General features: G+C 52.6%; 2 protein-coding genes across 2 annotated transcripts; both read right to left on the bottom strand.

The window, feature by feature from the left end:
* Positions 1–32,343: 32,343 nt before the first annotated feature.
* Positions 32,344–33,030, bottom strand: LOC308221568 (noggin-2-like; the record flags this gene model as incomplete). The annotated part of the gene is made up of 1 exon (XM_080618696.1): positions 32,344–33,030. The coding sequence occupies one exon, from the start codon at positions 33,028–33,030 to the stop codon at positions 32,392–32,394; it is 639 nt and encodes a 212-aa protein (XP_080474822.1). The 3' UTR covers positions 32,344–32,391.
* Positions 33,031–76,990: 43,960 nt separating this feature from the next.
* LOC308221740 (ankyrin repeat and fibronectin type-III domain-containing protein 1-like) lies at positions 76,991–258,827 on the bottom strand (the record flags this gene model as incomplete). The annotated part of the gene is made up of 23 exons (XM_080618974.1): positions 76,991–77,955; positions 79,908–80,575; positions 80,839–81,049; positions 81,561–81,727; positions 81,997–82,165; positions 82,362–82,512; positions 83,501–83,667; positions 83,988–84,203; positions 84,676–84,795; positions 85,952–86,084; positions 86,632–86,731; positions 86,946–87,053; positions 88,973–89,063; positions 90,424–90,521; positions 91,254–91,367; positions 91,620–91,814; positions 92,124–92,331; positions 92,653–92,854; positions 117,237–117,365; positions 150,276–150,316; positions 237,685–237,902; positions 240,134–240,327; positions 258,709–258,827. 23 exons carry the CDS (start codon positions 258,825–258,827, stop codon positions 77,668–77,670), a joined length of 4,107 nt encoding a protein of 1,368 aa, XP_080475100.1. The 3' UTR covers positions 76,991–77,667.
* Positions 258,828–274,551: the final 15,724 nt, after the last annotated feature.

The following is a 274,551-nucleotide window of genomic DNA, read 5'->3' as shown; positions in this document are numbered from 1 at the left end:
AGGTGATTACTTATCCACACTTATTCCTTGCTGCTCATCAGTGGGAGTGAAATACCAAGGATGGGAGGTGGGTAAGAGCTGGGGAGACCTTTAGCTGTGACAGGAGCTGCAAACCCAGGTTACCCAACCACAGCCCGAAACAGCTCCTGCCAGGGCGGGAGAAACGAGCAGCAGTGAAAACACCTTGTGGGGCCATTTTACAACAGGCAGAAGCTCACCAGGATGAAGGCTTTGGGTCCAGCACCACTTTCCCTGCTGTGCCACAGCCCAAGCAACATCCCAGTGGCCTTGGGCATGGTAGCTTTCCTGAACCAGATGCCAGATCCCTTCCAAATCCCACCACTACACTGCCCGAGTATTCCCACTGGCAAAAGAAGGTTATTCTGGCCTCACCCCCAGAAACCCAGGTCTGGGGCTGGCTTGTCTGTTAATGGAGGGAAAGGTAAAGACCATCATTGTCTACGTTCAAGTGTATCAAAGTTTTGCAGTGACTGATAGAATTTAGAGAAAAGTCTTAAAGTAAATACTTGAATGTTCAGTTGGTCGTAGCTGATAAACTCGGACAATGCTCACCAGCAACATGTCATGTAATTTTGGATTAAAATCAGCTTGAAGGTGCTTGTGAACACCTGACAGAATATCTTGAGGTGCACTGGTGTAGCACACCTGTGACTGCTCCTCAGGTGAGATTTAGAGTCCTCTGCACTTTCACCATAACCTGTTGCAATCACTGGATTGCTGCTATGAAAATACATTTCAGACCCAAACAGCAGTACAGATCAGATGGGGATTTTTGATCAACAGAGAAATAGTGTAATAGGTTTTAAATAGTATAACCTACACTTGCTTCATTAGTTACTATTATCAAGGGCCTGTAGGGACAGGACAAGGGGGAATGGCTTTAACCTGCCAGAGGGGAGATTGAGATGAGCTCTTAGGCAGAAGTTCTTCCTGTGAGGGTGCTGAGGCGCTGGCACAGGGTGCCCAGAGAAGCTGTGGCTGCCCCATCCCTGGCAGTGTTCAAGGCCAGGTTGGATGAGGCTTGGAGCAACCTGGTCTAGTGGAAGGTGTCCCTGCTCATGGCAGGGGATTGGAACTGGATGAGCTTTAACGTTGCTCCCAACCCAAACCAGCCTGGGATTCTGAGTGTCTTGGATTTGTGCTTCACCCAAAGAATGAAGCCCTGCCCCAACAGCACGACCCAAGCACAGCAGATGTTCTGCTCCTCATCTACAGCCCCCAACACCACCCTGGCCTGTCCGGCTGCCCACTTGGCCTAAGAAGCCTGGCAGGGGATAGCCCATTCCAAATGATGCAGGGGTTTGGGGTTTTTTGCTTTATTCCCTTTTGCAAAAAACCACCAAGGAGCATGGCTTTGGAAGGAAGCTGCCTCTGTCCAGCTGCCAAACAACTAATGGGGGAAGCTCCTCCCTTCCCAGCCACGCTCAGGCAGGCAGCCAGTGCCACAGCCCATGCCAAGTGAGGAGGGAGCAGGGACAGGGGTCTCAGCCCATCCCTAGATATCTCCCCCAGGACAAATCCCAGCCCTGCCACCTCCATGCTGTTTCCTCACTGCTTAATCTGCTGATGGAAAAGGAGATGCTGCCTGCTGAAAAGCCAGCGGCTCCCTCAGTGGTCACTGCATCGCTCAGGCAGCATGTCCCTCACTGTGCGGCACTACAGAGCTCTTCGGGGACACAGCAGCCCAAGATGAGGGATGCTGCCTCTGGGGTGCCCAGAGCACTGAGAACCCCCTATTCCACAAGAGCAGAGGGGGGCATCAGGGATGTGGCTATCACCACAGCGGAGGAAGCACCGTGTCCCGAGCACAAGGCAGTGAACAGCATCCCCACTGCAGGAGCCTTCCTCTGGGGCAGGAGGTGAAGCCATGGTTGCTCCAAGCTCCCCAGCATCTGCCTGTCTGCGAACTGCTGAGTGAAGACAGCGTCTGGTTAACCCCTCAATACAATCCTGATGCAACCATCCCCAGCACCAGTCTAGTGCAGAGCAGCAGGCAGTGAAGCAGGGCCCCTGCCAGCCCACAGAGCTCCTGCACTCAACTCAGCACTGGACCCCCCCTGCAATGCCAGCACTACCTGACCATGCACATACCTGCAGAGGCCAGCACGGCCCCTTCAGTCTTGTGATGCTGCAGCTCACCCATCATGCCACCCAAGTGCACACCCCACGGAGGGGTCCCAGCTGGGTGCAGCCACCACCACCTCCCATCCCACCAGCGCCAGGGCAGCACACGGGACCAGCACAATCCCATCAGACGAGAGGAGAACCCCCCTGGGATGCCGCAGCACCTGCATCAATCCACTCCAGGGGCACTTGGGTGTATCAAACAAGGCACACACCATCTCTATGCTACATGGCAGCAAGATGACAGGAATAGGGCCATGCTCAGTGTGCCACCTGCAAAGGCTTTTTAATTCCTGGTAAGACACAAAGGTAGAAAGAAACCCTGAAACCCCTGCCCAGAGGAGAGAGATACCACCCGCACCCAGCGGTGGCAAGGGAAGAGCCCAGAGGCGAAGGTGTTACGAGCAGGGCTGGGGCAGCAGGTCTAGGGCTCAGACCAGGGTTACCACTGCTTTTAGGGCACTTAGGGGCACAAGCGTCTACCACCCATCCTCCCCATCCAATGGGAAGCTCAGTCTCTCCTGCCTGCTGTAGCATGGTGCAAGCCCCAGAGGTTCAGTGGGCAACCTTTGGGGGCTCTGCTCCTGTGGGGAGCCAGTGCTGGCTTCTTGGTGCTGTGGAGGCAGGGCAGGAATGGAAATCATTATCATCTGTGAGACCACACACAGGCACGCGCGCTCCGTGCCCGACTCACCCCATTATCCCGCTGAAAGATAGCCGGGGCCACTGGTCTCTGTGGGCCTCACCTTGTATCGGAGAGAAGCCGCAGCATGCTCCTCTTATGCATATTCAGCATGACCCTGCACTGCCGGCAAGCTGCTGGGGAGGCCTTGCAGTGGGGATTTCTCTCCCCGGCCCCTATCTTTCCCTGCTTTCCACTTCCCATCTTCACTGCCCCTGGGTTTAGTGCAAACAGAGATGGTGCTGACTGAGGAAGGAGAAATGTCCCATCCCTGGCAGTGTTCAAGGCCAGGTTGGATGGGCCTTGGAGCAACCTGGTCTAGTGGAAGGTGTCCCTGCCCATGGCAGGGGGTTGGAACTGGATGAGCTTTAAGGTCCTTTCCAACCCTAACAAGTCTGGGATTCTGGGATTCTATGAAACAGGATAAGCCTGTTGGCACAAATCCAGCACAAGGAGGGGGTGCAGCTCCCAGGGACAGCACCCCAAATGTGTCCCCGGCAAGGCTCTTGGGTGGCTGCCAACAGCACCACAGGGCTCACCCTTCCTGAGGAAGCAACCCCGCTTGCAACTCCTCCCCAGGAGCGTCTGCATTTCTGAGGTGGGCAATTTCGTCTCTCCTCCGACTGGTAATGCTAACAGCCATGCGGCTTGGAAGGAAGTCATGCTGTCGCAGTGCTTCACAAGTGCTTTAGAAAGGAAAGAATCAGCTACTGCATCCAGTGCCTCCACACTCCTGCTCCCTACAGCAACATGCTTCCCAAGCATTCTCAGCATTTCCCTGCCTTGTGGGAGGTTTGTCAGGGTGCTGCTCCAGCCTGCCTTGGGTTTCCCTTCCCATCATCTTCCCCGGAAGCAGTGCTGCCCAGAGCAATGCCAGGCTCCAGGGCTCTGGATGCCAACCCATCAAGTGGGAGCTTGGTCCCCAAAATGGAATGCATGAGGCAAATACAGGTGAGCCAGGGCAAAAAGAACAGAATTCCCCAAATACGGATGCTGGTGCCTACAGCAGGACCAGGGTTACCACCCAACAGACTAGGGGACGTGGCAGCTTTGCAGAGGTAATTACAGGATTAAGTGGAATGATGTGGGGTGAGGAGGGAAGGGGGTTATTAGCCAGATTTGATCTCAGGACCTCTGTGGCACGAGAGCAGCCTTCTCCAGTTAAAGCTGAGTGGGAAGGTGTGAGCAGCCGGAGCAGTGCTCTGCCATGTGCTGAGCCCTGCTGCCCAAAAGCCTGGGCTTATAGGGCAGGGATGGCTAAAGCTGAGCAACCAGCATGGATTGGGAAGGGGAAAGCCCTGAGAAAGGGCAGGAAATGGTGCTTCCTTCCTGACAGAGTCCTGCATGGTTCCCTCAGGTCCTTCCCAACACCACTGGCACGGTACAGTGAGCTGGGTTTCTCCTCTTGTGCATGGGGTGTTGGCAGCACCTGAGGAAAGCATGTGGTCTTACATGGTCAAGATAGGGGTGCCTGGAATCCACGAGGTGCCACATCACAGGGACAAGGTCCCTGGTGCTAGCACAGGGTAGGGACAGAGCCACCCACCCAGGGCACCAAAAAACTCCTCATGGCATGGCACAGTCAGGGAGCAGCAGGCAGAGGAACCCTCAGGCAAGGGGCAGAGCACTCAAGTACTTGAGGGGATCCAGCAACTAGATCCAAAGTACCCGAACAGGGCTGATGAGGACTGCTCATCCCTGCAGGGTGCCATCCCCAGTAAAGCCCACCAGCAGCTCTGAGCAGAAGGGCAATGAGGGCACAGGAGGGGACCCAAAGCAGAAGAAGAATGATGTGCTCAGAGAAACTGTAGCCAAGCCCAAACAACCAGAGCAGGTGTCTTAACCAGGATGTACCTGATACCAGACCTTGCACATTCCCACCTTGTCATGGGCCTTTTCTAATGAGGGCATCCCCACTACCTGTGCTGTTGGAGTGACCCACTGCAGATCTGCTCCAGCCCCATGAACAGGACCCATCTTGGGAAGCTGCCAGGATCCCCGGGTCCCCACCACTTCCATCCTATCCACAGGCACCAGTTCCCCACCCACCACACTGATGCTAGCTGGGGGATGCTCCATCCCCCCACCCAACCAGCAGAGCTCATCAGGACCAAGCTGTGCTCTGGCCATGGATAAATCATTCCATGTGTTGCTGGGACAAAAAACACAACTGAGAAGTATTTAAAATGAAAGGAAAAACCCCGCGCAGCCAAGATGCTGGGACTGGGCTTGGCTTTCCAGCAGGAGGGAGCACACGTGGTGGGGAGAGGCCTGAGGGAAGTGGCACGGAATGCTGATTGCCTTCCCAGCCGCTAATGGAGCAACCAGTGCCCACTTGGGACGCAGCTAATGGCACTGAGAAGATGCCTTGCTTTGCTCTACAGGCTCCTCCTCTCTTCTGATATTTAAACATCAGAAGCTTCCAGCAGCATATGAATCCGCATCCAGGGAGCAGATCACTCTGCACAGCCCCTCGGGCTTTCAGCCCCTCCTCCCCAGGGTCCGTGCATCTCACGTGGGCAATTACACAGCAGCGTCCTCCTGCAGCAGGCACCCCCGGCACTAGGTATCACGATGCTCTCTGGCAGGCTGGAGCCAGCATTACACAAGCCATATGATACCTCAGTGGTGCCAGGAGACACACACAAATTACATTGCACGCAGGAAAGGATGGGCCAGATTCTGACCTCAGCCCTTTGGCATCATCCAGCAGTAACTCCATTCACATCAAGCCAAACCAAGACGTAAGCGACTCCATTCAAATTTACACTGGCATACCTGTGGTCAGAATCTGGCCTGGCTTGAATTAGCTGCAGCCTGATGTTACAAAAGGCAGAAACGGAGCCCAGATTTCCTGGGTTATCGAAAACAACCAAAAAGAATAAAAAACCAAAAAGAAATCTACCATGAAGCAAACAGTCCCCAGGCTACTCCACCATGTGCACAGAGCTGTCAAAGTCTGGATGTTCACATCCCTCCCTGCTCACCCATTTTGGTAGCTCGTAAGTCACACTGGCCATAGGAAGGAGAGTCCCCCGTGGGTGCTCTGCTCCTGCTCTGCTCACCAGCAGCCCTGGGGACAGATGGTCCTGCTCCTGGGAGCAGAGATTTCAGCATGGAATCATTTACATGCTGTGGAGCTGAACCCCTTTTGCTGAAACACTCTTGCATCCTTCAGCCAGCACAGGCTGGGGATCTCCTCCTTGTGCTCCCAACACAACATTGGCTCAAGTAGGTATCTGGAGCCTTGCAGGAGCAGCAAACACAGCTGCCTTGTTGCTACCCTGTTAACCTCCATTATTGCTTGACTTGTAGCTTCACCCAACTCTAATCCCACCCCAGCTCTCTGAACCCATTGCACAATCCTGCCACGCCATGTGCTCCCCAGGAGCATCCCTGGAGGTGCAGAGGGTTTTCCTCCTGCTGCTCCCAGCAGATGCACGGGACTTGCATGGTCCCAGCCCAGAAGTCCTCATTGCTTCAACCCCTTTTGACTCCTTCATACGGGAATACAGTGATCTGGTTTCCATAACGTCCCTTGTTGCCTTTTCACAACATGCCGGGCACAGATGTTGAAAATAGTCTGGATGAATATTTAAAATGGCATTCAGAGATGACAGCATTTGGCTGGCTTTGAAAGATCTCTCACATCGGGTCGAATATGGCTCACGACAATGGGGCCGGAAACACGCTGCACTTTGACATCTCAGCTTTAGCTTTTTTGTTTTACCCCCTCTCTGGCTGTTGGTAGGATATTTCATGCCCCTGGTGTCCCACAGCCTGTTGTTGCTTGAGTGCCAGCCAAGTCTGCAGCCTTTGGAAGAGGCTGTCACGTATATTTTTCAACATCACAGGGCAAAGCGGAATATGGAAAATCTGTCGCATTTCCATACGGAGTGCAAGTGTCCTGCGCAGGCTCAGGGAGGGGCTCGTGGGGGCACAAAATAATTGCTTCCTTATGGAGCAGGGCCTGACTAACAGGGTGGGGTAACAGAAGGCAGAGGTGCAATGGACACCCTCAGCATGGCGGCCTCTTCTCTGCCGAAGGAAGTCAAAGCCATCTCAGTGTGTGCCCCAAGGTCTGTGCCGATGCTCACCTCCTTCCAGGCTGGGAAACCCTGCTCAGGTCCACACTACCAGCTGCCACCCAAGGTGGAGCCTCTGTTCCAGCCAGCTCAGGCTGAAGACACCATGTTCTGGCACCAAGGAGCAGCAAAAACGTTCCTCAGCCCAGACTCCTAGCAGCTTGCAGTTTTGGTGGGCTCCTCGCTTCAGGCCACAGCGTGCTCAGCTGCATCCCTGGGTTCAGCTTCTTTCTTCTCTAGGCTGCAGATTCACCTTGGCTCCTTCCCAGCCCAGCATTACACCTGCCCTCTGCTCTGCAGGGGCCAACTCGCCCTTGTTCCATGTACAGGCAGAGGACAAAGGGATGGTGGGACCCCCACAGCCCACCCTGTGCTTGGACAGCAGGACCTCTTGTCCCCTGACCAGCTTGCTCCAGCCAGGTGGTCAGAGCAGCACGCCAGCTCCCTCTGTTTTATAAATGGGATATTGCTAGGGGGAAAAAAACAAAAACAAAAACAAAAACAAAAAAAAAACACAAAAAAACAAAAACAAAAAAAAAAAAAAAAACCAACAAAAAGAGTTGCCATCCCTCCATCCAAATGCCTTGGAGGGTGGTTTTGGAGCACAGCTTAAGCCACATTCCTGCTGTAACAGGGGGTACAGAGTAGGTAACAGTGAACTCGGCCAGGGAAGAAGGATCTGTGTCATTTCCATGTCCAGGGTTGGCACATCCAGGTTTATGCTCCATATCACCTCAGGTCCGAAACAAATGGCATGGTCGGAGGTGGGAATGCTCAGCCCCTCATCAGGTAGAGAAGAGCCCATGCACAAACACTGCCTAGATGAGCATCCAACCAGCAGGACTCACAAGCTCTGGCTCCTCCCCACAGGGCCTTCCTCACCTACCTGCTCAGCAAGAGCCAAGCGAGGCAGCAGACTGCTAAGCACCACGTTCCCCATCACACCAGTTATTCCTTATCCCAGGAAAGGTATTTCCATCCACTCACTCCCCGGTGGGCCAGGAAGCTGTGGAAGGGACAGCACTTTGAAGGAACGAGCGTTCAGCAGCTCCAAGACAGAAAAGCAGAAACCTCCAGCTTCCCTTCTGCCTGTGCCAACACCCACTCCATGTGCCCTGGCTGGAGCTGTGTGACCTCATGTGGAGCAGGGTGCTGGGAGTGCCGAAGGGGTCTCAGCCTGGCCCCAGGACTGCAGCACAGCAGGAGCTGTTTCCACAGGGAAACTCAGCTCTGAGCTGCCCTGTAGAGGGGTCTCCCCAAGACAGCAGTGTTGGGAAGGGACCAGCGATAACCCCAAGCCTGGGTTGGTGGTAAGAGTGAGGACACACTACCAAGGTACTCAGTGGCTTTGTGCTGATGGGGACGTTTGGAGCGGGTGAAGGCCTCGCGCAGGCGCTGCGGGCAGCACGTGCGTGCCCCGTGCCCGCCCCGTGCCCGAGCACTGCAGGCAGCGCCTGGCAGCGTTCCCGCACCGGTTCCCCCCGGCAGCCTAGCGGCAGCGGGAAGGAGATCAGACACCGCTGGCCTCCGTGCAGCGCCGAGCGCTCCGCGTCCCCCGACCGGCGCGGTGGCTGCGAACCGAGCGGAGCCGGGTCAACGCGCAGAACGGCGGCGGCCGGAGATACCGGGGCCGTGTCCGGCTGCGGGCGGGCAGGCGGGCGGCAGCCCCAGCCCCACCGCGGGGAGGTCCCGTTAGCAGCGGTGAAAGGATGGAAAGGGAAATAAAGGGCGGGAGGGGGAGCGAGGGGGGAAAGAGGGAGGAATAAAAGGCAGCGAGGGAGGGAGCGGTGGGGAGCAGAGCAGGAGCCGCTCGGCCGGAAAGTTGGAAGAGCAGCTTACCGCGGGCGGGCAGGTAGCAGGGTCAGTCCGGGCAGCAGGTCCAGGAGCGAGAGGAGCCGGGGCCGCAGCAGCGGCGGGGCTGGCGGCGTGGGTCAGCTAGCCCTTCCCTTGACTGATCGCAGCACAGGAAAAGGGGGGGGGAACCAAAACCCACCCAAAAAACACCCCCCCCCCCCCCAAAGAAAAGAAAAAGGAAGGAACACCCCCCCACCCCCCCAAAAAAAAAACAACAACCAAACAAACAAAAAAAACCCAACCCAGCAATAATAACAAATTGCCAAGGAAGGTGGGGGAAAGAGAAAGCAAAATAAAGCGAAATAGTGCGAAGAGGGAGGGCTGCGCCCGGCAGGGCGGGCGGGTCCCCAGCGCCGTGCCCGCAGCCGGCCGCGCTCCTGCCCGCTCCACCGCACCGCCCGCGGCTGCTCCGGCTGCAAGAGAGAGGGAGAGAGAGGAAAGGGAAAAACACCCAATAAAATTAATATATATATATGTGAATATATCTATCTCTATAGAGAGAGAGATAGATAAAAAGAAAAGCAAGAAGTGGAGGAACTGAGCAGCGACCGCTGCCTGGAAGCGGAGTAAAAAGGCTCTAATAAATCCCGGGTTGAAAAGAAGGGAAAAGTCACCTCCCCGAGGAAATCAGAAGCAGATTTCGAGCCATTTAATCACATGCAGGGAGGTGTGTGTGTGTGCGCACCGCCCGCCGCCGCGCTGCCCGCCCTGCCTCCGCCCTCCGCCACCGCCCCGCCGGGACCGGAGCGGGAAGGGGCCGGCACCGAAGCTGGCCGGGCCGGGAGGAAGGGGCCGCCCCGCCGGCGGACAGCCCTCCCCGTCGGGGCACCGTGCGGGGTAGGCTCCCACCTGCCGCCCGCTCCAGCCCCGCCGCCACCCGGGATTTCTGCCTGGAGTGGGCCCATCGCCACTGCGGCCCCTGACGCCAAGGGCTCAGCCGGTGCCGCAGATAATCCTCCCCGTGCTTCGCAAAGCAGAAGAAATGAGGGATTTACCACGCCGGAGCAGCCTCCTCTTAGGAAGGAGTAGAAGAATGGAGCTTCTGCTCCAGTCCGCGGTGCAGGAGCTGCTACGCCAGCACCAATCTCAGCTTCTGGTTTTCGCTCGCAGGGGAGACAGAAATAGGGAACCCACTGCGAGAGGCTGCCTCCGGGCTTCCCCATAGGGGAGTCTGACCACCCCATTCATCCCCAGCCACCTTCTAGTGGGGCAGGAAAAAGGTGAAACTAATCTAATCAACGTTTGTGTGAGGCGGTGGAGGAGAGCAGAAAACCTGGACCTGGATCCCCTCATTCACTAGGGTGGTGTTCACAGCACTGCACCCCCCACATCTTCTAGCTTGGCCTGGAGAACATCCTTCCCATGGATGCCTTTGTGAGGACTGAGGAGGGTACCAGAGGTGGGGAGAAGGGCAAGGTGCCCATACAGTGCTCACCCATTATGTGCAAGGTATCATCAGTGTCACCCCAGACCCGAGGACCCCTAGTTATGGAGGAGACCCCTGGTCCCCACATCCTGTTGCTCCAGCACAGCAGGTTGCAGGAGAAGCCTCTCCCCATCCATCTGGCAGATGCTTGCTGAAGGAGGAGACCCCAGCTGGCCTTGAATCCCAGGGAAAATGCTGGTTGCTGCTGTCAGCCGTGTTGCATAAAACACATTTTCCCACTACTCCAGCAGCAAGGGTATGGATAAACAAGCGCAAAGCCACCAGGTGACAGGGCAGAAGAGACCCAGACTGTAGACAAGGGAACCTTAGGGGTCTGTAAGTCTGATGCCACAAGCATTCTTGTGCATTTGGAGAGTCAGAAGGCCGAGCCACAAGTCGCAAAGCCCCAGCAGCCCAGGTGCAGATCCCAGTGGAAAAGCAAGTGCCCTCAGTGTGTGTTTGTGAAGGGCCACAGTGAGGGCAGTGATTGTCAGGAGTGTGAGACTGTGCATGGGGCTGGGAACAGCTGGGATGACCAAGGCAATGGGGCAAAAGCCCCATTGTACTCAGCTCCAAGATCCTGAGGTGGCACAAAGAAGGAATTGTCCCACGGATGGTCCTGAAGGCATTTTCTTCACCAGAAAGCATAAGGGCTACCATGAGTATGAGCTGAGATGCTGAGTTGGCCTGGCCTGGCCGCTCCACAGTGGTGCTGTGTCACCAGAGCCCCATAGCTGCTCTTTTCACACTCATCTACCTCCATCCTGAGTCCCAAACATGATATTAGAGGTGCTGGCTACCACACAGGGAAGTCCTGGGACTGATGTCTACAGGCCTCACATCAGTTAAACCCCACCTGAGAAGGGCAGAAGCTGTTTCCTGGTTTCCCATTTCCACTGTTTGCTGCATATCCTCTTTGCAGGATGGAGAGCCCAAGAGAAGTGTGAATCTGGGTTTGGCAAACAGGGCGCTGCTGAGGACATCAGCAGGTATGGAACACTCACTATGTCAGGAATCAGACTGCTGAGACCCTGCTGGGTGTCCCTTGGTTTGCCAACACTACCCGGAACCATGTTCCCAATGCTCACTGCATTCCTGGACTGAATTGTCAGGACTGGGAGGAGGAGAGGGCAAAACGCACTGTGTGGTTTTTGTCATCCCGGTGTTTGCAGGCAGCTCTGCAAGCTCCCATTCTACATGTGCATCCGCTCCTGCTTCTCATGCCATGTGAAGGCCCAACATCTGGTGCCGGCCAGGATGCTCATTTAATGGAGGATTGCTGGAAGGACACAGAGATGCACAAGCTGTCAGAGCAAAAGCTATGTCTCTGGCACTGAGTCAGCAGAGGTAGATACAGAGACACAGACTGGTTTGGGTTGAAAAGGACCTTAAAGCTCATCCAGTTCCAACCCCCTGCCACAGGCAGGGACACCTTCCACTAGACCAAGTTGCTAAAAGCCCCGTCCAACCTGGCCTTGAACACTGCCAGGGATGGGGCAGCCACAGCTTCTCCGGGCAACCTGTGCCAGTGCCTCAGCACCCTCACAGGGAAGAACTTCTGCCTAAGATCTCATCTCAGTCTCCCCTCTGTCAGGTTAAAGCCATTCCCCCTTGTCCTGTCCCTACAGGCCCTTGTCAAAAGCCCCTCTCCAATCCTTCTTGCAACTCCTCTTTCCATACCGGGATGCCGTGGGCAGGTCTCCCCGGACTCCCTCTCCTCAAGGCCTCACAGCCCCAGCTCTCCCTCCCTCCTTCTTTGCCCCGGTCCGTGCCTCTCGCCCGTGCCCGCCACCGCACGGCCGAGCTCTCACAACCGGTTCCGGTGCCGGTGCTGGTCCCGGTGCTGCCGCTGCGCGGTGCACAGCCCTCGCTCGCCCCCTGCCGGGCTGCCCCGCCCATCGGAGGGAGGAGAAGGTCCCGTACCGGCAGCAGCAGCCCCTCGCATCCTCCGTGTTCCGGTACGAAAGTCTCCAAGAAGTAGAGGTTCGTGTTCCCAGGCTCCTTCCGCCTGGCTGGGCAGGCACGGAAGAGACCCCATGTGCTGCCTTTCTCGAGTCCTTCTTTAATCCTTCACTGGAGAAGGAGCCTGTAGCAGCTCTGCTCTGGAGCCAGGCTGAGAGAGCTGGGCTTGTTCAGCCTGGAGAAGGCTCCTTAAGGGGAGACCTCAGAGCAGCTCCAGTGCCTAAAGGGGCTACAAGAAACCTGGAGAGGGGCTTTGGGCAAGGGCCTGTAGGGACAGGACAAGGAGGAATGACTTTAACCTGACAGAGGGGAGATTGAGATGAGCTCTTAGGCAGAAGCTCTTCCCTGTGAGGGTGCTGAGGCGCTGGCACAGGTTGCCCAGAGAAGCTGTGGCTGCCCCATCCCTGGCAGTGTTCAAGGCCAGGTTGGATGGGGCTTGGAGCAACCTGGTCTAGTGGAAGGTGTCCCTGCCTGTGGCAGGGGGTTGGGACTGCATAATCTTTAAGGTCCCTTCCAACCCAAACCGATCTGATTCTATGACAAGGGAGGACTCTTTCCTTTGGCTGGTCCCACAGGCCCCTGCCCCACTGCAGGGGAAGAAGAGGAGCCAACTTTAGCCACTGGGTCATCTTCAGACTGATTCCATAATTCCCATGTTTCTCTTCTTTCTATGCCAATTACTCTCCAAAGGCACTTCACCTCCATCTCTACCTGTGCCGGGCTGGCAGCCTCTTGGCAGACACATCTCTCTTTCCACCCTGTGTTCAGAGTCTGTCCTCATAGCCTGTGTTTTTTGGAGTGCAGGTCCCCAGGAACTGAAACATGGACTTCTTAGGGCATGCAGAGAAGTACAAACACCCCATGCCATGGGGTGTGCTTTGCTGAAGGCAACCTGCCACTGCTGCATCACACCAGAGGCTCAGGACTCACCTGTGACTCACCAGCCTTTGGGGGTCTTGTCCTCTCCAGCCTCCTGCTCACCACTAGCCAACCCAACCCCATAGCACATTCAGGTCCATGTAATAAGTAATAGACTGAACCTTGCCATCAAATTCTGCTAGGTTGTACCTTTAAAAATCATAATAAAATCCCTCTTGCTTTGATGGTCATGCTTGGAGTGACCCCAAACCACTCGTTTAATGACAAATTGGTATAGTTGGCAGGATTCCTTCCTCTTTCTCTACATGGTCAGAGACCCTGGTGTCTAGGCACAGGCAGCACCCAGGGTTTGAGCACCATGGTGGTATGGAGGCAGCCCCAGTGGGCCTTCCCTGGGGAGCAGCAATGCTGCACTGTGCTTTAACCACACTTCTCTGCCACCCAGGAGGGGCATTAGGGCAGCTCACAGTGAGGTTCTCAGGTCTGGGTGCCCCTATGAGCCTGTGTAAAACCAGCACGACGTTGCCACGGGCAGAGACACAGACAGACACTGTTGCCTTCGGCTCCCAGAGGAAAGCTGAGCACCTTGGGCTCAGGAATCATTTATACATGAGCTATTTCCTCACCAACATAAATACCCATTTCCAAGCAGAAGCAGGAGAGGCAGACTCCAGTGGGGATAGAGGTTGCTGTGTGAAAGGTGTGCAATAAACATGCCTTGGGAAAACAAAGTGCAACATCCAGCACTTACCACCACCACAGACGGATGTTACATGTTTTTTTCCCACTCTGACCCTGCTCACCCCACTCGGAGGATGCTGTATGTGAACATTGCACAGGTCCGGCACAGAAAGGGAGCTTAAGCTCACCAGAGGTAAGCTGGAGGGATGTTGAGGAGCTGGTGTGATTCCCTCCCCAATCTTGGACCGGCAGGATGCTGTGGGAGGAGGGTGCAATGGACAGCAAAGATGTGCACCACTTCCCAAACGCCACGCTCTGTCCCCGCACCCAGCTGCAGCTCCGCAGGCATCTCATCCCGCTCTTCTCCGGCCCAGGAATCCCCGGCTCCGTGGGCGAGCGGTGGCAGGGTGAGAGGCCCGATGCGGCCGCGATGGGCGCACATCCCCGATAGAGCAGCCGCGAGGTGGTGCCGTTCCCCCGCCGCTGCGGTCCCAGCCCCGGCGCTCCGGCAGCTTGGGAGCGGGTGGGCCTGGGAAAAGCCAGTCCCCTGAGGCGCTTGCACCTACGTTTGTGTTGTCAGCAGTGGGAGGATGTTGTGTGGTGTCCGCGCTTGTGATCGTGGGGTCTCGGGCACGCTCCCTGTGTGGTGGGTCTCCTGGGAACAACAGCTGCCCAACAGCAGCTCTGCTGGAGCAGGGTTATGTGGATGCAGAGCAACAGTTTTTCCAGGAAAACATCCCATATGACCTTTGGGAGCTGCTTTGCAAACGCTGCCCACAAGCCTGAAGTCAGCAGCAAAACTTGGCCTTAGCACAAGCAGCTCTTATATTAAACCTCATGAGGTATCTCAGCATCTGCGGGGATCTTACTCCTCTTCTCACTTCCCAGCTCCATTCAGGTGCCACCACCCCTGTGCTTGCTGTAGGGATGTGGAGGAGCTGGGCAACATCTTGGTGCACTGGAGGAATCTGAGCTGTGCTGGCTGGTGGACAGCACCTCATCCACAGCGTTGAAGAAGCTGTTGTTCCCCACAGAAAGTGGCTGCTGATTGAGTGCGCCCTCAGCAAGTTTGCCGATGACACCAAGCTGTGTGGTTCGGTTGATACGGCGGAGGGAAGGGATGCCATCCAGAGGGACCTCGACACACTTGTGAGGTGGGCTGATGCCAACCTTATGAAGTTTAACCGTGCCAAGTGCAAGGTCCTACACTTGGGTCGGAGCAATCCCAGGCACAGATACAGGTTGGGCAGAGAAGAGATTCAGAGCAGCCCTGCAGAGAAGGACTTGGGGGTGTTGGTCGATGAAAAAATGAACATGAGCCGGCTTCAGTGTGCGCTCGCAGCCCAGAAAGCCAACCGTATCCTGGGCTGCATCAAAAGGAGCGTGACCAGCAGGTCGAAGGAAGTGATCCTGCCTCTCTGCTCTGCTCTCGTGAGACCTCACTTGGAGTATTGTGTACAGTTCTGGTGTCCTCAACATAAAAAGGACATGGAACTGTTGGAACAAGTCCAGAGGAGGCCACGAGGATGATCAGGGGGCTGGAGCACCTCCCGTATGGAGACAGGCTGAGAAAGTTGGGGCTGTTCAGCCTGGAGAAGAGAAGGCTGCGTGGAGACCTCGTAGCAGCCTTCCAGTATCTGAAGGGGGCCTACAAGGATGCTGGGGAAGGGCTATTCATCAGGGACTGTAGTGACAGGACAAGGGGTAACAGGTTAAAACTTAAACAGGGGAAGTTTAGATTGGATATAAGGAAGAAATTCTTTACTGTGAGGGTGGTGAGGCACTGGAATGGGTTGCCCCCAGAGGTTGTGAGTGCTCCATCCTTGGCGGTGTTCAAGGCCAGGTTGGACAGAGCCTTGGGTGGCACGGTTTAGTGTGGGGTGTCCCTGCCCATGGCAGGGGGGTTGGAACTAGATGATCTTAAGGTCCTTTCCAACCCTAACTATTTTTGATTCTATGATGCTGCAACGGAGCACAGCTCTGGGTGCAGCAGGGGTGTTCCCAGCTGGACACCAAGGCAAAGGCCTACAGACCTGCCTGGCAGATGAAGGCTGTCCTGTGTGAACCAGGAGCAGCTCACTAGGCTGGCTCTGGCATGGCTGGTTTGAGTTTGGCCTGTGTCTTGTTTGCTCCAAACCAATACAGACTTTAGTGTTTGGGTAGGTCTGGGCTGGGAGTCCAGAAAGCCTCAGCAGCGTGAGCCATGCTGCTGCTGCTCAATTGGACATGGCACAGGGGGTCCTTGGTTTGCTCCAAGCCTGCTGCTGGAACCATGAGTTGCAACACGGGGATGCCAGCACAAGCCCCCAAAGCAGCAGGGCCTGCTGTTGCCCAAGGTTGCCTTAGGCAGTGTCCCACTGTCTCTGCAAGCAGCCTGTGGCTCCAGAACCTGCTCAGTTGTCAGCACTAGCACCTTGTGTGATGTAATTAAATATGGCTTTTTGAAGTCATGGTGGGAATTAAGTGCCTGCTTCCTTGTCCTCTTTGGGAGTGCCAGAACATGGGCAGACCTGTAGGGATGGAGGCAATTTCTAGGAGGCAGTAGAAGGAACAGGACCACCTGGTGAAATCAATGTGCCATCAAGTCTGTGCTGCTGACAACACCATCACACCCAGCGGAAACCATGGAGCACACCCCTGCTCCCAGCAGCGGTGAAGTAGAGCACAGAGTGGGCAAATGAGGCGTGCAGGCATTTCCCAAGCATGGCTGCCGAAGCATCTCACTGTGGCCCCCAGCCTGGGCCAGCACGTCCTTGCCCTCAGCCCCAGCATGGCGCTTGCTGGGGCTACATGTGCCTGGAGTGCTTGTTGGGGGGTTGATGCTGGTCTTCTGTGGCTGCACTCCTCCAGCCCCAGGTACTAGTGGGGAAGGTCACTTTTCCACCCAGCCTCTGCTGATGGCCCTGGGGCTGAGATCCCACCAGGGGGATCCCATAGGGGGTCCATTGTCATGGCTGCATCCTTGAAGTTGTCCTGGAAATGAACCTGTTTGTGAATGGGGGGGGGTACCTGGCCGGCAGCCACAGGGATGGCTGGGGGAGCAGGGATCCGAGGGGAAGGGCTGGGGCAAAGGGTTGGGAAGGAGGGTCCAGGGCAAGCAGGGAGAGAATGAAGGCAGGAGACGGAGAGGAAAGGTGGGAGGGAAAGGAGGGGGAAGAATCTCATAGGAAAGCAGAGCATGAGACAGGAAGAGAAGAAAGATGGGTTGGAGGGTTGGGGGAAAGAGAGACACAGAGAGTTTTGTAACAACTTAAATTCATTCCAGACAATGTCCAAGGAGCCCTGGCAGCACGGGTTGAAACAAACCCTGCCTTTGATTTTATGAGTTCATTATATGTTGTTTGGGACAGTGATTCATGCGTCTTGGCTGCTTCACATTTTCCCTTGTGTCACAAATGAAGAGGGGACCATGCGATGGATTCTTTGGGTGGAAAATATTCCCTCAATTGTTAGGTATGATGTCTCTGTGCCATGCAGAGGTCCCAGGAGAGTAGTCTCCTGGGCTGCCGCAGCTCCCCGCACAGCACACACAACCTCTGTGCCTTGCATCTTGCTCTATATTAAAGGGACTGGCAGGGCAGAAGGAGGTGAGAAAATACCTGGTGGTGGCCATGCATGTTCTGCACCTGCTTTTCAGAGCAAAACACAGGATGGGCCAGAGGATGGCCACTGCGGACATCTTGGACTCATCTGGGGAGGAGATACAGCCACCAAGGATGGTCCTGGGGGAACAGTGTCTCAAAGCCCATTTCTCCTGAGCGTGAGGGAAGGTGATCACAGGGCTGCAACCCCGGGCTTGGGGACCACACCGTGGTCACACTGCAGCACTGCTGTGGGTGTTCCTCATCTCCATCCCTATCCCAAGAGCATCACTGAGCTTACTGGTTGTTGCTGCCTGAAGATGTGAAGCGCTGGGTGAACTCAAGGGAAAACCATTCAGGAATGGGTTGGTGGCTTTCCTAGACCATTTCAGTCAGATATATTCATGAATCTAATATAGGGCCTGGTCAGAAAAATAACAAATCCTGCCCCAACCAACACTGAAGTCTGCATTGAAGCTGACTGAAAAGCACCAATGACTTGGTGGGTACTGTTACTATTTTTAGCTTCCTGTGTCATTTCAGGTTTTCCAGTGAAAGGAAGAAAAAACACAATGATGTTTAAAACGTATTGTTAGTAGACAAAATACAGGTCTCAGGAACTGAACACCACAGCTTTTTGCCTGGCATTTCTTGGTTTTGATTTATAATTTCTTTTCCAAACCTAGGCAAAGTTCAATAAAATTTTTCATTTTGACCAGAAACCCATTTTTTTTGGTGTGGTCAGTTCTTAGCCCTGGGAAATGACTGTGCCTCTAACCTGAACAGCCATGACCCAACCAACGTGAACAGCCATCACCCAGCATGCAGAGCTTCCCATGCTGGTGTATCTTACACTGGCCAGCATGAAGGTGCCACGAAGAACTACACTCTCCTTTTTCTGCACATCAACCTGGTCTAGTGAAAGTCTCTGCCCGTGGCAGGGGGTTGGAACTGGTTGAGCTTTAAGGTCCAAAGCTTCCAACCCAAACTGTTGTGTGATTCTTTGGTTCTGTGATTAGCCTGTAAGTAGAGCTGAGACTCACAGGCTTGCACAAGCCAGATAAGCTTCATGTTGATTTCCAGGTAGAAATGCCATGAAGAAGCCTTCCTTGAGGCATCCATCAGGACAAGAAGGAATGGCTTTAACCTGACAGAAGGGAGACTGGGATGAGCTCTCAGGCAGAAGTTCTTCCCTGTGAGGGTGCTGAGGCGCTGGCACAGGTTGCCCAGAGAAGCTGTGGCTGCCCCATCCCTGGCAGTGTTCAAGGCCAGGTTGGATGGGGCTTGGAGCAACCTGGTCTAGTGGAAGGTGTTCCTGCCTGTGGCAAGGGGTTGGAACTGGATGAGCTTTAAGGTCCCTTCCAGCCCAAACCAGTCTGGGATTCTGTGAAGACGCACTTGAAGCGGGACTGCTGAAAGCTCATAAGCTGGCAGGGGAGGACTGATAGCCCAGCTCTGCAACCACAGAGATGCCCTGCTCCAAATGAGTCCCAGAGACCTGGTTACCTCACACTCCATTCTTCCTTCAGGCCTGGGCTAAGGCACTGACAGTCCTGCGGGGAGTCTCTTCTGAGGATAAAGTGCAGTCTTTATTCTGCTGGGATTGCAGGCCAGCATCTTTCCCCAGCACAAGCTTCACTTCAGGAAAATGAGGGGTTTTTTTTGGTCTGAATGTTGTTGTTTTTAAAGCAAATTCTTAGGGAAAACACTCACTGAGATGGATCAGCTCATTTTCAAAGTTATCCTGAGGCAAAAGACAGAGGGTGTGGGCTGTGATACACACCCACATCTGTACAATAAGGACGGCAACAGCGCAAAGCAAAAACAATTGCATGAAAAGCTTTCCAACAACAAAGTTTGCAAACCCGCAGAGCCCAGGCTATTTCTTGTGGTCCGTGGGTAAGAGTTCCCAGATAATGGGACCTGACAATGGAACAATGGGGGCCGAAAGACGCAGCTCATGATTAGGAGTTATATAACAGCAGCTGGCATTTATTAATAACACTCTTGTTGTGCTTTATTCTCTTGGTTAGCACTTTTCAGGTTCAGAGGACTTTACAACTCCTGCCTATCCCAGATTTGATGCTCAGCAAGAGGTGACTGGGAGGAAACACTGGCCTGTAGCTGCAGGATTGCCTTTCATGCCTGCTTCTGTTGTAGACCTTAAAGGGGAGAAGGGGAAACGGTAAGTGATGGGCTTGCACTGGCTATTTGGGACCTCTCCCCCACAGTCTTATGGACGGTATAAGACCACAAAGAAACCTCATTGGGGAACACAAGGTTTTCCTGGTACGAGTTATTATGGAACCTTAACATTTTCAAAGTGCTCCTTTTTCTGGAGAATGGGCAAAGCTCAAACTTTCACTGGACTGGAGAAGTATGGTTGGGTGCAATCCCAAATGGGAACCAGCCCTGGAGGAGAAGTCCGCAGCCAGCCTGCAGCAATGGCATCTGCCTCTTGGTGCATCTTTGGGAGCAGGAGTGAAACATTTCACTGGAACAAAGACAATCCTGATGGCTCCCTACCACATCCTTGGGACGTGCTGGTTGAAGCAGTAACCATGGCTGCTCTTGGAGAACCTGCTAGGTGCAGGCTGGGCCAGGCCAGAGGCTTTCTCTCTTCAGCATACGCGACTTTGACGCAGAACAATAGTTATTCTGCCCAGCACAGGGGATGAGTGGTCTAGTCTGAACAGGTTTTGTCCTTCTGGTCTGCGTAGGCTATTTATTGCTCCTCTGACTGTTGCTCATGGTATGTGCTGACCGCTCAGCCTGCTCATGAAAAATAAGAGAATTCCCATCCAAGCTCCGGTGCCAAGCAGGCAGCAGCAGTTTTCTTCTGGGCAGGCCTGGGAGCCTCTTCTCAGCCCTGGATGGCAGATGTCTCCAAAGCAGCTCAGACCTTGGACATTTGTAGCCCTGGACCAGGCTCTGGACTCAAACACCCAAACAGCTCATCAGACAGTCCCTTGCCCTATCCAAAAGCGGAACTAGCACAGATAGGAGCGAAACCTGCCCATGTGCATGCAGGTGAAAGCCAAGGGATCCTCACAGCCCCACAGATCTACTTCTAACCAGGAGGCATGGGAGAGCTGCAGATTCCCACAGTGAGACTCTCTGCAATGAGAATGAGGCAGGTTTTGCAGCTACAGCAAGGGATGGGACCTGGTGCTTTTCTTCACTGGTTCTTGGACTGCACATGCTCCAGTGAGCAGTCCTCAGGCATGGAAATTCATACTTCCAGCAGCTGCTGTTATAGTAAAGGCCTGGGGATGCCAAACAAAGCCAAGGGTAAAGAACCACTCTAGGGACAGCCCTAGGAAAAGCCCAGGGAGTCCTGGGCAGGTGCCTGCGCAGCCTTGGCTTGCAGTTCTTAGATTGCTGACTGAAGGCACAGAGCTATGATGCTGAAGTGTGATTGCCAGAACAAGTCAAGCAGTAGCCAAGCTGATATATTCTGTAAGGACAAAACCACACTTGTTAGTGTGACTTAAATCAATCACATCTCCCTAGACGTGCCCACCTGCAGAGGACAGATCTTGATATAACAGGTAGCAGGACCTTGCTTTTATTTCACCTGGAGTCTCAGAGGTGCTGGCAGCATCAGAAGCATCTCACATCCATTCCCCATATGAGAAAAAGCACCACACATCGCCAGCTGATGTTCTCTGGTGGAGAGCATATTGCCTTCTGTGCTCCAACTGCCAGAAGCACTGTGCAAGGCTCCACTCACTGGCAGCCACCTGCCAGCTGGTGGCTTATCGTCTCTTCTTAGTTAAAAGTGTTGAGAAAGGCAATGGCAAGGTTGACTAGTCATTGCACATCTCCTCAGCCCTTGGCTGTTTGTGTGCCAAACGGTGTGAGAGACAGTGACAGCAGGATGGCAGCGGCTCAGCATCCTCCATGATGCAGCCAAGGGGATGAGTACAGCAGAGCTAGTGGCAGGCATCAGTGGTGACACATGGGGACCACAGAGCAGGATGGGGCTGCTCTCAGTCTTTGGCTGCAGAACACATTGCTGGTAGGGGAAACAAGGGCACCTCCTGGGGTTCCTCTCTCATCTAGGGTCTGGCTCAGCCTCAGAAAAGAGTCAGTCCTGGGGCTTCTTCCCACCCCTGTGTGCCTTCTTGCCTTCTTGGCTGAGAAAGTCTGTGATGCTGCATAGCTGTGCTATGTGACAGGGGTACTAACAGGGGACAGTGCCCCTCGAGCCCCCACCTCAGGATATCTGGCCCCAGTGATCTCAGCTACAGGATAGCCGGGAGGGCAGCACGGATGGGATCCAGCTGCCTGTGCCTGTGGGATGAAGTGAGACTGTCTGGATGAGACAAGCAGCCAGAGGAGATGATGAGAGTCATTTCAGACCTTTTAAATCAAGACTTGCTTACACGTGCCCTTTGTTGCTGAAATTGAAATTGGGACCCTCCCAGCTTCAAAGATGGTGGGCATAAAAGGTCAGATTTCTGTTTGTACCTCCAGCCTGAGCTATGTCTAGAATGTCTATGATCACACTACTTCCAGGCAGGAAAATCCTTTTTGTTATGTGCCCTGACATATTGCAGAAAAAAAGGCTTAATTACAAAAGATTTTCTTAAGGCAAGAAGGACATCCTGATCCAGGCAAGTTGATGAGGAATAAAACATTCTCCTTGCACTTACTGGGAAAGGATCACACCTACTATCCTGAAAGGACCTTTTGTTTCCTTTTTGCCTTGTGTCGCTGCAACCGCACCAGCACTGCAGTCTGAATGTACGGAGTCTGGAGGCTCAAGCTGGATCAAAAGGCTTTCATGCTGTCTGAAGGAAACCTTCAGAATGCTTCTTTTCTTTTTTTTCCTACAACTTGATTTGATGGGTAATTGCACAGGTGGACAAATAATACAGTTTCAAGGTAAGTCTTATCTGAAAAAATTTCCTGCCAATAGCAAATCCAGTTTCTGGGGCTGTTCCTTTCTGGTGTGGGTTTCCACGTGCATTTGCCATGCCTCTCCACCTCCAGATGAGGTGCGTTTAACAGTATGGCTTAGTGTCATCTGGCTCCAAAGCTGGTCTCTCTAGATTCTAGTGACAGTTCTTCAATGACCCATCCCCCATCTTCTTGTATTTCTTGATCTGCTCTGCCTGGTTTGAGGTTTCACCCTGTTAGAGGTTGGGTGGGTTTTTTTTGACCTGTCATTGCCAGCACAGCCTGCACCTGAGAGATCCACTTGAAAAGCTTTTGAGAGGAGAAAGAACTTCATATTCTCTGAAGCTGCCCATGGCATTGGGATTTCCTGGCCTTGCTCCAATGGCTCTCAGGGCACAGCAGAGCCAGCCTTCCACCTTGGGAGCTCAGTGTTACAGCATGAATCTTAGAAACATAGAATGGTTTGGGTTGGAAGGGACCTTAAAGCTCATCCAGTTCCAACCCTCTGCCACGGGCAGGGACACCTTTCACTAGACCAGGTTGCTCCAAGCCCCGTCCAACCTGGCCTTGAACACTGCCAGGGATGGGGCAGCCACAGCTTCTCTGGGCAATCTGTGCCAGTGCCTCACCACCCTCATGGTAAAGAACTTCTTCCTTATATCTAACCTGAATTTCCTCTGTTTCAGTGTAAACCCATTACCCCTTGTCCTATCACTACAGTCCCTACTGAAGAGTCCCTCTCTAGCATCCTTATAGCCCCCCTTCAGATACTGGAAGGCTGCTATGAGGTCTCCATGCAGCTTCTCTTCTCCAGACTGAACAGCCCACATTTTCTCAGCCTGTCTTCATACAGGAGATGCTCCAGCCCCTGATCATCCTCGTGGCCTCCTCTGGACTTGCTCCAACAGCTCCATGTCCTCTTGAGGAAAAAGGAAGCAAGAAGAAAGGAAGAAGTCTGGTAGCGATGAGCGGAACCACAAGTCTGCAGGGTTTGTTAGTAGGAATTACTGCCATATATTACCAGTGCACTCCTCTGTGGCCAGGATTAAAGCCTCATGTCCCAGGCTTTAGCAAGCTTGCCCAGAGTGCACCAACACATGCTTCTATTCTCTTGTGTGTATGCACCAACAGAGACATCTCTCACCCGCGTTACAAAGGGGTGGAGGTTTGCAGATGGCCTTTAGCAGACAGATGTGCCATGCAGCGCTTGCCAGCATTTTTGGATGAAAAATGGCATAAAAATATTAAATTCTGATGAAGAACAGAGGAAAAAACCTGACTGAATTTTCACCATTCCTTTCCTGGCTCCTGCCTCGCTACTGAGCTGATCAAATGTTTCTAAATTCAGCCAACGCTTCAAAAATTTTGACCAAAAAACACAAGGATTGTTTTAGAAAAATGTTTCTCAGTTTTTCCCTTCTGGTTTGGCCATGTGTCCTGCTCACTGAGACAAGACTCCAGTTGGTTTTTCTGACTAGAACCACACTTTAAAGAGTGCAGCCATTCCTTTAATTGGGGCTGATAAATCTTGCAGGCATAGATGAAGATAAATCACATTTTGAGCCCAGAGTACAAATTCTCAGGGTTTAAACATTTGTGTGGTATTTGTTAAGCAATTTGAAGGCTTATTGAAGTAACTGAGCTGGACAACAGGGCTGGACCTGGGCCAGGACAACAACTGTGTACAGACACTCGGCGTGTAGGCAACAGAGATGGAGGGGTTGGATGAATCCCACTTCACTCAGAGCATTCACGGAGGATATCTTCTTTCTTCTATGCAGGGTATCTTTGGTGGTGCCTCTTTCACCACTCCCTTTGGGAGGATGGAGGGCTGCTTTGTCAGTCACCATGGGAAGCATTTATATGCAAGGCATGCTGAAGTTCCTCATGTAGAACATATTTACCTCAACTCAGACAAAAGCTGTGGAGGGTGTTGGACTTTTGGGATCTGTTTGCTGGCCAGTGGCTGCTACTGCTGCTGCAGAGGGAAAGGAAGCTCATGCAGCTCTGGGGTGGCTTCATGGGACATCCCATGGGAGGTCAGTGGTGGCTGGTAGGAAGCTGGAATTAGAATCATAGTATCACGGAATGGTTTGGGTTGGAAGGGACCTTAAAGCTCATCCAGTCCCAACCCCCTGCCATGGGCCGGGACACCTTTCACTAAACCAGGCTGCTCCAAGCCCTGTCCAACCTGGCCTTGAACACTGCCAGGGATGGGGCAGCCACAGCTTCTCTGGGCAACCTGTGCCAGTGCCTCAGCACCCTCACAGGGAAGAACTTCTGCCTAAATCTGCCCTGTTTATGTCTGAACCCATTACCCTTTGTCTTGTTCCTACACTCCCTGATGAAGTATCCCTCTCCAGCATCCTTATAGCCCCTTTAGGCACTGGAGCTGCTCTAAGGTCTCCCCTTAATGAGCCTTCTCCAGGCTGAACAAGCCCAGCTCTCTCAGCCTGGCTCCAGAGCAGAGCTGCTCCAGCCCTCGCAGCATCTCCATGGCCTCCTCTGGACTCACTCCAACAGCTCCATGTCCCTCTTGTGTTGGGCACACCAGAAGTGTACACAAACCGTGTGACAGAGCTGCTTGTCCAACAAGTGTCACCCAACACAGGCTGAGGGAGCCCCTACACCACCACGCTGTGCCTCAGCCCCACCTTGGCAAAGGCTCCGCTCCCTTCGGCACAGCGGGGCCCAGACCACTGCTCTCCGGGACCCTGAGCCCAGCGAAGGCTGCTGGAGCTCTGCCAGGCCCTCCCTCCGCGGGTTCCACACGGGTCCCTGTCCACGGTGACACGGGAGAGGCCAGGCACTGTAGTCCCTGTGGCAGAAGGGAGCGGCGGGGCGGGGGCCCCGGTGGGGTGTCTGAAGACCCGGTGGGGCGCGCGGGGAGGGAACAGCGGCGCTGCCAGGGCCCGGCGAGGTGAGGCCTTGCCGCCAGGAACGTGCGGCGGGTCCCGGCGGGTCCCGCCTGGCCCTGCGGGCCGCCAGGTGGCGCCCTCTTCCCGGCTGAACGGCGCCCGCGGCGGCGGTGGCGCCGGGTGGGGCCTGCGCGGCCTGATCTGCACCGGCGCCCAGGACACGGGAGGCTGCGGGGTCCGGGCATGCCCTGGAGCTGGAGCAGGCCGCGGACAGCAAGCCCCGGGCAGAGGCCGCCTTCTTCTCAGTGCCTGTGCCCGGAGCGCCCCTTGGCGGGGCTACCAGGCCCCACTGCCCGCACCCAACACCTCGCCCTGCTGGTCCCGGCCTCTCTGGAGCCCGGAGAGCCGAGTGTCAGCGCCTCTCCAGTGCTGCAGAGTAGCCCAGCAGCCCCCAGCGCCACCCCGGGCCTCTGCCCGCTGTGGGGGTGACCGGTGCCCTGCAGGGAGCACCTCCAGGGCAACGTCTGGCCGGAGGGGACAGAGCGCCGTGTGTCTGGTCCACAGAGCAGCACAGCAGCGCTGCCCGGATCTTGAAGGCACCTCCTTCAGCTGAGGGCTCCCTTGGGTACCACCACGCTACACACACCATCACCAACATCCTTCGTTATTAGTGGCAAAGTCCAGCTTCACTGCTACACATTGATCTGCACACTGCCTTCTCTTCCTCAAAGAGGTGTCCGAGAGGATTGTTGGCTGCAATCCTGGTGCGAAAGGAGGAGGCAAAAGTAGGCTCTTTCCTAAAATAGAGTGGAACACCAAGTCCAGTTCAGTGCTTAATCTCAGCTCCAGGATGAAATATGGTCCCTTTCCCAATAAAGTAGATAAACTGAGCCAAAGCTGGAGGCCCAGTCCTTTGTTAGTACCATCTCCTGGAGTGAAAGTGTCTTTTGGCAGTAAACGGGATGGAAGCAGACCAGACAATGCCTGAGGACACAGCCAGCCTCGGAGGAGATCTGATGGCTCTTGCACGACCTTCCAAGAAGCCTATGGACTTCGACATCTGTACGTGATCCCTCAGAATGAGCTAGCACCTGTGACATGGAGCTCTTTCTCCAGCACCGTTGCTCTCTTTTCCCACTCTAGACTCAGAGCCTGGTTTCCAAAGGCTGTCCTGCCCTGGCACCCAGAGGTGCAGCTTTTACTTCTGTCTGCAGCATTGCTGCTGCTCAGCTTTGGCCCCTGCTACCTCCCCAAAGCAGCCAACACTGGAACAGAGGAGTTGCGATGTGGCACGCCCTGGATATGCTGCTGCTCAGTGGGTGGGATCACCATTCTGGGAGCACCAGGGTCCTCACTGTGGACCTCCCACAGCTCTGGCAGCACTGGCTCCAAAGCCCTGGCTTTTTGTAGTGTCTTTAAAGACTTCTCTGGGGGAAAAAGTTCAGATCTGAACTAAGGGGGGTGGCCAGTGAGCTTGGCTGGTCACCTTGTTCTCTGCTCTCCAGCATGAGGAGATAACTGGTTTCTAAGGACCATGTTTGTGGTCCTTAGGCTACGTGGTAACAAGGCTCATAGAATCAGAATCATGGAATCAGCCAGGTTGGGAAAGACCTTTAAGATCACTAAGTCCAACTGTTCCCACATCACTGCCAAGGCCACCACTAAGCCATGTCACTAAGGGGCTCGTCTACATGACTTGTTACTTCCAGGGACAGTGACTCCACCTGGGCAGCCTGTTCCAATGCCTACCCACCCTTCCACTGAAAGGGTGGCTGATGTGGCTGACCTAGTCAGGCCCTCTGAGAGCAACCATGCCCCACATCTGGCATTACCCAGCGTTAACACCCTTCACTCCCAGCTTCCAGATCCAAGAAGCAGCTTTTCTTATTGTACGCTCCATCATATCTCTGGGACCATGGGCTTCTGTGAGGGCTTCTCACCCTTTCCAGGATATCTGTGTGATGCTGGAGATCAGGGTCTCTCTCCTAATATGCCCCAGTGGTGGTGCGTGGGCACTTGGTGGTCTCTGCCCCATGCCTGGGAGTCTGGCAGGAGGCTGAGATTCTTGGGGCAGGGCACTGAACCTCCTCGAGAGGAGCAGCGGGGCCTGAAAACTGGGAGAGGTGGAATCGGTCCTCCTGAATTCACTGCACCTTTGCTTGGGCTTGGATAGAGCTGCACTAGCCACATCCCACACATCTGCTGCAGGGCTTGGGTGTCTCCCTGGCAGACTCCTCCAGATTGTTTTGCTGTTTGCAAACTAGCCCTGTGTTTTTGTGAATGGATTCGTTCGCCAGCCCCTGAAAGGGCCACTCTAGCCAATGGTTGTCCTGCGAGCGCTGCCTCCCAGCTCGCTGGGATTCACTCTTCACGTCTCTGCCTCTCTGATTGGGCTCCTGGGCGCCACATGATGTGGTCCCTTCTCCTTGGCGGGGTGTCTGACATTTTTAAGCAGAATACCAGGAAGCTAACGCTGAAGAGCAGCCATGTCTCCTGGATGGTGCTGCTGTTAATGTTTGGGTTTCATCGCCGAGGGGGAAGGCAGTGACAGTGAGTAGAGCCCGAGGCACCCCTGCAGCCCCTCTTGCACATGCTGGAGAGGGGTCAGGGCACAGCTCTGCCAAGCAGCAGCTGGGCATGTGGTTGGGTTTACTGTGCATGGAGACACAGGCAGCTAAGGAGAACTGCAAAGGAGTGGGGATTAAGGCAGCCTAAGGTGGGTCTTGCACAGAGGAAGCAGAACCCCTGCCCTTGCACCCCACAGCCCTGGAGAGATGGCGAGACAAGAGTCCACCTCTGCCCATGCCATGAGGCACATCCGTGCTCAGCATGGTCAGCACTGGCTGATCCTGGTGCTGGTCACCCAAACACCAATGCATGTTTTTCATTATGGTTGTGAATGGGGAGCTGGGAGTGACCAGAGGAAGCAGGTCCAGCTTGGTTGGAGCTCTTGGCCAGAAGGAGTCGGCAGGTTGGGCTCGCCAGGGACCTGCTGGAACCAAGCAGGGAGACTGGCTTTCTCTGAGGGCTCCTGGTGGCCATGCTGGGCTCCAGAGGTGAGTGACAGCCAACACTCATGCTGAAGGAGGAATCGAGCACAACTTTGGACGTTGAGAGAAATCTCAGTTTACCCTGGTCTTGAAAGTTTGAGGAGGCAATTACTGCATCCAGACCGTTCATCTGCCTTTCTAGGAATGATGAGTGATGGGCTTAGATCATCATGTGAGCCTGAGTCAGATATCTCAAGAGCTGGCATCAGACACCTGTGAGCTCTGGACCTGTGAATCTGGGTCACTCTGCCAGAGCCGGCACGCCAACAGAAACCGCATTCCTGGAGACTGGCCTTAGCTGAGGGGACCTGAGCTAAACCAGGCAAGGTGGCATGAGAAACAGGATGAAATACTCTCTGCCAGCAGAGACAAAGAGTTAACCCGCTGCTGGTATCAAAGCCAAAGCGGGACGTGAAAGACAAATGAGAAAGTGCTCCATATCAGCGAGTCAAATGTCAGAAGCCATTCTGTGCTTGCATTCCTTCCCAAGACAAACAAGATCATCTAAATCTAGGGTTTCTGCATGGGAAAACAATTCAGGAGGTGAACGAAGGGCTTTGACATGCAGAAGAGATGAAGACCTCTGTGGACCCAAAAGAGGAGCTCTCTGCTCTGAGCCAGGCTTTGTAGGGACTACAAGGAAGAGATCATCCATGATCCAGCCAAGGGAGCTGCCCAAGCACAGCACGTGGTGTCAGAGCAGGCCAGCTGTGTGGAAAGATTTGCCAGTTGATTTGTGCCCTCAGAAGATGGGGCAGCCATCAGGTAGGTCCCATGGAGCCACCTCCACCACACGTGCTCTGCCCTGCCTGAATGAAGAAGGTGTTAAACTGTTGGTCCTCCCGCTAACCACATTCTGCTTAAGCCCTGAAACTCAGCACAGAGAAGGGAGACCGCAAAGCATGTGGCTCACCAGGGAGGCCGCACTCCCTCTGAAAATCCTGGGTGAACAGAGGAATGGCTGGGTGCCCAGAAGCAGGTGTGCACACTCCTGTCAGTGTGTGGCCACGGCCCGTCTCTTGCCGACATGATGACAAGAGGGACCCAACCTAGGGGACACCACCTGCCTTTGGTGCTCTGGGCCCATCTCCCAGGCCAGAGCAAGGGAAGGACCCATATCTTCAGAAGTCAGCACCCACCACATCTCGGGGTCCTGCCGGTTCTGCCCCCTTTCTCTCCCCCCCCAGCTTGTCCCTTAATCACAAGCAGCTTGGGGAGACAATGAAATAACCACACCAAAGAACCAGGCTGGTTCCCCTTTGTTTTTCTCTCCTTTGAGGCTCAGCAGCTGAGGCCAGCCATCACGCCCGTGGCCCGGCTGTCACACGGCCGACTCATCCCCTCCTGGGGCAGCCGAGCAGGAGGTTCCTCAGCACGAAGTGATCGCACACCAGAGCCTGGGGAGCTGGCACACACCCCATGGGGCTGCCCTCAGCTCCCCAGCCCCTGCCCACACCAAGCACCTCTGTTCCCGCATCTCATGCTTTCCCCTCCAAACAAGCTGCCATCTCAAGCGGGACCACTGAGTCCTCCCCAGAGACAGAGGCAGCCCCCCTCCTCCCTCCAGCACATGGCACAGAGGCTTTTAGGCTGGTTTTTGCTGGAGTTCACACAAATCTCGCCTTCCCCATTCCCACCCCCCCTTCCCCATGCAACTGAACTCAGCCATTGAGCCCAGCGAATGGTTTATTTCCCAGGTTAGCACAAAGCAGGGGTCTCTGTGTGCCCCTGGAACCAGCAGAACAAAACGCACAAAGACGTTAGAGGGCCATTTGTAACCAAATCCCAACACACCAGATACTGTTGGGATTATGTCAGAAATATTTTCCCAGAATGCCCTCCCCCCATGCTCCCTCCTACAGATGTTCAGCCCCCACACCACAGATGTTGTTCCTCTTGCAAAATGAGCTTTCCCCTTCCTCTCCCAAATGCTCCTGATGTTTTGCACATTGCCTTCATCGAGCTCTCCTTTCCACCCTGCCCTCCGCGTCTCCCCCTTCCCCGGTCCCTCGCTGATAAATGCATGGAAAGGCCAACCTGCTACTTGCATGGAGCTGAGCGGATGGCCACAGGGCTCTGCAGGGACATGGGCTGATGAATGTTACTGTCCCTCTGGCCTTGTCCCCACTGTGCCCACTAAAAAAGCTCTTTCCCAGTTTCGGCCTCAATCTGTGCATGACCTCCAGGCTCTGCAGGCCTGCTCCAGGGGGGCTCACTGGACAGTGATCCCCTCAGAGGATGATGGAAAGATGCGAGCCAGATCCCTCGGAGGGTCCCGGTGCCTTCCCATGGGATATGGGCTTGGTGTCACACTGCTCTCCTCTGCTGTGTGCCAGGCTGGAGGGGGACGGGATCTCCCTGCCGCTCTGCAGACAGCTTGGCGGAGCTTGGCTCCTTGCTGGCAATGGCCTTCAGCAGCAGTTTGTTCCTCAGAGATGCTGGGCACGTTTCAGACACTGGAGGGAACAGCCAGACCTTCCCCTCCAGCACCAGCAGCCCACGTGGAGCACACAGGGGGACAGCCTGGCAGCCCGTCAGGGCCCCACTCCAACCCCTGTGGCAGACAGACAGACAGACAGATAGATGTCCATTGGGAATGGGCTTGCACTGCCAATGTCCCTGGTCACCAGTGCTGAGCTCCTCCCCAGCGGCTCGGCTGCCTGCAGCCTGCCCGGCTGTCTGTTCCTGTCCCCGGCTCCATGAGCTCCAGCGGGAGAGCAGCGAGGGTCCCGGCTGCCCTGGCACACCAGGGTGGGAAGCTGAGGGCACGCAGAACCGTTGTGGAACCATCAGCAGTTCCTCCTCACCCTAGCTTACAATGGGCCCTGGACTCCGTGGCAGCAGCAGGGCTGGGCACAGGGCTCGTCAGTATCCTTCCCTCCTGTGCTAGCGGCAGCAGCCAAGGAAAAAACATTTGTTCTGACACACACGAGGCTGCCTAGCTGTGTCAGGCACTTTGATGGCCAGGGCAGTAACCTTGATCTCTTCCTCTGTCAGTGGGAGAAGAGCTGAATCCAAGAGCCACAGAGCATGGAATCTCCCAAAGACTTCAGATGACACCTCCTGGCCAGGACATCACACTCTTTTTGCATGTTATGAGCCATTTCTCTCCCCATTTTTTGTTTATCTCTCCCCATCAGGCTAAACACACAGAGCCCAGAGCGGGATCCCAGCCATAGAAGCCAGTGGAGCTCCATCAGCCTCAGGAGCGTGTCACGATTCACATGGCCAAAGCCCTTTACTCATCACCTGCTCCGAGCAAGACCTTGGGTCTTGGCAGTTCGTGTGGGGAAGTGGGAAGTGGGGTGCACCATGGGGGAGGGGGTTCCTTCAAAGATAGAGTTTATTGCTAAAAATGCCTTTTTTTTTCTGCTCAGTGATAGGTCATATTTACATTGATATGTTTTTAAAGGAATATTCAAGTAAACATTTCCAATAGTTTCTTGCATAATCTCTAGCTTGTTTGGTTTTTTTTTCCTATACACAAACGTTAAAAATAAATAAACTGTACACAGAAAATTTCCTTTAGCATCTCTACATGACTATATGTATTCCCACACAACAAAACGGTTCCACTCTTTCATAGATTTGTACTTTTCTTTAAAATTTCCTCCTGAATTAATTGTTATACACTTTAAAAACAACCCTAGAGAGTGTGGCAAATTAGTTCAAACATCAGTGACAAGGTCTGAAGAAGACAAAATACAGCACAGAGAAACAACCATCTTGGGGGCTGCTGCCGTTCCTGCTTTGCTTCCTTTTACCCCCCCTTCCCTCCCTTTCTCCTTTTGATAAAATCATCTTTATGGGAAATCTTTGCCCTTCCCTTCAGCAGGGAAGTGCTTAGGTTCTGTGGGGATGGGTTTAAAATGTGGTCCTATGTCTTTAAAATAATAACAATAATTATAATAATAATAAAAAAAACCCAACAACAGCGATTTCCCCCCTTTCCTTTAAAATCTCTCTATTTACACGGCTGGTAATTTTTTTTCCTTTTTTTTTTTTTTTTTTCTTTTCCTTTTGTTAGAAGGCTATATACGTATAAAAATAGACATCTGATTGTAGTGCTTTACTGTGCCTTTGGCCTGCCCTGCAGTTCCTGGGTTTGCTTTTCCCCTTTCAAATAAAATAACATTAAAATAAGTCCAGAAAAACAAAAGAAAGAAAACCAAACAACCTGGTTCCTCGCCCCAACACCCAGCGCTGGGCAGTGTGAAAACACTCACAGCCCCTTTCCCCAAATCATGCGGGCGATGCAGGGCGGTGGGGCGAGGCCGGGGGGGTTAGCAGGAGCACTTGCACTCGGAGATGAGCGGGTACTGCACCGGGATCCAAGTGCAGTACTTCTGGCTGGACCAGCCCTGGCAATGCCAGCGCAGGAAGGTCTTGGTGACCGACTTGACGGGCTTGCAAAACATGCCCTCTGGCAGCGAGCAGGACTTCTCGGCGAAGCAGTTGCCCTCCTTGATGTAGCGGGGCCAGAAGCGGACGCCCAGGTCCTTCCATGTGTAGAGGACGGGGCAGTAGGTGTACGCCCAGAGCCACTGCAGCACCTTCCGCCGCGCCTTCTTGCCCACCCTGAGCCGCGGTCCCTGGGGCGGGCCCAGCTCCAGCCGCCGCAGCTCCGCCGGCAGCGCCGCCCGCGCCCGCCCCGCCGCCGCCTCGGCGCCCGACGCGTTGGCCGGTCCCGGCACAGCCACGGCCATGAAGCCGGGGTCGAAATGGCTGCCCAGCTTCTTCCGCAGAGTCCTCTCGTCCAAGTCATGCTCCTTGGGGTCGTACTCGGGATCCGGGTGCTCCACGATGTCTTTGACGGGCAGGTTGTCGCTGGGCGAGGGTCGCAGCCGCAGGAAGGGCTGCCCGCCTCCCGGGCGCAGCAGCCCCAGGCAGGAGCAGAGCAGCAGCGCCCGGATCGCCGTCATGCTCCGGGCGGGCCCCCGCTGGCGTCCCCGCGGGCTCGGCTCCTAGCGCTGCCCGGCGGCGCCTGCCAGCTCCGGGGGACTCATAAATAGGCAGACAAAAGTCCGGCGAGGCCCGTTACTTTAAATAGCTCTGCCGGGGTTGTGTGACAGACGCATCTGAGGCTCGCTCCGCGGCCGCTGGCTCCCCGGGGCTCCCCGCCGGGCCGGCTCCAGCAGCGGCCGAGAGCGCCGGGGGGTCCGTGCCTCCCCCGGGGGACAGGGCAGGGCACGGCGGCGGCCGAGCCTTCCTCCTCCTCCGCCGCCGCTCTCGCTCGCTCCCCCCCAAAATTCACAGCGGACTCGTCTCCATCGCCATGGTGACAGCTGGGCCGAGCCCCACGACAGCTTGTCTAGACGGTGTGACAGGGTTTGGCGTGAGACCGGAGCCCGAGAATAAAACCCTCCTTTATAGCCGGGCGGGCAGGGCGAAGGGCGGGGGGAAGGGTCACAGCGGACCGCACGGGCGGCCCCCGCGCGGGCACCGTCAAGGCGCGGGGCTCAGGCGGCGGCGAGCGGCTGCGGCAGCGCCCGCGGCCCGGCCGGGCTCCTCCTCATGGCGAGCGGCGGGGTCGGCCTGCGGGCCGCCGGAGCATCCTCGGCACGAAGGGGTCTCTGTATGGGGCAGATGTCCCCGGCACCGGCTCCCGGTGCGGTCCTTGGCGGCGCCCGCCGCTCCACGCGGCTCCTCGGCGAGGGCGGGCAGGGGCGGGCTCGGCCGCTCAGCAGCCGCGGCGACCCATGCTGCTGCCGGTGCTTCGCGGTCCCGGCCGGCTCCGCCGCGCTCAACGAATCCAGCCGCGGCTCCGCGCTGCCGCCTGGGCTCACCGCCGCTCTGCGCGCTTCGGCTGGGCACAGCTCGGCTCCCCCCTCCCGCGCCCTCCGCCCGCCCGCCGCGCTCTGCCGCGCGCCGCCCGCTGCCCAAGTTAAATACGCGCCCGGCGCGCGCCCGCCCCGCCCCCGCTGTCACTTTCGCCGCGTGCTGAGTGACAGCCGCGCCCGCAGGGTCCAGCCGCCCTCCCCTCTCCCCCGGGGCCGGCACCAGCGGTGGGCAGGAGCTGCGCTGGTGGCGGTGGCCCCCGAGGCAGGAGGTGCCCCCTCCTCTTGCCTGCCCTCGACATCTTGCGTCTGCATCGGCCAGGAGGGCTGTGGGCACCAGCACGGACCTGCCGGGCAGCTCGTCCCTCACTCTGCCTCTGGTGTCCACCACTGCTGCTGCTCCACAGAAGCCACCTCCAAAGCCCTCTTCCAGCTTCACGCAGAACCAGAAGGAGAGCATGGCACCGCTTAGCACCAGCACATCCGGATGTCAGAGCCGAGTGCACTCCAGCGTCGAGGCATGCTCTGCATGGGAGGCTACAGCTTTCCAGCAGCACCCTTTTCACTCGAGGGAGTGTCCCTGCATCCCGCGGTGCACGTGGTGTGACATCACTGGATCTTTTGATCTTTTTTCACCCCCTTCTCAGTGGTGTGGGGCTAAAGCTCTTGGTGGCGAGCTGGACCCTGCACCTTTGAGGCGTAGAGGGTGCGAGCCTGGTGTGTGTCCACATGGCACAAACTACAACCCTTCTCACCTCCTTTACCTCCACATTGCTTTTTGCTGAGCTCACACTTGAACCATGTCCAGGAATTGGACACACTGCTGGTTCCTCCAGGCTGCCAGTGTGTAAGAACATTCCTGCCGATGCCAGTCACTCCCTCCCAGGGGCATGAGATAACCAGATACCCACTGGGGCTGAGGCAGGGTGTGGGGAGGGAGCAACACAGACCATGATCAAGTTCTCATCACAATGTGCTGGTGAGCCACCAGGCAAAGCAATGGGCTGCAGTGCCAGGCCAGCCAAGAGCACGCCACTGAGGCTTGCCAAGCACTTGCAGAGACAGCTTCATCCAGCAAACTAACAAATGGAGCACGTCCCCCAGCCTTCGACCTCTTCACCATCCCAGAAATTCCAAATGTTAGGAAAGAAAACAAACCCCTCCCAAAATGGCGAGGCCAACGATCCAGTCCTGAGTCTGCATGAAGCCAAAGCATTCCCTGGACTTCAGGGAGACAAAGCTGCTGCTCAGGGCCAGCCTTTCTTCCCTTGCTGTGTATTCCTGACATGATCCCAGCTTGGGATTTCTGCTGAACTTCTTCAGTCATTTGGATCATACTGTGCAACAGAGCCATGAAACAACCCTGTTCCCCAGCTCTCAAAGCAATTTGCAAAGGAGATGGGTATTATTATTCCTTGATACCGAGTATTATCAGGAAGACACATTCATGACCAACTTCCTGACCCCAACGTGATGCTTGAAGCAAAGCCAGAGAGATGGGCACTGCCTGCACTGGGGTGGGAGACACGGGTGTCTTGGCAGTGTTGAAATTCAAACAAACAAGCAGCTCAGGGCAGATACACCTGGGAGTCAGTAGTGGGCAGTCACATAGCGAGGTGTGCTGCTGCTGGCACTGCTGCCTTCCTAAACCCTGGCAAGCGGATTAACATCTCACTGTCGTTGGAATAACCTCCTGAAGTTCAACAATGCAAAGTGCAAGATCTTACAGCTGGGTCAGGGCAATCCCAGGCACAGCTACAGGTTGGGCAGAGAAGAGATTCAGAGCAGCCCTGTGGAGAAGGACTTGGGGGCACTGGTCAATGAGAAACTGAAGATGAGCCGGCTTCAGTGTGCACTCACAGCCCAGAACACCCCTGTGTGTTGAGCTGCATCCCCAGAGCATGAGCAGCAGGTTGAGGAAGGGGATTCTTCCCCTTTGCTCTCGTCAGACCCCACTTGGAGTGCTGTGTGCAGTTCTGATGTCCTCAGGATAAGGAGAACATGGAGCTGTTGAAGCAAGTCCAGAGGAGGCCATGAGGATGATCAGGGGCTGGAGCACCTCCCGAATGAAGACAGGCTGAGAAAGTTGGGGCTGTTGAGTCTGGAGAAGCTTCATGGAGACCTCATAGTGCCCTTCCAGTATCTGAAGGGGGCCTACAAGGATGCTGGAGAGGAGCTGTTCATCAGGGCCTGTAGTGATAGGACAATGGGTAATGGGTTTAAACCGAAATAGGGGAAATTCAGGTTAGATATAAGGAGGAAGTTCTCTACTGTGAGGGTGTTGAGGTGCTGGCACAGGTTGCCCAGAGAAGCTGTGGCTGCCCCATCCCTGGCAGTGTTCAAGGCCAGGCTGGATGGGGCTTGGAGCAACCTGGTCTAGTGGAAGGTGTCCCTGCCCATGGCAGGGGGTTAGAACTGGATAATCTTAAGGTCTTTTCCAATCCCAACTATTCTATGATTCTATGGTCCTATGAATAATAAAATCCAACATATATACGGCATTTTTCATCCTGGAGGATCCCAAAGCCCTGGAGTAACTCAACTCCTTCAGCTGTCTCTTGGACTTTCTAAACATGCTTCGGAATCATCCCATGCCAGTAAAAATGCCTTTGCTCCAGGCACCTCAAGTCACTTCAACAGGTCCCCATGATAGAGCAGAAGCTCTCAAGTGAAGGGTGGGGAGGTTTCCCCTTTCGGAGGCAAGGAAAATAGTGCTTGTTGCGCCCCAGAGCAGCAGGGGGAGGCACCAGGTCTGCAGCAGGCTTGGAAGACTCCCCAGGACTCCCTATCAGGCAGCCCGCAGTGGGCTAACCCCATGCTCCAGTGGTGGCCAGTGTGAAGCGCTTCTCTTGGTGGTGTTCTCAACTTCTCAAGGAGGGTAGGGAACAAAGACAAGCCCCCAGGAAGGAATTATAAGGCTTAATTGTGCCCGTGGGATCCACCATGGCAGCTGCTTCCTGTTCTCCTCAGGACCAGAAGCACTGGGGCAAAATCCTACCTATGGCTGTGAGCATGGACTGAGAGGCTGAGTGGTGTGTTCATCTACCTTCCCGCTCTGTGGGCCCATATCACAATCTAGCTCTTCATTAGAGGATTTTAAAGTTGGAAAGGTTACATATCACATATAGAAAAACCTTATCAAAATGATTCCATGTAAGAAGATAGGTGTGATGCTAAAGGCACCTTCTGAAGGCTAAAATTGTTGCAAACTGCTTAGTTTTGCTCCTTTCCCTAATCTGACATCCTTTTGCCATCTAAAGAAGACCCAAAAAGTGTTGTGACAAAAGAAAAAGGGCATTTCTACTTTACATTTGAAGCTTGGGCAGTGCCTACTCTGTTTTCACTGGAAGGCTCCACAAGCAAGGAAATTTGTAGCAGCCAAACATCAGAGAAGAGAAGAGAAGAGGAGAGGAGAGGAGAGGAGAGGAGAGGAGAGGAGAGGAGAGGAGAGGAGGGGAGGGGAGGGGAGGGGAGGGGAGGGGAGGGGAGGGGAGGGGAGGGGAGGGGAGAGGAGAGGAGGGGAGGGGAGAGGAGAGGAGAGGAGAGGAGAGGAGAGGAGAGGAGAGGAGAGGAGAGGAGAGGAGAGGAGAGGAGAGGAGAGGAGAGGAGAGGAGAGGAGAGGAGAGGAGAGGAGAGGAGAGGAGAGGAGAGGAGAGAAGGGAAGGGAAGGAAGAGGAGAGGAGAGGAGAGGGGAGGGGAGGGGAGGGGAGGGGAGGGGAGAAGGGAAGGGAAGGGAAGAGAAGAGAAGAGAAGAGAAGAGAAGAGAAGAGAAGAGAAGAGAAGAGAAGAGAAGAAGAGGAAAAGGAGCTCCCAGCCAAATATTTTTTGTCTCTTTTGGGTTTTTCTCTTGCTTTCTCTTTGCTTGTTTAAGTTTTCCAGGCTCTCTTTATGCTTGAGAAATAATGCTGATGGGTTGGCATGGCAAGTATGAGGAACAGCTTGGGTGCTTGGGTCTGACAAGACAGAATCCCTAATTTTCGCTTAAGGAACAAAAGCAAAAAAAAAAAAAAAAAGGAAAAAAGACTAAATGATGGTGCACCAGGTTTTCATTAGAGATATGTTTATTTTCCAGTAGAAATACATTACCCTGCTCTCGTCAGTATGTCTAAAGGAACGGTTCCCAAAGTATGCCATGGCAAGTGGTTGGCAGGGCTCCACGGAGCAGCCTCGCACTCCTGCAGCAGCTCAGGGCTTGCTGCTTCCCTGTGGTCTGCTGGGTGCAGAAATTGTTCTAAGCCTGCAGGTGGCTGGATGGCCCCAAAGCCTTGTGAAGCAGAGGGGATTTGACCCCACACGGGACACACAGTCACACGGTGTTCCTTGTTTTCATCACAGACCTACTTAAGTTTAATTTCTGTAAGTAGTTCAGTAGTCCCAGTGTTAATGCAGTTATTCATCAGCTCACAGGTTTCTATTCCCATCCCAACAGGACAGGCTCAGGAATGGGATGGGAGGAGAAAAAGAGATGGTAGGAAAGGAGGCCCCAGCCACCTTCTGCTTTAGGGACTTAAACTCTGCTTCCAGCTCCCTCCTCTACCACCACAGGCCACCAGCCCCAACCAAACCTCCTCAGCTGCCCAGTGCTGCCCCAGTGGGAAATGCATCTGCAAAGGTCTCCTCTGAGAAGCTGAGCTGATAGAACCTCCTCATGCTCATGGGAGCTCAGCACCGCCTTGGCACTCAACTGCAGTAAGTTCAGATGTGCCAAAGAGCTGATGGGAAAGAAAAAACACACCTGAAACTCCAGGGAGGGTATTACTTGTGCCTCAGAAATAGATTTTCCCTATACCAAGTAGGGTGGTTTAACTATTCTGAGCTTCATGGCATCCCTTTTTTGTTCTTATCATGAAGTATTTATCTGTTTTTCAAGCTTCTTATCACTTTCTTCCTCTTGGCACCATGGTGTTGTGCTCCATCCCTCACTGCCTCACCCATTTATGATCCCATTTGATTTCCTGGCATAGGCCTGGCCCCACATCTCTATGTTTTCTGTGTAGCTGCACCTTCCAGTGCCCATCAGCTGCTTGGAGTTCATCCTTCACTGTCTGCACTGTGGCTGCATGCTGGATGCAGCACATTGGTATCCCACACTTGATTTCACTCCCTTCAGCCCCCTATTTCCCTGCTGTCCCAAGAGCCCAACAATTGTTCTACTGGTTCCAGTTAACAGTCTTGCCCAAATTCTGGAACGTTTCCAGTAGTGCCAGATGTCCTAAATGCTTCAGGAAAACCTATCCTATTGCCATTACATGTGAAGAAGTTTAAGTGGGGAGTTTCTCCCTCTTCCCTTACAGCCTGGGGTCCATTACATCCCATTTGCTGTGGCCTACACAACCAGGTGATGCCTGGGCTGATGGGTAAGGCTGCCCTGAGCAAAAAGGTTTTGTAATAACACTTGCCACTGAAAGGACCATACTGCCTGGGCTGGTGTCCTCTGGGCAGATGCTGGCATTGCAGGAAGGCAGAAGGAGAGCTGTCCCACTGCACACATCAGCACTTTACATCGCATGCATCGATCTTTGTGGCCCAGGGCAGGAGACTTCACCCTTCAGCAAGGGAATTTGAGGTAGGAAAGTCCCCAGTGAAGCAGTTTGATCTTCCTGACCCCCTCCAGCTCAAAGCCTCCACCACACAGCCCGAGGTCTTGGCAGAAGCCAGGATGTTGGGATGGGGTCCTCACCAGGGTGAGCTCCCTTCTCCCAGGGGACCTAGAGGAACATGCCTCAGTGCAGAGACCAGGAATGATCCCTGGACAGCTGCCAATGGTAAAAAAACAAGATGGAGCTCCAAAATCTCTACCTGCTTGGCATACATCTGTCACATGTGTTGACACGGAGCAATGTTGCCACATCACGTGGTATGTGGCAGTCACTGTCAGCACTAGTCCAAGGCAGAGGGAACTGCTCAGGGCAGCTATTTTTTGAAGATGTCTCAAATAAAAGGACTGGATCCTGCCTCTGGGACGCGTGTTGGGTCCATGGACACACTGGGCAGCAGCTTGGATCAGGGACTCCAGAGCCACTCTCTGGGGAGAGCACATTGCTGCAAGTGTAAACCAAAGCCAAATGACAAGTCTCAGGTGACACAAGGCTTTGCAACATTTGCAACCCTTTCCCTTCCTTCCCACTCTGATAAGCCCTTCCTTCTGCCCTGTGCCACCCTGGAATGTGGGAAGACCTCGTAGCCGATGATGAGAGCTCTGGCCATGCAGACACACAGGAAAAGCTGCAGCCCTGTACAATGTACCCAGCCATTGCCCAGCACTGCTACAAGGAATCCCCTCCATCTGCAGTCAAATCAGAGATCCAGCTACAGCCTATTCCCAGCCCACTCCCCTCGCATCTCTTCCAGCAAACATCCATCCCCCAGCAAACACTGCTGGAGGATGCAGCACTGTCCTTTTGCTGCCTCCTGTAGCCTGCCCCAAGCACTGACTCAAGCTCTCCTTCCCATAGAGCCCTGGCAAGATGAATCCCAGTGGTTCCAGCCTGCCCTCAAGCCTCCTTCCTTAAGTCAATGTGCCCCAGACCCAGGTGCCAGCCCATGTCCCACCATGGTGAGCTTCAGGTCCAGGGGAGCGCCATAGTGATGATAGTCCCAAGGGCATCAAGTCATGGCTGTAACTAACTGATGTGTGATAGAGGAACCAAAGGGAACTCCAGCTCACAACCAGGACAGGGCTCAGCGCTGGCTGCCAACCCCCGCTGGGGTGGTTCAGTCACCCGCATTCAGCTCCACAGAGGCTGAACTGCTGCTGCGCCAGGACTCCTCCTTGCTGAGGTTCCAAGGGACCTGGGTGACCTGCCACACTGCATCTGCAGCCGTCTTCCCAGCACACTGCAGGGTCTTGGAGAACCCTCCTCCAGGCTTACATCCCTGCACAGAACTTCTGGGTCTTTCTTAGAAAGCTACTTTGACCTGATCATCCCAGAGCGTCCTCCAAGAAGAGGCATCTCTTTCTGCTGGCACTGCCCTAGGAGGGCATGTACATGAGAGGAGTGCAGGGTTAGGGGAGTCAGACAGCTTAAATCACCTCAGTGTCTCTGAGGAGCTGGGCCCATTGCTCACTAAGCCAAGGTCTGTGGAGGCCAGAGCAATTCTTGGAGCATGTGTGCAAGGTTTAATTCTGGTAAATTAAACTGGTACTTCTGGTACCTCTCCTGGACAACAAGGGGCAAGGGTCAGTCAGAGAGAAGCTCCGTGGGTTTGCTTCCTCCTGTTTCATGTAGCTCCAGGAGGGACATTTCTCACTGCACAGACATGGGTCCCTTCCCAGGAGAAGCTGATGGTAGGCAGCAGGAGGCACAGGCTGACACAGGATGGAAAATGGGATCAGCAAGTGGCCTCATGCTTGCTCTGAGGAGGACACTTGTGCTGTGGAGCTCTCTCATCCACTTCTCCCTCTTTTCCCTAGCTCTTGCCCCACAGCGTGACCAGAGTCTGCTCCACACTGACTGCAGGAGGGACAAGTTCCTTTTTCTTTAAATCCTGGGGAACCCAGCACTGGGCTGAGCTTAGTCCTTGGGAGTGATTAGCACTGTCCCAAAGCCAGGAGGGGCAGAGCAGGGTGCTGCTGTCCAGGTGATTCTTCTTGTGGAAGAGATTTCTTTTCACCCTGGAACCCTTTGTGCACGGTCTAACAGGGGATGCTCAGGGCATCCTCTGCAGCTCAGAGATGGTGCAAGCTCCAGCTTCTCAACCCTATTTTCTCCCACAGCTTTATCACTATGCAGCCAGGACACTTGCTGCTGCAGATGCCCCCTCCCCCTCCCCCCCCAGCATTTCTCACTCCAGGCTGAAAATTCTGTTTATTTCAGCTACAGAAGACAAGGTTATAATGTTTGACAAAGATCTTTCTAACACAAGACACACAGCAGCATCCTACCTCTCCTGAGTACAGGCTGGAAACACTGCTACCTGGTTCAAAACCTGTGGGAACTACAGCTTTCCAGCTTGCTGTAGGCTTTGGTCAACCCCCTGGGGGAGTTTATGTTGTACCCTTGCAGCCTTCTCTCAGCTGTGTTCTGCCAGTGAACTGGTTTTCTCTCGATTCAGTTCCAGCTTTACGTGTCCCTAGGATGCTGTGGAGATGTCAGGAAATAAACACGGGGCTGGGTGACTCAGGGACCACGTGACAAGGGAGCAGGCAAAGGGTGCCAAATCCTCCCTAAATTCCTGTTTGAAAAAGCCTGTCTGTGGAGAATAACTCAATGTAATAACGTCATCTCGGACTGGTTGTAACTCTCCCTTCAGCCCCTGAGGAGTGGGAAGTCCAGGAGGGAGGCAGCTGTTGCAAAGTGGAGGGCAAGAGCATCCCAGAGAAGAGCAGGCAGGAGCAGGCAGGGGAGGGCTTCCAGGGCCAGCAGCATATAACTATGAAGTGCTCCTTTCCCAGATACCTCTCCAGAGCTGGGTGGCTTGGAGGGGAGCTCTGGCTGGGCAGTGAGGAGCTGTTGGGAGGCTGTGGGCTGGTCAGGATTGGTGCCTCCCTGAGGCTTGGGCTCCTGTGGGATGCTCCGCACGGCTCCTTCACGGGGGTGAGAACCTGAGAAGGCACTTGCATTTTGCCCACATTTTCCCAGTTAATCGGGACCCTTCAGTCTAGTCACTTGCTTATTTTTTTAAAGCAAAGAAAGAGATTTCCCAAATCCAGCTGGCTCTAAGATTACACACAAGCAGAGACACCATCAGTCTCTGTCAGTCATTCCCTCCAGCTGGAAAGTTAGCTGCAAAGGAGTTCAAATGCAGGAGCGGTGGAGCTGAGCCTGGCTCCTGCTCCCCTCCCATCCCGTGCAGCTCTTGCTGGGTGCAAGGAGCTGCTGCTTCAACCTGAGGCCTTTTGCTCTGCAACTGGAATTCGCATCCAAGAGCTTCTGGGTCTTTTGTCAGCCCTGGAGGGGACCACAAAGGGTGAGAGAGAAACGCTCATGGTATAGTTGATGCCTTGATGTGGCCTTTGTCCTGATGGACGATTCAGAGGGCAGCAGAAGAGGGAAGGAATAACATCAAGCTCAGGAGAGCTGTGGGATATCTGCTCCATTGTGAGGATGGGCTCTTCACTGCCTTTGGGCACAGACGCCAGCAGGCAGAGGTGGCAGAGGAGAGGAGGAAGCCACAGCACCCTGCCAGTGTTCCTCAGCAGTCAGGGCTTCCTGACTCCAAAGAGACTCCCGTGCAGCCCTTGCCCATCAATCTGGCACGGGAAGCAGGACACGGGCTGCCCAGGGAGGTTGTGGAGTCTCCTTCTTTGGAGACATTCAAAACCCGCCTGGACACATTCCTGTGTAACCTTATCTAGGTGTTCCTGCTCTGGCAGGGGGATTGGACTAGATGATCTCTTGAGGTCCCTTCCAATCTCTAACATACTGTGATACTGTGATACTGTGATACATGCCTCAGGAGAAAGGACACAAGCACTAGTTCCAAGAGTCTGGGAGGCATTGGGGAAGGACAACTGCACCTTCACCCTTGGAATTAGGCATCTGCAACCAGCTCTGCTTCACCACCTGGGTGAAAATCATAGCATCATAGAATCCCAGACTGGTTTGGGTTGGAAGGGACCTTAAAGCTCATCCAGTTCCAACCCCCTGCCACAGGCAGGGACACCTTCCACTAGACCAGGATGCTCCAAGCCCCGTCCAACCTGGCCTTGAACACTGCCAGGGATGGGGCAGCCACAGCTTCTCTGGGCAACCTGTGCCAGTGCCTCAGCACCCTCACAGGGAAGAACTTCTGCCTAAGAGCTCATCTCAATCTCCCCTCTGTCAGGTTAAAGCCATTCCCCCTTGTCCTGTCCCTACAGGCCCTTGCCCAAAGCCCCTCTCCAGGTTTCTTGTAGCCCCCTTAGGCACTGGAGCTGCTCTAAGGTCTCCCCTTAAGGACCCTTCTTTTCTCCAGGCTGAACAAGCCCAGCTCTCTCAGCTTCTCAATGTCCACAGAAATTATTTAATTTTTTGATGTCTAAATGAAATCTTTCCAGACTTTTCCTTTTCTCCAGAGGAAACTGTGCTTAATTTGATCAAAATTCAGGTCAAGCACTGACTGCTCCGAATCTGCATTTAACAAAAAAAAGCAATAAAATATTAATCTGAAAAATCTCATTCAGCATCCTCCAGACCCAGTGGTGCTCCAGCCCCTGGCTGCAACTTGGAGAGTGAAGGTGAGGAAGGGGTAGGAGGAGGTGACCTCTTAGAGTACACTGCATCTGGGGCTATCTGTAGGCAGGCTGCTGTGGGCAAGGAGGAGCTGAGCTCCTTGCTGGAGAAGAGTGAGGATACAAGAGCAAACTGCCCTTCCCTCCACACTGATGTGAAGCCCAGGCCTGAAGCTGCTCCAGGTTACAGCAGGGGATTGGCAGGGTTTGTCCAAGGAGTGAGTGATTTATTGACCTTCTGCGTCAAAGGACATTCCTCATTATTCAAGTCAACTTGAATTATCCAAGTCAACTGACAGTCGTGCTTCTCAGTGCCTTCAGACGTCCACAGGCCTTGTCCCATCACCTCCTGCACACCACCAGGGCTCCTGCTGTGCTCTTGCACTCTTGACTCCTGAACAAAGCCAGAAACAATAGTAACACAAGTAAGAGACAGCATAAACCCGACTCTCACAGCTGTGCCAGGAGGTATGAAGCACTGACTGGGACCTTGCTGGAGACTGGCTGTGCTGGACCCAGGATTTGCAGACAAGCTGAACGGGATAATTCAAGGGGGAATAGATTTAAGCTGAAAGAGAGTAGACTTAGATGAGATATTGGGAAGAAGTTTTTCCCTGTGAGGGTGCTGAGGCGCTGGCACAGGTTGCCCAGAGAAGCTGTGGCTGCCCCATCCCTGGCAGTGTTCAAGGCCAGGTTGGATGGGGCTTGGAGCAACCTGGTCTGGTGGAAGGCGTCCCTGCCTGTGGCAGGGGATTGGAACTGGATGGTCTTAAGGTCCTTTCCAACCTAAACCAGTCTGGGATTCTACGCTCCAGGTTTCCCCTGCTGCACCTCTGCTCAGTTCAGGTGCAGGCTCCAGCCCTTCTGCTTCTTTTCTTGTGCCTCGGCTTTGCTTCATGGCCTTGCCCTGATGTCACACACCACTGACTCCTTGCCCCAGGTTTCATGCCTCTAACCAGAGCTGCCCCTTGAGGCTGCTCTCCTTGGTCCCATACAGGTCTCTCTGATCATCTCCCCACTGTGAGGAGCACCATCCGGCCCAGTCCCTCCACCTCACTGGCCAGGGCATCCTGCTTGCCTGAGACTCCCTCTGCTCTCCGCGAGTTAGCCCTGGCTGTGTGTCTCCAAAGACTCCTCTACCTAAAAAGACACCAGTCATGGGAGTTCCAGAGTTCTGCTGACTAATTTCCACTGGAATCAGGAAGCTGAGGTTACAGGCAGAAGTTATGAATGAAAAGAGCTGGCCCTGGGTTCCATGCAGACCAAAGGCATTACTATCCTATGCAACGTGTAATTAAATTGTGGACCTCATTGCCACAGGATGCCGTGCAGGCCAAAAATACACACAGCTTTGAAATGAGATTAGACAAATTCACTGGGGATTCATTCACTGCGTGGTGGCTGTGACGGTGATGGCACGCACACCACTCCTGGCTCAGGAAGTCACTGATGCTAAGGCATCAATTGCTAGAAAATGGAAGGGTATCACAAGGGCAGTGGCCTCCTCTATCTGCCTGCCCTTTGTCATCATCACTGGCTGGGGTAATGCTACCTCAGCTGACCCAGACACACTGCATCCTGCTCTGCTGCTCTCTGCAGCTGCATCAACAGATGCCTTGTGCAGAGGACAGCACCGTGCAGAGTGGTGGGGATCCTGCCTTGTCCTAGCTGTGTGCTCTCCCACATCACCTCACCCCCAGGAAGCCTCTCCCAAACCAACCCTCTGAAACCAGGGCTCAAAACCCTTCTCATTGCACATGACCACCCAGAGGTGCTGCTGCTGCTGCAAGGTTAGCAGTTCCTGCCCGTTTGTGCTCAGACCCATTCACAAGCCCATGATCCCTTTGGACTTGTCCTTTCCTTGCACACTGAGGGTCTCCTGGGATGGATGAGCATCAAGCCAAACCCCTGGCTTGCACTACCTACCTGCCCAGCCAGGAGTGATACTGCCAAGTGTCTGCTCTTCCTGACTCCCAGCAACAAAATCTCTGCAGCCTCTAGTATGGCACTTGCTATTGTGCCTCTGGATTAGGATGCTGGCCAGGGGGCATGGGAGCAGGCACTATGACCGCTGGACTTGGCTGGTTGTGATTACAGGGGACTGGCACTGGTGGTTCACACCAGTTTGCCCAGCTGCTGTCCTGCTGCTGGTTGGCCATGGTGCCGTGCACATGGGCAGACTGGGGCATGTAGTGGGGCAGAGCCATGGGTGCAGCCTCCCCAGTGGGGTGTTTCCTTCACTCTCCCTTTTATGAGCATGAAGTCCTGGATCCCCTGTGGAAGGAGAAGGAGTAAAATTCTGGTAAAAACTTTGACTTTGGGTTTTGTTTTTGGTTTTTGATAGATCATTGAGGGGAAAAAAAGATGAGAAATGGATAAGACGCTGGAGGAATAAGGCCCAAAGCTTGGAGGAGCTGATGAAGGAACTGTAGAGAGAATATGGTTTCTTTATATAAACCCCAGGAAAGGGACCATGCACCTGCAGAACTGTGAGTTGTGCATGTCATTTTGGAGACACAAAGCATTCTCACTTTAAACAGAGGGCAGAGAAGTGTGGCTTGAGAGTATTGGTGAAAACATCCAGTGCTGAAGAAACTGTGCTAGCACGAGCAACTGGATGGGCTGCATGTCCTTCACTGCTCGCTGGGCACGGTGTCTGTCACCTCCCACCCTACTCCAGTGTCACAGGCAGCATGGCAGCCGGAGCTTTGGAAACCCTTTTACTGACATAAGTCAGAAGCACCACTGCTGGAGCAGTCATTGTCCCATGAGCATCAGTGATGGCCGCTCCCAGGGATAGTTTTCTTGTTCTTCTCTTTTGGGCAAGGTTCCACATGTGATTTTGAGGTGGAAAAGGTAAGTTTCGGGCACCCAAGGGACAGATGAACAGTGCCAAAGCCATAATAACAAAGCAGATGCTGAGATGGGAGTGGGGCCATGCACAGACTATACCGGCGGTACAGGAGCATCTCAGACTCTGGGTGTTCATGAGACAGGTGAGGACCACAAGATGGCCTTGGTTGGGTTATCAGTGGAGATGGAGGTCAGGAAAAGTGGCTAATGGGTGTTTTGTTGCACTCAAAACCTTTCAACCTTCAGTTCCTCACTTGTGTTCTGGTTTCTCTTTTCAAAGGAGTTACTTTTATTTTACTTCTTAAAAGAATGATTTCCCTGTCCTCTCAGCTCCTCCTGAAGCCCTTGCTCTCTGGCACTCCTGCCTCATCTCCATCCTGCCTTTCCTCATTGCACTCTTCCCCCTCACCCTCACTCCCATCCCTCCTCCCACTGCCTGCATCCTTCCAGCCCTCTCCCAGCCTCCCAGCCCTGCACAGCCGCCCCTGCCCCCTTCCCAGGCCCGGAGGTACAAATGATTAGATTTTCAGCCCAATTAAGGCAGGCTGTCTCCTGGCTGGGACAGAAAAGGTTTGGCTCTGGAAGGTGGGAAACAAGCTTTGACAAGTCCTGGCGTCCCCAGCGCCCTCCGATGGCTCTTCCCGCTGGGCTCCTTTGTGCTGCTCCAGGAGCAGGGCCAGGGCTCAGCTGGGGATGCTGAGGGTCTCCTCTAGCCCCTCCTCTTCCCCAGCCCAGCAAAAAGAATAGCTAATTAAGAGGTCTAAACGCAGGCAAAACTAATTCCCTATTCAGAACTCTGACGGGCAGTGGGGAGGGAGGGGGAAGGTGGCAGGGGTGAGCTGGAGATTGTGGCATCAACTTCTGCAAGAGCCAGGGACCTGGGGGAGACAGTTAACTCTCTCTTCCCTGCCGTCTGGGTGAGACACACCATCTCGTGTCCCTCACACACCAGGGCAAGGCCGTGGGGTCCCCCTGCAGCAGTGATGCTCAGCCACGCATGCTGCAGGTCCTGCTCGGCCCCGCTGTCCTGGCCCAGGGCTGGCTCCATCTTGTCCAGGCTCTGCAAAGAGAAGCTTCTGACACGTTTCCATCACCTGCCACCCATGGGGAACATCAACTGGCCTCACTTGTACCCCAGCAGCACCATGTCATTGCTGTGAGCCCCTGGACAGCCTCTCTGTCTCTGTCCTACTGCCAGGAGCCCACTGCTGCCTGTTCCTAATCTGAGTCCTGAGCCATGAGCATCCCAAGGCAGCTGGGGATGAGCCCAAAGAGCTCAGCTTCCCACTTGTGCCTGTATCCTACAATCCAGGGACTAGCCTCATGTGATGCTGCAATACCATGGAGGGAGCATGGCTGCATCAAGTCCAGTCCAGTCCTGCCCCTGCCCAGGAAGGTTCCTGCTCTTTTTCTGGCTTTCCACAGCATGACCAGAGCTTAGCACAGTCACTTACCTGACTCCAAGTGGTCAAGCTTTGGGTAAATGGAGGTGAAGAGCTGAGGTTGCACTGGAAGAGGAACCCAAGGGGATGCTGCTGGGATTTAATTTTCTTTGCTTTAAATAAAGGAACCATATGCACCCAGATGAGGTGCATAATGAAGTGCTCTTTATGCACCTCATCTGGGTGCGTGTGCAAGAGGTTCCTCAGCACCTGTGCAGGGAATTACATGAGTGCCACTGCAGGCAGGATACGGCCATTTCCTGCATGCCCAGATCAACCTGTAGTTGCAAAGCCAGGTACCCCTGCAGGCCTGAGGCTGGCCATTGAGACATGACCCACACACTGCTCATGCCTGCTCCACAGCCAGCACTAGGAGAAGCCCGGGGACTGCTCATGAATTCCCATGCAGAGGCACAGGGCACAGGGAAGAGCCATAAAAGTCTTCCAGAAAAGTCTGTCCCCTTGGTTCGTATGCTCTGTGCGAGCTGGGCTTCCTGAAGACTGAGGACCTCACTGGACTCACTCACCAGATAGGGGAGAGAGGAGACGGCAGATAACCTGGGGGTCACAGCTACTTCTGCCTCCAGTGACATCTCTCTTCCCTCCCTCCAGCTCCTGCCAGACACGTCTAAGTTCACATATGAGCGAGGATAACTCCATTTGAGGTATCCCTGTCCTGAGCCACCCAGCCTCCCACTCCAGAGGCTGGACACTCACACAGTATGGACCAGCAAAGCATTGCTCTCTGAGGACAGCATCATTTCATGACAGGAATTTGGTTACCTACTCCTAAACCCCAGCTGCTGTGCTCAGAGCCCAGCCTCTTCTGCTACACGTGGCACATTCAGCACCCCATTTTCCTCAGCACAGCACCCCACGGCCATCAGTCGTGGTGCATGGTGATGCCTGTCCTGCAGCAGGCATCCCCCACTGGTGCAGGACACTGATGCCATCTGCACTGGTATTGAATGCCCTGGGTGATGGCAGGTGATGAACGTGCGGCCCCTGCCCATCCCCTCCTCCAGAGGTTATCTAGAGAGTGATGAGGAATTCAGCAATAATTACTCTCCCGGCATGAATCACTGCCCTGTTGGGAGTGATGAACGGTGCCAAAGAGCAATCCAAAAGCTTTTGGCTGCCAGAGAGCTGGGAACATTCAGGCCATACTCTGGTTAGTAGGAGAGTGGAGTCTCCAGAGCTTCCTAGCCTGTCAGCAGCTGACTAGGAGCAGCCTCATCACACTTATCTGGGTCTCTGGAGGAGCTAGATGCAGCTAAGGGCTGGTGCAGCAGGCGTGAAGGGTGTCCCAGAGCCATGTTCCCAGCACATTTTGCTATCCCAAGGACATGGTGGAAGCAAGACTCAGCTCTGAGCAGCAGACCAGGCTCCAATGGCTGTTCCTATCACAGAGCCACACTGAATCACAGAATCATTAGTGTTGGAAGGGATCTGAACATCATCTGGTCCAACCCCCAGGCAAAGCAGGGCCATCTAGAGTAGGTACACAGAAGCCTTTCAAGCCTCCTTGTGCTTCCCTGCACATGATGGTGCTCTGCTCTAGGAAGAGTTTCTCCTGTGAGTTTCCAGTAGCTTCCTGGGATCCTCTATTAAAAAAAAACTCAACAGGATCTTGCCCTGCCTTTAAGTGAGAGGCATGTATTGCAATTCTACTTGTCTTTTCTGAAGGAAGCCCTCATCTAGCGACTGTTGAGCAATCAGGTCTCACAGTACTATCAGTTGTGGTTCCTTGTACTGTGAGTTCTATCCACTGGCACCACTCAAGACAATGGCCATGTGTCCCACATACTCACAGCCAGCAACAAGGCCTGCTGTAAATCTGCTTCAGCCTGAGGAGACAAGACAGACAGAGTGGAGGAAGACACCCAGCTCTCTATTTTTCATTAAAACGGAAGTACTTTCTTTGAAAGAAATTGAGTGAAAAGCATCAAGAAAGATCTGGAGAATTTCTATGAGGTTTTGCGATGTCGTGTCTTTCAAAGAGATTCCACAGAAAATATTAGCAGCCAAGTGCCTCCATATTGCTAGAGAGCTGGGGGAGATGGCCCTGGGTGATGTTATGTCTTGAAACCTTTGAGTGACTTGACCTAAGCAGGAAGAGGAGTTCAGAAAAGAAACAAAAATGCCAACCAACACCTCCAGGCCAGCCGGGCTGTTCAGCCAGCCAAGAGAGCTGGGTACCCCCATCCTTGGCCCAAGGGTGCATCTGCTGAAGGGGAGCACATGAGCTGGGGCAGTAGGGAGGGGTGCTCAGGGCCCCTCAACAGAAACAGCCCTCTTCCTGCTAGGGCTCTGTGGTGTGGCCATTTCCTTGGTCTGGGCCCCAATTAAAAGAGCCAAATGGAAAGGGCTGGAGAGAAAGAGTGAAAGAAACAACATTTCCTGCCTGAGGAGATTAACTCTCCAAATTATATGTGAACAGAGAGGGAGGTGAGAAGGGAAAAGGAAACCCAGCTTCCACCTCAATAAAAGCCAGTTCATTTAATAAAGGAGGAGCGAGGAGGGGGAAGGTGACTGAATGAAAATGGGGCTGGGGGGTGTGGAATTAGCCTTGTCAAACAAGGGGCTTTGCTGTCCCAGAACTACTTCTTTATTGTTCCAATTTTTCATGCTTACTTAGCTCTCAATGCTGCACAAGACAACAGCTCATTATCGGGGGGGGACACAGGGGCGAATGGACGCGACTGTGGCAGTGCTGAGAGGTGGAAAGGAAATAAAATTTTGAGAAAAGAAGAGCTTTCCCTGGGGCTTCGGGCTCTGCCACCCGCGTGGAGCTGCAGACGTCATGGCTGGGAGGAGTGCAGCAATTCCTAGCGGGAAAAAGGGCCTCCAAAACCTTTAGCACCAGCATCCATACAAAAGGAGTTGACCCTGAAATGCCATCTTATGGCCTAGAGAGGGGGAAGGAGGGTGACACGGAGGGCTCTCCCATCTCCCTGATGCTCCTGTCCCAGCAGCTGCTGCGGGAAGAGGGGCTGAATTGGAGCCAGGGCAGCCGGGAGCGCAGGGACAAAGCCTCCTGTGCCCCGTGGCCAGGCTGTCATGTCCATAAGGACCAGCCAGCCAAGGCACATCTGTGGCATCATTGTCTACTGAACAACATCTGCTCTGACTCTGGAAAGCTACTTTCAGCCTCCTCTCAGGGCTCCTTGTTTGCTTTCTCCCCAGCATTTTCCTGATCAGATTGGCTTGGCTTACAAAGCTGAACTCACACCAGAAAGTGCATCAGGATGTCTGTAGGGAGGAAGGTTATGCTTCATATTAATGATGCTGCCTTATAAAGCCCTGTTTGCACAGGCTCATAACTCTCCGAAAAATGCTCCCTTTTAGGATCAGACAGTGAGGACAGGGACTTGCTTTCCACCAAGTCACCTCCCAGGAGTACTCTTTGCTTCCACACACAGGATCAGCACTGCAGGACAGGGCAAGCTGAAAGACACAGAGAGGATAGAGGAGCACCAGAGGCAGAAGAGCAGCTATGGCCAGGCTGGACATTTTTCTGTGGTCCTTCGTAGAGACACAGGATCCAAGAGTGCAGCCCCACCTTCCAGATAACCACCGCTTGGAGACTTCAGTCACCAATCAGAAGTGGCAGCCATAGAGGACCAGTTAGGGGCACTCCTGGATCATGAGGAGCAGTGACATAGGCAGTCAGGACTTGCCTGACACCTGCAACGGATGAGGGGTCATCTTATGTTTTTATATAGGTTCAGCTGCCTATCATCTATCCATAGCTCAGTTAGTCATAGGATGACAGAGGGGAGACTGAGATGAGCTCTTAGGCAGAAGTTCTTCCCTGTGAGGGTGCTGAGGCGCTGGCACAGGTTGCCCAGAGAAGCTGTGGCTGCCCCATCCCTGGCAGTGTTCAAGGCCAGGTTGGACGGGGCTTGGAGCATCTTGGCCTAGTAGAAGGTGTCCCTGCCTGTGGCAGGGGGCTGGAACTGGATGAGCTTTAACATTGCTCCCAATCCAAACCAGTCTGGGATTCTATCATTCTATGACCAAGTACTCGTACACTGAAGCTGAACAGCTTCAGTGAGCACTGAGACTCAGTGCTCCCATTGTCCCCAGTAAAATCCGTGGAAAGCTTCCACATATGAAGATGTTTGGCTTGGAGATGACTGGTAGTTGTGTTTGCACTTTACAGGTTGGGTCACTCCTCAATGGAAGACAGTTAACCCTTTCGAAACAAAAGCCTCTGCAAAACTCATTGATGTTCTCCAAGAGTGAAGCAAAAACATTCCCCCATTCTCCCCAGTCTGCTTGAGTTTTCCAGTTACTGGTTGCAGTTTCCACTTGGGAAGCTGCAGGTCCAGTGAGGTCTGTTCTGGAGGCAGGAGAAGTGAGGGTCCCTCAGGACACCCTTAAATTTCAGGGGGGTTCCTGTTCACCAGGCACAGTCCCTTCAGGTATATGGTGCCACCAGGAACAGAAGAGTGGCAGAACAGTTACATGCCCAGGAAATATTTGTAGGCCAAGAAGCTTCCGATGAACAAAAGCCACCATGGCTATGGCAGAAGGTGTACCCAAGCCATGGACACCACCAGGTCCCTTTGCTCTATGACAAATGCTGACGCTGGCTGCCTGGTTCAGAGCAAGCCACGCTCTCATAGTCCTCTGATAGGAATCCTGGAAACTTCTCAACTATGCAGAAATAGCTCCTTTTCTCAAAAAATGTGAGGCAGCCTCGCTTGGAGAGCTGCAGACGATCCTTCCCACCATGTACTGACAGCGTGTGGCAGCCTTACGCTTGGGCTGCAAGCCTGGGGAAAGCCTACCTGATTTTCAGGCTCAGGGGGAGACTGCAGCAGGTGGGTTATAGACCAATGTCGCTGCTCTTTCAGAAGTTTCCCTCTTTCAGAAGGTCTTTTTCTGCTCAGGAATACTACCTCCAAACCTCTGTAGCTGTAAAAGCTTCTGAGGCAGTAGATGGAGAGCAAAGTGTGCAATTAATGCCGCAGTGCCGTGCGCTGCAGTACGTGGATTACTCCTCGCATTGATCCGAGCAGCAGACTGCTTGGCTTGTAACAGCAGCTCTGAGTAGGGTTCAAACAGTTCAATTCTGCTGTCAGGGCTGAAGCTTTGCCTGTCAGGGGTTGCTGTGGCATTTATCACCTGCCTGTGGGGTGCCATGAGCAGTTGCACAAGCAGACACAGCAGTGATGAGGCAGGATGGGGCACTCACAGGCAGGCAGAGTCCTGGCACCCAGCACAGAACAAGAGTGTCTGTGCAGAAGTGTCACCTGTGAGACACTTCTGCCAGCCCCACTGGGTCTCCCCAGCATGTCCTGCCTGTGTCCTTCCCAGGCCAGGGATGTCCCAGTCCCCAGACTGGAGGGCTGCAGCTCATGTTTGGCTGCTCCCAGCAGCTGGTGCTCCATGGGAGCAAAGTGCAGTCCTGTGGTGTGAAGCAGGGCAGACAGACAGACAGACAGGCTAAGTAAGCCTAAAGCCAGGCTGAGGCCCAGCATCCCTGCTCAAAGCCTCTCAAGATGATAACCCCAACCTCTCCATAAGAAACTGCTCCTCCATAAGATTCCCTACCCCACTCGGGTGTGCTGAGCTGAGAGAAGCTCTGGCGATGCAAGGCCACTACCTGAGCACAGTTTGGGTCTGTGCCCCCATGCCCAGGGACTGGCACCTCCTTTTCTCTTCCCATCTCTCCCCTCTGCACCCTTCTCCTTTGGCTTTGCCTTCAAACAGTAAGGAACAAATTCCAGGGATTTTGCCTGGGGGCCCATAGAGTGGGGATGCGAGCTGGTCTCCATCTGACTGCGACCAAGTCTCTCCCCCTCACTGGAAATTGAAAGCAGAAGCCATGGAGCAGTGACAAAAATCTGCATTACGTTATGGCAACTGGATTTCTTTTTTTTTTTTTTTTTCCTGAAGATTTTATAATACATCGTTTTGAAACGCTGCCAGTGAGATCAGCATCAAAGTGAGAGGAGCGCCGCGGAGAGAACAATGGTGGCGGAGGGTGGGGGGAGCATGGTGGCTGGGTATTGATGTGTAATCCTTTTTAAAGCCTGTCCTAGAGCCAGCATGGGATATTTTACTTTATTTTTTTTTTTTTCCTGAAGTGCAGATACAGTTTAGTCTGCTGAGGGCAGCCAGTGAGAGCACAGCCCCAGATAGAGGTGCTGGATTGCATTAGGGCTGAGCCACAATTAACCCACCCTGCGCTGCCGCCTGCCCCTGCTGCTCCAGCCCCGGGAGGGCAGGGAATGGTGCGGGGAGGGGGGGACGGGAAACGCAGAGAGGTCCAAAACAGAAGCTCAGGAGAGAGCAGATGGAGAGGAGAGCAGAGCAGGGGAGGGGAGGAGCGTGCTGCTGCCGGCAGGGCCAGGGCTCCGGATCCTGCTGGGAATCACAACCCAGAGACATCATCACCTCCAAGGGCAGCGGCTCTGGCTCTGCCAGCGAGGTCTCCTGGGCTCTGCCAGTGCCATGGGCCGCCCCTATCCTCCTCCAGCAAAGCCCAGCCAAGCCAAGGGAGCACTCCCACGGCCCCCAGTGCCTTGACATCAGCTCCTTGGCCTGTGTGCTTCCCTTGCTACCCAAGCAGTCAGTTTTACTGCCCTGTTTCCCTCACTATGAGGGTTCCTCCTTCAAGCCAAGAAAACACAGAACCTTTCCTAATCCCTGCCCCGCTAATATCCTCCCACTGTACAGAAAGAGGTGAATGACAGATCCCAGCTCTTGTCCCAGTGGCAGTGAATGCTGTAAAGCCTACTAGCTTGGGGGGCTGGGTGTCAGGGTCTCGGGGTGCTGAGGTGCTTCCCGGAGCCTGAGTCTCTCTTAGGTTCTTTTGACTTGGAAAGAAATAGAAAGATTAATCCCCAAATTAGCTGTTCACTGTAATTTTGTCACAGTAGCTGTGTCAGAAGCACCGGTGGTTCTGAACAAATTCTTAAGGATAAAGGTTGCCAAGAGAAGCTGTGGCTGCCCCATCCCTGGCAGTGTTCAAGACCAGGTTGGACGGGGCTGGGAGCAACCTGGTCTAGTGGAAGGTGTCCCTGTTCGTGGCAGGGGGTTGGAACTGGATGAGCTTTAAGGTCCCTTCCAACCCAAACCAATCTGGGATTCTATGGTGATTCTCCACTCTGTATATGCAGCAGCCTCTTCAGCATCACATTCAGGGACTGGCTCTCTTTTTCTTGCCAGATGCAGGTGACATTACATAGCAGCAATTGCTCAATTCCTTCACACCATGGAGGATTGCTCTGCCTATCAGAAACTGTAAATCTTCCAGGTAAACTACAGCTCACCTCATTAGAAGTGACTGATGGCATCAGCTCAGAGCTTCCTGGCTTAGGAGATAGCTTGCTGGCTAACAATATGCTGATAATTAAGTCCAATCCTTTCCAAGAAGAGCTTCCCCTATCAGTTAATCCCGACAGCAAATAACGTAGATTGATTTTGTCTTGGTCTGTAAATGCAGGACCGGCCATGACAGCTCTATCTCAAGAGCTGTTAGCTCTCCCACATGGACGGGTCTCCACTGCACCCCGTGGGCTGGTTGGGTGGGGAGAAGGTGCAAAATGCCTTGGTGAAGAGCAAGCTCAGCTGGAGTCCAGCTACCTCATCACAAGCCAGTGCGTGTAGAGACAGCCCCAGCTCACCATGTGGGTGTGAAGAGAGAACACAGTGTGGTGGTCCAGGATGGCAGTGCTGGGATACAATGAGGAGCATCAAAGAGACCCCAGATTGTGTCCATGGGAAGCCTGGGCTTGCCAGGGCAGTATGTACTGCAGAGGAGAGGCCGGCTGAAGGAGCAGTTCACCTCCTGCCACCCTGCCCTGCTCCTTCTGCACATGCAGCACTGAGCACCACTGTGCTGTGAAGGCACACGAAGCAAGAGATAGATATTTTGGTGCTCATCTGCCAGGCAGGTATGTCCCAGGCAGTGTGACATGCTAGTGTTGGGTTGACAAGTATGGATCTAGAGAAAAACACTCCTTCTGTGTTGGGCCTGTCCCAGAGCTGAGGTCTACATGCTGTTATGACTGTAGGCCTTCCCCCAGCTCTCCAGACCTTCCTTGGATCATGCAAGACATCTTCTTCCTAGAACCTCTCAGTGACACCAGTTCTGGGTATCATCTCCAGACCCGGAGAGGGGTGCAAGTCTAGTCCCTAAGCAATTTGTGTTCCTAGTGCTTTTCCTCTTGCCAGGCAGGGATGCTCGGTGCCTCCAAGAGGTGGTGAATGGCAGACCCTGAGGCATTCCCCACCACTGTGCCAGATGCAGGTGCCCAGCCTCTGCCTGGAAGAGTCCTGCACCTGCTTAGCGTGGGCATCTTACCACTGATGCCACCATCATACGTCAGGCAGAGCATGGCGCTGAGATACTCTGGCTATAGGGCTGCATGACCCAGGGAGCACAATGAATGAAACCCTCCTGGAGAGGCTGCCTTTACAGTAATGCTTGCTGGAGCTCCTGTCGGGATCACTTGGAAAGATTTCCGGCTGACAGCGAAGAGCTTCCTACTTCTGGTGTGAGCCTGAACTGTCCTGCCACACCTTGCACCCATCTGCTTCCAGCAGCTGCCAGTCCTTGGCATGAGTTTCTGAGAGAGACCGTGAGGTGGGAGAGTGAAGTGGTCTCCTCAGCTCAGGGATGGCCTCAGTCATTATCATTAAACCCACCATTGTGTTTATGACAAGGATCAAAAGGACCTTTCACTTCAAGACTACCAAAACTGACCCCATCTGCCTGCCTGCAGTTAAGATGCTGTGGCAAGTCAGTGGGGCTCTTGGTGGGGAAATGGGGAAGGGTACCAGCAGTGGCAGCAAGTCTTTAAGGATGGTTGCAGATAGCCATGGCTGGAACAGGAATCCCTTTGCACTTGAGTTTTCAAACCACAGTCCTTTACTCTCCACCTTTCCATCACATGCACTCATCTAATTGACAGTATACTGGGCACTTCCCCCAGACCTGTCCCCAACCCACTCATCCTGTTCCTTGTGCTGGGTGGATGAGGATGTTGTCCTGCTGACACTGCTGACACTGACCAAGCCTTCTGACCCCACCATGTGTGGATGTAAGCTTCCAAGGGATGCACCTTCCCCTCCGAGGCTCAGTTGCAAAGCTAACAAGGCCTTGGTGGGTGGATGGAAGGGGCATTCAGCTCTGCCCTGTCACAGGGACGCTTCACCACCCAGTACTGCCTGGAGGCAATGAGTCCAGCCTAGGTGATGAATGTCCTCCCAGAGACACCTTCATGTCAGACAGGATGGGCACAGGCTCTCCTGGACAGCTTGCTGGAGAAAGCTCCTTCCACCACATGTGGTGGCTAGCCAAGGCAAGGACCAGGCATTGAAATGTCACTTGACCTCTGTCGCAGTGGCTTGCAGCCCACCCTTGGCTGTGGGCAAGGTGGATGCACCATGTCTGTATCCTCTCCTCCTGACCATGGAGCAAACAGCTGCTTGCTCCTCCCTACCAGCCAGACTCTAAAAGAGGAAGTCCTCCCCTCTCCCCAGTCCCACCCCTCCACCTGCCTTTCTAAAGGTGGAAGGGGAGGGAAACCCCCCTCATCAGCTGATTTCAGGGATTTCCTCCACAGCAGTCAGGAAAAGGGCCATGCTGTGTGGGGAACTGACCTTCAACGTCCCCTCCACTCCTGCTACAGCAGAAGAAAGACCTGGGGTCCCTGACCACTGCCTAAGGTGGGCCACAGGTCTCCTGCCCCCATAAAGCTAAAAGAAGCTACAGATTTTTGGCAAATGCAGAAAGAAACTGGGTCCTCTGTCCCCTGCCCAGCAGTCTTCCTCTTCTGCCATCCACCCTTGGGACGCCTTCCATCTCTCAGTCTGGGATGATGCCAGTCTGCTTTCTGCAGGATCCAAGCAGGACAGCCACCTCCTTCCTGCCACCCTCAGGTAACTCAGAGGCTCCCAAGTCCAAGGCTCCACCCCATGTGCCTGGGATGGCTCCCAGTCCCAGCCCAGCAGCTCCCAGTAAGTGGGAGGCTGCTGCCCACCCTTTTTCTCCTTGGGTGCAACGATGGAGGGTGCCAAGGAGGGGCCAAGCACTCACACACACAAACACCTCTGAAAGGATCAGGCTGTCTTTAATGAAAAGCAACAGATGGGTATAGCTGGCAAGTGCAAGCTTCCATGGTGGGGGCCTTTAATGATGTCTTTAAACACTCTGAGTGTGTCTGTCTCTCACTCGTGTCCCTTCTGCTGTGCAGCGTTGGGGGTGCCTCTCCCCAGCCCTGTCTCCAGCGGGGCAGGTCAGGGAGATGAAAGCATGCCTTCGAGCCCAGGCTCCCACCTCCTAGGAGACGGACATCGCCTCCCAGGCCAGGGACAATGGCAGGGTCTGGTCCCCCTGTGTTGTCTCTAGGTGATGTCACATCGATCAGAACAGCCACACTGAGGGGAGGGGAACAAACATGCAGCACACAAAGGAGGCCTCTTTGAAGTCCCTTGGAGGAGCGTGCCTGCTGCCTCCGGGCCACGGCTCTGTGTGAACCGCACAGAGTGCCAGGAGGTGGCCGCACGTGAGGCTAGAGCCCACGAGTATCTGTGGTGCTCCCAGAATGAAGAGGGGATGGAGGCTTTGGTTTCCTACACCTGCCACAGTCTGGTTTGCACGTGAGCCCTTCCTTAGCTTGGGCAATGCAAACTGGCCTTTCAGTAGCTGCAGAGATATTCGCTGACAGAATTCCAGAGTCCCAGAATCAGATTGGAAGGGACCTCTGGAGATGATCCAGTCCAATGCCTTCCAAGGCAGGGCCACCAGGAAAAGGTCACACAGGAACGTGTTCAGGCAGGTATGGAGTGTCTCTGGAGAGGGACACTCCACAGTTCCCCCCCGGCAGCCTGTTCCAGTGATGGAAATTTGTTTTAGTTTAGTTTATGGCTATTGCTCCTTGTCCTGTCTCTGGGCACCACTGAGAAGAGTCTGGCACCCTCCTCCTGGTACCCTCATGTTAACCACACTGACTATACTGGGTTTCGAAGAGTTGCTCTTGTTTTGCAGCCAGTGGTGGTACCAGTGACAGGGATTGGTAATGGCTTCAAGCTGACAGAGGGGAGATTGAGATGAGCTCTTAGGCAGAAGTTCTCCCCTGTGAGGGTGCTGAGGCGCTGGCACAGGTTGCCCAGAGGAGCTGTGGCTGCCCCATCCCTGGCAGTGTTCAAGGCCAGGTTGGACGGGGCTTGGAGCATCCTGGTCTAGTGGAAGGTGTCCCTGCCTATGGCGGAGGGTTGGAACTGGATGAGCTTTAAGGTCCCTTCCAACCCAAACCATTCTGTGATTCTATGACTCACTTGGCCGTGCAGAGCCGGAGCTTTGATTGCAGGCAGTAATGAAACATATTTGGGTTCTTCACATTTCTTTCCTGATGGACCAATTTTCTCCACAAGCAGGAGGCCTGGGAGAAAAAGGAAAGTCTTGCTGCAGGGGAAAAAAGAAAATCCGGGGAAAAAAGGAAAATCTGGGATAAAAGGAGAATCCAGGGAAAAAGGAAAGCCTTACCGGATCTCATAACTCCAGGATCTGCGAGTTTGATGGAAAGCAGCAGCACAAATGCCACATGTGCTCCCACACCACCACTGCCGTAAGAGAGTCCAGTGTGTGACCAGCCTTCAGCAACTTGTAAAGCAGAAAAGGTAGGGGCTTATTTAAATTCTATGTGCTATATGTATCAGCAGCTGGATTTGCCATCAGATTTTCTCCTTTGTTGTGCACAGCAATGGTTCCCATCCACAAAAGAAAGAGCATGAAGCACCCATCACTGTCCCTCTCGTCTCGCTTCAGCCAATGTTATTGCACTGGTGGCTCATGGGACAGCCCAGGATAAAACTTCCAGTGCCACAAACAAGCAAAAGGAGCTGTGCTGCTGGGAAAGCTGGGCAGAAGAGCAACGAGCAGCCCTGGTGCGTGCAAGATGAGCGCATGGAGCAGGAACAGCAACCACTGGACTGGAAGGGCTCCCATCCTCACACTTCAAATGCGCACATACTTTGGCACAGGCTGCAGCATCACAAGCCGTATCCCCAGCCCAGTCTGGCCCTGGTGGGTTGGGGCTTGATTCCTACGGACTTCGGAGTTCATCTCAGAGGCTGCACTTACTTTTTGGAGAATAACTCCCAGATTAGTATAATTCTCATTTTACACACTCACTAAACGCTGAATTGGTGCCACCCACACTGGGTACTCACCTCCACCCAGAGCACAGCTTCTGGCCCTGGTCACATCTCAGCTGAGCAGAGCAATAGAAACCATTGGCCACAGTCTGTTAAAAGTGACTAATTGATTTCAGCATCTCCTTTTTAATTAAAAAATTAGGAATCAAACCAAAAGCACCTGACAAGAATTCAGTTTTGAGAAGGAGCGGTGCACTTGTCACACAAACACCATCAAGTGGCAGGCAGCTAAAAATAGAAATCTCCTGAACCTCAGAAAACTGTGACCACTCGTGATGGTTTTCCTCCACTCCAGCTGCACACAAAATCATCAAAACCTTTTCCTCTGCTCCTCTGTTTGGGCAACAGTTTAATCAAACATCACATGTGTGCCAGGGCAGCCACAGACAGGCCTTACTGATGAGCAGGCTCTGCAAGCTGTGGATGCAGTTTGTTTTCAGTGTTAAATGCTCATGAAAGTGGTGACAATATTTAAAAATAAGGATGTTTTTTTCATCTCCTGAATGGAAGATGGCCTGTGCCCAGGTTGTTTCAGAGAGGCACTTAAAGCCCCTCAGGAGCCATGTGGTGCTGCAGCAAGCAGGATGGATACTTGTGCCAGGTCCTGCCAGCATCCCTGTTCTTCCAAACTGCTCTGGACAAAGAGACTGGGGAACAGTTGGACTTGATGATCTTAAAGGTCTTTTCCAACCTTTTCCAACCAAGGTTGATTCTATGATTCTATGAAAGAGACACACCTCGGTACCAGGTGGTGGGCTGTGAACACCTTGGGAATAGAGGTTGCAACAGCAGGCAGGGCATGCCTGTGCAGTGATGTGCTGATTGAGGTGCAAGTGTTCAGTGTCCATGGTGTGCTGCTCTTCCTCTGTGAACCCACAGCACTGGCAGATGTGGCACCAGGCACAGCTTCTTTTTAAATGGTAGAGCACCCTCTGGAGCATCTCCGCCTTTAAAAGAACTACCTTATAAGCTTGCAAGTCTTTGTAGCCAGCTGAATAGACAGTCTCGCCTTGTGCCTTGTGTCTGCTGCCTTGCACTTGGAGAAGATGAGGCATCCGAATTCAAGAAACCAAGCAGAGAAGAACATTGTCAGCAGAGAGCATGCCTCTGGCTTACAGGGACGAGAGGGAAGAGAAAAGAAATAAAAAATGAACAAGCTTTTAAGCAGAAGTTCTATAGTGTCTTTAAAGGAAGGAGGTAACACCTATATGTAACATGTCATTCTGCTGTTGGATCCTCTTTGCTCCCAGCAGATCTCCTTTCTTTTAATAATGCAGTGCATTATTGCCCCTATGTGCTACCAAACATGATCAACCGATGGAAATTTTTTCACCAAGCGGGTCCATTTCTCTGGCATCTTGAATGTCAAGCATTCCTGAGGCAATGCAGTGAAAATGCAGCTCACAAGCGGGGCATGTTTCGGGGCTGCAGTAAACACCAGTGCTACTCCCTCTCAGGGACTTCTCCTCCCTGCTCCGTAACCCAGACTGCGCCACAAAGGAGCAGATGCTGGCGCTGCTGCAATTTATTTTAATTCCAACCCCTGTCTTTTCCTTCCCCCCACCCCCCACCCCTTTTTTTTTTTTTTTTTTTTTGATTTTGCGTGTGTCTGGGTAAATTTAGTTCCCATAAAAGTGAAGGACTGTCATCACCAGCTCTGGAGCCAACCATACTGCCGGCAGCTGTTGTACGGGCTGTGCACACAAAGCCCCCGCCTGCACTTTGGTCTGTCCTCCCGAGCCCCATGCAGCCCTTTGGTAGGTCCAGCTCCTGACCCCCTCATCTCTGCCCCGTGGTCTGGAGCCCCAGCTCAGCTCACATCACACAGCCTCCCTGCCTCCGCTCCTCCCAGCCCTCCCGATCCCCTCAGCCTGGCTTGATCCTTCCTGATCACCATGCTGCAGCATGCTCCTCCTGAACTTCTCATCCTGTCCCATCTCCTGCACCCTTCTGAGATGGGGCATCCAGGCAGAGGTTCCGTCCCTTCAACCAAGGCAGTATCCCAAGGGCAGCTGAACCCTGAGAGGTGACAGAACAAAATCCTGCTGAGGGGTCTCTCCTCGCATGGTGTATCACAGTAAGGTAGCTCTCCTTGCATGGGGATGTCGCCAAGGGAGCTGCACACGGCCAGAGAGAATGGCCATGCTGGAGGGTGCTGCAGCACTCCCCACTCCCAGCACCTCTACCCTGTTACTCTCCTGTGCTGTGCAGTATCCCTTGGCTCCCTCTGGGCATCAGTGGATCCTCCTCAGTGGGGTTCATCCCACCCAGGTCTGTGCCATCATGGATTCAGGGCAGGGGCCCAAGGAACTCTGCAGGCAGCAGCCCTCTGCCTCTTCCGTCAGTGAAATCCAAGAATTTGGGGCTTTTCCTGAAGCTTCTTGTGAAATGGTGCCTGGAGGATGTGCGGGAGGAGTGTGTCCCCTGCAGAGCAGGGCCAGCCCAGGTTTTGCATGCAGAGTCTCACCACTGGACACCCTGGGGCACAGGGGAGGGGACAGTGCTTGGGCTGGGGATCACAAAGCTCTTCCTTGCTGAAGACCAAACAGAGCTTATGGTCATCAAGCAGCATCACTTCCAGAGTCCCACAGAAGCAAACTGCTTTTCCTCCAGGTGCCGAGGAACCCCATCCCACCGTAGGCAGTCCAAGGGGAACCAAGGGGTGAGTGCCTCTCTCCACTTTCCCACAGCTCTAAGGTCACAAGGGGATTCCCATTTCCTCCCCTAAATCATGAGATGGGTCTCAAAGCCTGGGGGAACACTTCGTTTTCAGGGCTGCTCTTTAAATGGAGGAGTTTGAACATGATTTGTGTTCTGACACACCTTTGTTTGTGCCTTTGCATCCCTCTTCCCCTGGTTGCTGGAATGGCCAAGTTCCCCCAGCTTCCTCTTGGCCTTTCTTACTCATGGCATTGCATCTGGTCCTACCTCCTGCACAGCGTCTGGGTGACTCCAGCTCCTTTTCCTGACCACAGCAGGGTCCTGCAGAAAAGTCACTGTGAGTCTGGACTTTTGGGCTTCCTCCATCCTGCCTGCATGGAAACACTGCTCTCTGAGGCAAGGGGAAGGCAGCTCGTTGGTGGTGGCTCTTCTCCAGACAGTGGATTCAGCCTGTAGCAGAGGGTTGAAATTGCCTGGGGCATGGCCAGAAGGACTCAGCCCGCCAGGAGCTTGCTCATGGCAAGAAACACAACACTTGCACCAGCAAGCACTGAGAAGCTCTTCAAAGCATCCAAACCAGCTCTGCACCCACTCCCCTTCTGAAGCTCCTAAACACCTCAGATAGGAGACCCCAAAGTCTCTGCCAGTGTCTGCTGAGCTGGGAGAGGAGTACACATGAGGAGCCCCTGTGCAGGAGCAGGTAACGCTCAGCCTGTTCCCTGGCCCTGCTTGGAGCTATGTCCTGCCAGCGCACTGCATTCCCATGAGGATGCAGTCTGCTGGCAAGCCTGACTAGTCCCTCCGAGCTGCTGGGGGGCTGTCCCTGCCAAGGACTCATCCTACTCCTGATCCACCAGGAAGCCAACTGCACAGGCAGCTGGGCTGAGCTCCTTCACCCTCTCCTGCTCTGCTGCGCCACTGGAATCTTCTCCATCCAGCATCTCCAGCAACCTGCATGGTGCTCCTGTAGCCTTGCCACAACTTTGCCTGTGCCCCCAGCTGCCTCCATCCCTGTCCCCAGGGAAAAAGGGGTGATTCACATATAAGGGGCTTGGAGGGGCAGCCTGGGGGCACAGTGGGGTGAGGTGTTTGACAGGGGTCAGCACAACTTCACCTTGTATGGAGGAGATGGCTGGGAAGTGGTTAACACTTTGGTACTGGATTGATTTCTCCTGGAAGGAAGGAAGTGTCCTCACACAGAAAAAATGCAGAAATAACAGGGTTGGGTGTTTTTTTAATTTTTTTTTTTTTGTTTTTTTCATTTTTTAAAAATAGCTATTCTTTTTTTTCCAGCCATCTGTGCCATTTGCAGCTGATGGGAGGCGGGGTGGTGCTGGATGGGGGGAATCATTTGGGTTTGGGACCGATACTGCACTTGCAGTCTACAAAACAAGAGAGGACATCTGTCCCCAGTGGAGCATTACGCACAGATCTAGGATTTTAGTATTGCGTTCACATCCAGTGCTATCATTACAGATGCACAGAGTGGAGATGGTCATGCACAGTTCCGCACTCCCTCCTCCTTCCTGTCTTCTTTGTCTGCAATCCGTCACTGCTGCACCTGAGCAGCAGTGGGGAGCATGCCTCTGCCTGGGCCACAACCTGATCCTTCACACCTCTGCAAGGCCAGCCATGGAGAACAGCTTCCTTTGCAGATTGCAGGTCTCCCAAGTTCTTTCAGGAGCAGCCCTCAGAGACTGCAAACTCATTCTCCTCCAGATAAGATGTCACTGCAGACAGCACCATCCCAAGTGCTAGTCATGTAGTGCTGCAGCTGATGTGCTGGCTACAGACGCCCCCCAAAAATGCTCTAACTCCTGTTTAGTGACTCTGGTCACTGGCTATGCTCCTTGTTAGCATGTCATCAGCCAAGTGTAAAACCTGCCAGGCTTGTCTGGGTCCTCTGCCGGTGCTTCCACAGGGATCACGCCGACTGGCACAGAGCAGCAGAGCCATTTGCTAGGAAACGGCTGCTGGGAGCATCCCAAGGGAGCTCCCGCACAGTAAGAGTGTGCAGGAAGGGAGGAGGCTGCTCCTGCTAAAACTTGGTCCCACAGGGAAGACAGTGATGCTGAGGTGAGCCTCAGCTGGGATGCCCTTAGTCAGAGCCCTGGCACTGGCATGGAGGCCAGCGGTCCTGGATGGGTCCTTGCTGGCCCTGCCATGTGCCCAGAGCAGGGTGGGCTCTGGCTGCAGCAGCGCCTCTTTGCCAAATGCTTTTCAACAAAACCTTCATCCTGACTTTGGCATTTGCTTTTGGCATGTCCCTCCTCTGCCTTGCCTGGTTATTTCCGATGGTGCGATCACCCATGCAGCATTTTCAGTCCCACCAAAAGAGCTCATTCAAGTTGCTAGCAAATATCCAAATGAAGCAAGATGCTGCTCTGTTGGCTCAAGCAGGACAGGACCCAGTTGTGTGCAATGTGCTCAAAGTTTGAGGTCTTGAATAAAGAAGTGACTGGGGAATGCAGCTCTGCTGGACAGGTCCTAGGTCCCTTACTCCTGCCCTTGAATCTGGAGGGTAGAAGGTGGAGAGGAGAGGGGCAGGTGAAAGATGAACCATAGAGGGGAGAAGAGGGAGTTGAGCGAGCAGAGCATCCCACATGAATTTTAATATCTATAGATAAATGTGAAGGTTTTCATGTGCCAACTGGAGGTTTGCATGTTGCCCAGAGCAGGCAAATGGGAGTAAATGTGGCCAGGAGAAGACAGGTTGAGATGGCAGGGTAGAGAGGACTACCAGTGACTGGGAGAACCTCTTGTGATAGCCGGGAAGTGAGCGTGTGCCCCACGGTTCGTTACAAGCCCTTCTGTCAATTGCACTTACTTGCCTTGAGGCTTTGGAGGAGAGAAGCACAAGACTGGTGGCTACATCCCATGATTTACAATACATCTGATATTTCTAGTCCATTAATAAAACATGCAGTTGGCCATGAAAGGCACATCTGCCTATTTTGAAGACTATAATGGATAAAGCTCTGACACATGGATTTCTGTAAGAAAACTAGTGCTGTAAATAGCATTCCAAAATGATGTATTCTGTCAAATTCAATGGGACAGTTATTGTATGCTAATTAAATACTACTGAATTATTCAATGGTTGGATGGTGAATAAAGACACAATTTTAGAAAGCCACACAGTCCCTCAGAACACCCACGACTCCCAAGACTTTTACTGCTGTCCTCAGCCTGCAACCAACTGATAAGAGGCTGTGGACAGGCAGGACAGGCCTTATAAACTGGATTCAGCTATCAGCAATATTAACTGAGTCAAGTCACCTGTCTGTCAAGACCTCTGGGATCGTGGCCACAGCTGCAATCCACTGTCCAGGTGGTTTAATGATATCAACGATTACACATCCTGTTTCCTGGAAATCAGGAAGTGGTAAACGCTCCATCCCTGGCAGTGTTCAAGGCCGCGTTGGACAGAGCCCTGGGTGACATGGTCTAGGGTGAGGCATCCCTGCCCGTGGCTGGGGTTGGAACTAGAGTTGGAGCTTTAAGGTCTCTTCAACCCATACCAGTCTGGGATTTCATGATCACTTGCTCCAGTTATTTGTTTTCTCTTCGGAGAAGAGCTCCACACACTCCTCACTGATGCCTCTTGCTCCTTCCCAGGATGATTTCCTGTGTTACTTTTCAAGACTTTCTTCACTTTAATTCACCCAGTCCAACCTTACTTTGCCTTTTGAATGTGTGTTTTGGGCCCTCCAACCCACTCAGACTCTTACAGGCTACAAACAAGCAAACAGATAAAAAAGTGCAAACTGCAAAGAGAACTCCAGTATTTGCCATGGGAGACATGTGCTAAGAAATACAGGTCTTGCCCCAGCTCTAAACTGACCTGCTCGGGGCCCTGGAAGTTGGCTGCAGGGATGGAGAGCCCCAAGGGAGTTCCCAGGAGCAGTGCTGTGCTCCACAGTGCCACAGAAAACCTTCTCCAAACTCCTGTGCTGTGGCAGACCAGTTCTCAAACAGCTCCAGCCTGTGGGGCTTCCTCCTTCTCAGCCCTTTTAACAGACAGAAAGCTAATGGAGACAGACAGAGAGATTTCCAAATCTTCACTGGTGCCTGACATTATAACATGTATGTAGGATCTCATTCCACCCAGCACCTTGGTCTGGAAGCTTTCACGTGATCCAGCCCAGGAGTGCTACGCTCTCTTTATGAGAGCAATGTATTGATAGAGCCTTTGGACACTTTCAAGTCTGCTAAAAAGATGTTTTGAGGTGACAGATCTTAAGCAACACACAGAGCTGAGTGCTGCTCTGCTCTCCACACCCTTCCCTGCTGCCAGGGGAAAGCAGCCGCTATCAGTGATAGCTGGATCCAATTTATTAGGCACTTCGAGGAGACATTCATCAGGCAAGGAGATAAATAATCTTCAGATGGAACAATTAAATTTAATTGCCTGAAGATTATTTGTCTCCTTCCCTGATGATTGTCTCTGCTGAGAGCCTTATAAATTGGATCCAGCTATCAGTATTTCCCCTAAAGACTGGTCCAGCTGCCCAGACCAAAACATGGGGCTCAGAATAAACTTTCACTGTTACACATGGAAAATAATACTGCCTTGATGCTTGTGTCTTTTTCCTAGCAGATACACAGGTCCATGGTCTGGAGGCTGGGTTTTCTGGTCCCTGGTGGGTGCCTCCTGAGCTCAGCAGTGCTGCTCCTACTCCAGTGTCCCTGTGGAAGTGATGTCCTGCTTGGAAAAGGCTTGAGGAGGGATGTGGTGAGCCCTGAGGTGGACCGTGAAGGGTTGCAGTGAGCTGGATTTTGTTGTGGCTGGAGTACTGAAGAGGGTGGTGGCATCCATAGCATGTGATGGAGCAGTGACAGCATACGCAGGAGCGTGCTTGTGCTGCCTGCAAGAGAAACGTTGACAGAGCCACATCTCAGACTGGAGAGACCTTCAGCATGTGTGTGGGCTCACTAATGCCTGTCCTAGTCAGTCTGCCAGCTCAACACCAGTAAACTGCGGGAGTGCGGCTTTTCCATGCAGAGACAGAGACAGGGTAGCCACCATATTCATGTTACTCCAGGCCAGGACCTGGAGTAAAGCTGGAACCTCTTCAACAATCCAGGAGCCATCAACTCTGTACATGTCTGAAGTCTGGAAAATATCTTAAACATGGGAGAGGAAAGGGAGGGGGTTGATCCTCAGCTGGTGTAAATCAACAGAGCTTCATTGACGTTGTTGGACGATTACTGAGGCTTATGTCCTCTGACCCCAAATATTTCTAGGGAGGGAGGTAATGACTGCAGAGCATTCCAGTGTTGCAAGAGATCTTTCTCCAGCCTGGCTGCAGGGAGGCTCTAACTCCAGGGGCTGGGAAGTGAAGGGATAAGTGTCCGGGTGAAGGAAAGGGAGAAAATGCCCCAAGATTCCTCACTCTGCATCCCAGTTTGAAGGTAAGCTGGAAATCAGAGAGGCTGAGCTGCAGGGACCATATTCATGGGGAGATCTCACCCTCCTGAACCTTTCTGAATCTGGAGGATGGATGGCTCTGGATATGAGCACCATGATCTCTGCTCTCAGCCAATCTCTGGGCACCCATGGAGTCCAACATGTCTGCCAGGCAGGACTGAGCTCAAGTCCACACTGTGCACCATGGGAGCCATCAGCCACTCACCCCACATTGTCCACTGTCCTGTGCTGGGAGGACTTTGGGCTGCTGGCAATCACCAAGAGCCATGGGCAAGACAACCTTCAGCTCAAATGCTGCTGATGCTCCAACAGGCGAGCAGCGTCCAGACGTCCCTGAGCACAAGGCAGCGTTCGGTGGTGTGGGCTGGGTGCCAGCACTGTGTGCTCCTTCCTGCGAGCAGCACAGAAAAGACCCTGGAATCAACATGTTTACTGACAGACTCCTGCTCTGTTGGCCTGGTTTTCTAAGGAAATGAAGCTTGTGCAATCACATTGTCTGGGGGTGTCTGTTCCTAATAACTTCTCAGTCCACCAGCCAATTCCAATCTGATCTGACGGAGAGGGAGAGATCTCAAAATATTGCGTTCTCCCAAGTGTCCCGGCAGTACACTGAGGTGTAGGTAACTTGCACAACACAAGGAACGGAAGCATCTTCTACACAGCATCATGGAGGAAAGCAATGAGGTCATGGTTGGTTGCCAGCAGGTAACCCACAGTGCTGTTGGGAAGAGGACCTCACCAGCAGTAGCCAGAGCTGGATGAGCATCATCAGCTAGGAGAAGCATGCATGTCCGGAAGGACGCGAGCTCCAGCTACGCAGAGCCTGGCGCTGCCTGCAGTTAGCGCATGTCTGGGCAGAGGAGGACAGAGTCTGCTGCAAGCCATGGCTGCCAGAATGTGTGGAGCTGAGTATTGAAAAGCCGCCAGCTCCCCAAAGCGCTGGGGCTGAGGGATGCTCGACTGGAAGGTGTGTGATCCTGGAGGGCAAAGTCTCCCTTCCGCTGGGGATGGGCGTTTCCAGGAGTGGAGCTGCGGCGTCAGCTCCTCCGCAAGCAGAGCGGGACCCACGTCTGCCCCGCATAGCGTCTTGCTTCAGTCTGGACAGGATCTGGACTGCAGTGCCTTGTTTCTCCTCTCGTTGACTCTGGTTTAATTTGCTGAAGGCGCTCGATGGTGCACATGGTCTTTCTAGCCCAACCCTGCCAGTAATACGAGCTTAACAGAGCTGGAGAGGACTTTTTTTTTCAAGTGCTATACAAACATGATTTGTTTTGTAATAACTCTTCTTCTGTTCTGTTTTGATGATGGCTCTGGGATCTGAGGGACTTGGAGACAGCTCAGAGCAGCTCAAATTCCTCTCCACGTGCTATCAATTAACATCTTCATTAAACACCCAGATCAAAGCCCCTTCCAGCCAGAGCATGACAGCGCAACAGAGCTGGACTTCGTGAAGTCACCCACGATTGGTGACAAATCAAAAAGGGCTTGGTTTGTCCTGTACCAGCCACACATAGAAATGGGAGATAACTGCCCATGGAGGGAGTGAGTGTCCTCCCACAGCTCCTCATCACTACCTGGATCAGAAAACAAGACACAAGCCATGGTGAGGGATGAGGGACCTGCTGCATGTGTGCTTGCTGGGAGAGGCACCGTCTGCAACAGCAGATCACCACCCCTTGTCAAATCACCAGTCCCACTGGTGCCACGGGCATCTCTCCAGTTGACTTCATTGAGACTTGACCTCAAGTTAACCCAGCAAAGCAGGAGGGCTGGGAAAGTCATCTGGAAGGAGCCACCACCACAGAATTGTCCAGATGGCTGTTTCCTAGAGTCTCTCCAGTGTGTCTTCTAGCCCTATTTTACTGAGCCTGTGGGCATTCAGGAATCCCAGCTCCTGGTAGAGTACAAGCTGCTTGTCTGTACCACCGCAGACATCCCTGTGTGATCATCCCTGTGGCCAGCACAGGGCCACAGCTTTCTGCTAGTATGGCTCTATCTCAGCTTGCCATGGCAGTGAACCCTGAGCTGGTCAATACCACATCCTGGACTTTGTACAAATATCTGTGCTTCAGCCTGGTGCAAAAAGGTATGTTTCCACTTACAGTCAAAACACCAAAACCTGGTATTTCAATCCCTGTGGCAGCTTGGGTGCACTGTTAATCCATGCTCAGTGCTCAGCTTAGAGGGAAGGGACTGCAGACAGGGTGTTCCCCTTACAGCCCTTCTTAGATAGCAAGAAAGCCCAACACCTTGGTGGGACCTGGCAGCACTGAGTCCCACCATGCAGACAGGCTGCCCAGCTCTTCCTTCCCACCCTCCTTCCTGGGTACCACCACCTCACTGTGATTCTCACTTCGTGCTTGTGATGGACACGGCAGGAACAGGCAGACACAGCGAGAGGATGCAGCTGGGCACAGCAAGTGCTTGCCCACCAGCCTGGCGATGTGATCCATGCTCATATTTTACTCACACTGACTGCAGGATGCAACACTGGGACCCTGGCGCATTCTCCTTAGTTTGCATCTGTGCCCAAGCACACATGGCATTTGTGCCTGTCCCCCCAAACCCACCCAAGGGATGTTTTCTTTAAACCTATGTGGATCTATAATTAGTTGGTCATTTCACGCATCCTTTAAAATAAATCTAGTAGACTTTAGCACCCGGTTTCAGCTTGCTGGTGTCATTACAGGACAAACTGTGGGCAGAGTGAAACTCCAGCATGCACAGAAGGGGTGCCCTAATCTAAGCCATACGGTTCTATGAAAGCTGACCTGCTCAGCTTTGCACTGATGGACAGCACTGGTGAGAGGACTGGGCAGGGTTTGTTCTTAATGTAGATCAATTAGCTGAGTGTGTTGCTCACAAAGGAGCGGTAGCAGCATCCCTGGGTGTGGGAATAGCACACCACTTGGGGACATAACATCTCACAGTACACTTCTCCACCACAACACACACCCGTGAACCACAGCACACACTGCTAATCCTTTCTGGGACACTTCACCCTTTTCCACCTCTTTCTCCAAGCAGCATGGCCAGGAGCTTAGTGGAGTGGATTCCCAGGATCTCAGTGGAAGCACCTAGTGCATTTAATTCGAGGTATTGCTGTTGGAAACTAGCTGTCTTAAGGGAAAACACTGGGAATCAGGTCAACTGATACCATTCTGGCAGTGGCATTGCAGGTCTAGGAATGTGGTTGAGCAGCTCAAAAACAGTCAAAGAGCAAAATCATACTTTTGTTGCTATCTTGAGATCAGATTAAACTACTTCAGGACAAACACATTTGCACCTCCAAATGTTCTTTGAAGCCTGAGTCAGCACAGTGCATGCTTCAGCTTTAAGAATTTAAAGGTTTGAGCATGTGGTCTACAATCTATTGGATTAAGCTGGAGCTTGAGGGAATAACTATACAAAAAGTGTTGTTTTAACACATCATCTGTTGGGTTTTTCTTTTTCCTTCCCACCAAAAAGGCAGTTTTAGTCATAATATAACTGTCACAACGGACTGCTGGTTTCAACACATGGTATCCTTCAAAAGTTTTGAGTTAGGACAGACTTGTGGATAGGCACTGGCCTGTTTCTGTGTTGTGGCTTTTCAAGTGAAAATGAGTTTGGTTAAAAAAAACAACACAACCAACACCTTCTTTTTTTTTTTTTTTTAAGTGGAAAATAAAATAAAGCACTATTGCTTCCTCATGAATTTTTATCTTTGTATTTTCAGTTCCTGTTTTCACTATGTTTTATTTTGCACGTCTCTTTGGGAACAGACTTTCTTGTGTCCTAGGAATTTTCATGGAGTGGAAAGAGCTGTTTCCTGCCTAGTCTATAGGTGGGTTTGAAGAACCTGAAGCCAAAAAATCCTAGACACACCAAAGTCAGCAGGAGCTTTCCAATGGTGCTAATGTTACCAGGACTCTCATCTCCTCCAATCCAAGTGTCTTTGTGGTTGGAAAATTGCAATCTCGCTCTAAAATCTGCATTGTCCATCCTGGTTCCACATGGGAAGTGGCTTTGCCCACAGCGTACAAAGTAGACCAGTGTGTGGTTTCTCAGAGAAACCTGGGCTGTCTGACTGAAGTCCACTTGACAGCAAGCCTCAGGCCAACAGTGTCTTTGCTCAGTGGCTGCTTGGCAAAGCTGCATCTTCAGTGGGCATCTGTGCTGGGGATGGAAAGTGTGGGCACCCTGCAACTCCTTGAGTCACCCAGCATAAATCTGATCACACCACATTGCAACACGACAACTCTATTTATAAGCTATGTGGGTTAACAGTCCATGTAACTGCACAGTAATTGTACAGAGTTCCTACAGATGATAGAGCAATAATTAACTTAGTAATTGCATGTGCCAGAATAGCCCTGGAACTTCTACAATGTGTTTTGGATGCTTGCTTGCTTTCTCACCTCCTGTTTGGGGGAAGAAAGGCTTCCACTGACTTAACAGATCACACTCAGAGCATCTCTCCTCTGTGAACAGTACAGCTGCTTTATAGAAAGCGTAGCTCTTCAGCTTTTCCCCATAACCAGAACTAAGGACAGAAGTAGAAGTCGAGGTTAAAAAAAGGAGGGAGAAAAAGGCAAAAAAGAAAAGAAAACAACATCAAAACCCTTCCATGTTTCAGACACAGAGAGCCAAACCTTGGGCAGTACAAAGCTGGATTTGTGTCTGATAAACTGAGCAACTCCCTTTGGATGTGAGGAAAGAACTGCAGATGCTTTAGAACTGATGCCAACAAGCTCCTGATTTTGGGGAGGAAATTCAGTGTCCTAGTTCAGGTTTATGATGAAACCATACAATGTGAGCAAAATGCCAAGCAGGCATGTCTCTTCTGATGATGTATATTAATGGATCCATTCACCTTCATGGAAGTGTGCCAGTTTTCTCCTGCTGAACCTTTGGACCTGGGTCTACCTCCAAGTGGAGGGAGGAGATCTGGTTGCTAGACTGGACAAGTTGATATTTTGCTTTCAGTGTCCTCAACAGCAAAAACCAATACACTGACCTGCATTTAAATGCTGTTAGTGATGGAAGTGAATTTGACAAAGAGATAAAAAGCCCTCACAAAGTACAAACTGTTCTGCAGCATTATCTTCGGGTGCTCCACAGCGCTTGGAAAAAGAGGTCAGGGAAGGCAGGGGATGCATCCCCATGCAATGCCCACTGCTGCCTTCAGACCTGACATACTGCTGGCTGGAAGGGGAACCCCAGAGCCATTTGGTTTGCTGTTCGCTTAAGGTCAGCAGGAGATGAGCAGTGTTGGCATAGTGAGCTTTCCTATCGAGTTCAGGTTCATGGCTGCTCTCCATTTCTCCCAGATCTTTTCTTCTGCTCCACCTTCCTGAGAAGCATTGCTCAAATCTAGCCTAACCTAGACGAGGTTTTCAAGGATGCCCCATCTGCCAGGATGTGGGGTTATCTGGGTTAGGTGGGTATATGGTAGGGCTGTCGTGCAGGGTGTCTGGGGCCATTTGGAGGGGGTTGTTGCATGCTGGAAGTGCTCACCTGGCCCTGGGTGTACAGGAGAAAAGGGAGTGCTCCAAGCAAAATTATGCTTCTTCCAGCTCCAGCTCCATTGCTTTACCATGCCAGGAGGGAGCAGGGCTGTGGCCAAGTGCTCTAGGGATCTTCCTCCATCACCTGTGCCATGGTGCACATGCCAGTGAGAGCCGGGCTAGGTCCTCACTGAGAAAACCCCTTCACCAAACCTCTGCCACCAGTGTGAGGAGACCGGGACAAATGCTGTCAGTCCTTGTGCTGCTGAGGACAGCCCTGGCTCCTCCTCGCCTGACAACACACCTTGTCATGCTGTGCCATTGCCCAGAGAGCCATCATGAAGCTGGTGGGAGGTTGTCAGCCCAAGCCTTGCTTGAGCCACTTGCTGTCAGATGCATGGCTTTGGGTTGGAGAAAGAAGGGAACAGAGAGCAGCTGAGGCACAGGGTGGTGAAGAAGTGACAGAGCAAAGCTTGATCCACCTAACTCAGAGCCTCAGTGTCCCTTAGGGCCTTGAGCCACTAAGCCCCAGTCAACTGTAACACCACAGCATGCATGACATAGCCTTCAAATATTAAAACCCAACCTTCATGTAAACAGCTTATGACTCCAGGCCGGTTCAAGGAGCCACATAGGCTCCCCACAGCCCTTAGTACTGAAGTTATAGCCTTAGAGACTGCCACATGCAGAGCCTACATGGTTTCTCATCTTGCTCCTTGGCTATGGGGAAGGGCAGGAGAGTAAAGACTTCAAGACCTGTTAGAAAGGAAACAGTGGGATATGCCCATGAAGGCATCCAGGGAGAGAAGGAGAATGTGAAAGCAATCTTCCAATACCTCAAGGGGAGCTACAAGAAAGCTACTTTAGAGTCCCTTCCAACTCAAACCATTCCATGATTCTATGATTCCCTGAAAAGATGAGACCACCTTGCAAGCGCCATTCTTCAAGAAACATTGTGCAGCAGAGACTGCCCCAGAAATCCCTCTTCTTCCCAAGGCCATCTTTGCTCTGCTCTTCATGGTAGCGCCACCTCATCATGCATCATTTACCAGCATAGGACAGATGTGTCCATAAAGTCCACCTCACAAGTCTGAAGATGTGCTTGGCGAAGGGGTGAGGCTTCTATCAGGACATCACACATCCCAGTGCTGCTCATAGAGGGGTTTCCTACGCAACTGCTATGCAACCTCTACTCTTCCCACTCTGACTGCCTCCAACTCTGCTTCTACCCAGACCTCTGCTCTTTCCCTCTTCCTCTTCCAGGAGAGGGGAGGAGGTCCCATGGAACCATATACTGCTTTTGTTCCTGGCAGCTGAGTGATACATCCTACTATGCAGCCAGAGAAACTCCTGCAGAAAAGCACTGCCCAGCCAGCAAGATCCTCCCTGGTCGAGGGCTCTGCATAGAGAAATGTGGGGAGCCAGATCTCAGGAGGGTCTATCTGCAAAGCTTGCCCGTGTCCACCCCAGCCAAAGAGTCAGCACCCAGCTGTCACTGACCTGACCAGTCAGGTCACAGCTTCATCTGTCTCAATGGCTTCTAGGAGGAGAGAACAATTGCTTAAGATGAGGCCTTTCTCCCCTCTGAGGTAAAATAAAAGGGCAGCAAGAGCTGCATGGATCCATGCTCCAAAGATCAGGAACACAGATGTAGTTTTCAGTTCATAACTCTGCTCTAATACTGAATTCACTCTCTGACTTCCAGAAAACCATGTAATAGTTTTCCACCAGTTGTGCCTTCCCTCTCCTCTGCCCCAGGCTCTGATCATCAGTAGGTGATGCATGTGAACAGGCTTTTGCTAGGGAAGGGCTCCTGCCTCTTCAGGACATCAATGCCCATCGATGCCAAACAAGCGGAACCTCTGCACTCATAACCTACTTCTTCCTTGACCTGGAAAAGTGGGACTGGTTTGAACTTGAGGCAGGAGACAACTGAAGGGTAAAGGAGATGGGAGAAGTGCCTTTTTAAATGTTCCTTTGCCTCTCACCTCTGCATCCCATGGTGGTGTCACTGACGACTGAGGTCGACGCAGTGCAGATGACTTGCGCTAGCTGAGGGGCTGGCGCACAATCCTCCCCTATGAGTGCCTCTGACATGGGGTGGAGAAGGGCTTGTGCTGGGATATATCCCTGCCTGCACTGCAGCAAGGCGAGGAACGATGGACCTTCACCCCGGCACTCTGCAACGGAGTCTGCTGCCCACCCCAAACTCCTCCACATAAAGAGAAGGGGAGTGAGGTGGCAGCTAAAGGGGCATCAACAACACGGGTCTCACCTCACTAAGGGCCACAAGCCCTGCACCTTGCTTGGAAGTGCTTGTGCCAGCAGCAACAGAGTTGTGAGCTCTTGCTGCCTTCCACTCTCTATTGGTGTTCTTCCCTTGGGGTCTTCATGCACTCCACTGCAGATGCTCAGATCCAACACCACGTGGAGGTGGCTGCCTTTGCATACCAGACTTATTTTACTTCCTACAGAGCAGCACAGCCCAGAAAAATACATTTTTAACTTGCACTTTGCTCTCACACATGGGATTTGGGTGTTAATGTAAGCCTCCACTGAGAGCATCCACAAAATGCTCCTGGGAAAGGTGAGCCCAGCCCAGGGACAGGACCAGTTTGGGGGATGAAGGAAAGCTACCCATCAAGCCGCAAGAAGGAGCAGTGCTATGCAGTCAGCAGCAGTCATCTTTCTTTACTATGGACCACATGAGATCAGAAAAATAACCTTGTTAACAAGAGACCTAGTAGCTAACGAAACGTCATGCTATAGGACATACAACAGAGGCCAAGCACAATTACCAGAACAAAATAGCAACCGAGGAGGCAAGGAAACCCCAGGGTGGTGTGCAGGGTGCTGCAGGAGGTGATGCCCTATAGCAAATGTGGTATCAGCACAGCTGTGTGCACCCCTGTGTGCGCATGGGGCCAGCTGCCTTTAGAACAAGTCAAAGGGTCTTCACCTCCTACACAACTCCAGTATCTCCAGCACAATGATTATTAATATATCTTCACAGAAAAAAAAAATGTCCCAAGAACTATGTGCAAGGGTTGTTCCTCCAGGTACAGTGAAAGGAGGGCAGATGGGAAAACACCCTTCTCAGTGCTGTCCTTGGGACTCCTGCCCACTCCTCACTGACACCACAACCCTCCCCAGCAGCCCTCTGTGGGTTTGCCTTCAATGAATCCCCAACAAGTCTTTTCAGAAAAAGAAGGAAGAAAAAAAAAGGTATTGCTGCTTCTTCTTGTCATATTTTTCCCCCTCTCTCTCTCCCCCTCCTTTCCCCTTAAAAATGTTTACTTTCAGAAATTCCATTCCTGCAGAGATTCCTCCCGGGCTCTGAGGTCTCCGCGCTCCACCCTCCTCTTCTGCAGTCAGAAAAACTGAGTCTTGATGTCTCTTTGGTTAAAAAAAAATAATAATAAAATAACACAAACAAATAACACACAGTCCAGTACGATCCCATCCGCCCCACGACGCCTGATGAGAGGGTGTCTGTGGAAGAAGGAAGAATCAGAGACAAGCTGTCTGCTCTCTGGAAACTGAGGTCCCCACGCCACCTGGCCGGCTCTCCTGCTCTCATACAGTGGTTGCCGGCCCATACTGGAGCACCAGAGGGGATGTCTCCTTGATCCTGACATAGAACTGCCCCTCAGGCCGGGTCATTTGGAGGGACAGAGGCAAGAAGTCATCGGGAAGCCACCGCTCACTGTCATCGGAAGCGAACACCAGTCCAAAGTGCTCCAGCTGCTCCTCGCCATAGCAGAAGGTGGCCGAGCCACCCAGAACACCACGGGACATCTCATTCATCTCAAGCACCACCAGCTTCACCACCTCCCCAGCAGATGTCTGGCTGGTGATGTGCAGCTGCGGAAAGAGAAGAGAGATGAGATGTAAAAGGGAGAAATGGATGTAAGGGGGAGGAACAAGGAGGAACCGGGGGCTGGAGCCAGCACACAGCGTGTCCTACAGCGGTGATTAGGAGGGTGAAGAACCCTTGGTGCCCAGTGAGCAAATAGCAGCAGCCCAGCATGGAGCTGTGGGCAAGTTGTGCCTCAGGATACCAGAACTCCCTGTACTGCTTCCTTGCCTCCACTACACTGAATCCTTACAGCTCAACTCTTGCATGTGGTACCTACACTCGCCTGCTCAGCTCAGGCTGCCCACCATCTCATTATCTGCCCTGGAGAGGGATAGTCCCAGCCCTGCTCCTGGAATCTGTATAAAGTCCCTCTCATGAGCAGGATTCAGACCATCAGACCAGCTGAAAAACAATGGCTCTGCCAAACTAGTGGTGCTGAGCTGAAGCCTCTTTGGGAAGTGGCGTTAGATTTCATCCCATTCACAAGCTTGAGGTTCTCCCACCAACAGCTGTCCCTCTGTTTCCTTGGGGACTGCCCATGAATCCCAAATACAGCCAAGAAAATGAGCTCATCTGGGATTCTGGCTGCTAATGACCATTGGGAGCCTGCTACTTGACTTAAAAGGCCCTGGAGCAGGACATCCATTCTCACTTAGGCAAGGCAATGGTTTCCTTTGGCACATCGGTAAGGGCTTGTGGCAGTGACTCAGCAGGGTGGTCCAAGCCCTCAGCCCACGTGAGACCTGCCAGCTCCCAACAACCACTGCAGGGCTCAGCTGATTTACACTAGCCCAGGAGCCTTTCCTTTTAAGTTGCTTTTCTTAGAGAAGAACATCATAAAATGCTTCCAAACAGGCATGTCCAGAGCTTTGCAACTTCAAAAGCCATATGGGCAGCCTGCCAGGAACCTGAGGGCTGCACTTCAGTGACATAGAAATCCATAGAAATTTCTCCAACGGAAAATAAATACCATGAGGCAGATTCCCCCCTGCTCCTAACACCCTGCTGGGTGTGGAGACACCAGCTATCAGAGCTGCCCGGCAAAAAAATCCATCTGCCCTTGGCTCTGCCCTTCCTCTGCCATTTTATGGGCACAATGCACTCAGGCTGCTCCATCAGCCTTGGCTCTGGGAACTGGGAATGTTGGAAGGGATATTTCAAAAGGGGAAGAAGCTTCATCGTGGGAAGAAAGGAGGTGGCAGAGACAGAGGGGGACAGGCCCAAGATGTGTGTCCTGGAAGATCCATGGGGCATCCCACCCAGAGCAGATGAGGGTGACCAGAGATCCTGGGTCAGCTCTCAGAAGCAAAGCCCTCATGGAGAGGAACCAGGTCACATAGCAGCTCCAGCAGACCTCAACGCCTGAGTGAGGAAGCAGCTTTGCCTGCTCCCTTTCATGAGCTGGAGACGAGTGGCTCCTGCTCTCCTTTCCTCAAAGGCACACATGGCTGGAAGGTGGGAACACAGACCCTGGGGTGAGGGGAGGCTGTGGGAGGGCCAGGGCTGGGCCAGGGGGGCGACGGCCGGATTTCATCTGCGGGGCTGATGTGGTTGAACACGAGAAAGTGCTGAAGGAAACTCATCTGTGCAACCTTTTCTCACTGCCTGCCCACTCTGGATGGCACTAACCTACTGAACCATGGGCTGAGAGCTGAACCATAGCTCTGCTGCCTTGTGCCCCCAAAATTCCTGATCCTGTGGCCCTGGCTCATCCCCTCTGCAGCTATAGCTATCACTCCTGAAGAACCACACACCCGACCCTGAGGCAGGGACACAGGGACTCAGGGAAGGAGTGCTGTGAGTATCCAGGGGACCTCACCCCTGCGATGGTAGAGGATGGAGAGGGAAGTGTCAGGTTAGGGGCACCCAAGCCCCTGCTGCCCACCTCTCCATCCTGCCAGCCCTTTCTATTTGTGCCCAGCAGAGCTGCGGTGCTGCCCTTTGCAGGCTCCAGTACCTTGACACTGGTCTCTTTGGAGAGTCCAGTCTCGTACTGAGGGCAGACCCGCAAGGTGACAGAGCCCAGCTTCTTCCCTTGATCACCCAAGCACCCAGGCTGCTCCAACTGCTCCTGGAAGTTCTGAGTCCACTCGGCCGAGTGCGTCCGGACGATAGACTGGGAGCCCTGTGTGCTGCGGCTGTGCTCGGGCCTGGGTGTCACTGCAGCACCCAGCCTGCCCTGGCTGCAGTGGCCCGTGGCCCTGCTCTCTGTCGGGGAGCTGTCGACAGAGCCAGGGCAGGACTTCCTGGCTGTCTGGCAGAGCGGTTTAGGGAAGTCCAGGCTGCTGGTTCGGACACAATACGCCTGCCGCTTCTCCGTGATGCGCAGAAGCTCGATCTGTCGGCTGGGCAGCACGAAGTCACTGTCATAGAGCTCAGGGGGTGGCTGGGGCTCCTCTGGTGGTGGTGGCAGCGGTAGTGGAGTCTTGAGCTCATGGTTCTGCAGGACATCCGGGGCGCTGTCCTGCAGGGTGCGGGCAGCCCTCCTGCCACAGCACTCGGGACCCAAGGAGGAGTACACAAGGTCAAGCTCCTTCGGGCTCTGTGCCCTGCTGGAGTCGTAGTCACTGTCAGTGGCCAGGAACACCTCCGAGGAGCCCTCCTCATCCGACAGCCCATGTGAGTCTGCAAGGGGTGCGAGAAGCAAACAGAGGTTCAGCCTTGGTGCTGGCAACCCCAGCTGAGGGGTTGGACTCATCTGCACCAGGTGGAGTCCAGGGAAGCCCCAGAGTGTTCAATCCCTCGCTGTATACCTGTCCTGCGCTTGCCAAGACACAGGCAGAGCAGGTCCTACCCCAAATGAGACCAACTGCCCTGCCTGTACCCCCACGGTGCAGGGGCAGCCCCTGAGCCCACCAGGCAGGAGCTTTGCAAAGCTAGGTCCTTACCAGAGTTGAGCTTATGGCTGGTCTCTGGTGAGGGTGCTGGGGAGGTAAGGTACTCGAGGTGGGACGAGGTGGATCGGGTTTTCTCCTTCATTGCACCTCCAGCATCACTGAGGAAGCCACTGAGAGACACCCCACAGGAGGGCTGCTTGTATCGGGCATGTTGCAGGGCATCCATAATCCAGCGCATCTCACGCCAGATCTCTTCCATTTGCTGTCAAAATAGAACAGGATGGATCCCTTTCAAAAAGCAAACAGCAGCAACAAAAAGGTCCCACAGCAAAACCTGGGTTCTCCCACACACTTTTCCAAAGAGGCAAAAGGGGGAATCCCTGAGCCAGGAAATCCCAAGAAAGTGCTCTCAGGTTGGAAGATGCTGCTTCTACCACTGCTGGTTCAAGCAGGGGTGCTGGGAAAGGGGTAATGTGAGGTGCTTTTTTGAACAGCCATCCCAAAATACACTTCCAGGCCTTTTTCTAGCAAGATGGGGAGCTGCAGAGCAGGAGCCTTTGGCTCTCCCATCAGGATTTTTAATGTGACTATTGCTGCACAAAGCCCTGCCTGCTGCTGCCCCGCAGAGAAACCCCATGGGGTCCCAGCCAATAGGACCAGTGAGCAGCCCCAGCGCAGATGCTTCTGCAGCTCATCCACGAAATCACTCCTGGCTGCATCCCACAGGCACAGTCAAGTTCAGCTCCTTCCCAGCGCGCTCCCACTGTGCGCACCTGGATATAGTCCTGAACCTGCTGGTGCCTCTGCTTTGCGGTGGAGAGCTCGGCATCGGAGAAGGCTTCTCTGAGGCTCTGCTGAGAGAGGAGCGACTCCAGCTCCAGGAGTGCGGATACCTGACAGTACTGGGTAATGAACTCCTGGTCGTATGTGAAGAAGTGGACTGAGGAATGGAAAAAGAGAAGGGGGGATTGAAAAACATCAGGTATTGGCTGCAGATGCCGTACAGGCTCCCCCCATCTCACTGAACACAGGGAGGAGGGACTGCTGTCCTCTATTCTACCTGAAGAGCCCTCAGCATCCCCCTCTATCGCTCCTCTCCTGGAGAAGGTGAGGGAGCTCCAGCACACCTCACTGCCCATCCCAGCTCTCAGGAGGTCTCAGAGGACAAGGAGACCAGTAAGGTTGGTTTTTGGTATTCCTTCTCCTCACCCAGCTCGAAGATCTGCAGCGGCAGCGTGAGGAAGCCAGAGCGAGGGGTGTAGGGGTTGTTCTGGCCTGGGGCGGTGCAGACGTCATCTGACGGAGGCAGCAGCAGGAGGAAGGAAACCTGGCCCCCAAAGTCCAGCACTTCTTGGCTGTACAGACGGAAATCTTTGGCCTGCAAGAAGACACTGCAGTAAGGCTGCAAACATCACCTGGTGGGCCCTCCAGCAAGTGCTTATCCACAGCGGAGTCCTCAGGGATCGCCTGAAGCCAGGGGATATTGCTGTTTCAGCACACAGCCAGCGCTCCTGGCTTCTGGCATAAAATGCACACTTCCCTATCTCTCCTACTTCTTCTAAAAGTCTCTCTACCTCTTGCAATGGGATGTTCACCAGGGTCATCAGCTCCTTGATGGCCACTTGGAGCTCCTGAAACAAGTGGTTCTGGGTGGTCTCAGCCCCTGGTTCTGCAGGAACAGGCTCCTCCACACTAACCATCTTCTGCAGCCATTCCCACTCCTCCCTGGAGAAGGGCAGAGAAAGACACATGAAGGAGGGAGCAGCTCGGGATGCATCTGAACATGTAATAACTACAAGAACTATGTTTGGTCATCCATTCCTCCCCCCGACAGTGCAGCATCTCCAGGGATGAAGGAGCTACAGTGGTAGAGGGGGACCTTGGTTTGCTGCAGATCCAAGCTGCCCTGCATGGCAGGCAGTAGGGCTGAGAGGCTGAGAGAGCTGGGCTTGTTCAGCCTGGAGAAGAGAAGGCTCCTTAAGGGGAGACCTTAGAGCAGCTCCAGTGCCTAAAGGGGCTACAAGAAACCTGGAGAGGGGCTTTGGACAAGGGCCTGTAGGGACAGGACAAGGGGAATGGCTTTAACCTGACAGAGGGGAGACTGAGATGAGCTCTTAGGCAGAAGTTCTTCCCTGTGAGGCTGCTGAGGCACTGGCACAGGTTGCCCAGAGAAGCTGTGGCTGCCCCATCCCTGGCAGTGTTCAAGGCCAGGTTGGACGGGGCTTGGAGCAACCTGGTCTACTAGACCAGGAAGGTGTCCCTGCCCGTGTGTCCTGGGTTCAGCAGCAGCAGTCAGTTTTTCTCCTTCTTAGTAGCTGGTGCAGCACTATGGTTTTGACTTTCGGCCTGGGAATAATACTGATAAAGCTGATGTTTTCAGTTGCTGGTCAGAATGTTTACCCTGACCAAGGACTTTGTGAGTCTCATGCTCTGCCAGGGAGGAGGAGAAGCCGAAAGTCAAAACCACAGCACTGCACCAGCTACTAAGAAGGAGAAAAACTGACTGCTGCTGCTGAATCCAGGACACCATGGCAGGGGGTTGGAACTGGATGAGCTTTAAGGTCCTTTGCAACCCAAACCAGTCTGGGATTCTATGATTCTATGGCTCTCTGAATAAGATGCTGCTGTCAGGAGATGAAGAGCAGAAGCAGGAGGTGATGTGGGCTCTTAGGCCTAATAGGACAGAGGAGCCTGGCTGCTCTGCAAGCCCCACCTGGAGATGTTGGGATTAGAGCGAATCTTGACGTGGCACAGGATGTTGGGGAGTTGCTCTGGCACCAGCACTCGGATCTGATCCACGGCACTGCAGAGCTTCAAGTAGCCCAAGTAGAGGCCCGGGGAGAGGGCATGGCTGCTCCGCTGGTGGTAAGCCAGCTTGTCCTGAGGAGAAAGGCACCACTTAATGGAGCAAGCTGTAGCAGGGGGGCTCTCCCCTGCCCTGGTGCCAGCTGCCATGGCACAGCGAGCCCAGCCAGCAGAAGGGAAGCAGCAAATGCAATCCGTTGCTGCCTGATGAGCCTGGCACCAGCTTGATGCCTCCCCTTGAAGCTACACAGGGTTTCTGCAGGCTGGCTGTGCTCTGCTCCCCCTCTGCCTGCAGCCAGCACTGAACCCTTGGTGGCCCAAGGAGGAGCAGGAGTGCTGGCGGTCCCGCAATTGAGCCAAAGGCAATTCCCTGCATCAACGGCACCGGGCAGCACCTGGATGGAGATCAGCAGCATGTCCAGAGCAGTGGGCTCCTCCGGGGAGGACACGGACTTGCGACTGCTCTGCAGCTTGCAGATGGGAACCCAGCGGACACTCTCGAAGGTCTGGTTGGCCTTCACCTCCTTCAGAGTGATGATGAGGATATTGCCCTGTTTGTCTTTGACAGGCTCAAAGAAGACCTGCCCCAGGTCCTGGATACCCAGCAGCCCCTGCACAAAGGGATGGGAGGGCAAGAGAAAGACAATGTCAGGTGACATCCTCAAGGCACAATGCTCTGTGGGATGGGGCACCTGGGACATGACTGGCCAGGTTGGATGGGGCTTGGAGCAACCTGGTCTAGTGGAAGGTGTCCCTGCCCGTGGCAGGGGGTTAGAACTGGATGAGCTTTAAGGTCACTTCCAACCCAAACCATTCCATGATTCTATGACTGGCAGGTGCCTGCTGGAAAACAACCTGCCTGGTGAAACACCACTGACAACTCCCAGCCTTTCTGCATGAGATTGCCATGAAGCTGGACATCTCATGTACTAGAGAGGACAAGGCAGGGGCATCCCATGCTGCCACTGACCTAGCCATGGGTAGGACTGGCAGAGCCTGCAGCTTTCCTGGCTGCAGCACATCCATGTGCTGCTCCCAAGTGCCCCACAAGAAGCACTTGCTCCCCATCTAGGCCACCCTCACCTGCATTTGAGAGATGGCCAGCAGCATCTTGAAGCGTGTCTGCAGGATGCAGGAGCAGGACGACTGGGAGACGGTGACACACTGCCGCAGCCACAGGATCTCATCCCACATACATGACACCTGCAGCAGACCAAAGGAATGTCACCACTGGCTGCTGCTGCTTCACACGAAGGTGTCTTGAGGAAATCCATTTGCCTTTCTGTTTGAGCTGGGTTAAGGATGTGCCTGAACACATACTGCCTCTGAGCAGGGGTGAGATTTCCAATGCACCCCAAGAGCCTGTACCTGAGGCAAGTACCATGTATGTCCACTCAGACATCTGTCTTCATCTAGGACTAAGACCTTAAGTTTGAGTAGAAGATAGCCAAGGGAAGGAAGGAGAAGGTAGCCTTCTTCACTAGGAGCAAAAGATTTTGTCCCTGAGCTGCCCACCTGCCCTTTCACTAAGCCTAACGACAGCAAAGACCAGCAGCACGCTGCACATTCTGCTTTGTACAGCAGAGGCAGAGCTGCCATGGCAGAATCAGTTAAACAGCCAAGAAGCTGCTGGCATCCCTGCAGAGAGGCAGCAAGCATCCACTGTGGTGGCAGTGGTGCATTGTTCCACCTTTGGGCTTTCAGGGGCTGGGCTGGACTTGCCATTCCCTAGTGGCTTCTTGGTCCAAGCCTGCGGTGCTGCAGCACCCGGGGTGGAGGGAATCTGCTGCCATCTGAAGGCAGCAGTGGCCCGTGATGGCCACTTGGCTCAGCCGGGGCTGCTACTGGCTCTTGGCATTGCTCAGCCCCGCAGCGGCACAGTGGAGGTCCTGGAGGCAGTGCCGGGAAGCCCAGGAACCACCAGATGTTGTGTTGTCTGGTGCTCATTTTGTGCACATGGGGTGTCCCCTGACACTTTTCCCAGACCTGAATCAGACCCAACCAGCCACAGTGAGAATGCTCAAGCATGATGGGCACTGCTGTCTGCACAGGCAGCACTGGAGAAGGTGCTGCAATGAAGGTGCTCTACAGATCGTGAGACTCTTGAAGGACACAGTGTCCAGGGTGGTGGCCATCATCTCAGCAGCATCTGGGGTGGCAGTGTTCAAGGCCAGGTTGGATGGGCCTTGGGCAACCTGTTCTAGTGGAAGCTGTCCCTATGCATGGCAGGGGGTTGGAACTGGATGAGCTTTAAGGTCCCTTCCAACCCAAACCAGTCTGGGATTCTATGATTCTGTGTGTCAGGAGACACACTGCTGCCATGTTCCAGCACACATCACAGGGTCCCTAGCCAACATACCTTGGTGAACCAGAGAAAATCCTGCATGAGCAGGCAGGAGTAGGTGTCATCAATCTCCACCACAGGGATCTGGTCTTCATGGGTCACCAGGATGTTGTCGTCCTTGTAGAAGATGGCTGTCAGGTAGAGGCCCCTGCATGGGAGGAAAGATGGACTTCAGTGTCACCCCTGGCTGCCAGCTTCATCTCCTAAGGGTCTCTCCCCGAGGGCAGAGGAGATGCCCTGCCCCAGGTCCAGCTTCTCCTCAGCAGTCTGTGTCAGAAGAGGCACAAAGCTAGTACAGGAGCAGGAACAGGAACCTAATGCTGCCAGTGAGGCAAGCTTGGCTGACGCCACAGCTGATGCCCCTAGCACAATGGAGGCGGATGAGGCCAGGCCTGTGCAGGAGACACACTGTGGTGCCTGAAAGCCAAGGGTGAAGGTGGGCAGTGAGAAGCTGGTGGGGTCTAGAGGACAATGGAGTGTTGGGTGATACTCAGAGATCAGATACAGGGCTTGGCAAGTCCAAATGGAGACACCAAGGAGAAACATTTGATTCCTTGGCAATGGGAATCCTCTCTGCTGACACCACCAGCTTGCTCAAGGCAAGGACCCACTTCTGCATGCCCCCAGACTCCGCAGGCGCACACAGCCCCATGTGCCCACTGGGAGAGGGGCTCTCCACCACACCAGCCTCTCACCGCTTCAGCGTCTTCAGGAACTTGCTGCCAGGATGGAAGAGGTGCTTGAGGCTCTTGGAGACCGAGTGTTTCCTGCTCTGGGGCTGGTTCTTGCAGGGCTCTGGGGAGCAGAGAGCAGAGGATGCTGCAGCACAAGATGAAGAGCTGAACCAGCATGGCATGCCAAGTCTCTGCCAAGGTCTCCATGCCCAAGCTGTCTCCCTGCTGTGCTCATCCATGGGAGAGACATACTCCTGGTACCACCTCAGTCCCCTGGACCACACCACAACTCTGGACGCCCTCCTCACTTCTGGCCAGATTCTCCATGCACTCACCGTGGCAAATGCAGTGCTGGTGGACAGTCTTCACCTGCCCCAGCAGATGGTCCAGAGCTTCAGCTTGTCCCCTTCGCCGTGGGGCCCGGCCATCGTACTCCCGCCAGTCTGTGGGGGACATACTAGCATCACCCCTTGGTCTGGGGGTAAAAGGGGGTCCCATGCCCTCCTCTCCAAGGTACATCACCTCCCAGCATGGCACAGCATGGCATGGCACCAGACATGGGTGCTGGGCATCTCTGGGCAGGCTTTGGGAGATTCCCAGGAACACCCTGCCTCTGCACAGCACCCCATGGCCACCCTGCAGCACGGCAGAGACACAGCACAGGGGAGGAACAAGGTCCCATCTGTTGCTGCTCCTCTTTGCTGGACTTAAAAAATCAAATTCTTTCCAGTGTCTTCCTTCAGGTCTTCCCTGGAGCTGCAGCTTTCCCGGGCAAGTGCCAGGAGCTGGGTTCACCTCAGCAAACACATCAATAAGCTCCTGCCAGCAGCACGACTCAGAACAGGGTTGGGTACCCACCAGCTCTTCTTTAGCTTTACACTAATTGCTTCAAACACCCCCTGTGTCCTGCCTGCTGCTGTTTTCCATGGGAAGTTCAGCTCTGTTAACACTGGCTGTGGCTTGCAACTACTTTTAGTACCTTTAAAAACACCCAGGGAGGTGTCTGACTATACTGTGCTGGGCCAGGGAGGGATCTTTACTGAAGGGAGAAATATTAATGGAGATAAAAATAAATAAAACCCACTCATGTTTGATTCACTTCTGTGTCAGTGCCATGTAGGAATGTGACCCGTGTGGGATGGCAAAGGGGCTTTAAAGTGTGTGCAAAGGGACTTATAGTGTATCAGACACGACTGACACCCTGCCAGGGCAGGATGAAGCCATGGCCATGCAGCGCAGGCTTAGGCTTCCTACATGCATCCATTTACGCACTTGCAAATGTGGTTTTGCATCTTGCACCCTGGTGCTTTGTCTCTTGTGTAGCTGCAGCTAGAGCCACACATGAGGCCTGCACGGCTCCAGCCCCATCGCTACTCACTGGGGTCAGACTTACACCTCTGATGCTCCCAGGCAGCAGCGTGCCTGCTCCCTTGCTGCCTGCTCCCCAGATGCTCATGGTGCCACTCCATACACGTCCTGCGGGACCACTATGCAGCAGAGACCCATTCTGGGATGGGTGGTGAGGGGCAGAGGCCACCTGAGAGACCACTCAGCCCTGAACTTCACCCTTTGGGTCTGCTTCTTCCAGTTCAGTCCTTCTAGCCTGGCTCCCGCAGCACCCTGGGGTGCATGCGTGACATTGGGCAACTTTTCCCCACTGCTTGCCCGATTGCCAGTGTTGGGAGGTGAGTGCTGACAGTCTGGATCTAGTCGGTAAGGCTCGTGACCCCCATTCCACCTCAGTGCTGGGGAATGCAAGTCCCTGGGGATCAGCTGGATGGGCCTCTTGCCCATCATGCAGTGGCACAGGGAGAGCTTCACACCCACTGCCAACCAGGACCAGGACAGCTCTGAGGCCTCAAGGACACCTCCAGCTGGGGCATCCCACCGTGTCCTCCCTAAACATGTACCAGTGGTGGTTTTGTGCAAATTTGCCCGCTTTGGGGCAGATGTCATTGAGGTGGTGAGGAGCTGCCCAGCATCAAATGACAAACCTCTGCTGAAAACCACAGGGCTGTTTTAATTTCCTACAGAGAAGATGGCTGCTCTGCCTCCCTTTTAACTGGGAAAGCAAAGCATCCTCTTCCCAGCTTTTTTCTTAGGATGAGCTGACACAGGTGGCCTAAAATGGCTCAGCCAGGAGAACTTCAGGTTGAAAAATTGCTATTTGGCAAAGCTCCTATTGCCTGGAGGCAGCACCTGCCTGCCTGGTCTGAGATCCCAAGTGCTGCCTCTGTTGTCAGGTCCACCAGACCCTATACCAGCAGGGAGAGGGACCCCGGATGGCACAGGTTGCTGCCACTTCCCTTCATCGACCCTGCAGCGGGGTCCGGCTCCTGCTGGCGTTCCAAATGGTACTTACTAGAAGGGATGGCAAAAGGGGGCACGGAGGCTCGTGGGGGACCCCAGCCCTTCATGTTGTAGGCAGACACCTGGACGTAGTAAGCTGTGCCCTGCAAAAAAGGAAACCACACTCAGCATTCCGGCACTGATCCTGGCTAAGTGTGCAAAGAAAAGAGGATTCCCCCCAGCCCAGCACACCAGGACACCACGGGCAGTACAAAACCAGGAGCCTGCAGCCCAGGTCATCAGCTCTGACCTCCCCTCACTGTACAAAGTTTGATATCAGACACTAGAGAATCCCCACAGCCTGGGTGGGTGGCTTTTGCGGGAGAGGCAGAGGAAGGATGGAACATTGCAAATGCTCCTTGCCAGGAGATGCTCCAGCCCCAAAGACACAGGACTTCCACAGCCTGGAGGGTCAGGGTGCTGCCTTCCCGCTGGGATGTGCAAGGATCCTGGAGACAGGGAGCTGGCCCAGCACTGTTGAGGGCTTGTAGCACACTGACAGTGATTGAAGGCCTTTGATTAAAGCCCAGTCAAGCTGCCAGATGTTGCAAGGCCTCCAGGCAGTCGTGAAGGCACACAGGAGCCTGCAAAGCAGCTCTGAAAGCTTGATGGATGTGCTCGAGCCAGCCCCACGCAGCAAATGAAGACTCAAGCCCCATCCCACCACACAAAAGGGCAGCTTCTCCTGCCCCACGGTGGCTCCTGGGTTTCAGCACTCCTGCTTTGGCCAAGCCCCTCTAACCACATTGATGCTTTCCCTGCTCCTCGAGCGGGTGGTCTCTGCCTGCCCAGACCTTTGGTTCTGCAACTCCCTGGTAAGGGCAACCCAATTCAACCCAGCATCCCAGTGTTCCCAACCCGAGCTCCACTCTGTTGCAATCCCCGTCCCGTCCCATCTTCACTGATCCAATATGTGCCTGGACCAGACAGCAGCCCCTGGAGAGGGGACAACTGACAGGCAGCATAGTCCCTGCACTTCCGAGGGAGATAAACCAGCCTGTGACTGTGACAAGCTCCTGGAGACAGGGACGGGGCTGGTTCCCCCTCTCCAATAGGGGACAGTGTGAGGGGTCGATGTGTGCAGGTGGCCAAGGAACAAGCCACTAGTTTATTGCCCAGGAAGAGCATAGCTGGAGACAGGAGCAGGGTGGGAACAGACAACAAGTCAGGTGCTCTGTGAATGGACCCATTCTGCCTTTTACCCCAGAGCCACAGGCACCCCTTCACTGGCTTTCCCCATTGCCAGGGTGGCTGTGAAGAGATACATAGACACCTCTTCCAGCCCCACACTCTTGGCTCTGCCCACAGGCTGTGCTGAACACAGCACATACCATGGCACAATACCATTCCTTCCACTCAAGATGATGCCCCATCTCCTCCCCACACTGGCTGCAGGGAAAGACCCAACAGGCTGCACCGCAGCTGTGGGCTTTTCCCCTGCAGCCCAGACCCCTGTGAGCTCACCGACACCAGCCCCTGTATGGTGAAGTGCAGGTTCTTCAGCTTGTCGATCACGGCCTCCCCCAGCAGTGGTGAGAAGGTGGGGAAGCAGCTCCACTCCACTGAAAGGAGAGAGACCCCAAGGTGCTGTGTGGTCCCAGAGCAGACACAGGCTGCCAGGGCTGGCTGCAGCATGTCAGTACCACGGCAGCATGGGAGCTGGAGACAGGGAAAAGGAGGGGCCACGGCAGAGGGAACAGCACAGAGAGCTGTGGTCCTCCTCACCAAACCATGTCAGACAGGATCAGCACTCTCAAACTACAGGTCAGGAACTGGAGATGGAGGAAATTCTCCCAGAAGCCAAAAACCAGCTGGTTTAAGCAGGTGAGGGGTGCAGGAGCAGCACGATAACAAAGCACCCCAGTGGGCATGATGAGGGGCAGCAAACCAGTCGCACCCTGAGTTTTGCCTTGGTGCAGGATGGTGGAGCAGTCTAGCTCAGACTATCCAGCAGCCCTGGCTCCTCCTGTGCTTGAGCACAAAGGTGTATTCAGAGTGCAAGGCCAGGCTGGATGAAGCTTGGAGCAATCTGGCCTGGTGGAAGGTGTCCCTGCCCATGACAGGGGGTTGGAACTGGATGAGTTTAAAGGGTTTTAAAGTTTAAATTGGATTCTAATCCAATCCAGTCTGTGATTCTGCTATTCTACGATAGCAGCTTGGCAATACTGCTCACCCCCCAGCATGCTGGTGTGGTGGGCATGGGGTGAGCACCCCAGCACACCCCACTGGCACACTCAAAGCACCTGCCCATGGCTGCGTGTCCTCTGCACTGCCGTGGGGACCCCATTCCTTACCTTTGTACTTGGTGACAACAGCTGAGTTGAAGCTCAAGGGCTCCTCAAAGGTCACCTGCACTGAGGAGCTGCTGGCCACGGAGAGGTGGACATTGGCGGGTGCATCTGGCACTCCTGGGGACAGAGAGTGCAGGGACCACTACACTGAGGACGATCACTCTGAACCCCACAGAGTCCCTCCTGGGCCTCCCCCAAGTCCCAACGGCATGCTCCCAGAGCATCCATACGGTGAGCCCTGGCTACAGAATATGGGGATGCTCTGATGGGTGCTGGTTCAGCCCCATGCCTGCATCATGCAGCACCCTGCTCCTTCCCCCAGTGCTGCAGCTGGCCCCCAGGGCCCCCAAGCCTCCTGCGGGTACTCACGGGCATGCTCAAACCCTGCCTTCATGCGCTTGTAAAGCCGGTATCGCCACTCCCAGGCCTTGAGCTGCTTCTCTTTGTTGGAGCAGTCGGCATTGGGCGCCTCATTCACCACCTGTGCCGTCAGCTCATTGACGCGCTGCTCTGCTTCCCGCACCAGCGTGGAGAGGTGCAGTGAGCGGCTCTCCAGGCTCACAACTGTGGGGTAGGTGGCATGGCCGTGGGTCCCAGAGGAGAGCCAGCAACAGAGAAGAGAAGGCAGTTAGGGCAAGCCCAGGCTCTGCTGGCAACAAGTCCCCTCCCTGAGACCCCATTCTGTGCTCCATGTCCTGCTACTGGGCTCCACTCCAGCACATAGCTGCACTCAAGCCCCTGGTGCAGCCTGCACCAGTTTCCCACAGCCCAGTGACCACCTCCCCACCCAGACCCCACCGTTTGAGCTGCCCCACTCCACCAGATTGGTGACCACAGTAATAAGCACAGCATGGCTTCCCCATGCCAACTCACAGTGTGGGCTCTCCTTTGCTCCCGCCTGCAGCAGGGCCCTGGCGATGGGAACATTGTTGGTCATGATGGCGATGTCCAGGGGCAGTAGCCCCTCACTGTTGGGGGTGTTTAGGTCCAGCTCTTCGGGGCTGTACTGCTTCAGCAGCCCCTGGACCCTGTCTCGGTCCTGCAGCTCCACAGCTTCGAAAAGGGCAGCATTGCTCTGGAACTGTGTGGAAGGAGAAAAGAAATGCAGGTCAGCATAAGGCATCCTCCTTCACCCCACCAAACACCATAGCCCCTCACCCCACAAACCCAAAGAGGGAGGGTATGCCCTGGTCCCAGGGGCTTGAGAGCATCTGCACTTTGCAGACACAACCAGGTGATGCTGAGCAAAAACCCAGACCAGCTCCAGCTGAACTTGCTCCAGGGTGGCTTCTCTTAACACACCCTTGGTCTTCCACCCAGGGGACAGCACTGCACACACACAGACCTTCCATTCCCATCTTCCCAGCCATAGCAGTGCTGGATGGAGCCAGTGGGCACTGACCAGGTAGGACTTGCGGAGCTTCTCCTTCTCGCTTCGTCCTGCCAGGCTGCCCTCGTCAAAGGACGTGTAGTTGACACGGAATTTCCCTGACAGGTTTCGGTAGAGCCTCTTGGCTGCGTTGGGTGAGGAAGGGCCTGGAGGCTTCCTGGCCTGAGCCAGCTGCAGGTCCCGCATCTGCTGCGTCATTTTAGGGGAGGATGACCTGGGGAAGGGTAAGGACATGTGGGGAAACAAGGCATGGAGGGGGGACAGAGAAGCAGAGGCACATGCGCAGCATCAGGACTGAGGCACAACCCAGGAGAGCCAGAGCAGAGATTGGGCAGGACCGAGGTGAGTGGCTGCAAGGCAAGTGCCAGTGCCAGTGATGCCTTCATCCATCTATTCTCAGCTGAGGTTGGTCCGTTTCTCCTTCCCATCACTGCTACTGGCCCTGCGGAGGTCTTGAGGGGTTCATATGAACCCTGTGGGTGAGACATCTCTATCCAGATCCAAGGGCCAGTCTGGTCCCACTCTCCTCTTGAGTTGGGATGCCCCAAGCAACCTCAGGCTGCTGCATTCTGCAGCTGATCCCCATCCATCACACCAGGGAAATCTCTCCTCACTTCCATACTCCACTGTCCAGCTCCAACAGAGATGGGGTGTCCTATTTCAGGTCAACAGCCCCCAGCCCCATGATGGGTGAGTGCTGCCCACCATGCAGCTGGCTTGGGATGGCCTCACACACCCTCTCCACATCCATCCTTCCAGCAGGAGCCCGTCTCCTGTGCTCATTGCTGTCCCTCAGCCCTCTGTACTATGTGGCTGTCCTCAGGATCCATTTATTCCAGAAAAGGGCACCCTCCGAAAGTGACCCAGGCTTCACAGCTGCTCCTCACCTTCTCCATCCACATTAATTATTAAGCTACAAAATCTTTTCTCCACTCTAAGTTTGGTTTCTATTTTAAATAGCAGTGATAAATATGTAGTTACTAGGAAAGCTGGGACCTACACGAACCCTGGGAGGGGCTTTTGACAGGGCCTGTAGGGACAGGCCAAGGGGGAATGGCTTTAACCTGACAGAGGGGAGATTGAGATGAGCTCTTAGGCAGAAGTTCTTCCCTGTGAGGGTGCTGAGGCGCTGGCACAGGGTGCCCAGAGAAGCTGTGGCTGCCCCATCCCTGGCAGTGTTCAAGGCCAGGTTGGACGGGGCTTGGAGCAACCTGGTCTGGTGGAAGGTGTCCCTGCCCGTGGCAGGGGGTTGGAACTGGGTGAGCTTTAAGGTTCCTTCCAACCCAAACCAGTCTGGGATTCTCTAATCTTTCCTTGGCTTCCCAGAGGGGGAGCTGACCCTCCCCCTGCGGCTGTGACTCCTGTGTCCCCAGAAAAACCTCTTCCCACCGGGCAGCATGGCCCCACTGCTGTGAGGGGCTTTTGCCCATGAGTCATCCCTGACAGCTCAGAGGGTTTCCACTGGCGTCAAACATCTGATCCCCTTCTTGCCGCAACCCATGGCACAGTTCCCAGACAAGGAGCACCAGGTCTAAAAAGCATTCAGCACAACTACACTCAGCACAGTTTCTCCCAGTTTTGACCTCATACCCCTGTACATAAGGTCAGATATTTAGGAGCAAGGTCTTCCCCATATCACTTTATTGGTTAAATATCAAGCAAGTGGTAAGCGTGATAATAAGCATGACAGTTGTCTTGAAGGTCATGCCAAAATGCTACCACGAGGCTGTGCCTGTGATGATGGTGTTTATAAAGCCATCATCAGGAGGAAGGATATTAATAACAACCTTGCTACGTGCTCTTCATTGCCCTGATTTCAGATTAGGCACAGTGGGCTGCAGGAGGCCTTTAATGATTTTACCTTTTACTACTGTGATATTTTTAAATGGAAAACGATAGGGAGGTTGGCTCCTGCCAATCACTCATCTCACTGGCTTCAGCCTATGGATTTAGAGGTCTTGAGTGTGGCCCAAGCCTTGGTGCAAAGTTGCTGCCCTGGATTCCTCCAGGAATGGGTGTTATCTGAATATAGGGCTTTACAGACCAGGCCAACAGTGAACACCAACCCCGTGAGCTTCAGACACCCTAAGCAACCATGCGGAGGTTAATGAGATCTGTGCAGCAGAATCCTGCCGGTTCTGATGGGAAGGAAGAGGAGCAGCTCTCCACCAGAAGGGCATCACTATGGCAGGAGAGATGTGCAAAATGCAGGGGAGGGCTGGAGGACCAGCCCTGGGCTCACTATGACCTGCCCAGCTCTCAGTCCTCAGCTTACAGCCTGAGCACATTGTGTTTCATCATGGACATGGAGCAGCTTCTGGCACGGCCACTGTGGAGGGCTCCTTATGCCAAGGGCTCTGCACATGGCACATGCAAACCTCTATAGACAGCTAGTACAAGACCCCAGATATCAAAGGAATGGAAAAGCATCACACAGCTCTGCTGTCACTGGTGCACATAAACTAAGAGAGAAAAGCCACCCGTGCCTGTGCAGGCAGGGCATTTTGGCAGGAAGAGGCAATTAGGAAGGCAGGTCCTGATCCACAGGCCAAGACCAAGAAGCAAAGTGCTATCTGACATACTTAGGAAAGAGAAATGGATCGAGTTGATACCCTCCAGCAAAACCTTGTCCTTTCACTTGTGTTTAAGAACTCCCTGCTGCCCAAGTCCTCCTCTCTCCACCTCCAGCTGCTGCTGGAACACAGCTTTTCAACATGATTGTCAACAAGTTGCCTAATTCTGCTGCACTTCCCTTTCATCCAAGTGGGCAACAATGCTCTCCCACATCAGTAAAGGAAGAAAGACCCCAAAAGTACATCTCTGGAAGCTGGAATAGATCCTGTTGTAACAGATCCCTACTCCCTTCATGCCTGCAGAATCAAGGTTAAAAGAGAGGTGCTTTGGAACAAAAGCACTTTTTTCTGTCAATTAAAATATACGGCAAATGACCCAGTAGAGGCAGAGTGCACAATTTGGGAGGGGTTTTCTCGGAGATCGTAACAGCAGAGGCAACAAAGAGAAATTTCTCACTGTTTTCCCTCATCTGATTTGCTTTTATGGAGAAGTAGAGACAGAAATTATTCAGAGCTCAGGAGTGAACATCCATCTATATTAAACCGGCTGTCCCAAAGATAAAAGAGTTTCCTGCCCTGTGGTCATGAGTCATCTGGACTCAGTGACATGGTCTTGATTTATCCAGAGCTAAACTTTGCCCTGATAGGTGATAACAATACTCAGAGATGCTGTGCCCTCGAGGTACGACCAGCCAACACCAGCTTGCCCCATGGCAAAGCCCCATCCTGCAGGGATGTGATGGGAGGAGGTCCCAACCTCCTCTGCCTTTGTTGCCTCAGTGCAGCTGGAATAAATTTATCTCAGCCACAATAAGTTCTTGTTGCTAAGTACTTGCCAGCCTCCTGCAAACACCACAGCACTGGACAGGTGCTTTGCCTGCCCCAGCACTTCAGTCTTCTGGCCATGGGATGTGTTTGTGACCATTGAGAAGGCGGTGTGGACATCAGGTCTGCAGTGCCATAAAGCCACATACCAGCAAACTCCATCACCCCCTCCACGGAAAAGGCTGAGGTTCTGACACAGGATGTGCTAGAGCTGGCCAGACCCATGTCATGAAACCAATGTAATGAGGATTATTTTCTTTTAAAGCACATGAGGATGGATGTGCATAAGACAACTTCATTTTATTCCTCCTTCTGCAGCGAATACAAGCAAATCCACTGGGTACTTTATAACATTGTGGTTCCTGCATATTCTGGGTTTTAATGTTTCCAGTGCTGCAGAGCTTGGCCCAATAAACAGTGTTAATAATTTTTGTAATTATATGATTTTAAGTGCGTTTTGTTTAAGGGTGTTGTCTTTCTGAGTCTCAGCAAAGAACCAGTCCATGTCAGCCAGGGCTGCTCTATCCCACTGGCAGAGCTCAGACCCTCGGCTGGCTGGAAGGAGCCTTGCTCGCCCCAAGTCCAGCAGAACCTGTGTGTCCTTCCCTGAGCACCCCATGAGGATGCATGCACCAGGGAAGGACGCCACCCACTATGTGAACCTCACACACAGGGACTTTGTCCTCCCTGCCCCCATGTGCTCCCGTCACAGGGGCAGAGGCTGGAGGTACTCAGGCAGGCAGGCAATGACTGTCCTGCCCAAAACTCACCAGACTAAATATAAGGAAGAAATATTTTATGATGAGGGCAGTGAGGTGCTGGCACAGAGAGGTTGCCCAGAGAGGTGATACATGCACCATCCCTGGAAACATTCAAAGCCAAGTTGGATGGAGCTCTAAGCAACCTCGCCTAGTCGAAGATGTCCCTGATCACTGCGGAGTGGTTGAACTAAATGACCTTTAAAGGTCCATTCCAACCCAAACTATTCTATGACTCTACAATTCTATGATGTGGGTGGTGGGGACCAGATTGGCCATTCCACACCACCTCCCACCAGTGGGAGCCTGCACTGTGAAGAGGCTTATGTGCAAGCAATGCTGCTGCTGGCAGCAATAGTCTTTTAGCTAAACCCCGAGGCTGTCCGGTCCCTCCTGCTCCCCACATTGGCTGTGGAAAGGATCAGCTCATGGGAGTCTGCCCATGCTGGCTGTGAGAGGGCAGCTCGAGCCTCTGGGACTGACATGAACTCAGCACCACGCTCCTGTCCTTGGGGTGGGGGTGGGTGTCTGTCACTTTGGGAAGCTGCTCTCTGCTACCTGCAGCCTAACGTGGCCAAGAGAGAAGACACAGGGCTCTATGCATGAGAAAAAGGATGGAGGATGAAAGGTGATGAAATGCTTTGAAAGGACAAGGCTTGTGGCGATGAGGAGGAGAAGGGCCCTTGCAGAGCTTGTTGTAGCCTCATGGCACTGTGGATTCAGTGGTGCATTAGCACAAGTTGCCAGGGATGTTTTCCTGAACCACAGACCAATTCAGTGCATAGGGTTATCCAATGAAGGAACAGGCAAAGGACAGGAGAAGCCTAAAAACCAGTTATCAGGTACAGCCAGCCCAACCCAGCCAACCTCACCCCAAACTGGGAGCTTCCACCAAGAGTTCAGCTGGTAAGATCAACATACAGGCTGCTTCTAAAGGAATATGAGTGTGAGGAGTCTGTCCAGTCTGAGCACACTCAGCCTAACCCCACTACCAGGACCACGCACACTCTTGGTGCATGCAGCAAAACACTTGTCATGGCCACAAACACTGTGACACTAAATACTCCACAGCAGAAACCAGTTGGGCTCCTCACATACAATGGAGCTCTTCTCAGCTCATGGGGACATGATCCAGAAGCACAGCGTCCAGCTTGAAGAGGAGCTGCTGATGCACTCATGTTGTTCATTGTTTTTGCCCAAGTATAAGCAATTTTTCATGACTGGCAAAATAGAGACTGGATCCAAAATGGAGAACAAGTATGGGAGCACTTCTGAGTGGGATTTCACAACCCACCAAAAGGCACACTCAAAACTAGGACAAAACCCTGTGCTTAGCATCCCTGCAAGGCAGCAGGGCTCACAGGAGCAGCCTGCACACCAGCTGCCCAGCTGGAGGTGTGAGGACCTCAAAAGTCCTGTTGTGTGGTGACCTGCCTGTGCAAAGATGGAGCAGAACACTACTGCTCTGTGGAAACATCTGCGTGCCTGGAAAATGCACTTGCTTATTGAAACCTGGGTCCAGGAAAGGCACCAAACCAGAGCCAGGGCTTTGTTTGTTAGTTTCCTACAGATTTTCTCTTTTTTCCCCACTTGGCAAACCCGCTGGGTTTTGTTTTGAATGGAGCCGAAGTGAACATGCCTCTTTTGTTTAGCAATAACAACTAACTTACTTATACAGCCCCTGCTCCTGCCAGAACATTTTTGTTTGAGCTCCAGAAGCCCAATGCCATCAGCCCAATGCTCAGAGGACCTCAGGATGGTGCAGGGCCAGGAGCTGCACAGCACCCGGCTCACTGAAGTGTCTCTAGAGCATCAGGGACCCATTTGCCAGCACTGGTATGGCTGCATGTTGCCTCTGCCATCTCCATACCAAACATGCCATGGTGCATGTAGGTGCTTCTTGAGGAGCTTGTGGCCCAAGGCAGGAGAAAACGGATCTCGTGGACACACAGCCTTCCGCATCATGGCACTGCTTTGGATTTAATAGTGGACACCCAGCAGCCTGGTACCTGGAGGAGAAGAGCACACTCTGGGTGAGACCTGCAACATCCCACCAGTGTTCAATGCCCTGCACCTCTGCAGGGGAAGAAGTGGAGGATTCCTCTGCAGGGGCAAGAGAAGGTCAGCATCATGCTTCAGCGCCCAGGCATCCCAGAAAGGGATGTTCTTTTGCATCCCTTGGGAACACTTGTGCTGAGGGTGCAGCTGCAGCATCTCCCCTTGAGACCAGCCCTCACTCAGCTGCTGGAGGAGCTGTGGCAGCAGGGAAGCACACGGGTAGCATACAGAGAAGCACACAGGAAGCACATGGGCTGGACACACGATGTGCCACATCCTGGGCCCAGTTGGCAAGTCAGCACTGTCCTCCAGAGGCATGGCCACATCCCCCAGTGCAGTACAGCAGGGAAGAGCCTGCCCCACTGCACCTAACTCCTAAATCACAGGCTCTGAATTTGGGACAGACAGAGACTTCAGGACTCCAAGACAGGCTGGAAGACAACCAAGTAGATCATTTGCTGACAGCCTGAGGCGGGCTCCCATAAACACTCCATTTCTGCAGGCCCAACAGTACCTCTGGGGGAGAAAGGGAGCAGAGACACATGAGCAAATCCTGCTGCAATATGATAATGCTGATGCTTCTTTCCGTTCTTCTTTCTTTTTTCTTTTTTTAATTAAGCATCCCAATCATTGTTTTTAAGTGAGCCCAGAACCCCAGTGGCTCAACCCCCATTAAAATACAAACAAAATCAGACTGTCAGCATTCTGGTCCCTGTGACCATCACGGTGGGGACTGCAGTTGTGCTCATGCTGCAGTCACAGTTTGGCACCATCTTGGCTGTGCCCACACGTGCAGGTCCCTCCTGGGCAGCTGCTGCCCTGCCTGCATGCAGACCTCAGCCAGCACTGCCAGGACACTGGGGCACTTCTAAGGGACAATGCACAATGGCTGGCTCTCTAGCCAAGGCAGATGATCCTGAGAGTACCATCAGCCCAGCATTGAGCTGTTCTTAAGTGGAGACCAGCTCTGGGCACCCTGACCGATCCATCCCTTGAGGGAAGGGAAACATAAAACCTCAGAGGCTCACACAGACAGGGGTCACACAGACAGGAAGGAGATGCTGAAGAGAAGAACTGTCCATTCAGGCCCTCAGCTGTGCATCCAGGCCAGCTCTGCTGGCTTCACTGTTTTCATTGAATGGTTTGGGCTGCAAGGGACCTTAAAGCTCATCCAGTTCCAACCCCCTGCCATGGGCAGGGACACCTTCCACTAGAGCAGGTTGCTCCAAGCCCCGTCCAACCTGGCCTTGAACACTGCCAGGGATGGGGCAGCCACAGCTTCTCTGGGCAGCCTGTGCCAGCGCCTCAGCACCCTCACAGGGAAGAACTTTCTCCTTATATCTAACCTGAACTTCCCCTATTTTGGTTTAAACCCATTACCACTTGCCCTGTCCCTAAATGTCCGTGTAAAAATTCCTTCTCCAAATCTGTTGTTGGCCCTTTCAGGTACTGGAAGACTGTTTTACACATGGTAAAACCCCAGCAGAGCTCCTGACCCACCCTGCCCAGATGCTCACCCCTAGAAAATCCGCTCTTCCGCTTCTGCACTACCAAATTCCTGTGGGACTGAGCTGATTGAGGGTGTCCCTACCTGGAGAGGCTCAGGTAGGGTGCAGCATCCCCCTGTCACAAGACCCGTTGTCCCTGGGAAGCCCCGATCCCCGCCCAGCAGCAGAGTCCTTTGGTACTGCAGATGCGCTGCCTGGAGCTCTGCTCAGCCCGGGGCTCCCCACTCCCAGTCAGGGTAAACCCTCCTCGCTGCGCGCCCCACAATGCCAGCCTGTAATTGCTGCTTGACATTAAGTATCTGAGCAAGGAAGTCTTGGGTAAATGTTCTTGCCATGGGAACACACAGTGCTGAGTCTCTTTAATTACATTGTTTTTGTTTGGCTTGTTTTATTAGTTGTGCTGCGGCTTCCCCTCCCTGACAGCCCAGCGAAGCGCACGCTAAATATGGCCGGGTTTAAAGCCCGCCGTGAAATCCGAACCGCGGCACCAGACTGGCTGGACCCGGGACACGCCAGGGTTACGCAGGACACGCATTCCAGCCGCCCCGAGCCGGCCCTGCACCTCGTCCTGCTCAAACACTGCCACCGCCGTGGCCACAGCACAGCCGCTACCCTCCAGAACACCCGCACAGCCTCCTCTTCCTCATGTCACTAAACCCTGCTGGGAACACAGCCCAGCCCCTTCACTCTGTGGGCCCCAGGCCGCCCTATCTCCGTCATACCCTTTGCTTCCACACTAATCCCCATCCCACCCCATCTCCATCACACCCATCACTTCTGCAGCAGTCTCTATCCCCACGCCACACCTGCTCAGCCCACCTCTGGCTGCCTCTCGGGGCCCAAGAGCCCTCTTGCCACCAGCCACACTGCTTTCATCTTCTCTGCCCCTCTTGTTATTTTAAAGGCATTCCAGAGGATGCTGTCAGGCTTGGATGTGGTTTGGTTGGGTTGTTTGTTTTCGTACTGGAGGTTTTATGATCGCGTTGGGAACAAGCCCTAATTGAGCTGCAATTCGAATTGCAGTCCGTGGGTATTTGTTTCATTTTTGGAAGGACTGAAACGGCAGCTTAAGCTGAAGAACGCATTTGGTTTTAACTGGAACCTGATGGAGATGGGACTGAGCAGGATGGGTTGCCCCGACCTGTGACTAAAGCCCATGGGGAAGACCTGTGCAGCCACCATGGTGGCACATACCAATGGTGCACCCTGTGACCACCCAAAACCCCTTCTGCTGCAGGACAGGAGGCAGCTGGAGCTGGTCCTGCCATGACAAGCGCCCAGCACATAGCCCTTGGGGACTGGTTTGGTTTGGGCTTGCAACCATCCTGCAACCCCTGCACCCTGCAAACCCATGTCCTGCAATCCCAGCACGATGCAAGCCTCTGCACTGCAGGATCTGTAACCTTGGGCTTGCCCAACAACCCAGAGAGGGACTCAGAACCCTGCCTTGGTGTTGGGGCTGGCTGGGTGCTCTCTGTTCCACTCAGGAGCTGCCTCCAGATTAAGAGCTGCTTGCAGGGACCAGGCAGCAGAAAGACAGGACCTAAAGGTCAGCGTCTAAACTACCCTTCACAGAGTTGGTGTCAACTTCTGCTGACCGTGCCCCACACTGAGAGCCAGAACTAGCAGTTCAGCCCCGGCACCCAAAATGTGCCTGATGCTTCTGGCACCAGCAACCAGCTGGACCTTAGCAGGCAGGGACAGGAGGACAGACAGATTTCCAGTGCACAGAAGGACCAGCTGAGCACCTGCTCTGCACTGCGATGGTGCTTCCTCCCTTCCTTCCAGGATCTCGCAAGCTCCAGATGCTGGAGCAGGTCAACAGTGCTCTGGAAGACACCTCCAACCTGCTGGCACCATCCTGGCTAAATCAGACTTCCGCATATTAAAAGCAGATGAGCAGTGAGGACTCACGGTCCCTCTTTCAGAAAGAAATCCTATCCCAGCTTGGCCTGCCAGGAACGAGCACTGCTCTGTGCCACAGATGCATGTGTGCAAACTTTTCTCGGGGGTATCAAATGCAGAAGCTGAGTCATACGACGCCTGCTCTCAAAGATCACTGGAGGCAAAAGGAGGGAGAAAAAAATATCTCTGTGGGGTTGCAGAGCCCCAGCTCGGACCCAGCTGGAGCAGAGCTCTCAGTGTGGGGATGCTCAGCCATGCAGCCATAGCCTGGAGGAGTGAGAAGGGATGTAAGGACACGCTCATCCAAGCTTGGTTCTGTCTCTTGCTCAGGCCGTGACAATCACTTCCTGGCAGAGAGCAGGGCAGGCTCCTGGGGAAGCTGTTGTGGCCTCCCCAGGGTGATGGGTGAACCCATGCAGGCTAGGGCGGCCAAATCGCGGCTTCACCAGCAGGCTGCATCAGTATCTCCAGATGGGAGAAGAGGCCATGGGGGCATTGTCCTAGCTCCTCTCAGGGTTGCCACCATGTACCTGCATGCAAGCAAAATGCCCTGGAGCCAGGAAGAAGCACTAACTTCCCCTCTGATGGCTCAAGCTTGCACAGGAGGGATGTTCTGCACTTCAGCATGGCCTCACACCAGGGTAACATCCCACGTTGCCTCCTCCTCATCCCCCCTGGGACCCACTGGGGCTGTTCCCCCTGAGACTGAGGATGCTGAGGCTCCCCAGCACCCGCATACCAGGCCTCTCACTTGAGTTCAAACATGGGTTCAGCTCCTTGCTCTGCTGGAAATGGGGCTCCTGGGAGCTCCATGGCTGTTGCCTGGCCCTGAGGCTGCAGCCCTAGCATGGGGGCACAGCTACATGCCATGGGGGCTAAGACCTGTAGACTCATCACAGCAGTGAGAGGCAGTAGATATGAACCCATACCTGCGAGGATGAGCAGCAAATCCTTTAACCTTCTGCGCCACCTGGTGCCCCCAGGAAGAATACGCTGGTGGGATCCGGCTTGCATGGGAAACCATCTCTTCTCCAAAACCATGAAATTAGACAAAATTGGCCCAAGGAGGAATTCTGGAGGTCACCTGATCTCACCCACCTCACACCTGTGCCTGGTCTCCATTCTCAGCCAACTGCATCCAACCTGTGCTTCACAGCCCTCCAGAGGACCTCCCCAGCTCATCACTGGGATGTGCCTGCTGGTGGAAACCCACCTCCAGTCCATCGTCCATCCAAGCCACCCAGACAGACAAGGACCGAGCTGCTCAAGCACACTGAGGCTGCACGATGGAAACCAGCACCGCTGGCTGAAGACTTCCAGTGCTGCACCCAAAGGGGTTATAAAAGGCAGGCCACAGACATTGATCTCAGCAGGGAGGAGGAGACGACAGCCAAGACACAATGGAAGAACAGACAAATGCACACACCCGGCTCCAGAGCTGCTGCCCAGCTGGTAAATGTTACTGGAGTCAGAAAACCCCTTTCCTGCGGGAAGGCAATCAGCGGGAGGCAGCCGGCAGCGATGGGCACACTGGTTGCTACCCACACGGTGTCCCTGGCACCATTACCAAGAACTGCCACCCCCCCTCAGGGGTCTCCTTGGACTGGCATGTCCTAAACTGGCTCCCTTTCAGCACAGCTTCATGACAACGTTTTCCGCTGGCTTGCTCCACAACCAGTACCCACTGAGGTCTTCTCTGACCAGCCCTACCACGTAGCCCTGGTGCCAATCTCATGCCAGCACAACCTAGTGCAATGCCAGAGGAGCTGGATCACTGCCCCTCAACTACAAAAGCACTCACGTAGCCAGAGCCAACCTTCCCTCCATGCATCTCTAGGAAAGTCAGGGTCCAAAGGCTGCATTCCAAGAGAAGGAGCCAACTGGTTTTTGCAATTTTGCTAGGAAACACCCCACAAGTGCTCAAGTGCTCTTGCAGTGGCACCAGCTGGGGAGACCTCACCCCCAGCCAGGCCTCCTTCCAGCCAAGGTTTGTCTGCTGCCTCCATCTGACTGGAGCTTTCCCATCCCCTGTCTCACTTTATTCTCCCTCTAGCTGCATAAAGCTTTGAGATGCCATCAGGTGGAGAAGCTCAAGCTGAGGATAACAGATCTATGGTGGAATTGTCAGAGCCCCCAGACAGTAGAAAAGATTCCCACACTACTATAAAAAAGCAACATTAAAAACCACGGCAATCACCAGGTCAAGCCTCTGACCATCAGTACATGCTCATCTGATATGCATCGATGTGACCAGTACTGCCAAGCACACCCATGGGAGAGGCAGGCATGCATGTGCCCTTTCCTGAGGTCTCTCTCAACATGGGAGCTCTGGGAAACACTCTCTTTTCTCACCAAGTATTGTCTCAGCTTCTCCTCATCTAGAGACATTGCCCAAGTTGACCTGAGCTCTGTTCCTTGCTCTACCACTGGGAGTGAAAGGCAGGTGACGCCCACAGCCAGTGGGAAATTGAGATAAAGATGATGTTGTCTTTTGTAAAGTGCTTTGAGACTTGCTAATGAGGAGCAGCAACCAACCCTTGCGCTCCCTGCAGTCACTACTCCTGACCTGGACTCGCATGGGCAAGGGGGTGCCTCTAGAGATGGAGCAGGAGGTGCTGGGTGCTGCTGGAGAGCAGAGGGTGCAGTGGCCAGAGCCTCTGCAGATGGGGACCTCAGCAGCCGGCCACTGAAAGGCTCTTCCAAGTGTGTACAACCATGCCTTCCAGAGGCTAACAACTTGACCAAATCTGTGTTGATTTCCACCAGGAATGCACCAACCCTGCCAAATTTCAAGTCTCTTTTCCAAAGCATGGAGGCACCGGAAGTCCTCAAACAAAGAGACAGGAGGAGAAAAAATCCTGCAGAAACTTGGGGTGGGAGGAGGCAGGGAAGGAGAGAAAAAGTTCAGCCTAAAGCAGAGCAAGCATGGAAAAGTTCAGCCCAAACAGTTAAAGTCTGGCAAAGGTATAAGCAAACTCCCACTGGAAAGTGTTCTACAGCCTGAACAACAGGCGTCTGCTGGCTCTGCCTACACTCAGCATGTTGGGCCAGAGGTGCCCATCTTGCCCCTTGCCCCTCCACGGGAGCACACGAGGATAACTTCATTGCGAGGGTGGCAGGGGCCAGTGCCTATAGGTGGCCCTGATGATAGGAAGTGACAGCACAGGGAAAGAAGAGACCACTCTGACCCCAGCACCTCAGAGATCTCTTAAAGCAGTTGGGAGATATCTGTTCACATGGTTACACTGAGCAGGAGCTTTGAGCTAGACATAAGCAGTTTGGGTTCCTCCATCACCACGGGGCTGGGAAGCATCTCACAGAGCTGGTGGCCCCAACACATGGTGGGTACTGCTGTGTCCTTAACTCCCCTGAACAGCAAAGGCAGGGTGGAGACACCCAGTCATGCCACCATGCTCCTCACCCTGTTTCTCCTGGCTGGGTGCTGCAAGGCAGCTTCCTCGGGACCACAATGCCCACAGACCTGGAAAGCCCCTCTAGGTGTCCACTGCCCCTGGCACATGCTGGCCTGGAATTCATCACCTTGTCCCCCCTGTTAACATGGGGGGGCTGCTCAGGCTGCAATCAAGGTGCTGCAGTGGGGTGCCTACCATCCCCCTTAAAATCAGGGAGAACAGCAGTTATGGCAACATGGTCCCAGTGTAGCCCAAGGACAGCTCCATCAGTCTGCTGGCATTTCTACCTGGAGTGACAAGAAGCTGCGCAGGCAGCAGATACCTCCTCCATGGAATAGGAGGAGGTACACGAAGAAGGCAGACTTGGGTCCCTGTGCAAACCAGCATCCTGTTCCTGACCCACCTGCATTGTCAGGAAAGAAAAGGGCCAAAGAAACTTTACGAGTTCAAGTGAAGTTCACCTCAGCAGAGCTCTGCTCCATAAGCAAAACTGCTTTGCTGCTTGCCACAAGCTTTACAAAGCTCGTGACCAGGGCAGAGCTGAGCCAGGGAGGATGGGGAGGGGGATAGACACTGGGAGGATAGGACCTCTTGCCAGCATCAGCCTTCCACTTGCACAGAAAGCAGGCCAGCACTCCATTATATTATCCACTCCTTGCTCAAGTTGCTCCAGATCCACAGTCAGAGTCAAGGTTTCCTCAGACACCCCCTTGGACAGCCAGCAGACACCGGGCACAGATCGGGGAAGCAGGAGCATTAGCTAAAGGTCACACAGGCTTATCTGTGTCCAGAAGCAGCCTCCTTACTTCCCAGGATTTGGCCCACTTTCCATGGGATTTCAGCGCACAGGGAAACCTGACACAGGTCTAATAAACACCAGCACCCGACTGGTGCAGGGAAGGACGTAGCTCCAAGCTGCTCCTGATGCACGACAGCAGGAAGAATGAAGTAGAGCTGGTCTGGAGGCCCACGAGGACACAGGGCAGGAACAAGGCACCCTTGGCATGTGTTTGACCTTAGACGAGCTGCTTGCACACCAGCACATACATGCCTTCACCCAAGCCCATTTTCTGACAAGGTGCAGGGGCAGAGCAGTCCCTGCCAGCACCAGGAACCCCACTAAGCCCCTCTGGGCTGTCTCTCCCCTCAAAGCTGTTCTCCAGCACAAGGTCTTTCCTTCAAGGATTACGTCTTCTGATGAAGGTCAGGCTTGCAGAAAAGCTGAAGGCTCCATCACACAGCGGGAGCAAGCACCCTCTGACTCCAGAGCCCAGTGCACACTGACATGTAAACCCAAAAGAATTTAGGATTATACCTGCCTGGATCCCCCCATCCCACCTGCTCATCTCTGCTCCTTCCACTGCTTCTGATCAAAATTGGCTCCTCTTCCCCAGCAAAGATGCTGATGAACAAGAACACCATTTGGAGGGGGACAGACTCACTTTTTTAGCATCTGCTCCCTGGGCAGAGGAGGTTCCACCGCACAGGACACCTCACGCAGCACAGAAACCTTGACCTTGGTGTGCTCTGCTGAAGTGGTAACATAAGCTAACAGCTTCAGATTGTGATCCTAAAGTTACAAAGCCTAAGCGTAAAGCTTCACCTGCCAGCTCTGAGCTTGGAGCCAGCAAACATCTTGTCCCTGGGGCTGGGGGAACAGGTTTGCCAGCAGAAGACCCCATTTACCAACTGTCCTAATGCAACAGCCAGCTCCTTCATCAGTAGATCTTGAAGTGCCTGAGGAAAGAGGTCAGTGTGCTGTGCTCCTTTTAAAGGGTGAGAAACCAAGGCACAAAGAGGGGCAGATTTCACCCTCAGTTGCTCAGTCTGCCAGGAGAAGCCAGGTCCCCTGTGCCCCAGACCAGCCTTTTTCCCTTGCCCCCAGCCCAGGCCACATTTCTCTGAGATGGGTGAAGCTCAGAAGCTTTGATGAGTCAGTTTGGGTGAGCCTGGGGGTGGAGAAGAGAAACAATGCTGCAGGAAGAGCTGAGTCACCACGCTGCCAGATCTACCTCCATCTCAGAGGATGCAACAATCATGTGCTTGCTAAACCCGTAGGGTTTGTATGGAGAACTCAACAAGCCACAGCATCCTGCTGAAGGTGATGATGGTTCCCCTTGCGGCAGTGGGCCAGAGTCAATCCTGATAATACCAAGAAGACATGTTTCCTGGAGCTCTGCTCAGCTCAGCAGCTGCTCTGGTGGCCATGCGTAACAAGTGTTGCCACATATTGTCATATGTTTGTTTTTCAAAGCTCAGAAACAACAGCTTTCACAGTGGACCATCACGAAGGAGCCTGCCCTGTCTTAAGGCAGGAGAGATTTACCTCCCAGCTACTAACTGGTCAGCTCTTACAGGGCCTGTTGGCACATGTGGATGGAAACCAAACTCTGTCTGAACAGATCTGGTGAACCTCCAAACCATGGGCAAAGTGAAGACCTTGTGCCATTCTTGTCATCATTGTGACCTTGTCATGAAGACCTTGTCACCATGCTCATGATGACACTGGCAGCTGCTGCCAACTGTCCAATTCCACTTTGGACAAAGCCAAGCATGAACCTTGCCTTTTCCTGGCCCTGAAACTGGAACTTTTATCAGATCTGCACTATTTTGCACTCCCGACATGGAAAAACCTCCTCCACGTTGCCCAACAGTTCTTCATAGAAGATCTTCATCCCTCTTCAGCTCTCCCTGATAACAGTGCCAATAAAGGCAACAAAAGCATAGTGGGATGGGGAGAGGAATGTCCCTGGGGAGTGAGCTACTGCAGGGTGCATGGGGGTAGACGGATGAGTGTTTCAATACTGAGGAGAATGGGAAGAAATCTGGAAGTAAGGAGCAGAGTGGAACATAACTGCTTCTCCCTGACCTCCACCAGGCATGAGGCTCAGCAGATGTGGACTTCACTTGGACTCACAAACCTTCTTTTAAAAGCAAGCAAGCCAGCAGAAGATCAGTAGGTAAGAGATATGGGTGTGAAGCAAAGCGATGGGGAAGAGTGAGTGTGCAGGTAGCTGGAAAGACTCAAGCAAAGGTGGAGAGAAATCCCAACACACCCAAGGACATAGTCCTTGGTGTCCCAAGCGTACTGGGCTGAGTCCTACATCCAGTTTGGCCTCCCCACTGAGTGCTGCCCAACCTGCCAGAATCCAAGCCAGCAGGTCCAATATTGACCTGGCACGGAGAGATGCTCTCAAGGAAGATAAACAGGAGGTTCCTGAAGTTCTGGCAGGCAGAAGTGTCTCAGCCAGGAGGAAACTACCGAAAAGCAGAGAAAACCTGCACAACAGGGACTGCCACTGTTTAAGGGACAAGGAAGGATTAAAAGTACTCCAATACCTTGAAAGTGCTGGCTTAGTAGGAAACCAAGTCTACTATCAATATTCCCACTAAAAGACAGATATTGAGATACTTTGTGTGCTGGCTAAGAGAACTGGAAGAGCTAAGACCCTCTAAATTCACCGCACTATGGGAACACTAGCTGGTGTGGAGGATCCATGGGCCCATCAGGAAGGGCTTGACTCATGCCAAGATACAGGCATTCATGAAGTTTCCCTTACATGCCAAGGACTGGGGCATGCCTGTACTTTTTCTGCAGCATAACCATGGGGCTGGGGCTGCGTGCTGTACAACATTCTGGGCATGGACACGTCCATGGAGAAGAACCGGTGGGGATTATATAGGATAAAAAGCATCATCCACACTCCTCATCAGAGATCAAGGCATCCATCCTGCTTCGCCGATCCAGGCCATGGGAAACGGCAGAGAGATGATGAGAATAAACCAAAACAAATCAGGCAAATAGTCTATTTGAGAGCCATCAACATGCACTGAAGATAATGGATATGCTGCACTGAGAAATAATCCTACTAGGGCTCAGAGGTATCAGCTACCAGCAGAGCGAAGAGGCCAGAACAACACATCAGCACAATATATGAAGCTTGTCTTTGAAATAAATGGTGTTTGCTTCAGGAGCTCTCAGTGAGGAAGGGATATGGCTGAGAGCTCCAGCCCCAGACAGGGAGAACCTGGAAATCAGTCTTCTCTGAGCATTTCACTTCTGTCACTTTCCCAGAGGGCTCAAGTGACACAAGAAAAAAAAGATGGGACCACTGGACCTGCTGGAGCCAGTGCCTGTGGTGGCCAGTCACAATGCTGCACTCAGAGGGGATCCAGCCCTTGGTCTGCTCCCAACCTCTCCATCCTCATTGGAATCACAAGCTGAGCTGCCTCTCCCCAGGTGAGGAGGAAGCCAGGGCTGATGGAGGTTGTTGCACCAGGAGGGGAGGCTTTGCACAGACCTTACAGATATGAATGGTCCCAAACTCACCCTATGCTGCTCTCCTTTCCCACCAGTGGCCATGGGATCAGGTGATCCCACCTCCCTGCCAGCAGCATGGGATGGCAGAAGCAGGGCTGCATGGACCATGACCCCTCTGCTGTTGCAAAGCCCCTACAGCAGACACATCGCTGTCATCGTGCGCAGCAGTTGCCCTTGAGCCTCTCTCTGTTTGCAGATGATTCAGGCAATGAGGATACAAGGTGATTTTCCACAAACAAATAACTTGTTTCAAATGCTTTCCTAACAAATGCTTTCCTAAAGGCAAACCCAACTTTCAGGGACATATTTTGAGAGCTTGCTCCTCCCCATTCTCATCAGCAAGTCCCTCACAGTCACTGGTGAATCACTGTTCCACCAACTCCTTCTCCCCCCATACATCCAGAGGCACCAACCATGGCCATCCCCAGGGTGCTGGGGATAAAGCCAAGCTCTTGAACCACATTGCCCCATCCATTTTTCAGTGCCAAAAGCTCTGGGGCTCCCTAACTGGCATCCAGTTCACACATGGAGAGGCGTCCTGGGAGGGTGGGGGGAGGCAGCACCAGGCAGCCAAGCCCCCATCCTGCCTTGGTACAGAGGGATCTCCACAGACAGAGCCCTCCTCAGTGGGGCTGCAGCTCCTCTTGGTCACATTCATTGCCCATAAACTGACTTCTCAGAGGCCTGCTGATGGCAACGTCCATCTGCCGTGCTGGGGGAAAGCTCAGGCTGCCCTTGGGCAAGGGGCCCTGATGCAGGCTGGCTTCCTGGGCAGCCAGGACATGCTGGCTGACCACAGAATGGTGTGGAAGTCCAGCTCCCATACGGCTAATTCAATAAGTCACAGATACCATGAGTTCGTAAGGCAGAGAGGCTCCACAGCTATTAGGGGAATTGGGTGCGGGGGGAGGAGGAGCTGAAATGGAGAAGGGATGGAGACGGGGAGGGTGGAGAGGGGGAAGCTAAGACAAGCAGCAGAACAAAACATCCCATAAATCATGAGGAGCTGCTGAAATACCAGAACAAATGACCCCACAGCTTGGCCATTGTTCCCGAGCGAGGGCTTAAAGCCCTCCCAGTCGAGACAAAGTGCCTTACGTTCCATTTCAACGCTGCGCTGGCTCGTCCAGGACCTGTCCTTGGCACAGCTGAGCTTGGGCAGCTGCCTGCATCCCGAGTGATGGCCAGGATCAGTGGGATGAGGAAGGTGATGCTCTGGGCAAGGCTGGATGCCCCACATCGGGGCAGATGTGGAGCCCACATCTCAGCCTGCCCCGAGCATCTCTGCTCCCAGATGCCCACACACCTCCCAGGCTCTGGCATTCCTCCCCTTCCACAGAAAGGCTCAGGGCCTTGGTTTTCCCTCTTATTTTCCCTCACTCAGGCTAAGAGCTTCCTCAGTGGGAAGAGAAGGGGGCTCCACACCTCCTCTTCTGTGTTGGATTAAGTTAGGGGAAAGACAGCTCAAGTAGGGCTGTGAAATCCGAAGGAGCTCTGGGCGCTCTGTCTTTAGCGTGCTGCTTCTCCCCACCTCCCCAAAAGTTGCTGACAATTCACTTTGTGCTGGTTGCCCCTGGCAAACCATTGACCATCAAGCAAAGAGTCCTGGGACAAGTCCTATAGACCACTGGAATGGAAACAGCACAAGGCTTTTGTTGAGCTTTGCAGTGGCAGCCCTGCAGTGTGCTGGCTTGGGAACAGTCGGACAGATCAGCTGGCAGCTCCGCACCTCCCCCAGGCTCTGCAGCCCCCTAGGACTTCGGCGCTTGGGTGCCAGGAGATGAGGAGCCTGCCGATGGGGACAGCTCGGAGCGCTGCCTGCTGATGGGTGCCAGGAGATGAGGAGCCTGCCGATGGGGACAGGTCGCAGCGCTGCCTGCTGATGGCAGCTGATGGCAGCTATGGAAGGAGCTCAGCAGCACCAGGCACCTCCATGGCACAGATTTCACACTGCAGCACAGCCCCTTAAGGAGAATTTCCACACCACATGAGACCACTTGAACCCAAAGGGGAAATATTACAATATAAAATTTTAAATAACTTTCATGAAAATACTTCCATTAAACGCTTTTGCTTTATAACCAAATCCGAAGCATGAGGCAGAGTGTGGCAGTGGAGCTGCGTGTGCCACCTCTGCCAGCCCGATGGCATCAGTGTGGCTCCTGTGCCTGGTGGCTGCAGCTCCTGCCCTCATGGCACCACAGTCCCATAGCACAGGGACATCTGCCAGCCCGGATACCCAGCCCCAGTGCTGCTGGATCATGGGAAATCCCCTCCTCACCTTCCCACCAGGTAGGCACGGGCTGCACACAGAGCTGCTGGTCCCAGCGCATCCCTCTCAGCGAGGAGCCGAGATTCAGCAGTGTGCCAGGAGTCAGGCAGCAAAACAAGCTGCAGGCAGGCTGAGCCTGAGCCGGCTGCCTGCCTCTAACCACCAGAACACACGCTCCTGCCAGAGCTGCTTCAACAGCTCTGCCAAGGAGCAGAACGAGATAACGGGATGGGGAAAGTGAGAAATGTACTGCATTTTTCCTGAGCCACCATGGGAATAGGCAATTCTGACCACGGATCACAGGGAGGCTGTCCGGCACAAAACACTCGAGGAGCCCAAAGAGAACAGGCAGCAAGTAGAAGTAAAAAGCACGAAGAAGAAAACAGGGTGAACAAGAGGTGAGCTTGGGAAAAGGAGCATGGGGGAAAGGCAAGCAGAGGAACAAATGGAAGAAGTGAAAACAGAGAGCTAGGAAAGGAAAATGAAGAGGTAAACGGATGCCAGGAGAACAAACCTGCTGGGGCTGGAACTCCTGATGAGCACCAGAGCTGGGAGGATGCGAGAGGGGGACAGAGGCTCCCAGGCTCCGCACACACAAGAGTAAACCAGTGGATCACGGTCATTTTATTGGATTAAGGGTCACTTAAGAGGAAAGATAAATGTGCCTCATTTCTCAGGTGACATGCACAAGAGGAGAGGAGGCTCTTTGCCTCAATTCACCCTAAGGGGGGTGAAAAGGGATGGCTGATTTCGGGGTTGCTGTGGGGACAGTGGGAGGTGTCTAACAGCAGAAGGTGGTGAGCTTCAGATGAAGAGGGCTTTTGTCTTGCAGGCCTTCGTGCTGTTTATGCTTTGGAGCTAGATTAGCATCACAGACTAGCAGAAAGCAGAGCTTTAATAAATCAGACCCCAAATCCGTCCTTGCCTCAGTTACCAGTTTTTGCCTCACTTGGAGCTCAGGCTGCTGCGGTGCCAGAGCAGGCACCAAACAACAAAAAGGAGGAGAAAGAAACCAACAAAGGGGAACAGAACTGGACACCAGCAGCACCCACTTTCTCCCGAAGCTTGGGAAAGCCTGACTCTACTCTGCTCCCCCAGTGCGTCTCTCCAGGCACCTTCCAGCAGCAATACACCGGCTGGGGGGAGCCCTGGGCTGAGGTGATCCGGCACATTCATGGGGCCTAACACTGGGCACTTTGTGGCACTGGCTTTAAAAAAAATAGCCTAAAAAAAGCCTAATAATGAAGTATTTATTTCAGTAAACAACATGTGAATGAAAGAAGTGTTTTCTCAATACTTCACTTTTTCCCTGCCTTCACTCCCTTCCCCCCAGCAAGGTTTTTTCACTAAGTGGAACTAACGAGGCTCCGCTCACGGCCGGGCTGGGAGCAGCAGCACTGTGCTCCGCACAGACACACGTGCTGTGTGAATAAAGTGTGCCTTGTGCCTGGGAGACACGGGACCCATCAGCACGTCCCAACAGCCAGCGGGCAAGATGTGCTCCAGCAGACACACCAACATGAGACCTGTGATGGGAGCATCCCTGGCTCCCACGAGACATTCAGCACCTTGTTTTGATAAGGGCCTGTAGGGACAGGACGAGGGGGAATGGCTTTAACCTGACAGAGGGGAGACTGAGATGAGCTCTTAGGCAGAAGTTCTTCCCTGTGAGGGTGCTGAGGCACTGGCACAGGTTGCCCAGAGAAGCTGTGGCTGCCCCATCCCTGGCAGTGTTCAAGGACAGGTTGGACGGGGCTTGGAGCAACCTGGTCTAGTGGAAGGTGTCCCTGCCTGTGGCAGGGGGTTGGAACTGGATGAGCTTTAAGGCTCCTTCCAACCCAAACCAGTCTGGGATTCTATAATTATCTATTGTGGCAGCAAAAACGTGCACCTCCTGGCCCAGAGAGCTGCCATTGCCCAGGGATGCTGCCCCACAGGGCTCCCTGTCTCCAGGGCCAGGGAGAAGGCCCAAACAGAGGTGATGGGATCTCTTGTCCCCATCCTACCTGGCAGCACTCAGCTCAGGGGACACAGTGTCAGACAGACACTGTGATGCTGTGAGCTCCTTCTCTTCTACCTCAGCTCCATCCACCCCTACCTGGGCACCTGAACAACTGGGAATGCTGTATTTGCATCAAATCTGTATTATTATATGTAGTATGTATTTATAAGCTTAGTCCAAGGGCACCATGGCATCGTTTTACCTGCCTCTGTGCAGAGGGTGAACATCCACATGGCTCATAATCTCTGCTTGCTCCCTGGCAACAGGTCATGCAGGCCTAGGAGCCCTTCCTTGCCTTCAAGCCTTGGGATTAAGATGGGCAGGATTCTCAGAAGCCACTGATATAGGAAAATATGGTCCATCATTTCCATCCCCCTCCTACCCACATGGGATGAGCTGAACCCCTCTCATGTACCACATGGATGTTCACCCTCTGCACAGAGGCAGGTAAAACGATGCCATGGTGCCCTTGGGCTAAGCTTATAAATACAGGTTACATATAAATAATACAGATTTGATGCATGTAGGTATTTGCTCAGGAAGCCAAATTAGGCATCTGTAGTTTGCAAGGGCATGAGCTATGTTTTCGATCAGTCACAGAGCCCAGGACCTCCCCTGCCCGGCAGTGCTCCCTGTATGCAGCAGAACTGTTTAGAGCAACTAACCAAAGATGTTGATCCCATTACATTGATCATGGATCCCTGGAGATGTACAAGGAATGCAGAGAAATAATGTTTCGCATGAGGGAAAAGGCCGGGTGCCCCCGTGGGAGGACGAGCCTGCATAGGAGGCCTGCTTGGGAAAAGCCTCTGAGTGCCTCCTCAAAACTGTGTGGAAACCTGCCTGCAGCGTGCCCATTCTGTGTTTCATGCACAGGTACCCCCAGCTGCTCTCTGGAACCTGTGCTGTGTGCATGTAAATGCCAATTAAATCCCTGCACTGCAACAGCACAGCCAGCACAGCTCCTGGGTTATCTGCTTAACTGCAGAGAGCACACAGGTGCAGGCACTCCGGCCCACCCAAGCCTGGCTGCCAAGTTGGACATCTGATTCAGCTTGAGATGTCTCCAGCCAAGGATAAACCCCATGACCAGCTATCGTCCTCCGGTCAGAGCAGCTCCCTGCAGGAGCCGTGACATCAGGTCGTAATTAAACATGTAATTAAACTACCAATTACTGTAGTGTTACCAGTTCAAATACTGGGGTGGTCTATGTGGTGTGAGGTAAATTAAAATGACACTAAGCTTTGCCATCCACTCAATTTGTGTATCCAACTATAACGAAGTGAGATAGCACAAGTGTGTAGACATGGCATTTCGGGACATGGTTTAGTGGTGGACTTGATAGCGTTACGTTTATGGTTGGACTCGAGTTGTTTAAAGGTCTTTTCCAACCTAAATAATTGTCTTTCAGGAATCACACCTTCCAGCCTCTGTCTCCAACGCAATGGCATGGGGCAAACTGCAGGCAAAGGCAATTCCTGCTCACCAAGAGCTCATTCCCAAGCTGGCTTACAAAAAACCCATAAACCAGCATCACCTTCTGCTGCAGTCACTGCTCTACAAGGTGCTTTGCAAAATACTATAAGACAGATGGTTTCCCCCAGGAAAACACTACAGAGCGAATGAAAAGGTACCACAAATAACCTGACACCACAGGGTTAAAATGGGATCTGGGGGCTTCAGGGAGACATTTAAAGCGACAAATGAGATTTACTGACTTCTCTTGTTTCTTTATTGCGGACAAAGAGAAACTCTGATTGGTTTTAATGAGTTCCTTGCTTGTTTTTCTATCTGGTATATTACAAATTCACATATTTGTCTATTTGGAAGATTCATGGTAACTGCAGAGCAGCTTTCCTGATGACATAATTTCAGTAAAGGAAAGAAAATTGTGCTAACAGGGGAAGAAAGCAATCTGTCATCAAATAGCTTAAATTCTTTGTCTGCCTTCATTAATACCTAGTCAGCTTTGATGCTTAACTAACCTCACAGATAGAGGAAGCCTTTGAGGAGGACTCCACAACCTCACACTGAAGTGTTAGAACATACGATAAATGCCAGAAAGATCTCCAAAACAAGCAGGGAAAAACAAAACCAAACTCGACATTCTTGCAATTTCTAAGCATTTCTTTTCTTCTTTTTACCCTCCTCTAACCATCTAAGGAAGCAGAAAGCAATGCAACTTCCAGTTCTTTTAAATCTCCTTAGCAGGTCACATCTAATGCTGTGAGGGTTGACTATGATCTGCTTCCAAAGGCCATTGCATCAGAGCCTGGCAACCCAGGATGAATTACTCGCTGCTTAAGCAGGGGCTGCAGTTTCAGACCTATGCTCAGCACAAGGGGCCTTGAGGGCGCTGCAGCAGCAGCACTGCGGCAGAAAGGAGCATTGCATCCCTCTGGGATGGGTCAATGGGGGGTGGCCTGTGCTGGGGCACCCCAGACCTTCACAACACCCACCCCAACGTGCTCCCTGCCAAGGCTTCTGGTGCCCCCACACTGGCTGTGGCCATCCCAGTGTGGCTCTTGGATCTGGTTTATCCAACAGATACGTGTCAGGCAGCGAGGGGCTGCGGGATGCATTCTCTGGAGCACCAGCTGGAAAGAGAATGGGAGAGGAGTAGCCAAGGGTTGCGCGCTCATGTGCCCCAGTCCAGCAGACATGCATGTTCATATCCCTCATGAGCCCCAAAAGACCCCCATGGCTTAGTTAATGGGGTGCCCTTCAGGCCCCCAAGGAAGCAGCTTCCTGGGTCTCCCTGCTGCTCCCTGCACTGGAATGAGGGGGCATGTTTCGGTTTGATACCCTGGGGGAGCTTCTGCAGCAGGCAGAGGGCTTTGAAGAGGGGTTGTCCCACAGCACATTGCTTGGACAGGGACAGAGAGTGGCAGCTGTGGGGACAGAGGTGGGGATGAAGAGGCAGGAGCTCCCTTCCCCCAGCCCTGTCCTGCAGCTCTTACCATTCAATGCTCAGAGACCTGGGCCGGAAGGCAGACAGCTCAGCCGAGGCATAATCAGCTTTCCTTCTCTTCTCCTGCTTCTGCTTCACCGACAAGCGGTGGGCAAATCTAGAGAGGCTGCTTTCCGACCTGGGGAAGGGGAGAGGAAAGGCGTTAATGTCACTGAAGCTCCCTGTGGCAGGTCCATGGCACAAAGCCAAGTAATGCTCAGCGCTGAAAAGACGGTCAGCAGCACCAGGACAGTGAGGCATCAGCTGGGGAGGGAAAGGGGGGAAAGAAATGGGAGCAGCAGCAGCATTAACATAACTTCAGCAGGCCAGGACGGGCATGGGTCTATGGTGTGCTGTTAGCAAAGCCGAAGCTGTGAGCTGGCAGGCTGAGAGCACTGGGTCCCTAACCCACTGCAGCACCACCACCTCCTGCCCAAACACCAGCCAGTGATGGCCAAAGCTGGAGATACACCACCTGTTTCAGCTTTTTGCAGTACCTGCCTGAGAGAGGCTGTGCAGCAAGGGAAGTATCTGTGGATAGAATCAAAGCAGACCTCTGCACAGCCACACTCCTTTGGGGAAGCCCCAAAGCCCTTGGGGCTCCCAGCCAGGGGTTTCAAACACTGGGACAACTTCCCTGATGAGGGCTGACAGGGAAATGAGCCCACATCAGAAATGGCTTGGAGGAGGAAACAGAAATGCGTGTAAGCAAACGGGTTTAGCTGCAAAACCCATCTGCGCTGAGGACAAAGCCCCTTCCTCCCAGGTGGATGCTCCAGCATCACTCCCAGTCCCTGGGACTGCGAGAAAATCAACCACTGGCTCCGGGGCCATGCTGCAACACCCTGGCTCCCACAAGAAGAGAACCTCTGTCCCAAGGCACAGGCACAGTCTCCAAGCCACCCAGATGTAGAAATCTGGTACTGAGATTTGCTTTGGAGCCCAGCAGAGACCTGGGTGCCACAGCCCATTCCTGCTACCCATTCACTGGGAGCAGAGGTGGGAGCAAGGGAGCTGGAGCTGGGACACCCTGACTTGGGCACACGACCAGGCTGGTGGCACTGGTGCCATTTGCCAGTCCTGCCAGCACAGCCACTGCCTCCCCTCCTTCAGTCCTGTGCCAGCACAACCTGCTCCCACAGCTCAGCTGGGCAGGGCACGCAATGGGGCAGGAGCAATCTGACAGAGGTTCCATGGGATGAGGAACAGACCTGGGGGGAGCCTTTGAACCTACACATATTACTAAAGCCACTCCTCCTCTCGAGTCCTGACCAGTTTCAACCAAACAAAACACCACACAAAACAGAAGGAAGAAGGTTTTTCTCAGAAACAAGAGGTCCTTGCTTTTCCTCGCAATAATTAAGCCAACTACAACCAGCTAATAGTATTTTTTCCTGATACATTTCAAATTCAGACATCTTCAATTCATTAACTCTGGTTACTGATTTATTTTTCAGCTTATGAATTGCTGTTGCCGGGGGTGGGGCGGAGACAGCTTTCTGGAGAAGGCTTTCGTCTCTCCAGTCACCAGTGGGAAAGAGCCACTCAGACCTTCCAGAGTCACTCTTTACACTCTTGAGAAGAAACACTACTTTGATGTAAAGGATGAGTTTTGCCTTAAAAGAAACAACAGAAAACCCAAAGCACAGCTTTGCCCTGCTCACAGCTGAAGGAAGAGGTGTTTGAAGAGGAGCAATAGAGGCGCCTTGGGAGAGCCCATCGAGCACAGCACCAACACATCCCCACCATCGTGCCTCTCATAGAATCATAGAATCAATTAGGTTGGAAAAGATCTTTAAGATCATCAAGTCCAACCATTACCCCAAGGTGCTGTTGGCTTCGTATAGCACCTCCTTAGTGTCATTTGAGTGTTTCCACTGAGATAGTTCTAACTCTGCCCAGCTTTCCACCACCCCAGGAGAGACTCCTGGGGTGAGGGCTCCATCCCTAGCTGCTAGCACACTGGTGATCTTGCTCTTCAGAGACGCAGGGACTGCATGAGAATGCTGTCCTGTTTGCTACGCTAGCCACATCCCCTCCATGCTCCCTGCACCATTGTAGCCACCCCTCCCAAAGTGGTCCCCAGCCCAAACAATCTGCATGGATCCAAGAAGGCAGACATCCCCCGTGAGAAACAAGTAGCTCTGTCATGCTGGTTACATGCCTCTTGGGACCAACAGAACCAGAACAATTAAGAAGAAGTTCTTCCCTGTGAGGGTGCTGAGGCACTGGCACAGGGTGCCCAGAGAAGCTGTGGCTGCCCCATCCCTGGCAGTGTTCAAGGCCAGGTTGGACGGGGCTTGGAGCAACCTGGTCTAGTGGAAGGTGTCCCTGCCTGTGGCAGGGGGTTGGAACTGGATGAGCTTTAGGGTCCTTTCCAACCCAAACCAGTCTGGGATTCTGTGATTCTGTGAATTATACAACCAGGAGGTTTACTCAATTCATCCACATGCTCCAAGCAGGCTTGCTCATACAGCCAACAGAATCCACCAAGAAGAGCTGGCAGGGGGTAAACAGGGTGATGTGCGACATTGCTTGGAATGAAGGAGCATTAGTCTCTGGGGACAGGATGCACTGACGGGGCTGGAGAAGCCACCTGAGTTCTCAGGGATATGCTGCATGGCATTGCAGGAGAAGATGCAGGGAGAAAAGGGATACTCTAGGGGATGCTCCCCAGCTCAGGGCAGGTGCTGTGCAGACCTGCCCAACCCAGGGTGGGTAAGTGAGACAGAAGTTGATCAACACTGCTTTCATCCCCAGATCAACCCTTCAGCCTACTTGTCACCCACCCCCTCCCACTGCTCACAGCCAGGTTAATGGAGGCAGCTCTGACGGGCCACTACCTCCCCTTGAGAGCTGTCAGCCATTCATCCAGCGCTCAGCAATGAACCAGGATCTTCTCACCTCCACTGGACCCAAAAGCTCCAGCAGAAGCATCACTAATTAGAAAGCCAGGAGGACGTTCATGTATCATCTGGCTATTTATACAGTGCAGCTTTACATAAACTGTACTGCAGAAGAAGCAATGAATCATACCTGCTGTGCTGCGGCTGCACAGAAGCAAACACAGCCTGGCACCTGCAGCCTGCTCTGCCCCACTCCCCTTGCCCCACTGAGACCCTGCTTGTGGGTCAGCTTCCCCCAGCTCCTCATGCTGGGACTACTCCACCTCGCAGGGTCAGGATGCTCTCAGGGCCAGGATGCTCTCACAGCTGAGCACTGAGCCCAGGGTCTGTACTCAGTGGGTGGCAGCAGTGGTTAGACACTAACATTGAGGAGGGAGATGCTGTCGGGACCATACTTTCACTGCCCAAGTGCTTTCCAAATGCATGTAGATGTCCCTGTACCTTGAGAAAGATCAACATTAGGGGTCTTAAGGTAGAGACAGGGAAACTGAGGCACAGAGTGGCTGTGTGATTGAGGCAGGTTCCCTATGGCTGTTGGCATCCATCCTCTTGTGCACTTCACTGGTGGGCAAGATTTTCATGCCTTCGCCCATCAGTACGAGCACACTCAGCACCACAAATGCCAATCTGGGGAGCAGGCAGCCCCAGAGAGCCACTGCCACCTTGACCCAGCTTCATCCCAGCCACAGGATGGGGACAAGGCCAGCACAGCTCCCCAGTTCCCCATGGGAGTGCTCACGGCCCAGCCTGAGCAGGATTTGGGCTGACCTGCCCATCCCACCATAAGAAGCTGCATCCTTGCAGCAGCTCACATCAGCGCTGCTGTGGCTCGAAGGACCCTGGCACCAGCTGCACCACAGCCTGCCAAGGCCACTGGTGCTCCCCGGAGCCAAGGGGACACGCGGGAAAAACCCTCGATTGAAACATCAACCGCAGCGCTGGGAAGAATTGTCTCCTGACAACCAGAGAAGGTTGTTAGCTACTGTGCTGTATCATAAATCACACCTCTGTGACTTGCCATCTGTCAGCCAGATTACACATGTTCAGAGTTCCATGTCAGTGCTGAAGTCAGAACGCAGCATCTTTCCTGCAGAAAGAATTACCGGCCCTGGAGACTCCTGCAGCAATATCCATGCTCAGCCCTTCCCTCCAAAGCTCCCGGCAGAGCAGAGCTGACAGTGCCAAGAATCCCACATGTGACATCTCCCCGATACAACCACCTCTTCGGGTACACATGGAGTGTCAGGACCCCCTGGCACCAGCCACAGCACCCAGCCCTGGCCACAGGCAGGGGCAACCAGAGGCAGATGCTGCTGCTGATGGGAGACAGGGACCCCAGCCTCATTTGTGCTGATGTCCACCCAGGGTGTTCGAACAGGATGAGCAGAGGGTGCCCAGAGCAGCACTTGGACCCTCGATGCCACCACAACCCAGCCTGGCCAAGAAGGAAGACTTCAGCTCAGCACCAGAACATGCCATGTAATACCAGCCTGATGGTCATCCCGTCACCAGGCACATTTCTGGGGGGTGTGGCCCCAACCTGGTGATTCCTGGCTCTTGGAGGCATTGGGAATGCAGGCACAGACACAGTGTGCTGGCAGCCTCTGGCTCTGCCAGCTCCCTCAGCCACCTGTCCCTGTGCACAGCATCCAGCACAAAAAGCCACTCAGCTGCCTTTCCAGATGAGGACAAGGGTCTGAAGCGTCTCCCTCCACCCCCTCGCTGGCCAGGCAGTAGGTGAGCAATATCACTAGTACAGAAATACATAGGGACTCAATTCATCCCTCCGGCTTCACCCACTGTGCACAGGCACGGATTTGGTCAGGGTCTGCAGTGCCTCACCACCACATCCCCCACACCATGCCATCACTGGAAAGCAATGACAAGCACAATCCCTGTCCCCTGGGCTTTCATCCCTGCCTCTCCCTCACAGTGGCCCATGGAGGGACACGGTGCTGCCTCTGCAAGAAGCAGCACGATTCAGCAGCCAGCAGCCACTGGACTGCAAGAGCTGGCCGTGCAGTGTTCAGAGCTGCAGGACACACACACCGTGGTCTGTGCTGGTACAGTGCATCATGCCATGAGTGTGGGATGACCATGGTCATGAGGCAGTGCTGGTGCAGGCACTGGCATGGGGCTGGCAGCACCAGCAATGTTCCTGCTGTACCAAACATACCCAGCCAAAGCCCTCACCATCACACAGGCATGAGCCATTCCATCCCACAGAGATGGACATCTCCCAGCCCAGGCAGGAATAATTCCCACTTGTTGCATTCCCTATCTAGAGAATCGGGAGCCAGCATGTCCTTGAATGTGGTTCTGAACTAACCCAGCTCTTGGCAGGCAGATTCCAGCCTCGTGGATCAGCACAGGCAAGCACAAGTTCCAGGACAAGCTGTGCAGTGGCTGTGGGCAGCCCTGGCACCTGACAGCAGGGAAACAAGCAGCATTTTCAGCTGGTCCCCCCTTTGGGAACAATCACTGTAAAACCAGCTTTGGAGTTGGACTTACCCCACCATGGGCATCCTGGCTGCAGCCTGGCCTTGGAGAACTAGACACTGCCTCCGGGTGAGCACAGCTCAGTGCACTCCCCGCAGCAGCAGGGCTCAGGAGCCTGTGAGTCTTTCATTTGCACAGGTGCAGTTAGAATAAAATAGAGGGAAAATAATGGATGCTGGAAAGGTGCCTCCAGAGCAGGCAGCAGACTGCTGGGAGAGGGAGGCTTTAGGAAGCGGACGTGCACTCAGCTCCGGGCAGCTCCGGGCCAGACTTGACCCTGCTCACTGGAGCACAGCACCCACTGACCACAGCTCCAGCCATGACTGTGCCTCCAAAGCAGGAGCCAGGACAGGAGCCTGGGAGAGCTGGGCACAGCATGGTGCTGTGCTGTGCCGTGCCGGGAAGGATGCGCGGCGTCACGCAACGATGCTCACTCACCTGCTCAGCCGCTGCTTCCTTCCCTCCTGGCTCTGCTGATCGCCTGCTGCCAGAAGAGCAGCTCATCCAAGAGTGGCTCTTCAAGAAAATCCCTGTCCCCTTGACGCACACAACCACAGGCATGCTCCCATCCCGGCCGGCATCCCCTGCTCCACTCCTCATCCGCCACCTCAGCGTCTCTCAGCCATCACCTCAGGTTTCTCACTTGCTCTGGGCTTGGCTCTTTTTTTTTTTTTTTTTTTCCTTTTCTTTTATCCTCTTCTTTTTTTTTTTTTTGTTTTGTGTTTTCCTTTTTTTTTTTTTTTTTTCCTTTCTCCCAATCTTGTTTCTATAGAAACGAGATTAGCAGAGGGGGAAATAAACCGGCCCCATGTGACTCAGATTCCGACACTGAAGAATCTCCTGGTCACGCTTGCCGGAGCTTTACGTAACCACGAGTCTGCGCGGGCTCGGCTGAGGGGACCAGGCTGGGATGGAGGGACCAGGCTTGGATGGGGGGACTGAGCTCAGATGGGGGACCAGGCTTGGACCAGGGGGTACCGAGCCTGCATGGAGGGACAAGGCTTGGATAGGGGGACTCTGCTTGGATGGAGGGACCAGGCTTCGATGGGGGGACTGAGCTTGGATGAGGGGAACCAGATTTGGCTGTAGAGGGACCACCACCAGGCAGGACACAGCAATGCTTGGGGCTTACCTCCCCTGGCTTTGAGCTTTCTGTGGCACTTCTGATGCAACAGTGTGCCACCAAACCCCACCAGCATCCTCAGAGGATGTAAGCCCCTGACACCCTGTTTGGCTACCTGTTGATATTGAGAGGGGGAGAAAGCAAAGAGTGCTGAAAACTGCCTGAGTCCCACTAAAACTTTTGGGTGCTCAGGCAAGGTTGGGAGGAGAGAGGCCCAAGAAGCCCCCACTCTGCCAGGCTCTCCTGCCCCAGCCCTCACCACTCAGGAAAGTGGGTTTGGCCACTGGTCTCCATTATCCATGGGGTCATGGGTGACCGTGCAGGGAATATGGTGAGCTGCAGCCAGACACATACTTCACACTCCTCACGTTCCTCCTCCCCAGTTTCCTAAATCCATGAGCACTGTCCATTAGTTGAGCTGTTCCACCACTGTCTGAGTCTGCAAAAGGCACAGGACTCTGCCCACAGTGACCTCCCAAGCCCTTGATGTGTTCCCTTAGCTCATAGATGGACCCTGACTGCACATGGCTATTGCTGCCTGCCAATGCTGCCCACCCAGTCTTCTGCTGATGAACCCCACATCTGTACAGGACACTGCAGATCTGGGGCTCACCCCCACTGCCCAGATGCTGCCCAGGGCTGGAAGTGGGAAGCTTGGGTGACCTCCTGCTAGGACACAGCAGTTCAACCCCAGGAGCAGTGTGGTGACTTCTCCAAGGCAGCAGCACAGGAGCTCAGTTGAGCTCATACTCCCTGAGCAGGGCTGCAGAGAGCATCTCAGAGGGATCGGTTCTTGACCCAAAGAGCAGAGCATTGAATCCACACAGGGAAAGGAATTTGTCAGGAAATTCTCCAATTCCCGTGTTTCCTTCAGGGATTCATTGTCCCATGTCTCAGGCTGACTCAAAGAGTGATTAGTTTGCGAGATCTGATGCCATTACAGCCCAAGGTCTGCCCACAGGCACATCAGGGAATCTCTCCTCCACTGAGCACCACGGTGTTGAACATCACATCAGTGGAACAGGCTCCAGTTTGCCTCGGGACAGATCAGCCATCACCTAACAGCACTTTCATAGCATCCCAGACTGGTTTGTACTGGAAGGGACCTTAAATCTCATCCAGTTCCAACGCCCTGCCACGGGCAGGGACACCTTCCACTAGACCAGGTTGCTCCAAGCCCCGTCCAACCTGGCCTTGAACACTGCCAGGGATGGGGCAGCCACAGCTTCTCTGGGCAACCTGTGCCAGCGCCTCAGCACCCTCACAGGGAAGAACTCCTGCCTAAGAGCTCATCTCAGTCTCCCCTCTGACAGGTTAAAGCCATTCCCCCTTGTCCTGTCCCTACAGGCCCTTGCCCAAAGCCCCTCTCCAGGTTTCTTGTAGGTCCATTTAGTGACTGGAAGCTGCTCTAAGATCCATCTTTGGGTTCCTTATCAGCTGAGGTAAGAAGGAGTGGCATCTCCACATCCCTCTTGCATTGTTGCCCCAGAGCTGGACTGCAGGGGTGGGGGTTGTGCCCAGTGAGGGTTTGCTGCAAGGGAAGGAGAGTTCACCAGCATGCTGAGGCTTCCAAGGCCAGAGAGAGGGACAGTGGGGATGCTGCTAATGGGGAAAGAGTGGCAGGAGTTGCAGGAGATGGTAAAGAAAGCAGATGGAGGTCTCAACAAGAGACAAGGAGAAATGTCTGACAGCCCTGGGACACATTGCTGCAACTCTAGACAAGTTGACCTGAGCCCCTGAATGGTTCAGAGAACCTGAACCGTTCTTCCTTGTGCCGCAGCACATGTCAGTGTAAGCTGCCTCTTGGCTGATGAGTACCCTAAAGCTATAAAGAAGATAGATCAGAGCTGCAAAACCCCAATAAGCAGAACCAAGGGCAGCCCTGTGGTGACAGGGGCTCAGGGGGACTTTGTGGCAGCAAATTTCTTGGTAGTCACCAACATTTGCCACGAACTGGGGGGCATAAGCAGCACTTAAAGATTGACAGTGAGTGCTGCTTTGGCAGGCCTGGCAGATGCAGGCACTGAGGGTGATGCTGGGCTGGCTTCTCTGGGAAGGATCAAGCTGGAGCCTGCAGGCTCTGGAGCAAGGAGTCAGGATGAGCAGATAGGATCCTCTATTTAAAGTATGAGAACAGGGTCACAAAAAACTTCCACCAGCAAAAATGCTTTGATACATACAGCTAATTATAGTTGGCATTATCAGGCTGCATTACAATTAGCAAGTTGGTGGCTGGTCTCTATTTCTGACCTGCAGCACAAGGCGGGTAGGTACACCCAAGGATGAAAGAAGAAGGGAAGCAGGGGGAGAAGGACAGAGATACCTCACGGGTGTATTTAAATAAGCAGCACAGCTGTTTCCAAGCATGGTAGAATAGGAGGTTTTATTTGGAGGGTACTTACAAAGAAAGCCAAGGAAAGAAACACCATCCATCCCTTCAGAGCAGCCTCCGGCAGCAAGCGCAGTGCCTCATGACCCTGCTCGCTCCAAACCCTTCAGCACCCTTCAGGTGTGCTCTGAGGTCCCACCCCTCCAAGCAGCACCCTGGGCTGACTTTTCATAGCAATTTAGAGGCCAAATTAAAGCAGCATTCAGGAAGAAACCAAATCACACATCCTACTTGCACTTCCTAAAGCCTGCTCCTGTTGGCCTGTTCAGTATTCAGCATCAGGGAGGTTGCTTCACGACAGCAGAAGCAAATGAACGCAGGAGCAAACCCTGGAAATGGATAGCATTTTTAGAACTTTTTTCTTGTTTTCTTTGAAAACCAGAGTTTTGTCAAACTCAAAGTATTTGCTGCACAGAATCTGATGCTAATCCAAGCAGAAGGAACCATCTGATGAGTCCCAAATTAAAATGTTCCTTTGTTTTGGCTTTCAAACATAGTATTTTAATACCCATGTACGCTCTGAATGGAAGGTAAATTTGCATGTCCTCCCCCTAAAAATTCTTTATCAAAACAATGATTTTGTTCATTTGCATTTTGACAATAACTGTCCCCGCTCTGGCCAACAGCTGCTGGTGCAGGAACAGAGATGCTGGGCACGTGTGTCCACAGCCTGATGCGTCACGCTGCACCCTCAGCTCCCATCATGCTCATGCCACTGCTGGGGACAGGACCTGCAAAAGCGTCATCTTCCTCCCTGGGCATCAGCATCACCCATGAGCATGCACAGTCCTGTTGGGAACTCATCCCTATGTGGGTACAAGTGGAAGCATCTCATGGGCAAGCACAGTAAGGATGCAGTGGGACATGCTGCCAAGAGACCCTGCCCCCACCGATATGAACGTAGCCCATGAATGGGGCTGTGGGACTTGGGAAGAGGTGGGATCCTGAAAATAATCTGATACAGAAGTTTCCTCTTGCTCCAGATTCTAAGCAATATTTAGACTGAGATCTCCTTGCACATCACCATGTCAAGACTCTGTTATATCCGGTGAGCTGTAAAACAGCTTAGAAGAAGAGAAGGATCTGGGGGCACTGGTGGATGAAAAGCTGGACATAACCCACAGTGTGCACTTGCAGTGCAGAGCCCCCCATGTGCTGGGCTGCATCCCGAGAGCGTGAGCAGCAGGTTGAGGGAGGAGAGTGTCCCCCTCTGATGTGCTCCGGGAAGACCCTCCCTGCAGTCCTGATCCAGCTCTGGGGCAACAACTGAAGAGGGACCCGGAGCTGTTGGAGTGAGTCCAGAAGAGGCCACGGAAATGCTGCGAGGGCTGGAGCAGCTCTGCTCTGGAGCCAGGCTGAGAGAGCTGGGCTTGTTCAGCCTGGAGAAGAGAAGGCTCCTTAAGGGGACACCTTAGAGCAGCTCCAGTGCCTAAAGGGGCTACAAGAAACCTGGAGAGGGGCTTTGGGCAAGGGCCTGTAGGGACAGGACAAGGGGGAATGGCTTTAACCTGACAGAGGGGAGACTGAGATGAGCTCTTAGGCAGAAGTTCTTCCCTGTGAGGGTGCTGAGGCGCTGGCACAGGTTGCCCAGAGAAGCTGTGGCTGCCCCATCCCTGGCAGTGTTCAAGGCCAGGTTGGATGGGGCTTGGAGCAACCTGGTCTAGTGGAAGGTGTCCCTGCCTGTGGCAGGGGGTTGGAACTGGATGAGCTTTAAGGTCTCTTCTAACCCAAACCTTTCTATGATTCTGTGTAAGCAAAGACCTTTTCCTGACTCCCTGCCACAAACTATATCATTGACGAGCACTGTTTCATGAATGGCACATACCAGTACACTTCACCCTCAAAATTAGCTTAATCTACCTTCGAAACAGAAGTCAAGCCATGTACATGCAACAATTAAATAAAATCTACAAAATAAAATGGGCAAATATTCTTTCCCCTGGGAAAAATCTCCATCACTTTGCTTATTTTTAACAAGTCCATACCTTCCCTTTACTATTGTTCGTAATGAAGACATTGCTCCTTCCTGAGCAGCAGGACAGAGCTTGGGCTCTTCCAACTGGGCTTCGTGAGCATGCTTGACTGTATGCCCGCCAAGGCAGAGGAACAGACTTGCTCCTGTCTTGCCAGGGGACAGGAGTGCTCTGTGTCCAGCCCTGGCAGTTTTCAGAATATCCCCCCAGCAAATAAAGCTTTTATCTTAATTAAAAAGATGATAGAAAAAAAAAAAAAAGACAAAATGACAAAACCCAACAAATCCTTTTCTATGTGTGCAATCAGTGTGGAAGGGTGAGAAGCACCCTGGAGGGGACCTTCATCTTTCTTCACCCACTCTGGCAGCAGCTTAGGCTGAGCCCATGCCCAGCAAGACAGCACCGCGTCATCCCAGCATCCCTGCTATGCTCCAGCATCCCTGCCAAGTCTCAGCATCCCTCCATGTCCCAGTATCCCCACCATGTTTCAGCATCCCTGCCGTGTCTCAGCATCCTGCCATGGCCCTGCATCCCCGCCATGGCCCAGCATCCCTCCATGATCCAGCATCCCTGCCATGTCCCAACATCCCTGCCATGCCTCCGGCATCCCTGTCATGCCATCCACATCTGCCCTGGCAGCTGTGACTTCAGCCTGCTCCCGCTTTGGGGGGCACAGGCTGCCCTGGGGCTGAGCCGTTGTTCAGTTTGAGCGCTGCACTCATGCTGGAGCCGGCTCTTGTTTGCCATGGCCCCGTGTCCCATGCTGCTGCAGAAATGGAAAAGCTTGTTATGTTATTCTGGGCTGCCAGGCAGCCCGGCTTTTCCAAGTGCAGGAGAGCAGTGATGTGGTTAACACGAGCCGGCCACAGAGCCACGGTGGTTTTTGTTTCTGGGCTGGCCCCAACCTCCTTCTGCGGACCACACCGCGATGGGAATGCAGGTGCCAGGAGCTGTGCATGCACATGGGAGTTGCCTGTGCACATGGAGTGCTTGTGAGTGCCCGCATGCTTGCATTGGGGGCTGCAGGGAATGAGCCCAGACCCTGGAGGCACCAGGATGCCTGCCGAGAAACACACCCCCAGCAGCATCCCGCTGGCCTCAGGGACACGGCCCACGGGGACACACAGAGCCTGACCCATGCATGTGCTGCCCCCAGCTAGAGCTGGGAGCTTGTTCATCCTGGTGGCCCCCAAAGGGCCACCCAATACCTCTGTGTTTCATTCACAAAGCTCCCCAAACTGGTAAAGTAGCACCTATAGAAGAACTACATACTAAAACCCAATCCGTGGAGGATCCTGGGTTTTTGTTTTTTTTTTTTTTTTTTTTTTTGTTTTGTTATCTAACTAAAGGGGAAAAGGAGGAATGCAGATTTCCACGAGACTGACTCTAAGATATAACACTGGTGTACATCAGCACCAAGTGGGAAAACCTCATCAAAGTATTTTCAGTCAGAAGAACAATGCTGTAAAGTGCCACCCAGTTACACACAGCTCTCTTCTGCCCCCTGTGTTGCCTCTCCTACCGAAAGTGAGCAGTTACAAGGGATAGCTGGGTCAGTCTACGGACCCCACTCTGCTCTCAGTACCCTTCAGGTGATGGGCAGCAGCGATGGTCCTGGAATGGGTCCCAGGATGGACAGCAGGAAGATGTGTAGTTGTGGAGGCACCCACAGGACTTGTGCACAGCATGCACTGTCCCCTGACGGTTCAGCTGACACAGGGGTGGATCTGTGCTAGGAACTGGGAGATGGGAACCCACCAGGTCAGTGTTGCAAAAACATCTTTCCATACTAAAGGACGATTTCCCTCAGGTCTTGGGAGCACGTCAGGGTTTACAACCCAGCCCACTGAGCTCTCCTGCACCACTGCATGAATCTGCATCTTTTTCTGCTCCCAGAATCTTCAGTTCTTCCCAGTTCAGTGAGAACCTCTCACCACCCTACCCAAGGCACTCGCCCATCAGCTTTGCCCAGCAATGTGCATGGGGACGCAGCACGCTGCTTAACAGCCCTTGAAATAACAGGGACAAGGAGAATGGAAAACGCATCCCTACAGGCAAACCGTAGCTCATCCAAACTTCCTCCCAGTCCAAAAGTCCCCTTGAAAAGGCATGACAGAGATTTACAAAGCTCCCTCTTGCAAGAAGGGGAAAAACGCAGGAGAGAAAAGCCCTTGGCGTGCCTCCCCCCACGGCGGGGACACGCTGCCGGGCTGTGAGGGACTTGAAGAGATTTGCGATGCAATAAAAACATTCCTGCCTGCGAAGCATGAAACCCCAAAAGTTTATGGGAAACCACTGTCTTCGGGATGTCTGCATATCTTCAGGCATCCTGGGAGCTGTAGTTCAAAGAAACCAAGAAAAAGCAAGCGGTCAATAATGATGGTTTCTGGATGGAGGTTGTGTGACTATTGGCTCCCACATGAAAGCCTGAATTTCTGGGATGCTGAGCCTGTTTCCGTAGCCAAGTGAAAGGATTGCTCCTTGGCGCCTGGGGCATGAGAGACTCCAGCAACAAGGCGAGGGAGAGCAAGAGGTTCTTGCTGCCTTCAGGGAAGAACGAATGGCCTCTGGCTCCAATAAGAATGACCCAAAAGCCAAACATCCATGATTAGGAGGAGGGATGTGCTGCAATGGGAGCCAAGCAGGACAGGCCAAAGCCATTTCCAGGGCCAGGAACCTCGCTGTGATCCATCAGAGATGTGGTCCCTGCATGGTGCACGTCTCCAGCCAGTATCCAGCCAAGGATCGGCTGGATGGGGTGACCTCAGCGAGGGACTGCACATGGGGATGGGGTCCTCCTCCAGGCTGCAAGAGGACCCAGCACAGCCGTTTTCACCTGGTACTGTGAAAACCATAGGACACCAGTCTGGGCTGCAGGGACGCAGCTAGAATCCTCAATCTCTGTGCCTCAGTTTCCACATTAACTCTTACTATCCACCTATCCCCAAGTGTATAGGGACTGTCCTTTGCTGTTTGAACACCCACAGGGAAATGAGCTCCTCAGAAGCCAGCTGTCTACACTGCACCATGCCCAGCATTATTCAGTCACCATCAGGCGCATTTCCTCAGACCCCACCAGTCCAGCAAAAGGTGGTTTATTCTGACACAGGAGCCTTTTAATGTAAAAGAGTTACCTCCCAGTAGGAAAACTAGTGGTACTTGACGTCCTCCAGATGAGACATTGCCCGTCAGCAGAGCTCTGGCACCTAAAATGCCCTTCATGCATGACCACACTGAGGGCAGTAGTGCAGGGACAAGGATGTGAGAGGGTTGCATCTCATCCCAGACTGAGCCTCAAGTGATGCAGATGAGACACTTTTATTCCCAACCAAGGAATCCTGCAGCAAAGACCACAGCCACAGGGCAAAGGCAGCAGCAGGGACATGAGCCATGGTGAGTGACCTTCTCACTATCTGCCTTTCATTGCGGGCTTGGGCTTCACACATCAGACCACAGCACTGCTCCGTGGTTGTGCAAGGCCCTCTCTGCCTTTGGACAACATCTGCCCACCAACACAAGCACAGTGGAGACACACAATGACAAACCCATGACGTGAGGCTTGGTGATGGCTGACTTAAAACCCTAGCTTGACAGCAATGAAAGATGAACCACAGGATGGCTTGTCCTTGGAGAAAACCTGTAGCCCTGAGGAATCAAGAAGAGGTGGATTATTCATGCTGTCAATAGCATGGGTGCTTTGCACGTCTCATCTTCCCCCTCCATCCTTGAGCACAGAAAACATTGCAGGTTGTTGCTGTGAACATATCTTGGTGCACAGTGAATGATGCCTGTGGGTTGAGGACACCACGGCAGGTGCCACTGAACACAGGCAGGTCCCACTGAACACAGCACCCCTCACACCTTGCTGCAACCCCACCCAGGCTATAGCCTTCCAGCTTCTCAGAGCAAAACCTGCCTTTTAATGCAACCAGCTGGCAGATCCACAGGGTGCTGCAGCCAAGAGCGGAGTCTCTGGAGGCTCTGAAGAAAGATGTCTGTTTTCACAAACAGTACAAAAGGCACCCTGAGACAGTCACGGCCATAACAGGTAAGATGAGAGACCTTGTCTCCAAGATTTAGGGCTTTATGGTGTCTCCTGCTTTCTTTTCCTTGACTGTCAAACTCACACAGAGATCCTGATCCTCCCTGGAACTAAATCCCAGGTTTACTGAAACCATACAGCTGACACAGCCTTTTCCTTGCTCTGAGGTGTCTCAGCCCTGCTTGGTACAAACCCCTTCTCCACAGGAAAGAGCCTCACCAGGCAGGTGGCCTCCTGAACCTCTCCAAACCAGGCTCCCTACCTCCAGTCAATCCCCACGAGTCCTCAGCATGGGGCTGTCACTAACACACACAGGTTCAGCACATGGTCTTGCAACGGTTGTCCTGGCTTGCTTCAAACCTCAGTCTGGTGTCCTCAATCTGTTCCACAGTACTGATAAAACGCAACTGAGGAAGATGGTGGGGCTTCAGGAGCAGAACAGACGCTCAGCCTCCCATCCAACTCCAGCCAAAACGTGGCTCCTCACCTGCAGCACATGCAGCACCTCAGCCTTTGCTGCATATTCTCAGGCACCTTCAGTCTTCCCCTACACCACTCAATCCTGTTAGAATGGTTTTCATTGCACCCTGAGCCTCAGCAATGGGTATCTCTGAAGCAGAACCTCAGGGAGGGAAGGGAGGAGCAGGATGCTGCTGTTCAGCCCATTTCTGAGAGGAAAAGCAACCATCTGGGGTCAGATCATCTCTCAGCAGCTCGGAGGAACACACACAAGCTGCCATGTTTTGATATGAGATGGCTCAGTGCTGCCCAGAAACATAACTTAGGCCTCCTGCACTCACTTCACCAAGCCCTCTCTTTGAATTAATGCCACTTTTCAAATCAGACTGAAAGTGCTGACGTACAGGGGGAGTCCTTCCCAAAACTACTTTTTCCAAATGAGCCAAAGCAGCAAAGGGTTACTAACCAGGGAGAAAATGAGGACAGGGAGGGAATGTGCTGTTCTTTAATATGGACTGTGCTAATGAGCATTATAAAACTAAAGAGTAGTAAAGACTCAATGACTTCAACCCTAGAAAAGCTGCAGTCAAGACCCAAAGCAAAACAGCAGAGAGAAGACAGGGGAAAGTCCAGTGTGGTTCCAGCACCTAGGGCCATATTCAGTGCCTCTCATCTCCAGCACCAGGTCGCTTGATTAAAGTGGAGGTAACCCAAGCCCCTCTGCTAGTCCTGGGAATGATTTCAGCCAGCCATAACCCAGTCATGATAGAAAGATCATTACAGTATGATCACGATAGCATGCTGAGAGAGCTGGGCTTGTTCAGCCTGGAGAAGAGAAGGCTTCTTAAGGGGAGACCTTAGAGTGGCTCCCAGTGCCTAAAGGGACTAGAAGAAACCTGGAGAAGGGCTTTGGACAAGGGCCTGTAGGGACAGGACAAGGGGGAATGGCTTTAACCTGCCATGGTTAATCCATGGAGAAGAGGAGCTGCCACACCACGATGCTCAGGCCTTGATGCTGCAAGGGGATCGAATTCTTACAGCCTTGCGAGTGGCGCTTAGGTTTGCTTGAATGGTTGGCTTTGGTTCCCTCAGTTGCTGCAGGGACTCTGCTTTTACAGGACTAAGTCCAACCAAACACTTAAGCATGTGCTCATCTCCCTGGTAAGAGCAGCCCGTGGAGATCAATGCTTCAAAAAACGCACTTTCCTGGATCAGGGCCACAGTGATGGAGCTACCACCACCAAAGCCATACCTGAACAGGACCTCCCAACGCTGTCTCTCCCTAGGAAAAACAGCAGAGCTATACTGAATATCAACCTATATTTTAAGTGTTTCAAAATAAGCAAACCTCCCTTCCCCTGCAAAATAAGAGAAATCCTAGAAAAAACAGAGCACAAACTGTACCTTCACACATCCCCCACTGAGCGCCAACCCAGGGCAAGCATAAGGAGCCTTGAGTCCAAAGACAGTCACATTTTCTAGGGAGCATGTTAGCACAGCCCTGGAGCTGGTGGTGACAGGTAAACTGGCTGCAGGGAGCCCCCGGACTCCCAGCACTGCGCTGGGCTCAGCAGAGACGGGAGCTGGACCCTGGCGGGACAGATGCTCTAAATTGGGAATGAAAACATTCCCCCCCTGCTCAGCAGAAGCATAGGCTCAAAGTGAGCCCTTGTCTGGGACAGCCAGCGGGCGAAGTGAGGCGACGACGACAGCTCCACCAGAGTCCAAAATATACTCGGCAACTTGTTTTGAGTTACCTTATCCAGGGCTTTAAAAAAATCACTTAAAAATTTCCACCCAACCTGGCTGCAGAGCAGCAAGATGACCCTGGGCTTTGTTTCCATCAGTACAGTGATTCTGATCTGAATTTCCACCCACCCCACGCACCCCGGGTGGTGAATAGAGAGAAATTTCAGTGTGGAGAAGTGCCACAGAGATGACAGCCACCCAGCATATGCTGATCTTGAGTGATGACCACAAAGGCACCTGGCTGGAGGTGGGAGCGATGCTCCCTCCCACCACCCCAGTCTTTGCCTCATGGTGCCCAGACCCCATAGGCCCATCAACCTTAGATAAACCCCTAAAGGTTTATCTTGCTGCACACGCACCACACTGCAGCCTCCCCCCCTCACCCTCTGGCATTGAAAGCTCCTGCTCATGGCTCAAATCAACACAGCTGCATTACAAACAAACCTGTAGGAGGGGGAGAGAAAGAAAGAATCCCTAGAGGGATCTGGAAGGCACTGGAGGAGCTAAAAATAAGCACTGCCAACAAGTCAGTGTAGAAACAGAAAGCTAAAATCCCTAATAATAGAGGGTTGCCAGCCGGAGGAGGGAGATACCTAGCATCTCACACTCTGGATCTGCCCACCAAGGCTCCTGGGGAGAGCAGGAGCACAGAGACCAAAGGAGCTTGCTGCTTCTCAAACAATGGTGGGTACTCTCCAACAGAGCCCAACTCTCAGGCAGGGCAATGTGGCACTGAGGTTCCTTGATGCCTTTTAGCCTTGGGTTTTCAAATCACCTCTCAAGATGGGCCAGCAATTGTGAAGAACCAGGATGCTTGAGCCAAACTCCTCAATCCCTCCTTCTCTCCCTTCTAAGCTCCAGAAATCAAGCCAAATCTGACGTCCTTTCCGGTGCTGGTCACCATTTTTCCCACATTCCTCAGGTGACAGCAGTCCAGACTCAGGGTTCATCTCCATAGCTTGGTTCTGCTATTCTCCCCCCTCCAAGGATGCATGCCCTGACCCAGGCTTTACACCCCCATGAACATGTATCATCACAGGCAGAAACCTCAGTGCACGGGCACAGTGATACCACAGCTATAAGGCAACAGAACCATTCTTGGAGAGTGTGTCAGAGGCTAAGGATGGCAACTTGCTTGCAATGAGAAATTCAAATGTGAATTTCAAGATACCACAGGACCAGAAACATCTGCCCTAGACATGACTGTGGTAGACAAGGAGGGTGGAAGAGCCCTCGGTTTATCCACCGGGCTGTAAGAGAAATCCAAGCCCACTGGAAGGTCCCAGTGCAATGGCTTTTGTTCTCCATGTCCCCAAGGCCTGGAGGGGGAAATGCGTCCCCAAGAGTGATCAGGAAAGCCCTCATGCTTGTGCCACCCCAAGACACCACACTCCCAGCAACAACAGTAGGGACCACCTCCGTGGCCAAGAGAACATGTACTGCTTACACCCATCCGTCCTTAGAGCCAACATCTTGCGCCTGTCCCCAGGGCAGCCTTGGCACAGGCCTCCTGGTGATGAAGGGCAGCGCTGGAGGGACAAGAGGCAAGGACAGGCCAAGTGGGAGCAGGGTAATCTGATGACTTGCACTTGCCTCCCCCAGCCAGGTGGCAGGCTCGGGTGACTAATGCTGCAGGAAGGGGATGCTGCTCTCCTGACACAATACACGCTGTTAATCCTGCAGGTTTATCTGTCACTTCCGTGCCAGCTGCAGGAGCCACCACCATCCTGCCCAGCTCCTGGAGCACTCCCATGGAAATTACATGGCCTCCTGCTCCCTATGTGCCTCCCGGGTTCCCTATCCCCTATTCCAGCTCCTCCTTTCTCTTTCCTCTTTTTCAATAAAAGCTCTTGGAAGAACAAAGAATGTCACTGGAGTGTTTGCTTAAATAAAATGAGCTGGAAATGAGTGGGAGCCTGAAAGTTCATTGCCTGTGCTCAAAGAGGGAAATACGGCTACAGTATGGATGGAAACTCATACCTGGGGTCAATGCAGACACAGGGCACCCTGCTGCAAGGGCAGGGAACCACAGAAGTGTAGAAGTCCCTAGATGGGGCAAAGTTCCCAGTAACCCCCAGCCCTCCCCAGTGCCTCCCCACCCCACTGCTCCGTCTGGGGACCTCCATGTCCCCCACCACCATCGGCAAGCAGGACCAGGGCTCACCCTGACCTGCCCATCACTTGCACACCCAGCACCTCGTCTCCATTTCTGAAGCAAGAGCCCTGGACAAGGGATGGCCCCAGGGACACAGACACCAGGTCCCACAGGCAGCACTGGCTCTTGGTCCAGGAGCCCCACAGGCAGATAACCTGCCGCTGATGACGGCCTGCACCATGCAAGTGCTGGGGCATGCAGCTCAGCAATAACCCAGCTCTCCAGCTCAGGAATGTCCAAATAAATACAGAAATACATAAAAAGGCCATAAATAAGGTTGCCTGAGATGGCTGTTTGTCTCCTGCCTGGCCAGGACCCCCTCTCCCCCGTTGCTGTTTGCCTTGGCAGATGACAGCTGGGTAATTTGTTTCCATTGCAATGAAGTCCTAATTAACTGGAATAAACTTTTTACACTAAGTGTGTTTGTTTTACAAACTGGCTCTTTCAGAGCCTCACCGAGACCTGATTGATGCATTTGAGGGGAGTGGAAACACGCTGGGTGCTTGGACATTAAAGCTGCAGTGTCTGAGCAGGCCAGGGCTGAAAGGGCTCTCTCTGTGTTTGGGAAATCAAAACTGACACCTCTGATGTCTGGCCTAGGACGGAGATTTCAGCATGGCCTTTGTGTACAAATATTCAGGGTTTCACATTTGCTATGGCTGACACCCCCCCAGCGTCCTCATTGCTCAGGAGAGCAAGGCCTTGTGGCTAGGAGGTCCCCTAGGACCATGCTCTGCACTGGTGGGATCCATCACGTGGTCCAGCCTGATGCTGGTGGATGATCCATCATCATCCATCAGTTCCATGATGCTGATGCTGATCCATACAGCAGACCCACTGCTGACTGTGATGGACGTGGTGCCTCCTGGTGATAGCACTGGTGGCTGTAGCCAGCCAACAAAATGCTAAAGGTGGGACCTCCACAGGATGCTCTCAATAAAGCAGGACCGATGTCTTCAGCAGCAGCGATGCTGTCTCCTCCCCACCTTCAGAGGTCGGCTTCACCACTTGTGAAGCCAGTGATTTGCAATAGCGACACTAGGGCAGTTAGAAATCAGTCTGAGATGGTTAGAAACTGGTTAGAAGTCCGAGACTAGTTTCTAGTTGAAACCAGAAATTTCAGCGACACTAACCAGCTGTGGGGAGGCCAAGGACACAGAGGCTTCATAAAAGCTCAGAAGCAGATTCCTCTTCATCCTCAGATCCATCCAGATGGTCTGGAAATGGCAAAGCCAAGCGGCTGCATGGCAGATTTGGTATCCAACACAATCAGGTTTGACAATCTGGCCCTTACACAGGTGGTCAAAATGCTGTGTGCATCCAAAGAAGCTTACTGGAAACATCTGGGAACAAGGGAAACATCTGGAGATAGCAGCTCTTGTGCTGTACCTTCTTTGGGAAGATTGTTGCCAAGATCTGAAGGACCTTCAAGACAAGCAATGCTAAGGCCAAACATTTGGATCCTGCCTGGAATGCTGAGCCCACATCTGGGGCCCGAAATGTAAGAACATGGAGCTTTTGGAGTGAGTCCAGAGGAGGCCACAGAGGTGCTGCAAGGGCTGGAGCAGCTCTGCTCTGGAGCCAGGCTGAGAGAGCTGGGCTTGTTCAGCCTGGAGAAGAGAAGGCTCCTTAAGGGGAGACCTTAGAGCAGCTCCAGTGCATAAAGGGGCTACAAGAAAGCTGGAGAGGGGCTTTGGACAAGGGCCTGTAGGGACAGGACAAGGGGGAATGGCTTTAACCTGACAGAGGGGAGATTGAGATGAGCTCTTAGGCAGAAGTTCTTCCCTGTGAGGGTGCTGAGGCACTGGCACAGGTTGCCCAGAGAAGCTGTGGCTGCCCCATCCCTGGCAGTGTTCAAGGCCAGGTTGGATGGGGCTTGGAGCAACCTGGTCTAGTGGAAGGTGTCCCTGCCGGTGGCAGGGGGCTGGAACTGGATGAGATTTAAGGTCCTTTCCCACCCAAATCAGTCTGGGATTCTGCAATCTGCCAAACGGTGGCTTAGGATCCAGGACAAAAGCTTTGATTAAAAGAAGGACAGAAGAGGAACACAGTGGGAAACAGATGACCAAACTGGTGCTTGAAGAGGGCACTCAGAACCACCTTGCTGGCTCTGGCTGGACTTCCCATGCGATGGAAAACTGCAATGCTGCACAGCTCCATGGTAGGGCCTAGGTCATGAGGAGCCCCAAGCTGAAGCTGTATTTCAGCTTTCTAATGAGATAGCTGTATCAGTAATAAGCATCTCTGACATCTGAGGGGGAGAATGAATGCAGATTGGGTGAATGAAAAAGCTCCTTGGGTGCTTTTTCCTTCCTACATCATACCACAAAGAAAAACCTGTAACAGCTCCTGTTTGAGAGCTGTCAGCTCCAGAAGTTTTCTTAAGGCATTCAAGCCTTTTGGAAGGTTTGGCTTTTCTATTTTTAAATGTGGAAATGGGGTTTTGCAGGCCCTGGGGTTCCTTTTGCCTCCTTCTCCAGCCTGTTTCCTGAAAGCAGTGCACACAATTCCATTTACTGTGCAGCAAGAAGGTGTTTTCTTGTGGCTAAGGGTTAGCAACCTCCCACAACCTGTCAGTAGAATGTGCCAAAGTCTTGCCAAGGTCTCTCTCCCTGTACTTTCCATAGCTTGATTTAGTCAAGTCTTTAATTAGGTAGAAATACCATTCACCAGTGTTTCTTCAGTAATTATTATAGGCTCATCCTACCTTCAGTCGTACCTTCCAGATGTGTTGACAGCCATAAGTGGCAAGACTGATGGCAGAGATCTGAGCTAGCTGCCATGGAGAGATGAGGCACTTCTGGAGGAAGAATTAATTTCCCCATAAATTACATGGCGATGCTGGAGGTGATGCCCTTTTACATGATGTCCCAAGCCTGAAGAGACAACCAAGCACTTGCACCCTTGTCTCTTCCCACTGCACATCTCCTGGGAGTCACCGTGCTATTCTGAATTCTGTCTTTGATAATGCCAGAAACCTGCAGAAAAGCTCAAAGCCTGAGATACCTGCACACACCACGTTGCCAGGATGCAGTAAAGACAATTGCATTTTCTTCCTTTAATGTCCTCAAACACACTGTTCCTTGAGCAAACTGGTGTTATCTACATGTCTCCTCACAGTCTGCTCAGTACAGACCAAGTAAATCAGTGTATTCAGCCTGATTATCCCTTCAGAGCAAAGAGCCATAGGATAAACACCAACACCAGAGCTTGGGCACCCAGTCAACTGCCCTCAAGGTTAATGCTGTTATTTCCACCACCAGCAGCAATTTGTGCTTCTTGGGAGCTCAGGTGTCTCAGAGCCGCAGGGCCTCCACCCACAGCATACATCCTGCTCTGCTTGTGGTCCATACCAGAGCAAGGCAGGAAGAAACCATGCTGGAGACAATCACAGAACGGTTTGGGTTGGAAGGGACCTTAAAGCTCATCCAGTCACAACTCCCTGCCATGGGCAGGGACACCTTCCACCAGACCAGGTTGCTACAAGCCCCATCCAACCTGGCCTTGAACACTGCCAGGGATGGGGCAGCCACAGCTTCTCTGGGCAACCTGTGCCAGTGCCTCAGCACCCTCACAGGGAAGAGCTTCTGCCTAAGAGCTCATCTCAATCCCCCCTTTGGGATTACGCCATTCCCCCTTGTCCTGTCACCTAAGAGAGTGGATCAGTTTGGAAGAACACTGCAAATTTTCTTTCTCAAGAGATGCTGCCTGCCAGTGGGCTCAGGATGCTCTCCTATAGAACAGCACCACTGGCAGGTGAGCACAGGGCAACCTCCGGTGCTGCCACACTGCAAAGTGCTCAGATACTCTCAGGTTGGCCCTGGTGAGGCTGATCTTAGGTGAGGACAAGCTGCTGAAGATAGAGCAGGCTGCTGCTGATGATGATGGTTCTGTGGCCCAGCTGTGTGTCTAGCACCACAGATGAAAGCATGGAGAGAAAATACCAGGACTGAGCATTTGAGTAAAAACACCCACTAATCTGTGTTTGTTCCAGGACAGAGTATCAGAGCCCTTGCTCCTGCTGTGCTGATAGGCAAAGCAGCAAGCTCTTGAGATGATGTGAGCCAGTGAGGTTGAGAAAGGAGCATGAGGAATGGGAAAATTTCGCTCACAAGCAGAAATTCAACACACTTGACATCATTGAAACCTGCTATGACTATTTACGTGATCAGAAGTCTCTGCGTAGGAGGGATGGCAGGGAAGAAAAAGGAGGGCACTCAGTGCTTACAGTACATGCCATTATATTCTTTTCTTTAGAATTACAGATCTTTTAGCAGTCAGTGCTTGAAGAAATACACATTTACCTTTTCACCAAGGACTGGGAAGAGGCACGGCACATCATACCTGAGCCAGTACAGGAGCTGAGCCTTAAATATATGTTCTTAATGGATTGAAAGAAATAACGTGTTATAAAGGATTTGGGTTTGTGAGTCACACACGCCAGGAGACTCATGGAGCCAGCAGTAAAATACCACATGCATTTCTAAAGACTGCAGTTGATAACTTTTCAAGGCAGAAGTTAATGCACTGAATGTCTGTAAAATCCTAATTTCATAGTTAGGAAAACTCACTTAGAAATCCCCTTTGCTAAATGAAGGCTAAAAAGTGGAACTAGAATGTACAATAAAGAGTGGTCAATACAAATTTAAAAATACAATGTGTAGGAAACTGATAATGGAAACTAAAGCAGGGGAAAATGCATGGCTGGACATGCCAAATATACCACCAAGAAATACATGCTCTAGCAATAGGTCCCTTTTCAGAGAGCAAGAGGACCATTTTTAAGCAGAGACTGTAGGACTGCTCATAATGATGCAGGAAAAGCAAACACTCAGTAGATATTTATTCTGTGTTGGGGAAAAAGGATGGTGAAGTACTTTCTAGGAGAGATGAAGCTTTCCAAAATCATTAGTACCCTCACCTGCATCCAAATACACTAAACCAAATACACTAAGTAGCCAGCACAGATAATGCCCCTGCAAAGCTGGGGAGAGTTTTCTGGGCTCTGCTGCTTGTTTTAAGCAAACTGGAGGCTGCCACATTCAGATGGCAAATGGCTCCTTCACAGCAATATTCCCAGCCAGCAGTGAAGATGACCTAGTTATTTACTAAATGGTCAGCCTGATATAAGACCCAGAAGGCAGGGCTCATCTGGAATTAAATTAAGAAATAATTAAAGGCTGTAAGTTATAATTAAAGTCACTCAGTGTGTCTTTGTTGAGAAGAGATCTCATCAAATGAGCCTGATGTCACTCTTCAACAAATACAGGCTGAGCTGAAAAGGCGCCACATACGTTAGTGCTGTGCAGGCAGAGCACTAAGTGCTTCCTGACATCCTGATTTCAGAAGACAGGACTATACAGTACCAACAAAGCAAGTTAAATGATGAAGAGACGGCTGACAGGTCTCAATCAGAAACTGTCAATGGGGCTCCACAGGGAGCATGCTAGTCAATACCTTCATCGATGGTCGAGGAGAAAATACGAAATCCTCACCCCAAAAAATCAGCAGCTGACAGGAAGATTGATGTAACAGTAAATATTGATGGGGAGAGAGTGAAATGTGGGTTGCTTGGTAATGCTGAGCCCATTCAAACACTGTATATGTTAATACAGCCCAGTGCAGAATGACACACCTACGGAGAAGGATTTCAGACCGTGTTTATGAACACGGACTGTATCCCAGACAAGAAAGAGCCTCCAGAAAGGCTCAAGGTCACCACGGGTGACCAACCCAACACAAGGCCCTAATGTGATGCTGTGATGAAAAATGCTGATGCGGTTCTTGGGGGAGAGAAGAGTTACACATATTGCACTGCTGAGACAGACACAGAAGTGCTCCAGTGATTCGGGTCCCCACATTTAAAAGGGGACACGAAAAAAGCAGGCTGGAGGGATGAGTCACAAAACTGATCCATGGGCTGGAGAAATTATCCTGCTGCAAAAGATTTGAGCTATATTGAGTTTATTGACAAAAACTCTGCCACCCCTCCACAAACCAGAGTGGCACCAACTTCTTTTATCCAGTGAGACACACAGGGAGCCAGGGCCTGGGAGCTGAAGCCCAACAAGCTCAAACAAGTTTCGGGTCAGGATTAGGGATCTCTCAGAGATGCTCAGAGGATTAGGTCCCTCTCAGAGTGCAATCACAACCTCTTCAGCTTGCTGAGAAGCGTGTGAGCAGCATTTACATTTCTACAGCACACAGGAAGCCAAAAGGCGTGATCCCAGACCCTTTCACACCTAAATCCCATACAAATGAATCCCAGCGGATAACTGGAGCTCTGAGGATAACCCCCTGTGTGCATTATGATGAAGAGGGGTGACTCATAGGATAGCACTGGCCTTGGAGCACTGAGGAGCTGGGAGGCACCGAGCAGCAAAGATAGGTGCTGACTCATGAAGGCGAGGTTCAGAGCTAGAATCATAGACTAGAATCATAGAATCAGCCAGGTTGGAAAAGACCTTTAAGATCATCAAGCCCAACCATTTCCCTGCGCTGCCAAGGCCACCACTAAACCATGTCACTGAGGGCCTTGTCTACACGGTTTGTGAACACTTCCAGCGATGGTGACTCCACCACTGCCCCGGGCAGCCTGTTCCAATGCCTGAGCACCCTTCGGGGAAGGAATTGTTCCTAATATCCAGTCTAAACCTCCCCTGGCACAGCTTGAGGCCATTTCCTCTTGTCCTATCATTTGTTCCTTGGGAGCAGAGACTGACCCCCACCTCCTGGCCCCATTGTCCTTTCAGGCAGTTGTAGAGATCGATAAGGTCCCCCCTGAGCCTTCTCTTCTCCAGACTAAACACCCCTAATTCCCTCAGCCGTTCCTCATCACACTTGTGCTTCGGACCCTCACCAGCTCCACTGCCCTTCTCTGGACCCACTCCAGGACTTCAATGTCTCTCTTGTAGTGAGGGAGCCAGAACTGAACACAGCTAGAAGTTCAACTAGCTGTGAGGAGTCCCTTGTGCCAGGAACAAAGCATGTGGGAAAGGATCTCTCACAGCTCTTGGAGAAACACCAGAAAAAAGTGCTGCCTGAGCACCTTGGGGAACACCTCAACTCACTTCTCCCTCTTGGCACCCAGCTGTGGAACCAATGGCTGCTGTGGGTGGAAGCATTACCTCCCATGTTAAAAGCATCCCCATGTTGACTCACTGCAGCAAACACATTACTGTCTCGCTCAAGGGAGAATGCAGCCTTGGTTATTGTGTTAAAAAATGCCCATCTTCCCACGCTCGATTCTCTTTTCATTATTAATGCTGAGCAGAGCCAACGCGAAAGGGCTGCAGCTGGTGCACAGGCTTCTGTGCCGGCCTCAGCTCTGAGCTGGCAGTGTTGTCCTCCCATCCTACAAGAAGGAAAGGCACCCCCGGGCTCAGGCCAGTGGAGCAGGCAGATCCCATTTCAGTGTTTTCACCAAAGGACCAGCAACCGTCACGAAGTGTCCATGCACACTCAGTTCCATAGGTTCAGAAGAAGCAGCAAGGAGAGGAACCTCATGGTGAGCAAAGAGATCTTCTCCTACCATGAGGCACCACAGAAGATCGGCTGAGGATCAGCCCCAATCTCAGTGAAGGCTCCATGGGGACAGAAGCACACCCAGCATTACTGGGAAAGTGCCTGGTTTGAAGGAACATGCACCCTTCAGTTGGGACAGAAGGAAGAATGACATAAAGACACCAAGTCCTTATGTGGCAGTGCCAGGGACAGGGAATCAGGGCCAGGCAGGTTTTCAATTGGACTGGAACTGAAATTACAGGGGGTGGGGGGGGAACCCAACTCTGCTTTGGTTGAAAGAAAAGGGCTGGGGGGATAGGAGAAAAAAGCCCTTCAAGTTTCTATGACAACCTGCACAGTGAGAGCCTACATGCAACCTCACTTAACACATTAAAAGCTGCGCAGAAACAATGAAAACTAAAACTTCGTTTTGCCTCCAGGTCTGGGAGGGCTGTTCCCAGCTGGACAGCAAGAGTGGGCACCCAGAGCAGGGCAGCATGGGTTCCACCAGCACCAGCAACTCCTTCTCCTGTCCCCTGGGCTCAAGGGACTGCTGAAACCAAGAGGCTCCTTATCTTGACCTCCCTCAGGCCAAGATATTTAACTTGTGTTATAGAGGGTCCTGGTGCCATCTCTGTCCTCATAAATCTGGGTGTGGAGCATCACCAGCCCCGGGAGATGTAAGGGCCCAGGGTGAGCACTCCGACACAACCAGCAGTAAAAAAGGAAACAAATAAGATTTGGATTCATCCACACTCCACAAACCCCAGTGGTCTTCAGCAGGACCCCTGCCCAGATCAGCCAGGTCTCCAGAAGCGTTTCTGGGCTGAAGGCATTACTGGGAGAGACTGGACCACTTTAGCTTAAAAGATCAGCACACCACAGGGCAGGGGACACCTCCTGAAGGCCAGAAGGAAAGTTGCACAACTCTTCAGAGGCTGGATCACCAGCCAGTCTCTTGCACCCACTGCAAATGTCTAATACAACTCTCTGCCACAGCATGAGCTACCTCCCACCATTCAGACCCGTTTCTGCTAGAACCAGCTCTGCTCTCCACCCGTGGACTGGCATTTGATGAACCAGGACATTTCTTCAAAGTACCTTTCCAGAATTCCCTTCCTTTCCCAGCACTCGGACAGGCTTAAAGCCCCTCCACCTGTCTGGACCTCAGGCTCTGAACCCATTGGCCAAACCCCAGGGGAAATATGTTCTAAGCTTGCAGTAAAGTTTCAGTGGCCCAGCCCCAGCTGCTAGCCCCTGAGGAGCATCATAATCTTCTTTACTTAGCTCCATCACATGTTAAGTTAACATCCCAACTCCCCAGAAAACTTCCTCAGCCAGGGCTTGGGGTTGGAAGCTTGGAGCCTATGCTCATGGTCCCTTCTGGAGGGCTCCGCTCCCCTTCAGCTGCCAATCTGCACCGTTCTGAGGGGCACCTACCCCACAGAGCCCAACACCTCTTCCACCCCACCACTCTGCCCTCCCACTGCCACCAGAGATGCTGGGGATAGCACTTCATCCTCTCCTACAACTGAAACTGGGAGAAGCATCCTCCAACCCTGTGAAGGCATTTTTGGGGCAGTTTCTTGCAGTGTTGAGTATCCCATGGTTTCACTACAGAAGGGCAGCCTCGGCATTGCTTCTCCTTTCCCACCATTCCTCCTGTCTCATCTGCACCATCTCTTCCTCCCTGCTTTCCCTGTGTGTCCTCCTCCCACTGCTTGGCACTTTGCAAGGGAACCTGAGCTACGTGAAGAACATCCCAGCTGAATGACTCTCAGCCATCACCAAAGGAGTCATATCATGTAGCATAAATGTGTGCTATTATCATCATTACTATAACAATTATGTCTGAGTTAAGGAGGCAATGAAATGAACACCCGGCTTAGGAACACATCTAGCTTGTTATGATGGCCTTTAATGCTTCCAAGACATAAATACTGATTTCTAGATCCTTTAAAACACCATGGTTTTACAAGATAATGATCCAGCAGCAAAACGCTCACTTTTGTCTAAATGCTGACATGGAAAGGTTTTAGTCTGAGAGATGAAATGTTCTGCTTTAAAAGCAGGGTGACAACGAATTAACTGCAGAGATACCTTGATGTAACAAAGACTACAAGGCAAAACAAACAAGAGCTGCTGCTTTGTGTAAGGTGGTTTCAAAGGTTCCTTGTGTGTTTATACATCTGAGGCCTCAGAACAGAAGGTGAGCAGCAGTCTTTAATCTGCAATGGAGACAAAGCCACGGAGGTGCCTGCATGGAAGGGCTGTGGGAATCTGCTGGAGCAGGAATGGGCTCGGAGACATCGGGTCTCTTCAGCATAGCCACATCATCCCAAGGGACTGAAGAAGCAGATCAGTGGAGAGCATTTTGTGTCACTACAGAAGTGTCTCTCTTGACACCTTTACTGCCTAGCAAATATTAACTGCTCCTGAGTGACGACTCTCTTGACAGATGAGCATTGCTCTCAGCAGAGGAGACAGCATGAGGAGGGAGCATCAGCAGCCCCTGCAGCAAATCAGTGACACTTTAATTAAACCCAGGTATTTCAGTCTACATTTGCTAGGGGTTTGATGGTTGGTATTATCACCAACATTTCTATCTGGGTTTTTTAGAAACTGAGTCCCATTTGGTGTCTGACACTGAAGAGCAAATATATGCTAGGGAGAATTAGCAAACCCACCAGACTTCAGCTCCTGTCAAGATACTTTCAACCAGCCCTGGCAGGAGAGTTATTAAGCAAAAGCGTCTGCCCCAGGAGAGCCTATTCCTGTCTCTGAGCCTGGAGTCCCTGGGTCTTCAGCCAGCAGGTCCTTGCTCAGGAGACTGCCTTGACAAAGCACTCAAGACCCTCTTTGAGAAACACGGAAGGACCTCTGCAAGCCTGGATATTCTAACATTACAGCTGCATTAGCAGCTTCCAAACTTGGGGTGACAAAGGAGTAAGCAGCTCAGAGCTGATCTCAGCCCAAGAGGTGTTTCTTCCCTGGTGCCTGTGAACACGGGCCAGATCCCAGATGCAGTGGGGCTGCAGGCAGGGTTGTGATGGGGAATGTATGTGCACAAACTGCACCAGATGAGAATTATGTAAGGATATGTTGTTCTATTCTGACATCTGAACAACCTGCTTTGGAAACACAGAAAGGCATCTGTACCTGTCCACGCAAGACAGCTGGAGGAGCTAATGCAGGTGGGGAAGCTTGTGCAGATGTTGGCTTGCTGATGGACTCATGGCCATTCCCAGGCTCCTCTCTCAGGTGTTTCAGCTACAAGAGCTATTTCTGGGCCTGTTCTTTCCAAGATGGTCTCTAGTCCATTCAGTTAACCAGGAATGTAATGTGCATTTGAGGCAACCCAGCAAGAGATCTGTACCTTAAAACCTCTTGGATGTTCTGGGCACAGGGGAGGAGCCTCGGGTAAAGGCCATCAAAGGCTGGTGCATGAGAGTAGACACCTCTCCATATCCTTGATAAGTGCTGGACTTTTCCAGGCACTTAGGAAACACCCTGCTGCTGGCTGAGATAGACCAATGGCAACTCTAGGGTGAGGGAACATAATGACAGCCTTTCCATTTCTGAAGGGAAGAGGCAACAAAGGAAGGAAAGTAGTCACTCAGGGTGACACAAGGAAACTCAGATAATGGAGTACCTGATGTCCAGTGAGGAGAAGGAAAGCTTCTGAACATGGCAAGAACCGAGCAAGATTCATTCCTAGGTTAAGTGGTGATAAACCCTACTGCCCACATTTCTGGCACGGGTGTCTTTCCTTATTCTTTTTCTACAACCTGCATTTGCTGTGAGAGCCCAAACCCACCAACCTGAGAGCAGGGATGTTCCAACCCTGCTCCTGCAGTGCAGGGATTTGATGAGCAGGGTGAACTCCTGCCTCTGAAGCACAGAAAAGGAAAAGCAGAGGCACAGCCAATATGGTCTGGCACATAGCGGCCGGAGGACCAGCCATTCACTACTAGACTTCTCCCAAGCCCTCGGAGGTCCACCAGGCCTCTGGCAGCTGCCAGGGATCTTTCTCTGCTGAGGAAGACCAAGCTTCAGTCCTGCCAGAGGCTGAGAGACTCTAAAGTGCTTGGCCCAGCCATGAAGAGGGGCTGCAGCAGTGGGTGCAGGTCTGCCTGCAGCAGCAAGGGTGCCAGCATCCCCTGGTGGATCAGAAACCTGGGCTGGGCAGGGTAGTGGTACCAGGCAGCATCACAGCCACAAACTCTACCAGTCCCAAACCCAAAACAGCCACTGAGGAACACTGTAATATATGATTAGTCAAGTCACAGCTGGTATCACAAACTGCTTGGACAAATCATAAGGGTCCTATAGCGTCATGGCACAGAGGAACAGGTCAACACTAATATGACAACCTGTATCTACAAGACCTTCTACCCCCAACAGCTCTCCAGTGGAGGCCCATGTTCTCCCACTGAAGGTAGAGAAACATCCTTCATTTCTCTGGTAAGACGAGCTATAGAAGTAGCACTATAATTGTTGCTACCTACCACAATAACCACCCCAGAAAAACCAAAGAGTAGGAGCTACTTACATATTTCCTTCAAATCTCTTACTTAAAGCCTCAAAAAGCTTCATCTGGAATAGGGACACTAGAGATGCTTTGATCCCTTAAGCCTTCTTGTCAGAACACACACTCTAGTGTCACAGAAAGAAGCACCAAGATCTTGGAAGACTATTGGCAAAGGTCACAAAACCATGGTTATAAGTCCCCTGCCAAATGTTTGTTCATTTTGTTGTTGCATCCACAATTACTCCATAGCCTCCTGCAATATGCCTCTGATCTCCCAGAAAGCCACGTGGGATTAAACAGCCTGGGAAGTGGCTCTGGCTGTACTTTCAGAAGTCTTTAGCTGCCAGCGGCTTTGGGAAGCCAATGAGCAGCACAGACTTGGGGTGAGAGACAGAGGAGCTCCCTGAAATCAGACTTTTCAGTATGCACCTAGGAAACTTCCGGTGGAATAAAGGAAAACGAAGCAGCAGATAACTGAAGAACCCCCATGCACCAAGCACTTGCACACCAAGACAGAGAGCAGGCTGCTCCGTAACGTGCTTCATGACATTTCCAGCCTTGGACATGCCTTCAAGTGTGTCAAAGACACCAAGAGTGACTCGAACTACAGTGATTTGCTGTGTGCTCAGGCACCGCTGGGCAGCAGCTCTGCAGGAATGTTTGGGAAAGCAGCAAAGGAAGACCAACTGTAGAAGGACAGTGAGTTTTGGAGGAGATATCTCCTCAGCCCAATTCCTTCTGAATCTTCCAGAAACACACTCCTCTGACAAGCGTGCACATTAAAGCACAGTCTGCAAATTCAAAACAATCTATGGTGGTTTTTTTCAGAAGAAAAAAAGTGATAACATGAAGATGTTCACTTCCCTAACAGAGCAGGATCAACACAAAGTCTCACATGCAACTCACACACACACAGCCGCCAAAATCAAACCTCAGCATGGCTTTTCATAGTTTGCCACTATCCAAATAACAGTGGTATGGGACATATCCTTCCGGCAAAGAGACACACTGGTTGTTCCACACTGGGTGGAACAACACAACCGGCCTGCTAGTGCAAAGCTCTGCTTGCATCTTAATACAGGTCCCAGAGGTCGACAGCTGTAAGTGCCCCATGCTCACGCTTATGGACTGTTGCAGTCAGCCCAGAGCCATGGACAAGGGATGCACTAAGTAACCAACTGCTTATGTTAGTGGGGTGATTTGCAGGTCCTTTGTTCATGTTCATGAATATGGTGGCTCCAGAAAACCTCTTCCTGTCCTCTCACCCCTGCTGCTCTGTGCTTTACAAAACACAATGGATGGAAGATGACAGGCATCAACGTCAAAGTATGGGCTGCAGGAGACGTGTTTTAGGATCAGCCCGCTGTGACGAAGAACGAAACCCTTCAGTTCTCCAAAGCAGCTCAGCTGTGCAAACCTGGAGCAGAGGGAGCCGGAGGTGGGAAAGGTTACCCCTGCATTTTCCCTGCTCTCAGGCACCAGCCGTGTCCCTCAGACTCAGTCAAGTTGTCGTGATTCCTTCTGACCTGACTGAATGACTTGCATATGCCCCAAACCCAAAATGACTGACAGCCTTTTCACTGTTATTCTCACTTGTGTAATTGCAGCAGCTATTCTTGTACATTGAAATGTCTAATCTTAGCAAGCCACAGAGCTGCTCAGGAATACAGACCAACCGGGAATTTCCATGCAATTACTCACCACAGCTACTGGCACTTACTTGGGTTGGTAAAAGTCCTTCTTGTCTGCTGACCCCAGGCTCTGCAAGACACAAAAGTCAGATGTATTGTTTTAACCCTCTGCCAAGCAAGTATCATTGATGAAGATGTGGCGAACAGGAGAAGGTATGTGCTTTTGGTTGTCCAGTGGTGTGGGCTGGCTGGACAGGCAGTTAGGACCCCAGCCACTGAACATGCTGTGGGCAGAGCCCAGGCAGCCAAGGATGTAAAAATGAAGAGTCAAACCAGAGGTGTGGAGATGCATTAGGTCTGAACCCAATGTACCCATCATGTCTGCATCTCCCATCACTTGCAGAAGTATGCACCTTATGTTAGGAGGGGACTGTCCTGGGGAACCCAGGGGTGACAGGCCTGCTTTGGGCACACACCAGGGTATGGGCATGCCACAGACCCTGCTTTGGATGTACATGAGGGTATGTGAATGCCATGCACAGAGAGCACGGACCCACTGCTGTGCCTTGTCAGATTGCCTGACAGGGCTACAGGCACCCACGTGTACCCAAGTCTGTCCCCCGACACGCCGTGTCCCAGAGGCACCCATGGCTGAGGCTGCTCTGAGACCTCAGTTCTGCTTGCCAAGCACACACGGGCCCCTGCTACCAAGGAAGGTAGAGGCACAGGCTGTGCTTGCACGGGCAGCTCTGAGACAGACAGACCGACCGACACCGCAGACCTGAGTGTCAGCAAAGCCATTGCACCATCAGAGCCCTCTCCTCCTCCTCCTCCTCTTCTTGGGGATGGTCCTTACCCTTGTGCTGTGCTGGGATGGGGGACCACGGGCAGCATCACGGGGTGGCCCCAGCACCCGTCATGGTCCCGCTCCCGGTTCCTGCACTGGCACCAGGCGGGTGCTGGTGTGAGTGCACGCTCGCTGGAAGCACGCCGGGGCTCTGGGGCTGCTGTTGTAGTTTTGCTCCGTGGTTGCCAGGCAATGGCGAGCCTGAACGCCAAAGCAGCGGGGCTGAACGCTAATGAGGGGCGCGGAATTCTCCCGGCACTCTCCTACCCTGGCACTGAAAAGCAGTGGGGAGAGGAGGTCCTCGGCTTTTAAGCTGGCAGGGATCCACAGTCACCACAACATCCCCTTGTTTCTGGGCAAGCCAGTGAGATGGGACCGTGGTTTGGTGGTGGCTGACCCTTCCCACAGCATGGAGGTGTTTGTTGACACCAGCATGGGGAAGCTGCAGCCAAACCTGCAGTGCAGGGTATGTGGGTCTGGATATGTACTGTCCTCTGACACATCTCACGGGCACACACCAGAGCTCCATCCTGGGATAGAGCTGGGCGTGTACAAGGAGCAGCCCTTGGGGTGGGCAGATCTCATCTGCCCACTTGCCAATTGCCATGTGGGTTTGCAAAATCTCTGCGCAATCCCCATCACTGGTAGGATGTGCTACACAAGCAACCTTTGGCTCTCCCCACTGATTCCCCCCCTCTGACATGACAGCAGCAAGAAGCCACCACAAAGCCCCATGGGACCAGTGGCCAGACACTGGTATGAGGCAGTCCAACACTAGCACAGGCTGTCCAGAGAGGTGTTGGAGACATTCAAAACCCAACTGGACATGGTCATGTCTACATGGTCGTGGGCATCAAGGAGAACCCGGTGCAGTGATGCTGCCTTGAGCAGGAGGTTGGACTGAGTGATCTCCAGGAAATCCCAGATCTCCTCAACCACTCCATGCATTCCTGAAGCGACAGAGAAACAAGCACAGCAGTAACTGCACAGAGCAAATGCCTTGAGCAATAGGACCTGTCCTCCAAGCCCACAGCACATGCAGAACACCTCCACTTCCTCAGACACAGCATTCCTGTGAGATATTTCCTTACTTATTTAAACCTGACACCTAAAACCAAGGGTGCTGGTTCCCAAACTATGGATTAGCTGCAACAAGGTTCACAAGCCATGACAAATCCAGTTCCTTCTGCTATCTCTGTTAGCAGGGATCATAGAGAATTGTTGATACTTGAGGAGAAACCACGTGCAAACAGCTTTCTCAATGCTATTTTCAATGGCGTGGGAACAACATGTGAGAAACCGGCATGCCCCCAGACAGACCCTCCACCCACCCGCAGCTGAGGGCCATGGTCCCATCAACCCCATAGCAAGGTCCAGACAGCACCTGACCTTTCTGATAACTGGTAACAGCAGAAAACAACATTGAGAATCTTCTACCTTTCTAAAGCACTGAGGTAACTATCACCATCGCCAGTATGCCCAGTCCAGGAGACAACAGAATCTGCAGCAGTGTGGGTGCCACAAGTGTTAACCTCCTGAAGGTGCAGGTATTTGAAGCCAAACCCTGATGAGGGGAAACCACGTGGAAACTTGAGGGAAAAAGAAAGTCACCTTGGAAGTTCAGCTCCTCCAGGAAGCACCATGGCTATGACCCACGAGCAGGATGAGCTGCACGAGCATGCTGAGAGAAGGGGCTGCCTTAAGCTTATCAAGCAATTATTTTTTAAGAGTCAAGGAAAATTGAGAAGGTTTTAGATATCTGGAATAAAAGAGTGAGGCATTAACTTTGCGGAGAGGGGAAAACACCTCAGTGAAACAGGGACTCAATGCAGCAATGAATAGCCAAAATAGCTGACTAAAGCTTCTTGAGAAAATAGCACATGAGGAGGAAAAGCAGATGTGTGACACAGCAATGTGTCCAAGGAATTGGGCCTGCAGCAAGGCCAGGAGCCGTGGATCAGCTCCTGGCTCTACCACCACCCCAAGGTCTGGTCTTGAGCCATTTCTTCCCTCTTCATGCCTCAGTTTCCCCATATTGACTCTGCATAGCCCTTTGCCTCCTTACTCTTTCCAGAAGAGAAAGGGACTATGTCCAGCAGTCAGATGAAGTTACACAGGTCCATCCTACCATGTTGCATTTCTTGGACCAAGCTGGTCTAGTGCAAAGTGTCCCTGCCCAAGGCAGTGGTTTGGAACTGGATGAGCTTTAAGGCCCCTTCTCACTCAAACCAGTCTGGGATTCTGTGAAAACCAAGTTGGCTGTGGATCCAGAGTGCTCCAGGAGAGTGGCAGTAAAGCACTTGGCCACAAGAATCACCAACAAATGGAGCAGAGCTTTCTGGAAGCTGTTAGAGGTGATGCCTGGGCAGGAGAAGGTGGTCTGGGCAAGCAGGAAGACCAAGGCAAGGACAAGTTTTTAAATACCTCTAAGTGAGATCCTCATGAAGAAGTGAGCTTGGGCATACGTGGTGTCACAACAGCAGCCACAGACAGGTACCTTCTAACGAGGTTAACAGACCATGTAGAGGATAAACCAAATACTTTGATAAATGCAAGTAAAGCAGTGCAGAGCCATTGGCAGGAGGAAGAAGGTGAGAAGGGAGAGACCTTGGGGCACCTTGGGCTGGCCTGACTTTGTGCAGCAGTTCACTATAGGATGTAGCTGTAGTAAAAACATGACCAAGGCATTTTGCCCAGGGCAGGGACATCACAACAACCGTAACTATCCTATGACTCTGTATTCTGTGACTGGCCAGGAGCACTGCAAGAGCTCAGAGCAGTGCCTCGAAAGATCCTCCCAAGCGGGGCAGCTGGTCTCCACTGATGGATTGAGGGTATTCACCTGAAAGCACCCAGGGCGATGGGTAGCTCTGGGCAGGAGCTGCCTGCACAAAGGGGCAGCAGCTGAAGCATCCCCCCAGGGGCAGCAGCATGGGCTGTGACAGTGACACCAACCACCACCCCTGTCCCACCACACTGGGTATCACAGAATCAGATAGCATCCTCAGGAGAGCAGGATTATGGAGAAGTCAAGGGAAAGACGGGACATAAAGGAGCAGAGTAAAGGGAACATGCAGCCTGGATCATAGGGAAAATGCCCTGGCACTGAACTTGAACTGAGTTGGAACCAACTCCAGCAGGAGAGATAGAGCAGCGCTTCAAAGGGCCTGCACAAAGCCAACTAGGTAAACCAGTGCAAAGGGGACAGTCATTGGCTTTCAGGGAGCTAGGACCGGTTTTCCTTTTTCTGCCTGTGCCTAAGGACTAAAAGAGGCAGAAAACTCCCCAGAATGAGCAAAAGGTAACCTGGCATTTTCCTCTGATTTCTGGGAGGAAAGACCAATTCCTCCGGAACTGATATGAGATCTGGAGCCTTTAACCTACACAAGTATACAATAAAACAGACACCTGCCTGCACTGTTGGCTGATCCACAGCAGCATTGTCTGCTGGTGGCTCCTGTGTATCAGGGCATAGGTGGGGACTCCAGAGAGGCATGTCTGAGTGTGTGTTCAGCTCCCAGAATAGATCTTGGCTCCCAGAGAGCTCCTGCTGCTGCTCTGGATGCTAGGGAGACTCTGGCCTTGCTGAGAGGGAAGGAGGGAGGATGGGAGAGGAGCATCCCCTGGTTCATGAGTCCCCTGCAAGCCCCAAGCCCCAGCGCAGTGTGAGTCATGCTCCGGCGGGACCCGCTGCGCTGCTCCTCACTTGCTCATTTCATTGATGACTCAGGATTTAGGAAGCACATTTTAATCCCTTAATGAAATAATGGAGAGAGTAATTTTGATCCACGTGTCTTTCCTTTTAAAACAAACCTTCAAGTGAGGCTTGCGCCCATCTCCACCCTTTCCTCCCCAGACATGGAGGCAAGTGGCGGTGGGGACCAGGCACCTCAGAGACATTTGGAAGGGCAGGAGCATCCCCACTACCCTGCACACGGAACTGGGCATGACAGCAACTGAAACCCTACCAGGCAACAACCTCTATCCCTCTGGCATTCACGGAGGAGAGGGAGGTGGGACAGCAGGACACTGTCCAAGATGATGTCCTCAGAGCCTGGCGGTGTCCCCAAGCACCTTGCTCCCCCCTGGTGGTGTGTCTTCCAAGTGCCACCTCTTTTGGATTCAGCGAGGCACCATCTTTAATCTCCTTCCTGTGCAGAGGAAACAACCACCCAGGCAGAGACAGTGGCAGAAGGCAATGTTGATGCCAAGCCCACAGCTCCTCGGTGCAGCCTGCCAAGAAGCAGGATTACCTGCCAGTACGGTTAAGTGTTGTCTCAAGGTCATTCCACAGCTACCCTCTGCCCCTCCCCACACAAGAATCATAGAATCATAGACTGGTTTGGGTTGGAAGGTACCTTAAAAGCTCATCTAGTCCAACTCCCCCCTGCAATGAGCAGGGACATCTTCATCTAGATCAGGTTGCTCAGAACCACTTCCAGTCTGGCCTTGAACGTTTCAAGGGATGGTGCATTCACCACCTCTCTGGGCAACCTGTGTCAGTGCCTTATTGTAAAACATTTCTTCCTGAGCCAGGCTTGCACTGCCTTTGCTGTGGTGGAAAGTGCTCTCCTCTCCCCAGGATGCTCAGAGCCCTGTGAGCTTGCAGAGAAGTGCAGCATCACAGGAACACCTCAGAAATGCTCTGGAGGAAAGGGAAGGCAGCAGGACACAAACTTCCCCAGTACTTTTACCTGGTGCAAGAGGGACTGAGAGGATTTATTAGCCAGAAGCACCCATGTCCCAGTTCTCAAAAAGCACTTTTCCAAGAAGTGTAAAAATGCAGCCTCCCAAACTAGTACAGCAACACCCAGCTGCATCTGGGCTAAGGCTTGTCCAGTGCATGAAAACCAGTGGAGCAGGAGGAAGACATTTTCCCAGTGGCATTCCCAGTGCTGCCCTTCCCAACCCTCCTCGCCAGGCCAGGGTGACCACAGGGACACACACGCAGCCCCGGCTCCCTTTGGCCCTGCAAAGCACCTTTGTTAACACACTACATGTTGTACTGAATGCCAAAGACATTTTTGGCCTTTGCAAACCTGTGAGGGGCTGGGGCAACACGGATCTGAAGTTATTCTGTTAATTTCACATTTCAGGCACTATGTCAGCTATTTTGTAAGTTATTAAAATCATCTATTTATCAAGCCCAAATTACACAACATATATAAGCCACAGGCAGGCTTCTCCAGGACAGCTCATCTCCACAGCAGGCCTTGCTGGTCCGTGATAAGAATTACCACAACGTGCTGCAGACAGAAAAGATGAAGCCGATGGAAAGGACTGCTCTGAATTCCGTACTTCAGCCAAGCTAGGTTGATAACAGACATGGGATTGGAAACACAGATGCTCACGGAGGGGCTAAGGCAGAGATATTGATGATATATTTATCCCCACCAGCAGACATCAATCCTGTTGTACTTTTTCCTCTCCTAAATGTTGCCAAGTATAATCTCAGTTTATCCTTTTCTGGGCAGTGTCCCTGGGAGAGCGAAGTTATTAGTAAGGCTGAAGGAGCCTCATGCAATTATTTAGAAACTACACCAAAATAATCCCCACGGAGAAGCAGCAGCTTGCAGGTGTCAGCTTTCTAAGTCATTCCAATAAAATCTGGCTCAGTAACTCCCAGCGTAATCAATGCCCACACACAAGACATAAGAACTGAGGATGAGCTATTTTCCATGATAGAAGAGAATCCTGCAAAACAAACTCGTGGGCCACCACCGATAGGTGGCCTGTGCTGCCAACCTCCCATCCATGCATGGTCACTGTCTGGGACCTTGGCACGCACCCCAGCATCCCTGAGCCGAGTTCCCAAGCTGAGCCGGGGGGATTCCAGGGGGATTTGGGCATGGGCAGCAGGTGCTTGGCCCCCAGGGAGGGACATGGTGGGGGAAAAAAGACTGCAGAGCCCATCCCGCCCATCCCACCCATCCTAGCTCCTCACCGCTGGATCCTGACGGTCGGTGCTTTCAGGCACAGCCGTTTGTCAAGCTCCATGTCTCTGCAACATGCTGCAGTTATGAGTAATAGGGACTTGATGCCTGATTGTTGGAAGGGGAATTAAATTCAGAGCCTGGGATGTGAAAGGGTTGTTTGGAAGGAGGAGGAAGGAGATGCCATTCCCCTGCCCCAGCTAGCAGCATCCGTCTGAGCAAGGGCCAACCCACCCGGAGCACCCCAGGTCTCGGTGCATCATGTACCGTTCCAGCTCCCTCCCTCTGGCATGGGTTTGGCCAAGTGATCAAAGGGCTGTGGGGTGCTGCCTCCTCCCTTGCACCAATCCAACCATCACCACAACCTGTGCCCAGCACCAAACCCCTAAAACAGCCCTGCCCAGGCTCCAGGCTGGTACAGCCCTGAGTGACCCTGAAACATGAACTGGAGGCAGGATGAACCCTCAAATCTCAAAACCTGAATTTCCATCTGGATGAACCAAATTGCTCAGCTGAAAATCATGTAACTCCTACTCCTGAAAATCAAGGTAACTCCTACCTTCAATGCGGCTGTGCTGCAAAGCAGCTCCCGCCTGGGAGGGAGCTCCGGGCACCTCCAAAGGCCACCCTTGCTGAAAAGCAGGTCCCTCCTGCCTGCGTGCCAAAGGATGGGGGGGATTAAGCAACAGAGAACAGGGGTGATTAAGAAAGGGCAGGTCACACCAGAACAAAATTGGGTGGCAGGGGAACAGCCAGGCTGTGGCAGCAGCACTGCTTTCCCTGATGGTGGGAAGGAAATGGCAGGTGAGAGGATGTGTGCCATTGGGAATAAGAAAAGGGCCTTGGTCTGTTGGAGGATGGCATTTGGCAAAGCTGAAGACCATGGCAGACCATGGGGGTATGCATTAAGCCATCAGCATTTCTGCACTGAAAGCCCCAGCCCCTCATTGTGGTGATCCTGCCTCCTCCTGCCTTAACTCCAAAGGCTCCAAGGAGGTGGTCCCTGCAGACCTGACCCAGCCAAGGAAGGATGCCAATGGATCCAACACATTCATTCTTCAGCAGCTAGCTCATCCCACCAGCCCTGGAGCCTGAACCTGCTATCACACTTGCCTGCAAACAGCACTGACCCTGTGCATGCACAGGGGCATTGACGCTCATGCAGGTTGGGTTTGAGTCCAGTGGAAGGTGAAAAACATTCTAAGAACTATAGCAACGTGCTATTGGACCATTCAGCAAGGAAGGAGAAGGAAAACATGGCTCTACACGAGAAGTAAATTGAGGTAATCCAGGGAACGGAAATGAACCCCTGCAGCCACCCCTCCACAGAGCAGCTCAAACCACACTTGTGAGCTGTAGGAGCTCGCTGTATCCTCCCAGTAGCAATCTCCACTGGAGACACCACAAACCCAAACAGGAAGAGGCCCCATGTTTCTCTGCCTCCCCTGGCTGGTGTATCCTGATACCACTGCCTTGCTCAGACTCCAGCCTGAACTCACCACCTCACCATGCCAGGACATCATCCTGCGAGCAGGTGGGCACCACCCTCCACCAGTTCATCTCACCAGAGGCTGAATGCTCTCTTCTGGTTGCTCATCAACTCTCACATCTTGGACCCAGGAGGGGAGACCTTGGTGTTCTCCTAGGGGCTGAAATGCAAGTGTAAACCTGGTTCTTTGGATAATGGGCTTCATCTTAACCAACCTGTATCTCACCCCAAGAAACCAATGGGATGGATTCTCCTGGACAAGCACACCCCATTACCAGCCTCTCACTCCAAAGCACATCTCAGCAGCTTGCCCTGGCCCTGATGAGAGGTTGTATTCATGTGGGCCAGGCCAAGACAGAGCATCATTACATTTTGCTTCCTCTTCCTTAGAGCACATCCTTTACAGAGGAGCAGAGATCTGCCACACGTGTGCATTGGACCAAGGAGGAACAATGGAGCCAAACCCCAGCGCCACAAACTGCACTGGCACAGTCCTGGCACCCACCAGTCCCACAGCACCCAGTGACCCTCCTCCTCCCTCGGTATCCTTCCACTTGGCACATAAATCATAGAATCACAGAATCACAGAATCCCAGACTGGTTTGGGTTGGAAGGGACCTTAAAGCTCATCCAGTTCCAACCCCCTGCCATGGGCAGGAACACCTTCCACCAGACCAGGTTGCTCCAAGCCCCGTCCAACCTGGCCTTGAACACTGCCAGGGATGGGGCAGCCACAGCTGCTCTGGGCAACCTGTGCCAGTGCCTCAGCACCCTCACAGGGAAGAACTTCTGCCTAAGAGCTCATCTCAGTCTCCCCTCTGTCAGGTTAAAGCCATTCCCCCTTGGCCTGTCCCTACAGGCCCCTGTCCAAAGCCCCTCTCCAGGTTTCTTGTAGGCCCATTTAGGAACTGGAAGCTGCTCTAAGGTCCATCTTTGGGTTCCTCATCAGTCAAGGTAATGAGGAGCAGCTCCATCCCCAAGCTTGCCTTCCTACCGGGAGAAAAAGCAACTCTGCTAATGAGCGTACACCAACAGCCCCAAATACACGAGTCCATTTGCACTCAAACTTTCTTTCCCCTGCCATGACCCCTTCCCTTGCCCCCCCCCCCCCCAGCATCTCCCCAGCCTCTTCCTACCCTGCTCCCCTCAGCCAAGCTGCTCACCCTCAAACCCCTTGCAGCTCACGCCATGCTATGGCAGACCCACACTTCAAAGCATTTCTTTACCGAGAGCTCATCCGGGAAACTTTGTTTTCTTGACTCCCCTTGTACTGCTACATGCCTGTAAAAATTAAATCATGCATATATTCAGATGCACGCACATACAGACGATTTACTGCAGAGCTTCTCCTTGTGGAAGGATCTCCCCAAGCTGTACACTTGCTGCTCATTGGAGCTTCTCTTGGATGAAAGATCCTGCCAAAGCGCTGGCAAAACCACTGAAGCTTGTAAACTCTCCCAGCTCAACAACATCATCCAGGGCGACAGGCACGCACAGGCGTGGGCACCTTCTCTCCGTGTTTCCATTCATCAGATCCTGAATTAGGCAGGTAAAAGTGCAGGGAGGAGCAGCAGACCCCCAGGCTCTATGTTCACCCACAGCCTGGGATCAAGAACCTGCTGCACACCCTGGTTTCCACCTTATGTTTTCTTCTCTTTCTTGATTACAGCCTGAAAACTATCACTGAGACTTGAAGGAGCTGGGCTTAACTGTTTGCAGAATCAGGGCCATGATGTGGAGCTGAACATGCTACTATTTATAGTGTGGAGTCCTGAGCTCGTCATGTGCAGGGAGTGCAGCATGGTCGGGTTGCTCCTGGAGCCTGTTTTTTTAATGTTTTGCCTCATTTTGGGAAGGTGCCAGTTGCCTGATCTCCACACGGCATTCATGCACTGTCTGATACTCTCAAACATGACTTACTTACTTTTGTTTTAATCCTTGGGCATACTAGCTTATACATGTTTATACTGGTTTATAGGTGAAGTTCTGTGTTTTGTCATGGAGAAGAAAAAGGAAAGGCAAGGGAAAAGACTGGCAGCTGGGCAGTCAGCTCTCACCCCGAAGGCCTGCAGTGAATGACACCGTCCTCCAGCTTGGAGCGTGCAGCCCGCAGGGTGTCAGCACCCTGACTGCAGCTCTGCCACCTCAGGCTGGGGACAACCATGCCACTGAGGCACGCAGGGGGACGGCAGCACAAGGATGAGGGTCTCCAGGAAGGTACTTCAGGTGGTGTCCCAGGAACCTGATCCCCCAGGAGCACGTTGGCAGGGAGCAGATCCACCATCTCACCTCTACACCCCTCACCCTGCCCTACAAGAGTGGGCTCAGCATGGCTGGTCCCTTCCGAAGCCTGAAGAAGATAAGGCTCAGGGGAGAGATCTTCTAACAGTCTTCCAATATGTAAAGGGGCTACAAGAAACCTGGAGAGGGGCTTTGGACCTGGAGCGGCTGGGGAGATGCTGGGGGGGGGGGGGCAAGGGAAGGGGTCATGGCAGGGGAAAGAAAGTTTGAGAGCAAATGGACTCATGTATTTGGGGCTGTTGGTGTACGCTCATTAGCAGAGTTGCTTTTTCTCCCGGTAGGAAGGCAAGCTTGGGGATGGAGCTGCTCCTCATTACCTTGACTGATGAGGAACCCAAAGACGGACCTTAGAGCAGCTTCCAGTTCCTAAATGGGCCTACAAGAAACCTGGAGAAGGGCTTTGGACAGGGGCCTGTAGGGACAGGCCAAGGGGGAATGGCTTTAACCTGACAGAGGGGAGATTGAGATGAGCTCTTAGGCAGAAGTTCTTCCCTGTGAGGGTGCTGAGGCGCTGGCACAGGTTGCCCAGAGAAGCTGTGGCTGCCCCATCCCTGGCAGTGTTCAAGGCCAGGCTGGACGGGGCTTGGAGCAACCTGGTCTGGTGGAAGGTGTCCGGAGCAGGAGCAAGATCTGGCCAGCTGGGCCAGCCACCCACCCACCAATGAGCTATTAACAACCACCCCACATGCAGGACCTGCAGGAATATGAACAAGGCTGTCCGCAGGGAACCGAGTAAAACCCAGCCCCTGCACTGGCCATCATCCAACCAGAGCTCAAAACACCATGAGAGAGCATTCTCTCAGTCTTCTGGCCCAGAAAGTGGTTCCCTGAGGTTATAGAACATCTGAGTCAAACTATGTAGATACAAATCCTCATTCCTGGGATCCCAGCTGCTGGCTTCGTACCCGCCAGCCAAGGCATGATGCAAACATGATCACAATATGCTTTGAACTGCTCTTAACCCTGGAAGAACAGCAGAGCTGCTTGAAGAACAACATGTCCACCACAAAATAATCGTGCTCCTTACAGCTGACCTCTTCATCATCCTCCTTGGTGGCCAGCAGTGAGCCCATCACACCAAGATGTGAAACCTGCTCATCCCCAGGGAGCTGATGGATCTGAGCAACCTGTGGGTCACAGGAGGCTACAACACACTTCTCGAGTGCTGCCTTTGCTTTGTCCTGTGCCAACTGGAGGGAAACATGGTTTGATTAGGAAGGGGAGCAGAGGGAGCACCTGAGTGAGGAGGTTGTATTTATACAGACACTTTACAAATTAAAACTGCTGCTTAAAGAGCACAGATGTGACTTCAGCATCGAGGGTAACACCTCAGCGGCTGTGCTGAACACCCCTTTCCCATTGTCGCCCAGTCAAGATCACAGATTCCCAGAATGGGATTTGGTTGCAAGGGACCTTAAAGCTCATCCAGTTCCAACCCCTGCTACAGGCAGGAATGCCTTCCTCTAGACCAGGTTGCTCCAAGCCCCATCCAACCTGGCCTTCAACACTGCCAGGGATGGGGCAGCCACAGCTTCTCTGGGCAACCTGTGCCAGCGCCTCAGCACCCTCACAGGGAAGAACTTCTGCCTAAGAGCTCATCGCAATCTCCCCTCTTTCAGAGATAACTCTTTCAGAGATAACTCCTCTAGGCCTAAAAATTCACATTTAGTCTCAAACCAAAAGTTATTCTTTTAAAAACAGGGCTTGAAGCGTATCAGCCAATCCATTTTGGAGCTGCAAAGCTCCACAAAATGAATATGCCACAGGCATTTGGAAGCAGATCCTAATGTCTGTGCTCCTTTGACCCTTGTCCCTCTGCTGACCTTGAGAACACTGGCCCTGCTCTTCATCCTTACCCTCCTCGCCTGCCCCTCTCACCCATCACTGCCCTGGGGCACAAAGATGGGTTCAGGAGGATTGGGAGAAGGATGAGGATGGAGGAGCACAAAGTGTCCCAAGAGCCCATGGGAGAACCACCCCAGGCCACTGGAGCCCACGCTGGAACCACTCAGCATACACAGAGGTTTTAGCCTGAATTTGCATCCCACTGCTTATTTGGAGGTTTGTAAAAAATGTATATACACCCCCCAAAACAAACAATAAAAAAGCCTAAACAGAGGAAACTGTATCAAAACATCATCTATGTAGGTTGCAGGTGAGGCTTTAAGTAGGAAAAGCTCCTTGAGGTTTGCCAGGTTTTTTTAGCAATGGCATCTCCTCGCCACCCCAATGCTGTGGGAAAGACGCACCCGTTCGCTCCAAACCACCTGTTTCTCATCCAGGCAGGCCAGGAGAAAGGAGAAGGGGGATAAGAGGTTGGGGATGGCCAGGCCTGCCCTCGCCTCCCAGGCATGCAAGAGGCTGCAGCAACATGAGAAGTATTTACAGGGGCTCCAGCCGGCCAACCACCACTGAATATTTAGGCATCAAACTCCATAAAGGAAGCACAAGACACACTACAGAATAAGTTGAGTACATTAGAAAAAGCCTGGAGGGGAAAAACAGATTTTTTGGAACGTGTTCTCAGTCTCATTAATTGGGAAGACAGCCTTGGAGGGGGACAAATAATGTTTTTATTCCTCCCCAAACCATTATCTGCTCTTCAGAGTGTATCATATGAAAACAGTTATATAAAAGAATAAATTATATTTGGAATGGCAAGAACCCCAGAATAAAGCTAGAAATTCTGATGTTCCCATATAAAGATAGGAGACAGTTATCTGTTCCAAATTTTCAAGTTTTCTGTTGCACCACTTCAAATTCACGACATACCAGCATGGCCATATAAAGGGGACTCCACCCATGTAATCTTGGAGCAAGGAGTAATCCCCCAAACTATCAATTTAATGTATGGGGATACAAAATGAGACAAGAATGTACTCACAGAGAGAGAAATACATTAACAACATGGCAAAAGGCACCAGAACGTGCGCACAGGAGTATCTATTTAAAGTGACATTTGCATCCAAAAACTGGATCTGAAATTAAGATTTCTGCGCACAGACACCATAGATTCTTCAAATTAAAAGGCTGTTTCTAGATCCAATGTGAATTTTCTTTTCTTGTTTCATTTTCTCCTATTTGTTCAGTCACATTTCTTGGCCAGCACCAGGTAAGCAGCCCTTCGACAGCAATTGTTAAATGAAGGTTGCTTCTGAGCAGCTTTCCAGCCCTTCTCGCTCAGGATCTCCTGAGCAGCAAAGGAACAGGGAGGGTGCAGGGGCAGCTCTGCATGGGTGCAAGGCTGAAGCCACGCAGGGTCCCCTCTGCCTGCAGCACACAGAGATGCCCCAGCCCCAACCAGGGGATGTGGGTGCTAGGTGCAGCATCCCCTGCACAGGAGGTCCCAAGCTCCCCCTTACCCTGCATTATATTTGAGGTGGATAAAATCCTCCCTTTTCACTCATTTTCAATCCCAGATCTGTTTGGGTTGCAAAGAACCTTAAAGCTCATCCAGTTCCAACCCCCTGCAACGGGCAGGGACACCTTCCACTAGACCAGGTTGCTCCAAGCCCCGTCCAACCTGGCCTTGAACACTGCCAGGGATGGGGCAGCCACAGCTTCTCTGGGCAACCTGTGCCAGCGCCTCAGCACCCTCACAGGGAAGAACTTCTGCCTAAGATCTAATTTTTCCCGTAGTCAGAAACCTGGATGCTGTTGCCCATCACTACCCATGCCTCCCATAGGGCTGGCGGGATCAGGCACTGCAGCGATGCACTGGCAATGCCCACACATGGGAAGGAGGATGTGATCCCATAGGATGTCTGGTCAACGTGCTGTCACGTTTGAAACCACACAAAGAGCTGGTTCCTCACCTAAACTAAATGACATTCAAAGTTCAGCAGAGATCTTTGCAAGTCCCCATTCCAATACAGAAATAATGGACATACCAAGATCTAGGGAGCACCCCAGTATCTCCACTGCCTCCCACCAGCCCTGTGGGCCCCCATGCCAACGACACAAGGCAAGGAGATGGGAATGAGGGTCAGAGCTGATCTTCTATCAGATCGACAAGCAGTTTTGAAACCAGCTGAGTACTGGGGCACAGAGCCCCTTTGCCACCAGTCTGAAGAAATGGCTTATTTTCTCCAGCTCTACCAGTCTAACAAAAATCATTAGAAATAATAATAATAACCTTCCAGAAACTTCCTCCATGCAGACCACGAGGAGCACCAACAGCACCACGTACAGCACTACGCTGGCTCCATTGCTGCAGCAGGCAAGCAGCACCACGAGCAAGCGCCCTGGAAGACAGCCAGCAGCCAGCAAAGAGACCTGTCCAAAACTTCGGGATGGCTCCACAGATAAACCAGGTCAGCTAAATGTTTCCATCCAAGCCAGACAGTGACTAAGAGACGGCATTAATTTGTTACTCAGCCGAAGTTAAACTTTTCAGACCCAGAAGAGCCAAATGGTTGTTCCAAGTGAAAAAAATATTGCGGGATGCATTCCTTCTCCTTGTCCCAGGAATACCCAGGGATTCATGATTTCAGGATGGAGCTGACAGCTCTTTCATATATCACAAAGATTAACCAACTAACCTTTCTGGTTTTCTTTTCACTCCCCAAATGCTATTTACTGGTCACTGGAAGACACACGTCATGTTTACGCAGCCCTCCGGGTGGGTGGAGGCCTGTACGAGCTCCACATGCTGTTACTGCAACAGATCAAATGAGCACAGAAAACAAAGATTTGTTTTATTGGCATTACTGCTGTCAGCACAGAGAAGAAAAGAGGATGAACAAAGGACCATCCACCTTCCACCCCTTTCTAGATTCAACATAAGGGCACGCATGAGCTTTACTGAGGGATGTCAGGCTGAGAAACACAACTGGACAAACCCTTCAGTCCTTGGAAGCCGTTCCAAATCTCTTTGAAATTGGACAAACTGCTCAAGCACCTGTGAGTCCTGCACTGCCTGCTTTGGACATCCACACACGCAGCAGGGATGGGGCAGCACCTCCATGATGGGGTGCAGGGACCAGCACACCCAGGCAACGGGGCAGTGCCCGATGCCTTGCTGCAGGGCGGGTGGAGGATATCACCAGCAGCTTTCACTATCACAGCAACAGCCTTTTTATTTATTTTCTTCTACTGGACCTCTAGAAAATGATGTTTTCACGGGCTAGACCCAGAGCCAGGCAGGGCTCATGCAGAAAACCATATAAGGTACCATGAAATGCCAAGACAGTGGCACAGTGGATGCAGGGGGAGCATCTCCAGCCCCAGGCTGAGGTCCCCTGGATGCCCCACAGCACTGCTGCCCTCCTGAGGGCAAAAATACAGAGGATATTTTATCCTATCAACTTGGAAAAATGCTGCACAGCAGAAATCTAAACAAAGGTATTGCCACAGAGACCACATCCAGATTCATCTGAAACACCCACTTCAGGGAACTATGAGCAGAACACGTCTGTGACATGACACAGCCTTGGTACATCCTTGTGAAGAACACAAAGTAATGCCCATATCTTGGTTTATAAAGCTTTCTGGCAGTAGGTCAGCTCAGAGCTCTGCGAAGCCTCTCAGCTCCAGCATCCCTCTCTGCAAACCTTCAAACTAAGCTCTGCCAAGGTGCCACGCTGCAGAGCTAGGAATCAAACTCCCCTCTGCCACAAATTACAAGACCCTGCACACCTTGCTGTGGCCTGGCCCCTTATAAAGCACACCCATACCCCTTTCCTCCATCCCTCAGGATCTGTGGATCAGTTTTAATTCATAAGCAAACAAGTCTAAGAAATCTCTTGGAGGTGGGGGGGTGATGGAAGTGCCCAGAGAGGCCCCCAGCCGCAGTAAGGACCTTTGTGGCTGTGTGCTGTCATTTGAGGGACAACAGTCCTCACACCCCCCTAGACAATAAAGACCAGGGAGAAAGCTGATGTGCTGACTCCACTAGTGTCTAGTAAAGCTTCCACCAACGTCAACCAAGCTGGGCACCCATGCACAGGATGACAAGCACCTGAGAAGGTGACTACGTTCACGTAGGGCATCCCTCCGCGGCAGGCAATGCATATTGGAAGGACTGAGCCAAACCGTAGCAGCTGCTGCAGTGGCAGGTAACACATCACATGCTGCGTGCACAGTGCTCACCTCCCCAAGCTGCTGGGGCTCCTGGGGCTGGGCAGGGCTCGGCTGCTCCTCCTCCCACCACCCACAGCCCTTCCTTGTGGCACCTACTACCTGGTCCCCACCCTGCAACTCCTGCCTGTGTCCTCGCCTTCACCCTGTCCCACTGGCTCAGTGGGCTTGGGAAGCCTTGAAATGCACATAGCATTGATCCAAACCAATGTCCCACTGAACAGCCCCGGTTGAAGCGGGGAGCCACGAGGGCTTGGGGCCTGCTGCTACAATGCCCACTGGAGTGATCCCTCCTCCACCGTGTCCCTCCTTCAGCACGTCCTCCCACTTGCAGGGATCTGGGCATCAATTGCTTCCTTACAGGCTGTCCACTGAGCCCATCTACCTTTCTGGCCTTCATCACACAGATCCACAACATCTTCAAGAACCAAGTGAAAAAAACAGCTGCCTTGAATTCACTGCCAGTAAATCTCTTTGGTACCCCCTTAATTCTGGTATTAAATCACTCACCATCTCTGTAAAGCTCAGAGCTGCACAGGGGCCCCTTGCTTCTTCCTTATCCTCCTATCCCTTCTTCTCTCCTTGTCCTCCTCCCCTGCCTCCCTGGGCGGCTGGGCTCTCCCTGCCGGGAGGGCAGCACCCTGTCCCAAGATTCCTATCCAGCCATCTGCAGCCTCTCCCAGCAATTACAGGCCTCTGCGGCTGTCTCAGGGTAAGTGGCAATGACAAACCTCGAGGCAACTTCCATGGAAATGTCTGTGTTCAGAGGCAGGTTTATCTGTCCCTGCTTTCTCCTGCCCGGAGAAGAGCAACCCACATGCACCGGCAGCGTGGTGATCCGAAACAAGCGGATGGAAAGCAGCAAAATTACCTCAACCTGCTAGAAAACAAGGGTATGGGTATTACCCTGGGACCCTGCATCACACCAGCAGCCCTGGTCCCCAGCAAGGGCAGGTCTGTGGAGCCAGGGCGGCCACCTCAAAAGCAGAGTGACGGCTGGAAACAGCCCAGGGTTTGTGCAAGCTGTGCTTGCATAAAGTGACCCTTTAATGGTGCACCGAAATAGTTACTGGTGGGGTTTTTCTAACCCCCAGGACAATATCTGGCAGGCACACTCGTGCTGTCTGGATGCAGTAAGTTAAGGGGTGCTGGGGCTGCAGGAGAAGCTTCATACACCAGAGCTCAGGGTACAGCATATCCCAAAAAGGCACAGCCCTGGCAGTCCTCAAGGCCAGGCTGGACGGGGCTTGGAGCAACGTGGTCTGGTGGAAGGTGTCCCTGCCTATGGCGGGGGGCTGGAACTGGATGAGCTTTAAGGTCCCTTCCAACCTGAACCAGTCTGGGATTCTATATATTTTTATGTTTTGTCTAAAAGCGCAGGTTCTAGGACTGCTCCCACGGGAAGCCCATTCCTCGCTGCCCCGGCCAGGGGTCTGGATATGCAGGCAGCAGGAAGAAGGCAAGCCAGGTCTGCCAGCAGGCTGGCAATGTTGAATCAGTTGCAAGGGAAGAAATAAAAGAAATAAATCATATTTTGTCCACACTCAGCAAACACTCGCTAGAGAGTCATGATTAAGCCTTGCATATGGTCTTCCATGGTGGCACTCTGAGGCTGTGGGGTGACCTGAGCCCCTGCCTATCCCCTGCCCTCTGAGAGCATCCCAGCACCTTGGGATTCCTGGCAGCAGCAGATTGGGTATGGCTGCCTGCTATAGAAATGTACTGGGAAACGCAATATGGGGGCAAAAAGGCCCTTTTAAGAGAGGAGGGGAGACGGGGAAGTTCAAGAAAAAAGAAATAGGGAAGAAAAAGCTGCTGTGTAAGAGATGCAGGAAGGGAAAAAAGAAAAAAAAAGAAGAAAGTTGAAAAAAAATCCCTAAGGAATTGTGGAGGAGAAGAATGAGAGTAGACATGCCAGGCGAGCCAGAGCGAGAGCCAGAGAGCAGGAAGTGCCTAACTAGGATGGAGACAGAGATACTACAGGATCGCCCTGACGTCATGCCGGAGCTGCAGCGGTTTCCAAAACAACTCCAAACTCCAGTGCCCAGAAAAGGAGTGGGAAGTACAGGAGAAGTGGGGCTCTGCGCTCAGAAGGAGCTGGAACAGAAGCTCGAGGAGTCTGTGGAGCTGAGCCTGCTCCCGGCTCCCTTTTGGTTTGCATTGGCGGGCTGGGCTCTGGGGAGCCGGCAGACACGGAGACAGGGGTTATTGTAGAGCCAGGCAGCATCAGTAAGGAAATTCCTGAGGGTGTTTTCCTAATTGACATGGACAATGAAGTTACAATCCCCCAAAGCCCCTTTCTGCAAGAAGGTAAATGCTCGATGCTCCCAAGAAACAGAGCCAACGAGTGAGCAACAACAGAGGCGATGACCCAGAGGAAATAAAGCTGCAGTAAATGAAACCACACACAGAGTTGTCCTGGTGGCAGCAGCGCGGCTGTGCCCCAGCCTGTTCGGATTAGAGGGATTGATGGCTGTGCTGGCCGGGGTGGAGGACATGTGGAGAGACCTGCCAAAGCGCTGAGCAGGCTATGGGCTGTTTGTGGAGGGTAGGGGACAAAACAAGAGGAATAGACAGCGAAGCCCCACTTGGTCAGGCTGTGATGCCCCTCGCCTGTGATGGAAGCTGCCCAACGAGTGCTTCCAGCCCATCTCAGGGGCCAGATCCTGGCAGGGCAACGGCAGGCCCAGCTGGGCTGTGTAACCCACTGCGTGAGGGACTGCATGACTCAACAGTCACAAAGACTCCGAAAAAGGACATTTCTTGTCTGCATGGACAACCTGGTGACCAAGCAGCTTCTCACTCACGGAAGAGAATCAACTCACCCTCATTTCAGACCAGGACAGTCCAGCACAGACCCAGAGTCTGTACACAACCCCGACATCAAGGACAAATAGCACAACTTCTATGAAGTCCTTTTGGAAGAGATTTCTCTGCCAGAAGGATGTCAGCCAGATGAGATGCCTTCTTGATGCCTTCACTGGCATCACTCTTTGGAATGATGCCCCAGCTCAGGAAGATGCCAAACCCCCAGGCAGGACTGGCATCATCAGTGCTCCCCAGGACCCCTCTGGTGAAGCTGGCCCAGGCACATGTGTCAAGGTTCCCACTCACATGACCACGGTCCAGCCGAAACTGGGAGCTGGTCCATCTCAATGCCACATCCATCACCACAGCACTCACAATGTCTCCATCCTTCTGCTAGCCCTGAAGGCAGCCAGGATGCCCAGGATACTCCTGGCATAATGCAGGTGCCAAGGGATTACTTTCAACATGCATCCTCCAAGATCAGAGCTAACCAGGGCTTCACAAACTGCTGTCCCACCAGCTCTCTTACTTCTCTTATGCCTGCAACTTTGGGGAAGCTTTGACTTTTTATGTCTTCCCAGCCCCGGAGATGTTTCTAGCAACTCTGGGCAACCTGCCATAGGCTGCAGGCAGCTTTGCAGCTCCTTCCCTTGCCTACCTGGCCAAAGCCAAGCCTGAGTGCTCCCCATCTTTGCTCTCACAGCTTCCCCTACTGCAAAGCTGGAGCCCAGTGGCTTTCACAGGCCCATCACTGCTGTTAAATTGGCAAAGCTGTAATTGGGGTTGTCCTTGTGCTGGGGTTGATCCTGGGGTTCAGGTATCCTCAGCAATCCAGGCCTGCATCCTGCTGGGACACACACAGGAGAGCAGTAGCTGCATGCAGCTGACCTGGCCACGAGTCCTGCTTCCAAACTTCATCACCGTGCCCAGGGGAGTCCTTGAGAAGGAAGCGAGACTTCTGAGCAAGGACAGTGCCAGGCAGGAGATGCAATAGCTGCTGGATTGGCCATGGGTGACTCGGAGCTGGCAGCACCTGGGAACAGGGTGGCCACCAACAGAAGTCCTTACCTGTTGGCTTCCCGTGGCCCCCATCCCTGTTCCTGTGTAAAGCTCATCCCACCCGGGGGCGAGAAGAGCCTGACTCACACACTACAAGGAATTAATAAGTGAGCAAAGAAGCCGGGCTCACCCCATGCACCAGCAGCATGAATCACTGCAGCACTGAGTGTCTCCTATATTGTTCCAGCACTGAGTCAGTAAGGCTGTGCGGGCTAACAAGGGGAGAAATTAAAAGTTATGGCCTATGAAACACAGCAGCACCGAGAAATGAGCAAAGAAGTGCTTCAGTAAGCAAGCTAATAGGACTGCTCAGAGGCCCAGAAAAGAGATGCTCTGTGCTCCATCTTCCCCCTCCACAGATGTGGCCCCCATCATAAATCAAACCTCCGTCACAGGCAGGCTCACTGCCTGCAGCAACGAGCTTCACAGTACCAGTTTTCTTTCTGTTTCAGAAATGCCACCTCTGTATTTATCAGTTTAAATTTACAACCTGCACTGGATGACATGGTCTGGTTGTTCTTCCCGCCCTGCGCAGCTGGCACACACACAAGCCCATGGCTTCCTGCTGCCCCCTATTTCACAGGCCTGGTCTATTGTTTCCTCCAAAAGTACAGAATGGGATTTTGAAGGCTGATGAGGAGGAAAACAGTAACTCCCAGAGCAAGTTCTGTTTCAGGGCAGGGGAACATCCCCCTTCTCAAGGGCCAAACCCCTCCAGCTCCCCTCCAGCTGCCAAGCTTGCTCCATCTCTCCCGGGTAAGCAGAAATCCCTGCCTGCTCTTCCCAAGTGTGCCAGCCCCTATTTCCCATCCCAAAGCAGCTCCAGCCATGCAGTGCTGCCTCCCCAGTGTCAACAGCAGCTACAGGCTGGGCCTTGCAAACTAAATCATACTTTACCTCAAAATAAAGCTAAAGACTCCTGCATTTAAACTGCTGCAACAGCCTCCTTTGTAAGGTGGGAATGGAGCATCTCAAGTCCTTCCAACGTCCCAACACCCCAAGAGCTGCCAGCAGCCCCCCTCCATCAACCCATGCCCCGCTGACAATGGTGGTGGTGGTGGCTCTGGGCAGGTCCCAACATGAACATGATGTGACGCTTACTTGTCCATCATCCAACCCAGTGTCATCCAATCCTCAGTGACCCTTGAAAAGCTTATCTCAATGAACCATCAACTCAAAACAAAACAAAAAGCACTCAAAAAGCACCGAGCATGCGGTTACACCGTCCTCTCCTACAAGGATCTAATTCAGCTCTAATAGGACAGTTATTATTATACAGTAAACGAATGACAATTGATTATTAAGAGTGTATTCACTGAAACTGGGTAGCTGGGTAACAAGATACCTGCCCATTACATAGCTGTAAAACCACACTGAATATGCTTCTAATGACCAACTGGTATTTGCTTAACATTCAATATCCATCACTAAGAAAGGTCTCGCTAGATTTAATAAGCCTCTGTTATTTTATGTTTAATTAAATACCATCCATGATTAAAAGCATATTTAACTGAGGCCGAAACCAGTAAAAACTGTATCTTATAACACAGCTGCTAAACCTCAAATATCGTCTTAATGATTAATTGGGTTTTAGCACATGATCGCTGTCCTACTGAGAGTGAATGGAAAGCGGAAGCTCAGCCATTCGGGGAGCAAAGTGCTTTACTTCTGCAAACAATTCTGCTGGTTAATTCATCTGGTTAATAAAAATAAAACTGAGCAGTGGGAGCCTCATTTCCTACAAAGCCTGGCTTTGGAAAATTCAGACTAGAAGACAGCCACTTTCATGGCACCGGTCAGGCAGTGCCAGGCAACTTGTAGGGCTGTGTCCTTCTGCACCCAGGGAGCTGGGAACCAGGGGTGCATTCCTGGATGCCAGGACATCAGCAGGACCTCTCCATGTCAGATCTGCCCCAGCTTCAACGTAGAAGCTCTGGCACAGTGGGCTGGGGGCCTCCTAATGGGACAATTCCAGTTGGGATTATGAATGGTATCCTGTCCACTTGGGCTGGCCAGCTGGTGAGGTTCAGTGTGTCATCACGCCTACCAGCTTCCCCAGCAGAAAGAAATGGTGTCTGGAAGAAGCTGAAGGTGGATTTGTCATGTGCCATGGTTTAATCCCAGCCAGCAGCTCAGCCCTCACTCCCTGAGGTGGGATGGGGAGAGAATCAGAAACTCATGGGGTGGATAAAGGCTGTTTAACAGGTAAAGCAAAAGCCACACGCAAATGCCACATGGGCAAAGCAAAACAAGGAATTCCTTCACCATTTTCCATCACAAGCAGGTGATCAGCCATCTCCAGGACAGCAGGGTTCCATCATGTGTAACGGTGACTTGGGAAGACAAATGCCATCACTCCCAGTGTCCCCTCTTCCTTCTTCTTCTCCCACCTTTATATGCTGAGCTTGATGTCCTATGGCATGGGATATCCTTTGGGTCAGTTGAGATCAGCTGTCCTGGCTGTGTCCCCCTCCCAACTACTTGGTGGGATGAGGAGCAGAACAGGCCTTGGCTCTGTGTAAGCACTGCTCAGCAGTAATTAAAGCATCCCTGTGTGATCAGCACTGTTTGAAGCACAAATCCAAACCGTCATCCCATATCAGCTATTGTGAAGAAAATTAACCCTACCTCAGCCAAACCCAGAACACCATGATGGTCCAAACCCTTGATGTTAAGAAACAAGAGGCATTTTCAGGCTAAGAGACCAAAGACCTCCCAAAATAGAGGAGCCTGCAAGCACAAGTCCTGCAACAGCCACAGACTAAGGACAGATGCTTCTGGCACTGCTCCATGCCCTCCACAGCAGTCACAATGGAAGTCAACCAGTCACCCAGCCCTGCACACCCACAGCCATGTATTATCCATCACCTTCATCACTGGGCTCAGGGACAGTTGATGGGGGAAAAAGGCCTCCTGGCAAGCTTGAACAGGGAATAAGGAGAAGTCCAAAGCATGTCAGCACTTGGGAAAAAATCATTCCACCTCAGTGACCTCCAGCAAGAGGATTTGATTTTACTGGTTTTGTTTTGAAAGCCCTTGAAAGTAAAATCTGATACTAGCAAAGCATTAAACATAACAGCACATCCTCACACAGACTGCACAAGAAAAAAACTTAAAAATAGAAACAGCAAGATTTAAAATGAATGCAGAGAAAAATATCAAGAGAGGTAATCCAAGAGGGTCCTTCGCTTCTACTGTTCTGCTCCTAACCTCAGGCACGCTGGAGAAATCAGGGTTAGTGAGTGGGGTGAGAAATGAGTCAAGAGCCTGGAAAGTATCCTGAGCACCAGGCAAACCCAGTAGCAACCTCGTGTTATGAGCTCACCCACTTCACATGGAGGAACCCCGGTGTCAGAGCTTGGTTTGTGGAGCTCTAGTGAGATGCACTGAGGAAGTACCTCAGCGGAGCCACTCACCCCAGTGGGGCAGCTGGATGTGGTTGGAGGTAACCAAAGCTCTTCCCCAAAGTCATGTCCTAAGAGTGAATCATCATCCTGCCATGACTGACATACCAAAGGGATAAGAAAACATTCCCAGCATCTGACAAGGCACTGAGCTATGCGTGTCAGGGGGTTTCTAAATATCTACCCTGAGCAGGCACCTTTGGAGGAAAACCTCTATGTTACTCAGTGTTTCTGAAAACAAGAGACCTCTGGAGTCCAAGCACCTCAACCAGAGGGAAACAGTTCAAAGAAGACCTGGGCAGTTGCCTGTCTGCCTTGTGAGCAGGCTACTTAGAGGCTGACTCCACAAATACTCCAAGCAGAGGACATAAATGAGAAGAACCTCTTGGGAGGACGCTAGTGGAACAACCACATCACCAAAGAACCTCTCCCACCTCCCAAGCCTGAGCACCAGGAGGAAAGTCCAGTTGGTTTTTATTTCCTTCTCCAAGCAGTATATGTATATATCCAAATAAACAAACTACCTACTTGCTCTTCACAACATCCCTCCCGTGAACTAGCCACACCACAATGGTAAACACTCCACAGGAGATTCCATCTGAGTTGCTTCAAAGCCATGCAGCTGATTAAGTAAATAGCAGAGGTGTATGTCTGAGGAATATGGTGATGAAGGATGTCTTGATCTCCAAATCAGCCTTGGAGACGTTGCTGCAATATTGACTACTGCTCCACAATGCCACAGAAATTGCTCAACACCTGACATGTCCTATCTCATTCAGAAGTCAGTGGATGGGAAGAATCAGGAGGAGGCCTCTAGTGATGCCTCCTTAGTCCACTGGAGGAGAGATGCACATGCTCCCTACATATTCATCTCTACTGGACAGTGCTGGACTTTCCTTTTTCCCCTTGTTCAGACAGAAACCTTTGCTCATCTTAAAGCAAGTTAATCTCACTTTTGATTGACTCTTCACAAGGATACAGGAGCCCTACAATCTAACATTGTATTTTATTTTCTACGAATTACTCCCACGGGGTTTGGGAGGCCTCAGGAGCTGCATCAGCACAAGCACAAGGATTTCCCTGTTTCAGATTTCTTCTCTGCAACCTCACAACCCCATGGTTCCCATGAAAAATTACTTACAAACACCTTTTCTACCAAAAGCAATATGATCCCATGCACATCTTCAGCTGGTGCTCCAGAATATGTCCTGTTGAGTTCAAGTGTTGCCAGGAAAACACAGCACAGCTGAAAACGGAAAGTGGCCCAGGCGGGCACCATGGACATGTGGGATAAGGAAATGGAGATGGGTGAAGCAACCTTCACAGAGAACCCTCTGCAAGTTTTCTTCTATAACAGCAAGTACACTCCTTGGCTCAAAGCTGAGGTGAGGCGAGCCAAGCCCTCTGCAGAGGAAGACAACTGAAACACAGAGCTCACAACAGAGCCAAATCCCACTTCCATTTCTGCTGGACATTTCTTATGCTACTTGGGAAGTACCACCAGGCACAGGTTTGACATCATCTCTTCCATGTCTGCCACGGAGGCATTGCTCCAGTCAATGCAAGGTGGGGCTCTCTCCAAAGCACCATTTTTCTCCTCTATTTTACACACCCATTCACATGAGTGAATGACACTCTGGTGATGCCCATTTCTCTCCATCATCTAATGAAAGGAACCAAAATACCCAGCCCAGACCTATACGTCTGCACCGCCAGGTTTCTATTTTTACAGACAAACCCCACCCCTCCTGTTTCCATGCCTCAGTTTCCTCCACTGCAAAGGGAAAACAGGCCGTGAATGCCTTCCCAACCCAACCACAGCAACAGAGTGAGGCTTAATTCATTACAGCCGTCAAACCACTTTTGAGATCCTCCACTGCTGTATGAACCCAGTGCTGGTATTTATTTAACCTTGTGGCGCAGACAGAGGCAGGCACCCAAAGCCACAGCACTGCTGGCTTCTCAGAGCCAGCCCGGCCCCACCGTGGGCAGCAGATGGATTGGCTGCTGTGAAACAACAACTTCCTTCTTTCTTTTTGCTGGAGTTAACTGGGGTTTAGACTGGGATTTCGGTTACTTTCTGTGGCCAGCCTTGCTGGAGACAACCACCCCCCTGATGCTGGGGGAGTACAAGATGTCTAAAACCACACAGTTGGGTTTATTTGGATTCCAACCTTCCCATCATTCAAAACCCTGGGAAAATTAATATATACTGCTGGGATGAAATTTTTGGTTTGGAAATAAGTGTTAGACTGGGGGCAAGTGGCTGTCCAGCCAACTTGCCACTGGCTCCCTCCTGCCCTCATCTTGGCTCTCTTGTGCTTTCCCATCCATACAGTCGAGCAGGAGTTTGCAAGGATGACAGTGAAGTGCATGGCCTGCAAAATGCTCAGGGGCTTGCAGGCCAAGTGAGGCACAGAGGCACGCACGGAGTCTGCCCTCACCAAAACCCGACACCGCACTGGAATGCAGAAAACTGCAAATGATACTTTAATTCCACAGTCACTCAACAGTAGCTCCAGCCATGGGAAATACTGGGAAAGGTGCATGCTTGGGAGCACTTACACACAGCATGTCCAGCTCCAGCCTAATCCACCAGGTTGGAAACCAGGCTATCTTTATCAGAACTTCCAGCCCCACCAGTTCATCCCCACCTGCCTGCCCTTGAATCAGCAGGAAGCGCCGCAAGGCACCAGGCAGCTCTGGGTTAAAGTAGTTCTGGAACCAAGCAGATGCCTGCAGCCTCATCCTGCCACACCACATCTCAATGGCCACACAGCCCTTTCCTCCAACCGCAAACCTCATCACTGCCCTCTCCACCTCCAGAACTCTTGTGCTGAATGGTTTTGTCCTTTCTCTCCATAAGGAGGATCCCAAAGAACATTCTAGGCATGGTGAACCCTCCTGGCTCTCAGCAGCAGCTGAGCCCCAGCTCCCAGCACTAAGCCGTGCCTCCATCCTGTCTCCCCATCCACCTCCAGCTGCCATCACATGTCTGGAGCTGCAGGAGGATGCATAGCATGTCTTACCATGGGGATGTGCTCAGCCACAGAGCCTGCATACCCTGTAAACACTACAGGACCCACACCCATGTCTTCTTCTTCCTCCAGGAGCTCATAGATCCTGTGCTTTGAGCCCATCACCAGCAGACCTGTGGGGTGCCTGTTGTGGTGAAGAGTCAGAATAGACCCAACAAAACCAAATGCAGGAAGATCTATGTTAGGACCTCAGGAACTGCCATGGCTGGATTTATTACTAGGAGGGAGGATCTGAACTTCAAAAGAGATCGCAGTTCAGATTTAACACCACTTAGTGTTCTGACAAAAGCATTAGGAGAGAGAGGGAGGCTCAGCACATTGGGATGAAGGCTGCTCTCATAATTCAGGAACTTCCTGATCCAGTTTCAGGTCTTCTTTCCTTCCTCTTGAGCCGTCCCTCTGAAGCTGATGGGTTCTGAAGACCAAAGAATAACGCATTTGCTTCACTGCTGCTGAAAAGGGGCTTTTAGGTCCCCCCTGTCATTTTCTAAGAGCTCTCAGTGGCACCCAAGGGGTAGAGGGGATATTCCCAAGGGGCATGCCACATTCCACAGTCCAGGAGACCTTACTTGGACCCTGCCTGTGCTCCTGCCTCCCCTCTACCTGCTAACCTACAATGGGTCAGCAGCAGATAAGGTCCTGTTCCCTTCCTGCAATGTGTTGCACAGTGGAAGAGCTGTCCCACAGTGTGTCACTCAACATGTCACACCACAGAGAGCCAAGAAGGGGTATGAGACAGCCTGCACTGGCAACACGAGATCCCTCTCCACACTGCAGCCTACCTGGATGAACTCTTGCTGTGCCTGCAAATCAGAAGGATTTAGTGCTTCTCCTGCACTGGGTGGCACAGCAACTGTGGCCTTGTAACTTCACCTACGCCAGGGACGTGCCATGGATGACCTGCACTGAATTAAGATTATCATGATGAGAAAAGTCTATTGCATTTCCTACAAAGCCCTCCTGTCCCTTTGGGTCATTCTGGCCCCTCAGCTGAAGTCTCCACACCATGACCACACAGGGCTTCCAATCAAGGAAAACTGCTGCTCCCTTTCCCTGGTCACCATTATCTTTGCACTTAGCACACTCTAGAACAAACGTTTCTTCTTCTGTCCTGTGCCAAAATACCAGTTCTTCAACAGAAGAGACACAGAGGGATACCTGAGGCTCTGCAGGAGCTTTTATTGATCCTGCATGAAGCTGGTCTCCAAGCATTTGATCTGATGAGGTCCCCTCCATCATGGGGGATAACATACAAAGGTGAAGTTCCTGTCCCTTGCAATACCAGCGCACATATCTCCAAGTGTCCAGACTAACACAAGCCCCAGGTATTTAGTATCGGCTGCCCAAAAGCCACCCATCAGCTCAATCCAGGAACCACTGGCTCCTTTAGGAGGTTTAGATCCCCCTTGCATCCATCGGAGGAGAACATCTCCCTCCTGCCTGAGCACTCCCCCCATAGCTCCTGTTTCCTTGGGAGGTTTTGCCTACATGCAAATCCATCAAAACCAAGAATCAAATGAAGTCCTGACCATTTTAGGGAGTGGGATGCAGCAGATAGCAGGGAGAGCACTGGTTGTCCCAGCACCACCTGTACTGGTTTCTGCTCTCAGAGAGCCCCATTTGCTACCTGGAGCTTCCTCCTGCCTGTGGGCTGCTGCTTCTTGGCACAAACCCCTCTTCAACGGTGAAGCTGGGCTTTACTTTGTGCTCGGTATCAGAGGGGAGAGAAGAGAGAAGCCCCTTCTGCCACCCAGCCAGAGCATCACACCGTGTGCTGGAAGAGGGTAACCTGAGCTGTGGTTTTCCCAACATTCCGTGTAGCTCCAGCTCCCCAGCCAAAAAAACCCCAACATTTTCCTTCTTTTTTTCATTCCCTCTTCTCCTCGAGGCAAAACAGGAGGAGGAGGGTCCCCCACAGTTCTTAGCCAAAGTCATGCTGGCTGGAAACCAGCTCATCCCCGATGGTTCCCAACAGCGTTCCCAGCACCCTGCTCCCCGCAGCAGCACCCAGTGTGTATGGGGCAACCCCGTGGGGTGATGCCATGGGGTCAGGCCACACAGGGAACATGTAGGAACAGGATGGCTGCTCCTGGCTCACAGAGATCAGTGCCTGGAGAAGTGCTGTTGATTTACACCAGTGAGAGCTGGGGCCTCCGTCTTTACAGGGCTTTAGAAACCTCTCTGAGACGAGCAAATGAGAGGAAAGATGATGGTGCTCCAGCAACATCATCAGTCGTATTCGTGTTACCCAGCAGACACATTGGGAGCAGTGGGACTTTCCAAGGAACACAGAAAATGAACTGGAAGGTGTGCCCAGCACAGTGTTCATGAGCACATGGGGCCCAGGAAGAGAGGAGGAAATCATGCCCCGAGGCTGCAGAGCAAGTCCCCCTTGCATCCCCATCCACCACCTTCCAGCACCCCCAGCATCTGTACCCAGGCTCCTGCTATCCATACCATCCTACAGCAGATGGGCAGCCATGGGATGGAGAGCACAGCTTCTCTGCTCTCACCAAACACCTGAACCACCATCCCATGCCATCCCCCTGTTTTATGGGGCACACTGAAATGCAGCTGGGCAGGAGGAAGTCAAAGCAGGCTCACTCTCCAAAACACTGTGTCACGGGACAAGCTAAGCCATGTCCTCAAGCAGGGGGAGGTGGCAGTGAGGAGTCCCAGCCACCAGGCATGGACAAGTTTGATCTGACGTCCACCCAGCTGCTCTCTTGCTCCCTCTCCTTTACAGCAGCCCCAGCACAGGGTTCATGCTTCACGAACCTCAAACAAACAAGAGCTGGCCTGGAAAGATGTGAGGTTTGCCGAAGCAGAGCTCAAAACCCATCAGCCTGTTTCCTAAGCCACGATTTTCAGCTTGAGCAGGGCAAAGGGGATGATCCTGAGCTGAGTTCTCCCATGCTGACCAAGCACTCAGCAACGATGTCAATGGGCATGTTGGGCATTGTGACAAGGGGCTTTGGGGATGGCAGGAGGAAGAAGGCAAGCCTGGGGCCTTGGCATGGTGATCTCAGAACAGCAGGTCTCTGGTGGGTCCAGGCCCATGGGCAGCACTATGAAACTGGACCTTCATCACCCCAGAGAAGCTCTGGCACTGCTGCTCTTCAGGTAAGAGTGAGCGGGGTGCTGGGCACTGCTCAGTGCAGAGCCACCCTCCAGCCTGGGTATCTGCTGCATACCTGAAAGCTGAAATTCTCTGCCTGAAATAGAGGAGCATAGATTTAATGATTAGAATGGCTTTTTGCTCAAGGTTAGTTCTTCCTAATTCACAAAATAACTGCTGCTTGCTGCCATCGGCCAGAGAGCTGGCTCCAGAGCAGGGAAGTCTCCACAACGGGAAAAAAATTCCATTCAACACCAAGGAACTGCAAAGAGGGAACTGCTGTCTGGGTGGGCAGGAGATGTTGGTAAGGACAGGGCAGAAGCCTGCACCACCCTGAGGTGGGAACTGGTCCCAGTGGGGAGGTACAGAGGAGAGGCAGAGGCACTTCCCTGGTGGGGAACAGCCATTCTGGAAGTGCTAAAAGCAGCTCCTCAAGACAGAAGAAGAATCAGAGATGTGACAAACTTCAACAGCAAGCAATGACTTATCATTGAATGTGAGCGCACTGATAAGCTCCCAGCTAATTCAACTGGTTTGTGATAAAACCACACACTACCCTGCACTCACCAGCCAGCCCTAGGGCAGGCAAGGAGGGGCAATATCCCTGGCATTCCCACCTCTGATGCTGGAGTTCGGGGAGCAATCATAGGCTGAGGGACCCCCCCAGGGCTGGGTTTTACCATCCCAACCCTAGCCACTCTCCGCCAAAGGCTCACTGCCTCAAGCTGCAGACTAGGGAAAGAGTTAACACTTCCCCCCAGTGCTTTACACTGTTATTCAATACATTATTGACGTTGAAAAGTCGTCACGTTACAAGCCAGCAGTCCACGAGTATTAAGAGGAAAATAGAGGCACGCAGAGAGAGACACACACCGCAGAGACGTGGGCCCCTCTGAGCTACAGTTACGTTACCGCACAGAAACTCCGTTCCCAGACTCACTTTCCTTCCCCAGTTGGTGCAAAACCAATTCGTTTGTTATTTGCATTTAATGCCACAGTGAATCCCTAAATCCAGCTCACAGAAAGGATTACTGACTGGGGAGGGATGGCTGCACTGGCAGGTTTTTTCTCAGGCTTCAACAGTTCTGATGCCTTGTGGCTGAAATGAAGAGAGGGACGATGGTGCCAGAGGCTGAAGCCCCTTCACGGCTGCCCCACAGCTGCTTTGCTAGACCTGTCCCCCCTCGTACCCATGGACACCCCCAGCACCCACAGACCCAACCCCAACACTGGTGGCACAACACTGCCACCCAACACAGCTCTCCCAGCCCCGACTGCTGTGGTTGTCAGGGAGCCAGGGATGGCAGCTCTCTGCAGCAGTCGGAACCATTTGGTACAGAGCACCAACACTGCTCACAGGAAAAGAAGTATTCCCTGTCCTTTCCTCCAACCCATACCTCACCCTCCACTCAGGGCCCTAAGATGCTGCTTCTCTGGGGAGTTCTATCTCAGAAAGAGAGGGAAAGAAAAAGAAAGGGAAAGGTGGAAAAGCAAGTGCCCACAAATGAGTCTCATCCCTACAGCCAGTGCTGGGGAGCGAATCATACGATGCTACAGAACTTGGTCTGCCACAAAGACTTTGCCTCCCATCAAAGCTCCATCAAGGGCTTCAGGCTCCACTGGCTGCTCCAGGCATGGACATCTCCACCCATGGGAGCCCCAGATTGCAGCATGTCCCCTACCCACCCAATGCAACCCCAGTGCAGTAGCAGTCCAGGTGAGATGGGAAGTTCTCTCCTCATTTCTCACTAAAAGAGAGATATTGAGGTTTTGGAGTGGGTCCAGAGAAAGGGCAATGGGGCTGGTGAAGGGTCTGGAGCACAAGTGTGATGAGGAACGGCTGAGGGACCTGGGGGTGTTTAGCCTGGAGAAAATAAGGCTCAGGGGGGACCTTATCGCTCTCTACAACTACCTGAAAGGAGGATGGAGCCAGGAGATGGCTGGTTTCTTCTCCCAAGGAACAAGTGATAGGACAAGAGGAAACAGCCTCAAGCTGTGCCAGGGGAGGTTTAGACTGGATATTAGGAACAATTTCTTCCCCAGAGGGTAGTCAGGCATTGGAACAGGCTGCCCAGGGCAATGGTGGAGTCACTGTCTCTCAAGTGTTCACAAACTGTGTAGACGAGGCCCTCAGTGACATGGTTTAGTGGTGGCCTTGGCAGTGCTGGGGAACGGTTGGACTTGATGAGCTTAAAGGTCTTTTCCAACCTGCTCGATTCTATGATTCTGTGGCTGCAGGCAGAGCAGGCAGCGGATGGCAGCACCTGCCTACTGCAGGGTCTGCCATGGGCAGGCTGGACTGGGAGATGGATCTCGCCAGGCATGCTCCCTCCTCGCTCGTGTTTTATTTCATCCCCTGATGGGTGAAATGTGTCCTTAATTTGTTCTAAAAGCAAAAGCGAGCAAGCTGCATTCTCACACCCAGAACGAAGACAACATGCAAAGCCCTTGCAAACCAGGCGCCACACATACTCTGCGCTGCCTTTTTCTAATTAGAGATGTCTTTTCTAGTTAGCTTGGGCTCGTGATGCTGCTGGTGGGGCGAAGACCCATGGGCTGCCCACTCCTGTCCCATGGCCGGGCACCAGGGCTGCGCTGGGCCTTCCAGCTCGGAGTGCGAGCATGGGCAAAGGAACTCATCCAAGCCCTTCCCAGACAATCTGTCCCCAGAGGGCTGCTTCTGGATCAGCTAGCGTTTGAGAAATAGGGGTGCATCTGGTTTTAATCTTACCCCTCGCAGTAGCTGTCACCATGGGTTTGCTGTCAGGGTAAAAGATGCTTTCACGTAGCTCCATGCCAAAGCAGCAGACATAGAAACCTCAGGCTACAGCAAAACCCCCATGTCCTGGGCTACCCCAGCCCCAGGGCTCCGCACCTTGGCCCAGGAAGTAGGGGAAGGGGCCATCACTCCTTCCCATTGCTCAGGGGTTACCAGCTTGGCTTTCATTGCAGCCAAGCAGTGTGGTGAGAGGGGGTCTGACCACCCCAGGGACCACAGCAGCAGCACCCGCGGTGAGACAGGCACCACAAACCCTCCCAGCTCTGGTCGCCTGCCCTGGAGCATGCTCGAGCCACAGATCTGTGCTGCAGCCGCCTCTCCCCTTCTCCCAAAACACACAGAGAACCACAAGAACCACAAAAATGCCTCTTCTCCGCAGCGCAGAGCCTCCCTGTGAAGGGCACACTGTGCTGCTGGGGACCAGCGCTCTGCTCACCCACAGCTCGAGCGCCTGGAGAGCCGCCAGCTCAGAAAAGCAGCTGTCACATAAAAGCAAACACTGAAACCCATTACATTTACAGCAGTTTATCTTTAACGCCAGCTCAGGTTTTGACGCTGCTCCATTCTGACTCAGTTAAATGGTTTTTCCCCCCTTGCAGCCTGCCCCTCCTGCATGTTTACGCCTGCCAGGACACTCCTCCTCATCCTCATCCTCTAATTTTGCAGTGCTGTGACATCATGCCTGGACTTGTGCAAAGTGTTCAACACTGTCCCACGACACCCTTGTCTAAACTGGTGAGACATAAATTTGATGGATGGTTCACCCAATGGATAAGGAATTGGCCGGATGGTAGCACACAAAGAGTTACGGTCAACAGCTCAATGTCCAACTGAAGAATGGTAATGAGTGGTGTCCCTTAGGGGTCAGTGTTGGGACCGATCCTGTTGAATATCTTTCTCAGTGACATGGACAGTGGGATTGAGGCATCCTCAGTGAGTGTTCCTACAACACTAAGCTGTGTGGTTTGGTTGATACGCTGGAGGGAAGGGATGCCATCCAGAGGGACCTGGACATGCTTGAGAAGCGGGGCAATGTCAACCTCATGAAGTTCAACAATGCAAAGTGCAAGGTCCTGCACCTGGGTTGGAGCAATCCCAGGCACAGCTACATGTTGGGCAGAGAAGAGATTCAGAGCAGCCCTGTGGAGAAGGACTTGGGGCTGTTGGTCGATGAGAAAATAAACATGAACCGGCTTCAGTGTGCGCTCACAGCCCAGAAAGCCAACCGTATCCTGGGCTGCAGCAAAAGGAGCGTGACCAGCAGGTCAAAGGAAGTGATCCTGCTCCTCTGCTCTTGTGAGACCCCACTTGCAGCACTGTGTGCAGTTCTGGTGTCCTCAATGTAAGGAGGACACAGAGCTGTTGGAGCAAGTCCAGAGGAGGCCTCAAGGATGATCAGGTGCTGGAGCACCTCCCACATGAAGACAGGCTGAGAACACTGGGGCTATTCAGCCTGGAGAAGAGAAGGCTGCGTGGAGAGCTCAGCCACTGAAGCCTCCTCTGTCCTGTGTCACCCTCGGCAGTGCTTGCTGCCTTGCCCAGAGCCAGGAGTTTTATTGATGTGGAAAACGAAGAGCACAGCCCCAGAGCCTGGGAATGAGCCTCCCTGTGCTCTGAGCCCACAGCCACCCAGCCAGGAGGTGCCAATTGCCCCCAGTCCAGCTTAATAAAGTGTTAACTCCCCAGCCTAATTGTGACCACTTAACATGTCAACACCCTTCACTTCTCTCCTGCTGAACAAGGAGAAGTGTTGAACCGGCACCATTCAGGCAGACACCTGTGTTTGATCCAAGGCTGTGTTTTCTTTCCATCTTCCTCCTCTCCATTGTTTTGGATGGTGTCAGAGCCCAGCTTATCCTTCCACTGTTCCAACCCAACCAGGGAGCTTTGACCAACATCTCCTTTTCCACCCAGCCACATGCCTCTTTTTCCACACACCTCCCCAACACGCACAAAGGGAACTTCCGTTGCAGCATCCCAAGGTTGCACAGGGAAAAAAGGAACAGCAGGAAATTAAAAAGGTTCATGTAACACTATTAACAAAGCTGGAATGCACAGCCAGTAGCTATGAAACAACGTGCCAGACGAGCCCCTTGCAGGACAGTGCCTGGGTCTGAGCACAAAGGGTTTAGCTGCAGGCAGAAGGCAGCTCTCACACATTTGCCACAATTCCAGGTGTGTTTTTCCAGTTTTCACCACGAGGTTTTTCTGAAATGCTGTTACCACGTACTTTATCTACTCACATCACTCCATCTTTTGCTTTTCAAGGTACAGAAGATGACAAAACAATAAAATCTCTCTGTGACTTCAGTCTTCTGCCCCATTTGACATGCACAGTTTCAGCACTATTTCTCCAAGGCCACTGTTACGGACGTCTCCTGTTCACATCCCAACAAACCAGCAGTACAGAAACACTCCAAAAAGGATAATCATGCATTATTACTCTCAGAAAAGTCTACTTCTGAGAGCAAGAGCAATACCAGACCATCAACTCTTCCCTGTTGTACTGGGATGGAGGGGCTGGATAGGTGAGAGCCAGCACCAGCACTTTCACTTGCCAAGTACCTGCCTCCTGAGGCTCACCAGCACCTTCAATGTTCTGGAGAGCAGAAAACTCACATCAACTCCGTAACAGTCAACTCTTTCCAAGCACTTCCCTGCATGGCTTCAAGGGATGAGCTGATTCTCTCTTGAGGTCTCATTCTGGGTGGTCAGGATTGTTCTTCACTCACCTCACTCCCTGACTTGGAATCAGGGAATTCTGAGCAGTGGTATCACCCCACCATCATCTCTGTGGTCTCCCTACTTGGTGCTGGCTTTGAAAGTCACCTCAAAGCTGGCAGAGCAAGCTGCTGCTCTGGAGGGTCACCTGCTCTAGGAGGTGGCAGCAAATTCACCTCCTGAAGTTACAGGGCAGATGCCAAGCATAGCCAAGAACTTCCATGCAGATGCTCCCTTCCCAAAGCTGAGATTACCTTGGAAAGCCATTGAATAGACTCCAACCACTGTGCTACTAAATTAGACCACATGTATCTATGTGTGCTGGCTTCACCCCTTTGGGGATGCACCCAAGCTCCCCTCAGTGGGCTGGTGCCAGCCAAGAGCCTCTCCAGCACATGGGCACTCACCAGTTCCACAAAAGCTCATTTTCAGCACATTATGGTCCTCTCCTGGTTCTCTTGCCCATTCCTTGCTGGGAAAAATGCTAAAAGCTAAGCAAGCCAAGCTCTGAAGAGCATTCTTTGCCATGGGTGGCACAGCAACCCCGGGCATATGCCCCAGAGCCTGGCAGACCCTCTCATGGCCCGAGAGAGGACAGCGGTTGAGATGACCTGATCCTCCAGCCTAGTCATGGGCACTCTTACAGGACTGGTCCCTCACTGACCTCTTGCAGACTAAGTTATAAATAGCCACATCTCCTTCCTCAGCTGCCCACCTTCCCTGAGGTCCTCCCTTGAGTGGAGAAAAGAGAGACAAAGGGGCAGCATGGAATTACCCTGCTACAGCCCCTGCATTTCTACCTTGTGTTGAGCAGGACACCACAGCAGAGCAGAGCAAGGGCACTGATAGGTGCAGGGGCTCATCCCAGTCTGGTCCACATGCTGGCAAGGGCATAGAGAAGCCAACCTGACTCACAGATGACACATTTGTCACTTCCCAAGCACCAACATCTCCTGTAAGCACCACAAGACAGCCACGATCTCAACAAGCTTCTACCGGCATCACAAATTAAAGTCCAGCTAGGATCAAGGAAAGGGAAGAGGAACGTGTTCAGCTTCATGGGTGAAGGGAAAGTCTGGAGGACATCAAGGGAGAGAGAAGGCAAAGTTTGGGAAAGCAGAAGCCAGACAGCCAAGGAGTTTCACTCCACTCTGGAGTCATCGCCCTGAGCTCAGTGGGGTTGTGAACAGCGAAACCTGATCGCTGCTAACCCAGGAATGCGTGGAAATGGCAACTGCGCATAACTCCGGGGAATCCACCACTGGTGCCCCAGCACCCGGAATCGCAGGGATAACCGGCGTGCCCGGCACATGAGCTCATCCCAGGGATAATGCTCTCGCATGAGCCCAGCCAGCAGGAATTTGCCGCATGCTTGGCGGGCCGGGGGAGACACCCTTCTCCTCCTGCTCCTTTCCCCTTCCCCTCCCACCACCATCCCACATTTCCCACGGGTCCCAGAACCCAGTAGGAGCTCGGCTTCCCTTTGTGGTGCTGCAGAAAGGTGATGGGAAATCTGCTTGACCCCATAAAACACCATAAAGCCAGGACAAAAGGAAAGGAGGGAAGAGGCATCTGGTCTCCCGCATCCCTAGTGCCAAACCTGCTTCTTCCTGTTCCTCCAGCTGGGAAAGGAAACAGGAACGTCTTCTCTGTTTTCCCCATGTCCCAGCTGCTGGTGGTGCTTCATGCATCCAGCGCAGTGCACAGAGGGACCAGAAAGAGCCATGCTCCTGGGAACACTTTAGCATCAGATGCTGCACCACTCCATCCATGAGGCTTCTTTCCTCCCCTCTGCTTTTTCCTCTCACCACAGTCTGCCTCACAGAAAGAGGCTGAAATCCACGAGGATTAGTATGCTCCACAGGGCAGATGTGGTCTGTGAAGCCAACCTGACTCACAGATGACACATTTGTCACTTCTCAAGCACCAACATCTCCTGTTGATGGTGGCTCTTCTAGGGACCAACTGAGACTACAAATGGTAATTCAAATGGACCTGTCTGCCCCTTCCACACTTAGATGTGCCTCCTTCAGCAAGCAGCTGTCCTGCATCCATCATCTGGTAGGAAGCAAGGGGAAACAAAGCCATCACAACTGGAGGGAGAGCTCAGACCTGAAAGGGTAGAAGTCAAACTGCAGATCTTGGGGACACAGGGATGCTCATGGTGAGAGGGCTCAGCAAATACCATGTCCATTGGGAAGACAGAAGATGGCAGAAGGCAGGCAGATTGCAAGCAACAGATCATAGAATCACAGACTGGTTTGGGACGGAAGAGACCTTAAAGTTTATTCAGTTCCAACCCCCTGCCGCGGGCAGAGACACCTTCCACTAGACCAGGTTGCTCCAAGCCCCACCCAAACTGGCTAACAGATACACTTATTTGGTTTGCTAAAGAGAAGGGGGACAGCCATGCCCAAGGCACTTGGTTTTTGGTGATGGGGCCAGACCTACTGTGTCTTCCTCCAGCCATCACACACCCTGCTGACATGACTGCTGTGGGACTTCAGAGGGACATCTTGAAGTCCCTGCCCCAGGAGTGAGGCAGTTTCTGCCTCCCCTCACGCTTGGCCAGCTCTCTCCAAAACACAGAGCCTTGTAGGGGCTGCCTTGCAGAAGGGCAGAGCCTTTACACCCAAGGTCAGACAATCTGAATTTTGGAAGCCGTTCTGGGCTTTCTGAACTGCCTCTAGCCAAGAGGGATCTTCTACCTTTGAACTCACTGATCCAATCTTTTCACAAGTGCTCCACAACTGAATCCCTCCCCTCCGGCGGCTCTGCTTCGGAGCCTCTGACATCACTCACCCTGGAAATGCCAGAGCAGGAACAAGATGAGCCAGCCCCAGAATAGTTGAGCCATGACAGAGGTGCAGACCGGGCATGTTAGGCTGGTCCAGAATATGTCCCACTCCAGCTGAACAGGCCCTGAAAGAGCACTAGAGATGCAATGGATGTATCAATAGAAACACAGCTCACTTTACACCTGGGCATCTCTGCTCACAGCGGTGCCACACTGGGCTGTGCATCTCCTGGAGATCCTCCCATGTCCCACCCTCCACCCCATGGAATTGTGGAATGGTTTGGGTTGGAAATCGTGGAATGGTTTGGGTTGGAAATCATGGAATGGTTTGGGTTGGAAAGGACCTTCTCTAGTTCCAAACCCCCTGCCATGGGCAGGGATACCTTCCACTAGACCATGTCGCATGGGAGAGCTCCCAGCTTCTCCTCCAGCCCAGGGCAGGCTGACCCAGGAGCTGGCTCACAATCCAGGGGCTGCAGTGGGAGCAGAAAGAACCAGGGCTCAAACTGTGAAAGGATCAAGAAAATGAAGAATTCAGTCAAGAAAACAGAAAGCTGAGAAGTAACACAACAGTGGAACAAAAAAAAAAATAAAAAGGTGAGACAGAGCCAGGAGAAGACACAGAAACTTAGGACCAGATGTAGATTGGGTGTAGCTCCTGGTTTTGACCCCTTCCAAGCCTTCATCCCACTCTAGCACTGGATTTCTGCTTGATCACCAGAACATGGGACACTGGGCAACAAGAGATGCTTTCCCCTGCCCCAGCAGTTCCCAGCCCTCTGCTCCAAAAATGTTCCCCACAACATGTCACCACCAGCAAAGGCAGGTTTTCCGCAAAGCCAGCCAAGAGCCCTGAATACTGTGGGCATGGGAGACACCATAGGGCTACAGGAGCAGGTTTTGGAGCTGGGGTAACCAAACACCTGGCCGGCTTGTGAGGGGAACATGATTTATACCTTTCCCAGGAGAGCAGGATCAGTGTGAGCTCTCCACAGGGTGGGGAAGCAGCACACCCAAGACCCCGTGAGCAAAACAGGTCCGCAAAGCTGTTCCCAACACATGGGCTAAAGCCGTGACAGCCATTTCCTAACATGCTGGTGGGAGTTGCCACCTCGTGGCAGTTGCGACTCCTCATGATTCGTCCCAATCCAGACACCAGGACAGAGTTCTCAAAGTCAACAGAAAGCCAGACAGGGGGCAAGGAGGAGGAGGCCGAGGGCTAGCAAGGGAACTTGCCACTCCAGCGCAATACCTAAAGGATTCAACACATGGATGCATGAGGAGGACTCGGCTGCTGCATCCCAGCTCCCACTGGATCCCTGCAGCTGGAGGCATCAGTGCTGCACACATGCACAGGCAGCTTATGCCAGGCTCAGAGGAGATTTAGGTGATGCTGGGCTTAAAATACCACAGTGCCCATGGCAGGCAGTTGGAACTGGATGAGCTGTGTGGTCCCTTCCAACCCAAACCAGTCAGTGATCCAATGACCATATTACTGCATGTGCTTCACCTATACCAGCACATGGTATTTAGCCCAGTGCTGCCAGGAACAGACAGCACCTACAGATAGGGTGCAGGAATGGGGGGTGCAGGGATGCTGCCACCAGCACTCTCAATAGCCACTATGATGTCCCCAAAAGGGAACTGGGTTTGGGGCTCCTCATCGCACCTACATCTCATCAGTTCTTTGCCTCCCTGTGCTGCAGTAACAGCACCTCTGTCTCTTGCAGACACAACCTGGCCAGAGCATCCCAAAGCAGATGCTTCATCAGGGATCAAGTTGGAGGATGCTTTGGAAGATGAACATGTGCCAGGCATGAGGAGCAAGGCTTGGACTGCAAGAGCCATAGCATGGTTTGCATTTTACCTTCTACAGCCTCGGGACACTCTCATTTCAGAGAGTACCTGAACAAAATGCACAAAACTCGATGGTGAGGAGAAAAATAGATGGGATGGATCAATATGGTGCTCATCATGGGCTGGCACATGCTAGGAGCAGCAGCTCCCACCACTTCTGCTTCTTCCTCTCCTGTTGAACACATTGTTTCCCAGCCCTTCCCTGCCCACTGTTAAATGCCTCCTGGGAAGGTCCTGCAAGGATCCTGCAGGTATCAAACCATTAGGCTTCTCCACAAATTATTTTGAAACCTACAGAGTTTATTATTCTTGAGAGTCTTTTCTGGGTTTCTCCTACACCAGACGGAAATGCTCTTCGGCAGGTACAATTTTCTGTACTAAACTCCAAACAAAGCTTTATTTCTAGCAAATTACAATGATTTCTCTGAGCCAGCTGAGAACGGTCACAGTGTTAGGGCCTCACCTCACTTAAATGTACCAAGATGCCAATTTGCCATGGCCACACAGGACATTATTTCTATTGAAGGTAACAGGGTTTCTGGAACAGCGCTGGCTCCAGGAGCAGGGGCTGCTCTGCTCTGGGTACTTCCACCCCTGAAGCACTGCAGGTGGTGAGCTGACTGCAGATAGGACTTCACAATAAACCTCAGCCACAAAGCACCCATGGGTGCTGCTAGGGTGCAGCACGCTGCCCCAAAACTCCCTCCCTCTCCTCCCCATCAAACCCCATTTCAGTTCACCTTGGCACAGACAGAGTCATCGAGTCTCAGATTGGTTTGGGTTGGAAGGGACCTTAAAGCTCATCCAGTTCCAACCCCCTGCCACAGGCAGGGACACCTTCCACTAGACCAGGTTGCTCCAAGCCCCGTCCAACCTGGCCTTGAACACTGCCAGGGATGGGGCAGCCACAGCTCCTCTGGGCAACCTGTACCAGCACCTCAGAACCCTCACAGGGAAGAACTTCTGCCTAAGAGCTCATCTCAATCTCCCCTCTCTTTATCCATGAAGATCCACTTTTGGATGGGGGAACGAAGATGCTCCAAGCACCTCAAGAACTGCTGCCACAGCACATACAGGTAAACAGTTATTTCAGGTACTGGTGGTGTCTGACAGCCAGATGCACACTGGCTGGTCCCACCAAGCACAACACCAGTGGCTACTGAGCAGGGCTGGAGCTCTCCCAGAGGTCCAAAGAAAGAGAAAAGGGCTTGGCTGCTGCAAGTGAGCAACAAAGGAGGAGAGGAGACCAACATACGGGACAAGGCAACCTGGATGCCCCCAGATTCTTCCTAGGACATGAAGACCACAGCACTTTCCCATGGGCAGAGCAGCAACAGCCTCAAACTCCACCCTTCTGAGAAGAGGAAACATTAAGAAATATTCTTCAGCAAGGGAAATATTGACATATATTTACCATGAGGAAAGAAAGGAGCATGTATTGTGCCTTGCTGGGAGGAGTATTGCATTTCCAGAGCTGGTCTCTGGCCCTGCAGGTGAGCTGGGCAGTGCTGATCCCAGCAATCACATTTGAGACTGAACAAGCAGCATCCCAACAGAATCTATCAATACACATCACCCATGGGGAGCAGGCATCGAGTGGCTCCCATACATTAGCATCTGTGTATGTGTACAGAAACGTATATGCTGAGAAGGGAAAGTCCCACACTTCTTAGAGGGAGAGAAAACCAAGACAAATTTACCCCGCTCATTACACGGGCTAATTCACCCATTGAAGCCAAAGCTGCCCTTTATGCATGGCCTCTGCAGAGGGAGGTGCCTCCCCACCAGCAGTCCTGTTCCTAAACACCTTGCCATCATCCCGGGGTTGCATCAGCTCCTCACTTGTATTTATATCTGGCTTTTAAAACCTGATATTCCATTTCCAGTAGCTCTGGAGGGGGGGACGACGACACGACTGAATTCACAGGGGCCCCAGCCAAGCAGCTGCTGCCAGCGTGATCCCTCTTCCCTTCAACATCCTGCTCAGAAAAGCTCCCTACCGTCAACCTGGTGCCAGGGCTTACTGGCAAGGGCTCTTGAATTAGCTGCCCAAGCCACAGGCTCATTAAAGGGGTAGCTGGTTGATTTGGGAGAGGGAGAGAGGGGGAGAGGGAGTTTAGGTGGGTTTCACACCACTGGAATTGCATAAATCCTCAGCACATGGCTCCTCCCCTCTCCCAGCAAGCCTGATTCTATCCCTGAGATTTAATTTTCAGATTAAAAGGACCCTCAAAAGCTATTTTTAAAGTGATGGATGAGTGGAGAAGGGGCTTGGGAAGAGAAGGAGAGAGCAGCAGGCTCCATTCCAAGCCTCTCACTCAGCACTCCTTGCAAGACAAGCTGGAGACCTTCTGCAGAGCTGCTCCAGCACCAGGCTCTCCTCTATCTGCTTCATCCCCATGACAGGGAAAGGGACTCCCTGCTGGAACCCCCATGGCTCGAAGGAACCACCCTGATATCAACTCGCAGCCAGCAGGACCCATCCCTGCCATCAGCCAGCACAAACCAGGGACACCTGCTCCCTCCAGGAAGAAACCTCCAGCTCCTTTAGGCTATAAACACACAGGGACCTGATGAAAACAGGCAATCTCCTGGGCAGCAGGATCAATCACACACTTACTGAGTGTAAAAAGCAACCTCACAAATTATAACCAAGACTCCAGGAGGAGGTCTGAAGCTTGGATGGGACCCATCACCCAGTGTGCTTCTGTGTAGCACCTATTGCCACAGTTATTTCACCTTCCCTGTTTTTCATGGAGAACCAGAGACCCAAATCCAGCAGAAACAGTAGAGAAAAGAGAACTCAGGACTGACACTCTGAAACAAACCCTCTCACAGCCTCCTCTGAACTGTGTGTATCCCCAGAGGCCAAGCAGCTTCCCTGTGCACAAGACCTCTTCCACAGAACAGGAAAAGAGAATTTGGAAGCCTGAATGGGGCAGTAAAAGGACAAATTGCCTATCATTTGAAACGTGCTGCAGAATCTCAGCTGAAAAGTATCTGGAAAATGCAAAATTAGCCTGAAATTCCCCAGGCTCCTGCATGGATGCTGCAGTACTTCTCCATCCCACCCTTGAGCACTGAGGACCAGCTCTCTTGCAGAGACATAGCAGCAGCTGGGAGAGCAGCAGCTGATGTGGGATGAGCAAAACCACTACCTGCTTCCATAACGACCCAATGCTAACAAATGGGAATTGCCAATTTTCTGGTCACCCAGAAGAGGTTTCGAAGGACTAATTTCCAGCAAAGCCCCGGCTCTATAACCCTTTATCCTGTCCTCCTTTGTTCTGGGACTCCCAGCAGCTGCTGTCTGAGGTGGCACGGGCTGGAATCATGAGACTTTCTGTGACTTTCAAGACCAGGATGTGACCTGTTCTGGAGAACCTAGCAGTTATTGTCTGATAACCCCAGAGAAGAAACTGAGCAGACTCTCGGTGAAGATGAAAAAGAAATGCAAAACCCAACCCTACTTCAGATGAGTGCATGAGCTCATTCCAAAACCCCACCTTTCTGATGGGAAGGTGTTATGCAGAAAAAGCCTCTGCTGTCAACCCCAGAGCAATGAAAGTACAGGAGTACCAGGAGTCACCATTAACTGCTCTGAGCTGAATATCCCTTGGACTACAGCAAGGAGGCCACACACGGCTTCCTCTGATCCACTGCCATGTAATTACCCAAACTGCAGCATCCCCAGCAGGGAGGCAGCTGCTGCCTTCAAACCTTCCCATGGCCAGGGACAGCTACCAAGCCTCAGACCAGCCAGGGTGGAAGCACAGCATCCATAAGAGCCTTTTACTGATTGCCTGAGCCTTTTTCTGATTGTAATCATCATCACAGAGATGCTGCAAGGGCTGGAGCAGCTCTGCTCTGGAGCCAGGCTGAGAGAGCTGGGCTTGTTCAGCCTGGAGAAGAGAAGGCTCCTTAAGGGGAGACCTTAGAGCAGCTCCAGTGCCTAAAGGGGCTACAAGAAACCTGGAGAGAGGCTTTGGACAAAGGCCAGGTTGGACGGGGCTCGGAGCAACCTGGTCTGGTGGAAGGTGTCCCTGCCCATGGCAGGGGGTTGGAACTGGATGAGCTTTAAGGTCCCTTCCAACCAAATCCCAGTCTGGGAATCTGTGATCTTCACCTCTGGGTGGCGAGGACAAGCGTACATGCAAAACACGGCATTCATAATTTCTACTAAAATCTGGCAGTATTTTATCTGTTCTATTTGAGGACTCCACTCCCCCTGTTAAAACTGCTGAATACTTGAGCCATATGCACTTGAAAAACTTGAAAAGAGGAGTGAGATCCTATCCCCAGCCCTGCCTCTGTTTGCTGAACCCCTTTAGATTCCATTCTCCTCTCCAGCCCTGCTGCAGAGGTGTCACCTCTCAGGAGGAGGGCAGGGGCTGCAGCTGCCTCCTTGCTGACTGCTTGGAGCTCCTAAGATAAAAGGCACCACAGGGCTGCAAACTACAAATGTGTCTGAAGTCAGAAGGATTTCAGGAATATTAATCTTTATCAGTTTTAAAATTAACGTAACCCTTGTACCTTGTAAGCTGACCTGAATAGACACCAGTGCCTAAGGCAGGGAGGTGCTCTCCTAGGTCATTATCTAGGAGAGCAAGATGCTTACACATTATAACACCACCACATTCTGTTCATTATCTTGCACCACCCAGTGCTCAAGTTTCATTTGTGCAAAAATAACAACTAAGCAATTACGTTCATTCCCATTCACCCTCACATCAGAAGCATTATCAAATGGAGCAGAGGCAGGTTGCTGACCCACAGCCAGCAAGAGGAGCGCATCAAAACACACACTGCTTTCACATGAGAGACCTTGACTGTCTGCATAAATTTGGTTCTCTGTCTTCACGGCAAGACTTTTTGGGTACCATCTCACATTGTGGTTAGCAGTAATCAATCCAGCAGCTGAGATCCGGATGGGAACACCAGACTGAATTAAACTCATCAGTCACTCTAACCCCGAACCTACAAGTGCTGCAGGACCCAGCAGCAGGATGTGTATCATCTCCCCTCAGACATCTGTATGTCCTCCAGCTCTTTTTAACAAGGAAATGCTAGTTTCTTCTCACCTGGGTGACATGTAGGCTCTTACCAATGCAGTACGTGGGAGCAACCCACGAAAAGTCTGTGCCCGGCTTCCGACTGGTCCCGATGACCCAGATCCAAGAGAGCCTGGAGGACAAGTGACTTCCCTGCACTTTCAACTGATCAACAAAGGGAAGTGGAAACAGAAGCTGACTCGCTGTTATTTTTGCATGTCATAGATGAGAACAGCAACAACAAATCTTAAAACACTTGCTTTGATTTCAAGTTTCTCTTGTAATTAAGAACAAGAGCTACTGCAGCAAAATAAACTGCAGTACAACTCTTCCGCACGACTAATGAGGGCACAGGCACAAGGAGTCATTACACTGAGTAAGCGTGGAGGGGTGAACTGAGTCCTCCTCCACAGGGCTCAGCACCATGAGAATGTCCAGGCGATGGGCTCAAAATTAAAATCAGGGTCTCACTAAGCTAAAGAAACGTCCAGAGGTGTCAATCCCACCTAATCTCAGCCTTAGGATCATGCTTCCTTTCTCAAGGTATCTTCAGGCTGCCCACCCATTCCTACAAGCTGCTCCTGCCCAAGTGCAGTTAATGCTGGTTAACAGCCTGTATGCCCCAAGTACCTTCACAACTTCAAAACCAAACCCCAGGGATGCAGAAAGAGTGCTGTGGAGCAGATGCGTCCAGAGCAGACCTCGCGGCCCACCAGGAAAGAGCTGTCTCAAGCACAGAGCCTGCAGCGCATGCTTGTGTTCCCAAAATGCACTCCCCAAAAGGCACTACATAGGAAAATGCCATGTTTTCCCCCTGGCAGGGCTGCCCAGCCCACACCAGCAGCACAGACCCACGAGCATGCAGGACAGGAGGGCACAACTGCTCCATGTCTGTCACACATGAGCTGGCTGGGCAAGGCAGAGCCTGTTTGCAGAGATAGGCACCTGAGAATGAAATAAGGGTATGAAAACCCACCAGGGCAGAGAGGAAGACGTCTTCTGTTGGGAAATGCTGCCTGGTGATGTCCAGCTGGATCTTGGCTGGGAGGAAGAAGGCAGCATGCTTTATGTGAGGTTGAGTAAAGATAATAGGAGCTTCCTCCAATAAAGCAGCTAAAGGCCACAAATCCCAGCATGAAAATGTCAGAGTAACTTTACAGCTGAGCAGCTGCCAAAACCATTAATACAGATGTGGAGCCTGCAGACAGGCCTGTGCAGAGAAGAGGCAGCACAGGCAGATGGAAGCAGCGGCTTCTCCAGAGCTCGCACCCTGCAGAAGGGCTGCAGTGCCCCACACAACACAGGCATGACCACAGAAAGCAAGTGCCAGAAGAGGCCTGGACTGCACATTCCAGGATAAACACACAAGCCCATCTTTAGATTGATCCTGGGAGTTGGTCCAGCAGCCAGGTAAGAGAGACCTCTCCTCCTCTGGCCAAGGGAGGACATAGAATCCCAGACTGGTTTGGGCTGGAAGGGACCTTAAGGCTCATTCAGTTCCAACCCCCTGCCATGGGCAGGGACACCTTCCACTAGATCAGGTTGCTCCAAGCCCCATCCAGCCTGGCCTTGAACACTGCCAGGGATGGGGCAGCCACAGCTTCTCTGGGCAACCTGTGCCAGCGCCTCAGCACCCTCACAGGGAAGAACTTCTGCCTAAGAGCTCATCTCAATCTCCCCTCTGTCAGGTTAAAGCCATTCCCCCTTGGCCTGTCCCTACAGGCCCCTGTCCAAAGCCCCTCTCCAGGTTTCTTGTAGCCCCTTTAGGCACTGGAGCTGCTCTAAGGTCTCCCCTTAAGGAGCCTTCTCTTCTCCAGGCTGAACAAGCCCAGCTCTCTCAGCCTGGCTCCAGAGCAGAGCTGCTCCAGTTCTTGCAGCATCTCCATGGCCTCCTCTGGACTCACTCCAACAGCTCCACGTCCCAGACCAGGAAACGCACATGAATGTGACAGTCAGTGCCTGGCTAAGGATAATTCATCTTCTGAACTTCCAATAGATGAGCTGCTCCTCCTGACAGCCTTCACCTCATCTCTTGGCTTAGTCTAAGGCAATGGAGTACATTTTAAGGCATGACACACATGATGATTTTTTTATCTCCAAACACATCATCTTCCACTTCCTTGTCCTCCTACAGCAGAAATTCAAACACTGCCTATGCTTAAGAAACCACAAAGAACCAACAGACAAAACATCCTGACAGGAATGAACCACAGAGTAGGAGGGAAAGCCTGATCCTTTGGTTTTATTTTGCTTGAAGACCCAAAGAACCTAACATTAGGAAGCAAGGGACTTTGAATAATTAAAATCTTACATTCTTTAAACATAGAATTGAAAAAATAAAAGAATCCTGTGGGCTCTTCTTGAGTTATTGAGGAGAAGCCTGCAAAAAAAAAAAATACAAGAATTCAAGTTTCTAGGGTAAAAAGCAAGTGTGTGCACATACGCGTATGTTCTTATACCCTCCGCACCCGGATTCATAACCTACATGTTCATTAACACACAGGCGCCCCACTACAGACTGTGTGGAAGGGTAGCACAGGGCATCTCTGGAGGGTTGGGGTTTATGTTGCCACGTCAGAGGTAGAAATTAATTTATTTCCTCTTACAGAGGCAGAATTAGACACTTATTTCTTCTCTGCTCCTTCATCATCAGCACTGGTGCCATCAAGAAGACTCACTGAGAACGCCCATGAGATCTCTCCTCCCGAGGGAACCAAACCTTCCCCTTGTCACTGCCATGCTCATACTAATGATGGGGAGGAGAAAATAGCATTCAACTAATTCTACAGGCACATCAGTAATAAATTCCTCTTGTAAGAAGGGTTATTTTTAAAGCAGATGAGATACTAGGCTGCCCTGTCTTTGCACACTCGGTATTCGGTCTTCCAAGAAGTCCTGTCTGCAGAGGATGGACCAGCTCCCTCTGCCCTGGGCTTGGCTGGTGGGAAGGGACCTGGATTGTATGGTCCTTCATCACACTGGGAAACAAATTCTTCTTCTCCACACCCAAAGAGATGCCTCTGTCCTGCAAGAGCTACTGTACAGCCCCAGCCAAGGGGCAGGACAGCACCCTGCCTGCCCTGTGTCACCTCAAGGACATGCTCCTTTCCATAATACCACCAAGCACAGCCTGTTCAGCAGTGCGTGCTTTCCTTTGGACCCTCAGATCATCCCTTCTTGCTTCCAAGCTCTCTCCCAAAGGTGAGCAGCCTTAAGAGCTTAGCTGGGGTCTGCAGATCCTAGCTCCTGCTGATAGCTTGGCTGCGCTCAGACGGGGTGAACCATCAGCAGCAACACCTCGAGCAGTCAGAAAAATCAAGGCCTGCATCCAGCAGCATCAGCCCTGCCTCTCCAGCAGCAGCCCTGCTCCAGCATGTGCATCCCCTCCAAGGGGACAGGCAAGAGCTCAGCAAAAACTGAGGCCAGAAGCAACTCCTCTCTGAGGAGGACAGCAGGATCCAGTGGATATCCTGGGGCCATCCTGCTCCATACAGGCTTCAAGTGCTCATGTGTTTCTGTGGGTGGCCTGGCACCCTCCACACCTTGAGAAAGTGGGACCACTGCTGGCATGGAGAACACCCTGCTCCAGCTGCCCACCTGAGGTCAACTGTGACTGCAGAGGGGTCTGGCATAGCTCCGAGCTGGGGGAAGCACCGCAGCAAACCTGTGCCATCATCCTCCAGATGGGAAGACCTCACCACGACCCAGCGTGAGAACCTCCCCTCCCACGACACCGGAGGCGTCTGGAATTGTTTTGAAGGTGATCCCTGCACAGCTCTGTGGTTTCACAGCTTTCCCACTGTAGCAGATGCTTGGGAGATGCTGCCAGCCCCAAGCAGCCCTTCCAACTTGCTCCCAAGCCTTGGTGGGAACTGTTGAGGTGCAACGAGAGCCAGGAGCCAGAGGGAACCCACGGCCATCAAGGCAGGATAGGACCATCCCTGCTCTGTGAGGAACACGGCAGACCTGGACATCATGGCCAAGCCCAAGCAAGAGTCTGAATCACCAGTAAGTTGGTGGTGATGAGGCAGGCCTGAGGTCACAGTGGGATGCCCACCCACAGTCAGGGTCAGGATCAGACCTGGTCCACACTGAGCAGGTCTGCAGATGTAAAGACAGGGTCACTCTGGCAATCAGCCTGCGATCTGGGGATGGAGCCAGAGGCTCCAGAGTAGGGCAAAGCAGAAGACCATCTCTTCTACAGTGGTGTCAGGCAGACTCATTTAGCAGCATCCATGTAGATCATGCAGAACCATTCATGCCCCCACACCAAGAAGGCAGCAGTGTGGATTGGTTCCATGCATGCCTCTGAGACCAATGCACATAGAGTCCCAGGCTGGTTGGGTTGGAAGGTACCTTAAAGCCCATCCAGTTCCAACCCCCTGCCACGGGCGGAGACACCTTCCACTAGATCAGGTTGCTCCAAGCCCCGTCCAACCTGGCCTTGAACACCACAAGGAATGGGAAGATTGGAATAACTCTCTGTGCCACAACAGGGCTACTTTTCCTACCCGATGCAGAGATCACAGGTCTCCTTCCAGGGGCTGCCATTCCTGCAGAGCCACATTACTCCAGCACACATGGCTCAGCCATGTGTGCAACCCAGATTCCTGACACTAGTCATCAGTTCTTCCCATCTAGGGATGCCAAAGTGAAAGGACTCACTCAGTAGAGCATTTACTGAACATGAGCAGTTGCACAGTCAGAGCCCAGAGCACAGAAGAGCTTCACTGATGGCAGGCTACGGACTATGCTGATTTAATGACATTTGATTGCTGGCGCTCAGGAAGAGCCCTGCAGCACATGGGACGTGCATGGGTTTTACTGCTACACATCATCTGTAGTCCAAGGCAGGCAAGTTCAGGCTCAGGAGCAAAGAGATTAAGTTCATAGTGCTGAGCAGCAATGATGGTTCTTTTCTGGAATTCACTGATGCCAAAAGTAACCTTGATATTGGCTCCCACAGGCTAACTGTGAAAAAGCTTCTGCCTACATTGTCAAGGCCTCTAAGCAAAGCTGGATGATCCCTGTAATAGGCAGGCAAGGCCAGCCCTCAGCCTGCCTCCTGGCAGAGGAGGAGGAGACACTATCTCACTGGAGAAGGAGATACTGGAAAAACCCACCATTTACTTAGTCATCCAGCCCCCAAAGACAAAAAGGGTCAGCCACATTCACAGGCACCCCTATGCATGGCTCTTGGGCGGCCTCAACCACCTCCTCCTCCACTAGGCTCTGAAGCAACCTCTGCCCTGACCTCAGAGCAAAATGCTCCCACAAGCAAAATCCTCCTTGGAGTACATTAGTTCTCCTTATGCTCGTCACTCACCGTGTGGTTGCTGCCAGGCAGGAGGCCTCGGCAGCACTGGGGCTTCTTAAGGCAAGCTACCACACTCCCCATGCCCTCTTCATCCCCACTTCCTGTTGTGACTGACCCCAAGAGATTCTGACCCCCAGTGGGACCTCACTTCAACAAAGGAGGTGACAGTCCCCATCACAAAGCAGCAATGCAGCAGGACAAAGATTCTGACTCACAGGATCTGCAGCTTTCGCATCTCCCATCACCACTGCAGGAGCGAAAAGCATCCTCAAAAGTTTTGCGATATCTAAGCCTGGTCCTAAGGCTGCACTGGGCTTAAAATGGTGAGAACTGCTCCCATGCTCTGTTCTGGTGAATATCCTGGTGGAAAACAGACTTTGCACACAAGGCAAACCATGATCAGGTCAAAGGCTTACTGCTGGCAGGCCAGCCAAGTCCTAGTTTGGGTTTGGATTACTACTCATGAGCCAGCATTGCTCCACCCAAGCCAAGCATGGAACAGCTCTCGGGCTGGACACATACAGGAGGGAAGCTGGGCAGTTCACATGGGCTTGGCATCTGCACACGGAGACAGGGCTCTCTAGCACACAGAGGCCAAGTGGCTGCTCAAGGCCACCAGCAAAGCTGGGCTGAGACCATGTCTCCTCCAGGGCACCAGCCTGCTGCCTCCTCCCTGCCCTCAGGAACCCCCAGGACTGTGCTGCTTCCAGAGGCACAAGTTGGGACTGCCACACCCCAGACAGACCTCATTGCCCTTCCCTCACAGGGTGTTCCTAGGCCTCTGCGCTCCTCCGGGCTCTGGTGGGCAGCTACAAGACCCTTGGAGGACCACGGTGGGGTGAAGCAGACCCTGGCCAAACCCTGGTTTGCCCTGCAAGTGTCAGCAACATGCAGAGGTGCTCGGGAGGAGGATGAACAGCCATCAGCATCAAGAGAGGAACCAGAGCCCAAGGCCTCACTGTCCTTTGCCTATCTTGTCCTGCAGCTGCTGGGCTGGGAGCTGGTGGGAATTCCCTCTGGATACACAGGGGTTAATCCATACGCAGCTGGAAACCAGAGGAACACATCCTGTCTTCAGACAGCACTGAGCACAGGCACAGCTACCAACAGCGGGGGCCTTGAGAGCACTATCAGGGCTGGGGCTTTCCACCCTCAACTCCCAGGCTCACAGCAGCTCAAAGGGTTAGAGCAGCAAGGCTCAGTCCCATACTAATGCTTCAGCCCCTGACCATACAGGAAGGAGGTATAAGATAGTGCACTATGGAGACCACAGATGTGTCAGGAAATGTGACCACCTGGAGATTAAGTCACAACACACACATTAAGCACGATGAATCCAAAGGTTGGGGGCTGAAAGTGCTTGGCAGGGCAAGAACTGGTACTGAGGATTTCAGACAAGAAAAGAAAGGGTAGGCAGTTGGTATCAGCACTGGGATTAGTCCTGTGCATGGGGAAGAGACTAAAGAACAACTCTGTATCCTAACACAGATGAACATCATACTTAGTCTTTATAACTAGTCCTGGTACCATTTGGAAAGATTCGATCCCTGCAGCCCCAAGCATTACCACAGACAAAAGCTCTCCCCTCGGAGAGCCGAGAGCCTTTCCTCATAGATTTGCTGCCCATAAGAACAGCCACATCTTACCTCCTCTCCCAGACTCTCCCATCCATGTATCCCAAGACAACACAAGATTTAGGGTACGTGGGTCTCCATGTTTCAAGGGGGCCCCATCATCCCCCCTCACATGCCCAGCTCTACTGGAGGAAAACCTTTAGAACCAGATCTTCTAAAAACCACCCAGTTGGCCAGGCCAGGAGCAGTCGTGCTTCTCAGGAGGGTGCAAGAGCTCTTCCACGGCCATTTACACATCACCTGCCCTGCAATGCTGCAAACCAGGCACCATCAAGGAGAGCCTGTGTTGGGCCACACTGGTGGTAGGGGACCACGGCGTGCGAGGCATCCCTGTGCCTCCCCCCTTCTCACCAAACCCTTCTGGGTGGGCTCAGCTGGAATCAGGCAAAGGCAAAGTTGAAGGCAAAGTTCAAGCCCACACTGGGCAAGGGCACAAAGACCTCCAGGATTTACAGAGATGCTGACAGGCACCCAGAGGGGTGACCCTGGGGTCTGCATCCTAGCGTGACCGAGCATTGCGGTGCAGGGGCATGTGCTGGGAGGTGCAAGGCTGGCCCCAATAAACACATCATTTTCTTTTGGTGGCTCATGTACAGTAACGTCTAAATATATACTGGATGGAAAGTGTGGAGTGATTTATTTTTGTTATTGTTGGTCTAAAGTCATGCTGGCTGGAACAGCACTCCTGAGCTACGGAGCCTTGCTGGGCACACACAGAACATTATCAAAGATATGTCATAAAGCAAATATTAGCATGACTTGCAGTGGAGGTTCTACAGGGCCACCGCTGCCAAACACAGCCACCCCACAGCAGGAGCCAATGTGGAGGGTGACATAATGCTGCTCTGCCACAGGCAGGTCCTCCAGCCGAACAGCCACCATCCATCAGGGTGGAGGAGGAGGACCAAAAGGGGCTAAAAAGAAACCTGGAGAGGGGCTTTGGACAAGGGCCTGTAGGGACAGACCAAGGGGGAATGGCTTTAACCTGACAGAGGGGAGATTGAGATGAGCTCTTAGGCAGAAGTTCTTCCCTGTGAGGGTGCTGAGGCGCTGGCACAGGTTGCCCAGAGAAGCTGTGGCTGCCCCGTCCCTGGCAGTGTTCAAGGCCAGGTTGGACGGGGCTTGGAGCAACCTGGTCTGGTGGAAGGTGTCCCTGCCCATGGCAGGGGTTTGGAACTGGATGAGCTTTAAGGTCCCTCCAACCCAAACCATTCTATGATCATCTTGCCTTAGGGAAATGCCAGGATGTAACAGGCCCTGATGGGTAAGGACTGCATCAGGCTCCCAGCCAGCTCACATAAGGCGGGAGAAACTCCCCCTTTCTGTAGAAGAGGTCTGAGCTGCATGGCTTGTCCCTGCAGCCCATCTCTGGTAGCAAGATGCAATTCCCTCGAGAGATCCCATACGGGAGTTATTAGCCTTTCATCAGCAAGTGTGCAGATGAATGTTAGCAAAGTCAAAAAGACCCCATGTACTGAAGCCACCCAACCACCCAAACTCAGCAGCACAGTTCCCTGGGATGTCTTTCCAACATTTATTCTGTGCTGGAGGGAGGGGGAGACCTCTGGCATTGGCAGGAACCTCTCCCTGTTCTCATCAGGATGTCTTCCTGCTCCCTTTCCATGCAGTGGTCATCACTGCCATGTCCCTTATGTCTTTAATGGGCAACAGTGACCCAAGAGTCCTCTCCACTCCTACCCCAGGCACCCACTTGCCCAGGAGAAATGCCCATCACACAGACAGAGTGAGATAGAACAGAGGAACCTCCTGCCAGGAGGACTTGTTCACGCAGAGCTCACACCAAGCTGGAAGGCCTCTCTGCCTCTACAGATGAGCTGTGGTGCATGGCCATGGGCACCTGGGGGTCCCTGGGCAGGAGGGATTCAAGAGCTCCCACAAGTCCCCACAGGCAGAGCAGGACCTGTGGTGCCCCACAGCTCCCCACAGCCACAGCCCCAGCCCCACAGGGCAGCAGGTTCCTCACCACACAGCAGTAGCAAGAGATCAAACTTTGGAAAGCTTTGCCTTTCAAACCTAAAGTCCCCTCCAACTGGCCACCTCTGCACAGATTTCCAGCTATGTCTTTGTACAGAAAGCCCTTATTACTCCTCTGGAAACCCTGCTGTGCACACCCCGCCTGGGATAGATCCCAAAGATCTATCTGCCGGGACTCTGCAGGCAGGAGCGAACATGCAGATGTTGCTCCTCTCCCATTGGTAGGACTCCGCCTCTACCTGACACCAGAAGTCACTGGCACAAAAGACCTCACCATGGCATCCTCTAAGCAATCAGTAGGAAACCCCCATTTAAGGAGTCCCATTTTACAAAATACTTACTTAAAGCCAGGCTTTTTGTGGATCAAGGCTTCACAAGACCTGTGAACCTGGTGCATAACTCCACTTCTTGTTGAGATGTTCCTTGACCAGCGCCCCAGCAGCAGCTTCGGGACCACCCTGTACAGGAGAAGCACCCTCCTGGGTGGTCACCTGCCTGTGGGACGCACCAGCAGTGAACTCACCAGCACTGCTGGCTGAGGTTAGCAGAGCAGCAAAGCCACTTTGACACCCAGCCAAGCCCTTGAGGAGAAATCGGCCCCCACCAAGGCTCCACACAGAGTTAAACCTCCAACTCCTCCATGTGGGGTTGGTAGAGCCGCACAGCCTGTGGCCGGGATGGGGATGAAAATGAACCCACCGCTTCACATGCCATCATAACCTCACCCATGCTGATGTTCTGCCTGCTCTATTACTCCCAACCTGGGGCAAATGCCTGCAGACCCGGAGAAGAACACACAAACTGCTTACTCAGAGATGCTCACTGTTGTAATTTCCTCTCTCCTTGGGACAGAGGGGTGCAGAGTTCAATCTTCCCCCTCCCACGGCCCCAGCTCACCCGCCGCTCATCCCAAATTCCCCTATTAAACTTCACAAGCCGCCCTGGTTTTCCCTCTCTCAGCATCTCCTTCAAACACACTCACACTCCCTCTATGCAGGAGGCAGGAGAGCTGAACAAGCTTCAGCTACAGAAAATTAAGACAGCAAACTCTCTCCCTACAGATCATCTTTAAAGGTTTTTTTCTTAAATTGTCCTTCTTTATTAGTCACAGACAGAAATCTGAAACCCGCTTTAAAAAAACAAGTGGTATATAATGATTTTCAAAGCTGTGTCACATAATTAATGTCACATTTATCTCTTCAGTTGTAGAGATAAAAAGAAACCATCTGTCCATGTCCTCGTTATGTTTTATTCTCCTTTTAAAGCCAGGTTTTAACTCCATGGGATGGGGGTACTTTAAGGGAGGGGGAAGTCTGACTTTCACTTTACCCCACACACCTATTGAAGTGATAGAAGATTTCTCCTTTTCCTCTTCTCTGTCCCCTTTTTCTCCATCGTGGCTGATCAGAGGGTAGGATGCGTTGAGTATCCCTTGGGCAAACATCTCCTTCTGCCCCATGTAGCTGCTCCCCTTTCTCCCCACCACCATAAGTTTAACAGGGGACATTTCAGCAGCCAGGAGCTTTCTTCCTGCATTCTTCAGCTGAGTAAAGAGCCAACCTTCCCAGATCTCCTGTGACCCGCAGACCGAGTCCCACAGCAACACTAGTTTTTAAAAGCCACGTACATTTTCCATCATTACCAGAGTTTGGATTCATCTCACGTTGCGTCCTGCTCCATTTCAGGGGATGCTGCCCGCATTAAATCGACACTTAACACCACAGCGCTCCCCAGGGCCACAGGAACACCGAGCGGCCGCTCTAAGCGGGACCACCAGCGCTTTCCCCATGGCTGCTCATTCCCACCCTGCCTCCTCACGGCTCAGGGCTTCCTCCTCCTGCACCAGCCAGCCTTGTAGTTATGTCCTAAGAAGTGATAAGGGCCCTTTAAGATATCTGATGAATGCAGATAATCTGGTTTTGATCAGCTTATGACAGCTCCAAATATTGCAGCTAGAGCTCTCCAGGGCTCCCAGCATGCTTTGTGCCCCATACATCCACACTCAGCACTCCACCAAGACCCATTGACTGTATTCTGCCTTCTGCCTCCAGTCCCACCAAGGGCCTCTGTTGTTATGTGGTCCCCAAAACGTGGGGGTTGGGTAACAGTGAGTATCAAACAGAGCTATCGGTAGGAGAAAGGGCTGACAGATCTCAGGAAGCACAGGGGATCCAAGACCTCTCCCATAGAGAGACCTCTCATGTAAACCATGCTGATACCGGGGAAGTTTCTCATCTCCTTGACCACAACCAAACTACTTCTGTACTTCCTGCTACACACAAACTCAGCACTGCTGCTGCACAAGATCCACATGCTGAGTATTAGTTTAACAGGGATGCACACTCTGTTCACTGACCTTCTTCAAAAGGAACCCAGAATAGCCACCAAAAGCTGAACGGCATTTGGAAAACTCCCAGAATAGGAAGCGTCAGGTCCCAGACCCCTGCATTTGACTCAGGACAGCATAAGCCACTTGGTTCCTCCACATTGCTGGCCCTAGCACACAGGCTCAGAAGCCGGTCCTTTCTGCGAGGAATGGCACTGGCAGAGATAAAAAACATTCCCCACTGTCTGAAGAGTATGTGGGTTTGCATCCCCTCTGCATGGTTTCAGACATTAGAAAGAACAAGCTGATCCTCCCCGCTGGCTCTCCCAGAGCTCCAAGGAAAGCTCTTTTGGTTGGTAGATAACCACAGTCTCAGGTGGCAGGTACTGAATGTCAGGCTCAGGATCGCTGCCTTCATCTCAGCTCACAACAGCAGGTCAGAGCCCTTTTCATCTCATGCCTTCAGTTGAGCTGGGGTAAAGCTGCCTGTCATGCACCCGCTCAGGCACAGTGGAGGTGGCAATGCCGTGGTCACTGTCCCCAACCCTTCTCAAGGGGTGCTGAGCCTAGGCAAAGTCAAACCAATTCACCACAAACCATGGATAGGTTTACCTTTGTATTTCTACCTTCATTGCATCTTTTTTTTCAGGTAGTAAATCCCACCCAGAGAAGTAAACAAGTCTGTGAGCTCTTCCAGAGAGCTGCTTTTGCTCCACATCCACTTGAGTGGACGAGTGGTCACCCCAACCTTCCTTCCTTCCTCTCTCTCTCTTGAGAAAGAAGAAAGAAAAAGGAGCATTGTTGTTGCTGAAAGCTTCACCCACCAAAAGCAGGGGAGTCAAAGCCACTCTTTACTTGTTCACATCGAGCACAGAGTCTTGAAATGAAAGGGTTGCCCTGGGTAAGATAACTTCAAAGTGCCCTACAAGCATACGGCTTCACAGCTCATGCCCTACCTTCGCATCAGTTCTTCTCCCTGCCCCAAAGCGAAATCTCAGCCAGGGAAAAGCATTAGATGGAGCAACTCCGGCCTCAAAGCTGCTGATAAATCACAGTTACAAACTGCAATTGTGGCTTGTCCACAAAATCTCTTCTGAGTGAGCGGGTGAATGGCAGGAGGAAAAGTTGCACCACTGAGGGAAGGTCTCCCCTGCTTCGGAGCGTGCTGCACAGCACGCGCTGCCAGCATCTGCCTCGGGATGTGCACGGAGAGGCAAGACTGCTCCCCAGCGTGCAGACAGACACACAAGTCGCCAGCGCTGCCTAAGTGACTGTGGGGAGCTTCCAATTGTCAGAGGTCCCTGGGGACAGAAGAGGGGCTGGTCTGCTGCGGCTGTTCCTTCTGCTGGGCAGGGACCAAACCTGCCCAGGAGAGGATGGGGCAGTTTGGAGCTGCAAACATCCCCCACCAGACACATGATGACAAGTAGCACTAGAGACGTGATGGTAGCCTGTACACGGGGGTCTCCCCAGAGCACAGCAGAGGGGGAGAATCCCCTCCCTCGACCTGCTGCTCATGCTCTGGGGATGCAGCCTGGCACACACATGGCAGCATGTCCATCTGAATCCTTACAAATGAAAACAGAGCAAATTTAGTCCAACCCACTCACACAACTGTTTTTTCATGCACAGCTTTTGGTGTTCAGGTTGGCCATGTGGGACCTCAAAATAAGATCCAGAAAGTCTTCAGCTCAGCAAGTTGTCTTCTTCCCCAAGCCCACATCACCCGGCATCATGTGGATGCTGGAGTAGATCATGGACAATCCTCCTCATGCTGTGTGCAACTGCACATCAGGAGAAGCTCATAGCTTCAACTAGCCAGTCCCTCTCTGCAAAGATTCATCTTCTGTGGAGAAAGCCAGAGACCTGGGCTTACCCTCTTAACAGGGATGGGCCATTCTGTCTTGGTGCTGCTCAGCATCTCCTTCACCCCCAAAGCAAAGGGGAAAGCCAGAAAAATTCCCAGTTGCCACCTCCATGACCTGGAGGAGCCTTGGCCATACCCAAAGTGCCAAGGTCTGGGAGAACAGCAACAGAGGCACCAGGCAGAGGGTGACCAGGCACATGATGAGTCTGGGACATGTTCAAATTCTCCCACTGCTGACTGCCAGATGGTAGCATTTACAGGATAATATGCCCCTGAGGAAAGTTTTTCTTGACCTCTGCCACTTAAACATCAGCTCACATCTGCAGCTCTCCCCAAAGACTTCATTTTCCCTTAAACCTTTGCTATTGCAGTTCACCTTTCCACTGTCTGCTCTCCCCCTTTCACCTTACTCAACATCCAGCCAACAGTTCATTTGCATCCCTAAATTTCTTGGGGATCCCAACAGCAGAAAGGCACCAGGATCCTCACCTTAGGTGAGGTGAAAGCAAAACACCTGCTTTTGAGTTGGTGCCACTTATCTGTCACTGATTGCAAAGGCCACATGAGGACGTTGTGATTCCATCCCTCCACACCAAGAAAGGGCTGAAAGCTAGGCTGTCCCACCAACGTTTGAGAGACTAACATTTGGTGTCTTTCCAGAGCTCCTGAGTTGGGACTTGACTGCTGTCCTACCCTGGACAAAGACACACCACCTCCTGCCAACCAGGACTACAAAACCACTAACCCCTCTTGGACCAGGCACTGGCAACTGAGAGGGGAACAGAACGAGCAGCCTCAAACCCATGGGGTTTCAGCTGGGGGGCTGCTCAAAAACTGAGCCAATCCTGACCCCACTGCAGCATCACATCCAGCCAAGCCTGGCAGCATCCCAGTACGGCTGGAGAATACCACAGGGAAATTAAGCGAAAAAGGGGGAAGTAGGGATCCATGACATCCATCCCTGCCACCCTCCCTGGCCCCCATGGCTGTGTCTCAGACAGGGGCTGGCAGAGCTGGGGGGTTTCAAGGGGATCAGGCACCCTGCCACAGATTGCCCAGAGAAGCTATGGTTGCCTCATCCCCTGCAGTGTTCAAGGCCAGGTTGGACGGGGCTTGGAGCAACCTGGTCTAGTAGAAGGTGTCCCTGCGCGGGGCAGGGGCTTGGAACTGGATGAGCTTTAAGGTCCTTTTTGACACAAACCATTCCATTATTACAGAACATGACAATATAGACATATAAAGTCTGCCACCCCCATCAGATTAACTGTCCAGCAGCGTGGCTTCACTGCAGTGCAGGGCTGGGGTAAAGAGTGAGCCCCCCCCAGCTCACAGCGTGCCCCGACAGGGGAAACACCTTGAAAAAGCAGCAGGGAGGCAAGAACCCTTCAAGCTCACAGAGAGAGTGTAGGACAAGCCCTTGCTCTCCCTGCTCCCAGAAAACCATGCACAAGTAATCCAGATAGTTACTATGAGGAGCATTAATCACAGAGGACAAAGCGCTAGATGCCCTTCTCTTAAAATACGAAGCCCCGACACATGCAGAAAGCCCTGGCCGTGGGAACAGGAGGTCCTCTCCATGGCCAGCACCACACAGCAGGTAGCAGAGGGAAGGGACGAGGGAGGGTCGGTCAGCATGCCAAGTACAACCTGCAGAACAACAATACAGGTCAGGCTTCACCCCACATTCCACCCCTGCATTAGGTGATTAAACAACTGAGAAATTCCCAAGGGCAGCAAGCGGAAGGATGCAACTGTCACTAGGGACACTGACAACAGGAGACCTTGCGACACAGGGATGGGAAGGGACTGGGACACTTGACTTGCTTCTTCATACTCCTCCACCATTGTGCTTGCACACCCATAGTGGGGACCTTGCTTTGCTTCTCCTGAAACCCTCAGAAGGTTCTCCCCCGTCCCCTTTGCATTTTCCTTGATGGCAATCGAAACCCACCCGAGAGCATTCCTGTCTGGAGGACCTGGCAGCAGGTCCCTTTGCCAGTGCCCCTTCAGAGAGTCTGTCCTTCGGCAAAAGAGAAAAAGATGAAAAGCCAACGACCAGCCTCACCTCAGGCTGCCAGTGCTGCTGCAAGTGGCCGCTTGCCCAGCCTGCAGTAGATAGGGTCCATTGCGGCTGCTAACTGACCAAAACCCTTTTTCTTCCTGACTAACCCCCAGGTTACATTATTGCTTTTGAGCCTGGATGATAAAAATGTAAGAGGGGATCTTAAATGTGAAGTATCTGGGGTGGACATTGCAGTGATAACAACAGAGAGCCCAGGAGACAGAGGGCAGAGGAATGTGGAACCATTGAGTGGTTCATGAAGAATTAACATGAGGGCTTACAAGAGCAGCCACTACCATTCTTTAATACTACCTGGAATGGTGGAATTTTCTTTAATTTAATCAAGTATGGGTTCCCCACCTCTTTTCCATCTAAAACAGGGGGTAGAGTTGGCACGCCTCTTAGAAACTGCCCCAAAAAAGACAGAAAAAATGCACGCAGTTGCTGTGACCAAGCAACTAATGGTGACTCATCTCACATGCAGTAACACTCCCTGCTGGAGCCACCAGCTGGGTTTTGCTCCCAGAGACCAGTCTGGTAGAGCTGATGAGACAGCTCACTGTGTTTTTCTTGGAGGGGAAGCACTGGGATATATGGATGCTGCTGAATAAAAATCATTGCTCTGTATGAACAACGAGCCAGTCATCCAGCAGCAAAACATTTAGCATGAAAAAGAAGGTAACTCTTTACACACTTTGCTGCATGGCTCTTCGCAGCCTGCGGAAATCAGCTCTGCCCCAGCCTCCACTTCACATCAGGGCCAACATCAGACCCTCATACAGCATGGCCTGGCCTCAGATGACAAAATCCTTCCAAGCACCAGAAAAACTCATCAACACTGCAAACTAACGGCTGCCTTCAAAATCCCACTGGAAAAGGCGAGCACTTTTCCTGCCAAGCCCACCAAGAAGGGATGAAAGGGGAGCCCTGGCGTCTGTAATTTGTACCAAGCAGTACAAATGGAGGACTGGGTGTTACCAAACCTCATCTGAGATACATCTGCATGGATGGGGCTGACCTTGAAGCCACGTACCTTCTGATCACAGGCATGATGGTGCCATGGAGGTGGCAACAATGGACTCCTAGTGGTGGACAAGCCAGATCCAGACAGTTCCGCGCGCCATGGTCCCCAGCCACGCAAGGTCCACACAGCCCCGTGATCCCTGCCCTTCTGTGCCAACCACCCCAATGGCTGTGCCAGCATCCCCCAAGGATTCCAGTCCATCAGAAGCTCCGCTCCCACCGCAGGACCTTGATGTGGCTCTGAACTGCAGTGGGGATGACACCAAGTAGATACCCACTCCAGGCACTCAGAGCCAAGCATCAACACCTTTAAGAAAGAAAATATATAAAAATAAACCCCACGATGTTCTTCAAACATCTGCCAGTTTGCTCCTACACTACCATTTGTGTGCCTGGGCTGGGCAATGCATTTTCCAGCTTGGTGCCCAGATTTCCCTCAGAAATCCAAGTCTTTTACCAGCAATTCACAGCAGGAGAAATCAAGAAGAGAAAGGGGAAGGATGGAAAAAACAAAAAAAACCCAAACCAAAACAAACAAACAAACAAAACAAACCAAAAAAAAAAAAAAAACAACCCCAAAAAAAACCCACAACAGTTTTCTGTTTTGTCCAGTACCAAAGCCTTTTTCAGGTCTACTTCCCTTTGGCTCACTTGCTTTTCTGGGTCTACCAGCATAGTTTAGATAATGAAATGCACATTTGCTGGTCAGCTCTAATATATCCAGAGGGACTGGTTTTCATGTGTTTGTTTTAAACTTAAGGGTGTTGTAAAGTTGTTCCAGCAGCCCAAGGACAGGATGATAAGACATGGCAGGCAGCGCCTGTTTAGTGGGTGGTTGTGGTATTAATATTTATCCCATAATTCAAAGACGACGTGACAACATGAGGAAAGCAAACTACCACCACGTTTCCTTACAAGGCACGTGCTGAACCCTCTGCAGAGACCACCAGATAAGAGGCATTTCATGCACACCTTGCCTGCTGCAGAGAGAGGAAATTCTCTTACAAGGCAAGTTCATTAAAAAAAACAAAACAAAGCAGTGCTCAAAGTCAGAATCAGGCCTGCTCCTTCACCTCCTGCATCTCCTTTGGCTGTTGCCATAGCCCAAGCTGGATGCTGGACGATCCCCTGGAGCAGACCATCCTGACCCAGCCCTGCCTGCTGAGGACACAACTCCATCATTTCTGCACCACCAAACCACATCCCTACAAGTGCTGCTTCCACCTCCAGGCAGTTTTCAGACTGATGGAGATCACACTCACAAAGCTACAGAGAAGGTTTCCCATGTAAATTGATTTTATGCTTGCTTGGTAGAGAAAACAACTAAAGATCTCTTATTCACCTTTCAAAGCAAAACCACCTGCCCTTCCTAGAGCAGGTACTGGGAAAGAGCTCTTGCTCTGGAGCCAGGCTGAGAGAGCTGGGTTTGTTCAACCTGGAAAAAAGGCGGCTCCTTCAGGGGAGACCTTAGAGGAGCTCCAGTTCCTAAAGGGGCAACAAGAAACCTGGAGAGGGGCTTTGGACAGGGGCCTGTAGGGACAGGCCAAGGGGGAATGGCTTTAACCTGACAGAGGGGAGATTGAGATGAGATCTTAGGCAGAAGTTCTTCCCTGTGAGGGTGCTGAGGCACTGGCACAGGTTGCCCAGAGAAGCTGTGGCTGCCCCATCCCTGGCAGTGTTCAAGGCCAGGTTGGACGCGGCTTGGAGCAACCTGGTCTAGTGGAAGGTGTCCCTGGCTGTGACAGGGGGTTGGAACTGGATGAGCTTTAAGGTCCCTTCCAACCAAACCAGTCTGGGATTCTATGAATTTGGCAGAGCTGCAGATCATCCTCAAGCAAACAGCAGAACAGTGTCAGAGCGGAGAGAACTCCAAGCGAGGGCCAGTGAGAATCATAGAATAGTTAGGGTTGGAAAGAACCTTAAGATCATCTAGTTCCAACCCCCCTGCCATGGGATTACCACACTAAACCATGCGACCCAAGGCTTTGTCCAACCTGGCCTTGACCACCACCAAGGATGGAGCATTCACAACCTCCCTGGGCAACCCATTCCAGTGCCTCACCACCCTCACAGTAAAGAATTTCTTCCTTATATCCAATCTAAACTTCCCCTGTTTAAGTTTTAACCTGTTACCCCTTGTCCTGTCACTACAGTTCCTGATGAAGATTCCATCCCCAGCATCCTTGTAGGCCCCCTTCAGATACTGGAAGGCTGCTATGAGGTCTCCACGCAGCCTTCTCTTCTCCAGGCTGAACAGTCCCAACTTTCTCAGCCTATCTTCAGACGGGAGGTGCTCCAGTCCCCTGATCATCCTTGTGGCCCTCCTCTGGACTTGTTCCAACAGTTCCATGTTCCTTTTATGTTGAGGACACCAGAACTGCACACAATACTCCAAGTGAGGTCTCACGAGAGCAGAGTAGAGGGGCAGGATCACCTCCTTCAACCTCCTGGTCACGCTCCTTTTGATGCAGCCCAGGATACAGTTGGCTTTCTGGGCTGCAAGCTCACACTGCTGCCTCATGTTCATTTTTTCATCGACCAGCACCCCCTAGTCCTTCTCTGCAGGGCTGCTCTGAATCTCTTCTCTGCCCAACCTGTAGCTGTGCCTGGGATTGCTCCGACCCAGGTGTAGGACCTTGCACTTGGCATGGTTAAACTTCATAAGGTTGGCATCAGCCCACCTCACAAGCGTGTCGAGGTCCCTCTGGATGGCATCCCTTCCCTCCGGCGTATCAACTGAACCGCACAGCTTGGTGTCATTGGCAAACTTGCTGAGGGCGCACTCAATCCCACTGTCCATGTCACTGACAAAGATGTTGAACAAGACCGGTCCCAACACCGATCCCTGAGGGACACCACTCGTTACTGGTCTCCAGCCGGACATTGAGCCATTGACCACAACTCTGCGTGCGGCCATCCAGCCAGTTCTTTATCCACCGAGTGGTCCACCCATCAAATTGATGTTTTTCCAATTTAGAGACAAGGATGTCGTGTGGGACAGTGTCGAACGCTTTGCACAACTCCAGGTAGATGATGTCAACTGCTCTGCCCCTGTCCACGAGTTCTGTAGCCCCATCATAGAAGGCCACAAAATTGGTCAGGCAGGACTGCCCCTTAGTGAAGCCATGCTGGCTGTCACCAACCACCTTGTTGTTTTTCATGTGCCTTAGCATGCCTTCCAGGAGAACCTGCTCCAAGATTTTGCCAGGCACAGAGGTGAGACTGACTGCTCTGTAATTCCCTGGGTCATCCATTTTCCCCTTCTTGAAAATGGGGGTTATATTTCCCTTTTTCCAGTCATTGGGAACTTCACCTGACTGCCATGATTTTTCAAATATGATGGCCAGTGGCTTAGCAACTTCATCCGCCAGCTCCTTCAGGACACATGGATGGATTTCATCAGGTCTCATGGACTTGTGCACGTCCAGGTTTTTAAGATGGTCTCGAACCAGATCCTCTCTTACAGTGGGGCAAGGATCTTCATTCTCACAGTCCCTGCGTCCGCCTTCCAAGACTTGGGTGGTGCGGTCAGAGCCTTTGCCAGTGAAGACTGAGGCAAAGAAGTCATTAAGAACCTCAGCCTTCTCCAAATCCAGGGTAGCCAGCTCTCCCGATAGCTTCCCAAGGGGGCCTAGCTGGCATTAAACAGGCTGTTGCTGCCAGACAGCGAGGTGTGCCCTGGGGAAGCAGCAAGAGGGACAGAACTGTCCATGCAAACCCCCTTTGGCAGAAATGACAACGTGATGTAAAATTACTGTCCCAGTTTGGGGCCATTGGGACCTGAAGCTCATGCTTTCCCTTACTTCTGGTTGTTCAAAAAGTCCAGGAGAGGAAGAAAAAGGTTTCCTGAGGCATTAGGCACATACAGAAAGAAAAGTTAGCTCACATGGTAGAGAGGGCCCTGGAGAGCACACACCTGTGATAGAGGACTGGGAACACAACTGGAAATTAAGTCCATCTGCATGACTTATGCACCGACTCTGCATCTGGGCAGCTCCTCCAAAACTGAGCTCAACAACAAGGCAAACAGCAGGGCTCCCATGCTGGCCTTCCCCCTCTTCAGCTCTGTCTTGTTCCACACAGCCTGACAGCAAGAGATGGGAAGGAACACAGCTCCTCGTAAAACCCTCTGGCTGTGGGCAAAATCAGTGTTATTAATTATGCTTAATGATCATTGGGATAGGAAACACAGATGAAGAAGGCAAGAGCTTAGAGTTAGTGAAGCAGAGATGCTGTTTATGAACACGAAGGTTTGGCATTTTCTGTGGTCAATTAAGTTAACTGTAAAGCAGCTTCTTCTATCCTCAGCCTGCCTAAGCCCCCAGAGCAGCCTGCTTTAACTCCACATTTCTGTGACCATTCAGCAGACAAAGTCTACACAGTCTTAATATCTAGGTGACATTTAATGTCCCAATTGGGGACTTGTGATTTCTCCCACAGACACACACATCAGCCACCTCGTCTTTGTTAAGGTCAGCTGTTTCCCACCTTTCACTCTCAGATCTCTTCCAAACTGTGCAGCACAGGTCCAGGTCCCTACGTGGAGAATCCAACCTTATTTGTTCCACCTGTGTTCCCTGGACACAGAAAGAGATGGTCACTTCAGGGTCCTACCCATAATGATGCTCACATTCCCTCTAACAACCTCCACATTTTCCACCCCTTTCCTTTTTTCCCCAGGACAGGCAGGACTTTATTTATTGTATTATTCAGCTGCTGGCAGGAAAATGTGTGCACATCTGGACAACCAGAAACTCTGATATCAATGGCTTGGGCACATTGATTCAGTTTATCACAATTTTAAGCTCACAAACACCAGAAGACACCCCAGCCTTGTACTGCACAAGGTGCTCTGCAGCGGGTTCCTGCAGCTGAGCTCCCTCAGCTCCTTGTCTTTCTTACTCGGCTGACAATTAGGAGGTGACTGACCCCTAGCCCTCTCCCTGCACACAGGGTGCACTTGCTGCCAGACTCATTTATGGAGAGCCTCTGAGAAGAGGCATCAGCTGGCAAATAAATGGCTTCAATCAAAATATTTTAAGCCAACAGCACAACAAGCACAACTATTCCAGCTCCACATAGGACTTGTCCATGGCAGACAAAATGCCCAAAAAAACTCTTTAAAGATTCACTGATCACAGTTAGACATGTCATAAATTTTCCTGTATAGTTTATTATCCCCAAAAGTTCTTATTAAACTATTTTATCTCATCTGGATTGGCAATTAAGCAAACTGTGCTCTGGTTACAGCTAACCAAGCCAGCCTCTAATGACAAGGCATGTGCTCCTCAAAAAAAGGGGCATGAAGAGCCTCAGCACTGCCCAGCCCACACCAACACATAGTCCCTCCAACCACATGTCCTCCCAACACACACACACACACAACACCCCAGGCACAGCAAACCACCCAGAACAGACCTGCTATCAAGTAAGGTTTCTTCTCGTTTCTTATCTTTCAAATATGCTGGGGGGGGGGGGGGGGGGAAGGGGGAAATATATCTTAGAGGTTTATTCGGCTGGCTTTTGCCAAATTGCATGCCCTGCATTTAATTCAAAGAATATTTTTCTTCTGGAATCACAGCAGCTACTTTATCATCAGTGTTTTATTGGGAAATGTTGATATCTTATGGCCATCAGCTGTTTGGCTTTTCAATTACATGACCCAAAACTAATCCACTTCCTGGGTTGTTCTACCTGCTACATGACTTCCAGCTTTTCCATACAGCCCAGTCCAGTTTTCCTTTATAATCAGGTCAGGCAAATGGAGGCAGTTTTCCTACAGAAAACAAATCACAGGAGCTATTCCTGCCACACACAGGCCCAGGTGAGCAGAGCCAGCCCCAGGAAGCCAACAAGCAAAGCCAAGCCCAGTGGCATAATATGGCGTCACGAACATCCCACCCAACAGCCTGCTGCCATGGTTAGAGCAAGGCCTTGACAGCCAGGAACATTTTATTGAGACATCCCAAATATCAGAAGACATTTAAGACTTACCAGTGCTGGTTGAAGCCTTCAATCGCTCCACCCAAATACTGCATTTAATAGAAAATACTGCCTGATGGACAGCTGGCTGGTGGTGGGGCACCCTCAGCTTCCACCCAGGGCTGGACGAGCAGCCACCTTCATAGAATCACAGGCTTGAGTTGGAAGAGATCGTAAAGCTCATCCAGTTCCAACCCCCTGCCACAGGCAGGGACACCTTCCACTAGACCAGGTTGCTCCAAGCCCCGTCCAGCCTGGCCTTGAACACTGCCAGGGATGGGGCAGCCACAGCTTCTCTGGGCAACCTGTGCCAGTGCCTCAGCACCCTCACAAGGAAGAACTTCTGCCTAAGAGCTCATCTCAGTCTCCTTCAAATATGCAGTGATTGTGGTGTCACCAAGCACCGCCTCTAGCAAGACTCACTGAACGACTCACTGAATATCCTTCCACCTGGTGCCTGAGGTTGAATGGCTGAACCACACATCTGTCACCTGCCAGTGACAATAACATGACCCCTTTGTCATCATTTACAGGAGAGCTGCCCCTGCCCTGACACCCAGGCTCTGGGCTTGACCTCCAGACTCCTGCAAGACATGCTCAAGCGCTCCCTGCCACCACCATTCATCTACATATCATCCCAAACAGCTCCCAGGACACTAAACAGCATTGTCCTGCTCCACAATCCCTAAAAAGCAGTACCCACAGAAATCCCACCACCACTCATCAAACTTTCCTCACAATGAAATTATGTGAAGATTCAAAGCTCCTCAGTGAAGCTTATGAAAAACATCCAATGCAATCACAGCAAGCAAACAACCGACCAGCCTTCCAAGAATCCAATAGCAACCTGCCTGCCCTCAACCACATCATGAACATTAATGCTTACAGCTGGTAAAGATAACTCCTCCTCCTCCTCCTCTCTGCAGAGACACCCCTCCATCCTTCCTGAGCACACACAGCTGCTGCTCATCACAGTCTCAGCCCATGCCTATATTCAGGACCAGGTTACAACCATCACTCACTTAAGCCTCAGCTCAAAGGCAATGCCTAGTTTAAACACTTAACAGCTTTGCTCATTGCCTCTGTTAAATGTTAAAAGCCCTGATCCACTCCTCCGCTTCCTCAGCTAGACAAGGTCCCACAACCTTGGAGATATGGTTCCCACACAACCATCCTATGTTACACCTCCACTGTCGCTAATGCCCTTCATGCCATGCCAGGAGAGCTGAGCAGCCATTCCCATCAACATCCTCGGGAAGAGACTAGGAGCCAGTACAGGAGCCAGGGGAGAGGTCCCAGGCACCTCTGGGGAGTTTGATGGGCAAGTATCCCACACTGGTTTCTCAGACTCCAGGAAGGCGAGGAGCAAAAGCTGTAGTAACTTCAGGAAGCTTTACAATGAGTTGTGGGATAATCTACCAGAAGAACCTCATGCTAAGGCAACAGTACCATGGACGCAGGGTACAACTCCCACAACACAAGCTGGTGAGACCATTTTGTCATGGAAGCCAGGCCCCAGCAGCCACAGAGAGACCTCCAGGTGACTGAGCATCCACACTCCCACCACAGCACAGGCCACCACTGCCTATGACTGACAAACTTCGGGCATGCAATAAAGACTCAAAGCCACCACAACATGCCGCACAGGGGGACTGCTGATGTGTCCCAGGCCCTGTACCATGGGACACATGCTGACCTCCAGCCACCACAGTGTGGGTCACCAGCACAGCAGGAACAGTGCCACCTCCCAGCCAGATCGCCACCACCAGCAGATCTGTCCCCAGCTCTCCACCAGGCAGAGGGAAAGGGCCGGATGGCGATTCCCATGGCAACAAAGGGATACCATCAGCAGAGGATTAAACTCCAGCGGGAGGGAAGCGGGACCAGGAGGTGGGGGTTGATCAACAAGCACAGCAACAGGGATGCTGTGCAGGAGCAGAGCCCCACAGCATCGATTTTCACGCCCATCGTCCCCTCTAGCATGAAAGTCCCAATTTAAATGACAGAGGTTTGACACTGTTAAGAACTATCAGAGCATTGAACACTGCCCCTTCCTCCCACATTGTCACACCCACAGCAACAGAGAACTGCAGGACCCAGACATCTCCCCACAAGTCCCGGCATGAAAGTGCAGCAAATCTGCGTCACACAGAGAACCTTTGAAAGACGATGAAAGCAAAGTGCAGGGAAAAATGATTACTTTATTTGTAAAGACCATGTCTCTTGTCATTCTAATTCATTGCAAATCCTCTGGGCACTGGACAGCTGCAGGTTTAATCATGAATATAAAAATCAGCAACACATGAACAACAAAGACTCCAAACACAAGATGTGGAGACAAAGAATTCAGTCTGGTTTGGCTACTGCTTTCCCTCCTCTGTACTAAATGGAAGGAGGGGACGGATGAAGCCAGGACTTGCCACCTCCTCTTGCCACCCCACATCCAGGAAGCCCAGCAGTGCCTCATCTGCTCCCAGACATGGGAACACCAGCCTGCACCTCTCCCTCCTTTGGCAAAACCTCCCCACCTCCAAGTGGGAAAAAGCAGCTGCAGGCAGGACAGCAAAGAGGAGGGGAGAGGGAAAAGGAGAAGGAAAGGGAGAGGAAAGGGAGAGGGAAGGGGAGAGGGAAAGGGAGAGGGAAAGGGAGACGGAGAGGAAAGGGAGACGGAAAGGAAAACCACAGCGTTTAGTCTATGCAAAACGGATACATCAAGCACTGGGAGGTTGCTCACTGCTGCCTGAGCCTTGGCCAGGGCATGGCAGGGTGTTAGAGGGGCACACAGAGGCTCTCAGCAGGGACACAGTGTCAGCTCCCTCGTGGGCACTCATGCCACAACACTTAAACACCAAACCTACTGAAGGTAACCACCTGCAGAGGCGGCTGCTGCCAAAGAGTCTTCCCACACCTGCCTTCTGCCGCCTTGTGTGTGTTTTCCACACATTACGATGCTACAAAGGTGCTGTGCAACTGAACACAGGGCAGGCAGCAATTGATACCTGAGCTGCTTGGAAGAGAGCTGGGAGAGGAGCTGCCCAGAGCTTGCCAGAAGGTGCTCTGCAGGACAGACTCTTTCATTTGTCATATGAAAAGGGCAGGGATAAAGTGCAAGACAGGGCTGAGCATCAGCTGACCCACAAACCACCTCTCTCCTGCTGCCAGAAGCTCCTGCAAAGCTCCTCACACTAAACTCAGCAGCCAACACTCAAGGAGTTTGCTTTCCAAGGACCTGAGATCTAGCACTGAGGCAGAGAGCTGACCAGCCTGCAATAGCAAAGGACCAAGCCCTCAGTGTTCATCCCAACGCCATCTCTGCAGAATTACCTTCTTCAACCTCTCTGCAGACTTACTGATCTACACTACTGTTTCCCTAGAAGTGATGAGGGTTGGAGCTGATGTGCTTCTAAAGTGCAAGCTTGAGGGGAGAAAAACAGAATCAAACCAGATGGGGAAAAAGTGGCTTTTGAGCTTCCCAGAGAACCCCTGGGGTGGAGGCAGGCTGTGCTCTGGGTGCCAGGCTGCACACAGGGCCACGGGTGGGCCATAAAACCCCAGCAACCTGGGAGACCTATTTCTGCCCAAGCCCCAGCTCCCAGGGTCACCCCTAGCACCTGTCACCTTGTTGACACTGCAGCACGTCAAGCTTCAAAGCCAAAACTGTTCTCCTGCAGAGGGAGAATGCATCCCATTCACCTGCCCACTGCATCGCAGTCCCTGGACCCCAACACAACATCTCCATCCATCCTGCTCCAGGAGGAATGGTCCCAGCGCTCCAGCTGCCCCACACTGGGAAGGGATCTAGCCTCTCCTCATGCACAAGCGGAGTTGGCTCCATATTTGACTCTGCTTGGAAAAGACCTGTGAGTTGTGGAGCACTGAAAATAAACCTGCCCCTGCAGTGCTCCCTGCCTAGACGAGCAAGGTCTCCATGACCATCCTGACAAAGCAGATCTGGAGAGAAAGACATGGAGATAAGCAGGGGAGCCCTGTGCAAGAAATGATGTGCGAGACAGTTTCACGTGTCCTCACCTAGATGTTTCCCAGTGCACCTGGTGAGTGCAAAAACCTGGACTCACCAGGCCGGGGCTCTGTGCTTTAGCCTGGCACAGGATTTCTCACCTTTTCTGCAGGGACCTTGGTGGAAGACATAAGCCGCCTCACTGATCCCTGTCACTGGTGACACCATCAGAGTAGTGTCAGGCATACATCCTGCTCCCACCTCTGCACCAAGGCACAGCTGATGTGAGAGCTCCTTGCAGAGAAGGAGCCGGCACAGTAGTGAGGGGACCCTGCCAGCTCTTCAAGCACCACAGCCCCAAACAGGCTTGTACATGGAAGCTCAGACATGGTTTGGGGGGTTCAGATGAGCCTGCAAGCTTTCTGCACCATCCTCCTTCCTTTCTGCAGGCTCCCTCATAAAACATCCCAGGAGGAGAAGGGACTTCAGAGATATTTGAGCTTTGAGATTACTGAGACCCATCAGAGGAACAACATACCTGGTGTTCACCCTCTCCCGAGCACTCACTGCCTGGGTCCAGCCTGCCCCGACACGACAACAGCCAAGGGACCCTCCAAACACTAGGTCAATTCTTAGATGGCCAAACACCACTAAATGCAGAGTGCTGACAATAAGAATCAGTGTATGCAAGAAAAAAGTCCAGTTCCCAAAACTGCAAGGAAGCAAACACGCACAACCTCTCTCCTCCACCAGCTCTGAGGCCTCCAGAGGCCCATTTGTAAGACCATTCTTCCTGATCCTCTTGGCAGAAGCATCTTACAGAAACACCAGGACCACTGGTATTTCAGGTTCCTTCCAACCCAAACCAGTCTGTGATTCTATGATTAAAGTTCATTCACTCCCAACCCCCTGCCATGGGCAGGAACACCTTTCACTAGACCAGGTTACTCCAAGCCCCATCCAACCAGCCTAACCCCATCCAGTCATGGCATTGCCAGCACGGGATGGAGATCCCTGGACACCCGCATCCCTACAGCCACCAGCAAAACCCATCTGATGGCTCAACTGGTAAATCCAAAGTCCAGTGATCAGGAAAACAAACGTATTGATGCTCGCATGGCCAAACCTCTCCTTCCAGCCTGCAGCGAAGCTAAGTCCTTCAACCCTGAGCTCCAAGGAACAGCGCTGCTCCCAGCCCAGCACAGAGCTCCCCAGCCAGCTGTGCACATCTGTGGGAACCATAATCTCAGCCATAAAACCACAGCCTGGGGCTGGGACAGGGTGTCAGAGCAGCACTCAATGCTGTGCTTGCCACTGGGAAACACAGATGCAAAACCACAATCCCCCTGTGCCAACTGCAGCAGCTTTAGCGGCTTTTCCCGGATGGCCTCATAGCCTCACCCTTGCCAGCAGAATCTTCCCGCCAGCACAGCTTGGACACGGCCCCAGCACAGACGTGCCCTCCACCAGTACCACTGGACTGAGTGGAGCGGGGATGGGGACTTGAGGCTCAGGGCAGGGAGCAGCACCCTGAACACCCACCAGGACACACTGGGAGGTTTAATCCCCACTACAGACATGGGCTGGACTTCATGTTCTCCAGCTCACAGAATCATTAGGGTTGGAAGGGACCTCTGGAGATCATCCAAGGAGGGCAAACCAGGAGCAGGTTACACAGGAACATGTCCAGAGAGGTTTGGATGTCTCCAGAGAAGGAGAATTCACAACCCCCTTGGGCAGCCTGTTCCAGTGCTCTGCCACCTGCAGCAGAAAGAAGTTCTTCCTCATGTTGAGGTGAAACTCGTGGTTTAGTTTATGGCCACTGCACTTCATCCTGTCGCTGGGCACCACTGAAAAGGGTCTGGCACCATCCTCCTGGCACCTGCCTTTGGGATACTGATCTGCATTGGTGAGATCCCCTCTCAGTCTGCTCTAGTCTAACCATGCCCAGCTCCCACAGTCTCTACTTGTAAGAGAGATGCTCCAGACTCCTGATCATCCTTGTGGCCTCCACTGGACCCTCTCCAGTAGCTCTTTGTCTTTCTTGTACTGAGGAGCCCAGCACTGGACAGAGGACTGCAGATGTGGCCTCATCAGGGTTGAGTAGAGGGGGAGGAATCACCTCCCTTGACCTGCTGCCACAGTACTCCCAGTGCACCGCAGGACATTCTTGTCCCTCCTGGTTCAAGGGCACTCTGCCAGCTCATGGTCAACTTATCCACCAAGACTCCCAGGTACTTCTCAGCTGAACTGCTCTCTAGTAGGTAAGCCCCAACCCCTGCTGATACTTGGGGTTCTTCCTCCGCAGGAGTAAGACCCTACACTTGCTCCTCCGTGGGCTCAAAAGGGAGAGATGAGAAAACACACACATCATCTCCCATGCACAGAGCACAAGGCCCTCTGAGAATGGCCACAGTGACAAACTCACTCCCCTACCCATCCCAGCTCATCTCCTCAGCCCGCAGCACAAGAAAGTGTTGTGTGTCCCCCCTTAAAAACTGCCTTTCTTTAAGAAAAAAACCTCCCTGAACAAATGGCAGCAAATCCCAATGCGGAGCTGCACAATGGACACTTTAGGGAGGGAGAGACTGGACCTTCAATGCCTAAACAAATTCAATTTGCTCGTTCAGAGGGGGCTGGGGAAGGTTAGGCTGAGGGTAGTGCTGCTTATTCACTTCCCCCAATTAACATTCCAGCGGCGTTGCTCTGCTTTCCAGGAACAATGACTTTTTGGGAAGGGGGAGCAACGTTCCTGGGGGCTTTGGATGGTCCTGGAGAAAGGAAACACGGCCAAGCCTTAACAGGGTCTCAGTGTATGTACGATGGGAACTGCTAAACAAAACCAACGAGAAATAAAGACCTGGCCTAGGCAAAAAGAACTTGCCAAATAAAATCCTTCCCATTCCTAGACCAAGATTATTTGCCTTTGCTGCCGATCTAAATATTTTCTGCCTTGGCAACAGAAAAAGAGGTGCCTTGTCACTGGTTTGGTTGTAGCAGGTCTCCAAATGCAGGGTAACGAAAAATATTTCAACCAGGCTTTGAGCTGCGCCATCCCCATTCCAGCTCCCAGCAGCCAAGGCCATTGACCACCTGTGATTTAACCTAAACCAGAGCCCCTGCCCTCTGGCAGGCTCCCCATTGCTGCCAGGTCAGGCTATGGGGGCATGGCCAGGAGAGTGGGATGTGGACAGGGTTACTTCATCCCTGCACCAGTTGCAGAGGAAGGATCGTAGAATCCCAGACTGGTTCGGGTTGGAAAGGACCTCATCCAGTTCCAATCCCCTGCCACAAGCAGGGACACCTTCCACCAGACCAGGTTGCTCCAAGCCCCGTCCAACCTGGCCTTGAACACTGCCAGGGATGGGGCAGCCACAGCTTCTCTGGGCAACCTGTGCCGGGGCCTCAGCACCCTCACAGGGAAGAGAGCTTACAGCTCCACAGGCTGGGTGTCCTGCAGGATGAGCAGAGCTGCTCAATCCCACCATTTCCTGAGCTTCCTTCTGCACTGGGAAGCTCCCAGGCCCCTTTACTGTTGTCAGCCCACTGCTCTGTGACAGCAACTTACTCATTTATTTCCTTCTCAAGAAGAAAAATCAGCCTTTTCCTAGCATGATCATGAATTATTCCATCAGAGCACACTTGGAGCTCCCACTTGGCTTTTGCAGCTTCCCGATGTTCCACCAAGGAAGGCTTCTGTGCTTCAGTCCTGAGGAGGACACAAGCCCTGGGATGGTGCACACATAGCAAACAAGGAGCATGAGCAAACCCAACTGCAGCTGGGAAAGAAAAGCTCCAGCGAGGCTCTGTGCACACCAGACGCTGCCACCCCGACCATGGGACGGAGACCACCTCCAGCTGAGGCAGTGCCCATCACCATCTCAAGTGATTTGGTCTGAAAAGAGCAGGCTCGCCCTTGTGAAAATGAACGCAAGCACCAAAACCTAAATGGGGCTGTCAATACCCCACGGGAATATGTGCTGGGGGTGGATCTATTTCACCACTTCACAGTTTCAAAGGATTCCCATGAAAATCTAGCCCAAATAGACAGATGGCTCGAGCTCAGCATTCCCAGTCACCACGCAGAAGCAGGAATAGGGTACCCTAAAGCAGGACACACGTGCAACTGGACAGACGTCTCTGCAGAGGCACCACTGGCTGTTAAGCTCTGCTATATCACCTATGGGTGCCTATGGCCACGTATAAGGAAAGAAAAGCACTTTGATCAGGAACAAAAGCTAGTTTACCCTGAAGGTGTTAAATCGGTGTATAAGCCCAAGAAAACAGGCCCAACTAATAAAGCTCCCATCAGCTTCAGCTCATCCTATAAAACAGGCACAAGGTAGACTCAAAGCAAGCAACATATGAAGATGCTCCAGTTATTTAAGTCACTCAGCAGCAATACTTGAGCTGAAGAGCTGCAGTTTCTCCACTTGGGCTTCTCAGATGACAAAGCAGCTTGCTGATTTTCCAGGCACTGCATAATCATGGAAAACAGCTCTATGGAACCAATGCCATCTCTCAGGAAGAAGATGGAAGGCTGGTAGGTAAATACGTGGGAAGGTAGGTCTCCAGCACATCTCGTGCTTCCCACCTGGAATCCTGCCCACAGGAGAAACTGAGGTCAGCAAAGTCTGAGAAAAGCCTGAGAAAGTCTCCCAGGCAAGCTACGTGGAGCACCATGACGCATAAGCCCAGAGCAAGGAGTTGGTGCCTTTTCATGGCAAGCAAAGTCTGCAGTGCTTTCTCTACTTTTGGGGCAGCCAATGCTCTTGTCCTACCAGCCAAGCAGCAAGACCTATTGTCCCAGAGCCAAAGCCACAGATGCTCACCAGAGGTATGCTAAACAGCCACAAGGACCGGTGAATGGTCATTTGAACAAAAGCTTGGATGAACCAGCTGAGCTATGAGCTGGATTTGCTATTGTCTTTCAAGCCTGCAGAAGGAACCCATAAAAACACAGAAGCCAACTGCTGAAAGGGAAAGGTTCCCACCAGAGGGGAAGCACCATGAACCAAAGCCAGACTCAGCACATGCACCTCCACCATGGCGTACCAGAGACTACATGTGTGCCTCCTCCTCTCCATACAATGCAGTTAGTGCTGTAGTTGAATGTAGGAGTTGAACAATGACCCAGACCCAGCATGGCCCTGTCAATGTTCCTTCCTATGGACCTTGCCTATCTGAAACTCCATACCTGGTCTCCTGCAGGAATCAGTTTCCTCCCTCTCCTTCCCAGGAGATAACAAGGGCCCAGGACTGAAGCAGAAGTGTCAAGACCCCACCAGCCCACAGGGAAATTGTGTGCTTTCCAGGGCAGCAGCTTTTCTACTGTTTTACTCAAGGCATCCAGAGGTGCTGAACCTCTTCAGGACACAGGGCATTTCTGCTGGCAGGAAATGGGAAGATCTAGAAGTTGAATGTTGTCACTCTGGTAAGTGAGCATCTCAGATATTCTACCTTGGAAATCCCCCTCTGTAACAGCCAAAGAAATCAGAGGAAAATTTTCACCCCCACAAAAGCATTGTTCTGCCTTTCTCCACTGCCAGTCATTCCTGGGTCCCAATTCACCTTCTCCGGGGCTTCTTGGAGGCTTCAGCAAGACGAGATTCAGCAGCTACCACCAAGCGTGCCCCTTGCCATGGAGCCAGGTGTCAAGAACTCCACAGCCAAAGCATCCATCCCAGCTCCCTTCAGCCCAGCCTACCCCCAGCCCTCCTCCTCCCAGGGCAAGGGTCAGCGAGGCTGAAGGTCCCACAGCTGCAGCCATGCAGTCACCCATCACCACCCCTCTGCAGCTATTCTTAGTCCTCTGGTGTGACCAGGCTCAGACCAGAGATGTGACTGCAGCAGCAGGAGGGAGGAAAAACAGCTCTTCACATGTGACAGGCAGAGACCTCTAAATAGTGCCAAAAGAGATAAATCTCTTTTTCTTTCCAGATCAAGGCACCACTATGCCAGTGGGGCAGTCTCCAAAGGCACCTTCCTCTCCATTGATCCAGAGCTATTTCTGCCTTGGCAAGTGCTCCCTTGCAGAGATAAGGTTTGTCTTTCTGAAGCTCACAAACTAAGCTAAAACATAAAACACAAGGAGGGAGATGAGAGATGAACAACATGCAAATAGGACCCCCCAGGTCAAACCGTCTCCCTGTCACCGGGCCCTCCCTTTGCCAGCACATTCCTGCTCCTAATGAGGCCCCACCGCTTCCTCCTCGCTCCTCAAGTTGCTCCTGGTGATGCAAATCCATCGTCTTTGTTTCTATTCTTGGAGTAAAAGCAGAACCAAAGTAAATAGCAAAACAGCTCTTAGGTTTCAGGATCCTTTCTTTTTCCATCCTTCCCAAGAGCCGCAAGGCTGTTGTTGCCGTCACAGAGAGGTGACACCCGACCCCAGACACCGTCTGGTTCCCACCGGAAATGCTCCACTTAATCTTCAGCCTCCAACATCCTCTTTGAGATCACTGCCAGCTCCTTCTCCAAACCTCTGCTTCACTGTGCTCCCAACATATCACCTAGCATGAGAGAGTGGGAAAGCCGGACATGGGCTCTGAAGACGGCAAAGAGCTATCCCCATGCCCTGTTTCTCTGCACAAGGCTGGGGACATCCTCACCAGACTGTATGCTCCTTCCAGACCAAGGAGCTGAACAAGCTGTGGTCTGTGCCCAGAGAGACCTCATGGTGCCCAGAGTGCTCCCACATGCTACAGTGGGCACCAGTACATGTGCATAGAGGGGGAAAGGAGACATGTGGCAACGTGAAGTTAGAGACATCACCTCTCCTCATATCATAGAATCCCAGACTGGTTTGGGTTGGAAGGAACCTTAAAGCTCAACCAGTTCCAACCCCCTGACATGGGCAGGGACACCTTCCACTAGACCAGGTTGCTCCAAGCCCCATCCAACCTGGCCTTGAACACTGCCAGGGATGGGGCAGCCACAGCTTCTTTGGGCAACCTGTGCCAGTGCCTCAGCACCCTCACAGGGAAGAACTTCTGCCTAAGAGCTCATCTCAATCTCCCCTCTGTCAGGTTAAAGCCATTCCCCCTTGTCCTGTCCCTACAGGCCCTTGTCCAAAGCCCCTCTCCAGGTTTCTTGTAGCCCCTTTAGGCACTGGAGCTGCTCTAAGGTCTCCCCTTAAGGAGCCTTCTCTTCTCCAGGCTGAACAAGCCCAGCTCTCTCAGCCTGGCTCCAGAGCAGAGCTGCTCCAGCCCTCACAGCATCTCTGTGGCTTCCTCTGGACTCACTCCAACAGCTCCGTGTCCCTCTTCAGTTGGTGGCCCCAGATTTGTGCCAGTGTCTGGTGAAGGAACATGAAGACTGTCCTGCCACATGCACTGCCAGGGAAGCTGTTCATACAGGGAAGAGGCTGGACTGATGATCAGCTCTTCCTCTGCCAAGCTCCCACGAAAGCTGCAGACACAGGAGGGGCAGGTAAATGAGTCTTTATGCCAGAAAATACAGTTTCTGGTCTGCAACAACATCCCTCAAATTCACTTGCTCCTTAGCTGAGGTTCAGCAAAGCCAAGCAGCCAGCAAACCCTGCATGGGATTGTCTCTGCCCATGGCAGGGGTTTGGACCTGAATGTGTTAAGGTCCTTTCCAACCTAAACCAGTCTGTGATTCTAAGAGGTGCTGGGACCTTGAGTGCCTGCAGCAGGATGAGCATGCTCCGGGTGGCACCAGGGCCATGTCCTGGCACTGTCCTCACCATCACAGCTCACACTGGAAAGCAGACAGCAGCGAAGAGCCAATCCTAGGATCCAGATGCAGATGCAGGGAGTGCAGCTCTCATTTCAGGATGAACATGCAGATGTCACCACTGCATTTGGACACAGTGACCCTAGTGCTTCAGGGAGCTCTGGCAGCTTTCCCCAGGCTCCCAGGTGCATGGAGCAGTGTGGTGACCGTGAGGCTGAAGGGAACTCCACGTTTTCCAGCGAGGGCAGGGATAGGTGAAGCGAAGCCCTTCTTCCAGAGATGCGGAAGCAAAGTTAGAGCAGCCCGAGGAGCCGCTGCTCTGCGGTGGGTAGCAGCATGGTGAAGAGCAGTGCTGCAGAGACCTCTTGCAGCACACAACTGCTACTGCACCTGACACCACCGAGCATTTCTTGGAGCTGCACAGATCTAACAGAGAAAGCACTTCACAGCACTCTGGTGATTTACCCTGCACATCCCCAGCAAGCTGCACCTCCTCAGGGCTTGTAGCATCCACTGATGGCATCCAGCACACACCAAGTGCCACCTGCAGACAGTCACTACACTAAATTGCTCTCAGTTCTGCAGCTGAATCCACTTGCCAGAGCCTATACAAAGCCACAACAATGTCCAAAAGGGCTTATTCAGGCACAATACTGCATGGATTTCCTTGCAGAGAAGTGCTCTGAAGCATTTAAACCTCAGGCTTTCAAAGTACCTTCTTTGTTGGCACTCTCCAATACCTAATTAAACATATTTTGGGGATTGTATTACTCATGAACATGGGGCACTTGCCTTCCTCAGATCAAAAACACCCAAAGACCTAAGACTGAGAGGTCTGAGCTGTATAGGGACAGACTACAGCGACCAGGTTTGCTGTTTGGTATCAGGGAAAGCTCAAAAGGAGGAGCAGATCTCTCACAGGGAACACAAAAAAAGTCTGAAGGTGGACCAATAGGCCCTATGATCAGCAGAGGGTGTAGGCCTGGTCTGAGCAGCAACCAAGCTGGGATCCAGGGACCCACAATCATGCAGCCACTCTTGGTGGCAAAGAAGCCACCACAAAGCCCAGAAGTGAGAAGAACAAGAAATCAGGCTGACCAAACCTATCAGCCTGTACATTTTGGGATGAAAAGGAGCAATGCCAGGAGCCAGATCCTCTCTAGCTGGATGCAGAAGCCAGGATGGACCTCAGCAGCAGATATCTGGCCACTGTCACCATCACATCCAGTGGCTGGGAGGGGAAAACCAGACAAAGAAGGCAGGTAGAGAAGCCATGCTGGGGTGAGAAATCACATACCCTCAACCAGAAAATGGTCAGGGTCCTGCCAGCACAAGGCTTCACGTCCTCAGCAAGACTGAGCCATCCAAAAGTGTTTACTTCTCTATGCACTGGGCCAGCTCTGGCTGCAGCCCAGAGCATCCCAAGCCCACCCTGATCACTGGGACTCAAACCAGGATGCAGCACCAAGCTGAAAACTCATCCCAGTTTCACATTGCAAGGCACTGGTCCTGCAGCAGAGGAGGAATACTCTAGCTCATGAAATGATCATGGAATACCAGACCTGTTTGGGCTGCAAGGGACCTTAAAGCTCATCCAGTTCCAACCCCCTGCCATGGGCAGGGACACCTTCCACTAGACCAGGTTGCTCCAAGCCCCATCCAACCTGGCCTTGAACACTGCCAGGGATGGGGCAGCCACAGCTTCTCTGGGCAACCTGTGCCAGCGCCTCAGCACGCTCACAGGGAAGATCTAATTTTTCCCGTAGTCAGAAACCTGGATGCTGTTGCCCATCACTACCCATGCCTCCCATGGGACTGGCGGGATCAGGCACTGCAGAGATGCACTGGCAATGCCCACACATGGGAAGGAGGATGTGATCCCATAGGATGTCTGGTCAACGTGCTGTCACGTTTGAAACCACACAAAGAGCTGGTTCCTCACCTAAACTAAATTACTACCTTCCACTAGACCAGGTTGCTCCAAGCCCCATCCAGCCTGGCCTTGAACACTGCCAGGGATGGGGCAGCCCCAGCTTCTCTGGGCAACCTGTGCCAGCGCCTCAGCACCCTCACAGGGAAGAACTTCTGCCTAAGAGCTCATCTCAATCTCCCCTCTGTCAGGTTAAAGCCATTCCCCCTTGTCCTGTCCCTACAGGCCCTTGTCCAAAGCCCCTCTCCAGGTTTCTTGTAGCCCCTTTAGGCACTGGAGCTGCTCTAAGGTCTCCCCTTAAGGAGCCTTCTCTTCTCCAGGCTGAACAAGCCCAGCTCTCTCAGCCTGGCTCCAGAGCAGAGCTGCTCCAGCCCTCACAGCATCTCTGTGGCCTCCTCTGGACTCACTCCAACAGCTCCACGTCCCTCTTGTGTTGGTGGCCCCAGAGATGAGCACAGCTAATGTCTCACTTGGTACAACTCACTGTGGTCGTTTTCTTATTTCACACGAAGCCAATATCGAAGAACACAGTGCACATTTTTAGCAAGTCTAGCTGGGAGAAGCAGAATAAAATTCGATCTTGGCTTAGGACTCTGCTTCCCTCCTGCTCAGCCCCGGAGCTCTCTGTGCATTTGATGCTCCTTGCCCAGAAGCAAAATGCAAATTCATTGGAGGCTGGAAAGTTGCTGCTTTTCACTCTGTCAGCTCACCGGATTTTCTCTCCATCATCTCCCAAGCCAGCCTTGTGCTCCACCAGCATCCCCATACCCACGCAGGCTGGACACAGGCTGCTCCTTCCCAACGCAAAGCCAGCAGAGGGAGCAAACACTGGGTTTGCAGGGAAGTCGCAGCGGGCTTTAATTGCAGTTATTGTGCTTTGAATCTAGAAGTTATTTCTTAGTAGTTTGCATAAGTTAATTGGAAAGGCCCAAGTTAGGACCAAAGCCAGCCTGCATCTTCTCTTGTAAGAGTGCTGGGAAATGAGATATAGTTCACACTAAGATCCAGCCGGTGAAATGGCAGCATTCAAATCAAAACCAATCACAGAATCCCCAGCTCAAGTGTCATGTTATTTATCAGGTTCATAAGTTTTTTTAAGACCTGAGCAATAGTTGCCAAGTGAGCATAATTCCAAGGTGGGGGCAGGCACAGGTATGGGACACACCTTGAGCATCTTCCATCCACCTTTGTATTTACCTCCTTAAGGCAGCCACTGAGGGCAGTACCGCCCTCATCTCTCCACTGACCTCTTCATGGGCAAAGACGTGATCTAGAGCAGCCCAGAGGAGGACTTGGGGGTGTTGGTCAATGAGCAGCTCCCCATAAACCAGCTTCAGTGAGCACTTGACCCCAGAACCCCCCCATGTGCTGGGCTGCACCCCCAGAGCATGAGCAGCAGGAGAGGGAGGGGATTCTCCTCCTCTGCCTGTGCTCTGAGGAGACCCCCCCTGCAGTCCTGATCCAGCTCTGGGGCAACAGCACAAGAGGGACGTGGAGCTGTTGGAGTGAGTCCAGAGGAAGCCACAGAGATGCTGGGAGGGCTGGAGCAGCTCTGCTCTGGAGCCAGGCTGAGAGAGCTGGGCTTGTTCAGCCTGGAGAAGAGAAGGCTCCTTCAGGGGAGACCTTAGAGCAGCTCCAGTGCCTAAAGGGGCTACAAGAAACCTGGAGAGGGGCTTTGGACAAGGGCCTGTAGGGACAGGCCAAGGGGGAATGGCTTTAACCTGACAGAGGGGAGATTGAGATGAGCTCTTAGGCAGAAGTTCTTCCCTGTGAGGGTGCTGAGGCGCTGGCACAGGTTGCCCAGAGAAGCTGTGGCTGCCCCATCCCTGGCAGTGTTCAAGGCCAGGCTGGATGGGGCTTGGAGCAACCTGGTCTAGTGGAAGGTGTCCCTGCCTATGGCAGGGGGTTGGGACTGGATGAGCTTTAAGGTCCCTTCCAACCCAAACCATTCCATGATTCTATGAAACACAGCTGGCCTGCTCCAGGCTGAAATTTTAATATTTGTTGCACTCAACTACAGGGCACAAACAAGTACCGAGTGGCTGGTTGCTAACATTTTCTCAAGTCAGAGATGAGAGAGCACGGTTTTTATCGCATAAAACAACATAAAACAAGGCAGCAGGAGTGTTAGCACTGCAGTCACTTCCCTGGCATCAGTGGGATTACAGCGGGGCTGAATCTGACTTTGCTGTCACCAAAGCATCACATCAGAGCCCCCAGCACTGCTGCACATAAGAGATAACGGGCTGCACCCAATGGACTCAGAAAGTCCCTGCACACATTGCGGTAACACAGGGATGGGTCCCACTAAGCAGAAACTGTTCTACTCCAGGCTCTGTCTGGCACCAAGCACTCAGTCCAGGATAGTCACATCCCATGGTCCAGTGCTACTAGGGTGAGATGGCTTCTGCACAGATTCGCATGCTCCAGCTCCTCAGTATCACTGCAGTGTCCATCAGGAAGAGGAGGAGCCCCTGGACTGATCATTAGCCATGGGAATAGGAGAACCTGGATGGGTACATGTCAGTCAGCACCTGCCTTTTCTAGAGTCCAGGCACTGTTCGTAACTCCACTGAGCACCACATTTGACCAGGTTTCTGCCACAAAGCTAGTTTGTCTTCTCATGCCTCCTTTTCCCAGGCTCTACCATTCCAGTTAGTCTTTCCTCCTTCATTATGGGTGTTGTAAGGGAAAGATTACCTCTGTGCAACTCATCTGCAGAGCTCCCAAGACAAACAGTGGTCTAGGTCTTTCCTGGAGGGCACAGACATTTCCCAACAGCATAATTGCCTGGAAAAACACACCATACACAAAATAATAATTAAAAATGAAAATTAATCACTGCATGAGAACACAGACAGGGAAGCAACACAAACTTGAGCCTCACCTGCTTGAAACACACATGACCTGCTGCAAACCAAACTAATGGCCCATCGGCCAGCACCCAGGACCCCAGGTCCTGCTGGCTCTTCCTCTTTTGGGGACCAACAGGATCTGTACTAGCAGCTTAACAGGTTTCCTTGTAACATCACAACATCAGTGGGCAGGACCAGGAGGACAGGGCCAAGGGGAAAAACAAAGTATAAATTCAGCCAGAGCTGTGCTGTAGTCTGCACTGCCTATCCTAGCAGTCACCACAGACCATGACTCAGTCCTGGGTGACCTCCTTTAATGCTCCGTAAGGCTAATGGTGAGTTCAATAGGGTTAATTCCACCTTTATTGAGCAGGGCTCCTGTGAAGCTCAGGAGTTTCAGCACAGCCTGTAACACAGCCATCATGCTCTTCTCCTATCCCAGGCAAGGCGCACTGCAGAAGGTCTCATCCCTGCTCCTCACTGCCATCTCAGAGGCAGCCCAGAGCCAGTGGGGCAAAAAACCCAACACAGCCCCTTGTCCATCACCAAGTGACCCAAAACCACACATGCAGGTCCCAGAGCACAGCCCTGGCCATTGCCACCACCTCCATCACAGCACAGTTGTGCTGGACCCAGAGGGGTAAGGCAGGGAGCCATGTGACAGGTGTCAAAAGCCATCAGATCCTCCTCTTCCTCAAAGGTGGAAGAGGATGTCACCAACATTCCAAGCCTTAGAGGAGTTAAAGGAAAGGCTTATTAGAAAGAAAACTCACTGTGACAATCACACAACTCAATGTGACAATCACACAATCATTTACAATTCAAATTATGCAAATTCAAGTCATCTGTACGTGCAGATCCATCACATGCCAGCAGTGGGACTGCAGGCACACATCACCCCACCATGGCTGGGGGGAATCTGCCCTCCACCACACTCCCAGAGGATGGCAGCCATGGGAAGGGCTGCTCCTGGGGAACAGGACCAAGCAGGACTTGCAGGTGCACCATCTGAGAAGCCAAGAGCTATCTCAGCACTCCATCCCCGGGATGCAGGGAGGCAGCTTCCAATGTTTCCACATGAGCTATAAGAAATTCTCCCTCAGAGAAGTTTAGATGCCCAGGATCAAAATAAAGCCTCATTAGGCATAGAGACTCATCAAGTGGATGCAAGACATGCACAGCACAGGGGGCATGCAGGCAGCAGCTCTGCCCTGTCTCCATCACCCTGCCAGGTTAGGGTCCTGGATGCCCCCCTAAAAACCATGCATCTTCCCCCCTCACTCAGCAATTCCCAAAATAGAAAGCCAAGGAGCTGCATCACAAGGCAAAAGCAGCTCAAACTGTCAGCACAGCAAGAGAAAAGCCAGAAATCTACTGTTACGAGCTCGATAAGTGCAATAGCCTGGAAAAATGAATCAAGCTTTAAATACGGACTTTCCTGAAAGGTCCCAGATGAGCCACTGTGGAAAAGGCAAATCCTGTTCTCTTCTGCAGTGCCAGCCAGGGACTGGCACAGGTTGCCCAGAGAAGCTGGGGCTGCCCCATCCCTGGCAGTGTTCAAGGCCAGGTTGGACAGGGCTTGGAGCAACCTGGTCTAGTGGAAGATGTCCCATGTCAGGGGGTTGGAACTGGATGAGCTTTAAGGTCCCTTCCACCGCAAACCAGTCTTGGATTCTGTGAAAGTACAATGCCTCCAGCACAGGGATGGAAAACAATTGCCAAACCTTGGGAGGACGTGGAGCTCAGGACTAGCAACCTGTTCTTGAAAATAACTTCCCTAGGTCAGCAGGACCTTTAGTCTGAACTTCAAACCCAGGCTCTCTAGCTGGGTGGGAAATACTGGTCCAACACCAGCTCAAGCCTCAGCTGATGAGCTGCTGGCTCAGCTCCCTGCAGCTCGCAGCCCCAAGCCTTCAATGAAGGGCCCTGCTGATGCCCTTTCCAGATAGGATGAATCTGTGTTTCTCAGTAGGTTTCACAAGGTCCCAGCCCACGGCCAAGCCTACAGCAACATCTCATAGCTGTTAAAGCAAACCAGAAACGACATAGCAAGAAGAGGGAAAAAAAAAACCACCCTAAAAAAATCCTGCTCTGTTTCTGGATGAACAGTCAGCCCCATGGGTTCACCAAGGAAAGCTGGAGGTTCTCAAAACCCCGTGAATCCAAAGGCCAAAGCAAACCAGACACAGACAGCACAGACAGGTGCTGACATGATGCTGAGCAGCCAGCAGGGTGCCCCATGGGGAAGGGCAGAGCCCAGCTCTCTGCAGGCACCAGGATGGTGCAGAGAGCCCAAGTCCTTCCACACCTTTTGTGCCCATCCCCACTGCAGAAGTGAGGCTGTAGGTGACAGGTCCCACAGAGATACTGAAAGAAGCAAAGACCCCAACATCTCAGTGACCTGCCCACCCTCCCACTGTCCTGGGGGCAGCTTGGGGCTGCAGATCCAGGCTGAAAGACAGATAAAGCAGACCTTACCCCACAGCAGGACCGCCTCATCTTAAACACCTCCAACATCCTTCAGCCACTCACCGGAAGCCCCATCCCGCTTCTGCTCATGTCCATCCCTGAGGCTGTGACCTGCATCCTGAGCCTGAAGGCAGCAGCTCCCACAGAAGCAGTTCACAGGCAGCTCCCCCAGACTCACCCCCACAGGCACCCACTGCTGCTGCACATGGAAAAGAATCAACACACTGCCGAGGTCAGGTCTGTCCTCCTGCAGTGGGGATGTTCATCAGCCCATCCCAGCACAGAGAGCCAAAAACCACAGCATGCAGCAGTGACACAGCCCCAGGGACACCAGAAGCAGCATAAGCCTGTGCAACCCAGTGGGGGATCAGCCTCTCCTCTGGACCAGAGGAAGGTGAACGACTTTGGAGGTCCAATGCCTCAGCTGGCAGCTCTCAGCGGCACTTTAGGTTCCATGGATGTCTGATCCCATTGTATTGATGCTCCCACCCATTGCCAATCAACACCAAGTGTTTTTCAGCACAAGGACACCGGAGCCCTCATTACAACCCCACAGCCAGTAACAGGCAGGAGGAAGGACACCTGAACCCCCATCTCCGGTGTCTCAGGGAAGACAAAAGACAAAGCTCATGAAACATTGATCAGAGCCCCTGCAGCCACAGTGTAGCCCTGCCATATCCCTGCCATCCTGCCACCAGGATGCCCCGAAGGGCTGAAGCTGCCCCAGGTTGATCTCAGCAACCCAGCCCCTCACTGCACCCATTGGCTGGCCCAGGGCAGACCGCTGAATAGACCCAGTTGCTCACATATGTGAGGCAAAGAATGGGAAAACTCACTTCCTACTTCCAATCTCACACCATCCTTTGGGCAGCAGCACCCAGAGACTCGCCCTGCACATCACCCAGCGAGCAATAGCATGGAGAGGGGCTCTGCCACAGGGTGGGCAACCTTGAGCTGCCACCATCTGCTCCACCAGGCTCGAGCAGCCTCTTTATGTGTTGTTTTGGAAACGCTGAGCATAAAAATAGCTCTCTGACGTGTTGATGGTTTCAGGAGGATGCACGTGTATGAACGCAGAGGAGGCAGACGCCCCAATACTCACAAACTGCCGCCGTAGCTTGGTCTTGACACGCTCGGCCTTGGTCTCAGCTGGGTGGACAGCATAGCTGAGGGAGCCAAGGTGGTTGTCCACCGACAGACTCTTCCTCATGTAGAAGGAGCGGGTGCGGAAGTAGCTGAATGGGGCATCCTCCACCGCTGTGCTGAGCTGGGTGTCCTGGCGGGGGTCCGTACAGTCATCCTCCAGCCTCCAGGCCTCCCCTAGAAGGACATGCCACCCCATCAGAACCAGGCCATGTCGTATCCCTCAGTCCACCTGGGGATGCCCAGAGGGCAGCCTGGACCCACCCTGCCCACCCCACACCACCAGCATGCCATGGGGATGGGTGATGCAGAACCCAGAGGAGGTTGAGGGCACATCCCTGTGCTGCAAGCCCCGCATACCCCTTGCTCCACCATGTCCAGCCTCATGGACCCATGGACCTCATGGATACAGTCCCCAATATCTTCCTGGCTAGGACTGGTCCAATACAGTTGAGCACAATGAAGACTTGGCCAGAGGTGAAGCCTCCAGGCACTACTGCAGTTATCACAGAAACCTGGAATGGTTTGAGTTGAAATGGACCTTAAAACTCATCCAGTTCCAACCCCTTGCCATGGGCAGGGACACCTTCCACTAGACCAGGTTGCTCCAAGCCCCAGCCACAACCAACTGCTCCATCTCCTGCCTCTCAACACACACCTCTTCTCCAAGCTTCCTGAGCTTTTTAGGGTGTAAAAACAGGTCACTGTGTGCAGAGTCCTACCAGTGGCTCTGAAGGCACCGAATCAGAATGATCAGAACCAAGAGGACAAGCTGAAAGAGAGGCAGAGAGCTGAAAACTGTGAACAAAGAGGTGACCTAGAGCACAGCACTTGTGTCGCATCCTTTTTTCCTCCCCTACTTTCAATTTAATAAGCTGCTCCTGCTCCTCTCCAAATGTCAACTCATACAACACAGGAACTGCTGTTTGAAAGCTGTGATTATTCAACGCACAAACACATCAGTCGGAGCCCAGACCCAGGCTGCCAGCACCAGATCGCACCACTCCGGGGCCACGCTGGGAATGCCATGACACGGGCACAGAGCCCTGAAGCAGAGCCACCTGACACGCAGAAATATCCCACGTGGAAGGAGGAACCAGCCCTAGGGCCCCTGCGCTCACCTGCGATGGCTCAGCCACCATCCCCTGTCCGCAGCCTCACATCTCTTCACATGGGTGGTGCTCCAGCACCCTTATCATCCTCATGATAACCATAGACTCATAGAGTTTGGGTTGGAAGGGACCTTAAATCTCATCCAGTTCCAACCTCCTGCCACAGGCAGGGACACCTTCCACTAGACCAGGTTGCTCCAAGCCCCGTCCAACCTGGCCTTGAACACTGCCAGGGATGGGGCAGCCACAGCTTCTCTGGGCAACCTGTGCCAGCGCCTCAGCACCCTCACAGGGAAGAACTTCTGCTTAAGATCTAAAAATAATGGAGCCTCCTCCAGTTACCTACCTGCCTACCCAGAATTGTTCCCCCTCATGTCTCAAGGAGCCACCTACGCCAGCTGTCCCACAGGCCTTCCTCCCATCAAAGACCCTCTCTCACAATGGGCTGTAAGGACAGCAGGGTCCTGCAGCAGCATGGTCCTGCAGCACACCCAGAGCACCGCTGTGGCCAGCACAGCAGGACAAGCTCTGGCCATGCCAAGGTCCTCTCCAGGCAGGACTTGCAGGAGAATTAGGAACTGAAACACAGGCTGCAAAGCATTGACATCAGTCCAGCTCACAGTGACCTGACCACGAGCCGAGTAGATTTAAAAGAAATCAAAATAAATATACAAGAGTTCTGCTGGAAGGGAACTGGGTTTTAAGGGTTTATTTAGCACTGGACTATCAGCACTGGCTTGCAGCCCTTATCACTGTTTCCGTGCTAATAATCTCTTTCCCCGTAATTTTTATGGCCCTGGAGTGATTCCGCTGGCACCAAAAGCACTGAAACACTTTGGTAATCAGCAGGTTTTTGCTAATAAACTTGTTCAGAGCAGCTATCCCAACCCTATTAGTATTTCATCAGGATCAGCACACAAGTAGATGAACATGAGAATGATCGGGGGCTGGAGCACCTCCTGTACCAGGACACACTGAGCAAGCTGGGGCTGCTGCTCAGCCTGAAGACTATGAAAGATGAGGAGGTTGAAGTAATAGGCTCAAAGCCTCAGAGAAGAGCAAAAAAACAGCCCAAACCTCACCAGGAAGGGCTGCTTTTAGAGGATGATAAACCCCACACAGGCAGGATTTATTTCATCATTTCATAGAACCATAGAATCATAGTGAACTAGGTTGGAAAAGACCTTTAAGATCATCAAGACCAACAGTTCTCCCAGGAATTTGTGCTCCTGGAGAAGCAGGAAAGATTTGCCAGGATTTGGCAGGCAGGGTGGAAGCTCAGCAGAAGCTACTTACCAGCAGAAGGGACCGTGCAGCCTTTCTGGGGGTCAGGGGCTGAGTGCTTCTTGTAGGGCTTCTGTTCTGGCATCTCCTCCCTGTACACGGCGGGGTCAAGGAGGGGAAGTCTGCTCAGGACTGGGGACTGCGGGATGCTGGGCAGCGTCCGGGACTTCCCCAGCAGCGGCCGCTGCAGCTTCCTGTCCAGAGACCTTGAGGGAGAAAACACAGGATACCCCTGTCAGTGGGGTAGCTTCTTCAGGCCAGGAGCCTTCCGTAACACACAGTGCTGCCACTGGGCTGAGAGCATATAGGGCTTCCCAACACCAAACTGCACCTGCCATCTGAATGCTGGTCCTAAAGGAAAGCCTTTTTCTTTCACCAGTGTATTTTAATCAGGATTTGCACCTTGAGCTGCAAGCCACCATCAGCATGTGAAGCATCAGCCGGCTCAAAACCCACAGAGAATCAGGATTAAGCAAAAAAAAAACAACCAGAGGGTTTAAGACTGAAGTGACATGAATTGTCTTGAAGAGAATAAAAACCCCACTTGGCACTGAGCATCATCTGAGACACCAGAATGCTTTTTGCAGTGGAAACCAGGCACCCTGGAGTGCCTGGGTCATGTGCTATGGGAAGGTCTGGTCTATAGCAAGACAGAATCAGGCAGCAGGTACTGCAGAGGTCACAAAGGTGTCATGAAGCATGTAGAAACACAAGGACAAGGTCTTTGTGGGGTCAAAACTCAACCAAGTTTGATGATGGGGTGCAGAGGTGTCTGAGACACACAATGTGTGAGTAGCGTGACCATGAGCTGCCACCTTCTCCAAAACCCCAGAGCCTTGCAGTGGGCCATGGCAGCAGGTCCCCTTTTCTCCTGCTTCACCCCACAGCCTCTCTCAAGGGATGATCCTCAGGTGCCATCCTCAGGGATGAGACTGGCCCAGGCCATGCTGCGAGGATTCTGTGACAAATGGGAATGTGATAAAAAGGAACGGATGCCCAGCACTGCTATGGTGTGAGGAGACAGAATCACCGAAGCACAGAACCATTAGGGTTGGAAGGGACCTCTGGAGCTCATCCAGTTCAACTCCCTGCCGAAGCAGGGCCACCAGGAGCAGTTTATAGTGGTGGGGTTTGAATGTCTCCAGAGAAGGAGAACTCACAACCCCCTTGGGCAGCCTGTTCCAGTGCTCTGCCACCTGCAGCAGAAAGAAGTTCTTCCTCATGTTGAGGTGAAACTCGTGTTTTGGTTTATGGCCATTGCACCTCTTCTTGTCACTGAGCACCACTGAAAAGGGTCTGGCACCATCCTCCTGGCACCTGCCTTTGAGGTACTGATCTGCATTGATGAGATCCCCTCTCAGACTGCTCTTCTCTGGACTAAACAGGCCCAGCTCCTGCAATCTCTCCTCATGAGATGCTCCAGACTCCTGATCATCCTTGTGGCCTCCACTGGACCCTCTCCAGTACCTCCTTGTCTTTATTGTACTGAGGAGCCCAGCACTGGACAGAGGACTGCAGATGTGGCCTCATCATGGTAGAGTAGAAAGGGAGGATCACTTCCCTTTGACCTGTTGCCACAGTCCTTCCAGTGCATCCCAGGAGACAAGATGGGATCACCCAGTGCCAAAGGCTGTATGCTGAGATCATCCCATAAACTGTCCTCTGTCCCCTGCTGCCCCAGAGCCCACACCAGAGCCTGACTCAGCTCCCAGCACACCCTGAGGGGAGCTCAGCAGAGTCTCAAGGCTGTTCCCAAATCTCACGTTGACTGATGCAAATCCTTCAAATTCCCATCCAAAATTCAATCCTTAGCTGGTTTATGCTCAGTTGTTCTTGTGACAATTTTAATCTTTACCTTAAATAATTATCCCCCCTCTCTGGTATTTGCTCCCATGATTAATTGCTATTACACTTCAGTCACAGCCCCTTCCAGCCTGTGTTTCTTTAGGCTGATTAAGGCAAGTTCTTTCAGCCTCTTCACACAAGATGACCTTGGGTTGTTTCCAGAGCCCTCACTTGCCCTTCCTCCAGCTTGGACCAGCATCCTCATCCCATCCCAGAGCATCGCACAGAGCCAAACTTCTGGCAGGAAAAGGACACTCTGCCTCCCTGCACCTTACAGCACTCAGGTTCATTCCATTTCCACTGCACTGGGCCTCAAGATCACACAGGGAGCACACCAGGCAGAAGCTCCTGCCTCTCGGTGGCCGCTTGTCACTGGTCCTTTTATGATGATTGTTTCTCACTCCCATTACAAATGTGACAGCAGCTCCCAACTGCTGTTGGCATTGGGTGCAATTCCCAGACAAGCAGAAGCACTCACTGCACTGTGATTCCTGCGGGATGGCACTGCTGGTGCAGCAGGCACATAGCAAGGGATGGGCTGGCTACACATGAGTGGAAGGCAGGAGCCACAGCACTGGGAGCTGGGCACTCCATGTGCCTACCTGGGGATCTTTCACTCAGACCATGAAAGACACATCCATCAGAGCAGGATATGGAGCACATTCAATGTGTAGGTTCAGAAATGCATTAATTGCTGTATTAATTGCATTCACCCATGTTTACCAGGCAATCATGGAATCACAGAATCCCAGACTGGTTTAGGTTGGAAGGAACCTTAAAGCTCATCCAGTTCCAACCCCCTGACATGCACAGGGACGCCTTCCACTAGACCAGGTTGCTCCAAGCCCCATCCAACCTGGCCTTGAACACTGCCAGGGATGGGGCAGCCACAGCTTCTCTGGGCAACCTGTGCCAGTGCCTCAGCACCCTCACAGGGAAGAACTTCTGCCTAAGAGCTCATCTCAATCTCCCCTCTGTCAGGTTAAAGCCATTCCCCCTTGTCCTGTCCCTACAGGCCCTTGTCCAAAGCCCCTCTCCAGGTTTCTTGTAGCCCCTTTAGGCACTGGAGCTGCTCTAAGGTCTCCTCTTAAGGAGCCTTCTCTTCTCCAGGCTGAACAAGCCCAGCTCTCTCAGAGAGTTGATGATAGCTGTCACTAAGCACTGTGGGGACAGGGACAGCTCTGCCCTAGCTCTGGAGAGGCACTGTTGAAGCTGCAACAAGGACAGAACCATCCTGTCCACTCCAGGCACCACGCTTCACTTGCATGGACATGAAAACAAGCTACGCCAGGAGATACAAAGCCAGAATTAGCATCCGGAGTTGTTTCTATTTCAGTACAACGTATGTACCTCCCATTGTAACATATTTCACTGGCATAAGACAACAGAGCTGTAACTTAACACATCACTGTGCTGCATAAATGAGTCCTGGGCTCTGCCAGCATTCAAAACCTTCCTTTTTTCTTGCACATAAATCTCAGCTCTCTTAAAGACACCTGGGTACAGCACCAACACCTGCAGAACAGCATTAGCATTTTAAGTGCTAACATCCCCTTGTGCCTACAGTGCCACTCACACAAATCTAATGGGGGCAAAGAGGGAAGAATTCTCACCCTCTAAGGAGCAACAACTTTAATGTTGCAAAGCTGCAGACAGTGATTTATTAAAGAAAGAGAAAAGCAACTAGAAACCTGTTTATATCTGAAATCTGAACTTGAATTCCCAAGCACGCTCCAGCTATGTGGATCTACCACCTCATGTGTCCTCAGCCAGCTCCCAGGGTGGGATGGAAAGGAGGGTTAGAAAAAGGTGAATCACATGGGTTGAGGTAAGAGCAGGTTAGTAATTTATAGAGTGGTTTAGGTTGGAAGGGACCTTAAAGCTCCTCCAGACCCACCACCCCTGCCACAGGCAGGGACACCTTCCACTAGACCAGGTTGCTCCACGCCCCGTCCAACCTGGCCTTGAACACTGCCAGGGATGGGGCAGCCACAGCTTCTCTGGGCAACCTGTGCCAGCGCCTCAGCACCCTCATAGCTGAAATATTATTATAATAAAAATTAAAAGGGAAATAACAAAAAGAGAGAAATAAAATACAGGAAAACCCAACTGATGCACAATACAATTGCTCACCACTCACTGACCAATGCTCATCCCTGAGCAGCAAACAGTCCCTTCCAGCCAACTGCCTCCAGTTTATAACTCAAGCCTCATGCTCTATGGTATGGAATACTCCTTCAGCTAGTTTGGGTCAGGTGTCCTGTCTCTGCTTCCTCCCAGCTTCTCGTACACAACCCCTCACACACACCCACTCACTGGCAGAGCATGAGAAGTCCTTGATCAGGGTAACAATGCTTAGCGACAAACCATCAGTGTGTTCTCAGTATCATTTTCAGACTAAAGCCGAAACACAGCACTGCACCAGCTACTAGGAAGAGAATTAACTCTATCCCAGCTGATACCAGGACACCAAGCACAACTCCAGAGGCCTCAGCAGCCACTGTCTGCTGGAACCTGACACCACCAGGAAGTCAGGTTGCATCCACGTATTCTTCCCAAGCAGGCTCCACAGCTAGGTCTGATCAAGGATGCCACATCCCATTACTAAAGATCCCTGATGGAGTGTACAGCTCAATTAGAAAAGCCATAATCAATGCTGTTGCAGCCGACATTTAGCTGCTGTTTGGCATTTTGGTAGAAAGGAGAGCACATAATCAAGTCTTGACACAGGAGGAAAAAATCCTTCTGGCTGCCTATGAAAGCTCAGGCAGGAGCCTAGTGACAGCTCCATTACTCCCAGTCTGCAGCCAGATGGGGAAGTGTGAGATGAGTCCCCAGGGCCAGGTCTCCTGCCGGCAGCCCTGGGACAGTTGTCAGGCACAAGCCAACCCAGCTGAGTGCTCCAGCATCCCCCACCAGAGCCTGACACCCAGTGCAGCTTCCCAAGCTTTCAGTGAGGCCAACAGGCTAACCAACAAAGCCACTGTGACAAAAAAAGGTAAAAATGATGATCTTTAAGGTCCCTTCCAACCCAAACCATTCTATGATTCTATGAGAAGAGAGGCAGATCACAAAGATGTGCTGTGTCCAAAGCCTTCCCCATGGTGATGTCCTTAGCCAGCTTCTCCATCACCCCAGCGGAAGCAAGGGGAAGGGCTAAGCAGAGATAAAAGGAAGGGAGGGATAGAGAAAAAGTTAATGAAAGTTGAAATGGGTCCAGAATATGCCACGGAGATGCTGTGAGGGCTGGAGCAGCTCTGCTCTGGAGCCAGGCTGAGAGAGCTGGGCTTGTTCAGCCTGGAGAAGAGAAGGCTCCTTAAGGGGAGACCTTAGAGCAGCTCCAGTGCCTAAAGGGGCTACAAGAAAGCTGGAGAGGGGCTTTGGACAAGGGCCCGTAGGGACAGGACGAGGGGGAATGGCTTTAACCTGACAGAGGGGAGACTGAGCTGAGCTCTTAGGCAGAAGCTCTTCCCTGTGAGGGTGCTGAGGCGCTGGCACAGGTTGCCCAGAGAAGCTGTGGCTGCCCCATCCCTGGCAGTGCTCAAGGCCAGGTTGGACGGGGCTTGGAGCAACCTGGTCTAGTGGAAGGTGTCCCTGCCCGTGGCAGGGGGTTGGAACTGGATGAGCTTTAAGGTCCCTTCCAACACAAACCTGTCTGGGATTCCATGATTAAACCAGGGAAAGCCAAATCCTGCATGGATTCAAGCAACTGCACACACCCCCTCAGCCTGTGCTTCCCCTTATTTCAATGTGGGAAAAGCTGGTCCCCAGGGCACTTCCCAGCCCAGTCTAGAGAGGATGGAGTCTGCAGCTTACCCAGGGGAAGGACAGAGGAGTCACTACACCAGCCACAGCAGAAACCCAGCAACACAAGAGAGACAGCAAGCAGCAAGGGAAAAATAATCCTAAACCTACTACTCCCATGATCCAAAAATGACCCTAATAAACCTCACTACAATTTCTCAGGGATCTGAGCAGGAAAACCTCCTGCACATGCATTGGAAATGCCTGAGGATGGTGACTCCCCAGAAATGTTCCGTTCCTGGGAGAAGGAAAGCCCTCACCCTGCCACAGCATTCAATCAGCTCTCAGAGAAAGCCAAGCACACCCTGCACTAGTCCAGTTCCCCTCTCACCCATTTTCCCAGAGCCAGGCTGCTAATGGAAAATGGGAAGAAGAGCTTAAGGCAGAGCAAGGGGGAAGAGGGAGAGGGGCAGAGCAGCAGGGACCCTGCCTGCTGCTCCAGAGCTGGGGACCAATGCCAGCCACACGCCCTGATATGTGAGGCCATTTCCAAGCTCAGAGGGGAACAATGTGTGTCCCAAAGGACTCACAGCTCCAAAAAGTAAATAAGGACTCAGAAAAAGATGGGGATGCCAAATGGCTGCTCCTCCTGCAGAACATTTCACAGGGAATTTTGCTGGGCTCCTCTATACCCACAGTCAATTAGTTCACTACATCAGCCAAGCAAAGGAAGATCCTAATGGTGAAGGTTTGGGGAAGAACAGCTAAATGAGGTACTGGGATTAGCCCAGGACTGGCAGAGGATAGCAGGGATAGGGGCAGGAGAGCCAGGTTATTGCAGAGGGACACCACTCCCAGATCTTCCCCCTAAGACGTGGCTTAGCCGGCTCCTCCAAGGAGGTGTAACTTAGCAACCTGACCTTAAAAACTCCGTAAAGGTTTCTGATGGATTCAGGAAAATGAGAGATGCTGCAAGCCAGGAGGAGCAATTCCCCACCACAACCTGCTCCTGGGCTTGGGCGAGGGCAAACATGCCTCTGGCTGGGGAGGAGGGTGAAGGTGCTGTGTGTGCCTCCTCCTCCTCATGGCCTCTTAGCACTAGTGATGGTGCAAAAGGTAAAACAACAAACAAAGCACCATATCAATCCCTTGAAACAGCTGCAGAGACCAAGCTGGGGGCAAGGTGAGTGGCACAGGGGAACGACATGAACTCCAAAAAGCTCAGAGCCCTCCAGAAAAGGTGGAGAAGCAAGGGCAGGGTGACCGTGTCACTGCCATCCCTGTAGAGCTTCACCCCACTTTGAATCCATGCCCTGGGTAGAGGCAGAGCCTGCACCTACAGGAAGCAGAGCTGGATCATGGACAGCCCAAAGTCCAGGCATGAAGCAAGGCAGGGCTCTGCCTCAGCACCCTGGGTGTGAGTGCTGCTGCTGGAGGACATGTGCTATGGGGAAGAGGAGATGACTGTTCAGCTGTGGCGGCAACAGCACAAGAGGGACGTGGAGCTGTTGGAGAGAGTCCAGAGGAGGCCATGGAGATGCTGCAAGGGCTGGAGCAGCTCTGCTCTGGAGCCAGGCTGAGAGAGCTGGGCTTGTTCAGCCTGGAGAAGAGAAGGCTCCTTAAGGGGAGACCTTAGAGCAGCTCCAGTGCCTAAAGGGGTACAGGAAACCTGGAGAGGGGCTTTGGACAAGGGCCTGTAGGGACAGGACAAGGGGAAATGGCTTTAACCTGACAGAGGGGAGATTGAGATGAGCTCTTAGGCAGAAGTTCTTCCCTGTGAGGGTGCTGAGGCCCTGGCACAGGGTGCCCAGAGAAGCTGTGGCTGCCCCATCCCTGGCAGTGTTCAAGGCCAGGTTGGACGGGGCTTGGAGCAACCTGGTCTAGTGGAAGGTGTCCCTGCCTGTGGCAGGGGGTTGGAACTGGATGAGCTTTAAGGTCCCTTCCAACTCAAATCTGTCTCTGGAAGATTTCAAGAGCAGCGATTTGCACAATGCTCTCCTTCAGCCCCATCCAGACAGCAGTAGAAGACAAGAGAACTGGTTTCTGCAGAGGGGTTTTGCAAGAAAAGGAAGCAACAGGAGAGGTGAAGCAGAGAAGGCTTGTAAGTGCCTTAGAAGCTGTTTCTGGACAGAAGCCCATGCCAACAACAGCAGCAGCCTCCAGATGCAGTTCAGCATGGTCCAAAGCAGCAGCAGGGCCCCAGAGAGGGCAGGGAGTGAAGTGTGTGGGGGTCATTCTGCAGTGGGGAAGCCTAGAGAAGGACGCTGAGAGGAAGCAAGACAACCAGGTAAAACACAGAGTGGCCTTAAAAACCAAAGTCCAAGGATTTAGGAAGACTGGAGCCTTCAGAGGGCACCCGTGTGTGTTCAAACCACCATCATTTGCTCTGGAAGCCTCAACTGTCAGCAAATGCCTGAGTCACCGGTACTTTTCCAGTGACCCTGTGAATTGCAGAAGTCACAGAAAATCACTGAGAAATCTTCCCTTCACATTCAGAAAACACCCAAACAGGAAACCTGTTCTTGCTGCCCAGCGTCCGCATCAGAGTTAAGCTCCCAGCAGCCAACACAGAGCCACACCGGTTCTCACCACACAGGCACTGAGGGGTGACAGTCACCACCTCCTTGCAGCAGGACCTTCCCCATCTATCAGAGCCACATCTCTAGCAGGAGAGATGAGCAGCTGAGCCCATACTTATCATCTGGGAGCAGAGAGGAGGCAGGAGCATCCTCTCCTGCTGTGGCACCGGGCACAGCGGTACCCCTGAGCAGGAGGGGTTCAGCTGTGTCACATCTCTCTCTTTCCAATTCAAGCCAAGCTTCCACACCACTGTCTTCCTGCTGTTAAAAGGTAACAGGGACTGAAGAGTGGAGGATTATAGCTGAACACACAGAGTCTTTTATCTGGCTGTAAAACACTTTCAAAGCAAAACAAAACCCAAAACAGCATTCAGCTTGCAAGTCCAGAAAAGCAAAGCAGAAAAATAAACCCAAAGCATGTGAAGCTATAAAAATACCTTCCCAGGCTCAGCTGAGAGCTGGTAAATACCATGATTTCCACCAGCTGGGTTGCAAAAGCTTCCTCTCCTGCCACCTGTCTGGCTTGAAGGGCATCCCTCCAATAGGGACCATCACCTGAGCACTGGACAAAACACTGCCGCTGAGATCATCTTCGAAAGGATGCTGCTGCTCCCGACAAACACAGGATAGACGCTTCAGGCATGAGTTCTACAGCACAGGAAGCACAAAGACACTCCCGCCAGTGCTGAGGCTGCTCAGCTTGTTTTAAATCCTATCGTTTCTGCAGGATGACCAGGTTTTCCAGCCCTTGAGGCTGACAGTGGCAAAGCTGGCTTATCTCTGACTACTAACCCCTGGCAAAAATCATTATTTCATATGTTTTGGTCAAAAAACTATTTGTAGTCATAAGCTTGGCCAGCATAGTGCTGTTTTAAACCATCCTGTGCATCCAGAGCCTTAGGCTGGTTCTCATTTTCCTCTGAAGCAGCAGCAGCACAAGAGGAAGGTTGCCACTGTGGTCAAATGGACAGCAAGCCTGTTCAACAAGACAGATTTTTATGCTCCCAATTTGTAGGCTAGAGAGAGACTCTTTATGAGGGACTGTGGTGACAGGACAAGGGGTAATGGATTCAAACTTAAACACGGGAGATTTAGGCTGTATATAAGGAAGAAGCTCTTCCCTGTGAGGGTGCTGAGGCGCTGGCACAGGTTGCCCAGAGAAGCTGTGGCTGCCCCATCCCTGGCAGTGTTCAAGGCCAGGTTGGACGGGGCTTGGAGCAGCCTGGTCTGGTGGAAGGTGTCCCTGCCTGTGGCAGGGGGTTGGAACTGGATGAGCTTTAAGGGCCCTTCTAACCTGAACCATTCCATGATTCTGTGATGATTCTAATGTGTCACAGAAACATCCCTAAAAGAAGTGGCTTTTGGTGAAGGGATAATGGATGCTGCAAGGAGCTGGAAGCAGAGCTGGGAGTAGAGCTGGGAGTGAAGACCTCCCTCAGGAGCTACTGCCCTCCCAGGATGGGGGTTAATGGGTGGGCTGAGGATCCATCCTATAGACTCAAAGGCTGGTTTGGGTTGGAAGAGACCTTAAAGCTCATCCTGTTCCAAATCCCTGCCACAGGCAGGGACACCTTCCACTAGATCAGGTTGCTCCAAGCAAAAGGGCCTCACCCATGGGGCTGCCTCAGGTGGGCAGTGAGGGCCGAGGCTGCTGCCACAGCTGGGTCACCAGGAGCTGCTTATTCCCACCTGCATTCTTCCCATCAAAAAATGCACACTAAAAATATGTTGCATAAATTTGTATAATTGCCAACTATTCCTACTGTAGAAAACACAGATTTTTGAGGGGAAAAAGATAATTATTAAAGTATTCTTATCTTTGCATTTTAACTATTCTGAACAGAAGTCTCCTGTTTTTTCTTTCCTCTTTGAAATTTCTCCTCCTCTATCCAGAAAAAGCCTCCTCTGTCAAGCCATCCCCCCCTCTCCTTGCTCTCCAACTCTTCAGAACACCCATCTCAGCCCACCTCTGGTAGGAGAGCATCACCCAGATGCTCTCCCAGGAGCGGCCAACTCCCCAGCAAGGGCTTTGGAGGAGATAACCCACCCAAACGTCCTCACAGGAGGGTGCCACTGTTGCTCTGTCTTCCATTTCTCACTCTCATCACATAGTGGCCAGGTCAGGGCTGGTCACCTTCAGAAGGTCCTTCAGCATCCAAGGTCAGGTGCAGGATGGGTCATCCAGGGTGATGGACGGACGATACTGTGTGCTCACACCCCTCCAAATCACGATGGCATCACTTCCCTGCTCCCCAGAGCTCTGCCCACTGCCCCATGGCACTCCTGTGCTCCACCACTACTGTCTTCATGGAATCCCCACATGTCCCATTCAGCTCAACCTCTCCCTGAAGCACACGAGGGCACAAAGCCCCTTCCCTTCCCCTCCACAGGTAAGTGATGCCGATGTAGGTACTTTGATGGCTGTCAGGATGGAACCACCCACCCCCATCACTCCCCTGGGCCTGGCAGGGTCCATTCAACCCCACTCCCTGCTGGAGAGCAGCATTTGCTGCATAGTGCCCCACACCTAAGGCTGAGTAGGGCACCCAGAGACAATCTCTGCTCAGAAACCTTCCCCCTGCCAGCCACCACATTTAGTAGAAGCTGTTAAATTCACATCTGCTGTCTGAACTCACTTCCTTCCCCCTCCTCATGCGCAATTCCCACTGTGTATTGCTGGGGCTTCTGTTTCCTACCTGTGCACCCACCCAGCAGTGACTCAGTGCCAAAACACCGGGGGAAGGAGGAATCAAACTGTCTTTCTAGCAAACATGATTCACAGGCCAAGGCTTCCTGGTGAAGGAGATGTTTGCTGAAGTCATGCTACAGATGTAATTCTCCTTAATACCAGTATAACTTCCCCTTCCTCCTGCTACCCCATCCAACTACTGTTCCAAAATAAAGGATGACAATCCATTACTTTCTGCCTAATCCAGGCGAAGATTAACTTCAGCTTGTGCAGAAAATAGCTCCCAACCTCCTCACCCATTCCAAAGATTAGCTCTAAAAGGAGGCCAGAAGCGAAGCACGAAGGAAGAACATGGAGTGGCAGACACATCCTGTGGCTTTCAATAAAAAATGGCCCCAAAACCCAAAAAGACAACAACAAGAGCTCAGACGTGCCTTTCCAGCCTGTTAGTTCCAGGAAGTTTGATTTTCCCGGCCAGCTCCAACACATGCAGACAATTCCATGGGAAAGATAGAATTCCAGACTGGTTTGAGTTGGAAGGGACCTTAAAGCTCATCCAGTTCCAACCCCCTGCCACAGGCAGGGACACCTTCCACTAGACCAGGTTGCTCCAAGCCCCATCCAACCTGGCCTTGAACACTGCCAGGGATGGGGCAGCCACAGCTTCTCTGGGCAACCTGTGCCAGTGCCTCAGCACCCTCACAGGGAAGAACTTCTGCCTAAGAGCTCATCTCAGTCCCCCCTCTGTCAGGTTAAAGCCATTCCCCATTGTCCTGTCCCTACGGGCCCTTGTCCAAAGCCCCTCTCCAGCTTTCTTGTAGCCCCTTTAGGCACTGGAAGCTGCTCTAAGGTCTCCCCTTAAGGACCCTTCTCTTCTCCAGGCTGAACAAGCCCAGCTCTCTCAGCCTGGCTCCTGAGCAGAGCTGCTCCAGCCCTCGCAGCATCTCTGTGGCCTCCTCTGGACTCACTCCAACAGCTCCATGTCGTGCTATTGCCCCAGAGCTGGATGCAGGACTGCAGGGGGGTCTCCCCAGACCACAAAAGAGGGGAGAATCCTCCCCTGATCTGCTGTTCATGCCACGTACAGCCACAAGAGCAGGTTTTTGAGGAGCACCAAGCAGCAGAGATGACCAGAAGCAAGGCATCGCTGGCTCCATCCACATCACTTCCCCTGCAAACCTGCTGGTGCCCAGCACCACGACCATGCAAGGGAGGACGGAGGCAGTAGCCCCTACTGACAGCAGGGCTGTGGACAGGGTATTGGGTGCTGGAACTGGGAACACACCCAGGTTTCCCCAGTGCACAGGAACCCCCATGGAGAACCAGGATCTGCTGGAAAGGCCCTTTGTAATGACAGACTTAATGGGGAGAGAGACTTTTTTTCTATGCTGCTCCCCTTTCTGATAGATCACAGCCACACTGATGCAACCAACTGGGGAGAGCAAAGCCAAAAAGCCTCTTGAGGTTAAAACATACAAAGCCCAGGCAGTTTAATCAAGCAAGAAAAGCTAAATGTCATTTCCTCCCATGGCACTGCCACTCTGCTCACAAACACAACCCTTTACGTCTGATGGCTTGTCATCTTGGTGACACACCAGGGATGCAGCTCACAGCCCGGGGGAAAGCTGACGCAGAGCAGAGGGGAGGAAGGCTCAGGCCACCACCGAGGGTGAGAGAAGCAGCTCAAAATGCGAGAGCTCCTGAAGCTGCTTCTCACATTCCTGCCCAGACATGCAAAGGAAACCACTAAGTTGTGCAGGTGCCGAGTGTCCTGTCACAGGTGACAGGAACAACAGACACTCAGCGCTGCTGCAACACAGCCATGGTCTGAGTCACTCGCACTGGATTTAGGACTCTATCTCCAGCTCAGCCTGAGCACAGCACAGAGCACATCCACCGAGCAGCCATGGCCATCATTTATTCCTTTTAAGTAGGTTACAATGATCTGTGGCAGCAAAACTGCCGATCCAGCCACCCACATGCTTCCCTGCTGGCCTCTCAGCAGGGAGGAAGGTGTCAGTTCTGGGCAGTTTGAAATACAAGTGCCACCAACACCTTGTTGATTAATCTAAGGTGGAAACTTCTCAACTCAAAACATTTCCAAGTTCCTTCCTTGTTTTCTCTTTTAAAATATGCAGGTACCATCTCGTATTGGTGTGTCATTTGGAGGCAGGAAGGTTTTGTTCAAAACACGTCCAAACCAAAGAGTAAAGTCAGTCAAACTAACATCCATGCACAAGACCCCCAGTGCCCCTCAGGGATGTCCCTCTGGGGGGAAGTTTTACCTTGTGTGAAAAGCCTCTCACCCAGGTCAAGCGGCAGGATACAGCACCTGGGGAAAATTATCCATGCACGTTTGCGGTAGGTGGGTGCACAAGATGCCCCCAGTAGTCCAGCAAGGCTCTCCTTAGCTCTACACAGCCCAACTGGCTTCTTGCTCCATCCTACCAGCTCTCAACACCTCCAAGGATTTAAAACAACCAGCACCAGTTAAAACCCCCCAGACTGGGACTTGGAAGGGGTGAGCTGAGTCCCCAGTGCCATGTCCAACATGATACCAGGTAACTCGGTGCCACTGTGACACAGTGGGAGGATGCACAAGGCAGGCGCGCTCCAACGGTGGGACTGTTGAAAGGCCATGCTCTAAGCCAGGAGTGGAAGACGCTGCCAGTTTTCACCTGCCTCACAGATAAACCCACACAGGATTTATTCCTTCAGTGCCTTTTTCCAGCCCCAAAACTTGCCAGTTCTTTCTCTTCCCTATCACAACCATGCGATGGAATACAGATGTGCTGCCAGAGCTGAAGAGAGATATTTAAACATCCAAAAACAACTAAACCAAACTCTGCCAGGAGAACACTGCCCACCATCCCTCCCCACTCACCCACCTTGAAGCCCATCCACTTACACAGCAAGGAACATGGATCAGGAAATCAAGGTGGGGCATACCCACAAAGGAGGGGAGGTTACAGCTCCCTGGTGCAAAGAGCTTCCTACAAACCCCAGTATGGGCTCCAACAGCAGCAGGGACACCAGGACACAACCCTGCTCCTTCTGTGAGTGCAAATCAAGAGCATCACCTGGAGATTATCTAATGGCATGGGCAGAACAGGCCAGGCAAGTTGGAATTTTTATGGAATTTTTAGATAATTTAACACCCTGCAGCTAACTCTGCTTGCCCGCTCCCTGGTTCAGCACAAGCCAAGCACCTCTCCTCCCCATTTCCCAAGCTTAGCTTCCCTGGGATTCACTGCAGGTTGCTCCACTGCCTCCACCCAAGCCAGGGAAAAGCTCCTCTCCTGCAACCCACTGAGTCTGTATGCTCTTCACCCCCAAAACTGTTGAGGGTCTTCAGTTCTGCTGCTTCCAACACTGAAGATCTCCCCCAGGAGAAGGACATAAGATCCAAAACCAGCCACAAATCTCTCCTTCCTCTCCCCCCACCCTGAAGATCTCATTTTCCATAACTAGGCAGTGATCTCCAGATGAGCACATCAAAGCCTCTCTGCAGGGACTGCTTGGGACTCTGGGGACCACAGACCTATCATAGAATGGTTTGGGATGGAAGGAATCTTAAAGCTCATCCAGTTCCAACCCCCTGCCACGAGCAGGGACACCTTCCACTAGACCAGGTTGCTCCAAGCCCCGTCCAACCTGGCCTTGAACACTGCCAGGGATGGGGCAGCCACAGCTTCTCTGGGCAACCTGTGCCAGCGCCTCAGCACCCTCACAGGGAAGAATCAAAGAAGGAATGTGCATCAACCTCCTGAAGCCAAGTGAGCAGATCTATCCTAAAACAGTACTGGGCCAAGAGAGAAAGCCAGTATATCCAACAGCCTCTGAGTCCCTGCCTAGAGGACAAGATACTTCCCAAAAGCCACCCCCGGACAGTATTTGGGATTTCTAATGATATGTCATTTGCCTTAGAACCATAAAATGGTTTGGGTTGGAAAGAATCTTAAGATCAGGTAATTCCAACCCCCTGCCATGGGGAGGCTGTCACTGCTGCAGGTCGCAGCTCTCTGAGGGAAGGACTGGTGTTCTCAGGGAGGGTCTGCTGCCAGCACTGCATTCAGGCTGAGACCAACCCCAAAAGGCCGCTTGAGAAGTTCTCCAAGAACCATGAACTCTGTCAGTGACACTGAATCCTGATCTTTCAGCAGCACTGCGAGCCCCTGGCCCTCGGCCAGCACCTGCCAGGCTTGCTGGATGCTAAGCAGCCTTGGCTGAGGGCAGCAGCCGGGAGAGGTGCCAGCAGACTCCTGAATACCAACAATCTCCCCCAGCCCACTCCCAGCAGAGCACCGCTGATCTCCCAGCCCAGTTCCAACAGCCTTCCCCGATGTTCTGATCCACTCTCAAAAGCTGCAGGAACCCAGAACTGGCTGCCCAGACCTTCTAGTTTTAAAATAACTCACTAGATGAGCTATTTTGTAGAACCTGACTTTTCCCCTCATTATTCCTCATGCCAGAAGCAGATCCTCTTTAGCAACACACAGAGGGCTGGGCACAAGCACCTTGAGACTGACACCTAAGATAACACAAAGAACAAACCCCAAGAAGCACATCCAGGCCCTCCTGTCTTTTGCCCACAGGCACCTTCATCCAGTGCTGCAGAGAAGACCCCATCATCCTGCACAAAGCCATGCAGCTCCAAAGCCACTCAAGCCAATCTTCTGGTTCATCCCTCAATGCTTCTATCAGACTGGAAAAAGTTACTGCAAATAAACCATAGACTGGTTTGAGCTGGAGGAACCTTAAAGCTCATCCAGTGCCAACCCCCTGCCACGGGCAGGGACACCTTCCACTAGACCAGGTTGCTCCAAGCCCCGTCCAACCTGGCCTTGAACACTGCCAGGGATGGGGCAGCCACAGCTTCTCTGGGCAACCTGTTCCAATCCCTGGCTGGCGTGTTTACACTCCATCCCCACATCCTACGAGCTGCATGCTGGGGACACTCTGATCCCCAGCATGTCACACCTGGAGCCTCTCAACCCCTGGAGATCTGACTGTCCAACTGATTCAACAACGTGAGACAAACATGCCATGCTACTGCTCTTCTATGTACAAGTTTGAGCCCTCAGTTCCCAAATCCACCTCGCACACATTGCTCTATCTGGAGAGGTAGTTTGAAAATGCAGGCAGATTACTTAAGAGCATAACTACACACCTGCTAATGTCTGTGAGGTCCCCCGAGAACGCATGGGACCACTATATTTAGAATTTAATAACTCCACTAAGTGCATCCTCCTTGCTGAGGACCTGCCCACACTTGATTGCTGGAGTCCCAGGGGACCACAGGCCTTTGGCAGGAGTGGTGGGAGCCCGACTGGGCTGAGCCATGCCAGGGCCATGACATGGCTCAGACAACACACTATTGAGCTTGCATCCAGGATTTCCAGTACTCGTACACATGGAAACGAGGGGTCTGAGCCACTTATTTCTTTGTTTAATTTGCCCCTATTAGCATGAAGAAATAAAATCAAACCAGAATGTTGCTCAGCAAAGTGAGAAAAAGCCCCATCTAGAGTAATGACAGGGTCAGATGTGTCAGGAGATGCCTTTTGTTTGCTTTTGGGTCCCTGCCATGAAGTGTTTGGCTTCCTGGCTGGCAGCAGCAAGTGCAGCTTGGGTCAAGGTCTCAGGTGGGGCTTCTCAAGGTACAGACATTGGAGAGGAGAACAAAACCAGTAAAAATCTCAAGCAGCTTGGGTGGAAAGTGACACTGATTTCAAAAGCATCTTGTGCTTCAATCAACACATTTTTACTGCCATAATCAACCATGTGCAATCAAGGGAACGTGCTCAGGATCTGCAGGTGCACTTGAGCCCTGGGTCTGGGTGTGTCAGGGCCCAGGAGCACTGTCTGCACACTCAGAGCCAGTCTGAGTTGCTGCATGGCACCGGGGCAGGGACGCGCGGCTGCTTCACCTCCAGCTTGGCCATGCTGCACCATCCGGGCATGTGCAGAAGCTTCTGCTTGGGTGTCCAGCAGCCCCACACAGAGCCCCACACGACAGCCACAACCACACAGCACAAACCACGCTCCTGCTCTTAAACAAGGTCTCACTCAGCATCCCCCCAGCAGATTTGGTACCTTAGCTACCCACCAGAAATGACACTTGCGTGACTAATGCCCCAGAGCTAGGAAAGCACCACAGCATCTCCCATTAGATAGGAAATCACACAATTCACCCAAAAACCCAAGGTCCAGAAAAGTAGCAGGCTATGCAAGGGGGATGATAGGTGTGAAGCCCCAGGAGCATCTCCTGACTCCCCTCATGCCCAAGCCACATGCTTGTTCTCCATGCGGCACTTGGCTGCACACCAGTGAGCCCCATGGACACACTGCGCTGGGAAGTGCCTGCAGAACTTCCACATGCCCATCACACTGGCACAGCAAAAACCAGAGGGCAGAAACCAGGGTTACTGTCCATAAGGCCAAAGAAGAGCAGAACAAAGCTCCTGGCTCAGCCAAGAATGGTTTCATGTTTCCGGAGAAACCGCACCAGGCTCCAAGCGAGTGGGGAAGAGGCAACTGAATCCTTCAGCCACCGAGCGAGGAGGGGAGACAGCAACAGCACATCATGTCTCAGCAGCAGCATTGGAAACAACAAGAGGGGCTTGGGCAACAGACCCCCAACTTCTTTTTAATCTGCTGATACTTTAATAACCTTTAGAGGGCATGAGATGCTCAACACCCAGGGAAGAAGGCAAGTTGGTATCATGGTGCTGTGTTTCCCCCATGTGTCCCCACACAGACCCATATCCTTCCAGCAGCAAGGAGTCACCGTGCGCAGGTCAGCGGAGGGTTTGGGAACACACACACTGCTCAGGCTCTATCCCTCTGTCTCACCATGAGCCCACAGAGAGAAGGGGAAAAGCATCAAGTGCTAGCCGTGTCCTACACAATGCTTGCCATTCCCTGCACACTGCTCATCATTCCCCAGGAGAGGTAAAGCTACCCAGGCATTCAGAAATTTGCTTCATTGCAATAACTGTGTTGGCATGCAAACCAAGGATGTGTGGGGCTGGCCCTGCTGCTTCCCACCACAACCCCAAGCACTCCAACAGCAGCACACTCCAAGGGAACTTCCAGTCCACCCAGTGCCACCCATCCCCATCCCCAGCATATTCCCCTCATCAATCCACCCCCCAATCGAGCTGACAATGAACAGCTTGTCTGCTGCTCAGAGAGGCCCTTTTCACATTGCAGCCTGTCCCCAAGCACCTCCAAGACCCCCCCCAGAACAGTCCCCTGCATGCCAGGAGGCTCCATCAGCACCAGGTTCAACCCTACCTGTGAAGCCACATCTTGTGCCTTTTCAGCCCAGGACTTGGCCCACAGCAGAGTGAGGGGCAAAGGGAAGAAAGGGCAACTGCAGCATAACCACCTCCTCCTCCAACCAGGAGATAGTGCAGCGGCACTACACAACCAGCCAAGGCAGAGGCAGGCAGATACACGTGCAGACACATCTGAGGTGCGACACCGATACCTGGGATGTGCCCTGGGCAGGGACACTGATGCCAGGAGCCTGCTGGAGATGTCCCACTGCGATGAGCTGCTCAGAAGCCCCTCAGGACAAAGGTGATGCTTCCTGAGTTCTTTCCATGCCCCCAGCCCCCTCCCGAGTCCCAGGAGCCATAAAGGGAAAGCAAAGCCCTCAGACTGCATCTGCCAGCCCGCAGCCCCCTGGGGCACACACGGAGGCGGCACAGGCCACCCTGTACCTGCACTCCAGGCCACTACAGCAGCAGCTCCCGCTCCGCCGGCCGCGCCGCCCTGAGCGCAGCTCCGTCCTCGACTTCCTCAGGCTGAAGTATTCCGTCAGCTTCCCAAAGGAAGCCATGGCCCCCGCCTGTGTCCCTGGGCGCCGCTCCCGCCGCACGCTCATGCATGCTACATCCCGACTGTTCTCGCTACCCCGCGGGCTCTGGCAGCCCACGGGACCAGGCAGGGAGTGCTGTGATCCAGGCACGGAGCAAGGCAGGAAGAGCACAGCCAGGAATTACTTGTTGGAGATTCACAGGGCGCTCCACGGCGATCCCTCACATTTGGAGGGTGGGAAGCTCTGCCTCCCTGAGCCAACTGCAGGCGCCGGACTGCACGAGAGCGGCTGGCATCCGCGCGCTTAGATACTGCGACGCTGCAGAGCTGAATTAAGGAGGAGGAAAGAAATAATACTACTACTAATAAGCATTCCCGCTGGAAAGGGTCCCTCAGTAGTAATGGCACAGGTCTGTGAGCCCGCAAGGCAAGTGGCCACTTGGCAGGGGAGGTGGCCCAGAGTGGCTGTGGTGGCCCTCGGCCGGGCAAGAGGATGCTCTCCGGATCAGGTGGTGATGAGAAACTCCAAGGAATCGGCTGTTCAGATGGTTTTCCAAAAGGTCTGTTCTTACGCCACAATAGGTGGAGAGGATCCCAGCTCACTCCTCTTGCGAAAGAACCCCACTCGCTTCTCTTGTGGCTATTCAGAGTTCAGTTTTTCCCTCCCTCTCTGTTACCAAAGGCAAAAGGCACCTCTGAGCCTCCAGCAGCACCTCCCCATCACGATTTTCCAGCCTGTCACCAAACACTAGTCGGAGATCATCTGCTTCCCAGGCTTCGGCACAACGCCTTTCTATAGCAGGCAGCAGAGAAAGGGATGCTCCAAACCCGAAGGGAAATCCTACTGCCAGCCTCCCCTGGTCGGGAGCGCTCAGCTCTGCATCCTCAGTGCCTGATGCCAGCTGGGCGGAGGAAAATCACGGGCTTCAGAAAATCCCCCCCTTCCCCCCTCCCCCCCCAGCCCCACAGAGCAAAGCCAGACCAAGTCAGTGAAGCACATCCAGGGCACGGGTGTGTGACGGGACTCACACGCCAGGGACCCTCGGACACAGCAAACAAAACCAACGTTAACCCAGCTGGCAGAGCTCCCCCTGCATCCTCTGCATCCCGCTGTTGTGGATGCCATGTTAAAACACACACAACCCCCTTTCATTGCTATTTCCCTGCTTAGAGCCATCCAAGGCAACCAGCCAGCGAGCACCGAGGGACAGCAGCCGCTGCCGAACTCCTGCTGTGCGCCATGCCCGGCCCCCTCCCGCCCCGCTTCCCTCCTCCCTTATTTGCTTCCCTTTCCTCTAGGCTCCGGATCAGCTTCCAGCTCGGAATTCAACAGCGGACGGGTTCGCCCCACGGTCACTGGGGCGGGCGGCTGGTGGCTGTCGGAGCCACTGTCACCATCCCTGCTGCAGTTCCGGGGGGGGGGGGGTGGTAATTTTAATTCCTTTGATCCCGCTCCCAGCAAAACAGACCCAACCGGTGCAAACCTGCACAGGAAACGGGGGGCTGATGGTGCACAAGGGGTCCCCAGGGACATAGATAGGTTCACGCACCTCCAGCACCTTCTCCATCCCATTCACACATGAGGAGGGGACAGCTTGGGCTCGATCCTCTCTCACAGATGGGGACAATCAGCTGTCTACCCGCTTCTCAGCACAACCTCCCCTTCATGTCCCACCTTCTGCCTCCGATGGGCTCCACCGCTGCCGGAGAGGGCTCCAGGGCGCTTCCTGAAACGGGTCCGTTTGCTGAGAGCGGGGCTGAGGCAGCGCAGCGTGAGACTCCTCCGGTGCAGCCTGAGCCGCTCACAACGTCGGGGCGGTCACCCTCTTATCTCCCATCGGCTCCCCGTTACCCGTGAAATGCAACACGTCAAAGGAGGTCAGAGGAGCTGGAGCGGAGCCGGCTGGGAAAGCAGCCAAGGCGGGGGGGACATAGAAGCGGGAGATGGAAGGGGAAAACTCTTGTTTCCCTGCTAGAGAGGGAAAGCACAACTTCGGCTTTGGGAGCAGCTGGGGTTCAGGCACACATACGCCTTCAGAGGACGGTACCAGCAATTATCTGGCAGAGATGATGTTACTGGCTCCTCAGCTATGCAAAAGCAACAGGAGAGCGGCTGGACCGGGCAGTAGCAGGCATGGGGAGAATGAGCAGGGTTAGTTTGAATCCTTATCTTCTCCTGACGGGAGGGAATGGGAGCAGTGATGCTGCCCCGGGGATTCTCCTTTAGCATTTGCAAAGCAGAATTGTTTAGGGACAAAAGGGCAATTTGGAAGACTCTAGGACAGACAACTGGAGGATTAGCCAGACTGACAGACACTCCACAGCAAGCCAGCCCTCCCCAGCACAACCCACATTCCAGATTGGATGGGCCTTGGAGCAACCTGGTCTAGTGGAAGGTGTCCCTGCCCCTGGCAGGGGGTTGGAACTGAATGAGCTTTAAAGTCCCTTCCAACCCAAACCACTCTGGTTTGGAACGATTCCTAACACCCCTCCTAGCTGAGCAGGAGCCACGGCTCTTTGCAGAGTGTCAGGCCTTCTGCAAGGCTATGAAGCTTCCTGAGAGCCAAACAAACAGGAGGAGGCTCTGCCTTGATGAAACCCGTGCCTGTGTAGCTGGGGGTGGTGGGATTCAAAGTACCAACACCTGGAAGTTCAGGCACGTCCATGAACACCTTCATCTGTGATCAAAAAGTGATCCACCCGAAGGGACTGCTGTCCCACAGCCCTCCTAGTGCGTCCCAGTCCCCCATCTGGCTAGAAGCAGACCAGCACGACCTCCCACATCTCTCCTCTTTTAGTGTCTGCTTAACTCTGGTGACATGGGGCAAGAGAAGGGCAAGCCTCAGGCCCTTTCTTACTGAAGGAATGATGTGGTCAGGCCTTCAAGGTAGGGCTGTCACACTAGTTGGTCTCCCAGAGGAGCTCTGTGTCCGTTATGAAGCAGCAGAGGCAATGTGCTGAGATAGATAGATTGCTGGAATCTAATTTCCCATTACCAGTCTGCTGTGATGAGGTGCACAGCCACACACTCAGGGATGTGAACAGCAGCTTCCCATTGCCACTTCATAGTAGAATGAACCACTCTGTAAGTGAAACTGTAGTTCAGTTTGCAGGATACATAAACTGATTTTTAACAGGATCCCTGGAGGAGACTGCTAAAGCAGAAACCAGGATGTATGCAGTGTTGGGACTGTGTTGGGTAACGCAGAACACTGCTGCACACAGCCATCACTGAGACACTTGCACAAGCATACCCTCACCTGCAGACATTTTGGAGGACAAAACCCCAAGTCATGAACACAGCCACGTGATTGTCTGGGTCCATCTCACACAATCCTGTACATATGCTTGTTCAGAGACCACTGTTTCCCATTTCAAAACCCTCCACACACAGTGAAGCCATCAGTCAGGGGAACCAGCACCAGTCCCAGCCTGAAAATCACCACTATGCTTCTTCAGGCCAGAGGGCTCCCCTTGAGCAGTGAACTGGGAAGCATCTCTGCCAGATCCCCTGCCCAGCCAATGTGGTGGGACAATCTGGGCTGCACTGGGAGGTGGTGGCCCCTGCTCCATCCCAGGAAGACTCCTCACAGCCCATGGTCACTGTGCTTTTGAGGAAACCATATCTTGTTGCATCCTTGTGGCTTCCCCAGGCAGATTTTATTCTGATTACACTCCTCAAACGTGGCTAGGCATAAGCAGGGAAGGAGGAAAAGGGTGCTCTTCAAAGCTGACAGCTTCTCCATCCTCTGCTGCACTACCGAAGGACTCCAGCCCTGTTTCTCCAGGGCTTCAGTGTCACTCCTCCACACCAAGACCACTCAACACAACTCAAACCCACCTGCTCTGCCACCCTAGCTCATGTGGGGAGCTGCATCCCACAGGTTGGTGCCCAGGTGGTGCTCACAAGTACCTGACCACTGGTGTCCAGGATATGCAGGTAAGACTGAGTTAAGCTGTACTGGGAGTAGACACCCTATTGACAAGCAGAACCTTGGCTATGTTAAGGCTCCCTTTCCATGCAACCCTTTCCCAGCCTGGCTGCTACTCAGAGAGCAGCAGCTGCCACCTCTTTGAGGTCCTCCAGCAATAGGGAAGATGGAGCCCAGCAGGATGCATAAGCAGAGTCCCAGACAGCAGCTTTGAAGTTAAAGTGGTGACAACTGCAGAACAGTCTAGGAAAGCAGACAGCCTGGCCAAAGGAGGAGTCAAAGCCTGAGCAGCACAGCAGGGACAGAGCCTGGAGCAAGAGACGCATCTACCTGCTCATCCTGAATGTCCTGTGGCAAAAGGCAACTGTTCCCAGAGCCAGTTCAGCAGGGGGAAGGACTCTGTGGGTCCTGGCAACCCAGTTCCCATCTGTTGTGGTCCAAGTCCCTCTCATCCAGCGGGAAAAACATCTGCTGAGATCCCAAAAACTGAGCAAGAGGAAGCTTCCTTATCCACCAGGGGCAGCTGGTTGGAGAGGATTTCTCCTGAGCTGCCTTTTTATGCCAACAGGGGAGCAACCAGCTTCTCCAAGTTACCGGGAAGTCAGCTGGAAGCACCATGGGGACCTCAAAGGGGGTTTGGACAGGAGTTTTCCAAACTCCTGAAAACTGGCCCCTGATGTCAGACATCACCTTCCTGCCAAGCCTTATGGGAATGAATGAAGCCAATAATGAAGAATTTTGATAATCACCATTTTTTTAGAGAGCAAGGTAAGTTTTGAGCACTAACTTGACCTGGTCTAGTGGAAGGTGTCTCTGCTCATATCAGGGGGTTGGAACTGAATGATCTTTAAGGTCCCTTACAATCCAACTCATTCCATGATTCTGTGATCCCTTATTTCAAGGGACAAAGGCACTGTACCAGTCCCTTCAGGACACTGTCATCACAACATTGTGCAAGGCTCTCTCTCTCCAGAAGCTTCCATTTAAGAGAAGTGCAGTGGGAACAGGGGGATCAGGCCACTGCTACCTCATATCCAGCCCAAGGTATAGCAGCTGCAGCAGGTATACTGGTACAGTATACCTGTACCAGGGTACAGGTATAGTACCTGTAGGGTACAGGCTGAGTGCAGGGTGTTTCTCCAACTCCAGCTCCTGGAATCAGCCACAGCAGCACCAAACGCACCCATGTTCATCAGTTCCTCCTTGGACGCTGGCAGCATTTGACACCACCATTTTGTGCCAGCTCAGACATTCCACTGTGGGGCCCTATGGAAGTGCTACATTTAATACAGCTGTAATAAAGGGCAGAGTATACAGAAGGCTCTATAATTCCCTTCTAACCAGGCACTTTGCCTTAGTTGTCACTTATATTGCATTACATACAAATTTCAGTGCTGATACCAAGCAGAACCCAACCGCATCAAGTCACTAATTTGCCTGGCGTGTCGCTGCATTCCAACTCATTTAGCACAATTACTCCAATTCCAGCAGCAAATCCAGATGTGCTGCCCAAGATCCACTTAAAATAACCTCGGTTTTAGAGATAGCATTGAATTACATAGCGGAAGACTCCAAAGCCACATTCCTTTTGTGACTTGGGCCACCCTCCTGGTGGGAAGGGATGGTATTGAAAAGCACCTGGATAGGCTGGAAAGGTGGGACCATGCAAAGCTCCTGGAGTTCAACAATGCCAAGCGCAAGGTCCTGCACATGGAGAGTCCAGAGGAGGCCACGGAGATGCTGCAAGGGCTGGAGCAGCTCTGCTCTGGAGCCAGGCTGAGAGAGCTGGGCTTGTTCAGCCTGGAGAAGAGATGGCTCCTTAAGGGGAGACCTTAGAGCAGCTCCAGTGCCTAAAGGGGCTACAAGAAAGCTGGAGAGGGGCTTTGGACAAGGGCCCGTAGGGACAGGACAAGGGGGAATGGCTTTAACCTGACAGAGGGGAGATTGAGATGAGCTCTTAGGCAGAAGTTCTTCCCTGTGAGGGTGCTGAGGCGCTGGCACAGGTTGCCCAGAGAAGCTGTGGCTGCCCCATCCCTGGCAGTGTTCAAGGCCAGGTTGGACGGGGCTTGGAGCAACCTGGTCTAGTGGAAGGTGTCCCTGCCCGTGACAGGGGGTTGGAACTGGATGAGCTTTAAGGTCCCTTCCAACCTAAACCAGTCTGGGATTCTAGGATTCAGAGAAGCACCCAGAAAGCAGAGGTGCAGCCATCACCAAACACTGTTGGGTAGCAGGGAAGTAGCTGCAGACCCCACCAGAGACGCGGGTGCTGATGCAGTAGTTTGCCTGTAGCTCATTAGCATCAGTCCCTTTTCAGAGCAGCACAGGGTGTGCACACTCATGAAATCCAGTTCCCTTTCTGACCCTCTCAGATGGATGGGAATTGCCAAATTATTTTACCTACTTTAAAGATGTTCTACCCGCATGCCACACTGTGCAGTTAAATCCCTCCACAAAAGGACAATGACCTCCCAAAGCAGCGACATCCCTGGTGCCTGCTCCTTTTTGGCAGCACAAACCCCTGGCTCATGCTTCCAGGGGAAAGATAAGGGCAGGAAAAAGCAGACGGCAGCACAGCCAGCTGCAGGAGTCACAGGGGCCTCTATAGCCTTACTATAAAGAGAACAGAAATTGTTTAGTCCCTCCTAAAAAATAATTTATTGAGGTTAAAAGGACTGAAGAAAGTATCAGAGATCAGCAGTAATGTGATGGGATGAAGTACAGCAAAAGGAGAAACAAAGGCAAGATAGTTTGAGGGCATTGGAGCTGCATCTTACATGTGAGGGTGCTGCCTCTGTCCATCACCTTGGCTCTGCCACCTTACCCATGGGGATCCACCCAAAATTCACTTGATTCTTTCATACAAACCCCCCTGTTCTGCCCAAGTGGAACAAACAGGGCACATGCCATCCCCCCATCCTCAGTTAGCCAGGGACAGGCCCAGCTCAGCACCAATTAGAATCATAGAATGGTTTGGGTTGGAAAGGACCTTAAGATCATCCAGTTCCAACCCCCCTGCCATGGGCAGGGACACCTCACACTAAACCATGCCACCCAAGGCTCTGTCCACCCTGGCCTTGAACACTGCCAGGAATGGAGCACTTACCACTTCTTTGGGCGACCTGTGCCAGTGCCTCACCACCCTCACAGTAAAGAACTTTTTCCTTACATCTAACCTGAACTTCCCCTGTTTAAGTTTCTCCTTTGTCCACTAAAGACCAGCTGTGGCCAAACCCAAAGTAAGAATTGGAAAAGTCAGTAATGCGATCAAGAGTTTCAGAAAATAGGAAGGAGAATCATTCCTGCAATCACAGCCCAGCAAACTTCGTCACTGTATTAATAACAATCAATACGTAGCGAGCTGTCTCCGGGCTGGATTGTCTCAGGACTACGATCGATATGGCTGCCGGCATCCAGCAGCAACTTCCACTGTCTACCTGGATCTCTGAGGAGCAGCTCTCTCCCCACCATCAGACCTATGGGCGCTGACAAAGGGTTCCCTTAGCAAGCACAGAAACCCTATAGCACCCCAGCTCCTTCCCCCTTTCCCAAAGGTGCCAGGACTTGCAGTGGAGAAATGGACAGTCCAGAAGAGGTGGGAAGGCATGGGGGGGTTGTGCCCAGCTGCCAACCCGTGTTGTAAAAACACCCCAGTTCCCCCTTCATGGTATTCTCTCCCCACTTCTCCCAGTGCCATACATACACCACGATGGCTGCTCTCCATACCTCTGCTGTAAGATGCAGCTCCAATGCCCTCAAACTATCCTGCCTTTGTTTCTCTTTTTGCTGCCTCATCACTGGGGCAACGAGGTAGCAGCCATGGGCTGGAGACACAGGAATATCATTAACCGCCAGGCCAGAGAGGTCACTCAACAGCAAGAGAAGCCTCCAACCCACTCCCTTCAAGCTCTCTGCTTTGAAGTGAATTATGGATAAATGCAACCCCACTGGGAAATAAATCATCGTGACCTCAAGCTTCCCTCTGACTGAAGCCCTTCCACCCATCCTAGAAACACAGCAGCATAGTACTGAGCAGCTCAGCTCCCCTTCCCAGGGCTTCAGGACCCAAACTGCTCTGGAGCCAAGCCCCAAACCAGTGCTACCCAGAAAGACAGGGATCTGCATCCTCCCCGCTCCCAAAGCAGCACTGCATCCCTCCAGAAGCACAGGGCTCCCCAGGACTTGAGATACAACCCAGAGGGGTACAGGCATCCTCAGCATCCTACAAAAGGTATCCACATGCACCAGGGAAGCACATTTCTCCTTCCAGCCTTTTCCTTCTCTCACACAGTAATTATCCCATTTCTGCATCAAAGAGTCTATTAAAATCTCAGCTTCTTTCCCAAACAATAGATTAACATAATCCTCTTACAACACAGTGCCTGTTGCAGTCAATGATTGCAAACTTTCAAGCCTGAAGTCAAATTTTAACTTTTCATGTCAAAACTCTGAAGAGCACAACCATCAGATAGACAGGGATGCTGGATTTATCCAGCACAAGACTTTCCACTTAAATTAAAGATTCCTCCCTCAGGTTATAACAATTTAATTAAAACAAAGTAAAAACAAACCTCTAAAACTTCCAAAAATGCTAATTGTAAAATTAAAACCTCCAGAACTGCCAAGCAGAACCCAAATAACACCCAAGGAGAAACAAATACTGCCACTTAGTTCAGCAAAATAAAAACATTGACCAACCAGGGCACGTTGTGTCCTTCAGAATAAAAGCAAAAATGTGCAAAGCCCCCGTTGGGCAGCACAAAGACACAGATGGCCAATGCCACCAAATGAGAAGCTACACATCGAGACACCTCACCTGAGATGATCTCCACGGCCACACAGCTCCAAGTCACCACTTCCCCTGCTCAGATCCTCACCATAAGGTGAGGAGTGAAAGACCTCTCAAAGAGCTGCTCAGGGGACAGCCACCAGCTTTTCAAGCCCTGAAGTTTCTGAGATCAGCTGTGGCCTCGTGGGGCTCCAGGGAGGTCCCCAACCTTTCAGCTCAAGCTGCTGCACCTCAAGTCAGTCTGCAGGAGCCCTGAGGAACCTCCCTGCTTCCAGACCTCTCTTCCATATGAAGATAGGCTGAGGAAGTTGGGGCTTTTCGGCCTGGAGAAGAGAAGGCTGCGTGGAGACCTCGTAGCAGCCTTCCAGTGTCTGAAGGGGGCCTACAAGGATGCTGGGGAGGGACTCTTCATCAGGAACTGTAGTGACAGGACAAGGGGTAATGGGTTAAAACTTAAACAGGGGAAGTTTAGATTGGATATAAGGAAGAAATTCTTTACTGAGAGGGTGGTGAGGCACTGGAATGGGTTGCCCAGGGAGGTTGTGAATGCTCCATCCTTGGCGGTGTTCAAGGCCAGGTTGGATGAGGCCTTGGGTGGCATGGTTTAGTGTGGGGTGTCCCTGCCCATGGCAGGGGGGTTGGAACTAGATGATCTTAAGGTCCTTTCCAACCCTAAATATTCTATGATTCTATGCTGCGAACACATGGTCCAAGCCCAACACTGAAACCTTGTACGGTGTGACCAAGGTTTCTGCTGCTGGGGGAAAATAATGGAGAGAGCGAAGGAGACCTTGCTGGCATCCCACACCCCCTTCCCTCATCAGTGCTTCCCATCCTACCTTCACCTTGCTTTTGCCCCCAAGGGATGCTGCCTTGGTGCCAGCAGAGGGAAAGTAAATCCTGCAGAGTTGCATGGGCAGGGTGATGGGGACTGGGCAGGCTCGAGGACAGACCTCTGTGGCACACTGTGGGGCTTGCTGGCCCTGTCCCTCACCTGGGAACAGAAATCATAATCTTGGGAACAGAAAACTCAACACACCATCAGCAGAAACGTGCCATGTAGCCCTGGGATGAGCTGCTGAGCTGGTCTGGTACAAACCAAAACCCAACCTGGTCCACCCAGACTCCCTGAGTGCTCTGTAATGGAGCAAGTGGATGCATCCCATGGCCAACCGCTGGATCCTGGCATGAGCGAGGTGGCTCAGTCCAGGGTCTCAGGCGTCTGGACCTTTCCTCAGCACCCACCAGACTGTGAAGACGTGCCCTGAGAACCTGGAAGTGACACCATGCAAGCCCTTGCAAAGCATCCTAGGATCCTGCAGAGCCTGGACCATGCAAGGAGAGGCAGCATGAAGTACTGCATGTCCAGGATGACTAGATAATGAAGCATATGAAAAACCCCAAACATTTAAGTACTAATTGACCATACAGTTTAACCAAGGGTGTTTCTGCCAACCAGGGTCAAGGATCCACTGGATTCCTACCACAATTCAACACCCTCTCCCAAAGAGACTGTAAGGCAACACCTTCCTGAACAACCCCCTGGGGTCTGTCAAGCTGTGTTTTGACACAGGGGGAAGGCAGTCAGCAGAGCCCATTGCCTGCAGCGTGGGGGAAGGAGGTCCAGCACCAGACACCTTTCCCAGCAGCAAAGCTCCCAAACCTCCAAACATGTCAGAGTGGCAAGAAAAATAACTCTCATGCCCTGCACAGCCACTGCTGGGAAGCAAATGGGATAAATGCACCTCACGCTTAAGAGATAAAGTAATTTGGAAATCAAAACTGATTCACCAGACAGGAGATGGTGGAGCACAAGGCATGGAGGTCAAAGGTGCTTCAGAAGACCTGAACACCAGGGTGTCTGACACAACAGGCTATGTAATACATGTCCTGTGTGCACCAGTCCTCAAAGCAGCACACCTCCTAAGACAGAGGTCACAAAAGCTTGAAGTAGCCACAGAGATGTTTGTTCATCAGACTTCTGTGAACCTTCTTCTCAGGCACAACATGTCCTTATGCCCAAGCGGGGGCACAACCATCACATCACCCCTCACAGGACGCAGCACCACGTTACCTGCAGGGTTGAGCAGCTTCACTGTGACATACAGCACCTGGCAGTGGCAGGACAACTCTGCAGGCACCTCTGTGAGCTGTGTCACGGCCTCCCAAACACTGACCAGCCCCAGCCGACGTGTCTGCTTTACCCTGGGCAGACTCACAGCACCCCTCGCTGCCCGGTGCTTGTAAAAGCAATATGTGAGAGTCAACGGGAGCATCATGACCGTACAACCCACCCCCAGCTCCCTACTCAGCTCCAAGTCCCCCGAGCTCAGGCAGCGCAGAATTGCACATGAACCAACTAGGGCAGAGACCAGCTCTCTGTACATGGGCCCCTGGGAATTGCCCAGGACATCATTACCGCTGGGAAAAGCTCAGCATTGTGCAGTCCCCAAGGAATTAACCTTGGGATACACCCCCTCCAACAGGCCTGGAAGCAGAACTGAAGGTGCTGCTTCCCCTCTCAGGATGGGCTCAAGATCTCTCAGGCTGCGCACTTGCTCCAAGCCCAGCAGATACCCAGCTGTGTGACAGGCTGCCACTGTGCTGTGCACAGGTGTGGCTTCCCAGCTGCAATACCTCATCGGGAAAGGACAGAAAACAAGAAAAAGGTGGCAAAAAGGAAGGCTGCATCTTACTCCATGCTGTAATAGAATCCCAAACTGGTTTGGGTTGGAAGGGACCTTAAAGCTCATCCAGTTCCAATCCCCTGCCACGGGCAGGGACACCTTCCACTAGACCAGGTTGCTCCAAGCCCCATCCAACCTGGCCTTGAACACTGCCAGGGATGGGGCAGCCACAGCTTCTCTGGGCAACCTGTGCCAGCGCCTCAGCACCCTCACAGGGAAGAGCTTCTGCCTAAGAGCTCATCTCAATCCCCCCTCTGTCAGGTTAAAGCCATTCCCCTTGTCCTGTCCCTACAGGCCCTTGTCCAAAGCCCCTCTCCAGCTTTCTTGTAGCCCCTTTAGGCACTGGAAGCTGCTCTAAGGTCTCCCCTTAAGGAGCCTTCTCTTCTCCAGGCTGAAGAAGCCCAGCTCTCTCAGCCTGTCCCTGTGAAGGATGCCTCTGCTTTGGTCCCCAGCTCGCTGCACTTCGGCCACATCCAATGCCAGACCCTTAAACCCACCTCAGCCTCCACTTCCAGCAAGTGCCTCTGTGAGCCCTCACGTGCTACCCACAGATAATGCCAGCTTGTGCCTGGGGCACACAGGTAAAACCCCTCACTCCCCAAACCTCCAAGAGAAATTCTGGACAAACAAATCCCAACCCCACCAAAATCGGAAGCCCTCATCATTCTCTTCAGAGTCTTTCTAAAGCACCTGAAGTCCGACCATGACAGCACCCAGCAACCAGCACCCATAATGGCCATGGGCCAGCACATGTTGCTCTGCACCGTTCAAGCTGCAAAACACAGTCTGGTATTTCTTCACCCTAATATCCCCAGGCTCTGGCTAAGCTGGGTGATGTTTCAACTCAGCAGTGTCTTTTCATCCATCCATTTTCCAAACAAAACTTGGTTTTGCATCCATTCGTGTGCTACCCTCTGCTATAGGGGCCACGGCAGCGGTACATAAAAATCCATGCTGGCATCCGTGCTGGCAAGAGATCTGGCCACAAGCAGAGCAGGATGGGGCTGAACAGGTCAAAGGCTGGGTGTCTGCTTGGTGCTCAGAGGATCCCACCAGCTGCTGCTGAGAGAGCTCTGAAAGTTCTTCCCTGTCAGGGTGCTGAGGCGCTGGCACAGGTTGCCCAGAGAAGCTGTGGCTGCCCCATCCCTGGCAGTGTTCAAGGCCAGGTTGGACGGGGCTTGGAGCAACCTGGTCTGGTGGAAGGTGTCCCTGCCCGTGGCAGGGGTGGTGGGTCTGGAGGAGCTTTAAGGTCCCTTCCAACCCAAACCAGTTTGGATGATTCTGCGATCTCTATGCCTGGATGGGCAGGTTTGGGCAGTGCTGCACAGCAGGAATGCTGCTGAGCAGGGCCACCCTCCTGGTCCCCACACCAACAGGTTACAGCAGGTGTTCTGCACCAGAGAAGAGTCCTCTCACCCTGCAGGAGGAACAGTCACCAAACCAGCACCACCATGTCCTTCCCAGCATGCTACAAACAACTTGGCATCACTCCTGCCACCCCCGGGGATGCAGACCAGGCCCTCCATATATGCTATGGGAGACAAAAAGCACACCTTCACACACACCCAGGAAAACACATTTTCAAAGATCACTCTGCGTCTAGTACATGGAGCAGGAAATAGTTAAAACAAGCAGTGAAGTACCAGGGGACATCAAACTGGTTACACTTCCACCACACACATCCTCTGGCAGGCCAGCACTGGCCAAGAACCATGAAGATGTGAGCTGTGATCAGAGCCAGACCTGTGAAAGCCACATGGATGAATGCACTTATGACAGCAGGAGGAGCCCCACAGGACTCAGGACTAAGATTAACTGGTAATAGGGCAGCTCTGGCAGTTTAAGCAGCTTCCACATTACAGTCACTTCATGAGCCCAGAGGACTGGAGCAGTCATGTGTGTGAGACTGACCTGCTGCATCAGGTACCACTGCTTGGGAGATGTGGTCATGGCCCAAATCTCTCCAAATCACCTCCAGAAGTGGGCAGAGAGCTCACCCCAGGAGTAGGATAAGGGCTGGTGCTCTTCTGGCCCTGGTCTAGGCCCTGGGCCCCCAAAAGCGCAGCCACACAAGCACACAGAGATGCTGAGAACTAAGACCTTCACAAGGCAAATAAAGGTAGGTAACATTAAGATAAATACAGCAAAGATTCAAACCATTATCTTTCATCAACAGCCAGGCCTTGTGCAGAAGTACAGCTACATGAGCTAAGCTGTGCAAGTCCAGGTTTAATACAGCTTCTTCCAGCCTCCCAAGCCTGAAGATGTCCCAGGCCATCCTCAACCCCATCTCTGCAGGTGAGCAGCATCCCACAGCTGATCTCTGCCTGATTTGGAGATCTGTCTGTTGTCTACCTACTATTTGCAGAGAACAGGATGAGAGATTTTTCCCTATTAATGTACGCTCCAGGCAGTAGCTTCAAGTCTTTGATTTACTCTTTTACAGGTCGCTGTCTCTGTAAATGTATATCAAAGGCAATTTCCAGCACAGTCAACAGCTGCACTGGTGGTTGGGCATGAAAAATGAAAAAGGCTTTCCTCCCAAATTACTCCTGCCTCGGAGAGAAGGCTGCGAGGACACAAAGCAGGAGAGAGGAAGAAATAAAAGGTCAGAGCAAACGAAGGCATGCAGCAGAAAGCAACATGGAAGCAGGTGAGCAGGAGCAGGCTGGGACAGTGGGAGCTGGATGAGCAAAGTCTCTCTGCCTCTCTGCCCCACAGCTCAGCATTGTGTCAGCTGATTGTCAAACAGTGTTCGCTAAACTAAGCTCTCCAAAAGTGTCAGCACTCCTGAAATGCTTAAGGAAATGGGACGATCAGGGATTTTTGAGGATGGGAAGAAAAGAAAGGCAGAAGAGACCTGCTGGAACATGGCTGTTGGTAGTGATCCTGCACCACGTTTCAATTCCTACACAGTTTATTCACCCTGCACAGCCCCAGCTGAAGTGACACAGCCACACACAGCACAGAGGAACCTGCCTGCCTTAGCGCACAATGGATGTGGCATCACAACAAAGCACAGAAAGAGAAGCAATGCAGCCCTTTGCCACCCCAGCTCCCCTCCAATGGCTCCGACTGCCTTGGCTGCAGCTACTCCGAGGAGTAAAGCCCTGGGGTAGCATTAGGGCTGTGTAAGAGATTAATAGCAAACGCAGGGTGTCTGAGGGTGCTCCCTTAACAGCTTGCTGGATTAAAGATTTAATGCAATGTGTCCCTCTGGAAGAAATTACCCAGGCTATTAGGAAAGAGGCGCCTCTCAGCTGATGAAATCCAGTGATGGCTGCAGCAATATGTGCACACAACAGGCTCTGTGGAGCAAAGTGAAAGCTGCTCCGCTCTTGTGAGCCCTTTCTGGGCAGAGGAACCAATAAGGGAAGCAGCAACTCCATTAGCAGTAAAGCAAATGTGCAGACACAGCCGTGCCTGGGGAGCAAGGTGGGCCCTGCTTCCAAGGGAAGAAGTACAAGGCTCAGCAGCAATCCCACAATCCCTGTTTCCCACTGGCATTCCTCAGGAGTCTGTTGGAGCTGGGAGCAGCAGGGGGCCTTTAGCATCTCCCAGGGTCTTGCTTCCCAGGAAAGAGTGAGGGACATGCCAGTGCCTCCACTCCCGAAGTGGCAGCACTTTGGGAATCCAGGGCATTAGCTAATGCTTCCCTGATGCATAAGCAGGAATTAACCCCAGGTTCCTCACCCAGGGCCAGCGGGACAGGAGGAGCACAGGCTGTCACAGCAACAGGAACAGACATGCTAAAGCATCTTATTATTTGGGGGGGATACCCACACAGTTTAACACAGTGTTACTTAGGGTGTAGCAAGTGCGTCTTCCCGAGAAGCAGTGTGGTGCTGCAGACAGCAGCACTGGCTCCAAACTCACCTCCAGTGTCCCCTCAGTGTTCAGTGGCTTCCCCACAAGGGAGCCTACAGTAAAAACCATCAAACAATCAAAAAGAACGAGCACAGGGACACAGCTCACAGCAGAGCTGACATCAACATCCATGATCCCTTTCCTTCCACACAGCAGGAAGGCCATGGAGATCTTATTTCCAGGGAACCTGTGCCAAGACCCCTGAGCTCATTCAGCAAGGACCATGGATGCACAGAGCATTCCCAGGTCCTGAGTGAGACCCTGGTGTGAGCCAGTGAAGGGCAGCCACTACATCCCTGGCACTGCCAAGCTGCTCCCTGCACTCAGAGCTACCAATTCTCACCCCTTCCCAAGGGAAGCTATCAGTTCAGATGCTGTGCCAAGCTCCACGCCACAGAGATCCAGGCACCTTCACAAACACACAGGGCAGGCCATAGGCACAGCTCTGCAGAGCTCCCCTTCCCCTCCCAGCAA

This window comes from Psittacula echo, assembly GCF_963264785.1.
Source record: "Psittacula echo genome assembly, chromosome: 5".
In the NCBI taxonomy this organism is placed as follows: domain Eukaryota; kingdom Metazoa; phylum Chordata; class Aves; order Psittaciformes; family Psittacidae; genus Psittacula; species Psittacula echo.
Note: the sequence above shows the minus strand (reverse complement) of the source record. Positions and strands in the feature narration are given on the sequence as shown.